This window comes from Caloenas nicobarica, chromosome 13 (assembly GCF_036013445.1).
Source record: "Caloenas nicobarica isolate bCalNic1 chromosome 13, bCalNic1.hap1, whole genome shotgun sequence".
In the NCBI taxonomy this organism is placed as follows: domain Eukaryota; kingdom Metazoa; phylum Chordata; class Aves; order Columbiformes; family Columbidae; genus Caloenas; species Caloenas nicobarica.
In genome coordinates this window covers 11,885,600-12,173,957 of record NC_088257.1, presented here as the reverse complement: position 1 = coordinate 12,173,957, position 288,358 = coordinate 11,885,600, and the positions used below count along the sequence as shown (strand labels likewise).

General features: G+C 41.0%; 8 protein-coding genes and 1 long non-coding RNA gene across 18 annotated transcripts; 4 read left to right on the top strand and 5 right to left on the bottom strand.

Annotated features, from left to right (window-relative positions):
• Window positions 1-23,802: 23,802 nt before the first annotated feature.
• On the bottom strand, window positions 23,803-27,809 carry PTTG1 (PTTG1 regulator of sister chromatid separation, securin). The gene is made up of 6 exons (XM_065644346.1): window positions 27,715-27,809; window positions 26,818-26,920; window positions 26,327-26,505; window positions 25,332-25,422; window positions 24,312-24,461; window positions 23,803-23,935 (listed from the first exon to the last, which is right to left on the bottom strand). Exons 2-6 carry the CDS (start codon window positions 26,897-26,899, stop codon window positions 23,832-23,834), a joined length of 606 nt encoding a protein of 201 aa, XP_065500418.1. The 5' UTR covers window positions 26,900-26,920; window positions 27,715-27,809; the 3' UTR covers window positions 23,803-23,831.
• A 272-nt stretch (window positions 27,810-28,081) lies between these two features.
• SLU7 (SLU7 homolog, splicing factor) lies at window positions 28,082-40,520 on the top strand. 2 transcript variants are annotated; one of them, XM_065643951.1, is made up of 16 exons: window positions 28,082-28,139; window positions 28,674-28,850; window positions 29,491-29,644; window positions 29,915-29,995; window positions 30,562-30,726; window positions 32,191-32,256; window positions 33,831-33,878; window positions 34,381-34,512; window positions 34,794-34,891; window positions 36,292-36,359; window positions 36,540-36,679; window positions 37,531-37,692; window positions 38,151-38,255; window positions 38,416-38,490; window positions 38,742-38,846; window positions 39,843-40,520. In XM_065643951.1, exons 2-16 carry the CDS (start codon window positions 28,687-28,689, stop codon window positions 40,020-40,022), a joined length of 1,743 nt encoding a protein of 580 aa, XP_065500023.1. In that variant the 5' UTR covers window positions 28,082-28,139; window positions 28,674-28,686; the 3' UTR covers window positions 40,023-40,520. The 2 variants fall into 2 exon arrangements, with proteins under 2 accessions (XP_065500023.1, XP_065500024.1); XM_065643952.1 differs by lacking the exon at window positions 33,831-33,878.
• A 7,987-nt stretch (window positions 40,521-48,507) lies between these two features.
• Window positions 48,508-56,624, top strand: C1QTNF2 (C1q and TNF related 2). 2 transcript variants are annotated; one of them, XM_065644122.1, is made up of 4 exons: window positions 48,508-48,771; window positions 53,448-53,696; window positions 54,606-55,099; window positions 55,877-56,624. In XM_065644122.1, exons 2-4 carry the CDS (start codon window positions 53,456-53,458, stop codon window positions 56,027-56,029), a joined length of 888 nt encoding a protein of 295 aa, XP_065500194.1. In that variant the 5' UTR covers window positions 48,508-48,771; window positions 53,448-53,455; the 3' UTR covers window positions 56,030-56,624. The 2 variants fall into 2 exon arrangements, with proteins under 2 accessions (XP_065500194.1, XP_065500195.1); XM_065644123.1 differs by having other exon boundaries at window positions 54,606-55,968.
• Window positions 56,625-63,937: 7,313 nt separating this feature from the next.
• CCNJL (cyclin J like) lies at window positions 63,938-87,854 on the top strand. Of its 2 annotated transcripts, none has more exons than XM_065644151.1 (6): window positions 63,938-64,168; window positions 64,302-64,407; window positions 75,218-75,428; window positions 83,358-83,657; window positions 84,457-84,616; window positions 85,585-87,854. In XM_065644151.1, exons 2-6 carry the CDS (start codon window positions 64,330-64,332, stop codon window positions 86,030-86,032), a joined length of 1,197 nt encoding a protein of 398 aa, XP_065500223.1. In that variant the 5' UTR covers window positions 63,938-64,168; window positions 64,302-64,329; the 3' UTR covers window positions 86,033-87,854. The 2 variants fall into 2 exon arrangements, with proteins under 2 accessions (XP_065500223.1, XP_065500222.1); XM_065644150.1 differs by having other exon boundaries at window positions 64,299-64,407.
• LOC135993934 (uncharacterized) lies at window positions 79,146-81,720 on the bottom strand. Its single transcript, XR_010606947.1, has 3 exons — window positions 81,624-81,720; window positions 79,962-80,018; window positions 79,146-79,219 (listed from the first exon to the last, which is right to left on the bottom strand). It is a non-coding gene; the product is annotated as an uncharacterized LOC135993934 (long non-coding RNA).
• A 3,224-nt stretch (window positions 87,855-91,078) lies between the features above and the next one.
• On the bottom strand, window positions 91,079-132,630 carry FABP6 (fatty acid binding protein 6). Of its 4 annotated transcripts, none has more exons than XM_065644328.1 (6): window positions 132,588-132,630; window positions 130,980-131,067; window positions 95,296-95,400; window positions 94,258-94,433; window positions 92,294-92,383; window positions 91,079-91,171 (listed from the first exon to the last, which is right to left on the bottom strand). In XM_065644328.1, exons 2-6 carry the CDS (start codon window positions 131,008-131,010, stop codon window positions 91,118-91,120), a joined length of 456 nt encoding a protein of 151 aa, XP_065500400.1. In that variant the 5' UTR covers window positions 131,011-131,067; window positions 132,588-132,630; the 3' UTR covers window positions 91,079-91,117. The 4 variants fall into 4 exon arrangements, with proteins under 4 accessions (XP_065500400.1, XP_065500398.1, XP_065500399.1 ...); XM_065644326.1 differs by lacking the exon at window positions 132,588-132,630 and adding an exon at window positions 131,724-131,804; XM_065644327.1 differs by lacking the exon at window positions 132,588-132,630 and adding an exon at window positions 131,229-131,348.
• Window positions 132,631-132,964: 334 nt separating this feature from the next.
• Window positions 132,965-163,924, top strand: PWWP2A (PWWP domain containing 2A). 2 transcript variants are annotated; one of them, XM_065644401.1, is made up of 3 exons: window positions 132,965-133,690; window positions 146,404-147,371; window positions 161,375-163,924. In XM_065644401.1, the coding sequence occupies exons 1-3, from the start codon at window positions 133,005-133,007 to the stop codon at window positions 161,386-161,388; spliced, it is 1,668 nt and encodes a 555-aa protein (XP_065500473.1). In that variant the 5' UTR covers window positions 132,965-133,004; the 3' UTR covers window positions 161,389-163,924. The 2 variants fall into 2 exon arrangements, with proteins under 2 accessions (XP_065500473.1, XP_065500472.1); XM_065644400.1 differs by lacking the exon at window positions 161,375-163,924 and having other exon boundaries at window positions 146,404-149,205.
• Window positions 163,925-175,764: 11,840 nt separating this feature from the next.
• Window positions 175,765-207,928, bottom strand: TTC1 (tetratricopeptide repeat domain 1). Of its 3 annotated transcripts, none has more exons than XM_065644275.1 (8): window positions 207,888-207,928; window positions 206,972-207,304; window positions 196,451-196,511; window positions 194,434-194,546; window positions 192,404-192,440; window positions 190,518-190,666; window positions 184,479-184,533; window positions 175,765-176,419 (listed from the first exon to the last, which is right to left on the bottom strand). In XM_065644275.1, exons 2-8 carry the CDS (start codon window positions 207,293-207,295, stop codon window positions 176,286-176,288), a joined length of 873 nt encoding a protein of 290 aa, XP_065500347.1. In that variant the 5' UTR covers window positions 207,296-207,304; window positions 207,888-207,928; the 3' UTR covers window positions 175,765-176,285. The 3 variants fall into 3 exon arrangements, with proteins under 3 accessions (XP_065500347.1, XP_065500349.1, XP_065500348.1); XM_065644277.1 differs by lacking the exon at window positions 207,888-207,928 and adding an exon at window positions 207,856-207,877; XM_065644276.1 differs by lacking the exon at window positions 207,888-207,928 and adding an exon at window positions 207,460-207,655.
• An 11,820-nt stretch (window positions 207,929-219,748) lies between these two features.
• ADRA1B (adrenoceptor alpha 1B) lies at window positions 219,749-238,810 on the bottom strand. The gene is made up of 2 exons (XM_065644080.1): window positions 237,446-238,810; window positions 219,749-220,722 (listed from the first exon to the last, which is right to left on the bottom strand). The coding sequence occupies exons 1-2, from the start codon at window positions 238,404-238,406 to the stop codon at window positions 220,160-220,162; spliced, it is 1,524 nt and encodes a 507-aa protein (XP_065500152.1). The 5' UTR covers window positions 238,407-238,810; the 3' UTR covers window positions 219,749-220,159.
• Between the last annotated feature and the right edge of the window lie 49,548 nt (window positions 238,811-288,358).

The following is a 288,358-nucleotide window of genomic DNA, read 5'->3' as shown; positions in this document are numbered from 1 at the left end:
ATTTTGCACTTTTCTGGAAGCTTTTGAGAATTTCAAAGAGGTAAGTTATAAATTTCCTTCCTTTTTTTTTTTTTTTTAGTACAATGACACAGACACGGAGGTAAAATCTTCCAGAGCTGCACAGCAGTCTTTGTTAACAGAATAATCCATCCAGAAACTCAAAAGAAGGAAAAGTGGCACTGGTACAGCCCTTCAGAGTTGTCAGAGTCCGAGTGGCAAAAAGGCAAACAGTATTACAGCTGCATGGTTGTGTCCTGACGCAACTTGGTCTGATGTGACAACCTCATCCCAGGGTGGCAATCTTACCCAAAGGCAGGAGCACTGGACTACAGATCAACACTGTTCAGACGCATTGAAGATCAAAGTTGACATTTGAGACAGGAAACACCTCGTCGCTTCTTACAAGCCTGAGAGAAGTCACAAGTCTCATTAAACTGCATACCCCAAACTTGGAATTTTTGAGAAAAAACAGATGGGATAAAATGCTGGATGAGGCATTCATCTGTAAATTAGATGTTATGTCTGCACAGCACCATGTATAAACAGTGCTGGTTTAGTTATAAAAAAATAATATCAGATTTATATGGACCATTTAAAACATATTTCTTTATGTTCCAGTGAGATGAGGTATCACAAAAAATCCCTTTGGGTTCGATGAAAAGAAATATTTGGTCTGTAATAAAATATTTGGAGGTCAAGAAGATTCCAGATTAAATCTTTTAGCCTTAATAACTAAATTTAAGTAAATGTACTTAACAGAATGGTTCAAAGAGAATTAATTATTTTGGTTTAGTATTGCTTTTCTGAAATTATAAATAAGTATAAATTGTTTGGAAATAAAAATGTTGAGTGAAAATTAAAAAGCATCGAGGAGTTTCTAGCTTTTGCCTGGGAAAGTAATTTGATTTAAAACTGTAAAATATTTCCAGGTTTTTTGACTAGAAAAAGCCCAACTTATCGCAACCAAAATTTTGTTCGGCCCTAGCAGAAATTCAAAGCTCTCTGTCCAGCTGAAGACAGGAGTACCAGTGATCGTGCAGCCAGCACTGCGTGGTTGGGAAAACCTGGTTCTTTGTACAACCTGTCCCGGAGCAATTACTATCTGGTTTTCTAAATCATTTAATTTAACTAGGAAGAGCTCTTAAATTTATCTCTAAAACCTTTGTCTCAAATGAACAACAAATATCTGAGAAAACTGCAATGAATGATACTTGATAACATCCAGTGCCACTTTTTCAGCTAAACTAGCGACACACGCAGCCAGCCCAGCGGAGGCTCCGGGCCCAGCGCGTTGCTTGGCAAGATTTCCAGCAGCTCTGCTGCTGCGGCATCCAACAGCCTGCCCGTGTCTTCATGGCTGTAATTGTTTTCTTAGGCTGTAGAACCAGTCAGCCAACCAACAGAAATTAAACATATGCTTCTTTAACTATTTCTCTTGCTGGGAGGGAAACCCCTAAACAAACGTTTTTGCAAAGTAACTCTCTTGTGGCGCCCACAGCCCCGTTCAGTCCCACTGATCTGTCGGCTGGCTCTGTACAACTTCTGTTACAGGAAAGAAAAATCCGATTAACAAAAGTAACTTCTTGTTAAGGTCCTCAAATAATTATGAAATAGGATACCATAGCAATCAATTTTGCTTGTCTGATTTTTCTGCCAGGTCACTGGAGTACTGCTTGCTAAGAAGATCGTTGCTGACATTTAGCAAGACATTCACCAGCAGCCCTGCCCTTCTGTGGTAATCACTCTTCCAGTCTCAGGCAGGAAAAAAAATAGAAAATCAAACAATCATCAATGAAAACATGACACGGTAAAGCAGATAAAGGGTCGGGAAGAATAAAGGACGGATGTGCCGAGTCCCTGGGACAGTCCCCTCACCTGTGTTAAGTGCTCTGTGATTCTGTAGGGTGCCCAGGAGGAGTTGGCACCACCGGGGCACCAGTGTGGTCTGCACACACAGCTGGGGACACCTCACTTGGCCACTCGTTTGCATTGCACAACCAGGCACTCTAATGGCAAGGAAAAAAAATTAAATCCCCCTCCACAAAACACAGTAAAGGGGCCAGCGGCAGCTCTGGGCCAGCTCAGGCGGTGCTGGTGGCCCCAGCACAGCAGCCCTCAGCCACACCAGAAGGGCAGTGAGCGCTGGGTGCAGGGGGTGCTCCCCAGCCCTGGGGTCACGGGAAGATAAACCCACCTCTCCCACTGCCCGGGTGAGCGCCTGCAGAGCTGCCACCTCTCAGGGAGATGAGCTTGGGGAGCAGACGTCCCCAGGACAGGGCCACAGATGGTTGTGCTTTAAGGTGGCTCTGTCACGCTCAGGAACCTGCAGCCCCACTGCCTCCCAAAGCTCTGGGATGGACCCAAAGGTCTTCCCGGGGAGGACAGCCTGGCTGAGCTCTCTACCAGTGTTTTAGTGAAATTCCTACAGGGCAGGTGTGGGCTGGTCCATCATAATTCCACAGTCATTTTCAAGGCAAGTTGGCTTTAGAAGATTTTCAACTAGGTAGGAAAAACAGTCAAACTCTCTCAATTTGCCTGCTGAGCTTAATGTTGTTGCAGTACATTAGTTCTCCCTGATCTTATAAAAAGACATGGTGCCAGTTTCAGCCACGCTCTGCTTTGACCCTTTATCAGCTTCACGTGTGACATCCTCTGTCATTTCAGTGTCACTCCTGGAGTTCCCACCTCCCTCTGAGAACTCATTTGCTCAAGGATTAAATTCATGAATTTGCAAAGGAGACAGCCCATAAAATTATATTGTTCTGCCTCTGCAAGAGCACTGAGGAGGTGAGTCTTTTCAACAGGCCATAAATCTGCTTTTTAAAAAAAATATTATTTTTTCCTATTCCAGGAAGGTCACTAAGTACCTCATAGCTTGGAGATCTTATAACACCAGAATTAACTGTTCCTACAGGACAGATACTTAATAGGCAATCATCGTATAAAGTTTTACTGCTACACCAAAAGGCAAACCTTTTTAGAGTGATTAAGTAATGTTAAGTGCCTGAAGACTGTTCTTCCATAACTTTCCTTTTGAATTAAATATGTTTTAACAGGAAAAGAACATAAAAATCCTCAAGCCATCAAGTTAATGGAATGTGTAAATTCTCTGCATTTTCCTCATCATCCCATACTTTTATTCTCTACGTTGCCATTACTACCTTTCTTTTTAATACATCAACATTCATCTGAACATACAACCAGAGTGAGATTTTAATGCTTCTTAACCAGTCAATGATCTACTGCAGCTTCACATGAAATCCAGATACTATTCAAATGAGCTCATCATGGGTGGTAATTAATTAGCACCAATGGGGAACTTGAAGTAAAATATGGCCACATTTCATTAGGAGCGTAATGTATCTTCTTCACTCTTACTTAGTTAAATACATTTTCCCCACAGCTAGTGGAAAAATACATATCTCACAGCTACACTGGCATCTGGTTAGTTGAAACGAGGGGGCAAAATGGAAGATGACCTTGAGATTAAAAAAAGAAGGAAAACAGAAAGGACCGCAGTGGCACCAGAGGCAGCCACACATGAGCTCAGCAGAAGCTCTCAGGTTGAAACCGTCGTGCTGTGCTGCAGGGAGCGCAGGGTGTCGAAGCGTGGCCGTGGGCTGTGTGCTCTGAGCACCGCACTGTGAGCGCCGCGGGGTGTCTTGTCAGCGGGCAGGTGTCGCTCAGCCCCGGTGACAGCCCTGCCAGGTGTCGCTGATCGCCAGCCCCACACCCGCCTGAACCTTCGCTGCTGGGGCACTGGGCAGCCAGAAACTTCTGCTCAGCACGATGAACCCAGGTCTCAACATTTAAAACCCAGATCACTAACCTTTAAAACCCTTACCTGACCTTTCTGGTCTTTTTCATTTTAAAAATATCCCCATTTCTTTGATCTTCCCTCTTTCCCACTTTGCTTGAACTTTCTCATGAGACAGCATCCCCTGGCCAGGCTGTCCCCCCTCTGCCTGGGGCAAGCAGCCTCCCTTGCTCTCCACAGTGCTTCAAATTTCTTCCCCGATTCACTGCTCCATAGGAGCTACATGGTGTGCTGGACATGGGCAGCCTGCCTTGTCACCACTCAGGGTTACACCACATCACATCAAAAACAGTCAAGCCCTTTCCACACTGACCAGGTCTCTTTCCATCCCTCCTACTGACAGCGGAACGGGTCTGCTCAGGAATTCTTGATCGACACGGAAGTCTTGACACCATTGCTTGGGTACAAGGCAAACACTGCCAGTATCTTAGCACACCTCAAATATCATTAATCCCTTCCAGGAAAGTGAATATGCAGGTTTACAGGCAAAGAGTGCTCACATGCAGAGGGGAAACTAATCTTTCCGGGCTCTACAAAAATCGTGTTCACCACCGAAAAATCCAAGACCAAAGTTTAAAGAAAAAGCACATCCAAGCTTTGCTCTTGAGCTAAACTCTGCCAGTACCCAACAGTTCACATCAGATGTAGATACGTTGGTGTTAAGCACACCCTGCTCCAAGGAAACATCCCGGGCTCTCATCACACCAACAAGAACATCAGCAATGTCAGACGAGGAACTGCCTGTTCCTTCTCCTGAACCCTTCAAGATGTTAAATGCATCAGGCCCATAATGACTTCAGCCTCGAAACTACACAGACACTTTCATTGTCCCCCCACCATAAATTAAAAACAACAGAAAAAAAAAAGTTTTAAAAAAATCTGGAATGGTTAATTGGTATTTGGGAAAAAAAAAAAAAATCACATCTCATGGTGAATTGGTATTAGCCCAAGCATATATTTGGGGCTTGGCAGAAGCAAGTGCATTTGTTCCCAATATGCTTTCTGAAACTCCCAGTTATTTCCTGGATGCATTTTTAATTTCAAGTGGTAGTTATATTTCTGCTGCCAATGTCTATGTCACAAATAACAAACATTCAATTTCCTCTCCTGTAGAATTATTCCGCTCTGCTTATCTGAAGGTTCAATTCTGTTGTCTCCATTTTAATCACATTTTCCAACAACACAGTACTTTGTGCAACAGACCATTTTCCTTCATGAAATATAAAAATGATTGCACATTCCATTTCATTTTTTGACCTAAAACTTACTGATGGTTTTTGTATTTTTTCACTAATTTAAAGAAAAAATACATGGCAAAATACATACCAGGCATAAATCACCAGGAAAATACATATTTACACCTAGTTGGCCATATATATATACATTGCAGCTAGCTAAAACAGTAATATGGAAAACTGCATAATGAAAATGTTATTTCATATGTTTTTAAAGTTCTGGCCACCAGCAATAATAACAAAGACTCATAATACTGAGTATTATTTTAAGTAGTCTCTATATCATATACTCACAGTAGAGTCACAATACAGTATAGTTTCAGTTATACTCTCAGTAAGCCAGAATAGGTCACAGCCCTGGGGGAAATTTCAGTAAGTCTTTTGTAGTGAAAAGAAATAAAAACATTTATGGGCTCCATAATTTTTTTACATATACATATTCTCAAATGACAGGATGAAACACAGTGTAGAAGAATGTAAACGGTCTAAAACACGTATTTTGCGTGTTGACACGACCGCAGTAACAGCTGTATTAACAATGCCCAGATGTTTTAAGAAACGAGGGACAGCTGGAAAGCCAGTTTTCAGCATGCTAATCAGGGTAGTGAGAACTGAGAAGCTACAAGCCCTTACAGCTCTGTGAAAATCCGTCTCTATCTGTTCTTTATCATTTCAGCGATAAATTTTTCCTCTGAACAAACACGAAGGTTCACAGGAGCTGGCTAACACGGAGGCAGAAGGAAAAGGCCTACCTCTTGGACCACGGAGCTGACTCCACACCCAGCAATGTCGCCTCCCTTGGTTGGGACATCTGGTCACCAAACCCGCGGCAGATGCTGGAGGTGACACCCGTGTGTCTCCAGCCTGTGAACACGCAGGCAGGGGGTGAGATGAAATGTTCAGCTGAACCAGCTCCTGGTAAATGGAAGGCAATGAGCTCAAAATGATTCATCAATCCATACATTTCAGATGTGATCTAAACAACCAAAAATATAGGAAGAGGGGAAACAAAGTAAAAAGGAAAAAGTAGATGGCCATTTCTCGCTCCCCTCCAATTTCCACATTTTTAAAAATTCAAAAGAACTGGCAATATTTCAACTGCGTAAAGTATACAGATATTTACAGTATTTGTCACTACAAAACTACTATACTATATGTTACTAACTCAAAACAGTTAGGCTCTGTACATGGAATTAAAAACAAACAGGCAAACGTTAATTAATCACCTTTTTATAACCATCCCATTATTTAAAAAAGCAATGTGATGATCATCCAGCAAAGAGATTATTCTGTAATAACTGTAATGTTAGTAACCCATTAGAAAGCAGAGGGTTTTTTTCTTCAAATAGGTTCAATATATAAATATTTGAAATATAAAGATTACTGTATTTATATTCTATATTGTAACTATACTGTATTTACTGAAAATATAGTAGTCTATGAATAGAAAACTTCCAATACATACATGGCCTGTTTCAATATTAACTCACTGAAGTGAACCAGCGTAACATCAGAATAATGAAACAGCTCAAGTGCTGTGGAAACTGGCCATAACTAATTTGTACAAAGGTACGTGACAGTTAATAGAATAGACAGAGAGAAATGAATTGTGACCCAGTTAGGGCACCCTAACCACTGCAAGCTATTTAAATGGCATTACTCAGCCTGTGGCCCACTGCCGTCAGCCACCAGAAACTGGTCCGTGAGCAGCCTCACCGAGAAGATGAGAAACTGCCCGTGCATCCCACCCGCTGGCAGTGATGCTCTAGCACCGGGGGCAGAGCTGGGCACCAGCCTCGGGATGCTGCCCGGGCTGCCTGCAGGTGCAGACGGCTCCTTCTCCTGCCCACAAAGTGGTCCAGGATTTCTGTTTCAAAGGGGTCCCTTAGGAAAGGCTGAGGAACGTGGACACAGCCTGCAGGGACCTGGTGCTCCCTTCCTCCAGGATACGCTCGCCTCCCATTCGGGATTTTAAATCTTGTTCCCCTTGAGCTCACCAGATCTCATCTTAAAGAAAATAATTTCAGGCGCTATTTAAATTCAACAGTGACATCTAGAATATTTAGTCATGTATGTTGACTAGAAGTAATAATTACAGTGAAAAGCAAAGACGTTCTTTGATGCAGGTACAGACTTTTAACATAAGATCACTAGATCTGCCAGTAGGGACTTGGATATCCAGTATCCACTAAAGGATTAAATGCAGCTTTGAATCAATTTTTTCAGACTTCTCCTTAATGAATCCCCCCAAGAAGTTCTCAGGTATTCACTGACATATTTGAAACCTTTTTCTTGCCAAAGAGCCCCTTGTCCTGCCATCACAGCAATCCTCAACCTCCCGCTGCCCCCGGGACCTGCTTATCCAACAACAAAACTGGTTTAAGCACCTGCGAAGCCCCGTCCCCACAGCAAACCGAGGTGGAGTATGGATACCTGAAAAGCTGCAGAAGAGAGAACAGCTCAAGCCTTGCTTACGACATTAGGGAATTGGTTCAAACATTGTACACAAAATCTATTTCAATGATGAAAATTGACTTTTCTCCTTTCCTTTTGAGTTACAGGAAAAGATGGATACTGTGTTTCATTTGACCAATAAAAAGACATAAAAGTATACATTTTATCATCAAAATAATTCACGTTTTCATCACCACTTCCCACAGAAAATAAAATCTCAACATTCTCCCAGATGACTGTGAAATATAGTTGGTCCCAACAATGGTCTGCACCAAAACTATGGCAATTAAGAAAATGAAAACAGTATTTTAAAATTAAAAATTAAGGTTTAATTATGAAAATATTAAAATATTACCTGATACTATTTGCTGCACACAGTTGAGCTTTGTAGATAATTTTAGCATTCAAAACTGCATTTTTCAGCAAGCAAACTATTCAGAAAAAGAAAAGAGTAACTGCCTGACTCTAATCGGGCTAATAGAGGGGTGGGAGCTGCTTTACCCTGCAGATCCTATAAATCCATCTCTGCACCTTTCCAACCCAACAGGGAATTTGTTGGAAATTCCACCATGGAAAACTGTGGCATTCCCTTCATCCCTTTTTTCCATACTATAAACTGAACTTTTGGATGCCAATAAAAGCTCAGGGCACATACAGTTAAAACAAATAAACCATCTTCAAAAAAGAAAAGGATCAATGCGAAAGAAAAGCAGGTACAGCCAGTCAAACCCCTCAGCTGCAATCAAATATTGTATTTTCAAAATCAGTGGCATTTGATGGCGAGAGAGAAAAAAAATACATACAACAATTAACTCACATCCTCCCCCTGTTTAAGTAGTTGTTATTTAAGTGGGTTAAGATACAGTTTTAAAAGAAAAAAACAATATACATAAATCATAATGCAAGGAAAATATTAATGCACATAATGCTACCACCACTCCTTGTTACTGAATTGTCATTGGATTCAGAATAAAATTCATAACACAGCTGGAAGGACAATTGCAAAAATTCCTGCCCAGTGAAGGAAAGCATTAGAAAATGTGCAGATTCCCTGACACAAGAGTATTTAAAAACCATCCTAAATTTCTTATCGTTTTAGCATAAATATAACTCAAAATGACTTAAAACATTTGATCTTGATTCTGCTGCTGTCTACAAAATGTAAATCCATCAAAGTTGACAGAATTACTTTGGTTTAAAGCTGGAGGAATTGAGGAAGAATTTGGCATTTTGATTCAATCTTTAATGCGCAAGTTACCTTTCACGTATACAAAGCGTTCTGGCTCTCAGGCAGAAGATAAGCATGTAATAAATCAGCTTACATTTTTTTCAGCTCTTACTCACAGTGGAATCCCCAAAATTCATTTTATTTTATCTTTTTCCCACTCTTCAGCTTTTTCTTTTTCATTTTCCTTCCTCCTCTTCAGTCACCACAGGTTTGCATTTCTTATTTTCTATTTTACGTCACTCCGCTTTGTTCTCTACAATGGAAAGACAGGCATAAAGAAAGGCAGACAGACAGACGGGAGAAAGATACAGCCAGTCCAAGGTAACCACCTCGGACACCCACATTCCGGAGGGTCTGTTTCTCTCTCAAAAACATTTTAACTTTATAAAGAGAAGGGAATCAAAACTCATTTGCATAGGGGTTCATTCCATCTCTTCAGCTCACATGTTTATAGCTCTGGAAAGTCCCTTTCTGATTCCCTGGCTGATAAAGAGCCAGGAAGGTAACGCTGCAGCAGGGAGAGGTGAGAACTGTTTTGCTGACCTTGCAAGCGGGGCTTAAATGAAGCGCTCCATTCACCTTGCTTGGAGGACCCAACTGGGGGATTTGGGTGCTTTTTATCCTTTAGATTTCAAGGTTCAGACCATGTATGCAGAGCTAAAGATTCAAGTCAGAGAAACCCCCACTCCTGCGCAGGAGGAAGCTCTGGTCAGGCGCTCAATACTTCAGCTTCCTGTCTGTACTCTCCGCGGTCTAATCTGGGGAAATCCTGAAAACATTATCAGATGCCTGATAAGCTCTTTAGCTTTCAAGTACATAGTGATTCAGTTTCGGTCAAAACCTCATTTGAATACAGTTTTTAAAATCTAAATAAAAAGTGAGACCCTAAAGGAGAAGAGATTAGACTTGTAGCCTAATATCACTGGCATCCAAAATAATCTGACTGATGTTTAAAACTGGTATAAACAAATCTGCTTTTCCATACCTGCAGTCAAATGCTCAGCATGTGTAATTCAAGCTTATTAAAAAGGAATGGAATTATATGTCTGGTTAATTAAATGCCTTTATTTATCCACAAACAAATAATGTAGCAGAAGCAGCAGCAGAGATTGTTTATTCCATCCCAATGCTGTTCACCGTCAACTTGAGGCAGATTGTTTCAGAGAGAGAGGGATTGCTTGAAACTCTGGTGCCCACTCATCCCACAGGCTTCTCCAGCAAAGCTGGCAAGTGTGACAATCCCCGTTTTGTTCAGTGTTTACACTTGTTTACCAGGCATTAACCAGATATTTCCAAGCCCATTTCACAGCTGTTCATTGCAGTCTCTACTCTTTTATCTCTGGATTTAGCCCTGGAAGAGTAAATCTCCACCACCACCACAGTCAGAACCCCCAATATTTTCCAATTCAGATGGGTACTGAATTGGGATTCACCCAGAGGAGATCATTCCCACGCCACTGCTCTCCATCTCAGGCCAGGGAGCTCTTCTAGGATACGTTCCAGGAGGTTCTCCTTCACCCAAAACTTCTGAAGATCTTGGAGAAATCCACTCCATCTATGATTCTAGAAGCAACTAGGAATGTTTTCCGAGGTATTGCAGATCTGCAAGCAGTCAGGGCTTCATCTACTTTCCACTCCCAGAGCATAAAACCTGTCAAATGCTTTTCATGAGAGCTCTGATGTTTTCTGCTGCACTCACCCTACGAGTTACCACAAAAACAAGCTCATGTATGGACCAGATACTTTGGAGAAGAGAAAATTTGGGAAGTTATTTATTTTTAATAGCCACCTTCCTCCGAGTCAGTACAAAGGCTCAGGTTGTCCATATTCAGGGCAAAAGTATGTAGCATCTTTCATTTCAGTCCAAGGCCTGGTTTACAGATCTCCAACTAGGCTAATACACAAGATACTTTTCACAAGAGCAGAGGTTTCAGACACGAAACCACTCATCATTTTAATACCCATGTTAAAATATGTAATTAACACTGGAAGACAGATCCATTGACATTGAGTCCAGATCCAGAAGGGAAATATCCCAAAGTCTCAAAAGCATCTGGAACTGTGCTTTTGCTTTTCGGCGGCATGAGAGACCTGGTGTGGCTGTGGGTCAAATTTGGGCACAGAGAAGCAAAAGCCCTAGTAGGACTTATAAATAAGGATGCTTAAATGAATTTACACAAGTCATTGCAGAGGAAGAGAGGAACAGACACATTTCAGGCTGGGATTCAGCTGTGTTTGCACTGCTCACTGGTACAATTTTCAAAACGCATCCTTGGTCTATCCTCAGATTTAAAAGCCTCTTTGTAAAAGACACTGAATTAAATTCATCTGTTCCCTGCTGACCAATACATTCTTGCTGGTTTAAGCAGATATTATTCAAGTTTCCTGGGTCCCAAAAGGTAGGTTTCACTATGTGTGTGTGTCACAGATGGATAACCTAAAGCAGAAGGTAGCTAAACACGACCTGGGTCCCCTGGTGAGAGGATCACATTCCTCAGTCCCTGGCACATTTTCCATGCAAAACCAAAAAAGTGACCAATAAAGCCTAAACATTTACACTGCCTTTAGAAAGGAAAGATGACAGGACAGGTTCTCCCCTTCGCTTTGTGAAACAAAAGCAAAGACTAAAGGGAAGAAAAAAAATGAAAGTTTGTACACAGTGACTGAGAAGGGAAGACACAATATACGGTGCACTGCTCTTGACAGCTGACATCAGTCAGCATGGTTATTATTATCTTAGCATCTCATCTAGAAAGTTTTGACTAACAGAATTTGTCTTTTCACAGGAAGTCTAGATCTTCCTCTAACTCAGTGTCTGGAATTTCTTGAGGCAATATTATGTTAGGTCAAACAAGATAACACTACAGCACTATCAGAAACACAATACATGGTCAGGCTGTGCTTTCTAAAGGCATTAAATCACACACAGCCCAGGTGCCAGTATCATCACCACGAGGTACTTCCAGCTTCTCCTATTTATTTATTGCTGTTCACTGTATTCTGTATAAATACAAAGGGCTGACTCCTTTCACTGGGGAGGAAGATCCTCCCAGAAGGGAGGACATCTCCCAAGCTAGTTAAAAACTTTACAGAAGTAGAAAATATGCAGGCAGAGATAAATCAAGTCCAATATATAAACTATCTTCCACAAAAATATAGCCTTTGGAAAGCACAGTAGACATATAGTCACTTCTTGCATGATTTTATAAATCTTCCATCCCTGCTTATAGTATTTCTTTGTGACAGTGAGATAATACCATGAGTTATGAATTCCAAGAGGAGCTAGAGCTTAGTCCCATTGAAAACTACAGCAAAACCCACATTACTTTTGAAGAAACTGAACTTTCTCCCTCAGTACTGTTAAAAGTAAACTTTCACGTGGTTTCCCTTGAGACATGAGTTCTGTGGGCCTTTTCCTACAATATAGAGCCCTATACAAATATAGATGTATTATCTTTTCTGCATCTGGTTGTCAGGTTTCTTTAAACTGAATTGACTTACAAATTTTATGAGCTCTCCTACTGCTTTCTTTCTCGTTACTTTAATATCCAATACAACCATCTGATTCAAAAGAGAAACCTAGGAAATACTTTATAAATCATGCATCTTTCATAGATCACTTTGCACATTTACAAAGGCTACAGTCATATCACAAGCCAGGTAGGATTTGACTAGCTAATTCTTACTTTGCACTGTGATGGGAGTATAAATCAGGACACAGCGCTCCCGCTTCTCATGCAAGCAGTGAAGAGCTACGTCAGGCATGCCTGGGCAGCAGTCGAGAGGGGATGGTAGAAACAGCCCTTGTGCACTCCTGACAAGCTGTGCAGGCTTCAGAAGGCACAGGGCTCTGCTCCTGGACAGGCCTGCAAAAGAGGGAGGAACATGCCAAAACAGGGGAGCTGCAGCTACCCTCCATGACTTGATTTTCTAAACCGGGAAGTGTTCCCAGCAGGAAATGCCTGCAGAGATTCAAACAGAGGCATTAACCTTCTCCCCAGAGTCTGTTTGTGTACATGAGTGCACATACATTCACATACTTCTTATCCTAAAGGAAGAATTTTGCTCCATAGCTGCACAGAGGGCTTGGATGTTACCAGAACAGCCTGCAACCCCTGCAGCTTTGCTCAGGGTGCCCCGTGACAGCCAGATTATCTGTCCTAGTGTCTTTAACCCTGCCAGAGTTATTCTACTCAGTTTTATCACTTACTTAATTATTTTGCTGTGACTGGCTTTTAACACCTGTGAAAGCAACACTGTGGGATCCAGCACAGCGCAGCCAGACCCCACACACACTGCAGTGCACCCACAGGTCTATCGCTGCACCTCAGCCCTGGCCTGCAGCACCTCTATGCCTGCTCCTGTTTGCAATGAGCCCTGGGCTCGCCTGCACCCTGCGATTGTGACAAACGGCTCTCACCAAGATAAATGCAGCATTTCACTGGGGAAAAAAAAAAAAAAAAAAAAAAAAACAAAAAACCTACCGCTGCCCTATCTGCCAGCTTGAGTGAAAAGAAATGATGCAAAGTAGTATCAGGCAGCACAGTACAATTTCTGTTACAAGCTTCATAGATGGCTTCACTAGATGCTCTGCAGTTAGAAGTTAAAGAAAACAGGAAGGTTTCAAATGAGTTACGAAGGCAGGAAGTGAGTCAGCCTTGAGCAGGAGGGACAGCAAACAGCAACCCCTTCCTTCCACTGCAGACACCTGGCCACGGGACACGGACCCAGGCGTCCAGAACCGGAGTGAAGGAAGCTGAGAGCAGAGAGCACCAGCAGCCCAGGAACAGGGGAAAAAGGGACATTTCTTAATTGACCACAGTCCAAATCAGGGAAGATTTTCTCCATGCAGAGGACTGTCTTCTAACCAGTTTTCCTTCCCCTTGTAGAAGCAGCCTAACCACCAAGCCACCAGCTCATCCCCTCCCTGCCCAGGCACACCAAAGCCTCCTGCGCAGTTCTGCTCAGGAAGAGCGGCTGAGAAGAGTCCTCCAGAATAACTCAGCTGGGATCGGGATTTCAAGTCCTCTCAAGAATCTTGAAATTTGAACCCTGGCTTCTCACACACTCCAACGAGTACTGTGCTATTGCAAATAGAAACATCAATACCTCCTCTTCAGTCGCCACCCTACTCTGCCCAAGTCCTACAAGAGAAGAAATTGGTCTGAAAACAGTCACAAGAGCCTCCACAGAACAAAGCGGCCAAGGAACATCTTGGCAGGGCTCAGGCACAGACAAGATGCTAGCTGCTTGCCTGTAAACAGGTGTTTATCAGAGAATTTATCTGGAGTAAATGGAAGAGCCACAAGCCATCAGCACTACTGCAGCTCAGCAGCATCATGGCAGGAGTTCTGAGGATGTACATTTTGGGGATAGGTACAAAAAAGGCCCAGGTCCTTCTGTAGGTGTACCTCCAGGCACACAAATTACTTCTAAAAATAGAACCTGACCTCTGAAGTCACACAGACAGCTTTGAAAATTATACTCTAGATATTTGACAGTATTGCCCATCACACAAAAATGCTGCATTCCCAGTTGCAGTACCAGAAAATAACACTCAGCCCTGAAGCCTGGACGGTTGCACAAACACTGAGACCCCAGGTTGGTAACCAATTCCCAACTTTCGCGGGCTCCTAAATAGGGCAAAACAGTTAAAGAATTAGCTGTTCCACAGGTAGTGCGTCAGGTTTCTAATGTTTGCCTCTGTTTCTAGCATACTGTTGTAGCCATTAGGAGGACAAATAATTTTTTTCTCTCTGTATTAATCAGAAAAATAGGATGCTAGGTCAAACTGAAAAAAAAAATCTTGAGAAGAACAGACAGAACTGGCTGAGTTCCAGCACTACAAAAGGCCATTGCCCCTCTGCTTCTTCTGAGAATAATCTTCTATAAAGCAGCAAACGACTTAAAAGTCACAGCATGGTCACACACACACCAGGTTGGGGACCCAGGACACAAGTGAAGTAGAATATGAGCTTCTCGAGGCAATTAGATTTCACTGCTAAGCATTTCCAGATCCTTCCTAGTTTCAAAAGAAATTAAAAATAAGGTGTGGAAAGATGGGCACTGAAGGACAAAACACTTCAGATGAAAGTTTACCAACACTGAAAGAAGCTGTTGAGAATTCCTTATCTGAAAAAAAAAAAAAAAAAAAAGACTGGGGCAAGTCTGGGTAGAGGGTAAAAAGCAAAATCCCGTACCTAGTTGCAACTTGCAAGTTTTGAACATCTTCCAGTGCAATAATTATTCTTAGAAAAGTGCTGTGCTGTTGGAATCAATTTCCCACAGGAATGTTTCCATTTTCATTTTGATTATTTTCTCTCATATGTGCTTTGATAGGTCAGCATGCTTGTGGAACCAGGGAATATTACATTTACAAAATGAAGTTTCATTCTAAGTTTTACAAAGTAAGATTTTGTAAGTCAGCTTCAGAATTAGAAGTCTTGCTTTCATAAGAATGGTACATTTTAACTGACAATTTAAAATACCTGAAAAGAATGTATAAACTCCTTCACAAAATCCAGGAAATGAAACATAATAGGCTCTACTCCAAGCAAAGGATCATGCAGTTAAAAATGGCTCTCAAAGGTTGTGTATTTTTTAAGAAGAAAGGTGATAGGCGAGGACTAGCAATACCTAAATGGCCTTAGGAAGAAAACTGTGGACAAGGCTTTCAAGCTGAAAAGAGGTTCAGAGCAAAGAAATCACCACTCACTGTTTGCTGCTGGATATGTTTACATGAACAGAACTTTGTATGTTTCCTGAAAATAAACAGAATCGAGAGAGAATCACAACTTATTTCTCTTGCCTGGAGCAGCAGGTACATAGAACCCCAATTTTGGGTAAAAGGATTTTTTTAAAGGAGGTTGCTACCATGCTGAATGAAATGCAAAACCCTCTGAACAAATAAATTTCAGCAGCACCTTGTATTTGATTAAGGAACAAGATCATACTTTAGCTAAACATGATGTCAGTTTATTGATTCCTGAAGCTGGAATGGTTTTGCTCACCTGGCTTACAGGAAACTGAAGCCAAACAATAACTGATTCAAGCTTGGGTTTGTTGTTTGTTTGTTTTTTCTCGTTCCAAAACTGAGTCATAGAGACTTTGCAGAACCTGCACTGGAACAACACACAAAGAAAATATTCCTGTTGGGGAAACAGTTCTGCCGAAAGCTGATATCCCCTGATGGGGACATCCCGGCGCAGAGGGCGTTTGTGCTTGCTGAGCTCTGCCACGCGCCGCAGCCCGTCCCTTTCACCATTTTATCACTGCTCCGCAGAAGTGCTTGGTGCTGCACGGAGCCAGCAGGGACCCGCTCACCACAGGGACTTCTCACACCTGCCCAAGCTGCCTCAGAAGGAAGGCCGGCCACGTTATTCACCCCACGGGCTGGAGACCCGCGTGTTGCTCTGGAGAGCAGTAAGGGCCTGCAGGGCCCCGCGGTTGGGATTTCCCTGCAACAGTCCCAGGGACACCCCTCGCTGCAGGGACAGGCACATGTTTGTTTTGTATCTCTGTGGATAGCTGGGAATTTACCAGAGAAGGAAGAACAGGATGACTTGCACCTCATGTCCCAGGAACGCTGTTTGCTCTCCCCTGCGCCCCCGCTGAGGCCCAGCTCATCTCCTGAGGCCCGTGCTCAAACTGTGCCTGGGAAAAAACACTGTGGGGAATGTGAACGTTTCCAGGGATTTTTGCTCAAACCCATTAATATCCAGTATCCCAGCCAGCTATCTGCCGAAGATTAACAGCAGCGTCTTGCACGTCCAAAGAAATTCGAGCAGCAGCAGCAAGAACAGTGACAGAGAAATATTAAAAGGCACCCTCCTTTGTTGCACAGCAATCACACTGTCACGATTCACAAGAAAATATGTTTGGTTTTTCAAGAAAGGGTCAATCTCTGCCCTCTGGGAAGACGAGGGTCTATAATTCAGGATCAAGGGCAATTCTTATTGGGATCCAGGTCACACACAGAGACTGCCATGGCCATAGAAAGAAATGGCGATGGGAAACACAGGGAAGCACTGCCAAGAGCAGGCAAAGCACATGGAGTAGAATCGGACCACAAGCCGTAAGGCAGAGACTCTGGCCCTGCCCTGTCTCAGCGCCGGCCCCTGCGCTGCAGCTGCATCCTGCAGTGGGCAACGGGGGGAAACGCACCAGGAAAGTGTCACCTCCCACCAGCAACAGCTCAGCTACGCTCAGAGCCTTTGTGCAGCAGTTGGGGTCTTGAGACGTGCCAATTTCACTGCTTTGTGAAGAAGAGGCCACGATCAGAGGCAGGATTCCCAAAGCGGTGCTAGAGCACAATCCAGGAGAATTCAAAGTCCCGCACAAGTGCAAGATACCTCACAAGTACAGACAATGCCAAGAGCAAAAGAAACACCCTGTACCCATGTTGCTGCTGGTGCAGCCACCCAGAGCCACCCGCCCCATCACCACCACAGCCCCCCAGCTTCATGTGGCACCAGGGACCCTCAGCCAGGAGCTGCGCTGAGCTGCCAGGGGCTCCTCCAGCACTCGCAGTTACAGTGGGGCAGAAAGTCTGGACCGTGCAGGCTCCACAGCAAGGGAGAAGAACCAGAGGACCATGGTGTGCAAGCTGCGAGGCTGAACAGGCCTAGAACGAGGCAAAAGGGAGCTCAGACATGTCCACATAAGCTGTAATTACCCCCTTCTGACTGCAGCCCTTTTAAAATTTCTAGCTCTTTTTACTCAGCGCTTTCTGGAAGTTTTGCTCATGGAAACTTTGTCTGAGTTAAGAAAGAGCAGAAGACACAGGATCTGGTCTCTAGAAAACACCAGAGCAGATCACACAGGATTGTTGAGCACCCATGTGAAGGTAAGGCTCAGCCAAGGCTGCAGTGCTGTAAAAGGCTGGATTTACAGCATGCACCCCAAGGGTCATTTTTAGTTATGCTGGTGATTTACCTCTGGACTGCTGTGCAGAGGAAATGAGGTCAAATTCACTTTCAGAGCTGCCCCAACTATGCTGCTTTTTTTTTCCTGCGGGACCTTTTGTCAAGTTGGAAATATACTCTTGCCACAAAGAAAGGCTGTCTGACAGTTCAGCTCCAAAAGACATTTTTATTAATGAGGCTCAGGGTTAATGGTGAAAATGAAACCAAGTGCATATACATAAAGCCAAACCACATACCTGAATGTAAAAGGTTGTTTTCCAAATGTTTAAATAGCTCAAAAAACAGCTGTTTGTCAGGGATTTTCTACAGGACTTGGCTTCCTGAGGAAAATATTCAGCCCCAAAATACCACAGTTATGAGCTGAAGCATGAGGGTCATCTAAACTGGGCACTGCTGCCAGAACATGCCTCAGTGGATGGCAAGGTGATAAAGGTTTTTCTTAGGTTAGAAATCAGTGTTTTCTGGGACATTCTGTTGGCCATTTTAAAAGCTATGAGGCTGGCTGTGCTGGTTTTGGCCAGGATAGAGTTAATTTTCTTCACAGTATTTAGTATGGGGCTGTGTTTTGGATTTGTGCTGAAAACACTGTTGATAATATAGAGATGTTCTCCTTATTGCTGAGCAGCGCTTACATAGCATCGAGGCCTTTTCAGCTTATCACATCACCCCGCTGATGTGGGGGAGCAAGCAAGCGGCTTTGTGGTGCTTGATTGCTGGCTGGAGTTAAACCACAACAGTCCTTTTTGGTGCCCAGTGTGGGGCTCAGAGGGTTTGAGATAACAGGTTTGATGGCAATGTGCTAGATCAAATTTATAGCTGTTATTGCTGTTAATCACAGGCTCATGTACATGCCTTGGGGCTTGCTTTACTGTATACTAGAGTCTAGTGCCTGTCAGTGGCTGTTTTTTGTTTTCGCTGCTTGCTGTGTTGCTTAGCATCTCACTCCGCTCTGCCTGGGAGCGTTTTATAAGAGCAATAGGCACCTGGGCTGGCAGATGGCCAGTACAGCAGCAATGTCCTGGGCAGGCCCTAACTCCCTTGATTAATAGGAAGGGGAATCACTTCTACTGAAGCCTGTAGCAACTCACTTCAACTGGCTCTGTGATACAGAAGGGCTTATGAGATGCTTTTACCCAGTGGCTACAGATTTTGAGCAGAAGTGCTCAAAGGAAGCCCAGCCTGAGCCACTGAAGACCAACATCTGAAGGCCTCCAAAGGCTCCACCTTCCATACAGCTTATGGAAATAATTCAGATAGCACACAAAAAAACCCCCGCAACACATTCTATATCTAGAGCTAGAAGTATGCCTTCAGGTCCATGAACCTCCCTCCAACTTCATTAACTGGGAGATATTCCCTCACTTGTTAGAAAACACATAACACCCACTCCAGTAAGTTGTTTGCACGCTCCTTTTTCATCCAGACATTCTTCATAATCTGACTGCAAGAAAAAAAAACACATTAGGACCATTTTATAACTTTTCCCTCTAGTTTCCTAGGTTATTCAAGCACAACAGGCTCACCATGCTTTTAGCTTCTCCCAAATTGCCATTAAAAGTAAATTTGTCATTTATGCTTTTCTTACATGCTTTGCAAAAGCTCTATGCAAAAAATACATGCTTGCACAGATCCCAAAACACCTGTTAAATATATATTGTGTACATAAACCTCATTATAGACATATTGATCTAATCAGTGCCTGTGTCTCTTGGAGCACAGCAAGTACAACTTTGGGGCTAGTTAGAGGGACATTATTGTAGAGGGACATACAGTACTTCACTAACACTAATAAAACTACAGTGAAACTAAGTTACAAGATCCATGGCTTTGCTGACCCTAGAGAGACCAGTTGCCTCCAGGCTTCGTTTCTGTTCTTTTTAAAGAACAAAAGATAAAAACACCCTTGGCTGATACGCTATTCCCTGTAGTCAACAGGGTAAGGACACACTGAATTCCTTAGCCCTGACTCTTATCCTCCATTTTACACTAACGAAGCAATGAAACCCATCACAGACACGTGCACTGTTCATGATGCACCACAGGCAAACACCATCATAGCGCACCTGTCAGGCTGCAGGAGTGAGAAGCCACAATACATGCTGTTACCATAGTGCCACCCGCTGCCAGAACATTAAATAGGATGAATTATTTGATGTGCATTGAAGTAGTTTTACTCAGCCTGCTAAGAGATTTTCATATGAATCTCCAAGTTCTCCTTACAGAAATTCAGGTAAGGATTTAAAGTGATTCTTGCAGCCAGAACGCTGACAAAGAAGATGCTTTGAGTGATAACTAAAAAGGTACCTGCTCCATGTACTTGGTTATGACCCAGATTTCCCAATCATGGTACATGGTTACACTGGCTTATTAAGGCTCATTCAAACTGAGAACAAGCCACCAGGTGAGCATTTGTTTTCACCACAAACACATCTAAAATCCCAAATATCTCAGATCTTTGCAGGAAGCATAAACTGATCAAGCAAGTAAACCAAAACATTACAGTTTTAAATAGGACTTCTGTTGTACAGGGTAGTGTTCAGACACCATTTTGAACTCAAGTTGCATCTACTCCTGATGATACTTATAAAAAGCTGTGTATGTTCTACTAACATTAAAACAGTTAAGGTAGTTGATTTTTCAGTCACCAGTAGAAGTCAGTGTTAACACCTGACTGAAATGGCATGAAACAGTGACAAATTCCCAGCCACCAGGCTCCCCACACCTCAGGAAGCCAGGGCTTTGCAGGCTGACACTGGCTGGTTTTGCAGCTCTGAGGCTAAAAAAGTTTTTCTGCTTTTGTGACTGTGATCTCCTCAAGTCACTGCAGGCAGGAATCTCAATCCAGAGATCAAGCCTCAGAGGTCTGTTCTCCTGCAAGTCACAGGAACAGGCATTTCCCTTTAGCCCCAGCCAGCTGAGCTGAAAAGTCCATGAAACAGGGAAAATAAAAGCCAGCTGAAACAAATGAATCTTTCTGATGAAGGTTTACAAAGTAAAGCTTTGTAAAAGCAAAATCTTGGGCTTGAATTAACCAGAAATCCCAATGAGCACAAAAAGCCTCAGATGAGATACACTACTATAAGAAAAATACTCCCAGTCACCTAAAATTGTGAGAATTAACATCTAACCAAAATTGCAGTTAACTTCATCTGCTATAGATACTTTTTAACTCTGGGTTTTGTCAAGGATATATCTGAAATTGGACATTAGCATTTATTTATTTTTAATCTTTTAAGCCAAAAGGATCCTGGCCAACCTTTCAAAAAGCTAATCATTCTTTAAAACACTAAATATAATTAGCTGTAGTGGTAGTATAAAGAAAACTGATTTTTGCATTGTCTCACTGAATACAGGTTTATATCCCATACACAAGATTCCTAGCAACACTCCTGTTTTGGCTCAGAGATGGGCTACGTGATAAAATGTAGCCTTCTCATCTCAACTATTTACAGATAAAAATCTCGAAAACCTTGCTTGCTTTTTACTCCAATCTAAATTTGAATGGCTTGTGCTGCTTGCCAGCAGCTACAAGATACTATTTGTAGAAAATCAGGTGAAACGAAAAAAAAAATCCTACAGAAAATATTCCTCTGCACCAAAAATACCCTTTCATAATTTTACAGAAGAAACTTGGGAGTGGGTGAAGGAAACGACAAAACCTATAGCTGTTTCTTTTTCCCTAGACTTTGAAAGGATTTAATGACTTAAGATTACACTAGTATGAATTCATTTAATGTATTCTAGCATTATTACCTTATGTTCTACACCACGGCAGCACTCATTCTCATACAGACAGACCAGCAATATTCCCATTCACACTGTGCTTTCTGCACCCCCATTCCACCGTCCCCACAAGTAACAAGTTTTTAGACTTCAAGGCCAAAGTCTATCAGTACCAAGAGCTCTATCTGAATCACTTATTTATCACCTTTACAAACATTATACAAATGCTCATCCATTTTGGTATGAAATCCTATCACTAGCAAGCAGGTTTTAAGTGTTTTGACATGTGTGCCTGCATACAAACATGTGGATATGGCACAAAAAACTTAATTGCAGAGGTTCAAATAATAGATCTAGGTGCTTGATCATAATTAATATTTTAAATGAACAAAAAAGGATTATTTTTACCAGGCTAAACTTCCTTAACACATACAAAGCACTATAGCCTCCCTCCAGACAAGCTGGCTGTTTGAACATACAAAAAGCAAAACCCACATTATGCTGATTTAGTGCCACATCCTTATGCTACCTCAGACCATTTATCTGGTGTTTTGCATACCAGTATTTATTTTTTACCTGTGTGGTTGCAGAAGTAGCCACACGATGGCACTGTAACCAGTTTCAGTGCCTTAGTTGCAGGCATTTTTCTGTAAAATTGCTCTTGGACTGTTTTCTCCCAGCTCCTTTGAACTGGTAAATGCAAAAAGTCAGAGAAGATACATTTTGTCACTGTCTTTTTAGTTACTGTGGCTCAGCTCCTGTGGCTAGTAGACTATACCCATCAAACTTCGATCTCAGCTGAGATGGACAAGTTAAAGAGTCAAAAACTATTAAAATGCAATTAAGGATCAGCCAAAACCTGAAATCTCCATACAGAACTCCCTTAATTGTATTTTTTCTGCTTAGTTTGATATTCCTCTGAATTATTTGAAGTTTCAAACCAAAGATAAAGTGGAGATAAAGCGAAGACCAGCGATTGTATAACTCATTACAATTTAGCACTTTGGCTGATGCTTTGACAAGTTTGAGGAAGAAACAGAATGAATGTCCATTTTCACTTCATCACATCTGATAATTCAGAAGCAGATTTTAGTCCTAGCAGATTGAAGGCAGAATTTGCAACAGGACAATTCCCAAAATGCCCATTTACCTCCTGATTGTAAAAAGCACTAAGGAAAATGAAACATCTTGAGGCAACATCCAAAATTAGAAACAGTGAAAATGGGTATTCTCTGCCCATTAAGGATTTCCTTCCTTATGCCAGCACAGCAGAGCAAATACATTCCCTTCAGCACCTGCAAACCAGACAACCTGTTAGAAAACACAGGGGCTGCTTTGCTGCTTATGTTTTTAGGTTTCCTAGACAGCATGAAAGGCATATGGTTACACATTCGCATCCCATTTCCACATGCAGTCCGGTTGCAGTCATGGTCCGCTTCCAAGCAGAGCTGTGGGATGCAGCACTGACCCACACCAAGTTCACCCCCACTCCTTAAGCTAGAGCATTTTCAGCTTTAATCAACTCTTAATCATTAAAACATTTGTTACCTCAGACACTAGTGTGCAAGCTAAAGAGCTGGTCTTCCCACTGCTTTGGTTATGTAGTGGCACAGTGTACTAATGGTAAATCTGGCATGGCAATTCCTCCTGTTCAGAACTCAAGAGCATCGTGGAAGGACAGAAGGGCCTTCTGCCTCAGCAGCTGACCAGAAGAGACACAGCATTGTGACTCATGTTGAGGATGAGCTAAAAGCTGAAGGCAGCTCAGGCTGCTGTAATCTGACTAGATCGGAGTCCTGCCCAGGAACTATAAAAGCAGTTTAAGTGCAGACTGACCACCTCTACAACTGACTTGTCATATGTGACGAAGAACTGGAGATGAGGACATTACAACACAAAGATTATTGAACCCATGTGCTTCTAATTTGAAGAATGAGGTTCCACCAGCCTTTCCTCACAGAGCACAGAGAGTACCCAGCACCCAGAGCCATGTGATGCAGTGATAAAAGAAACCTACAGCTGCATACAAATCCAATGTATACCATCTTGGACAACCACTCCAAAGAGCAAACAAGTTAAAGAAAGGAAAAACACCATAAGAGTACTAGCTTTAGTACTTAATTTACACTACATGTACAGACTAGTTCTACATCCTTGCATGTTTAATGGATAAAGAATAAAGTTATACAGGCAGTGTGGTCAGAAGGGCCTCTTAACCTATCATGAGCACACAGTCTAGTCAGCAGGTACTAAGTCCTGAATATGGGTCACAGTGAATTATAGTCTTGCTTAGAAGCTTATCCAGGCTCTGCTTTAATTGCTTGTCAAATAGCCCCCTTCTCAAACCACTTTTACTACCTACATCTTGGGTCTACTGAAAATAGACAAGTCCAATATTGTACAGATTAGGTTAGCCTTTATTAAAATACAGAACTACATGAAATTTGAACTCAATTAGTGCCTGTAAAGAAGGTTCCAGGGTCATAACTGGGTGGCATGTCAATAATGATCTCATCCAGGGTAGCAAGGAAGTCAGCAGTTGCTTGTAGCAGGTCTGGAAGTTAGAAATAGAGCAAATCAGTTTCTCAAGAAACCTGGAATTCATACTCTAATAAGCTAGCTCCCAGGGGATTAGCATAAGTCTCTTGAATGACTAAGAAATATTGTTTGATTGCATAAGCCAATCTCACCTAACTGATTAGTTATCAATGCACTGTGATTGCCCAGCAACATCACTTTGAGACTACTACCTGTGCTACCAATGTTGGCCAGTTAAATTCAGCTTGACTATACACCAAAAGCTGTTTGATACTAGCGCACTATTGTGATAGTTAGGACAGTGGCAGTTCACTACTGCAGCCAACCAGCTTCCCTCCCAAACCACTGATGAGCACTGCACATACTGAAACTCTCACCAAGTTTCCACTTACTAGACTCCTGTGAAAACTCTTCAGTCTTCACAGGTGAAGGAACCATGTTTACATATTTGTCATATGTCCTTTCAAATATCATGAGGGGAACACCACGCAGGTTGATATTGCTTAGTTTGTACTCTTCAGGAAGATCATAACTCTCAAAGTCTGTTTGAGAAATAAACACTAAGTTAGTAACCATGTATGGTAGCAGTAGTCTGGGAAGCTGCAAATTCTTCTAGATTAAATGAAGTGGGAGCAGGTCCAAACCAACACAATCCAGCAGTCCCTTCTTATGGGGTATTTGCAGTTACACCTTAGCTGTCCCTAAAATCCCATACGCTAACACCAAAAGACTAGTCTAGTGCTAATATAAAACAAGAGCTTTTAGTAATTTCTTTCACTACACTAAGTCAACTTCATCAAGCACAGCATATACATTTCACTAACACTGAAGTAGTCTTTGGTACAGTAGTTTTTGCACACTCCCACATGAACTGGGTGGTTTAAAGACATGCTTTGAAGGACTATGATAGCACAGCCCATTGCAGATATTCTAAGAACAGCTTTAGAAGTTTCATCTTAGCTATTTTTTAATTTTTTTATATTTTTATACATATATTTTAGCTATTTTATAGCTATTATATTCTACAGCAGCAGGAATCTCTTCAGTTACAAGTTACTATCTTGGCATGTACTCCTGAGTACCACTTAAGTATTCCTTTGAATACTGGTCTAGTAGTTGCCACTTAACAAATTAAGATGCTATAGTGTGGTTATTTGGAACTAGTTTCCTGACACCACAATAATGGACTCAAACTACTACATATCTAGAACACAGCTACTGCAGCTAGAAATATTTAAACAAGAATGAGATGGTATTTCAGAAGTAGCAAGCACCCTTCTATTTAAGAAAGGACTCTTGCAAAACACAGTGTTAGCTTGTTTGCCACAATAGCTTGGCCAGAGTCTTGCAACAACATCAACACTTATGAAAATGAACAGCCAGGCTTTCATAATTACACCAATAGTTCTTACCTTGAGGATCAAAAGGAAACATATTCTCTATTTCTGGCCACTCTTCTTCAGCCATTGCACAGCTTTCTAATCCAGCAGACTTTTCAGCAATCTTAAAAAGAGAAAGTCACATTACTCGAGCTACTGTAGTTTCCCATTGTAGAGGTTTTCCCATGCTATACAGGTCTACAGACAAGAACATTGCCATACAGTCCTCAGTTATGACTAAATTCCAATACCTTTAACACATATAAGCTGGAGACAGGCAAATGTTTCAGTTGAGTTTATGTAGTACAGTACTATATATGGTGGCAATAAGTCACTGTACAAAAACATTTAGGCTCATAATATGAAACTCCTGATACTTAACACATGAACAAGCCATTAACTCAAACTGTCTTCTCTAGAGCCACATCTTTGCCATTAGGTATCCCCTAAGTTGTTGTACTCCCTGTGCCCATGTAGGTGTACTGGCTTTGGCTAGGAGAGAGTTATTTTTCTTTTTAGTAGCTCATACGATGCTCTGTTTTAGATTCATGATGAAAACAGTGTTGATAACACCCAGCTGGTTTAGCTGTTGTAGAGCAGTGCTTACACAGCATCAAGCCCTTTTCTGCTTCTCACAATCCCACCAGTGAGTAGGCTGGGGGTGCACAAGTTGGGAGGTGGAACAGCTAGGACAGCTGACTCCAAATGACCAAACAAATATTCCACACATATAACATTCATGCTCAGCAACGAAAACTGGTGGTGAAGTTTGCCAGGGTTGCCATTGCTCATGGACCAGCAAGGCATCAGTCAGCTACTGGTGGGAAATCGGTTCTGGTTTTTGAGATTATTAAATTGTCTTAATCTCAATCCATGAGCTCTCATTTTACTCTTCTAATTCTCTCCCCATCCCACTGCAGCAGGAGCAAGCCAGCAGCTGTGTGGTGCTCAGCTGCCTGCCAGGATTAAGCCGCAACACTAGGTAAACCATGCATTTTTCCATCCCTGTGGAAGTGTGTTGTACTCACTTTGTTTGCAGTGCAAGCCTGATTTTTCTGTCTTATCTTTTCCATGTTGGTCATGACTCCTTCAGTTCCATTCACATTTCCAAGAGCCTTTCTGACAGAGTGAGATGTGGCTGGAGAAGTACCAATTGTTTTTTTAGGAAGTGGAGTGTTAACTTGTGTTCCTTCAGAAAAGACTTTTGCTGGGGAATGGAGAAAAAAAAAAAGCAAACTTTAGCACCATATCAACTCTAAAGCTTGCTTCAGTAAGTACATGGACTAGAAAACCGGTTGTCGTAAAAATCATTATTCATCATTTATAACACATGAGCATAAGCCCCATCTACAATACAAGCAGAGTTATTTTCATTTTTATAGTAATTGATAAGCTTAGCAGAATTGGTTAGATAAGTAGATATAAGAATAGAAAACTACTACTGTTCAAAATAGTGACTAACAAAACAATTTATGCACTTCACTCAGTCCACCAGTGGCTTAGGGCAGCATATACACACAAGATACTGAAGGGAGTCTTCGCTGATTCTTGGTAACACCAACTTCACCGTTTTCCTGATCAGTAAAGATAAGCGTTGCCATCTTCTGGTTGATGAGATGACTCTGGAAAGCCCATATGGGAAAAAGATGAAATCATTCCTGGCATTTCTCCCACCATAGAAAACTTCTTAAACAAACCACATTGAAGACAACATAGCTGCTATGTGTTTATCCCCAGAAGAAGGGGTTAGAAGAACAAACACATACTTCACACTATTTCATGGTAGTTTAGCCACAGACCTTTATGCTTAAAGGCATTATTAGTGCATGTGGTAGGCTCATAGCCCCAGAGGAGCTTGTAGGAGTTTGGGAAAGTAACAAGCACTAGCAACACTGCACAGAGAGCGCCAATGCCTTCAGTTTGCTTTGTCACTCCTTTGTAGTGTTTGACTGTTTCCTCAGCACATCTCCCAGCTTAGCAATCTAGTCCTTAGCCCACCCTATAGCACTTGAACAGCCAAGAGTAATGCCAGCTACTAGCAGACACATCTCTTCACCAGAGAAAGAAGCCATCTGAGGACACCCTGTACAAACAGATCACTGGTTTTTCCAGCCCCACGGGACACAAGAGGTCAGAGCACTCACTCCCTGGCACTGCTCGGAGCAGCCAGGCAGCTCCCAGCTGGGCTGACCACTGCCAGCACATAGGGACTCCTCATTCCATAAGGATCTGCAGAAAAGGCCTCTTTTAATTGGTATAGCTCGAAGTCAAAAGCTTAAATACAAGGTCAAAGCAAGACTTACAGCCACAGATCCCAACACTCCCCTTGTTTAACCCCCGTCCCGGTCACAGCTCCAGAGGGACTCGCCTGCACTCGGGGGAGACCCCGGCCTAACCCTCCCAGCCGAGGGCTCACCTCAAGGGCCACCGGCAGCTCCGAGCGCTAAGGCAGGACAGCAACACGCACAGAGCAGAGGGCTCGGTTCGGTCCGTCCCAGGTCACGCCAAGCCGCAGCACACACACCCCGCAGGAATAGCCGTGCCCCGCCGCTGGCAGCTTTTAAACCGCCTCCTCATCGCCCATTGGCTGCTTCGATCAACGCTCAGCAGCCGATTGGCTCAGCGGCGCCGCTTCCGTATCGACTCACCTGCTCCCTCCGCGGCTCCGCCCGCTTCGTTCCGGGGGCGGGGACAGGCCCGATCAGGCCCCGCCCCGCAGGCGCCGCCGCCGCGTTACTATGGTGACGGCGTGGCACCGCCCCTGGATGTGACGCGCCCGTGACGGGGCGCAGCTCGAGGCGACACCGCGGTGCATTGTGGGACGGCGGCGCGGCCTGGCAGGTAAACACGGGCGGCGGGGCCGGGAGGGATCGGCTGCGGGATCGGCTGCGGGATCGGCTGCCCGAGCAGGGGCCGGCCGCCGAGCAGCGGTTTCGGGAAGTACCCATGTCCCCGCGGGCCGGGCCCGGGCCCTGCTGGGGCGCCGCTCCCTCGCCGCCGCAGTGGCGCCTCCGGGGCGCGCGTAGGCCGCGGTGCGGCGGTGTGCGGGGCCCGGGGCAGCCCCGGCGCGTCTGCGGCCCCACAGCGCTGAGTCCGTGTCCGCCCCGCGCCGGCGGGGAAGGGCCCACGGTGCGTGTCCTGGCGCTGAGTGCGGAGCTGCTGCTGTTCGTCCCCGACATGGACCACAGTGGGTTGGGAAGAGGAACATTCATACTTTTTTCAGCACTGGTGCTTATTTTTGTGAAAAGATGTGTCAAAAATGCATAATACAGCACTATCGGTTTAAGTGAATGATATAAAACCCCACTGAAGAACCGTGCTATCAAATGGTTTTGATCTGTAAGACTTTCTCTTTTTTCTTTTTTTCTGTTACAGAGGAAGAAACAAAATGGCATCGGGGGTGGTGGTGAGCACCACTCCTTCGGGAGGGTCGAATGATGTGAACCTGGAGGAACCGAAGAAGATGACAAGGGAAGACTGGAGGAAGAAGAAGGAGTTAGAAGAACAAAGAAAACTAGGAAATGCACCTGCTGAAGTGGATGAAGAAGGAAAGTAAGTTTTATTAAAACTAGGGTTATTCTCAAGCTACCGGTTAAAAATGTCTTTTTTCCTGTTGTGATTATGAGTAATCATGAGGGAGATACATGATTTCTACATGAGTCATTGCAGAAGTAAATAGTTGAACTTTGTGAATTTGCTTTTAACACTCCAGTCATCCTCAGAAAACAGATATTTTCAAAAAAAGTAGGTTCAGTGTTTATCTACCACGATCTACTGGTGGTACTGCTAAGCCCCACCTATGCGGCTGCTTACAAGTGGTATTTTAAAAGTGACCAAAACGTAGTACTGGGGAACTTAATTGTGTAGCTTACCTGTTCACTCTCTCTTGCTTCTACAAGGCTCATTGCATCTGAGAAGATAAATGTTACTATTTTTGTGTTCAGTAACGTTGTAGAGACTATGATATTTGATTAGGAGTCGGGAGTTTAGGTGCATTACATGGCAACAAAATCTCAATGAAATCTGAGTTTATCTAGTTGAATTAGAGGTTATTTTGCAATACATTGTAACAATATTATTTTATTATCAATCCTAAAGCACTGAACTTTTAATGTGAGACTTATTTGTTAAGCCAAGTTATTGTGGGTTTTTTTTCCTGTGCCATGTATTTATTACACAACATCTTTTCCAGAGATATCAATCCTCATATTCCTCAGTACATCTCCTCCGTACCATGGTACATAGATCCTTCTAAAAGACCTACACTAAAGCATCAGAGACCTCAGCCAGAGAAGCAGAAACAGTATAGCTCCTCTGGAGACTGGTACAAACGAGGAGTTCAAGAGGTATGCAAAATGTTCGTGTCATAAAAATAAAGATTTGATTTGATTCCATGAAGAAATAATTTCTGGTTACATGTTTTTGAGGGAGACGGGAGCTGGGAATTCTTATTCAGCAGGCAAGTTGCAGTGTTTGGTAATAATCAAAACCTGTGTTCTGGGTTTGAGTACACCACGCTCACTTTAGCTGTATTGAAAAAATGAGTTAGTTATTGGGAACACGTGTATGAATCTTGCCACAAGTTTGTACAACGCTGTCTTTTTTTTGTTGTTTAGCATGCTGTAGCAACCAGGTATCGTAAAGGAGCTTGCGAGAACTGTGGTGCATTGACACACAAAAAGAAGGACTGCATGGAGGTAAACTTGATTTTTGTTGATGTTTTAATGGTTTTGAAAACAATGTGAATTCTAATCTCAGTGAAAAATAGCTATAGATAAAAAATACTCGTTTTGAAGAAACTGATTTGGAAGAGGTTTCAAGTATTGAAAGGTGGCTTGAAAATTCCAAAATAAAGTGTTAGGTTGGAAAAATTAATGGAAAAGACTGATACTTTTCAGGGGTTTTGCTTGTCAGTTGTGATAAGCACTGCAATAATAGGTGAAAATGTTTAGTTCTTGGTGTTAATTTGCTTTAACTCAAGTGCCACTGGAGCTTTCTATTTCAGGTCAACTAGAAGCCATCCCCAGAAACTGTGTTTTAGTTGCTTTCTTAACTGTGGAAAACAATTAGAAATTTATGGAGTTTGGTGTCAGTTGCACTACTTTAAAATACAGAAATGAACTAATTGCATATATTTACAATTCACGGGCTTATAATGCTGAATTTGAGTGGCTTTAGAGGAGCTCGACTGATACTGTTTTGAAAGGGATATCTGAGTAATTTAGTCTAATGGACTGATCGAACCAGTTTATTTTCCTTTCAGAGACCCAGGAAAGTTGGAGCAAAATACACAGGCATGAATATTGCACCAGATGAATATGTGCAGCCTCAGCTGATGTTCGATTATGATGGAAAGCGAGATCGTTGGAATGGTTATAACCCAGAAGAGCACATGAAGATTGTAGAGGAATATTCCAAGGTTGATTTGGTATGTAAGTGCTTTGGTTTATTGAGGAAGGCTTCAGCGTTTGGCTGGCCTGGGAGAAGGAACGTTAGACCTTGTGCTGTATTCATAATGAAAAAGCAAGATGGATTCCGTGTTTGACAGCAAACTTCAGTTAAACTGAAAACTCAGATCAGAAGTGGCAACAGAGTATGGGTGTGCACAGTAAATGAAGCATGTCTCCAGATTGCTTACTTTTTAATAGACAAGCCTTACAATTTGTTACCTAAGATGCGGTTTGAATGGCAGGCAAGAAAGGCATTTATCATCTGGCTGTATGAGAGCCTATAAATCTATATCTATTTTGTAATCTCATTCATGTTATTTTACTTATCGATCCTTTTTGTGATTATGATGGAGCAGTGGACCATCTGTACATGTCTGTGCAGATCAGCACCTTGCTGCTGCAGGTAACTTTCTATCTGTATGCACCACATCCATGTGGACACTCTTAACTTTTTAGAACAAAAAAAACCAGTTCACTAGCTTGGCTGGGTGTTGGCTACCTGTTCCAAAAGGTAGTGAGGTGCCTAGCTCACTCCCTTCAGTGACTGCTCCTCGGTATTTTCCTACAGCACACAGGAAAGCTAATGCTGAGTGTGATCTCATCAGTGTGTGTAAGTGTCTAATGGGAGTGTCTAGAGACAAAGCCAGACTAGTCTCAATAGTGTCTAGGGACAGGACAAGAAGGCAGTAGGCATAAATTGAAATACAATACATTCTCTTTAAACAATAAAAAACTCTTCCACTGTAAGGGTGGTCAAACAGCAGAACAGCTTGCCCAGGAGGGCTGGGGAGTCTGTTCCTGGAGATGATCAAAACCTGCCGAAACATGGTCGTTGGGCAACCTGTGCAGGCAAGCCTGCTTTGAGCAGGGGGATTGTTCCTGGTGGTCTCCAGAGGTACCTCCAACTTCAGCTGTTCTGTGCTTCTATGATGTCAAACATACAAAAATTCACTACATGCTGCTTTAAAATCACACTTTAGATGCAAGACTTTGGTGGTTCCTGAGTGAACCATAAATGCTCGCAGTATCAGTCATAAAGTGTCTTAAGCACTGAAGTTCTTAACTAGATTATGAGGACACAATAATAAAACATGTTCTTAAGCAGTATTGAAATAAAATAAGCTCTTTCTTAAATTAGGATGCATGTAGTAATGGCATAGCTGCATAAACTCTAGTAAACTGCCTTATTTAACAGTGTCATAAAATAGTGGAATGGTTAGTGTCTATATAGCTTCCTTTCCCTGAGGCTCAAACACCAATGTGAGTAAAGCATAGGAGTAGAGGAGATAAGTTCTAGGCTGTTGATTTTTTTAAAGGCATTCAGAGAATTAAAACCTTATATAGGAATACATTTTAAATGACAGCAGTCAGAAGAGATGCTTATGATAAGTACTTGCTATTAAAAAGAAATATTAAAACAAATGCATTTTCATGATACGCAGGCCAAACGTACACTGAAAGCCCAGAAGCTTCAGGAAGAGTTAGCATCAGGAAAGCTGGAGCAAGTGGTAAGTAAACTAAACCCTAATTTGTTTTTGTTTAGACCTAATAAAAATACAACAGGTTACTTCTGCTCCTTGATACTTTTATTCTCTATATGGCATCTGCTATTGTTTTTTATGCCCTTCGTTAATTTAAAGATTTTCCTAGCACCAGCATATTCAGTGCCACATTCAAGAATTTGAAGCATCTGCTTTCAAATGAGAGTGGCTTTGTTTTCCCTTTTAGGCAAAAAATCTGTGTGATTATTGTTTTTGCTAAAATTAATGACGTGGATTTTTCAGTCAGAAAAACTTTTTTCCATATAGTAGTTTTGTTTACATACTGAAATGCTTTTTGTATTTAAAGATTGTTACGTCTGACTAATGTCGAGGTAGTGACTACAACGTGACCGTGGATTGGTTTAGTGATGCTTAGTATAAATCGGAATAGGAGGATATTTTCTTTATCTTAGAACCAAACTTGTTTCTTCTTCACTCATTGCCATGACTGTTTACAGTGTCTCTGGTTATTTGAAGGCTGAATATATGTATTTCCCACTGGCTTATAACTCTGCAGAGGCTGCATCTTCAACTAACTTCCACAAGCTCCTCTTAGATTATAGACAATGCTTTTGATAATCTTTGATATAAAATTCTAATTTAAAAGGCATTGCTGATAATATTTTAAGTTTATAAAATGGCGAAAAAGTAGAGACTGCTACTCGTCAGAAGTAGGGTTTTTTAATCAACATGGTAAGAAAGAAAACACCGAGCAAAAGACTATACAATTGGACCTCCATTTTCCAGAGGTTGTCACCTTGCATTTTGTCACTAGATGGCAGAATGAACTTAATCTCCAACCCAGCACAAACTCCCGATTGAAAAAAATTCTTTCTCTTTTTGATGCCTCTTTTCACCACAAGGCAACATTGTTGGCTTCTATGTACTTATTCTTTAGAAAGTGGAGCTGAAAGAAGAAAAGTATATTTGAAACATAAGAACTGTGTCTGATAGAGGGGAGCAAGACTGATGCCAATTTGCATAGTCAGTGCTGGCCAGTTTGCTGGTCAGTCTTCCAGGACTTAACAGTTGTTTCCATCTGCAAGTGGTCTCAAGTTAGAGGCTCAGCAAATAAATTCTGGCTATGTTTTTGCAGGTTAAATTATGGCTTTTGATTCATGCACAGTATTCCTGTCAATGCTAACTAAATATTGCATACATATCGCAATTATTTTTTAAGCTTTCAGAGTTGAATCTGGATTATATTTGCATGGTATGAAATATTCTAGTCTAAACCATTAGTGTTCAAAGGAATAACATGCTCTAAATTACAGCAACGGTTCTAAAATTTGCCATTCTTGCAAAGTCTTGGAAATTCAGTTGGGAATACAGTGAAAAAGTCTCTAACGTGTCTGTAATAGAGACACTTATAAGCGCTTCCCTAGGACATTATATAGTCATCTTTGTGCATTTTGTGCCACAGGTAAACTGTGTTTTGCATCGTGCATCTAGCTCTGCTTTGATTGTTCTTTATCCTCCTGCTATCTTTCCTCTCTCCACTATCTCATCTTCTCTCCTGATGTGCTCTTTGTTTGCTGCAGAACTCCCCAAGACACCAGTGGGGAGAAGAGGAACCAAATTCCCAGACAGTAAGATGATTACCCACTGCGTCACACCACGGGCAGAAGAAAGGACCTTTAGTTAGTGGAACAGTGAAACGAGAGTGACATTAAGGGTTTCAGTGCTGGGTTCATGCCACTGCCTGCCTGTTCTTTTGGGCAGAGGTTGTTGGATTTCATAGAGGGGTTTTTGGTGTTAACTCCTGTGCGTTGTCAAAGCAAATAATTAGGTTTTTATATGTGGTACATTTTGCCCAAATAACTGTTTTCTTAATATAATCACAGTTATGGGGTTTTTTTAAACTGTTTCCATATGAGGAAGTGGAAATCCTTTAACAAGTATTTCTGAAAACTGTTGAATGTTAGATTAACATGTCACTAGCATGACAGTACACTTAAGCCCAAGTAAATGATACTGACTTTTAACTACAGGGATTTCAGAATTTTTAATGAAACCACTAAAATCAGATTCTTGTACTTACCTCTAGAGTGAATGTCCTCTTTTATTTAGAAGTTTTCCATCTCTTCTCAGGAAAGAGATCATAACAGTGAAGATGAAGATGAAGACAAATATGCAGACGACATTGATATGCCTGGGCAGAACTTTGACTCTAAAAGGCGTATCACAGTTCGAAATTTACGTATTCGGGAAGATATTGCAAAAGTGAGTAAAAAATTCTGTTATAGATGTTCTTATATATTCATGGCAGGTAATTTCAAAAAAATTGTACTCTGAATTATTAATGAATTTGTGTATGGGTCGTGGGGATTAGAGGTTAAGGTCTATTCTCAGGTCTGTTCCTGCTCATGTTATAACTTCCTCAAAGTTGTCCTTTTACACAGATAGAACTTTTAAAAATATCTAAGCTGGGGGATACAGTAGTAACTTCAGTTGTTTTAAAATCATGAATATTTAATATCTTGTGTGTTGTTTTCTTTCCCTAGTACTTGAGGAATCTAGATCCAAACTCTGCTTATTATGATCCCAAAACAAGAGCAATGAGGGAGAACCCATATGCCAATACAGGCAAGAATCCAGATGAGTAAGTTCAAACAGGATCATGCTTGTGTATTCAACAAAACTCTGTTAAAAATGAGATTAATAGTGTTGTATTTTGTCTTATTTGTATGTCTTTTTACTGAGTGAATCTCTAGTCAGTTATGGATAGAAGTAGTTGTAAACATGGAAAAAATAGTTTTATTTAGCAGCACTTTTTGGCTTAGTATATAAAATGGATATTTTAGTAATACTGACCCTTAATCTTCAGGCATATGTGGACCACCATGTAGTGTAATGATCTGTACAAGGATTAGAACACTCTCTGTTATCTAGAGGTGATACCTGTAAACAGTAACGATGTTTAAGTATTTCAGTAACCAAATCTTACACTTCATCCCTTTGTTGGGAGGTGTTTGGCACTGGAGACTAGTGCACAGTGTCTGTGATACCTATCTGAATGCCTGAATTGGGAGCAAAAGCTCCTCATGTATTAATGGAGTCTGTGTAGAAAAGGTCTGAAAGCTGTGGCGCTGTCTAGATAGACAACTTCATTAAAGAATGCCACAGGCTGGCTTTTGGCTGCTGGTAAGGTCGTCTCGCTTAAAACCTGAGTCAAGCACTTGAGCTGTGACCCAGCCCTGACCTGTGGACTCACAGAGCAGACAGACTGCGAGGAGAAACATTTACTCAGAATACAGTAATTGGATTAGTTCACTAGAATGGCAGTGACTAAATGCTGGCAAATAATGCTCTTTCCACCTCTCCTTGCCCCCAGCTAGAATAGTGCCCATCAATTTTTTTTTTTTTTTTTAGATGCAGATGCTTTCGCTTCTCTCTAGGGTCATCATTTGACCTTTTTTGAATCTGTGATTCTGCCACAGCATTGCAGACTGAGATTTTCAGAGTGGCTTTGGGGAGATGAAAAGAGTGGGAAATTGGATTGTTAAGATTATTTGATTTTCAGCCTGTTCCCTGTACTCATTGTGAATCTCTTCAAGGGGTGTGGAAAAGGGAACTGAGAGCAGTAAAACTGTTATCAGGCTTTAACTCACTAAAATACATTGGGCCTGGGCAGGAGAGATTCACAAATCCAGAAACTGAGAGTCACTATGCTAGAATATCACCTACCATTCATGCATATTTATTGTGCAGTTGGATCCAACCTTGACTCGTGGCACTTGGTATCCCAGACAAAGCTCCAGGTCTGTGTCTTAAGATATTTCCATATAAATGTGGGCGTCAAGTATTCCCAGTTGCAATCTAATACTTTCATGGCTCCATAGGGAGCCTTGATTTAATATATTGAGCTGAGTGCTCCTCCTTCTGTTTGTAACTCTCAGGACACAAAGCAAAATTTTTCCTTCCCTCTTGGTGTTCTATGATTGTATTTAAAAGGAAATTGCGTTACTTGAATACTAAGAATCATATTGGTTTTTTCTGCAGAGTTGGTTACGCAGGTGACAACTTTGTTCGCTACACTGGAGATACCATTTCAATGGCACAGACTCAGTGTAAGTGGGGTTTGGGGTTTTTTTTAAGAAAACGGACTTACAAGTTAACAATGCTTGCAAAAAAGAAATACATCTTTTTAGAGTAAGATTTTTTCAAATTACTACAGAATTAAATATCATAATTTGAATGCGTATGTCAGTTTTGGAATAAATATTGAGTGAAACCTCTTGTGTACACAGTGTTTGCTTGGGAGGCTTATGACAAAGGCTCTGAAGTTCATCTTCAAGCAGACCCTACAAAATTAGAGCTACTTTATAAATCCTTCAAAGTGAAAAAAGAAGATTTCAAGGCACAGCAGAAAGAAAGCATCCTAGAGAAGGTAATAGACATTTGGTTTTATTTGATAAGGATTCTATTGAGTATGGAGTCTGGATCTTGGCAAACAAATAAGATTACTAATCCTATGTGAAAATGCATCAGCTCTTCTCAGCAACTTAGATTTATAAGAATATTTTTATATCTATACACACTATCTCATCAGTTATGTTCCTTATATTATTTAATATAGGAACCTTTGAAGATCTGCTGGAATTTCTTTGGATTTTTGGGAGCTCTTCCCTTAACTGTCAGGATTTTTCCAGTGGAAAATCAGCAGTATGTAGGAGTATTGGTTTTGTTCTATTTTTTTTTTAAATAATACAAGTGGTTGAAAAAATTCTTTGACTGTTTACAAGTGGTGAATTTGTAAAATACCCAAGTAACTGTCTCCCAAAATTATTCTTAAATTTTTCTTTTAAATGTGAAAAGCAGAAGTTTGACAGGGGACAGGAAGTACTGCTCTGGTTATACCAGAGCCTTTTGCTTTGGGCTAAAAAGTTTTCCTGTTTTGAGTGAGGAATATCAGGTTGGAATCCTGCAGGCAAAAAAAAAAAAAAAGAAAAAAAAAAAAGCCAAAGCAATTAAAAAAACCCAAACAAACAAACAAAACACCAAACAAACAAAAAAAACCCAACGAAAACAAACAAAAAGAAAACACACAATGGTAATGGGATGAAATGTATTTCTCTCTTAACCTCTTAGCTGTTCACTAAAGATTAAACTGTCTCCACCCACTTCCTTGTGTCTTCTTCAGAAGGTACTGAAGGTGACATTTTTGAAATGTATAATTAACTACATAAAAGGTGGGGATTTTTTCAAAACTCTTATATGTCATTTCTATTTGCATTTTAGTATGGAGGACAAGAACATCTAGATGCTCCACCAGCTGAACTGCTGTTAGCTCAAACAGAAGATTACGTGGAGTACTCTAGGCATGGAACAGTCATCAAAGGACAAGAGAAGGCTATTGCTTGCTCTAAATATGAAGAGGATATAAAGATCAACAACCATACAGTAAGCCCTAGCTTATGTAAAAATTATTAAAAAATTAGATTCCTTCTCATTGGAAGGGAACGAGATTTGGTAGGATACAGTACAATATAATTAATACAGCAAATAGATTTCTCCCATCTCAATTGTGACACTCTCCCTTTTCTACTAAGGAGGAATTTCAAGTTGTCATGGTAGCGATGTGAATTTGAGCAGTTGCAATGTCAGCCTTACACTGAAGGGGAAGTTACTGTATTTCCCTTCAACTTTGAATATGAGTTGACCACATCCTGTTGCTTTTCTCTTCTTTGAAACTGTACTTGTAAAGCTAATGTAAAATTGCAAAGAATTTCTCGTAACTTTCCTTTCTGGATTGTTTAAATAATTCACCTGTCAGGATTTCAGCTGAGGAATAAGTTGCAGTGTGGCTCTCACAGGAGCGTCATTATGGACATTAACTGTTATGCTGTCTTCTCTTGCAGTGCATTTGGGGTTCGTACTGGAAAGAAGGCAAGTGGGGTTACAAATGCTGCCACTCGTTTGTCAAGTACTCATACTGTACAGGAGAAGCTGGGAAAGAAATTGCTGTAAGTCTTGACCTATTTAGTCACTTGGAAAGAGTTTTAAAGCGTTCATCTTCCTACCTAAGTTTGAGGCTGTTTTGCCTTTTTTTTTGGTGGTGGTTTTTCCCTTCCCCTTCCAGATGTGCTTAGTAAATGGGTGTCCTTCGTCTTGTCTGTTGTATAGAATACTGAAGCAAGCTTACTGGAAGAGCAACCCAGGGAGGAAGAGCACATGACAAAACCCAAAACACTGATGGAGGTAGGCTGTTGCCCTTTCGCAGGAAGGCAAATATTTTTCCTCAGCATTTTAAGAGATGGGAAGATGTGTATAGCTACAAAATTAAGTCATAATGAATCTGAAAATTATTAGACCTCATTATTAGGTCATTAACATCTCTATTGAAAATTAAGCTCTCAAGTAGCATTAATAAATGCTTGGGATTTAATGGCTTGAACATTACTAATGTTTGCAAATTGAATCTTAACAGTAGCTGGTTTTCCACCTTACAGATCCACCAAGAGAAACAGAAGGAGAAGAAAAAGAAGAAGCACAAGAAGAGCTCAAATTCAGATAGTGAGGGTGAAGAGAAAAAGAAGCAAGAAAAACTTAAAAAGGTGCACAATATTCTTCAATGGTTTTGTGGCAAAAAGAACTTGAAATGTATTTTACAACAATGTCAGTTTTATGAAGCCTATCATGCAGTTCTCGTGGTATTCTGTGGGATGTTCTTTGATGCTAATTTTGAGCTAAAGCAAATTTAAAATGCTCTTAGATGTTCTAAAGTACATTCCCTATTTCTCAGGCAACCATGCAATAAATATTTAGTTTTGGAAGGCTTACTTTAGAAGATTTAGAACACTTCCTTTCTAGACACCTGTTACAGCTGTAGATCTATACAAGATATTGCAGAACATAATGATTTGGGTATTGGAGACAGAGAGATCAAAGGCACTGTTAGAGCTTAACTTACCACTTTTTATCCCAGACTTGGGCCCAGTCTCACAGTTGATGCCATAAATGCATCCACCGAGCTGTCTACTGACTGCTGCTGAGCAGCCCTTCCACGAGCACAGCAGCCTGCCTCTGGGTATTCAGAGCGTGAAACTAACATTAAACTATGGTTAGTCAAAGCATTGTACAAATGCAGATTATTTTCAGTAGCAAGAAGGAACAACAGTAGTAGTTTGAGGAGTGGGATACCATGTATTTTAAAAAGCATTTGAAAAAAAAATGCACCCTGGCTGAAATTTAAAAAAAAAAAAAAAAAGAAAAGAAAAAATTAAAAAACCCCACCAAACTAAGATCACATGCTTATCTGCTTTTGTACTTGCTGGATCATGATTACATTTTAGGTAAAGCCAAAGAGTTTTTTGCTTGATTTGGGCAATTGGAAAAATATTAAAGTATCTTGTTTGCTAAATATCATTTTACCATCATTTTATGTTAAACACTAAAATTAAGTGTGCTGTAGGTGGGCCAGACATTTGAGCATTGCTTATCCCGCCATTCTGTCTGCTGCATGTTCATTATATTATAATCTAATACAAACTTTCACTGTATTCTTTGCTTGACTTTCATTGTGAGGTTTTTTTCCTTTGTTTTCATTTCAGGCACTAAATGCAGAAGAGGCTCGTCTTCTCCAGGTTAAAGAAATCATGCAGTTAGATGAGAGGAAGAGACCGTACAACAGCCAGTATGAAACCAGGGAGCCAACAGAAGAGGAAATGGAAGCCTATAGAATGAAACGTCAGAGACCTGATGATCCCATGGCCTCTTTTCTTGGACAATAGTCACAGTGAAAATCATTCCAATACACAAGACTTTTTTTCCTACTTGTTTGTGGACACTTGCTTATCTTCCACATGTCTAATTAGTGCCAGAAATAGCAGACACCTTTTTTTTGCACTAAAGAAGTTGGTGTGAAAACTTCTTTCAACAGAGATAAGCTGTAAGCAGTCCAGTTACCACAATTTTATATATGTGTGTGTGTATACATACACAGTCACAAATATATATACACACATATATACATAAAATTATATGTATATATAAAATACATGCACCTACTCTGTAAATTCTTTATTGAAAAGATCTGATACTCTCTGGAATTCTAGGTTGGTTTGGCCAATGACTACATGCATAAAGTCATGACACATTCAGTAACACTGACTACTCTAAAAAAATGGTCAGCAGGTGTCAATAGAGAACAAGATATATTGAAAAAAATGATAGATACCTAAGCCTCTTATTTGTAAAGGGAGTTTGCCTGCTTTGCTACAGCTTTAAAAGGAGAAATAGTGTATTTCTTGGTCACTTTGTAATATTTTGGAAATGTAAAAATTTTTTGCTTTGTACAGCTTAGGTTAAATTAATATAGAGGTCTTAAATGCTGTCCAGCCTTTTTTATTAAGAGGTTAGGAGAAGATGACTGTAGATCCTTTAAATTCTAATTCTGTTTCTGCAGATATGAATTTCAGTTGCAGAGATCTGAGTTCTTTGGTTTTCTGTTTGGTAACAGTGTTCATCCTACCTGCACAACTTCCAGAGTCCTGTTCCATGGTGTAATACCAAGTGTCAGGCTCTAATACCTTGCGATAATGTGAAACAGCATCTGCTTTGTGTTTGGCAATATTGGTCCTTAAACTGGGAGCTTTCCTCTTTAACTATTAAAAGTTGAAGAAAAGGGTAAAATTTGACAGCACAACTTTGGAGTTGGAAGGTTTAAGAATTATTTCTGTTATAGCTTAAACTGTCTTTTTGGATGTGGCTTTTCTAACCACATTTAATGTGGTTATATTAATAGTAGGGCAAGGAAGACTCTGTAATCCTGGCTTTTCTTCTTAAAATATTAAGAACCTGATTACAATTTCCACTTTGTAAACAATGAAGGAAGTTAAAGTTACTGGAAGAAAATGAAATGGTATGTTATGCCTGCAACATGTTGTAATTTCCACCTGTAAAGCTGGTTTCCTTTTTTTATTAGGTTTTCGCCAAGTCTGTTTCCCCTTTATTTTTGTTACAGAAGTACTCATTCTGAACGCAAACTTTATTTTATAAGACTTGTAGATCTAACCATGGACTTTCGCTTTATAAAACTTGATCTTAAAATCCTCCTAGCACTTGCAAAAAGAATGTAACCAGCTAGTGAGATCAGAGATCTGGGGGTGGAATTGTTAATATAACCAAGTACAAGGAAAAAAACTTTAAAGAATAGAAATCAGCTTTTGCAGAAATTGCTTTTACATATTCACAATGTAGATTTAGACAGTCCAAGGCAGGGAAAATATTAAGGATATAGTTTTCCTTCCACTATAGTAGTGACTCGCATTCTAGATTTCCACATCAGCTCATGTCTTGACCTTTATATGTTATGGGTAATTTCCAGGGAAAACTGCTCTTTTCCACAAGTGTTCTCATTTATCATACAAAAATGCTAATAATGGAAATTCTGCATTAGTCTCCAATGCAGTTCTATATTAAAACTATCTGTGATATTCTCAATGATTATCACAATTTTAGGTTGAGTGTTTACAGTGTTCTGTAGATCCGCTGGTGTGGCCTGAATGCAAACTGTCCTTGGATGATTTGTCTGGATTAGCTGAACTGTGACCCATTATTCTTCTCAGGGCTGTAGCACCTGCGGCCAGCACAGCTCCAGCTGCAGAGGCACCAGCCGCTGTTGTCCTAGAGCCAAGTTTAGTTGGAGCGAAGATGAGATGTCAGAAGGGTCCTTGTTACCAGTTCCTTGAGCTATTTAGATTTGATCCTTTAAAGGAGGCAATTCAGAAATAATACTGAAAAGAGCAATTTAGAATGAAGGACAAAGTAATTCACCAGCCTAGGCAGCCTGTAGAGTTCAGGTTTAAACTCTCGTTTAGTGTTTTTCTGACGTTCCAGAGAAAAATGGGGAGACTGTTAAAGGTGTGCATATTTTAGAAGCCAGTATAACATGTCCAGTGCTACAGAGAGATATGTTTATTACCAATAAGTGTACTGAATTCCACCTTCAGCATATCCCTGTGGATGGATTTTCTTTTCAATACCTGATGACATGACTGTAACTCACTTTTTGGCACACCTTGTCTGCTCTGCTAGGACAGAGCCTGTGGGGACACGGACCAGTTTCCTCCATGGTAAAGCAGAAAGGCAGCTCCAGGTCAAAAAAACCAATTACTAGTGTTTTATTCAAAATACAGTTCCTTGAGTTTGTGAATGATGCAGAGTAGATGTCGCCTGGATCAATGTGAACAGTTAAAGGACAAATAAAGCTTAAAACATGTTGTCCTATTTATATCATAAAGGTTAAATGTTAAAGAACATTGTGGATCTGATCATGAGGATTAATTTTCCTCCATCTGCTTCCCCTTGGATTTGGCATGCAATTTGACTGTGCATATCCAAAGACCACTTCCTATTGCACAAGAAGAATTTTTCCTCTCTAGAATGAGTTTAAAACAAGTTTGTAGGCTAGCTTGGACAAAATTAACACGCAAGGAAAATGTGTATACTCTGGCATAGGCAGCTGAAGGTGAGAACTCCTGTTTCTTGCATGCACAAAGATGTGAGGCAAGAGGAAATTTCTTAGCCTGGTAACATGGACCAGTCAAATTCTCAAATTATAATACAAGACAGACTGTCCCGGCACAGGCAGGGTAGCTTTCACTGAATCTCACCCTTGGAAAAGCTCAAAACTTATTTTCTTGTGTCCCTTTTCAACAATTGCTTTGATTGCCTCATGTTTTATCCTGTTGAGTACTGGTTGTCTGAGGCACACTCAATCTGCAAACTGCACCAGCCAGCTGATTTGAAAATATTTGCATTTTTAAAACATATAGAGTAAAACATTCTCCTTTTTTTTTTTTTTGTTGAAAACTTGAGCACACTGTGTTATCTTTCAAGGTGTGCCAGAAGGTAGTTCTTTTACTGTCTCCACGTTTCTTTGTAATTGGATCTTTATTGCTTTCCCGAGTGGGTTAAACAAAGAGATGCACTGTTCTACGTGAGCATGATGGTTTTAGACTGTTGAAGGATCAGAAAAAGCAGGAATGACAGCAAGTAGTTAAGGATGAAATGGAGTTCAACTTCTAGGAAAAAGAAAAAAAAACTAGAGACAGGATTTTCTATGCCCACTAGTGCCTAGTGCCACCCAGTAACTGCAGTTTTCCATACCATTTTGGGATATAACTTTAATTACTCTGTTCAGGCCAAAACACTGTGGCCTGAACTACGTGCAGGCAACTCCTCATTTTGCTGTATGCAACAAAGAAAGAGAAAAATATCATTCTAATTTTAACTAATTATTTTACATGAAAAAAATGTGTTCACATCTCTAGATGACCCAACCAGAAACCCGCTGCATTTCAGACCTCGGTAGAGCAAAGAAAAAAAATGGCTTGGTTAGGAAAACCTTGCTCAGTGGACAGATTAGCAAGACCAAGATTTCTAAGCTACACAATATTAAGAGTAAATCCAGTAATTCCAACACATTTTAGAAACAGCCTTCACTCAGCCACTCATTTGCATTGCATTTGGATCTGAGCAGAGTCCCGAGCCTGTTGCTCTGTGATCATAGAATCATAAAATAGTGTGGGTTGGATGGGACCTTCAAAGCTCCCCCAGTGCCCCCCCTGCCACGAGCAGGGACATCTGCACCAGCTCAGGTTGCTCAGAGCCCCGTCCAGCCTGGCCTGGGATGTCTCCAGGGATGGTTCATCTCCACCACCTCTCTGGCCAACCTGGGCCAGGCTCTCACCACCCTCAGCATAAAAAATTCCTTCCTCATGTCATAATCTCCCACCGCACCTCTTAAGAGGCCCTTTTTTTAGGTGCATTTACTTCCTTCACGCATTTGCACACACATTTGTTCTTGATTTTTAATACAAAGCTGAGAACTGCAAATCTGGCTCCAACACCACCTCGCAGCAGAGTTTTAACCCGTTGCTGCTCATTCCTCACCGGCTGCTACGACACGTGCTTGCAGCGCACGGCGGAACTGGACGCAACGCCCGAGGCTGCAGTTGCTCACTGCGCTGCCCCAGCAGCACGGCTGGAAGAATTTCCTCACATCGCCCCCGGTTCTGCACGGCCCGGTTGTAAGGGGTTACGCCATCAGCCCCTGGCTTGCACGAGACCCAAGCTGGAGGAGACGCACGGTGCCTTCGGCTGGCTTCTGGGTTTGCTGGGCTGTCCCTTTGCGCTTTAACAAGTCTCACGCTGGGCACGTGCAGAAGCAAAAGCGCCAGGCTGCAGGTTTTAACACCAGAAAGGCAGTATACTCTGCCGATACACTACTATTTAGGAATAGCTGAAAGACCGCTTTTCGTAAATTATCAATTTTCTGAGAAGAGAAAAGCCAGCTCTAGCTCTAACAGAATATTGTCTGCTTGGAAAGTGGCAGCAGGCGAGGGGATTTTATCTGTAGCTATTCCTATCTGCAGAGACTGTCACTGCTCGCACGCAATGGAAGCGATTTTTCCCTCATCTCCGGGGAGTGCTGCTTTGCCCTGAAGGATAAAGGCACTGTACCCGTGACACAGGTATGTGGCATTTGTCACTGGCCTTCCCGACTTGGGCAAATGCTGCCCATGTCCCCAGGTACTGGGATTGCTGCTCATGCTACAGACTTCAGAAGTGGGGCTGCAGTTTGCTGTATTTTGGGAAATACAAGGCATTTTCAGAAGAGTCTTTTCTTGTCGAACTATGTCATTAGATACCTAGGCAGGAGCCAATTGTGGCAAGTCAAAAATATTGCTGAATTTCACTTTGAATTAGAAGGTGCATGAGACAAAAACCCCAAATTTAACAGATCTTCTGCACTGTGCTGCGGTGGCTCACTGGTGCTTGGGTTCCCGCTTCCCTCTTCCTAAAATAAGCTCTATTTATTTTTATCTTAGTGGGTTAGGACTGCAGTTCCTAAGCAGAGCTAATGGTCTCAAGGGCATCCTTTAGGTTTAAACAGAGATTTGACTCATTTTTATGGGGGGCTTTTGGAGAGGGACAATCACTCTCTGAAGGCTGCTCGCAGACTTCCCAACTCCTTTTAGGCAGGGCAATAAAAATTACTCAAATCACCAGTCCACAGTAAGCCAGGAGGCCTGTTGGGTAGAAAAAAATGCTTTTTCCTCCCCATTAGTATCTCCCCCCCAAAAAAACAAGACATCTTTGAAGAGAGCTACGCTTCCATCACCATTGCCCAGTGCAATGGGAAGGCTGTATTTTACACTGCCTCCAGCCTCTGGGGGAACTGCTGCTATTTTGGCCTTTGCTGAGTCATTTTATTTGGTTACAAGGTCGTCGCTGCAAGGCTGGTGTCTGTATCAGCAAAACACACTAGTGCCCAGAAAGCAAATAAGAGAAAATCCTCGCTGGGACGCAGACCCATCCTGCCGTCCCAGGGCGGGACCCGGAGATCGCTCACCTTCAGGCACCGAGTTGGCAAAAATACAATTGCGCTTTTTGCTCCGCAGGTGCTGGATGCTGCCCCTTTCCCTTAGCACGCAGCCATGCGTTCCCCCAGCAAGCTTTGTCTGAAGGATGTAAAGCCGCAGTGCGCCGTGCGGGGGACAGGACCAGCACAGCCAGGACCAGCGCGGCCAGGACCTCCCGGGCTGGTGCGGGGTGGGCAGGGAGCCCCACAACAACTCATCATGGTGGGGACCTGCACCCCCAGTCCTACACGTGTCCCCTGGGGTTCTGCCCGGGCAGGCGTCAGCCCCAGCCAGCTCCCCACACTGCAGCAACCAGCCGCCTTCCCCGTGATCTATGGTGAAAACTGTTAATCACAGCAGGAGGCTTTTGCTAAAAAGCAGCACGAATAGGACACAATCTCTTGTAACGCTTCCCTGCAATGTCTAGCTGAAAAAAAAAGATAAAATGAACTGAGAACCAAGTCTCAGAGCTGCTCTGTTTCACTGTGAGCGGGCAGTTTGTTTATTTAACAAAGTGTGCTGCCAAACATGTTCTCCAGCAGAGCTGTCTGGGACCCGGCTGAGCTCAGCTCCACATTGCAGCACAGACATATTTTCCATCTGCCTGGCAGGAGCTTCCCAGCACCGCCTCTCCCCGCACTGCCGAACTAGGTCAGGCTCTCGGTGCCTTCGGCATGCTGCAGAGCCAAACCTCCGGGAACTGCAACTGCCCCGGTCACATCTTGAACTGCCCAGCAGGACTGCTGAATTTTCAAGCACCATTTTGTCCCTGGCCCATTCCGCATTTATCCCAAAGCCCTGGTTTCCCAGCACAGCCGCCACAGGGCAGGTTTGGGAGAAGCACAAGGACTTCTTCTTCTCAACACCATTGGCATCTGAGGAAACCACTGTGGCTTCTCAGACCAATCCAACTGGCACTCTCACAAAGCCCATGGGTAGTTTTCGTCAGGTTTCATAAGAAACCTGGGGCAGGACCCATGCACGTGCAACACTTGAGTCTTTTGGCTGATTCCAGCCCCACACATGGGTAGGAAAGGCTCTCCAAGAAAACCGGGGTCCTACAAACTTATGGAAGCAGGGAAAAAGTGGTAATTCATATTCAACTGATCACCAGAGCTGCCCCAGGGGACAGCAGCTCTCGGAGCCCGTGTCTGGGGGTGTCCCCACCGGTACTTACCCCAATGCCAGGCGGGCAGTGGGGCTGGGGGCAGCTTTTCTAAAACAACCTTTATCCCAGTGAAATTTAGGGTGATGATTGCATGGGTTTGGGGAGGAGGGTGTTCTGAGGGTTGTTCAATGGCAGGGAACATCGCTGAGCCGTCAGGGACCTGGGGGTCGGGGTGCCAGCTCCGAAGGACTGTTGGCATCACATAAAAACAGCCCTGTGCTTCCTCGGCCAAACATTCCCACTGCTCCCAGGGGCAGCTGGGCTGATTACAGCTCAAAGCAAACTGCACACATTCTTCATTTTTACATTATATCCATTCCTACCATGTTCCAACAACAAATGCAGGGGAACGCTTAAAAAAAAAAAATCCACAACAGCTCTGATAAGGATGAATTCTAGCAGAGTAAGGAATGATACTTTCAGCATACTCCCAATCAGCTGATAATCCACAGTGAGCAGAAAACATTTCCTGGCTGGAGAGCAACAGGGCAGGACCTGGAGCCCAGCCACGGAGCACACGCCTGTCCCAAGCCCTGCACAGGATCCTGGCCGGGGCGGAGCAGGAACCTCGCACCCACAACCGGGACCCACAGGCTGCAGTCCGGGGCACCGGTGACCTGCTCTACCTGGGTGAAAACGGTCCCAGGGCCACGGCTGCCATCCCGGCAGGGTGACAGGTCCCCCATCACCTCCCACACTGTGAGCCCAGGCTCTACATCTGAAGCATCAAACAGCTCCTGTTCAGACTCTTCCACCACTCCCTTAAAGAGACAAGTCTGGTCCACACCAACCCTGGCAGCATCACAGAGCATCCTGCAAAGCAGGGAGGGAGGGAGGAGGTGGGCAGGGGGTAAGCAGGGTCAGAAACTCTGCAACCCCCATTTGTCTCTGCACCTCCCTGGGGGCTGTTAGGGAAGCACTATCAGTTTTGAGAGCTGTACAGCATCTGCAGATTTGGGGTTTAATGGGCTGATATAAGCTGGGATATCAATACTGCTCTGAGCTATAACACCACGAATTGCAGAAAAACAGGAGGAACAGGGATTTACTGCAACTCAACGCTTCTATGTTGGCAGAACTCTGGCTTCAGCCGCTGCTTCTGGTGTTACTGCCCTACCTTAAGCAATTGCTAGGAGTTTTGTAATTACTTTACAAACTTAAAATTTCAAGCCTTTCCAAAGACAGAAGCATTCCTGCCATCCCCATGGCAAAGTCTCCATCTTTTGTCTCACACATCCACCTGAAGCAGTGCTGAGGTACATGCAGTTTCCTCTCAAAATTCACATTTGCAAAGCTGCTCATTCATGACGATGTCCTTTAATTCAAGCCTGGAGTGATCTGCCATTACCTGTTTGTCTAAATTTTTTTAGAAGCAAGTTTCCACCCTTAGGACAAGATTTGCTTCCCTTGTTAATTCTCCAGGATCAAGTATCAAAGTAGTTTCCTAGTTTGATCTGCACTACCCATCCCCTTACAAATTCTGCTGCATGGGCAATGGTTACAGCAGAGACAGACAGAATCAGTCAGAGATGATCCAGGCAACCCCTGAGCCTTTCATACAAGACTGCAAGGGAGAGAGAGAGAAAGGGAAAACCTCCCCGAGCATCAAGAGCTTTCCAAGCCACATGCGCATAAGAATTTCTTCCCGTGCCACGTGACAGAGGAAGAGGCGCAGATCCATTACACAATAATAAAAATATGCCTTCGGCAACGTTGAGCCAAAACCTGGAGCTGCTACAGCAAGCTAGTAATCCGCACAAAAAGAAATAAAAAGTTAATGAAAAAGAAAGACCGAAGTCAATATTGCACAGCCCTCGGACGGACACTGCTGCGGCAGGACGGGGCTTGGGCTCTGCGTGTGACAGCGATCTGCAGCAAAACATCTGCTTAAAATTGTGTAAGTTCCCAGCGCCTGTCAAGATCTCACTGAAGAGATTAGTTGTGGTGAGTAGATTAACTTTTCCTTTTTTTTTTCTCCTCCCTCCTCTTAACCTTAGTTTTGAAAACTTACCAAATAAGGTCTAGATCATCAAGCACTCAGGTTTCCAATGCCTGCACAGGGATCCATAGAGGCAACAGTCACCAGTTAAAAGAAATACTCTAGGAAGAAAACATTCCTCAGACTTTTGCTGGGAGCACCCACCTCATACAGCTGAAACTACAGCCTCCCTGTTCACTCTGGTACCCATCAGCAGCTTCTGTGATGGGGCTTTGGCTCAGGGCTGGGAAAGGTTTGCCACAGGCACCCCTGGCTGCCTAAAGCTGAGACAGACACAGGTCCAGGCACAGAAGATGCATTGCTCTACCTTATCTCCTTTGACATTGCTTTGCGCAATAGCAGGTAACAGATCAAACTCATACCTGGTATAACTACTTCCCTGGCTTATATCAGAAACCAAGTTCATCCATTTCGGCTGCTGTGACCAGCGCCACACCTTCCTTTATCTAAATCAGCCCCGAGCTCCCAAGGGCTCCTTGTGCTTCAACCCCAGGGATGCCGCAGAGCAGTCACCAGAGCTGAGAATTAGGATCATGAGGGTAATGATTATTTTGAAGACTAAGATGCCTTGAGGTATTCTGGGAAACTGTGAAGCAGGAAGATGGTTGTTGTGTTTAAGAAAGCCTTGAGTGTTGAAAGGAAATTGAGTAGAAAGTCACAGTGTTTGCTCACTGCTGCATCCCCCTCTTGGTCTATCAGAGCATCCTGCTCCCCCGTCCCTGAGAGCAGGAATTCCCCCCAGATTCTTCCCACTTCTCTCCTCCCTTGCGCTTTTCCTCCCTGTGGGCAGGCAGATGCCACCACCACATGGCACAGAGAGGCTTCCCTGGCAAAAAAAATCACTGTCTGGCCACCGCACGTGCCACCAAACCAGCCCACATCCAGCAAACCCACGGGGATTTTCCCTCTGCTGGGATTTCAGCCCAGCTGCTCTGTAAGCACCAGAAAGTACAACTGATTCTTCATGCCTGGGGCTCGCTCTTACAGGAAAAATCTTTTATTACGGAAGCATGTTTTTAATGCATATAGATCTATAGAACTGGTCTGGTTTCTTAACTGTGAAGTGTCTCAGGAAGCTCACGTGCCACAGGGCTGGGGTGAGGGCGGTCGCACAGGGGTTTGCAGGAGCCACACACAGCAGGGACGTGGCAGCCGAAGCTATAGGGGACATATGACAAGAGCTGTGTCCCCCCGGCTCCTGCCTGCGAGGCACCTCTGGCAGCAGCCAGCCCATCCCACCCCATCCCACCCGGCCAGCAGAAACGGGAGCTGCAGCTCAGGACTGGGGGCTGCCAAGAGATCTGGGGGGACACAGCTCCTGGGCATGGAGGCTCTCGGGTGACAGAAGGATGCGCTGTGGCTCTGACAACAAGGAGCGTGCACTGAAAAGCTATCAGAGCTCCTGGGTTTGCATTCCTCCTGCACAGATGCTCCACATGCTACAGAAGTTCATGGGATGCTCAGGTTGCAGCACGGAGCTGAGCTGTAGCAGGATGAGAAGGACCCACTGAAGCGAAGAGTGATGACAAAAGAACATTTAAAACAGAAAGGGGGTGTCATGTAAACGGGAACAGGGCAGAGTCAGAACATCCCATTTCAGACACATGCCTGTTTTGAGTCATTCGTTACATTTTGTTACATTATTATAGTAACGGCCCCTAAACATGTGGCTTGTTAGAAAGAGAGAAACAAGTAAACGCTCTCCATGTACCACACTTGCAAATCAGAGATGCTCTGTCTTTACTGCTTTATTTGCCCTGAGGTATTTTCTATAATGGTGTGTTCCACCAGCTCTAAGGGTCAGAGATTAATGTTTTCCCAAACTGTCCCCTTCCTGACAAGTATTCCTCAAAATTACCCGGTGGGGATCCACAGCACAGTTTTACACACTACATTGATCTCAGGGAATGCCCTGGATCCACAACAGCAATTTCCATTGATTCAGCTGAAGGACAGAGGGAATCAGTGTCAAACCCAGCTGATGGACACCTGTCACTCCACCTGTCAGCCTCATCCTTACACCTCAGAGCCCAGACATTTGCAGCACATTTTGGAGCCTCTCTCCTCTTTCTCTGGTTTGACCCAACTATGATCAGAACACAAGGTCTCAGGCAGAGCCTACCTGGCATCTGGGAGCTCAGACGGTGTCTCCTCCCGGACCCTCCACCTCAGAGCAACTCAGTGCTGCTCTTGTCCATCACAAGTTGCACCATCCCCTGAGCCCAAGAGCTTGGTCTTCTTTGACCAAGCAGCTTAGAAAGCACCATTGCTGCCAAGTATTTTCAGAAGGCATAATTTCAGAGTGACTCAATGGATGGATAGGATATTTTTAAGTATTGGGAAGAAATCCATTTCTGCATGCATAAGATCTTGCATGCATGCTGCCGCTGAGGGGTAGGCACTCCGCACATGAAGGGCCAGAGCACCTCCGGCCCAGGCTCAGCACCAACATGCTTGACAACCTCAAGCAAGTCCTGGAGCTGCCCCAGGCTCTGCTGGGGAGAAGCTGGGGCATGGCAGCCCTAAGCCTGGCCAGTCGTGCCTGTGCTGCAGACACCCAAGCTACCTTGTTTGAGTGAAGCTGGTCCGCTTCATTTTCCCATGCTGAAATCAGTGCCCAATACTGGTGTGCCCTCCCTGGGTGCTGAGGAGCTGAACTCTGCATTTCAGGGTCAGACACCAACTACAGCCATCGCCTGGTCAGACGATGCGGAATCTCCTCTCACCCCGATCAGACCTCCACCATCTCTCCTAAACCCCCGGGCACAGTGCACGCTTCTGCACAACAGGCATCAGTCACGGTCAAAAAGTCTCCAAAACCCTATTAACAAAGACAGTAATTAAAATGTCATTAGAAAAGTAGGACCTCAGCTGAAACCACGCTGCCTCCAGCACCAGGCCTGCCGCCCATACTGCAGAGAGAAAAGATGCTGATCTGTTTCCAGTTTGCTTTTTGGAGCTCATCACACGTTCTACATCGAGGAGCAATTTTCCTTTTAAGGTGGAACAGCATGAGGTTTGTTTTCTTTCAAAGAGATTTCTTTAAGAGGTTATTTATAGATCCTCTTGTGAATGCAACTGTGCTCTGCTTCCCACACGCGCTGCTGTGATGTGGGATGAAATGTTCTTGTGGAGCCGTTAATTAACGCCGACTCAGGAGCTGCACCAGAGCACGGCTCCAGGTAGACATATAGCCCCCCGCTATCCAAGCACCAGTACTACTGACCTCCCAGCTTGTTTCCAGGTTATGCTCCACAAAGACATTTTTCCTTGCCACAACTTGTTAGTGTCACCCACCATCCAGACACCTCTCGCTTCTCTTCTGCCCTATTTGAGGTGGTTACTTGGAAGCAGGGATGTGGCTTTGCTTGGGATCTGCCCATTCCACAACTATTTACACATTTTGTTTCCCTTTCTATGAACTGAGAAGCCTTTCTTTAACTGTCCACATTAATACTGGTTAGTGATTTCTGTCTCACGAAGCCATTAAACCCACACCTTTCCCCAGCAGCAAATAAACTTAGGCATAAGAAAAGCAAAAGAGAGCTGAAGAACAAAATGGCTCAGCAGCCAAATCGAGCCCAGAGATCTGTTTTGCATTTCCCACTCCTCTGTATGTTCTTAATTATACATATCACAGAACTGGGGGTGCTCCCACTCGGCATTAATACGTAGCATATTGCTCGCTGGATTTGGAGCATGTAATATGTATTTCCAACCCCTCCAGGAGCCAATACGAGGATGAGAGCAGTAAGACCAACAAGAAAGTTATACAGTAATTTAAGCATCTTATTTCCAGTGCAGGAGTTAAACATAACACTACTGGGGAGACGCTAAAGCCTCACAGTATTTGGCTTAATGCCACACAGGACCTTGCCTGACCACAAGGCCACCGAGAGATTAAAAGGTCTGGGATATCCCAGCTCATCTTCTATTGCATCTGTGTTTAACTACAAATTTGCTTCAGCACCAAACCTTGAAGAAATACGTGAGAGGCAGTTGGCTTGCTCTTCAATCTTCACTTATATTCTGTATTCAATTAGCAGGACTTTGGGATGTGGTAAGAAAGCCTGTGCGAAGGGATGATTCCTGTAAAATATTTAACCCCCCACCAGAGGCAGCTGTAATAAGGGAAGAGACTAAATTTCATAGGAGTCTTTTCTATCAAATAAGAATGTGCACCTCTTAGCCCAGGGGTAGGAGTTGTATTAGAGTGATACATGGCTAATTCATTAAAAAAGAATCCTTTGGCTTTAGCTTGATCTCTCCTAATCAAAGAGCTATGAAGCAGCTGTTTTCTGCACCTCTCTGCCATCACTACTTGTGTTTTGGGGGAAAGGAGGCCCAGGGAACAAAGCAAAATGAGGGATGGCCACAGATACAAACTTAGATAAGAGCAAGTTTGAAAAAATATTGCTCAGACCTAGAAAACTCCATAAGCCAAATCCTTGAATTCAGTTGCACCAAAACAAACAGCTTCCCGATCCTGCCAAAACAAGCTCCATTATTTCCCATTCTCACCTAAGTCTCTACAACACACGGTCCTGCTGGAGGGGACACCACTGTGCCCACATGTGCTGGTGACCACACGTAACAGCCACGTCCCGTCTCCTTTTTCCAGGCTGCACCATGATCTCCGCTGTCCTCCTCCTCTGGACCGTGCCCTGCGTGGCAAACCACATCCTGGGGGGCTCTGCCAAGAGGGTGCTGGAGGAAGGTCCCCAGCTGGCGTGCAGCCTGCCGGGACCCCCCGGGCCACCCGGCCCCCCCGGCGCGCCCGGGGTGCCGGGGATGGTCGGCAGGATGGGCTTCCCAGGCAAAGATGGCAAGGATGGCAAGGACGGGGATAAAGGCGAGCACGGCGATGAAGGTAAGAGAAAAGCGCTTCTTAACACAAGGGTAAAATGTAAAAGCAATAGCGTGACAGCCCAGTTAACAGCAATCCATCACCCTAAATCTGAGCCCCAGGACAGACAATGTCTCATAGGAAACCCTTCTAGAAATTTCCACTCTCCCCCTTCCAACATCTCACACTTGTCAGCTCCTGCCAGGGGGGTTCAGGCTCACATGATTTGCTGATAGCATCTTCATGCTGTATGCAGTTCCTATTTGCTTCTTTTTGTTATGAATTGAGATTTTCCCTGTTCTGACATCTGCTCTTGAGATGAGACAAATTGGTGGTCTCTGACTCCTCCTCTCAAGCAAAACAAAGTCAGGTGAAAAAAATGAAGCACTTGCTCCCCAGAGTGCTCTAGCTGGGTGACAGGCACTGCTCTGACCATGCTGCACATACATCAGACAACCACCCTTCTTTAGCCCTGAGGTGGGGCTCTGCTTTAGGTCCAGCCTTACAGCCAGGAAGCATCAGAACCAGCTATGGTGAAAAAACAGTGATTTCACTTTAACAAAAAACCAAAACAAAAACCTCCACAAACCTGTCCCGCTCCTGAAAAACCCAAACATTTAAAGCTTGTTCCTGGCTAGCTTTATGATTAATTACTCCTTTTTCTCAAGTGAGCCAGATAATTGGACCAGCCTTTTGGTCTTTAAAAGGCACAGACTGTCCTGCTCCCCAGTCCCATTGTTATCATGCCAACTACCCACCTGACGAGGTTAGTCAGTGCTGACAGATGTCCAGCCACAGGTGGTATTTCATCAGGATTCTCACCAGCAAGGTTTTCCTCTTAAATGAAAATATACTGCTGCAACCATACAACCCCGTTCCACTTGCCATAACATCTCTGTCACTGAAAAATTACAAGGTTTTTTTGTCTTCTAGGTCCACAGGGCAGAACAGGAAACCCTGGCAAGCCAGGACCGAAGGGGAAAGCAGGAGCTATTGGCAAGGCAGGCCCACGAGGGCCCAAGGGTTTGAAGGGCAATCCTGGAAAAAATGGAGCACCAGGAAAGAAAGGGCCCAAAGGGAGCAGGGGTGAGACCGGGATGCCAGGACCCTGCACCTGTAATGCCAACAAAGCCAAATCTGCCTTCTCTGTGGCAGTCTCAAAGAGCTACCCAAGGGAAAGGCTGCCCATCAAATTTGACAGGATCCTGATGAACGAGGGAGGACATTACAATGCTTCCAGCGGGAAATTCATATGCAGCATCCCAGGCATTTACTACTTCACTTATGATATCACTTTGGCCAACAAACATTTGGCCATTGGCTTGGTCCACAACGGGCAGTACCGGATCAAGACTTTTGACGCCAACACTGGGAACCATGATGTTGCCTCTGGATCAACCATCCTTTCTCTGAAGCAGGAGGATGAGGTATGGCTGCAGATCTTTTACTCAGAGCAAAATGGCCTCTTTTATGATCCCTACTGGACAGACAGCTTATTTACTGGCTTCCTGATATATCCTGATCAAGATTATCTCAATGAAATATAGGATGAGAAAGTAGCCCGGGGGAAAAAAAAAAATAGGAAATGCATGGGACCTCAGTCCAGCAAAGTGTAGCCTGTTCATGGACATGTGTGGGATTATCATACGATTCCACATTTTTGGCACTAACAGCCTGTATTGGCTATTTAGCTATTTACTCGACATCATCAACTAGTCCACAGGGTACCAGGGCCAGTAGGACTCACCTTTAAGCAGTCTCATGAAATTCTAAATCTTGAAGCCACCCATTATGTTTTCCATGATGATTCCAACACACCATGGATGTGTAACTCAAATACTGGTGCAGAATGCTTCGATTACTATAAAGCATGGAAACCAACAACCATTTCCTGAAAGCTGAGCTCAGAAGTGCCACTGATGCCAGAGACTGTATCACTGCACCTCCTCCCCTTACACCCTATAATAATAATAATAATAATCCTTGTTAATACCGAGTTACACTTTAACAGCTACTTAAGGGTCAGGAAATTGTCAGTATAAAAGTAAGAGTAGCGCTCAGCCTCATCAAAGCTGCACTAATAAGCAAAGGCATCTGGTCTAAATAGGAAATGACACAGAAGAGAGATCTCATTTTTATGGTTAAAGGTAAGACTCCTTGTACGAACACAACCAGTTGCACTGAGCACCACTGGTTTTTCTCAGATTTCAGCCTCGATAAACCAGCGCTGGAATCCTGCATCTGTTTCCAGACAAGTGTTGGTAAGCTGTGACCAAAGCCTAAACTGGACTGTGCAAGCCGAACACCTGCGGGCCCCCAAGCCACGGTGGAGGATTAACTTTACAGATAAGACTTAACTGCACTCCAGAAACAGATTCTTTAATAACCTCCTTCCTTCATCCCTACCAGCTTTTGCTGGAAAGAGATACTTGTGGTGCTGCCGAGATCCTCATCAAGGGCTTAACACTACAGCTAGACCCTGTCTTATTTACTGCCACTTTGCTTTTTTGATGTGGTATGTCGAATATCACAGATGCTCCAAAATCAATGCTTTGGTTCTAAACTGTAAGAAACAACACTCGGAAGAGTCAAAAGCTGAACTTTTTCTAAGCTAAGCTTAGCCATTTTTTTTCCTTGTCTTTATCAGCTGATAGAGGGACGTGCTCCACAATGGTTCGCTATTACCAGAGCGGAGTTCTCCTGCTGTAGAGCTGCTCAGCCTGGCTGCCTTGCCCCACGGTGTCCAACAGTCCTGTAACACGGGGTCTCCACCTCAGCAGTCAGATGGTTTCCACCCATATTTCTCATCTCCTTTATCACTGGGTGAAAACTCTCCTGAACTTACAGCTCCTCTAATCCTTATATTTAGGTATTGAAGAGATACCCCATAAGAACAAAGATTTTTTTTTTTTTCAGTCTTACAAGTAAAAATATTTGCATGATTTTCATGACCTACAGTAATTGTGTTATATCTTACAAAAACATTTTAAAATACATTTTATAAAAAAAAGAACAAAAGTACTGCTGGAATAGTCTTGATATTTATAAAAGTGGTTTCCCAGAAAGAATTTCAAAGCTGTGTTGCAGATTCCACAGGCACTCTTTGGTTTAGCAATGGATTTTAGAGAGGCTGCTGCAACAGGAGTATTCCCCCCCTCCCAGCCCAGCAAACTGGGAATGCACGGAGTTTTCTGCCCTCTGTGCAAGAAAACCCACAAGGTGGAGGAACAGGGTCTGTCCACTCCCCCAGAGCCGCTCCCCAGATGGCAGGTGTCCTTCCCCTGACGCTGGTTGCCCAGGTAATATATTTCTCTTTCTAAAGCCCCCTCATTCAACTTTGATTAATCCAGTAGCATTCACAGCCCACTGCTACCAAGAGAGACCTTGCTGTCCTCCTCCTTTGGTTCAGTGCACTACCCATGGCCAAAAGTGGGTATTTTGGGGGTGGGATTTTTAATTGTTTGGGGTTTGTTTGCAGTTGAGTTAGTTCCCCGCTGATTTTATGAGCTCAGCCCACTCGGCACCAGGCCGGTACCAGAGCTGGGCGGGGATGGGATAGCACCACAGGGAATAAGCTTGAGAGGAGAAGGGTGGAAGGGAAGCAGCAATGAGCAATTAGATCAGCTCTGCCGCTCAGTCTTCGCTTGTTATCTCCAGAGAAGGCCCCAGCAGGGAGCGTTCCCTCCCACTGTCAGCCCTCTCCGGGCGACACAGGCTGGTTTTCCCAGAGGAGAAGCAAGGGAAGTTATTAACTGTCTGGCAAAGCATCCTTTTTATTCTAGTGAAAAGGAAAACCCGCAAATGAGTCTTTTTAAGTCTGGAATATTAAAATGCAAATTATAAAGAGAACCACTGGGCCCCAGTGCTTGCTTTCAGCTGGGGCCCCGCGGTCCTTCCTGCAGGAGCAGCCCAGCACAGCCCCCCGCACCTGCTGCCATCAGGGGCTCTGAGCAAGGGCAAACCCAAGCTACTAAAATATAGCAGGCAAGAGGGAGAGGAACAGTTTCTCCAGATTGTTTAACCTCCCACTGGGCTGATGTCATTTAAAAATACCACGTATCTATTTCTGTGAAAGAGGCATGACAGTTTGAAGCGCTACATGTGGGTTCCTCTTGCACAGGTTCCTCTGGAAAAGATTAATTTCCTCTCATTATGCCTTAAGAGCAACTTGCATGCTGAACGAAATGTCTCCACTCAGCCCGACCCTGCCAGAGAATCATCTCAAGCAGCTGTGGGCTCCTCTCCTGCCTCAGCCAGGAGAGCAGGGAGGGAAGGGCAGCTGGCAAGGGACAAGTGTGCCTGGGCCACTACAGGGCCAATCACTGCAATATAAAAGCAGGGGAAAACTCCACACAAAACTCAAAATGACTGGCTCAGACCTCAGCAAATTTTAAGAATAACCCATTCTGGCTTGTTCTTGCATCTTCAGGCTGCATTTTGGTTTGTGCTGCCATTGTCCTCCAGCCAGCTATTCACTTCATTTTTAAACTGAGATTTACATAAAGTCTCTTTATTCCAGAAACACAAAGTTCCTGGAAAACCACCAAATAAAGAGCTCTGGTTTTTCACAGCCAAGCTGACTCAAGAGACCCGCACTCCCACGCTGGCTGCTCGCCCCAGCCCAGGCAGCTGCCTGCACCTCCAGCACAGTGGAGAGGAGCTGGGAAGGGTGGTGGCAGGGTGGGCACATGGGCAGATGCCACCACGAAGGAAGGAGGAACGTCCTGGCTGAACAGGGTGCCATCCACATCTGCCACCCTCACACAAGACCTGTTATGCCACAGCATCCTCCTTCACTGCAAGCATCAGCGCTGCCCTTTGCATCACATTTTGGCACAAGCGAGTCCCTCCAGCACACCCAGAGTGCCTGGGCAGAGAGGCGCAGAAAGGCAGGAGCACCTACGTGCTCTCTGTCCCGTGTCCATCCCAAATGCCACACAGCAGTGCACTTCCAGCCCAGACAAAGCTGTCATCTCACACGGTGTGAGCTCTCCGCACAAATACGAGCAGAGTAGGAAGCACTTGGCGCTGGATGAGCCCAAGTCCCAGGACAACTCCTTCTGCCTGGTGCAGGTTCTCAGCCCCTAACTCAGCCTCCCAAAGCTCTTTCCATCACTTCAGAGCTGGTCTATGCCAAAGGACCTTCAGGTTTATTTTTGTAATGTCTTTTTAAAACCATACATTTCAATCCTAACAATGAAAAGATAAATTAAACAAAAAAAAGAATTTTCATTCTGGAAAATTAACATTAACTGTGGACTGACTATACATTGAGCCTGTCACAGCTGGAAAGGAAGAGAGGGCACCAGAGCAAAGCGTCACCTCCCCTGTGCAGCCCTGGCCACGTGCCCAGCACAGGGTGCTGCTGAGCTCAGCACTCATCCGAGCAGATCGATGCCCTCAAGTCCTGGTGACATCTTACTTCTAGGGGACTAAGGAAGATCCAGGTGCATTTATCAGTCACCCTGGTTTGCCCTGCTTTCCGGCTGAGCCAACCCACAGTTACACCAGTTAATACTCGACAGCACCCCAATCCTAAAAAAAAAAAAATAAAAGGGAAAAAAGTCTATTTATTTCTATTCTTCCAGGTTTCATCAATGCTGCCCTGCTAAGCAGCATCATGTCCCTGAAGACCATGTTGTGGCAGACCCACAATAACACTACACAACACTGGGGGCTGCACAGCTGCTGGCAGCTCTCAGCACCATCCCCACCATCCTGCTCCCGGCCCCTTCCTGCTGCCAAGAGCCACGTCTGCACCTGGAATGAGCCAGGTCCAATGGCAGCAGGTGCCGAGTTACATCAGGACAGCACAAGCCCATAACCCACAGGTCCCCGTGTCCCACTCCAGCATGGCTGTGACCCCTATAATGGCCCTGGCATCACTCCCTGCAATTTTCAGCGACAGAGTGCAGCAGAAGCCGTGCCCTCGGGTGCTTGACAGGTAGGTCAAGAAGTGAGAGAGCTCTACAAGGAAGGGTATGTCCACAGCTTCTCATTTCCACATAAACCACTGGCTGAGAGGAAGAACATGGACATGACTGCTCAGACCAGGAAGGAGAGGATGGTGTGTTTGAAGGGGAAATCGGAGGGGGCTCACTTGTGACCCAAGGCAAGGCACAAGCAACCCAAATCAACCCACTCAGCACCAGCAGAAAGGTAGGAACTGCAACCATTTAAAAGCTTTTGAATAAAATAAGCTCTTCAAGCTACTCAGAAGTACAGCAGTATTTTCCTTAGTTCCTAGAGTACTACCTGTAATATTGTTCTTTCCTCGCACTGTCCCAGGCTTAGTTTGGCATGGATACACACCCAACAGCAGCTCACTGGGGTTAAAAAGCCCTTCATACCAGCCAGGCTTAATAATTACAGCTCCTGAGGACAGTCCAAATCAGGTCATGCTATCTAAACCCAAAAATTCATAGCTTGCTTCTACCAACAGCAGGGGAAAGCAGGTTGCAGGTCTCCAAGCCCACGAACCTCACATGGCAAGGGGCAGCCCTGCTCTCCCCCTGCCCTCACCGCTGCCCATTCTGGGTGCACAGAGCTCCTGTGCCTCTGATCAGCTTGTTAATGGCTTTGTATTAAACCTGACCCAGCTAAATCAGCCATGTAAGCACTCAGCTCCACACAGCCTCAGGATCCTGCCCTGGGTATTTTTTAGCTGGATCAAGCCCTCACTGCCTAATCCCCCAGTATTGGCTCTTGGAGGGAACAGGACAAGCCAGATTTGGGCACAGCTCCACAGATCACATCGTCCCAGTTCACCATCACTGAAGGAAGATGCCCTGCTTACCTCTTCTTGTTCAGGGCCGTGCCCCCTTGCTGCTTGCTTGATGATGGCTTCAGATCTTTCTGTGAACTAATATCACTCTCTAAAATTGCAGAAAACCAACCCAGTCAAAAAACTAGGTTCAGTAAGGTACATCAGATAACAAAAATGCACAAGGGCTGACAAAGGAACCACACAAGTAGGACATTAGAAAGTATGGCTGGACCTGGAGACCCAGAGCCACCAAACCTCACTCCTCACCAGCAGAAAACTATTACACTACATAAAAGGACTCAAATTGGCTTAAATTAGTGCTCAGGCTGTTGCTGAGCCAATCTGGTTTTGGGATCCTGGTGAAATAGGAGGCAGCTGGGTAGTAACAAGCTGGGCTGTTCACTTGGGGAAGGAGGAGCCCTGGGGGTTCTGTGTGGGTATGAGGGTGTCCCTGTTTGCGTGGTCTCCTTGCTGGGCACAGGGGAAGCTCCTCTCTAGTAGCAGATGAGGTAGAGGGGTGAACAAGTGGTTTCTCAATGTCCCACTCACCCATATGGCCTCCCTGGCAGGAACACAGGTGTGAGCAGATGTCGGTGCTGCCCATGTTATACCTGAGTCTTGGCTAAAAAGTACACTTTTTCCACCCAGGCTTAACCCAGCTCCTTGCTGAGGTGGGCACAGCCTCTCTGCACTTGGTGCTGTCTCCAGCCCAGCGTTCGTGCTGTGTTGCCTCCTCTGCTGAGCTGGGCTCTGCTGAGCTGGGCTCTGCTGAGCTCTTCCTGGCAGGTAAGAGATGGGTGGCCTCAGCCACTTCTTGGTGACTTTGGAGTTGGTGTCTTCAGCTATTTTCAGGTAACTTTGTCACCTAAAAGTGATTTTATTGTCCCAGCACTCAGAATGGTAGCACTCGTGGTAAAGATGTTAACTTAGTTGAAGTAATTTTTAAGGGGAAAACATCTCAACATTAACAATTCCATTGGCTTCCAAACTCAGCTTGTATCAGAGCGGTTTTACTGACTGCACCTGTGCTTTACCCACCCATGACCTACTAATGATGAAAGAGTAACATAAAACTTCTCAAAATTAATATAAACTCTGTGCAAACCTACTTTAGGAATTTCTGTGGGATTTTACTTTTATCTCAGCCTGTTTTTTAAAACACTTGAAAACAAATCAACACAGTTCTGTAGTTGCTAAAGCCTATATTCTAACTCAGACTTTATCCATTATATCAGAACCTGATGAGGATTTGAACGAAAAAACATATGCTGTAGCTGCAGTCGATTTTTATTATCAATGAGTTAGTGGTAATGTCTGTGTGTTGTTCATTTGACTATCAGACAGAACAGAACTGGATTCCTTGTTTTACATGCATGGCCTTGCTGGTGCTCCCTCCTTTGAAATAAAGCAATTCCAAGGTTCAAGGCTGTGTTTGAGCTCTTAGCAGGTCCAGAATTGCTGCTCTCTCTGATTTGTTACTGTGAATATTTTATTACATCAAATACACTGCTAACAGCCGTGCTACAGAAAGGAAAACCTTATTCATTATTTGTTTCCATTTGAAGATCAATGCAGATACTAAAAGAAAATTTCGATACATTATACTTAATTTATTTTCAAATTGAACAAGTGAAACACATGGAGCATATTCTGGGAAAATAAAATCTTTTGGCTGCAAAAATAAAACGTTATATGGAACAGTTTTCTATTTTACATAGCATATCAAGATTTTTTAAATAATTCAGATTTTAAAAATACAAGAGTTTTAAATCAATGGATGTTACAGACAAGAGTTTCTGAAAATCCATACCATGTTTATATTATTGAAACTTTATTTCAAATAACTGATACTCTTTCTTTCAAATAATACTTCTGGTTTGATTTACACTTTAAAAAATGAGAATTATATTCATATAATACATGTATATACAAACTGTTACAGAAAATTAGTATATTATTGTATGAACCACGAACTGACTACTTCTAAAGAAATGCTCCAGCTGTTATTCAACAAAATAGTTAAATACGTGCTCAGTTTTAAGCAGAGAAGATAATTTTTTATTTGCCTTAACTTAAGGCACCCAAGTACTTTGTCTAGAGCATACCGGGATGTACTTAAAAGAAAAGAGAAGAACATTATTTCTGATGGACACTTGGTGGCAGCTTTTATCTGTAGGCTTAATAGCCCACTTACCTTCACTGCCTCTCTTTTACAGCAGGGGACAGGCCTGCAAACAGGCTATAAACAGCTGGGCTATGTCTTCCCCAGATCATCTGGTGAACAACTTTCTTGCATCACAAAAATATTTTCCCAGGACCACTAAAATCAATGCAAATATTTATTTTGACTGAAGCAGGCAGATTTTTATTTTTCCTTTAGGAAACCAACTGAGGAACAACGGTTTTGTGAGGTTCGTTTGCAAATTTGAGTGCAGAATGATTGGCAATTTTTTTCTTTAAACCTCACCCAGTTCTGAAAATGAAATTTAGATGTTTAAATGGAAAAGCCATTGCTAGGCCTGGTAAACTTTCTTATGAAAATTCTTCATCCTTATTGAATCAACAGTGAAATTTGAGTATAAAACATGTTGTATGGCAATTGTTTGTTCGTTTGGGTTTTTTTGGAGTCCTGCAGTTGTTGGAGTGCTAAGAAAGACTTGGTGAAAGATTGCAGTTCAATTTACTGAAATATCCACTGGACTATAAACATGGCCCTCGGCGGCCTGGGAATAAAGCCATGTGGTGCCTGATGGTTTCTTGGGCTGTTTGGGTATAAACCTTGGCGAGGAGGAGGTGAGGTGGGGGTCCCTGGCCTCCCAGGGCAAGGCAGTGACTGACACCCAGTCCTGAAGCTTTAGCCGGGAATGGCAAACCACGAATCCCCGGGTTTGGGGCAGCACATCGGGTCCCGCTATCGCTGGTGTAAGCGCTGCTGTGTGACAAGGATGGGACCTGTCTCAAGACACGAGGTGTAGGTTATGGCTGGAGAACGGGGGACGTGCAGCCCCTGGTAAGTCCCAGCTCAGTGTCTGCAGAGGACAGAGTCTCTTCCTGGCACCGTGAGAGGGAAACCTTGACATGTGGCCTGAAAGGGAGCTGTGCTCCTGCTAAACCTCATGCTCAGACATTAGCAAGCACTCCTATCTACAGGTTTCTGGCAGCTTATGATAAGGCATCTTATACTGGGAATCATAAACCAAGGAAAAAGACAATCTCTTCTGTTAATACTGAGGGTGTTTATTGAGCATTCAGAGCCTTTGTTACTGGGAGAAGCTTTATATTTCATTTTCTCCAGCAATTTTGCTCGCACTGCCCTTCCCAGTCCAGCTAGGAAGACAACTCGATCCAAGCCATTCGCGTCGGGGTGTTGCTGTTTTACCCTCAGCTTCCCCCCGCCCGGGGCTCCCCCATCCCACCCCGGGGGCTGCGTGGAGTGCGGAGGGGCAGGAGCTGCCCAGCCCGGGGCAGCCGGCTCCTCATTAGCGCCAATTAACCACGGGGCCGCGCCGCCGGAGGGAGCGGCAGCAGCAGCACCATCCCCCCTTCCGCCCCCTCCTCCTCCCGCCGGGGCCCGCGGAGGTTGCGCGGTTGGGCAGCGCTTCCGCGGGCACCGAGCGGTGGCTCCTGCCGGGCCCGGCCGGGCGGCGGGCGCCCGTTTGAGGGGCCGCTCCGGGACCCCGGCCTGGGGCGGGGGCGACCCGCGGAGGGGGCGTTCTGCAGCGCCCCAAAGGTAATAAATAACCCGTACGGTCGGGGCGATGAGCGGCAATAGCGGGGCGAGGGGACCGGCGCCGCGGGGCGGGTCGGCGGAAACAGCCGCGGGGCTTCGGGCGACTTGGCCGGTTTGTTCTCCCTCCCAGCAGAGCGGCCCCGTCTCTCGCAGACCTTTGGATGGGAAGAAAAAGGATGGAGGAGCAGTGGTGGAAAGGGGAGCTGGCAGCAGACATCCATCAGACCTTGAGGACGAAGGTTGGGTCCTACTTCGTTCCTTTCTCTCCTCTTCCTCGCTCTCCTCCCCCGCAGAAATGCCCGGCACCGGCTGTGAAAGTGCCCGAGCTGAGGCTTGCTGTTGGGAAACTCGCCTTCAGCGCGTCCCAAAGGAGCAGGTTTGCAGAGGGCTCTTCCCTGTATTCTGCTTTTTGATCGAGACTTGTCCAAAACCAAATCTGTGAAAGCCGATACCTAAAAAGTATCTGCCTGCAACTTTTCAGTAGCTTTCATTTAGCCGGAGTGTTGATGATTTATTGCATTAAGTGCTAAGATGATGCGGATGTTGACCTGTAAAAAGTCAGAAATAGCGAGAAATAGCGTTGCTTTTTTTTCTACAGATAACTGCTAAAATTCGAGTAAAAAGTGAGATCCCGTTCCCTGGCAGATTGTTAAGCAGCTGAAATATATACAAACATGGCTTGCAATGGCTTTTCTGGAAGTTCATGTATCGTTTACAAGGGGATTAGAAAACCAGTAAAATGTCCTGGAATAAGCAAAATAGTCCGGTTGCTGTTTGATGAGCTGGTGTTCTTGTAGGGAGAGCAGGTAGAACTGAGGCTGTTTATTTTTTGCATTTCCTTAGGCAGGCTCCCAACTTTAAAGCAGCTCTGAGTGCAGTCAGTTGGGTAAGGTGAAGGAGCCCTCAGCAAATGTTGCCTCCCTGCACTTGACACACCTCTGAGTTACTGAAGTTGTGACCAGCAAAGTTAACGCTTTGGACATTCTGTTCCCTTTGTCTTCTTTACAGGTATTTAGCAATAAATGATGTCAGGTGAGTTAATTGTTAGCAAGGTCTCTGTGATTGTTCTCATGTCCTCCAGCCCAGGCAGGTCTTCTGGCCCTGCAGCAGGGGGAATAACAGAGAATCCCATTGAGAAGGCATTAAAAGGTGTGTGTGGGGAGGAAGCTTTGAGATTTTTTGTTTCCTGTATCCAGTACTTTTTAATCAATTATTTCACTCTTCAGCCTTTTTTCTGGATGCATCAGACTACTCCAGATTGCTAAAACATCTTTGTATATTGAAACTAACCTAGGCCAACTGAAATAACATGAATTATTTGAATTTAAAGAACCTGCAAAGAGAGAGAAGGGTCTCTGGGCTGCTCTGCTTTTTCTGCTTTGAGGAAGGTCTACAACTCTTTCTGCTTGAACATTTTTAATCCTAATTCTGCCCAACTGGTAAGGGTGACTTTTTTTTTTTTTTAAGGAAGTACTATATGAGAATCCAGAGCACAAGTATATCAAGCAAAAATAATCACAGCCCCTAAAACTTTTTTGTTCACTTTTTGTGATTTTTTTTTTCTTTTTCTCAAGTAATGCTCTGCAGAAACAACTTTTAACTGTATCACCAAGATTTGCTTCTTTGATATCTGAAGTGTCAGAACTTACGGTAGAACATTATGGAACTCCTTAAAAGGATCCTTCAGCAAAGTTTGGGAAGATAAGTAGTTTTGAGGTACTTAAGTCAGTTTTGTGGGCATAGACCGGTTTTAGGGCTGCCTGTGGCAGTGGCATAGAACAAAACAAGCTTCAGTAGTGGTATGCCCACTAGAGCATTAGTGTGTTTGTGCGTTATTAGTGTATTAGCTTGTTAGTGCTGGAAACCAGAAAATTCAGGTGATGGTACCGTCAAGCTTAAATGACCTCTCTGGTTGAAGACACTTGCTGAGGAGTCCTGGTCTGGAACAGTGTGTGTCTCTGGTCTTGAGTGAGAATAAATAGGTCTTAGTTTTAGCATGCGAGTCTGACACGAAAGTTACTTAAACTTGCTTGTCAAAGAGGTTGAAATGCTTGTTGCAGGCTATCTCTTTTTTTTAAAAAAAAAAAAAAAAAACCAACAAAATCTGGGTTTAAGGTGAGGAATAAAATGTCCCTTTTAAACAACATAACTGTTTTCCTAAAACAACTGAAAGATCATTAGAAACACTTTCCAAGAAATAATTTAGACACACAAATATAGGAGACGTATGCCTGCTATAACAACCCAGCTTTTATGTTAACAATTGCAAAAAATGTTATGCCATCCCTCCCATCCCCCCAGCTGGATTGGAGAGTTCTTCTTAATCTCATTGAAAGTCGGTGTCCTTTGTGACAGATGCTGTGTGCTGTATCTGATGGATATGTTCTGCATCACAGCAGATGCTGAATGTGTGTGGTTACCTGGCTTCTAATTCAGAGAGGCCTGAATGATGCTGTGAGGCTTTGTGACTTCCCAAAGGCTCTGGCTCAATGTAGAGGAAATTAATAGCCCCTAGTAAAATATCTGTGCAGTGATTATTGGGACGTAGTGTTCAGCTTAGCGGGACTGTATTGTGTTAGTTATTGAGTGTGCTGACCTAGTGGAGCAAAATGCTTTAATTCCAAAAGTGCTACACACATCCTTACACTTTAAATGAGAGGTTGAAGTATTCCCCTGGATTAGGCCAGAACATTAAACCTGTTGCAAGACTGAGCCAGGAAGGAAAATAAAAATTGCAGGATACTGTGTGTGTGTGTGTTTGTACTAGAAGAGTCTAACGCACACCAAGACAAGAAGGGTGCTGTGTGTATGTCCTGATATTTTTGTAGTGCTTCAACACATAGTGCTACAATAGCCCCATGCTACTGATAACGGAACGGCACTGGTTGTGCCCGGCAGCTGGCTTTCATGTCAAAAATCAGAGACATCTCTCAATGGAAGTGGAACTACTACAACATCTGCGCAAAACTTGCTCTCTCCAGTAACCCTGGAGGCTCTACAAGTGTGGAAAGCTGAGTAATAAGTTAGTGTTGGGGGGGGTTTGTTTGATTGTTTTTTAAAGCTGAGGAAACACTTTGCTTTAGAAAGCAGTCTGAGTGTCCCAGAAATGTGTTATCTGTTTGCTGTTCCTCCCCCATTTTTGTGCTTATGTTGGGCTGTTTCCTTCCAGGATATGTTCGTTTCCTGCAATTAATGAGCATTACTAGATCTGCCTGCATTTCCCTTTTCATTTATCTCTTGCATAGCTTCTCAGAGCAGGGCCAAATTTTACAGGACTTGTTTGTGAATTTAAAAGGTTAATAATTGTAACTTGATCTTTTTAAAGGCAGTCCAAACTACTGCCTGCAGTTACTTTCAGCCAGGTGAAGAGCTGATCCTCTCTGCTGAAAGTAAACAGTCCTTCACTGTTAAAGTGGTAAAAACGTCTGAGTGACTTCCTCTAGGTGAAAACTCCTCCACACCTGTCTTGTACCTCCTCCTGGTTTAAAGATCTTAATGAGGAAATGGTGTTTACCACCATGATGTGTTCCATTCTATTTTGACACGCAGCATTTCCCTTGCTTTCCTCCGTGGTGTCAGCTCGGACTGCAGTCCCTGAAGCAGGAGGGTAATCTGTACAGGGTTTGTTGTGAAGGCCCCTTTTCTCCACTGGTGTTTAAATACTGCCACCTTAAATGCATTTCTTGCAGTTTTGAACCATCCTGTTAGAAGTAGTGCATGTCCTGGTATTAATTTTGTTCAGTAAAAATGCAACCTCTTCCTCTTCTCCCTGCACCCAGCATATATCCCTTTATTTTCTGTAGTTCTGGCAAAGCACCTGGTTTACTTGACCTGCTGGTAGCATGAAGGTCTTGATGTAACAAATACTCTTTTATCTTTTAGCCTGTAAGTCCACTCTTGTCCTTGTTATTTTAAAAAGTGGCCATCCCTCTGCTTAATTAATTAAATGGTGTGTTTGATATGTTCAGATCAGCCTGGCACAGCCTGAGATTCAGACAGTTACACATGCTCTGAACAGAGGGAAGGTGTTAGGGCATTGCGTAGCTGGTGCTTCTGATTTTTGTTTTTAAAACAAAATCTGGATGAGAACTTCAGAGGTCCCAGATACCTGCAGACCTGCAAAAGGTTTTAGGCTTTTTCCTGTTTAATTTAATAGAAGGATAAGACACCAGCCTTTCATTCTGATGAACGTTTCCAATTTGAATCGGCTGTAAAAGAAAGTAGGTGTAGCAGGCATTGAGGTGTATTAATTTTTTTTTCTTATCAAGACTGGAAGCACAGCAACAAGAGCATAACCTGTTCACTTAAGAAAAACAAACAAACAACAACAACAAACCCTCTAGCTTTGGAAAATCGGCAACAATAGCGTTACTGGTTGCTAGCTGTAATTTTCTTATGTTATACATGGCAGCATGTGCCTGGAGCTGAAAGGAACAGGTGTCCTCATAAAGTACATGGTTATTCATGATCTCTCTTCTTTTCCTTAAAGTTGGAATTTCAGTTATCACACTCCTTTCTCAGATTAGCTGCTGAACTTCTGAATACTTTGAAGTGTGTAAGAAGGACTTAATGAAATGCTTGATAAAATACCACAGTGGCATGTGTGAAGTAGTGGATTTTCAAGCACAGTACTAGTTCGACTTTCCCACAAATTTAGAATGCCTGGGACTGTTGTGAGGATGCTGAAGGGTAGAGTGGATTCAAGCACAAAAAGCTTTTACATACAGTTGAAATACTGTCTTGGTCTGCCACAGGTCTTTTGTGTGACATCTCAGTAGTAAGCCTGAACCTTAATTTAAGTCTCTACACTAAGCTCAGATCTCAGAGAATGGAGCCTGCGCTTATCTGTAGGCATTTTGAAAGAGAGAGGTGAGTGGTAGGGGAAATGCATGAAGAATACAGAATGTAGTCTGAGGTGGCCTTCAGTCTCGGTAAAGGGCGGGGGGGGCGGGAAACTATTGAAGGTGCTACTGTTCTTTGAAAGAGTAAGTGAAACAACCCAGTGTAAGCCAAAGTCATTGAGCAGGTTGGAATTTGAGGTTCTGGTCCTCTGTTGGAGATGCACATGAATTTGCTGTTCCTTTTGAGTGTGCAGGAACAGTGGTTATGGGAGAAAAATCTTAATTTATGGCATTTCGTTCACGTATCAGTGGAACGTATCATAAATCAGTAAGGATGGCTGCTGGCAGTGCTGATCCAAGCAGTGTAACGAGTGTGTTTAAGCTGTTGCTTTGTCTGCCTGATTGGTCACTGTTGAATGAGAGGGGGAAAAAAAAGGATATATACCCAGGTACCCTTCCTTATTAGAAAGTGTCTGGATCTTAAATTTTCACTAGAAATAATGAGAGGAGCTGTCTGACGTCCTTTTTGAAAAAAAAAAAAGAACCAGATTGTCTAAAAGAACTGAAGGCTGCTTAAATAATGGGAAACACTGTAACTTTCAGGACTGAGAGATATGGTTACAGCAGGGCTGAAAAGAGGAGTAACAGATGAAGCAGTGAATTGTAGACTGTCCCTTATTGCCGTATCTTCTCACAGTTACAGTAATTGGTCTCTATAAGTCTGTGTGGCTTGTGCTTGCACAGGCGAAGCAAGTGTGACTGATTCAGAGATTTTTGGCATGTGTTTCTGCTCTGCAAGGACACATCCTGCTGGCCATACCCAAAGGGCACGGCCCTGTCATGTATCTTTGCTCTCCCCTTTGAGTTTGCATGGCCAACTTGAACTAAGATTAGTACAAGCGAAATGCATCAGCTGTACTCTACTGACTGTTCACAAACACACTTAACTCTTTACCATTCTGACCAATTAATTAAACTGCAGTCAGCTGTCCAAGCATAGAAACACTTACCAGCAAGCTGAGTCATTTTGTTTCTGGACTGCATAGTTCTGCGGTCTGTGCAGGGGCAAGAGGATCTCTGTGTGGGAGAGAGAACAGCGTGACATTAATAGCAGAATTAAACTGGTACCATGCTACCTAGTCTCCTACAAAGAAGTATGCAGAGTGCTCTAAACTTTCAAGATCCTATAAAAAAATAGTGTAGTCAAAATTTTTCTTTCTGTATCATCTTCTGGCCTGCCTAAATAGAAATTAGCTTTTAGTGGTTTCTCATGTATGGTGCCATATTATATCTAGGAGATGGATTTGGCACCTTTCTTCCACAGCTGGGAGACTGGTTAGAACACAAAACAGGAAGGAGTTTGTCTCTTTCACAGAACGGCTGTGAAAAGCCTGCTAGATAAGCTTTCCCTCTATTTTTCATCTACAGGCATTTCTTTTTCCTGTTCTAATGGCAACAAGTTTGCAGTATCTGTTATTCTTACAACAGGAATTCTTAAGAATCTGGTGGAGGTCACGTACATGTTGTTTTTCCGGAACATGCAACATACAGAGAGCTAAATAAAAATGATAAGAAGAAAAGGGAAAAGGCGACTAAGTGGTGTTTTTACTAATTTTCTGACTTAAATACTTAGTTGCCTTTTTCCTTTTTTTTTTTTTACTTTATTTTAAATCTGAATGCTTTATATAGACACCACTCAAGTGGTCTCTTGGCTTTATATATTTTAACACTGGATTAAGAAGAATGGAGGTTTTGTATATAACTCAAGTTTCAACCTTCACTGGGTAATTTTGTTCACCAGCTGGAAGCCTTTTTTCAGATTTTGGGTCAGGATCAGTGGTAGAGAACTGTGAGCTGTGCTAGCAGGGGTCATGTGCTGGATTCTGTTTACACATCCAGAAACAGAAGCAGATAATAAGATTAAAGAAGGATGACAATGGAAGAAGTATGAAGTTCATAGTAGTAAATGGAGCCCGTGTCTTTGTAGGCAAATATTGTAACAGCTGTTTCAGATGAACGGGCTTTACTGTTGCCGAGAAGCTCTGGTTTGGGTAATTTACCTGGCTTTCCCCGAAGGACGCAGCTCTCTGGAGATGCCTGTGTGCAGCAGCTGAGATGGATGGTGCTGAGAGAGGAAGGGCAGTAAGAAACACAGGAGCTGTTGCAGACAGTCGGGAGATGTTGCAGGTTTGACCTATGGGACAGAACAGATCCTGACTGATGTTCAAGTGTTCTGACACAGTAGAAACCCACATTCAGTTAACATCTCCCCGAATTTCAGAACCTGAGGTGTATTTGCTCCAGCATTTCATTTTCCTTGTCAAAAAGCCTGCGAGTTGTTCTAAAATACCTTGATGAATTCCACTTTTGTTCTGAGAACCAATCATTATTAGTGTGAATTTTAACCATAATGTCACATCACTTGGTAACTTTTCTACTGCTAACTTTTTTCTCCTGACTGCTTGTCAGCTCATAATTGGCTTTACATCAGTGGGAGAACAGTTTTACTGAAAAGAAATTGAATAGAAAGAATGCGTGCGTGGAATTTCTTGCTGTGTTGAACACCAAACCATCTGATGTGGTACTCTGCAGATAAATGCTGGGCAGATTGGCCTGCACCAGCTGCTGCTTCAAGGGAGCTGAAGGAAGAAGTGACCTTGTTAAGTTTTCTTCCTCTCCACTTCAATCACTGTTTGGCTGATTTAGTTCAAATGGCCAGTGAAGGCCTGACCTTCATGTGGTTGCTCAAAAGCTTTAGTTTAAGATTTGTTTGCCTAGTTATCTCCTTTAGGGCTGAATTCTGAAGTACACTTGCTCAGCCTTGTTACAAACCCATCTGAACCACAGATGAAATCTTGTTTCCTGAGCTCAGGTGCCAGCTGAAGTGCTGGGGTCACTGGTGACTTTGTGTCTCTGCAGTCAATGACAGGCTCATGTCTGGAGCCTGGCTGTCTTTCAGATGTGATTGCTGAGGAAGATTTGTCTTCTTTAACACCACTTAGAAATGTTTACACGATTCTCTCGTTTTAGAAGGTCAGGTCTTGAGGCTGGTAGGAGGTGGAGGCTTAAAAATTGTCATTGCCCTTAAGATGGACACCGAGCCTTTTGAGGTTTTGCGATTAAGTGGTGTTCCCTTCAAATGCTGTGCTCTGCCTTTCTGGAGGCTTTTTGTGGAGAGACATTGATCAATTTGTTGAGCATATCTTGTGAAGTAATTTCCAAGACACCTGTGAGTCTCTTCTGTGCTGCCGCTTTTAGCATTTCAATGTGGCAATTGCTCAATAGCCCAAAGCAAAGTTGTGGAAATAGATACAAATTAACAGGTCAAAGATAAGCAGCATATGAAAGGGCAATTCCAGCGGACAGCAGGACTCCCAGTTCCTTCTCTGTTGCTTTACTGAAGATAGAGGAAAATGTTAAGCAATGGAAATGGTTTATTTTATTACTGATCTCCAGAAGTTCATTTTTTTTTCTTACATACAGTTGTACTTGCTGATTCCGCATCTGTATTCCAAAAGCGGCAATGGCCTTTTTTTTTTTTTTTAATTCAAAGGAATAATTATTTTTTTTCTTGATGAATTTATGCTAAAGAACCCTGTGTGGGGGTTGATGGCAAGGGGTGAATGCCCACAGCTCTGAGAACTGTAAGCCTGCTATTCTGCTCTTGCATTGCTAAACTATGTACCACTCCTTTCCTTTAAAAGGAAATCCCATCACATAAGACCGATCTGTCAGTGTTCAGCATCCTACTGAGCTACTTATTAGCTGCTTCGTGCTGTGTGGAGCAGGGGAAGGCTCTTGCCCATACACAGGTAATTACCGTGGATCAGTTCGTACCTGGGAACTTGATCATGTAAGAAACCACAGCACAGGGCTTTGTTCTTCCGAACATTAATCCTGAAGCTGAACCTTGCCTGTGCCCTAAAGTCTCGTTATACAGAAGCCCACGTGAGGTTTTTTTGGTGCACAAAATGAGAATGTCTGTCACACCCTCTACTAGTAACTGATTTTCAAAAAACAATAATAAAAAAAATAATTTGAAAAGCAGATGTCTTATAGGGAGTAGCAGAATTAAATTCAGTGCTTTGATCTTTGAATTTTCTAGTGCAGTGGGCTGAGTAGGGATAGTTCTGGCCTCTGAGGCTCAGATGCAAGTCTCTGGATCTCTGCTGTCATTCTGAGCATCTAATGCTCACTCACTGAACTGTAACATTTACACGTCAGATTTTTTGACTAAATGTATAACTGCAGCTACTGTTTATTTCTTGTATTTGCTATGGTCTAAAAAGCAAATTTCTTATTCAATGTATATGCTGACCTCAGTGTATATAGAGAGTGTAACTTTGCTGGGAGACATAGCTGCTGAAACAGGTAGGACATATAAAAAAAATAAAACTTGAAGCTCCTACAAGTTACCTAGAAGAACAAAATATTTCAGAGGTAGAATTGCCACCTGATCTTATGATAGCTTGGGCTTTGTATAGACATATTAAAAAAATGCAGTTATTTTAACTGATGTAAGCACTGAGCTTGAAACCATTCCTGCCAGAACATTCAACTCCTGCTCTGAACCTGTATATGTCAGTTGTACTGATGGATTGAAATCTCTGTACATAAGGCAATAGAAAAATCAAATTTATGGGGGTTTTCTGGTTATAAAACAATGGGGGGGGAACATGTTCCATTGTCTCCCTGCTTTATAAATTGTTACTGGTGGGTGATTTCTTTATAATCTCCCAGTGAAGGCTGTCCTAGGTTTCAAAGGGCTGTTTGCCTGTCTACAGCGTGTGTCTGTTCAGCCTGGAATGTGTGGGTTTTTTACTGACTTTGTTTAAAAGGGCCTCAGAAGCAATCATCCATAACAGCGCCCGGCTTGCTGTCTTTGTAAGCTGCTTCTCCTTCTGGAGCCTCCCTGGTTTCCAGTTCTGTCTCTCCCTCTGAGCCTGATCGTGTAGCTGTTTTTTCCTGAGAAGTTGAACCTGCTTGCAGGGGCTGAAAGGAGCGTGGGCAGCTACCGCGCCAGCGGGCAAGGTGGTGCCTCGTGCTTCTGTAAACAGAGTAGCCGGTGCACGTGTAATAGTTCTTCTGAACACTTTTTGAAGTCCTGACTTATTTGGTAGAATTAATTGCTCTATGTACTGCTCTGTATTCTGATAGAAAACTTGTCTGTCTTGCAGCACTGTACTACTTCTAATTTATTTTCAAATATATGTAATAAAAATGACACATAAGCAGAATCTGAGTTACTGAGAGATACACCTTGCTGATTTTTAAAAAATATTATTATTATTATTTTTTTAAAATAATCAAATGTATTCAGCTCATTTTGATTTGAGTCTGGCCGTGGTAATTGCATTAGTATACAACTGTGTCTAAAATGATATGGTGTCAACTTTTAAGTGGCATTAGTTGGTGGGTATTCTCAAGGAACTTCACTCCTTCTCTTAACCTACTCCTTGCATAGTGACTACAGCCCTGTGTGTAAAGCCCTTGCAGGTGAAGATCTAGCATAGGTAGACCCAAATCTTATATAATTCTGCCTATAAAATAAAATTTTCTATATCACATGTGAAATACAGTCTGTCAGTTCAATAGTTAGCTTTTATAATGCTGAAATGTTACTACAGAAAGTACTGGAATTTGTGATAATTTAAAAAGTTTAATCATTCTCCAGTGTTTTTCTTGTTAATGTGTACTTTGGTTTCTTTTTAATGTTGGATAGCTGCTCTTTATTCTAAAGACCAACACATTTTTTTGGCACAGGATGTAGAAACTTGAGCAACTGGGGAAGGGGCAATATCACAGAAATGTATCTTGCCCTTCTTGCCTATGAAAATCTGTTAAAACCTTGGTTATCGGTCCAGTTTGGGTGAATGAAATTAAAAAGGAGTTCTTCAGGGACAAGTTCCATGGTCAAGAAGTTTGGTGTTCTGCAGAAAGCAACAGCAAGTTGTTCCTTGGCTAAATTGTAATTTATACTGTTTGACTGTGATTTTTTTTTTAATGCTTGTGAGGAAAGTGCAGGGATGACCAAAGTATTAAAATTTAACTGACTGTCAAAATATACAGTGATCCAGCCCTGATTTCTGTGTCAATCATAGTGCTGTGGCTGCTAAGTGTTTGCCATAGCAGGTGGTGGGTGTTGGTTTGGGATTCCAGACTCTGAAATGGTATTTGTTTCAGCACCTCTCTTTCCTCCCCTCCTTAGGAGCTGAAGTTGCCCATGTATAAGGCTCATTCACCACAGATCGGGATGCGCCGATACTTGATTGATCTCTTGACTGTTCTCAGCAACCGTTTCAACCTCTGCCCTACAGCCCGGCATCTCGCTATCTATTTATTGGACCTCTTTATGGATCGCTATGATATCACTGTCAAGCAACTGCATGTCACTTCATTTGCCTGTCTCCTTCTAGCAAGTAAGTTGGCTGCTGTCTATTAAGGCTTTTCTTTTTTCTGAGGAGATCGTTCTTTTTCCTTATATATTATGTGCTGTTTACTCTGTGCTAACAGCTTCCACCTACTTGAGGTAAGGCCCAATGGAGTCCAAGCCAAGGCATAAAGCAGTCTGTTAATAAGCTCCGCTCACCTGCATAGCTTGCACTACACATCTATATGCTGGTGTTAATGTGCGGAGGAAGTTTTGGCAGCTGAAGCTGGACCAGTGCAAGGAGACAATGGAGGTCGGACGTGATGGGGTGGGAAGAAAGTGGCAAGACTGGGAGAAGTTAGTTCCAAGGAAGAGCTGGTAGCAAGGAATGACATCTGGGAATAGCAGGGAATTACACACAGCCTCTCCTGGAGATCTGTCCTTGGGCGATCTGTGCCTCTGTTGTGATCACTGAGCATAATCAGTTCCTTGTAAATCAGAGGTTTCTTATATAGGGGCCAAAGAAAAATCTGCTTCTTGAGGCACTTAGTGGATGTGTTGATGATGCTGGAATGCATATTGCTTGTTCTAGGCTCCTATCAAATAGCTAGGCATTGCTCTGGAATACTAAAGTTTTGGTGTTGGCATGCAAGTATCAAATGACCTTGAACATTTGCCATTAGTGCTTTCTTGAAATCTTCTCTGCAGCCAGGGCTGTGCAAGTGGAAGAAAGGAAGACTGGTGCCTCAAGGAACTGCAGTCACCCCTTCCAGATTTATGAACTCTGTGTCTAGGTTACAGAGAAATTAACCTGCCAAACAGGAGCCATGCAGAGCAATGCTCTACTGTGGACAACAGAAGTTATGCAAGCGCTAGCATTAGTGGCTGAAAAGGGCAAGTAGTCATATCGGTTAAGGTAAAAAACACTATGGAGAGCCAGAAGCTCTTGACGAAAGAAGGTGATGCCATGCGTTTATCCCTCAGGACATGGGATTGCTACTGCTTTTCCTTGTTGGTTGTGTTCTGAAGAGCTTAATGTGTAGAGGTAATGATGGTAAAATAATTAAAAACACCATATACTAAGTGTATTTAAGCATTGCTGTCTACCTGATTCCAGAGAAGATGGTGAATTATGTGGAGCAGTTACTGGTTCATGTTGCAAAAAAGGCCAATATTAAAATCAGAACAAAGAAGAATATAAACAGTTGCTGTAGGTGCAGTCTTACAGCAGCCCAAGTGACTCAGACACTGCAGTTCTGCTGACCTGAACCTTTGGGGAGCTCCATCAGACCAGCTGAGGAAGTGTTTTATTTATCAGATGAGTATTTTTCTGAGGGGTCAGACAAGCTTCAGGCTAGTGCAATGGAGGGGAGAGAGGCTAGGGCCAATTTGTAAATTATGAAACCATACCCTTAATTTCAAACACATCAAACTGAATGAATACCAAGTTGAGGTAGCCTGGAGACTGATGCCTGCTCAGAGGTGCACTCCTTCAGCTTTCAGATGGTCTTTATTGCTAGTTTTTTGCATTTGTGTGGTGTTTGGTTGGTTGTTTTTAATTTTTTAAAATTATTTTTATTTTCCCAAGTGTATGGATGAATGTCATCTTCAGAAAAGACAATAAGATTTTCTTTAGATAAATCTGACACAAGTATACTTCTCTGTTTTTCCCTAGCATAAAACTGATGCTTCAACAGTTCTTCTAATAACTGTAAATTTGGGTTTACAGGAAGACTTTATAGCTATAGTTTACATTTCTAGTGCTATGCAGATCGGATTAAAACAGTACCCTTGAACTTTGAATGAATTGGCAGAGTTGGTATTGTGTAAGATCTTGCAGAGAGGTTCCCTATGTGAGAGTGGGAGAGCTGGACTGCTGACTTCTCTAGCTTCTAGGATTTAAAAAGAAGCAAAAAAGCTTTCAAGATTTTCCTTAAGTAAATGACTAAAGCAAAATGCAACTTAGGCCACCTCAATGCAACTGTGAAGCAAAAGGAAGTTCACAAACTATCCTATGGTAACACTACAAGGAAATGTTTTGCAACTGCTGCCTGTTTAAAAAAAAAAATGCTTAAAAGAGCAAGCTTAAGTCTAGTGAGCTAATGAGTATGAGCAGCTTCCTAAAGTTAAGATTAGAGCAATGCAGAGCATATACACATTCTGATCTGGAATTTTACAGGAAGGGGAAAAAGTCTATCAGCACAAAGTCAGCTTTGTAGAAACAAAGCATTGAAAGTTAAACCAAAGCAGCTTTGTGCAAAATTAATGCTTAATTAACTTGTATAGATAAGGCTTAAAATGCTAGGGCTCAGCTTGGAGACTTTGTTGTTTACTGTCTGGGCCATCTTTATGTGCAATAAGGATATTCTGTTTTGGTATGTGTAGTTCAATGTGATGCAAGTCAAGTCAGGAAAAGCCCCTTTACAGTAAGTGGGAATCCTTGTGTTTATTTTGCTACTCCCAAAATTACATGAAAAGGAGAAAACTTCTACTAGGTTTTGTTTTGTGTTGGAGTAAAACATTCTTGAGTAAGTCAGAAATATCGACCTGAAAGTCACCTTGAAAGTTCTCACTGTAGGAAAGACTAAAACTAGTCCCTTGCCTGTTATTGCAAATGCAGTAATCAGAACTTCCTGCAAAGTGTTACTGTAGGAAATTGCAGTTTTTCAGCAGAGGACTGCAGCAAAAGTGAGGAAATAGCTCTTCAGGTTATGCTGCAAGACACTTGTACTTCTACAAAATGATATACCTTTACTATAGTAAGCAAAAAAACCTTTTTTAAATAGTTGTGTTTACATCATAGCAAGATGAATGCTTAATGCAGGCTGTCTTTCAGTAATTTTTTATAAGTACATTTGGAGAAACTGGGTTTTCTTCCTGATTGCTTCCTCAGAAAACAGCAAGAGTTTAAGGGTACTGTGCAGACCACAAGATGAGGTGTAGTTAGAGTACTTATTCCCATCGGTTAGTCTGAGTGTGAGGTTTTTTGGTGAGTGGAAGAGGCACAATAGAGAAGCTCAACATTTTGCCTGAAGGGAACTGAAGAACTTCCAGTTCACCCCAGCTGGCAGCTGAGAAGGCAGCTCCTTACAGGGGAGCACTGCTGGGCAGCAGCAGGTTGTAACATTCCAGATGGCACCTTCATTGGGCAATTTATTACAGAAAATTATTGTGATATTTTAAGATGCTCTAGCCCTAAGTGCTCTGTTAGAAAAAGGCATTGTGTAAAGATACCCCTTGTGCTTTAGTGCTACTTGGCTCAAATTGCCTGCTGAAAGCTGTGCAAACCAGCTGACCCAAAGCAGATGAGATGCAGTGACACAATCCATCAGATGGTCCAGCGCAGGAGCAGGAAACTGGGGAGAGAGCAAGCCCCCGCGCAGTGCATCTGAAACCACCGCAACTGTTTCATCTGTGGGTTTTGTAATTTCAGTACACAGGGACTGTACCATTATGGTGTATCAGTCCAGTTAAAGCAGTGCAGCATTTGCTGGTTGGGTCTTAAAAGTTGCTCCTTTCTTCCCAGAAGAGCCAGACCTCTTCAGTAGCAGGTGCTTCAGTACCTGATAAAAGCAACAACTCTCTCAGCTGTTTAGTGGCATTGAACAATGCCAGCAATTCCAGTTCTTATGGCCCCTCTTCTTCGTCAAGAGGGTTCTGCTGCTATGGAGATGTGATAACAGTTTTTAAAGTTGAGTATTGTTTTAAGCAAAGCTCACTCGCTGTTCAGCACACCCAGTGCTGTATTGCTTCAGAGTATTTGAGTACTTCTTGTGGTTCTCCTGGCTTTATTTTGCCCAGCTCCTTAATCTGCCAGTGGATTCTCAGCAGCTGAGTTAACTGGGGACAAGAAAAAGAAATTAGAGCAAGAAAAGATGCCTGTGCTAGATGGGCTGAGTTTAGGGCATGGATAATCCTTTTATCACCTAATTCCCCATTGCCTCTGTGGAGCTGTTGTCGGACATCGGGCAGCTTTTCTATTGGACTGTACTCTGTGATCCCTTCTCCGTTTATTGTCCCACTTTCACGAGCAGGTAACTGTTCTGACAAAGACAGCTGAGCTACTTATTTTCAGTAAAATATAACAGCGGGTGTCAGTCCAGGATACAGATTAGTGCAAGACTTAGTCTGTAGTCTTAATTTTTTAATTTCCCTGCTGCTGTAATATGTACAGAATATTTTCTCTAGTAACTAAACTTTACTATAGTAGTAAGGCATTGAAGACGCAGGTGCCTTGAGCCAAGTGGTTTGGATGCGTACTAGGTATTGTACAGACAGATGAAAAATCCTTGACTGCTCACTGTGCAAGACACTGCAGAAAAAGGAATTAAGCAGGCTATCTCTAAAATAGCCTTTCTTTCTTGCCTTGCTTAGAGGACAGTTAGAAGCTGTGTTTATATCTGGGGAGTAGCATGGGAGAGTCTCAAGTTTGTTGTACCACCTTCTGGAAGAATGCAGGAATAAAGAAAAGTAGTCCTTCAGTTCTGCAAGCAGCCATAGGTTATTTATTGCTGGGCTGGGTGGGCTTGACTGGTTTATCCTTCTTTTGGATTTAATTGTTTATGGGACAAAAAGTACTTACACTTCAATGACTCTTTAAGTTGTCAGTCCTTTTTGTTCCTTGGTCTTCTCAAGGACCCTGAAAATGTAATAAAACAAATTGCCTGCATGTCCTGCTTTGTTTCGTTACCCATGCAACACCCCAGGAAGATCTACCCAACTGCCAGTAACCCGGCTGAGCTGCATGCTGCGTAGCGAGGTGAACTAGTGCCTCCCACAGCGGAGGAATGAGTTCTTCAGGGTACATTTGATAGCAGTGACGCTCCTCTGAGAGCTTGAGAGGCTGTTTTGATAGTGCAATAGATGTACTAATGAAATGTACTCTTTATAACTTAAGTCTGTTCCCCTTGACAACAGGACTTACTCTGGTTTTTGTTCATTAAAACGTAAGTGTGAATGTGTAACATAAAAAGCACTCTTTTTTTTTTTCTGGAGGAACATCTAATTGTAGAATTTGGAGTGATACAGAACGTGATCTAAAGTAATTTGGAAATCTTTGCGTCATTAATTACAGTAATGCTGCACACTCTAAAATGTCCCATTCTGCCCCCATCTATTTAGATTTTACAAAAGAAGTTAGTCACAAATGTAAACCTACATTGCATGTTCATCTTCTTCATCCTACTGACTTCAGGAGGCCTCCTTGTATGAAAATTTGCAGCATCCAGATACTTCTTAAATTAGACATTCCTTTAGAGGCTTATGATTCTGTTGCCTCAAAACAAAACTATTTTTGAGGGCAATAGTGACAAATAAATGGTTTTATCAGTAACCAGAGCTTGGAACACAACAGCAAACTTTTGATTTGAGGTGTCTACAGTGGCATTTCAAAAGCATGCAAATGACTCGTCCACAATTCTCATGAACTTCAAACGACGGACTCCGGGTGATAATGTAGCTGAAACAGCTTTGGTTTTTTTCCCAAATCCTGATGTCAATTAAACCAGTGCTATTTGGTCAGTACTAGACGTACAACTGCCTTGTCTGAGCCTTTAATAAACAAAACAAAAATAGGAGTAGTATATTCCATTTTCTTGAAATTAGGAAAATGGAAAAGGACACACTGCATTTTAAAAACATCTTAAAGTTGTTCTTTCCTATCTTGCCTCTGATCTCTTTGGTCTGATGGAATGAACTAACTTCTGCTGTCTTTTCCAGATTCCAATTTAAAAATAGGTGGGAAGTGCTTGATAAACTTTGAAGTAAAGTGTTTAGGTCAAGGTGGAGTTAGGAAAGAAAATCTCACTTGTATGTTGCTTTGGAAAGTGGCTTGTACTCAAATTTTACAGTTTATTTGAAGCAAGACTTCTGAGTTTATTTCTCTCCTCTCATTCTCAGCTCAGTTTTGGAGCCTTTCTTCAACTTACCCAGTTACATTTATACTTGGTGTCTCCAATCTGCTGCAGTGGCCACTGCCATCTAACATTAAAGCTAGGAACTAGTGTGTCGAAAAGCAGAAAGGGAGAAATAATAAATAACTAGTAATCTAAATAGTTAAATTTAGCTGTTGTCAGTTATTTTGAGCTTTCAAAGAAAATAATCTTGATCAAGTCAAATAGCTTTGCCCTATGTCAGTATAATATCTTCTCAACACTACTGTGCTGACAGTCTGCTCTCTTGACTATAGTCTGACTTCTTGAAATTTCCAAGCTTGAGTGGGAAGAAAGAAGGAACTAGAACTTACAGAAGCCAGAATGACAGATCTCGTCTTTAGTTTCCTGGACATGCAGTGGTTTTTCCTACTTCTGCTAGCATGCTCCTTACATTTCTGTGTCAGGCTGTGATATCACCCTGTGGGGAAAAACAAAGGATTAACTTCTCTCAAATTTCATTTTTCTTAAACAGTTCTAAAGTCAGGTGACAAAGAGATTCATGAATGTGTATACAGTCTCTTGAATTTTAAGGGCTTTTTCACCAACAGTGTGCCCACAGTCCCTTCCTGTTCTGCTTCATATGATGGCTGAATTTTGTTTTTCATCATTATTGTTATGCTCTGTTCTGGTGGGGTGGCTGCTATATTATACTTTTACTGCATTTCATATCCATGGTACCTGAACAGGCTCAAAGATGGAAAATCCATTTTTAAATGTGTTTAAAAGACACTTAAACTACTAATAGCACAGAAAATTGTCAAGTTTTTAATACACTGGAGACACTTTGGATGGAATTGCTATCCTAAATGGATAGCAAGATCTTCCTTCTAAAATAATTTTATAGTGCAATACTTGTTTTAATTACTTTTAGATTTGATGAGAATACTCTGCCATACGACATGCTAATATCTTGTCAATTGGTCTGTGTTCGTAAAGGACTATTGTAGAGGCAATGGAAGGACAACTGAATCAAGAATCAGTTGTGGCATATATGTCCTCGATAACAAAGAGCAAAAAATAACCACAAAGTACTTTTAAGTAGCTACGGGTTTGGATTTTGCAGCACGGATGTTCTTTAAGCTGCACTGGAAACTTATCACTGGTGACTGTTGCTAGCTCTTGAGCAAGGACTAGCTGGTAGATATGTCAGTTTTGGCTTGGTAAACCAACAGTGTGAATTTGAGAAGACTTAATTGCTTTCTTAAGTTTGCAGCGAAGTAACACTGTTGCTTTATTACCCACAGATATAATCCTGGGAATCACATTTGATATTGGATGCTTTTTATACAAGAAGGGTGAATAGACCAAGATCCTGCTTTTCTGTACAAAATGACAGCACTTTGTAGCTACTGGTGGAAATTAAATCATTCTAGAGACTACTGCTGTTTCAGTAGGCTGGTAAATACATTTAGAAAAAGGTGCAGCTTTGCTCAGCTATCTCGACTGAAAATGTATGCTCTCTCCTAACCCCACAGGAATTCTTTATGCTAATCACTTGGTTGCAGTGTACTTCTCCTTGCCTTTCCGTGACCTCAGCTAATGAGGCCCTCCAAGACAGGAAGGAAAAAGAGACATTCTGAAGCAGCAAGGGCAAAGGTGGTGTTGCCTGAGGGTTTTTAATGTCTTCGTGTTTGTAGCATGTGCATTTAGCTTTCATACCCAAAGGAGCTATTTTTCCTCAATATTAGATCTTCCTTTGCCGTATTTTCCCCATACTGCTTGCTTTCTTCACACTTGACTGAATGCCCTTCAGCAAACTGCTTCCAGTTGCTGTCAGAAAAACTATCTGTAATCCTAATGAGTTTACAATCTTGGTTTTGGCATCAATACTATACAAACAAGTAAGAATAAACAAAACCATTAAAAGGATATAGGGCTATGTTGACCAGGCTGTTAGCTTCATTCCTACTTGTGTCACTATACTTTCCCATCCTTCTTTAAAAAGCAGCTTTTATCATTAGACTTTCTGGTTTGGGGAGTGTTTCTCGCTGGCTCTTAGACAATCATAATGATAAACCTTATCTGAAAACCTTCTCTTCTGGCAGGTAAATTTGAAGAAAAAGAAGATAAAGTTCCAAAGTTGGAGCACTTAAATAACCTGGCGTACATGTGCAATGTGAATGTGGTATTGAACAAGAAAGATTTGCTTAGAATGGAAATGCTGCTTTTGGAAAACTTCAACTGGAACCTCTGTCTACCAACAGCAGCGCACTACATTGACTACTACCTCCATGCGTCCGTTGGCGAGAATGACCTTCACAACGGCTGGCCGATCACTTCACTGACCAAAACCAAAGCTTTTCTGGAGAAATATGCGTATTATTTCCTTGATTTCTCAGTGCAAGGTAAGAGGCTTAGCTTTATGCTAGGATGATCTTCCATTTGGCAAAAGGCAAAAACCTGAAAGAGTTAAGGGCTTTAAAACTTGTCATAATATGGATTGCACAAAATTATCTGTGCGTAATGGTTTCTCTATGCAGTTATTTCAGATGGCAAATGATACGGTGTCCTTCCCTTGTGCATAAGCTTCTCTCTTTTCAGAAATCTCTAGATGAGATTTTTTTTTTTAAGCTTAGAGCACTAATTGGAGAGGCTGTCAGAAATGGGTCTCACGTTTGATCTGCCACAGAGTATGGACTGCTGTCAGCTGTACACATGGTATTATGCAGTGCAACATATGAATCTTTTTAATTCATATTTTTTAGAAGGTCATATTCTGCAAGACATGACATAGTTAGAATCGTGGGACTTTTAGTGATTTGGTTTGCAGAATCACATCCAGTGTCTACCCACGTCAGAGGCAATGAACTGCAGCATCCTCATGAGCTGGCTTCAGCACTACTGTAAATGTGTGTTTGTCAGTACTTAACTTTGGTTCCATTAAGACCAGTCTACAAATTCCTGCATAGTCTATTTTGTGGCTTTTTCTGAAACAAAAGAAATTACTGAGTCCTTGCTAGTAGTTACAAACAGGTAGTACAGGGAAAACTTCACCCAGTTTTTGAGACTTTTTCTGGTTGTGAGTTAATACGCTGAGACGTGTGGAACAAATTTTTGTCCTGTTTTGCCATGTATAGGCATAATTGGCTCACCGCAGTGACTGGTAAAGAGTATAATTATTTGGTTTTGGTTTTTCTTTTGTAGATCACACTTTCCTCCATTTTCGCCCATCTTTGATTGCTGCAGCTTGTGTGTGCGCCTCACGTATCTGTATGCAGATTTCTCCTGCCTGGACAACACAGCTTGAATTGCTAACATGTTATTCCTGGGAACATCTTGTCCAATGCATTGAAATGATGCTCATGTAAGATCAGGAAAAAAATGTAACCTGCTTGCGCTCTTAGGAAGATGTTAATACTTTTTTTAAGCTGTTTAGCTATAATTAGGAGTACAGTATTACCTTGGTTATCTCATCTTCAGTTTGGGGAGAGGAATAAAAGGGAGAAGTCATATCACTTTACTAAATACTGTATTTTAATTATATTTGCCATGTGGAACAGTGTGCACAATTTAGCGTTCATGATGGTTTTTTGTCTGCTTGTCTATGTGATTGGATGGAAGCTTTTTTCCCCTTTGTTTTCTTGTTGTACCTGCAATATACTTGCTGCAGAGAGACACCAGTGCTTCTCTAACATCAAGAATATAGTAGGGAGACATTTCAGAATTATTCTTTGTTTTTTCTCCAGTAAAGGGCACGACTGCAATGCATCAATACTGGTCTGGTATGTGAGCACATACAGTCTAAACAGAAAATTAAAAAAGTTTAATAGAATTATTTTGGTTGGGAGTGACGGTGGACCCTGGAGGTAACTTCTGAATTCCTACTTAAAGCAGGGGCAACTGAAGTCAAATCAGACTGCTTAGGGTGTTGTCTAGTCAAGTTTTGACTATGAAAATCAAAAGTGTGAAAGTGTTTCTTCTATATCTAAAAGGAATTTTCCTTGTTTCCTTATAGCTACGCACTTTAATACTCTGCAAACACTTACAGAGACTACTTTAAAAGGTGTTTGTGTTGTGGACTTAAGGTTCCAGGATAACCAGTCCATCAGTAAAAACATACTTGTGATACAAAATGATCCATAAACCTATTGTTAGTGTGTGAAGGTTGCAGCCAGATAATTAGAAATTGATTGTGAATGCAACTAAGGATTATCATATACAGCTAGGGCCAAAAAGCTGCTGATGTAGCCTGACTAGTGAAAACTTCAGGATATATGCAAGCTCTGAGAACTTCTCTCTTTATTAATAAAACTTATGTATAATTTGTTTCAGATGTTATGAGAATGACATCAAAGAAGCCAGTAATATAAAAAAGCACATGACAATTCAACATCAAGAACAGGAAGCAGTGGAAAATCTGAGCCATCAAGCCACTACTCAAGTTCTCTTCCAGCAATCTAGTTACCAGCCTTTAGCCCAGCATCCAGCTTCGCTTTCCCAGTTCCAGTTGCCAGTGCAAGATTTGTGCTCGGTTTATCGTGACTCCTTAGAGGCCCACAGGGCCAGCAGTCTGCTCGCTGGGTGTGCTGACAGCTCGTTCCACTCCTGCGCTGCTCTTCAGGCCAGGCTTCAGCTGCCTGCCCAGCCCCTGCCCCTCCAAACGCCCATTGCTGTGCAGGTGGCCTTAGGAACAGAGCCCAGACACTGCATTTCCATGGCTTACAGCAGTAGTTACCTCAGTGACCTTCACTCATGTGCAGCTGGATGTTTTGATGGATAAATATTGACGGGAGAAAAAGGTGAAATGAACAGAAGCTGCAGAAGAGACCCTGTGTGTGGTACAAGATGTGTATCGCAATGAAAACCAGAAGGAACAGAATCCTTATGACTTGCTCATTCAGAGGACATTGATCTGGATCCACTGATCACTGGAACCTGGGTGCCTTTCTGCCAAGGGTAGCCTACCTTTGGCTTTTAATGAGAGAGAAATAGAAATTAATATACCTCCTTCAATGTCACTGCGAGAGGCATCTGCATAAAACCCTGTGGAGATCGCTTCCTTCTGGTCTTCAGTTAGTGACTCACCAGAGTTGCCTGAAAGCTTGTGTCGAAGAATTACTTCACGCTGGAGCATTGTTTGAATTTCTGGCCAAGTAGCAACATACCTACAGGATGCTGTTGGAAACCACAGACTGCTCTCCTCTCCCAATGATGTGTCACTTGAACAGTGGCAGCTTATACTACTGGAAGCTTCTAAAATATACTGAAATTGCTATCAGTTAAATGTGAACTTCGTTTATGCAGAAATCTATGTGTAGAACACTTTCCATTTTCTTTGAGCAGGAGTGATAGTTCAGGAGTAAGACTTTAGAATAAAAAGAAAAAAATAAAAACGGGCCAGAAGACTATCAAATAACTTTTTACTTGATGTTCTGTTGGAATCTAAACATGGTGCTGCTGAACAGAACATCACTCTGCCTTCAGGTATTTTAGAAATAAAACCAAAACCTTAAATCATCACTTAAATCTTTAAAATGCTGCTGCTTTTGAAACTGGAGATTGTTAGTAAAAGTGTTCATGATCTTTATCAGGGATTTAATGTTACTTGAAGAAATCCTCTTGGATAAACTCTTGAAAGCTTCACTGCCTTCAGTTATTTCATCTTTCAGGCTCCATGACTTGTGGCAGTAGTCTGGGTTCAGGACAGAGGAACTGGTGTTAATGGGGGACAAGGACAGGGAACTAGTTAACTTGCCTGGCACTGCAATCAAACTGTAATTTCACAGTAAACGCTGACTTCCGTTTTTAAATACCATCTTGGCACTCTCTTGGAAAACTTAGCTGGTAAATTGAAAATCCCATTGCTTCTTTGCAATGAGACACACTCCTACTGTCACATATCCAAAGGTTTCTTTTTCAGCTGAAACCAGGGATAATGGTTTTTATGTTAATAGAGATATTTACAAGAAATGGACTTGTGCAAATGTGAAGCTTTAGTTTTGATATATGCAACCACTGTTGTAAATGTCTTTGAAGGCAGGACTCTGTCTTTTCTCTGAAGGTTCTCAGGACAGCAATGCAAATAACGTGCAATATGCTTTTACTGACTTGGAGCAATTTTTTCAAGTCATGTGTCAGTCTTGTTTTAAATTATATTTTTAGAGATTTGTTTTTAAGGACGCTTTAGGGTGAGGGGAAAAAACCTAGCCTGTATGCTAATGTGTGTTTATGTAACTGTCTTCTGAGAATGCAATTTTTGTTATCAAGTCAATTTCTACCATTCAGCAGGCTAGAGGGATCTTCTTGTTTTATTAAAAAAATGCAAACTGTAAATGGGGAGGCATTACTCTTCAGAAGTAAGTCTAGAAGTTTAGAGAACTTAGTTAATCTGTTGGCTTTGTATTTATATTAAACTTTATTTTCAGAAGACTTCAGTGTATTTTTGTCATTTGACAGACGTAAACAACAACACATGTGGCAGTACTGTTGTGTGGTTTTGTTCTTTATCACCCTTATAATTTGTGTCACGTGTGGTGTTATACTTTGGACTGCCATTGTATTTGTGAAAATACTTGCTAAGTTCCCAATGAAAGTTTCCAATAAACAAGCACACAGCTGAAGTACCCCTTTTTTATTTTGTTGTTAGTGTGGTTTCTCCTTACCTTTTAAGAGCTAACAAAGAATATATGTGTATACCTTAAAAATACTTGATCTGAGCACTCATAATGTTTTACAGAACAGAAGAGTGGTAGGACAAATGTGACGGAAAGGCCTTGCCAAATAATAAATTGTTAAGGATTAGGCAGATCAGGAATTTGGTCACTGCACAAGAAATAAGGTCCTATTCCAATAAAGTGTTGGTGTATATAAAGAAGTACAAAGTGGAATGAGGAGATGGCTGAAGAAACAGGCAGAAAATGTGCAGAGACAAAGGTAGAGACATAAAATAAGAACAGATTGTTCAAGCTCACAGGGCCAGTGTGTCTTGAAGGTGTCATCTTACCTGAGATTGAAAGGCTGAAAAAGGAGAATGCAGTTGTTCATTCAATCTTTTTTCTGGTGGCTGTATCTTCTAAGCAGGTATTGTCTGTTGCCTTCTAGGTTATGTTTGTGCTGTTGTATCATGGGTGGAGTTGGGGCAGGTTAAGTCCAATAGCAGCCTCTGAAAGGGAAAAGATTTATGAGAATTTGAGGTGGCCTAATAGTGCTTCAATTGACAGTTATCTCCAGAATGCTTGAAATGTTGGTGGCAATTCCACACGTTTAATTTCCAGCTAAATACTTCTTCATGTGACTGTAATTGTCTTTGTGAAAATATATCTCCTCGGAAACAACAAACACAGAAGAGTTCAGCCAACCTAAAGATACTTTTTCTGAAGGCTTTTTGCTGCAATTACTTTTGGAAGGAGCTGCAGAGGTGCATGCAAAAGTGAGTTAATTTTTGAGCAAATGGATGCAAAACTTTCCGCCCTGTGCTTGTGCTGTTTGATGCTGTCAGATGCAGTGCAATCATAGATCAGAATTTTTATATGGTGATTAACTCGTACTTCCCTGGCAGCCTTTGAAGTAAGAAAGGCTGCTGCAAAAGCAAATGCAGCGAAACATGGTTAGGAATACAAAACAGGTTACTCTGTTACACGGGAGGATGTTGTAGCTGTAACCAAAGAAATGAGAAAACTGACATTAAACTACTAGTGACTACTGACAAGAGCTGCAGCAGGGGATACAGGTAGAAAACACTCTGCTAATGTTGATCAGGCATCAAAGGTTAAAATGAACTTAAAAAAAATCTTAAAGCTACAGCTTTCGGCTTTTTCAAACAGGAAAGGGAAACTACTACCATCTCCCTATTTCTGAGAAAGTCATGATGTGGTGCTTGCGAAGTTGTCAAAGGCATTGTTTGATCCTTTTGTTTTAGCAAGCTTTACACACTGTAGTCATCAATCTAAAATTGATATAATGCTCTTTGATCAGCATAATCAACTCACCAGTAAAGTGTACAGGTGTTGCTTAATAAAATTTAGCTTAGTGCTATTTTTTACTGAGAAGTCTAGATACTAGCAAATGTGGGACAAACACTGGTGGATATCTTAGTGATAATTTGGCATGAGTTTGGGTTTGTTTGTTTTTTCAAGGAGTGTCTGTTTTGCTACCTGTACTGCTGCTTCAAGACAAACCTGAAGACTGTCCTCTGGTTGAAAAGACAGCAATGCCTTTTTCTCCACATGAAAGCATCCCTTGCGTGCTTTCTAGAGAGCCTAGACAAAAATCCCACCTTTCCTTTCAAAGCATTGTTTTCCTGTATAGCAGGGAGTTACTTAATCACATGCAGAACGTGAAATGTAGTTGCTTCTAGAACTGGAATTAGTGGTGGCTGATTCTATTTTGTTTTCAAAGCAGTGAATCACCATGTTATCAGCATCATCTCCTTCTGACCATGTTCTTGTGGGTGTGAATCGTTCAGACAAAAACCCACCATCCCTTAGTTCTAGTAGGTACTTTGGGTTCCTAAAACACTTGCCCAGTGTTTACCCGTGCCCAGCCCTACAGGTCCTTCCGTGTAGCTAGTTAAGCATTGAATATGATAGGCACATTCTAAATCCAAATGTTCTAAGATGTCACATTATTATTCACACTGGAATGTACTAGCTGACTTGAACTGAAATGAGGAGTAAGCCTTCTCAGTATGACCTCATATAACCAAAGAGTTTGAATTTCAACAAAACTGTTAAGTCAGTGGATCTGTTTGTTGCAAGTACCAAAAGAACGTCTCAAGACTGAACAGGTTTCAGATTTGATGTGTTTTTTTTCTAATTAGAGTTCAGCATTATGCTTTGCCTTTGAAACAGAGTAATATATTGAGCAACACCTGGTCATAAGGCACATGCAGCCTGTTTTGGGTAAACTGATGGAGCTGGATGAAGCCTTGTTGTTGCGGCTGGAAAGCTTAGTATTATCTATTGAGGAAAAAATATAAAATGTAATTAAAAGCCTTTTTAAATTCAAGATATCTGAAATGATTCAGATTATCAATTAACATTTGTGTATACGAGACAGATGCCCTGGCTAGTTACTGAGTAGCTTGTGAGGGGATGCAGCTAGGTGGATCCAGAGGGCAAGACAGCTGGAAAAAGGAATCTGAAAAGGGAAAAGCTTTGTGGACAGAGTGTTGGCCAGAAGCGTTTTGGAACAGTGAATCCAAAACCTGTTGTATTTAATTCCTACTGTGTTCGAGAAAACAGGTTTTCACATGCATGCTACCTAAATAATTAGATTGCATTGAGAAAATAAGACACTCCAAATTTTCCTGTAGAAGTCTATCTGTAAAACCTTAAATATCTTCTAAGAATTTGGGTCAAGAGGAGATACTGATGGAAGAAGAAAATCATGACAGCAGCATGAATTAACAAGCAATAAACTGATCTTCTGTTGTTTTCAAGCTTCTAATTTTCTGCCCTCCAACCAGCAAGAGAACAAAAGATTCATCAGGTCTTGCATGTTGACGCAGGCTTTGGATAGTATTGTCCTATTCTCTGGACAGAAGCTGAATAGGGCTTCTGTTACATCGGTGGTAGGCAACATTTGAACATGGCAAGCATGTATCATATCCTGAAATACTCAGACTGGAGCAGCATCATTAAATGCTTTGTTGCATCTTCTGATTTTTGTGTTCTGGTTTTCTGAGTATTTGTCAGACCTTTAGGAATGGGGTAAGCATTAATGCTGAGGATAACGTGACTGAAAAAACAATGCTTCATGTTTGTAATGTAAAGAAAGAGAGAGCTAAAGACAATCAGCACTCTATTTTATTTATTTGTATTGCAGTTTGTTTTTCAGAGCACTGGAAGAAACCGGCCTTGCTGCCTTAAGCAATCCTTTTGCTGGTCCTTTTGTAGACTATACCAGCAGCAGTAGAAATCTGGAATAAAGAACAAACCAAAAATTTGGTTGAACAGTGAAATTGAACCTTCAGTGTCACAAATGATGAGACCTGCTGCCTGGCTCACAGAACCTGGCCTTTACCAAAGGAACATTTCCCCTGTGGTAGAAGACATATCTAGAAAATAAGCTGAATGTTCTTGTCAACTCTGAAATACACATTGCAAAACTACTCTTGCACAACAAGCACAACTTCTAAACAGGGGTTTAGGGATAACTGTAGTGTATCCTGTGTTAGACGTGGCTTCACTAACTCCAAGTTATCAGGCTTTTAGACAAGTGAGATAATTGTTCTCCAAAAGCAATAAATGATTGACACTATTACTTTCTGGAGAGTGAGTGGCCTTTCTTGATTCACAGAGTGAATAACTTCTGGTTAGTCTCTCTCTAAGATGTGCTTAGACATGTAACTGGCACAGACATAAGTCAATTCAGGAAAAAATTTGGAAATCGGAAATCATGATGTTTGACAATCCCATGTGTTTCACAAGTTTTACTGTAAGTATTGTAGTTTCAGTAATCTCACAAAGCTGTGTTGCCATTTTGTTGATAGAATCGGATACTACTTGAAATCCAGTCTCTTTTTTATTTGTTGTTGTTTTTCTTGTTTTTCCTTTGGTAAGACTAAGGAAATAGTGTTATACAGAAATTCTGTGAGGAGGTGCAGATAGTTTTCTAAGGATAAAACAAAGTTAATAACTTTATAGAAATACGTAAGTAGTAGGTGAAAAGTTTTATATATATTATTTTTATTCTTGAGGCATAGGCACAGTGAATACAGTCAAAGACAGGGCGCCTTGGGAATATTCCAGACTGAACATTCCCAGTACAGCTATAAAACTGTGTGTCTGTGCCCAAGATGCAAGATCTACATTTCTAGTTTATCAAAGATGGATTATTTGGATTAAGCCTGCACAAAACTGTAGATTACCTACAGTGAAGGGAAAAGTTATTTAATAGTTTCGCTTTGCTTTTAGATAAAGTTTTTTTTTTTCTAAGTTCAAAATTTTAAGCTTGCTGCGCTTGAGGGTTTTTTGGTTGGTTGGTTTTGGTTTTTGTTTGTTTTGTTTTTATAAACTAACCTGGATATTCGAGAACTCACCTCTACTAGCTTTCCTCCAGAAATCTCTGCAGTGTGACGATAGTTGGGAAAATCAGCTACTATTTTCCCATCTTCCATTTTAACAGTTGCCTGTAATAGAGAAAGGTTTAACGTTCTCTGGGGTTACTGGTATTTATATTATCAGATACACTGTAAATATCCATACACCTGATGCTTAACGTTTTTACTTTTAAAAAAGTAGTAGTTGTGTATTACACATGCAGCTTCATGAACAGGACTAAAATCCTTGTACCTTAGTTCTTAAATGTTCACAATTTAAATAGTAAAATATTCATTTAACAATACATGCAAGTTCCATATCTAAACAATATTCATTCATAGCTGTAAAAATTATTTGACTACAGGCTATGCTTCTCATTTGGTCCTCAATGTTTTATGTAATTCTCTTGTTTTGCCAGTGAAGCAAAAGGCACGATTGTATGAGTTAATTTTGAAGTAGCATCCTTAGATACTAATAACCTTCCTGCAAACAGAACAAATGTCACTGTGGACGTGTGGTGCGAATCTTTTACCCCAGATCCTGAGTTTCATCTCTCTACACTAGAATTCATCTCGGTCTTGTAATTATAGGTGAACACGACCGCATGCTCTGCAGTCACAACTTTATACTAAAATATGTGCCAGTTGCTGTAAGAGCTGCTTCTGTATGGAAGAAGTAGCCAGGATGCTACTGTGAAGATCAGCTGACTGCCAAAACTAGATGTGTAGTTCATTACAAACTCAGCCTTGTCTGTACAACTATTCAGTCTTGCCTATGCTTTTAGTAATAAAGACAGATGAGCCAGTCATATGCAGAGCAGAAAAAAAGTAATCTGCAAAATGAAGAGATGAGTGGACTTTTTTTTACCAGAGACAAGGAAACCATCTTAGTAGTTTATATATTGTTTAGTGACACTATACTAAAAGGTAGTGGTTTCTTTGCTGAGAGTCATTTACTCTGCCTCCATCTTTGGCCCCTTAATGGGTTTTGGATTGACGAAGTGCCCAGGGTCAAAAAGAAGATAATGGAATTTGTAATATTTCAAAATTGTTAAGTTTGCAATAAATTGACCAACTAGAATTGTGTCTTATTTTATCTGTTAGGTTTCAGAAAGATTTCTCAAAGCCAAAAGACATTTCTTTTCCCTCTCATAATCAGAAAGGTATGAGTTAAAGAAGCATTCTGGCAATCATGTAATGCTATTGCTGTTCTCAGTTTGTCACAGCTCCCTGATGCAATCGCTGGTTTTCCTGCTTCTTCAATATGTACAAGCATTTATCCAGTAACCTATTGTAGGGTTCTGGACACCTCACAAATGCAGAGTTTAGCTGTCACAAAATGTCTTATTCCTTTAAGTAGATGAGAAATGAATATGGTTAAGTAACCATTTTACAGCAGGATTTGTATCAAGGTTTTGTCCATGGCAGGAGCAGATCACTATTGTGTAATCTTCCTTCTCGCTAGACACTACTTAAGTTTCAAGTTACTCTGTAGTTCCAGCAACAAGGAGGATATAGAGATTTCTTTTTTCCCCTTCACTTTACAGATTCTTTGATTTAAGGCTCAGGCGACTTCAAAAGGTGAGTGCTGCTGCCAGGCCTGGGCAGAGCAGGGATCACAGCGCTCCCCTCAGGCCGTGCTGCTGCTGGACAATGCCACAGCTGCCAACCCGCTTCTTGGAGTTTTAATGAGCATCATGTTTGCTTGAGCTGTGACACTAGTAGACGCTCAACACCTTACCCTTGTTCTTTATTAGTACATACAATTCTGAAGCTCTAGCTCTCTTTAAAATCAGATTTAGATATTTTGCTAGGGGCATCAAGAAATGGGGGAAAATTATGTTTCTAAGCTGTGACAGATTAAAAAAAAATTTAAGGAAGATGTCCCTGAGACAGATTTGATTTTCACCCTAAATTAAAAAACAACTGAGACAGCATAGAACTTAAGAGCTAACTTAATTTACCTTGAACTTTCTAGCACCCATTGTCTCCATGTCCGCTTCCTTGCCAATTGTGAACGTATTGGTCGTGGTGCGGCCTCCTGGGAAATGCTGCGTCCAGGTGAAGTCATTTCCATTCTGCACCACCTCAGTGACTATTTTGCAATTCCTTCCCATTTCAGCCTTGTCATTGGGGAGACCTTAATCAATAGAAACATACAGTTTATCAAATCTAATATCCTACCAGCTGTATTGGAATTGAAGCATGCTAATGGTATGTTTGTTCTCAGACATGAATGTCTGAACATCTGATTTGTGGTTTTTTGTTTGTTTGCTTTTACTTTTGTTTGTTTTTTCTTTTTTCTTTTTCCAGTGGTATCAAAGCTCTGAGTTTAAATTACTATTATAAAGGAAGATATAGGCACAACAATGCATTTGCTAAAATATTAAGTTTTGGTCTTGCATTCTTTTCCCTGAGAAACAACACACAGAATAAATCTATAGATGCAACATATATAAAAATATTCTTAATCTACACTTGCAGATGTGTGGAATTTAACGTGTATGAACTTGTGCCTTTGGTATTTAGCTGCACATAGCTATTTACTACTTGCTATTGCTTTTTAAATAAATGAGCACAAGCACAGATCATAGTGTCCCTAAAAGCTTTTACAGGGTAATCTCTGAAACAGGTTTGCAGTCTTCTGAAAGCATCCACAGACACCTGTTCCTGTGTAAGATTTTGATAAGCATTTTCATATTAAATTTCTACTCGCAGTGATAAATGCTAAGGACAGAAAAAGTGATGTTCATGATCGTTGTACTGCACACATCTTGGCCCTTCCTTCTGCTGCCACTGCAAAGGAATACCGCTTCTGTAGAACAGGACCATCTCCTGCGGCTGATAGTGCTTATAAGAATGAAAACTGTCATGTCCTTGCTGAAGCACAGAGCGCTCCTACCAGCCTTGGCCCCTGTTGATCTCAGCACATTTTAGTAAAAAAACCTTAGTATTTTTAATTAATTTATAATCTTGAAGACTTACACCCCAGACATACTTACCAATTGCCTTCACGAACTCATCGTAGTTCTCGTCACCTTCGAATTCATATTTGCCTGCGAATGCCATGTTGCCCTGGTGATGTGGCTGGTAGAGCAGAACAGCAGCTGGAACGAAGAAGAACGGAGAAGTGCAGATGGCTTGAGGGCCTCGTTTTTATACACCAGCCCAAGCTGTTCAGCCCACCTACACCCACACCCACTGGAAATAATACTTTTATGATCTATGTGAGTCACTAGCACGGATGGCATTGACCTGTATGAAAATCAAGGTTACAATTCAATTATACATCCTTGACAATAACCTGGAGATCAGCAGAAATCAAGGACAAAAGCTTGGGTTTGGTGTTAGTATGTATTTAAACAAAATGATATTATTCTTACTTTGAAGATTCCACTGATTTTGCAGTCAGGATGGAATAATGACAAAATATGTTATAATGAAACACAGAAAATGGCTTCAAAGCACTGTCCTGAGATCACAGCCTTGCTCTATTTGGAAACATACCCTATATTAGCTAAAATATGAAAATAAGAAACAAACTGCATAGATTCCTGAGTAATTCTGGTAGGATAAGGGCTATTACAAGATTCTGGGTAAATTACTGCCCCTACACGTCTTACCTTATCTCCACACAGAAAAAAGAATTGTTAAATATTTTACACTACTTGGATGTAAAGTACATTAGATTAGTCCCTGGCACCACGCTCCCATACCTTATTTAATATCAAGAGACAAATAATGCTTTGTATTGCTTAGCAAATGTTTGTACAAAGTACAAAAAATATACTGATTTTGGAAAAGCAGAGCTCTGATTTATGTAAGATAACCATATGTTAAAGGTCAGGGAGGCTGCTGGGTCATTTAGAATGCAGACAGGAGATGTCCTGAGCCTAACGAACCCATTGCCACACACAGACAGCAGGGCAGGCAACTCTCAGCTGCTGTGTCTTGGCATAGCCCCACTGGCTGAGGATACAGACCAACCATTTTAAATCTGAACAAAACATCCCTAGGATTTATGTGAAATGGTGTCATAGATTGGAATTTTATTTAATTAAAGTAATACATCTGAGAAGGAACTGAAAATCTACTTTTCCCTGGTTTTATAGAAGTCCAGAAAACTATATAGCATCATTCAACAAGTTTTGCTGTATGCAAGTGGGTTCCTTTTCTTAAATGCAATTAATTTAATCCCACATGCCAATGCAAAAAACATGTCTATTTAGAGTCAAGAAACTGATCCAAAGAACAGAAAACAAAGGTCTACTAAATTTCACCACTGCTGTCCTTGTTATACTTTCAAATTGATGTATTCTATGTCTGTATTTCTAATTAATAGACTTGTCCATACCCCACCTTGCCAGAGAATGAGACAAACTTCAGTAATTGGATGAAACTTAAAATGTTAAATATCATATATCATAGTATATCGTTACTGTAAAACTATACAAATGAGAAGCATTGGTACATATAACAATTTATTACTAATAACATTGTCTTTGGGTTCACACAGTCAGTTGTGCACTCCCCCCGCCTGGGCTCAAAATCCTTCCTGTTGGGTAGTGGGGTGTAGTTTGGAGCTGTTCTCCCCAGCAGCTCCCAGTCAATCCCAGCAGCTCCCAGTCAATCCCAGCTCCTCTGGCTCCTCTCTCCTATGGTGACACTCTGGCTGTGTCTCAATGTACCCTCACGGATTTGGAACTGGATGCAGACCAGCATTAAATCCAAGAGGGGCTAGAAATAAGATGGCCTGTACCCAACTGTTTTGTCACAGCATACCAGCATGCACAAAACTCCTGGAATTAGTATCAGTCAGGGGGGATTTAAGGTTTTATTACATATATTTGCTGTATATACATATATATTTAATGGCATATTACTTGTCAGGGTGTGTTGCAACTCAATTAAAAAACCCCTCTTTAATTTGTATTAGTATTTTATTTACTAAGCTGCTTTCTTTTATGCAAAGCCTCTGCTGTCTGTAAGCTATGCAGCCTTTAAACCAATTACAGAATACACAGGGCATAAGAGGTTTGAATAGGAGAACATTTCCTGTCTCAGAAAAATTTTTGCCATTTCAAAACTTTTTCTTAAGGGGAAAAAATGAGAGGGATTTGAGAATAACACACTGACTGATGCGTGAAAAGTCTGAATCAGGTAAGAAGGGAACTTCTAATGGAAAATAATTTTCTGACCAGAGAAAGCTTCAGGAAAGTCCCAGTCAGTTTTGTGAGAGGTTATACCTGTGGACTGGAAAAGAGCTTACCTCACGTTTATGAGTTGGGAATTTATATTATTTCTGTCTTTTTTTTTTTTTTTTTTAATTAGCTACTTCCTCTCTGAAGTCTGAAAGTAACTTCAAAATCTTACATCATCTTATGAAAGGAAAAATAAAACTTTCAAATGGAGATATGGTTTTTGAAGTTGACAACAACCCTTTTAAAACTGTTCAGGTGTATGTTCCTGGCAGGAAAGCAGTTTTCTAGAACAGATGCAGAAAGTGAACAAGAGTGAAGCATAACAAAATCATGGTCAGTTTGTAAGATAAAAATGGAACAAATGTCCTAGGAATTACTGCCTTCCCACCCCTAACCCTTCACTCTCCCCATATTTACTCAGCTTTAAATTGTACCATGCTGTGCAGTGGCTGCCTATATTGTGCGGGAGTTCATGACGCCACAAAAGCCACACCATCTGCTGTCTGAATGCAGTTAAAAGGACGTCTCCGTACTGGAAGTAGGAGAGAGCCATATACCTTTCCCCTGTGAACTGTCTCTGTGTTCTGTGATTAACATTCAAAACACGAGAGTGTGGGAGAAAAGTACAAAATTGGGGGTTTCTATATCCATTACAAATACATTAGATTCAGGAAAGGAACAGAGAAACTTGTTTCACCATCAGTGTTTCCTTTGCACTTTTAATTTAAAAGTGTCTGTAAAATGATTCTGACTGTTCTGCAACTATGTTTGACACTTAGTTTTTAAATTAAAACTCCTTCAGCTTAATCCCAAGATTCCTGAACCTAATGACGAATTGTGCAGGAGCAGACGACTGAAAAGGAAACTTTATCAGCTGGACCCAGATGCTCAGGGTCTATCTCTATAAAGAAAAACAGCATAAGCATGGAAAACAATGAAGTAGTCGCACACACATAGAAGCCTCAGTTCTTACTGCTATGGTAAAGCTAAGCAGATACCAGTTAAGCTACAACTGTATAAACTCTGTGCCATTAAAAGAGGCAAAACCCCCAGTGATTTCAGTCACACACAGATTCGAAAATATCATTCACAGAAAAGTATCATCAAGCCTATTTCATACATGAGAAAGCTGAAAGAGTGAGAAAAAGTGACCTGTTGGAGCTTATGATATAGTTAATGGATGATGCAGCCAGTAAGAAATCCTAAGTCCAGGCATTAACACAGTGTCCACAGGACAGTACATTAATTTAAACATTATTATAATAAACAAGCCCTTTGAACCAAACAATAAGAGCTCTGAGCAACCATTTCCTTTCAAAAAGTCACGTGGGGAGTTCTACACTTGTTCCACTGATGGGCTGTGAGACTCTCTAAAGCCGCTGAGCAAGTCTCCAGTTCAGATTCTTGCCGTCTCCATGTGGCTCTGAGTGTGCTGAAAGACACTGAGTTTCCAGCCCCACCTGAGCTTTTGGGGAGCAGGTGGCTGGGGAGCCTGAACTCGGGTCGGCTGAGCACCAAAGGGCTCTGCTCTGCACCAGGGTCTCCATGTTCCAGAGGGACGTGCAGAACCCTGGGAAGAAGGTAAACGAACTCAAGCCATAAACTCTTGTGTTTACATAAAATTATTGGGGGACAATGCCACTGATGTAGTAATGCCACATGGACTTCGGAAGATAGATCAGACTGGATAAGAAAAATGCTACAGTTCTGTGAAACAGGAAAAAGATAATCAGATTGTATGAACAGTACCGGAGCTTTTATGTTCTCTCTCTCTCTCTAAAGATCAACTTTTATTGATAGCTTTCTTGTGATCTGATATAAAAATGCTGACATCTACACAACTCTACAATACTTTGAGCTTGCCTGCAGTGGGAATACGGTGGGCATAGAGCCAGTGTGTAGTACAGCGAATTACCAAAGGGTAACTATTAGACCGGGTGGGTCACTCTTGCCACACACTAAGTACAAGTTTATTCACCTCCAAGGAGCTGTACGCTACGCTGTGCACGAGAGTTCCAGAGCAGGTTACGAACACACATCCAAACAATAAAGGTAAAGCTACACATGCTAGTAAATGTTAATAAATGTGCTTGCTCTGCCTGGCTGCTCAGGATCAGAATCACTTTAGAACAAGTTTTGAGCAAATGTGCCATGATCTGTACCTCTCTGTGCAGAAAAGTTTTTAATGTACATTGTGAATTTGCACCCGTGTTTCTGCTGACTTATTCTGAAATAAATCCTTATCTTCATTCCTGCCTTTTTTGTTACAAAAGGTAATGAAATTCAATCATGTATTGAAGAATGAAGAACTCCACTATGTAGTCTTCCAAATAGTGAGTCCGGACAATGTTTATTCCAAGAAAAAAGGAATAGAATCCCTCTGACTTTACTGAAGTTATGGTCACTTGCATAATTGCTAAGGTTAGTCATCCAAGTCCCTATCTCTTCAGTTGCAGCTAAAACCAGTATCTGTTTAATGACCTTACAATTTGCGTTTACAATATTTATTATTTTCCTGCCTCTTCAGAGCCATGAGTATGTAATGCTGCTTTTGCATTCCGTTACAGCCGCATTTCATCCTTGGTGGGCTGGGCAGTGAACTAAATGGTACAGAGATCCCCAGAATTACCCAGTGAAAAAAAAAAAATCTATGTACACATGTATTTTAAACACATTACATGTATTTAATTCATTCCAAATACTAAAATATAGAGCCTGCACAATGATGCAAACAACCTGGGTTATGTTATACTTTTGCTTAACAGAACTCAGTTGAAATTCAACTGAATTAACAGCTATAACTGAGACCAGTGGAAAATTAAAATAAATTTCCCTGGCACACGATGAGAATCATAAGAGAGAAAGGCAAAAGAATAAAAACCTTCAGGTGTAAAAGCTGAAAACAGCTTTCAGAAAGTGATTATTACCTTCAATGTACTCAGCACTGTCCATCATTTTCAACGGAGAAAAATGCAGCTGTTCTTTATGTAGGTCAAAGAAAATATCATTATTCGAGAGGAGCCTGTTCCTGCCATCTGGTGGCCAACGGGCAGGGCCATGGGCCAGGCAGGGTGTCCCTCACCTCGCCCGTGCAAACCCCTGACTGCAGTTAGAGCACACCAGGGTTTGCCACAGCTGCATCTCCAAGATGAGGCACTGATCCCTTCATTCTCCACCGGGTGTGAAAAAAAAAAAAAAAAAAAATCCCCCCTGTGCTGGTTATAAGCAGCTCGGTAAGAGTCATGTTAAATGCATCATTTATAGTTATACAAAATTATATCATTATAAAAGCAATAATGTTCATATGTTTCATTTTGGGACAGTTCTAAATGAAGACGATTTCCTAAGCATTGGGTTATGGCATCACTGAAATATCACACTGTGTTAGCCCTTGCTTAAATACATTTGTATTGCTATCTTGGCAATCAACAACACACAGGAGTGCTTCATACAGCTATAATTAAACACTATTGATCGGAGGACAAAGGCTGGTTTCCCTGAATTCAGTGGGAACCAGCTACCATTGAACTAACACTTCAACACAATCTAATGAATCTAAATTTATGTGCAAATGCTATTTGTGGCAGGCTGGCATTTATGAAACCCACAGAGAAACACAAATAAAGGTGTGCAGGCTTAGATGGAACAGCACTGTTTGCAGACAGAAGGCAAGGAAATGGCAGAACCTTATTCTGCGTGCTCTAAGGTGCACAGGCTTTTTACACTGAATTTGTCTGAGTGGGGAAAAAAACCCAAAGCATCCCAAAAACATGTATTCACAGCTGTGCTTACCTAACTTTGAAACCTGAGTCACTGAGCTAACATCAACACATAGTAAACCTCATACTTGAATGTATGTGGTCAGGACTATGGGCAGAAATCAAACCAGTAGTTACAATGAGAACTTATGCAGAAAGGCTCAACACTGTATTTGAATTCACCAGGATGATGTGACTTGCAACTGTGCAGCTGTTGTAGACAGTCAGCATGAATAAGTTAAAGAAATAAAACTCTTGTGGAAGCTTATACGCAAAGGAAAAGTTCATCCAAAGCGAGCAGTTAATTCCCTCTGGCTCCCAAGTCAGCTACCTCTGATATGCAAAACAGCTGGGTCTTCAAATGCTAGTAGGAACAGAGGGAACTTTCAAGAACCAAATCAAAGGCCTTGGATATCTTTACTTCCAGAATTCACTTGCCACAGAGTCATAAATATAACGCTTTTGCATTCTTTTTGTCATGTCGGAGTCACGCTGCCCTTGAATGTCTCCCAGCATGCTTTAAAGTTTATTAACCTTTCAGATGTGTTGTATAAAGCCAACTGAGATACACTCAAAGAGAAAAATGGAGATAAGGGAAGTAATTCCATTAGTGAATGAACTAGGCTAAGTGACTACCTTTGAAGTGCTTTTAGAACTCAAATGCAATTGAACAAGAAGTACAGATTCAGAACAAAAGTAGGAACTCTCCAGTGAAAATAAAGTTACACTTAATGATTCTTTCAGAATGAAACTGAATCAGGAAAGCTTGTAAATTCTTAATACTCAGCTGTATCTGGCAATTATTCAGCAACCCTCCATAGTAAATGGCTAATGATTCCTTTGGTATTCAGAGTAATCATTCACAATGAATTCAGAATGAACTTATTTGGTGTTAATGTAATGTGTAATTCCATGGGAGTCCTATTACAATGTTGCCTTATTAAGTACCCACTTAGTATAGTACTAGGTGTTACTATTCTAAACTCATAAGCAGTAAAAAAATAATTACCAACAAGAATTATTGAAAAGTTAATGCTTGTACAGAGTCCAAATATTTAACAGAAATGCATCAGCCAGCTCTACAGGACTCTAACAGGTGACACAGTACAGACTCTGTCCTCGCCATGGATGTGACATTCTGACGGGCAGGATCTGCCTAACAAAAACAGGAAAGAAAGGATCCTACCAGAGACTGAGAGACAAACTTTTGAAGGGGAGGAAGGCACAGATCTTCCAGTATTTTTGGGACACCCTAAAAGAAAATTTCTTCATTTCTTGCCAAAACACTCTCTCAGGAAAACTTTTAGTCTGTTTGGATCTCCACAAAGGTAGTTTCCAGAGAGCAAGGTAACCAAGTGATTCATTCAAACTGCAGTAGCTGGCATAGGAAGAATCTGTAAGAAGCGTTTGGTTCTGTTGCCCCTAACGGTGTTCCTGATCTCTAAGTCCTACCTCAATGGGACTGCTGAGGTCTGGTTTGGGCAACTAAAAATCAAAGATACAATAAAAAGGTATTTTTCAGCTAGATCAGTGCTCTGATCCAGTTCTTCACATGACCACACCAACAGCTGTGCAGGCATAACGCAAGTATTGGCGTGGAGAAGGGAACAAACAGCTAGTGGGATATTGGCACAAGGCGGCTACGCCACTGAAAAATCCTCACTGTAATCATGGTCTGAGTTATACTTTCTGATGTGTATTCAAAGAATAAAGAAGTCTAAATTGATAATTGTAAACAAGGTTCTGGAGAGGAAAACCAGAAAAATACTCATGCTAATTGAGCTAGTTCAGGTTCACTGAACAAATTTTCTGCAAGCTGAAGGCTCTGCACAAATTCTCCCAACTCATTATTTCCTACTGTCTCTTCAGAGTCCAACACCCAAGTAGATCAAGTCAGCACTCCTGGACTCAGAGGCACCAAAACAAAAACTAGGAGGAAAAACCTCTGTTTTCATTGCAGTCTTTCCTAGAATTGACAGCACTCTATACAATTTCTTGTCTTTGTTACTCTAGCAGGCAGTTTACTCTCCCTACTACATAAAAATGCTTTAATTTCTAGTTTAAATTATTGCATGGTTAGTCTAAGCCTGTTTGCACTTGTGCCAGCATTGCCCCATCTCTGAAGTAGAACTTCTTTCTCTGAGTTTACCCCAAACTGCTTTAGAGAGCAGTTACCTCCTCTTTTTTTTGGCTAGGGTAAATAAGTTGGGCTAAGGCATGCAACACTCTCTTAGACACTTCTTAAATGTCAGACTTTTTCTTCCTCTTATCATCCAGGTATTCCTCTTCACTCACTCCAATTTCAGATAACCTTTTTGGAACAGAGGTGACTGGGACCTACAACTTTTTCCAGCTCAACAAGTTTCACTGGTGCACTCCCTACCTTTTTAACCGAGATAATTAACAGACATACTAAAGCATTTGGGTTTTACAGTAAGATTGATACCAGCAACTTCTTGTGAATCTGATTGTTCTTTTCTTTCTTTGGGATTCTTACCTTTAATAAGTTATCATATACTAACTTTTATCAAGGGCATCCAATTCAATGGTAATGGGGACTGACAGCAGAAACAGGAAGCTATCTCGATGATCAAGTTTTAGTAACGACAACAACAGAAGACGTGAAGATTTTTGTTATGCCAGTTCTGATTCATGTTAATCTGAAAACGCACAGTAAAACTAATTCTGGCTACTATCAATTTGGCTTACATGAAAGCGTTAAGATTTCTTTGAAATATCATCTTCGGATTAAGAGCCACTATAGAACATTCTGAATCTCAATGGTTTTAGTCTAATACAGACAATTTTTTTTAAGTTGCTAAGATGAAAGATATAGTTCAACCTTATCTGTAGAGTCTTCTGGTAAAAGCAAACTGAGTTAAAGATACTACCTTTATATATTTCTTTGTTCTATATATTTATAATAGAAGTCTCTAACAGAAAGTCACTATAGTTCTAAAGACAGTTCGTGACATCCCTAAAGATAGAAATCATTACAACTACTCTTTCAGACTTTTCTGAACAAAACCCAATAGCCATCTCCCCTTTATCTACACAGTTCATGTGATGTGTTGTAAAGATTTTATTACTTGATAGTATCTATATGATTGTACTTGCTGACACATCATGACAACATAGCTCCAAATGGGAGCTTATCTTCAAGGTAATCTAGTCTAATTTGGAGAGTTCTCTCACATGGCTGTGGTCCTCTAAGCAATCCTCAGTCACCATCAAAATGGGGGAAAAAAGTTATGTACCAATATAAGGTGAATGTGCACTGTACCTGCATTTAACATTAGTGGGAACTGAGAGCAGAGAGGGCAACTGAATGCAACAGGCTGTCACCACCGCACACCACCACCACCAAAATCAAATCCTTTCTTAGCCACAATGTATTTGGAAAGCATCATACTCTGGAAGCCTCCTCTCTACAGCTATAGTTACCTACAAAATTTGCATGGTAATTTATTCAAATGAGGCTTAGAAGGCAGCAGGATGAACAGGGGATGAAGCCAGGACCCAGTGTTTCAGGAACTTATCCTGTTTCTACAACACAAACTGGAGTTCTCACAGGCCTCTCGGGACAACTGGACAACTTGCTGACACCAGTCCTAGAGCTTGTCGTGTGCGCTGAACTGCTGTGCGTGTTTTACAGCGTTATCCCTGCCTCTCACAAGCCTCTTCCGCAGTGCCCTGCAACTGCACTCTAGCGACAGCAGTCACTCCACCGTAAACATCACAGAAAGCTTTGCTCCACCCAACGAACCAAGAAACAGAGGGTTTAGCGAACACCATGTTGATTTAGGCTTTCTTGGAGAAATGCTGCACAGAGCTTGCCTTTAACTAAGCTTACTGAAGTCAATAAAGAACAATACGTAACACCATGTTTTAACTTGTTCTTTCTGTAGGAATTCTGCTAAGAGCTGCTCTGTTTCCTCCCAAACAAATCATGTTACAAAACAATAAATCTGTTTTTAAGTGCGATCTGCTATACAGGAGAGGTTTTCAAAAATCTACAGAGATATAAGGAACACTGAAAATGGAAAGTTCTTTAAAAAAATGAAATTATACACAAATTATTTTCCTTTTTCAATTTTACTCACAATATTGGCTTATTAAGCATAGGCTACTGGTGTGTAGCCCACGGATAACAAGGAAGGAAATGCTGGACTTTTAACCACAAACATTATCTACTTAATAAAAGACTACTCTTTAGTCTTTCAAGACAATGTATTTTGTTATATTAATTGAGAATGTAACAGGAACTGGAGGTGTTCAGGATTTTGTAGAACTTTAACACAAGAGATTTCTCCACATTGGAAAGGAGTTGTTTAAAAAATGACCACGTTTTGAAGTACAGAGACATATGAGTTTTCCACTTGTTTCTGTTTCTGCCTTATACTGTTTAAAGAAAAACTCATTCGTTTTAAGTAGTGTTTAAAGGAAAAACAAAGACATTCAAAGCTTCTGCCTTTTCCTTGTTTTACCTTGATTTTAAGGAATCAATGTGCTGAGAGTCCGTCCGGAGAGACATGTAAGGATATTGCTCCAATACCCATGGCCAACCTCATTTTACTGAATATATTACTAAAGCTGCCTCCTTAGAAAATATTCCTAACTTGCAGTGTAGACGTTGAATTACATTATCTGTGGTAAACATGCAAGCTTATACATAGCTTATATAAAAAAAAGTTTATATTTCTTGTTGCAATAATTTTTTTTGCATCCCATGCTGCTCCTGGATTTTTTTTAAAAAATCACAGTTAATACTACAAAAAATAAATATTTTTAATTTGTTATAAAACAAACACATTTTTATAAACATCTGAAATGTTTGTTTTCAAATCCACTAATGCATTACCTACAAGTGCCTTTTGATAACTCTATCTTGAGAGCAGTCCTACTCCCTTCACCTTTCCCTCTAGTTGGGGATATTCAGAGCATTTTCTTTAACATATTGCAGAGTTTACTCCATGACATGTATGATGAAAAAATGCAGCCTAGCAATAGGTGCTGAGCAAGGTGTTAACTTTCTGCTTCAATAAGACAATTCCCCGCTTATAAATACAGATACGTGTTTTGCACATCTCAAAATAAAACTTTCTAGGTCATTCCAATAAATTGAAATGCAACTTTTGATTTTGAAACAGATTGTTTCTACCCCCCTTAGCATACTGCAATTTCACAACTTCCTTATTTTCATGCATCTTTACTCCTGTAATGTCAACATCTCTGTATCTGGATCATTAATGGTTACTGAAGGAAATACGTAAAGCTGCAGAGCTAAAGAAAGGCCAAATTCCCCACTTGGCCTGCCAGGGGAACTCTGTCTCCTGCCAGGGTTACTCAGAGTTCAGTATGCATGGAATAAACACAGCACATGTTATTATGCATCCTGCTTTCCAGACTGCTGCTCCCCAGCCCTCCATCATTAAAGCACTAGCGCTGTATCTTAAATACAGATTATGTAGTTTGCCCCAGGTCACATGAGAGGGGATTAATAGCCAGAAATCCTGCTTCACTGCTGTCTGTTAAAACAATAGACACCCTCCATCTTTTAGATATAACGGTTTCCCCAGCACATTGCCCTGTATCTCCACCGATTTTTCTGAAGCGTATTAACCTCCATCTATCGCACTTGTAAAGCCTCCTGCTTTATTTGTGCACATAAACCCCATGCACAGTTAAATTCTGCTGTTCTAAAGGATTCCTTCAGCTGCAGTTCCTGAATCTCTGTTAAGAGGAACATTAAATTTAGATACTATTTTTTTTTGAAGGCACGCCTGTTTTGCAGTTGACTTTTTCTTATATTTTAAAATCATGTTTCCTAGTTCCCTCCCATCTCCTTCACTCTCTCAAGCTTTCCTTCTACTCTCTTCTGCAGCTCACCTGAAGAGTTAGCTGGAACAGACAGCTGTCTGGGGATGGTGATAAGCTGTTTGCTACCCCAGTAAGCCAAACAAACAAGGATTTTGTCTCAAAGAATCTCAAAGGCAGACATGAGAAGCCAGTATTTAAGTGTTTTTTCTTTGCATATGAGTACCCTTTTGGGCTTCAGCTATGCTTCGATGGGTATGATGCACAGTCACATCTCACTGCATATTTTACAACAATCTGAAATTGGTTATATTTCCTTATGTACATTTAACAGGAGAAATAGAGTTTTTTAGCAGAGAAAATGCATACATCTCACCTGCCATTTCTTCACCATCTCCAAAACAAGCAGATCTTTGCATCTGCTTCTTCTACTCTTTGCTTTTATTACATCTAGTCTGTAGTATCCCTCTTCTGATGGCTTTATTTATTCTTGAGTTGGTCAGCAATGAACTTGCTGTTATTAACCAAACAACATTGATGTAAAACCGGGAAAATGAGACTATATGGTTAGCAGCTGTGATTTTATCTTTAAGAGAAATATGGCTTATTCCAGAGTTTAAGTTTCCTTCTGGAATCAGAAGGAAAATCTGGAAAACACTTCAAAACCTTAACTTCCACTTGGAATTTTCTTTACTTCATAGTACCACACAATGGCTGTTTTCCTCCTAAATAATGAGAAAGCAGTACAGAACTGAAACACTAAACAGTGACAATTGTTTATTTTTTTAAACTTAATACTTAACCTAAACTTGCATTTTTTGAATGGCTCAGTTTGGTAACATACACAGATCACTTATCATTCTCAGGACGCTTAAAAATTTGGATGTTTAGGTCAGTGACTGGATAGGGTGCTAACTTCCCAATATGCTGGTTCCTCAGACAGAAAATGCTTTGACAAAATCTTCACAAAGTCTAAAAACCAGTTGCATCCACCATTAATGAAGGATTCTAGTGCCTTGGACTGTCTTTGTGGCTCCCTCAGTGAGCATACTGAGCTGGCTCTAAAGCCAGTCTGGATTTCTGGGTGTGTTTCTCCAGAGCAGCACGGCCTGTCAGAATAGCCTCTGAAAACCCAGTGGAGACACATCTGTGTCACAAGCCACACTGCCACCTCGTGATAGAGTGTCAGTTCTGCTTCTGCGCTGAACAAACCTTCAAATACACCACAGATGGCCTTCTGTGCCAAAATCTGTGGCTTAGAGGTCTAGTTACAGCTTGTGTCCTAAAAGACAGGAGATTTAACAAAACCAAGATACTTAAGCTTTTCCTGCATGATACCGGAATTTTTGTTGTATTTACAAAATAGGCAGATTATTAAATATATTGACTGAAAATGCTACACTGCATTTGTTTGACAACAAGTCTTCCACCCACCTTCAAAGCTCTTTTTGTGCCAGAAGCACCTGATGAGATGCTGTAAACAAGCCACTGTCATCTTTGCTTGAGTCTAACACAAAGGGGCTTTCTGGCTGCAGGTTGCTAAGGACTGCCTTGCAACACACCACTGCCTTGGTTCAAGGTGGGCTGTCTTTTGTTTTCATTGTGCTTGTTTTTTTCATTTTGCTTCTTGGTAGAATGCCAAATTCTTCCTGTAGAATAAGCCATGATTATGATTCCTGCATGCAAAGACAGGATGATGGCAAGATTGGGCTTTATCATAAAAATCCCTCTCAACTTGCTAACGAGAGAAGTGTGATGCAGACACTCTGATATTGATTTGGAACTGCAAGGTCTGTCTCTGAAGACTGAAATATTAATTTCTTCAGCCCTTTGTGATTATTACTAATTCTTTACAGTTCTAGTATGCTTTTCTCCTGAAGCTGTCAATATCCTTTACAAATAATACGTTACAAAGGCCAGAGGAACTGAGCTAGTCTTTTTCTCAAGGTCAGAGAGTGATGTCTGCGGGTCCACTACTGCTTAGAACACCTTCTCTTATGATTGTTGAGTTTCTGTTGTGATCATGGGATAGTCTTCAAGGGTCTGCTGGATATAAACCACTATCCTGTTGCAGGCAGGCTGAGACAATTGTTTGAAGAGAATTATCATTTATTCTGCTCTATTCATCTCCTTTGAATGTTATGCTCATGCAAGTCTGTGATGCTTTACATACCAATATTACCTATTTACTTTCATTTTGGCAGACAGGATAGGGGAGAAACGAAAATGCTGAAAAAGAGAAAATAAGATGGGAAAGAAGGCTAACATATAGAAAAAAATAGAGCTAATGCAAAACAGGAGCAGGTCTCCCACTGAGCGACACTGTAATAGGCAATAGAACACTTCATCATTAAGTACAGCAACTCAAGCAATACTTAAAGGATTAAATCTCTGGTTTGCCTACATTTATATGCCTGGCTTTCCTCTTGCCACCTGTGGAAATGCTAATACTTAATGGTACAATGAATGAGGAGAGGCTGAAAGAACTGGGTCTCTTCTGCTTGCAGAAATGAAGTCAAAGAGGAGACCTTACTGCATCTACAACTACCTGACTGCAGGAAAGAGAAGATGGAGTCAGACACTTCCCAGAGGCATGGTGAGGAGGGAAAACAGAGACAACTGGAAATAGGAGAAATTCTATTAGCTATTATGATTACTTTTTTTTTTTTTTTTAAAACCATGAGGCAGGTGAAATATTGGAACAGGTAGCCCAGAGAGGTTGTGGAATCTCCATCCTTGGCAGTAGTCAAGACTCAAGTAGAGATGGCCCTGCCCATCTAAACTTTAAGGCATCATGCCTTTAACTAGACCTGTTTTGAGTGGAGGGTCGGAATAGATGACCTCTGGAGGCCCCTTCCAATCTAAATTATGACAATACAACCATTTCTACCTTGGCCATGGAGCCAAATGAAAAATGTCCTTTGTCCACACAGGAAACTTACAATATAGTAGGAAAATACAAGCATGAAACAGATTCTGCTTCTTTGCTCCGTCTTGGAAGTTATACTTGGCATAAACCTGGAAAATAATTTTAAAATGTTTTAAACCACCTATAAAGTTAATTCCTTTACCGAGGATTAAAAATAATGTCATTTGCCTCGATTTTTTTGTTTACTACTATGCAAATGAACTTTGACAAAGTTAGTTTACCAAAACTCTTAGCTTACTAGAAAATGTAGTAATTAAATGGCTTTATAACAGTAATTTGATAAGATGATAAAATTAACAAAATTTTTGAAAATATTGCAGGAAAAATTTAAAAATATTGGAAATCTTTAAAAAGTTTCCAAAAACCCACTCTCATTCAAAATAAAATGTTTTTCTGCAGAGGAACTTCATCCTCTGAGAGTATGTGTCTCAAAAGTCTTAATCTTTGTGAAAAGATGATTGACTATAAAAACGCATTTCCACTGCTGCACAATGCCTTGAAATTATTGCTATCTCCAGGGACTGGCACAGAAAAAAAAAATATATTGCTAATCACACATTCATGGACTATGATACAAAATCTGGGTGCCTAATATGGATTTTAAAGCCAAGAGGAATATATTGGTTTCCACTATTGATTTCAAACCATCAATCTACATTTCTATACAGCTTTTCTACAAGTGATCTGTACTCTTAGGCCCAGTTTATATCTTGGTTTTGTGGGGTTTTTTATCTGCACTGTTGCCCCACAGCATTACTATTTGTAACCGAAGTGACACTAAGAGCTTTTTGGCCAGAGGCATTTAGACCTTCTGTGCCCTAACTCTTCCCAGCTGCTCACTGCCTCCAGCTTCCTCCTGGAAGAAATGCTTATTAGATTATTGTTACATGCTGCTATTCTTTGCTTGCACAAAGGCAGACCAGAGGGCTAGACAGAAGATCTGCTTTCCCTCCCCTCTTCAGGCTCTTCAAAGCTGACGTTTGCTCAGAAAAGATGTATGGACTATGTAGGTCCCTGCATAAAGGAGTAATTATTGCAGAGAGGCACAGAATCACTAGGATGGCTGTTGGCCACTGAGTGATGTTCACAAGGCTGGAAGGAGCAGGAAAGGTTTTAGTAACTGAGGACTGAAGGAAAGCAGAAATGTAGACCAGTATAGGGAGCAGCAGCGAGAGGTATCACGTCTTCTTCATTCCTGAGGAAAGATGACCAAGCTAGAATTTATATGGGGTCACCACAGTACAAAAAAAGTCAGGAAGAGAAATGGCTTGAAGTAGCTCCCCAGCACCTCACTGCTGTGCACAGGGTAAGCTGACAAGCAGGAGTCTGGTGAGCTGAGAATACAGCCACTGCAGGTCTCCTCTGCTCGGTCGCCCGTAACCAGAATCTCAACCGAAATAGCAGCAAACAGTGAAATCCTTTCAGTACTAATTTTCAGTCTCTGTTTGAGAAAGAATCCTTCTCCTACAATAATGGTATTTTTGTGAAAGGTTTGTTTTGTCTGGCCAATCCTTCTCTTTTTAGTCATTGTGACCTACATACAGACATGATCCAAATAAAAAATTAAAGAGAAAGAGAGCTTTCTGTGACATTTCTTGGCTGAACCAGCTCTGAAGTTGCTGTGGCCTCTTATTATTTTTTTCACACAGGGTCACATATAAGTTTATATAATTTTCTTTTCTTCTTCACTATCACAATGAATGTTTAAATATTTCTCTTTAAAAAAATCTAGTTTAACCACTGAAGGTGGCATTGATAGACACACCCTTTCTACTCTTACACTGATACTTTAAAAAAAGCATCTTGAGTTATGCCTCTGTCTGAATAAAACACAGGACTGAGGCACACAATGAAGTTGCTGTGGGTTAACACATTACCACTGAGCCACAGTAACTGAGACATGGGTTCCCTCAGCTGCCTGCCAACATGCAGTACAACATGTTAGCTTAAATCATTTTCACCAAGACACTTTGATGAGGTTTGGATGGCACAAGAAATTACTCTAGGGACATGGAATCCAACCCCTGCTATAACTTATATTTAAATCAAGATTGGTAGGATCATTACTACCTGATGAGTGCTCATTAAGACTGGGTGAGATAAATTTGGTAGTCAGTTCAGCTCCCAGTGGCTGGAGACTTGCTGCAAACTGATTTCATAGCACAAAGGTCTATTCCACTTGGAATAACTCAGGCTGTGAACTGATGATCTCTGTCTGGATCACCGGTTGGAAGCAGAGTTGTACTGCTGTTCCAGAACATGCAATTCACTCCCACAGCTGGCACCATTTTGACAAACAAAAGAAAAACCAAGAACTGAGCTGCCCTGAAGGATCCTCTGCTTTGTGATTTGTCCCTGCAGGTCAGGGCTGCGTCTCCCCAGTACAGCAAGGGGCACTGTCAGGGCTCCTGATTTACCTGCACTCTGGTCACAAACAAAGCAGCGCAGATCCCACTGCGGTCAGTCTGGCACCTCTCACCAGCCCTGCATTACTCAGCAGAGAGAAACAACAGGCATTTCAGCACAGTGAAGGAGAAGCAGCTGGCTAGAGGATGGAGGAATAGAAAGCAGCAATTACATTGCTATGGCTATCAAACAAGCCCACATCACTCTTACTTGTGCTTGGGGGTGCAAGGCCAGCTCATATCCACGTTTGCTGCTGATTGTTTTTTTGACAGAAATTGCTCCCTAAACAGTCATGTTCGGCGATTATTTGTCTCCTTGCTTCTTCTGCTGATTACAGCCAGACTGGGATATCCCTGATCCGCATAGAAATTAATATTTTAAAAGTCAGCGCTGTCCTCAAAGGGGCTTGTGCACCATTAGGTCTCCAGATTTACTGCACTAGCAAAGAACAGGGTAGTAATGAGGCAGCAGCAATAGGCTACAAATGAGGAGAAAAGAGCTAAAAGGAAAGGATTTTGTCTTGGTACATAACTGACTGTAAATTAAAATTATCATTGAGGTCCTGCCTTTATATAAGGAATTTTCACCAAATTTTGTAACCACGCTCATAGACCCAACTCTGTATTATAGTAACTCTTCTTGATTCTTGACTTAGCACGTGCACTGTATTTTGCCTATGATCGTGAACAACCAGAAAGCACTACTATCGAAAAAGAAAGCATATTTAAACATGGCTTTTTATGCGTTACTCTGTTATATCACATTCTCCTGTTTTCTAGGTCTCTGCATGAGAAGTTTTCCCACAGCTAACAGCAGTTTGTGCAAAATAGTAACTGTTCCCTGTGGTATATGACAGTAGCACAGATTTTCCCAGAACTATTGAGAAAGCACAGATATTAATTGCAATATGTGCACTCAGGCTGATACAGTTGGCAACAAAAATGCTAATGAATGCAAGGAATTATGTTCTCACTGTGCAAGATGTGTCACAGCCTCATCACCTGTCTTCAGAGTTTAAAGTCCACTGTCTGTTTCCATGTTGTTAATTATCCCAGTCTCTCTGCAAAAGAATGTTCAAGTCCAAGCCACATCTCAAACCTATTCCCTTCTGAGTGTATTGCTTTACATTAATCCAAAACCAATCACACAACACAAGTACTGGTCCATTTTTCCTCCCCATTCCTCTCTCTCATACCTCTCTTTGGCCATTCATCAGCTCTGCGAACAGAAGAGCCCTGAAATCCAGTTATATTCAACCTTGACTCACTGGGTGGACCTTCTCTCCCACTGAACTGTATAAAGCTTTGTGGTTGCTTTATGCCTATAATGATGGGCTCTACATGCTTAGCTGTCGGAATTGACTCATTTTTTCCATCATTTGGGAAGGACTCAAGAACTTATTTTGGCTTGACCAGATCTGACTCACCCTGAGTGACATCAGAATCAAATTGAGATTGGTGTAGAACAAGCAAAACTATAGTCAAAGTCTCTCCACTGATGTGACAAATAATTTCTGGCCTCCAATCTGAATGCAGAAGCAGTATTTATCTGGTCCATCACCAGTCCAAGCTTTTATCAACTAGCCAATATGATTTTTTTCTGGGGCAAAAACATAACGAATATCATGGATCCCTTTCATATTAAATTTATGCCATAGAGGAAAAAGCCCTTACAATTACAAAAATCTCACTATACCACAGAGGTAAAATTTAAGAAACCCATTCATACATATATATGAACCCATGATGAAAAAACAGAAAAATAGTATCAAATTTCCTCAATTATAATGTATTAAAATAGACATCAGTTTTGAGCTAGAAAATAGTATTTTGTTTTAACAGAGTGGCTTACGTAAGCATTTAAAATGTTCATATTTCATACATGAGACAGTTGCAAAGTCTGTTCTATGCCTGCAAGTACAGGGTAGGCCAGGTTATTAAACATGCATTAAGGGACACAGCCATGTGAAAAACATCAGGCAAAATTCCAAGGGCTTCACTGAACACTTGTTTGATTCTTTGCTGGGCAAACTCCTGTTGAAATTAATGGGAGTTTTGCCTAAGCAGAGATCAAGGAACATAATGCTCAAAACCGAGCAAACAAACAAAAATACGACAAAAAAGTTGGATTATTGAAAATACAAAAAATGCTACAATATTAAAGTCTAATGTACTACCTACATGCAGTTAGTGACACATGCCATCTCTAGGCTTAGGCTGTGAAAATCAGTGGGGTTTTTTTTCTGATTCATTCCTTTCTGTTCAACATTTGATATGGTGCTGCTATTGTGTGAGAGCTATCAATGCTTCTTTACTAAAAAATCAAAACAAAATTTCTATTGAAAAACAAGTAATGGATTTGATTTAGGTTTAGAAAAATCCTAAAGGAGCAGAATTTGACCTGTCTACAATTCGATTGCAGCATCTCATCAGCTAAGGGCATCAATGCCAAATGATTGCTGTTTACTCATTTTAAGGACCTTAACTTCCTAACTTTTTGCATGAGGGCAACCCTTTGGGAAAAAAGTTGTTACTCAGAGTAACACTAAAGTTTAGGTAGGTAATTTTTCTTCTGGAGCCACCAGTAGTTTAGACATCTAATCTAAAAAAACCATATCTATCTGTCTTTTTTCAAGAGAGCCTCAGTGAAAGTAATTTGATAGCACAAGGCAACTGAATAACTATATCAATCATGTTATAACAAAAATGCATCAGATCAGAAGTTGCTCCTAAATGCATCTTCCTCAAAGGTATGGAGGGTGCTTTGTGATGATTGCTTATATTCCCATTATTGAATTTTAAACAATACTGATTTTCGTATCTTTGATTCTTCATCTCAGAGAGGATATTTGCTCCTTCCTCCTTCTGTTCCTTCCCCTGCATTGCTAAGATATTTCACTGCTTTAGCATTTATACAGAATCCTAACTGCAACTTCTCCATTATCTTTAAGAGACGGCATGATGTAATTGTGTTGATTTTTTTGGGACACAGACCCCATTGCATTGCATGATTCACTATACCTTATTTAATACAGAATGTGTCACTTGATAGGATACATCATGAAAATCAAGAACATTTTTGTCATTCAAATGGATGCCAAAGCAGAACAAATTGACCACCCCCAGACATATACTAGATTGAAGTACAAGAACTAGTGATGGAACATTCAGTAAACATAACATCTAACCGATGGAGTAATCGCAGTGGGGTGAAAGTAATACCAAGTGCCAGTGGTGTTCCGACATTCATTATCTAGACTGCAGAACACAAACACACAAAAAATGAACCTTGTATAAAATGCAGATTGCTCGGAAGCAGTGTTGCAGTTTTAAATCATGCTCAGTCTTTCCCCCATAATAAATAGAATGACACGGTACAGTTCATTTGGTTTTCCCCTCTCTTTATTCCATTAGTTAGCTTGAGTCTAAATAGAGAAATCCTATAATCTTGCAAAAAAAAGCAGTCATTAATATGTCCTTTTTCAGAATGAAGTATCTCTGTTATCTCTATTGCAGTTTAATTTCTCTATTTTTCAAGCTAGTATAAACTATGCCAGGAAAAATGCATTTTTAAATCAGTTCTCAATGTTTTTGCAGCCTATGCCTACTAGAAGCATGAAGAAAAACAACCACACTTCTAACCAACCATTACAGTGAACAGAAATAAATTTAGGCTGGCAAAGGTATCTTTTCCTAGCAGAGTATGTACTATTCAGCATGGTGGTTTTAGCTGTAGTAGGAAGGAACTCCATCTGTTAAAATAAACTGCTACACAGCTACATCAGCATATCCTTGGTACTGCAGACTTGGCCCTTATTCTGTGATAAGCTTTCACACGGGGAATTAGATTAGTACAACTATAGAGAAATGCAGCATAGTTACACCAACATCTTTCCTCACAAGGATAGCGAAATAGTTGTTGAAGGCTTGCATTTTTCTTTTTATTATTTGCTGGGGGGTGGGGAGAGTTTCAGTCAGACAACTGTAGAAATAAGAGAATTAGCGTTATAAAAGATACTAATACTGCATCGTCCTTCATACGTAATTCAAGATCTGACATTACTGCTATTACTGCGGTGAAATAACATCATGTGTTTAAACATTGTACGCTATTTTCATGCATTCTACTCTCATTTAAGAATCTGCAGTAGCTACTATTCAAGTTTCCTTCCCTAAGGCAAGCATATTACTTTACTTCAACTTATTCTCTAGTATTTAAATTAGCCAGTAACAAAAAACAAACCACAAAATGTGGTGACATTGAGCATTTGCCTAGAAAATATGTTATGTGCTTTAATTACAGTTTTGAAACTCCTGACCTACAGATACCCCAAGAACCTTTGTAGAAAATACTATACAGCCTCAGTAAATTCCACACTAAGACTTGATATTAATCAGACAGAAAAAAAGACAGGACTTTGGTACATGATAAAAATACAAGCATTCCTGATAACTTCAACAATAGCATAAAAATTGGGCTTTTGCAGCTTTAGAAGTCACTTGACCAATGGAAGAATTGCAAAAATCTGAACAAGCCCATTCCAGCTCTCTGACAGAGGCACATTAACAAAGTCCTGAATTCAGCCTTGCTGTCAGAGCCCAAGGGCTGTGTGCAGCTCCAGAGAACTGCGCGATGTGGGGAAAAACATTCGGTGAGACAACACAGCCTTCCTGCTTAGATCCTTGTAATGCCCACCCCCATAATAAAACAGTTCAAATTTCACTGAACTGCTCTGAAACCCTGTTCAATGTCCCAAAATCGCCTGTCAAAACTCTTCACGGATTCTTGCTAACAAAATAACTCTCGCCAAATATAAACGAGAATCCAGCTCTGCACATTACGCTTTGGCAGAACTTCCATTGACTTCAACTGTCAAGTAGAACACAGACAATGATCATGACAAACAACAAATGCAGGAGCTCATACATAAGATCCAATCAGTCTTGTCTTACAGAGTGCAGTTAAAAGGAATAAACAATATTTTGCAAATTTTCAAGATAAGTTCTAATTATATTAGTTTTCTGCCTTAGTGTTCTCAATAGGTAGATATGTAGAAGTCATGGCCAAACACAGGCTGAATGACACAGTGACAGAGGTGTTATATCTTGGCATTTGTAATTTCATGGACTTGTCTGTGACAGGACCAACGAAAAAGGATTTCTTAGAATTTCCACTTTGACTCCGTCACTCCAAACCTACATTCTGGAAAATTTTGGACAAGCAACATCTACCATCTTGCAAATTTTTCCACTGATCACCATGTGTCCTTTTCACTGACAGGATAATCAAGTCTCTTATTTTAGTCATCTCTGACATGGTTTTGTGGACCAGCTGCCAAGTATTTACCCTGACACAACAAACCACAGCGGTTTATTGATTACAGTATCAGAACCACGGCCTATTTACTTTGGGGATGATAGAATGTTTTTTCTACGGCTATAAGACTTGATAAAGGAAGTCTCTGAATGAGGGCAACACAATTTCCCAACCATTGACAACCAAGCCGCACCCTTGAAAGACAACAGAGCAAGCTCTTAGCTTGGAGAATTCTTTCTCTTGATGTGCAAACCAATTGCAAATGGTGTTTTCTCAGAGTTAGAAGTTATGAAATAACCTGGTAAGAGCAATTAAAAAATGACCTGACTTTATCAAAGTGAATTGCCAAGGACCATGCTGGGTATTGCTGATGAGCTCTGACAGGCTGAGGCTGAATACTCCATAAATTGATACTACCTGGAATTAGATCAGGTAATGGTAAGAAAATGTGTGTCAGATATGAATACAATAGAGGTGATACACTTTTCATTGTTTTGAAATACACTGAGCACAAAAGGTGCTACAACTTAAGGTCTACAAGAAAATGGAACATGAGGTGCTGACAAGAAAAAAGATCTGTAAGAGAACAGAATGTGATATATTGAAGAGAACAAAATGGGTTATGAGCTAGAAAGAATTAGAGTGGTTAGAATTGCAGATAATCAGGAACTTCATAATCAGGACCTAACGTTCATGTTGTCATTTCACTGTGTTAATGATTGAACTTTGCAGTCTTTTGGCCAGACTGTGCCTCTTATGCTCTTATTTCAGGGAGCACTGAAAGTCACTGCATGCCAAGCATATTTCACTGTCAATACACAGGGGAATGTTTGTGTCCTGAAAGCAGCACAACATTTTCTTCCTTGCGTACTTAATGCTCGTAAGGTTTTAGCAAAAAAAGGTCTCTACAACTCCAGGCTAACCAAGCCTGGTTAGACAGTGGCACAAATACAAAATTGCTGATGGAATTAAGGCATGTGACATCACAATGTTATAGCACAGCTATCCTTTATTAGGTGAAGGAAGGTATTTCCCACCTGGAACTCCAAGCACCACACGTTTCTTGATGCAAATGAAAAGCTGCTCAGCACATGACAAAGAAAGAAAGAGATTCTGCAAGATTGACTTCACTGTTAAAGATGAGGTGGGATGAGAGCACTCAGCTCCAGCTGCTGAATGCTGTCTGCATACCCCTAGGCTACTGACAAGACGGCAAACAAGTCCTCAGCTAGTCCTCATTTTGGGGGAAGAAAGTAAAAGGGTAAGAAGAACCTTAATTTGAATAGCTATGAATTTGTACTGTCTTCCAAAGAAAGTGAGGACATATGGACACAACTCTCCCCTTCCAACTCCCTCCCCAAAAGGATGACTGAGAGCAATCTCTGTAGCTTATTTCCCTATATTCTGTCTCAATAACTGTGATATTTAAAATTAACGATAAACTTATTTTTATTAAACACTAGGTACCATTAATTATTTTTATCAAGAACACAAAACCACACAGAATAGACAGGGACACATACAGTCTGAGGTACATTTTCAAGATGAGAAGAGCTGAAAATACTTGTCTGTGATGACAGTGTTTCTTGACTAGGTAAACTGTGCATGTCAGATGAGACCTGAGGAAGTAAGAGGGTGGATAAAAAGGAACTCTGGAAAGGCAGAAAGAAAAGAGAAACAGATAAAGAATGAATAAGAATGAATCCTCTAGCAAAATGTTAACAGAAAAAAAACTCCAGGAAAAAAGTCTGGCATTGAAAATGGCTAACTGCATTTTTATTCTAATTCTAGTGAGAGAGCATCTGATAAAGAGAAGAAATGTGCATACCGGGTACAGAGACAATAGAATACACAAATAGGCCATGGCCTCTCCAACTGTTGTGTTTTTGTGTGTGTTTGCAGACACCATGAGGGACAAATTCATCCCCAGTGTAACTGGATTTACAAGTCAGTGGAATTGTATCAGTAATGAATATTATCTTGAATATCTTTATATTGATGTGATTATATGGTATGGGAAGATTCCAGCTCAGAGTGGCTTCCCCCTCACATACACACAGGAGAACTGCAGACCTCAGCACCAGCTGGTTCTGTAGTTGTTTTGGGTTTTTTTGTTGGTTGTTTTTTGTTTCGTTGGTGGTTGTTGCTGTTCTTAACTGAGAGCTTAACTGAGTGGCGTGTGGAAGCTTTCAATACTTTTGTTTGGCCTTTTTGAGGTAGGGGAAAGGCTTGCAAAACTTGGTTACATTGTCATTTATGCCACACTGCTCCCCTTTGAATGGTTTCAAAGCTGTATCACAAGAGAGGTAGAAAGAACCAAGTTAGTGTGGAATCCACAGTCTCTCCATTCTATGACTTTCAAAACATCAGGCAGATAATAAACTCAAAGAAAGATCTGATTACAAAACGCAGAAGTTATGAATGGCATGTGGACAACAAGACAAGGATGTGAGATGAAAGTTACTCTTGTTCAGGTAAACCGTGAAGGTAAGGTGACTTCGAGAGGGACTGCCAATTATAAGCCCGCTTTTGAAATCTACCTAGAAAATCCCAATACAAATTTGTTCTATTTTGTTGACCTTACTGCGATGCTTAGCTCTGATTTGTAGCCAATTCATATATAAATGTTGCATGTAAGGCACTGTCTAGCTGGAAAACACATTTGCCTTCACCAGACATTTTACTGAAATACATCCAATTGGTCGTGTAAACCAATTAGCGAGAAAGCTAAATGTGTCAATAACTCTTAAAGACAGAAATTAATTTTTAATTTATGCAATAACTAGATGCATCTGAAAGACTAATCATCCGGTTAGTGTGTTTCTGTCAAGGATTGGTTACTGTGTTTCTGTCAAGGACAACATTTAGCAGTTACACAGCACTTTTCATCCTCAAGTTGTTTTTAAACATTTACTATAATTAAACCACATTACACTTCTGTGAATGAAAAGTTATTGTCCTTATTTCACAGCCAGGAAAGCTGAGGCTACAAATAAGTAACAAAGAGAAGGACACAGTGTCAGAGATGCGTTGGCAGCTGCTTGCCTCAGCTCGGGAAGTCCAATGGTTCCAAATGATTACTACTCAATTCTCTTTCCTCTATTGTCCCATCTTCTTAAGCTCTGTCAGCCCAAAAACCTACATGAGAACAGACTGTGTAGGATTCTCATTTCTGTAAGTATTTAAGGTCAGTATTTTACCATTCCTGTTCCTTCTATTTGACATGAAACTTATCTCCAGGGTCCACAGGTAAGAAAAAGCCACCACTTCAACAGTTGTTCTCTTGATCTTGGGGTCAACAGAGTTTGTCTACAGGTATAGAACAAGCCAGAAACACTAGTGTGTTTCCACAACCAAAGAACTAAAGAGTTGCTTTGACAAATTATTTCAGGCAAAAGAGACTTTTGTAATTTGGTCAGAAGACTTCTACGAGAAATTTTATGATAAATTAATTATCATGCTAATTCACCTACACTTGAGCTTAGGTCTCCCAATTTATCCCAGTTCCAGTGAGAATGTCACCCATGCATTACAGGCATGTCAGTGGCATATGCATTTCAACCCACAGCCTATGCCAAACCAACTATTTCTTCAACAATATAGCCATTAATTTGAGATCGGTGTTTTCGCATGGAGGCAGGCAGGGATCAGGATAGGAACAATGCTGCAGTTATAATATGGGCTGGAGAATAAAATGCAACACATTTGTATGTGATACAAATAGTCTTCCTGGTACTGCAGGAAAAGCCGCATCGTTATTTGTGTTACAGTGGGAGGTAAAGGTCACAACCAAGGTTGGGCCCAATTGTTTTGTTTACCATACAAACATATAAAGAGATCTCCATGTACCTTGCAATTGGCATTTTTGAAAGTACTTTAATTGGAAGAAACGTTTTTAAAAAATCAAACAAACCAACCCTTGGCCAATATACTGTCCAAATAAACATTTCCATTTCTGTAACCCTGTTTGGTAGCTTGTGTCAAATCAGTGAGATGCATCTGTGGAGCAGCCCTTGAGCTGAAGGGATAGTTACCATACATTACTTGGGAAGAGAGCAATGTGCTGCCTGCTCATGCACTTCCACAGAAAACAAGAGCTCATGAAGTTCCTGTCATTCATACACAAGTACACAGAAAACACTGCAGAGAAGACTGAGGCACAATTTTACACATAAAACAAAGACGTGTACATAACTTTCTTCTCATTCAAATAGTGGTGAAATTAACTGGCTAGCATATTCCTAGAAATAAGGGAACAAAGGAACAGGTCAGGAAAAAAAAAAACCAAACTGGGAAATACTCAGAAGCCCAAACAGGCTCTCTTACTTCAAATGCCAGTCCTGCCTTAAGCATTTTTTTTCTCCTTTCAACTTTTGAAACACTCTACACATATTTCTTACAAAGATGCCACAGTAACCATGAGATTTCATGACTTGAATCAATCAAGAAATAATTTCCAGAATAGGGTTTGGAAGGTCATACTGTTGGGAACAACTTTACAGTACAAAAGCTTGGATATTTATTTATACTGAACTCATTGCTGTGGTAAGTCTACTCCTAATAACAGGTATCTGATCTGAAAGAGCTCACATGCATCTATGATTTTATCTTTTGTTCATTTAACATCTGATAAAATATTCTAATTTCATGGTCCTGCAAAACAAATCATCTGCCCATCCACAAAATAAGTTTCTTTACAGCACTAGTATGTTCCATCCCTGCCAGAGGACTTACTGACCTGTGGGTCTGTCCATATGTTGAGATGGGTGCAGTTGCATGTTTGTCCTGCTTTCCTGAACTGGGCAAGGACTAGGCATAAACCAATGTCAATCCACAACCTTTTAGACACGTTAATATACAAGTGCCTTTGCAGGAAAACAGCTGTTCCCTCCTCACAAGTCCCTTAATTAACACAGCTTCATAGGCTAAGCTCAGGTGACACCATCTCCTACTGACTGGCTCTGTGTCCTGAAGAGGAGGCATCTTTTCAGATGGAGACAGTTCTCTGAAATGAAATGGATGGTGATGTTCAACTCACTCTCTGTAACCATGCAATGTTCAGGATCTTGGTATCTGATCAACAGTTGTAGGCTGAATTTGGATCCATCATGAGACGCATACTCCCATGTAAAATTTTCCTGTGCTGATGTGACTGCAGCTACCCACTGATCATTTTGCTTTCATCTTAGCTCTTAACAGAAGGCCAGCAGACAAGCTGGTGTGGCAGAATGAAGGGAGTATTAATTTAAGACAATCATCCTCCTCTTCCTTCTTTCTTTCGCTCTCTTTTAAAGAATGTGGATTATGTAAGTCAGTGTTCTGTAAAGCACTTTAAGAGCCAGCGGTTTTAACAAGCAATGTAAGTGCCAGCTCAACACAATATTTAAAGGAGGAAAGATAATTAATAATAGCACTAAAAATTAAAAATAATTGTATAAAAGGGATAGTGTGAATAAACAGCTCAAGAATTAAGAAAAATAAATATACTTGAGAGACTTGGATCAAACCATATTCATATAGAAAAAGATTATCTTGTTCAATGATTTTTCCCATAGATGGCTAAGAGAAATATTTATGCCAAAGCAAGCAAGACAGAACAAAAGCCCAGATGAAATAAGAGCTATTAATGAGGAAGAGGTATGAATGCAGAAATAAAAGGATTCCATTTAATTGTCAGAAACGAACTGGGTCTTTGATGCTCAGCAGACATGAACTGAAGCCATCGATTTGAGAGAGCTGCTCTCAGGCCCACTGAGCCGCTGCCTCTGGCGGTTACAAGGACATGGTGGTGCTCACATCACTGGCAATGATTTGCCATGTGACTAAATTTTCAAAATTACCATTACATCGAGGATTTTCACCAACTGATTTAAGGTCTGTTTTCAAAGGCCCTAAATGCCTATAAAGACATTCTAGTAAATGGGTTTAATTCTTACCCTGAAGGAAGGAGGTGTTCATTCATCACACCTTAGAACTTATCTTGTATTTGGATGTCAGTGCTTTAACAGAGAGACATCAAAATGTTTCTTATCTGCTGTGTATCCAAAGCACTAACATTTATGAAGGAGGAATCCTTCGAGAATTTATTAATTTGCTTTTTCATATCACAAAAAAACCCAACCAAACAAACAATGCTTATCTTTAAAGGAAGATGTATCCTGTTCCGCTCTGCAAAAAAGCACATTGTGTATAATTTAAAGGTAAATGTTCACATAGTTTACACTAACTCCATAATACTATACATAGCAACGCATGTGTTCAACACCAAAAATAATTTTGGGGAAAGGTTTAGTAATGACATGGAAAACCCCGAGAAATTTTTCAACAATACTTCCACTTAGTGCACTTTGGTCCCTTCTAAATAAAACCATTTAAAAACGGCCATAATCAAACAACTTCCAGCAGCTTAACACATTGCAACTAGTCAGCTGAACTGCTGCATGAGACACTGAGTCTCAGCCCTTCTCTGTCACAAAATGAATAATATTAGTTTACACAGCAGTAAAATACACCCCCTTGTGAGGATTTGTAGGACTTTCTCTTGTAGAAGAGAAACAATGCTTAAAGTAATGGTTCACTCTAGGACTGGATTCATACAGGCTGCTACAGTAACTTGGATTACACCAGCAAGGTGTTAAACCAGTGTTACTTAATTATATGCCCATATAATTTACAAGTTAGTTTACAAATCCCAGATGAATTAGGTAGCATACGGGCTTAGTAAAAGAAAGAAATAGAAATCAAGAAGGCAAGTAAAACTCTCAATCTTCTTTTCAACTTGCTTATCAAGGTGGGGTTTTTCCCATCTAGTTCAGTCTTAAGTCAAAAGAAAACTTCAATACTCAGCCTCACATCAGCTAAAAGAGAAAAACAAATTGACAGTTATGTCCTTCTGAAAACATTCTTTCCACTTCCATCTGACTCTTTCTGTCCCCTCTGTGACATGTACACAACACTAACTGACTGATTGCCTGTTTTCTCACAAAGTCAAACATAATCCAACCGTCAGAGTTCTGGCTACCCTATCCAAATAGGACACTTTTTGTGCCTATCTTTGCCTCTTTATTATTTCATTAAACACAAATTTGAACATAAATGTACTCCACTTCAGATTTCAAAAGGACAGTGAACCTCCTACATACTTCTTTACCTGCAGCAGGTAAAGATTTCTTAAATAATTCTTTTCATTGTTGTTGAACACCTAATTGACACTCTGCAAGCAACTAATATTAAATCAAAATACTCAGCAAAGAACCCTAGGCAACAGATATGATGTCAGATACTTTAAAACAAGAGTAATAAAATGATGTGCAGGATCCTTTGTTACATAACAAGATTTAGTACTTCTAATTGTAAGTCTAATGTTTCAGTGGAATACCAACTATTATCTGATTATTTCTTTTTCCAGGTATGTTGACATTCAGTACAGTTTCTTCTCCCAAAACACAGGTGACCATCAGTAAATAGTAAATACGGTTTTCAGAGGTGTTGCCCAAATACTTCCAGCTCCCATTTTCTGGTGCAAAGAAGTAGAGTTGCTGTGCTCATTCCATAAGAAAATTAAGTTGGATGTGATCTGATAGAGATAACCAAACATACAAACTGTTAAAAAACTATTGGCGAGCTAAACAGAATTTGAAATATTTGAGTTACTTGGAAATTTCCAGGAAATATTTGTATACTACATTTTCTTGTTCTTCTCTTTATATAAGACTTAAAACACTCATCTTTCATAGTTCTAACATTTTAAATTCATATTAAACATATTTCTGCCACATATTTGACTAATATTTATTGCCATCTTTATTTGCCACAAGCATTCCAAGGAGCTTTCTCACAAACAGCATTACTAAATAATTAAGGGAGACTGAACAGAAACTAATGGATCAAGATGAAGTATTCATAGACAAAATAATTGTATTTGTACATTAATTTAAAAAAAAAAAAATCAAGACAGTAGTTGCATGGGTAAGAATAGAGGAGTCAGACAGTGCCAAAAGTAAGTTCGCACACAGATCTTTTGTCCCTTATTATGTATTTGTTTAGATAGCATTTAAGTATCTGGTTGCATTTTTCAGGACCATATTTTCCGTACCTTTAGCTATACAAATTTCTCCATTTCCAAGGAGATATCCTGAAACTCACAGACCAAATATTCATAAGATATATTGCATTACTTGAAATACAACTTGTTGACATTTAATTGCATTGCAATTTTATTTTGCCAACAGGAATGATTGAGACTTAGAGCTACAGAGTGCTCTGCTTTTGATAAATTAACCCTTCTCTAATTTCCATTTATTCCCTTAATATTTTTCACACAAATCTAGAAATCTCTCCCATAGGCGTGCCAAAGTAATGAGAGAGAACTAGAGCTTAGAATGTAATTTCTTACAGAGTCTTAGCTACGAATAGGCCCTTTCATCCTAAAGAATACCTAAAAGTCCATGCATAACAGACAGAATTCATTAAATTAGACATCCTTGACTGGAACTCAGGAGCTGAGGAAGGAGGACATAGATCCTAAGAAGTTGGTCTATATTGTCCAAGATATAAAGCAACACATAATCTTGCAGAACCTGCCATTTTTACAAATTAATCTCTGGGTGATTCAGAAATATCCTAGTGATTCTAAAAAACATCATTATCGTGGCTTGATTCTGTACCTGTCGGTATATAAAAGAGGATATGATGACAGGGAATTAAAGCCAAAGAGAAGCTTCTAAATCTTCCCTTCAGACAGGAAAGTCACTAAAACCCGACCCTGTTCCAGAGCAGAACTTAACATCTTTCAACCACAACTTAAAACCTAAGGCTACTGCATTCAATTTAACTGGGGGGACCAACACTCCACACAAACCATAGCACCACAGAAAAGAAAATATCTAAGTCATCAAGACTAATGCCCTAACTCTTGGAAAAAGTACCAGGAGAGTTGCTTGGTTTACATTTCCAGTCAAAGACTACTTCAGGAACACTCCAAGAGCCACTCCCCAATCCCTATTTTGGAACAGCTTCCTTGGAGGAATTTTCTTCATTCTTGGACAATTACTTTAAAATAGACAACAGTGAGTTTATTTCTAGAACAGATCTTCAGGTTCAAAGCAGCCATTCAAAGGATGAAACCTCAAGCTAAGGCTATATAACATACCAGTATTGGCAGTGACTGGCCCTTACAACAGATCCTGGATTTGTTTCTTCTGCTATGCAAAGTAAAAGAAATAATCAGTTAGCAATTAGAACTGGCGCAACTGCAGGACTCTCTGCACTGACAGCTGCGGCACCAGTAAGCATCAAGGGCATTTCTACTGGTGCAAGGGCAGCTTGAAGACATCAGGCCACAGCAGCAAGGGTGTCTGCAAAGGACAGTCACAGTTAAAAATTGCACTATGAAAATCACAAGTTGCACGGCAAGGCCTCACTTTGGAAAGCCTTATTCAGTCAGAACAGAGTATCCATAAAGGGAATTGTTCTGTAATAGTTTCTGTGAGCAAACTCTTCTGCTACGCAAGCCATTACTCAGCACAGGATGCTGATTCAGCACTGATTCAGGGAAGGACTTACTGACTCAATTAGTAAATCACGTGAGCATTCTGTAGGGATCTCCTACTCAAATTCAGGCAAGGCCCAGGGTAGACTTCTGGGGCCTGTGTGCATGCAGTGAGATTTTACAAATCCTTTAATGATCATTCATAAATGTAACAAAATGACCTCTACATTCATATAGCTACAAAAATCAGTAACCAAACATTACAGGAATGACTGATTAGTTTCTCTTTCCATACCAATTTTCTGTAATAAATCATTAATGAAGTTTCAAAACAGCCTAAATGTAATTAACAATTGTTTTAAGAGCATTACTTTCCTAACTTGTTATAGAAGCAGTAAGTCTGCCGCTTACCATCAAGACCAAATCTTCACTTTGTTTGTTTGCTTATATTCCTCTGCATTGCTTACATACATTGGCTTTTATTGGTTACACTTTTGCTTTTTAAATAGGAAAACCTTGAAAATTTCCTAACAGTAGCAGAACGTGCCTTGCAAACACTGAATGATGTTAAAATGGGTTTATTAACACAGCATAAAACTGTGGTCCCTTAACCCTGACTTGTGGGGTCACAGGAAGCTATTGCCACTGATTCAGAGTGACGCAGGGAGAAAAGCGTGATGTTTCCTGTAGCACGCTATTTCTCAGTGTTGTTGCTGAAAAGCCAGCGAAGACTGGAGGTAGCGGATGCATATAAACCACAATGCCTTTAATGTGTGGAGTCACAAAGTCTCAGCAAGGTTGTTAGAACTTCAAATTGTAAACTTCTAATCCAAAACTCTTACAGCCCAGACTAGATATTAGGAAAAATATCCACTATGCTGCTATAACCACTCCCTACAAATCCACACTGTCATTCAGAGCTTTCATATCCCCATGCTAAGACAGATGAGCTGCAGCATGAACAGGCATAGTGAACTTATACATATCCAGCTAGCCTGGATACCAGCACCACCACAATTTCCAGCTACTGGGCAATTACCAGGGTGCAGCCCACTTTGGAGACTGCTATCACAGTTTCACTTTACTGGTAGCTAAATTGGCTTAAAGGAAGCTGAGTGTTTGTAGATATGCTGCAATCGTGCACTTAGCCTTTACTGCAACCCCGATTATACTCCATTTATGTATATTGTTCCATTACATCCTTGCATTTTAAGTTGGCTCTTCCATGGTAGTGCACTCCTACGGAACTTGATGCATAGCGGTAACATTGTTCTCTGGGCATCAACTTCAGCTATACACATCCTAACCCAATGCTCTTATTAACTGAAACACATGCTGTGACTCCTCACAGACTTCAAGATTTTCTATTCGCAGTTAGGTCAGCACAATAATACATTTTGGTCAGGGCAGGACAAATCAGTATCACTAATACTGAGCAACACCGGCCTTTAACGTCAAGTCTGCCAGACTTGATCCTTATCGTGTCCCGGCTTATACACACAGAAACATTCTTTCACCTGTGTATATCTGTGCATACAGATACAATCATATCTACTTCTTACAGACATCGTGCAACCACATCACATCCGTTCTCTCACTCAACCCAAACTTATTACAACTTCTTCAGCTACCCAGGCTGCCAACACCCTGTTAACACATCTTCACAGAGCATTTTTCCTCCCTTCAAACTCATCTTTTTATTCCCTCTAATGTTATCAGTTCCTCTCTTGAATTCATAGTTTCTTTTTTCTACTTCTGTCCTTTCTGACACTGGCTGAACACATGGAGACTTGTTTTAATCTACAGATAATGTGTTAGTACATTTTTTTTCCATTAACTTCAGTCATTTTATTTTGGCAGTTTCTAAAGGTTCCAGGACAGAAACAAGGCCCCAACTATGCCAATCACTATGCAAACCAACCACAGAAAGACAAATCGTATCCTAAAGAGATTACAGGCTAGATGTAAATTAAACAGAAATTAAATGTTGATCAAATGAATTTAGGATGGAAAAAGTTATATAGCAAGCACTTTTTGGTTAAACTTACAAGTTTCATCCTGCACCTACATGCCTGTCAGTATACTTTCATTTAAGGGTTACCTGTGGCATCATATTTCTGTTGGCCATTAGAGTGGTATATAAATGTCCTTATTTACCTCTTTTTAAAAGCACATATAGCACATTTCGACACACAAACTACAAAAGATACTGCAAAAGAGCTGTTTACATTCTATTTTAAGACGCCCTAGTAGCTTAAACTGCTTGGGTCAAGCACATAATCTCCTCTGTTGTTGCAATGAAACAATTCAGAGCGTTAACAAGCCACACACCCGGGTTTGTTTCTTATGCTCAGCATAAGAGTTGCTGTGGTCTCCAGTAGATGTAAAAGATGACAGTTAACATTTTAATGGTACCTGTCTGCCACAAGCAACACCTACTGAAAAGCAAGGTGGATTTCAGTGAGCATTTCAGTGAGCTGAAGTTTTGCAAGAGGAAATCTTCCATTTTACACCCCTCATCTACATAAGTCCAAATTTAACATAACAAAAAGCCTGCTGGGCTGAGCTATTGGATCTCAATGTCCCATCAGCTCAAGGGCTAAGTAGTCTCTCTGTATTGGTTAGTAATTTCTTGTAGGCTCAGAATTTACTGCCATCCTTCTATGCCATGGCACAGCAGCACCAGAGAAATGAACTGCGCCTGGCTGAACTGGCCAGCTAGCACAATTAAAATCACCAACCGTACAAAGTATCTACACAAGCCATGCTGTTTTATAGTAAGGACCATGACAGTTCTGGCCTCCCACCATGAAAGCTGTCTGGCAACTTTGCTTCTGCAAACTTCCAAGTAAAACTGTTTGTAAGCTTTTGAAATATAGTACTATGCCCCCCGAGTTTAAAAAAAAAAAAAAAAAAAAAAATATATATATATATATATACATATGACAATACATATACTTGTACCCTGCCAGTCCTTCTAGCTAGTGTGATGCCTTTTCCTCACAATATTAATTTTGGGATGAACAAATAGGTTACTACTACCTTAAGACAGTAATAAGGAAAACAGCATTTGAAAAGATGATCACACCTCGAACATGCAGAACAGTCCTGTGCATGCAGAGCATGGTTTGGTCTCCTGTTGAAATACAGCTGGAGCACCTCCAAGCACCACAGTGAAATTCTTTGCGTAGGAGAGCAATGTGAAAACAGTTCAGGTGTTACGTATGAGCTATCTTCACTAATATGTTTCTTCAATCTGTCCTAGGACTCATCTGAATAAGGTAAAAAGTTTCTGGGAAACAAGTCTTAATTTTCTACATGTCATATGTTGTCACAGTCACACAGAAGAAAAATAATGTGGAAAGAACAGCAGAGTCCTTCCACTCCTACAACCATTTATTTTATACTAGGCTTCTTCAAGATGAAAACTCTTTATGAAGCATTTGCAACTTCTGTGAAGTCACTATTCATTTCTCCTTGCAGAACATACAGAAAAACCTGAAATCTCGGATCTGAATTAAAACTGAAATCCTTGCACAGAGATAGCTTTGAAATTAAGGTAACTCAGTAGCAACACAAATCTTCTCATTATTCTCTAGAATTCCAGCAAACATGTTCAGCCACAGGGGCTCCTAGGCAGTTGCCATCTTTCAAAGCATTATGGCCTTAGGATAGGGAATACAGATCTTTTACAAATATGGTCTAACAAAATTGTTTTAAAATTATTTATGCAGATATATTAATGGTAGGTAGTTTGGGGAAAGCTTACCAAATCTGATTTCTTTTAAGCCACAGATCATACGCTGAATCCATCTGCTGTTTCTCTGTGATACAGGCTGCCAAAGCTACAAGCACGGCTGGAAAAAAAATAATTTGTAATTCAGCATCTACTACTCCTTCCTCCAATAAACACATTCTATTCTACCCACCCACACTAACAAACCATTTACTTAACAGACATGGTGGTAAAACATAGAAAAACCTATTAAGGAGTTTCATATTTAGCAAATTCATTTACCTATATTCCTAATGTATTTGTCTTCAGAAATGCATCTATTAGTTCTTACTGATGTTCCCGTATGTTTCTTACACGCTTTTCACCACAAATAATGCAGATACGATGTTCACCATGCAAGGTAAACCACTATCAGACACAAAAGGAAGAGCTTCTACGTCTGTTATGTAAGTCAAACCACTATGATCAGGACAGAGCAGATTAATCATGCCTTTATGACTTACTAAAAATCCTACAGCTAGCAGCTTGCAAGATCATGTTTTACTTGCACAGAGTTCTACATAGCTTTTTTGCTGTTACAGAATACTATTTCACATGCTCATTTATTATCACTAAAAATTCTTCACATTACTGTATTGCTTTACACGTAATTTTCTTTTCCTACAATGAAGAGAGAAAAGGTGAGTACCAAGCCTTAAATCTGATCAAGGATTTTTTTCTCATACCTCTTGAAAAAACTTCATTAGTTCTTCATACGTATTATTCATAAGTTTTTACCTGACAACACAGGGTGTAGCTCTGTTTCTATTGTAAGCATATGGTTGGTAGCAACTTTGAAGTTCGCCAATAAAAGTCACTAACATGAAAGAAAATGAGTATTTCATTTTTAAAGAAAAATTAATGGATTTTACTTATTACTTTTCAGAAAAATTCATTTGTTGCTGAACAATATATGTCTTATAACAGCACTTGGAAGAACAAAGCCATTCATGCTCTAAGATCACTTTTGTCTATCTCCAGTTGCTCCCGCTTTTCTTTCTTGGCCACCCCTCCTTCTAACAAACCCTCCTTTCTGCAAAGGACGTGGCTTCCCAAAATGTAAACTCATGCATATAACACACTAAAAACTTTCCTTTTATACTAGCTTTTGTTTAGGAGATACATTTCCTACCTGGGGGGAAAAAATGCCCACACGGTAAGAACAACTGATCGCACAGGGAGGAAAAGTCCCTGATTCAGAACATCTGACGGGAGAACGTTCACTCAGGTTCTCCCCATCACTTCCCCTTTATCCCATGTACCTATTTCATGCTTCTTAATCTTTTAAAGCGTGGATTTGCTTCACAAAAGACACCAGGCCCTCTACCTTCCTCCCGTTCTCCCTCTCGCCAGGGCCCTGCCCGCTCGCCACAGTTCCTCACTCCGCCCGCTCCCCAGGGAGGGCCCCGCTCGCCCCCACCGCGCGGGGCAGGTGGCGGCACCGACCGGCAGCACCCGCCGCTTACAGCCGCGAAGTGGCGCTGCACAAGGCGGGAGGCAGGGCCGGCCTCTCCCCGCAGAGGTGCCGCCCCAGGGCCAGCCAACCCCCCGAGGGCCGCCCTCCCGCCCCCGCCATCTTCCCCCGCGCCCTCTCCCGACCACCCTCAGCGCTCGTGCGGGACCCCGCGCGGCCCCTGCCTCATGCCTCCCCGACAGACGTTCGCCTCCGCCAATTACCGGCCTCCTACGGGAGCGGCTTCTCTTTCCACCAATGAGAGGGCGGAACAGCCCTAAAGGCCCAACCTCTCTAATCTGTAACGGCCTGTAAAGCACTAAGCCACACCCCTTCTTCCTCTTCCCGGCTCTTCATTGAATGAAGCCCTCGCTGGCCAACGAGAAGTTTCCGCTGGGTTTGACGGACTACTCCGCTCTCCAGTAGAATTAGAGAATTGCACCGCGTCCACCAATAGGCTGCCGGATGCGAGTTTAGGGGGCGGGCTCTCCTTCCCAGGCGGGCGGGGAAGGCCGTGGTTATCGATCCCGCTGCTGGAGGGAGGCGGCGGTGAAGCAGCAGAGAAAATGGCGGCCATGGCTGCGGAGGCGGCAGCGACTGCAGCGGTGCCGGGCGATGGGGGGGCCGGCGAAGCTGAGCCCGAGATGGAGCCTATCCCGGGCAGCGAAGCCGGCGCGGACCCTCTCCCTGCCGTCACCGAGGCGGTGGAGTCGGTGGTGCCTGATGGGGAGGAGGCCGACGGGGGGAAGGTTGCTCCCGGCGAGGCCGAGGAGCCGCCGCCTGTGCAGCTCGCCCGGAGCCCGGCTGGGACGCGGGAGCCGGAAGCCGAGAGGACGGAGAAGCTGCCGCCCTCCACCCCGGAGGTGGGCTCGCCGCAGGCCGAGCACCGGGGAGCGCTTAGCCCGGAGCCCGAGGAGCAGCCGCAGCCCTGCCCGCCGCCTGCTGGGCACCCTGAACTTCCCGAGGAGGAGCCGCAGCCCTGCCCGCCGGCTACTGGGGGCTCCGCGGAGCCGGAGCCCGGGGAGGAGCCGTCCCGGCCGGAGGAGGAGGAGCCGGATGCTGTTGATGCCGCCGCTGTCGAGCCCAAGTCCCCGGTGCCCGTGGCTCCGGCCGGAGGGGAGACAGAGGCTCCGCTGCTGCCCGGCTCCGAGGTGCGGGTCACCCTGGATCACATCATCGAGGACGCCCTGGTGGTCTCGTTCCGGCTGGGAGAGAAGCTTTTTTCTGGGGTCCTCATGGACCTCTCGAAAAGGTGAGATCTCACGGGGGAGCCCTCCCGAGCCCCCACCCAGCGACCGCGGCAGCGAGCTCGCCCGGAGCCGCCTGCCCGCGCCGCCCTGCGCCGCTCCCGCCCTCGGGGGGAGCCCCGCTCCCCGCCCAGGCGTTCGTGGGCTCGGCCCGCGGCGGGGAGCGGCCTGGGCAGGGGCCGCGGGGCGCGGCGGCAGCAGCTCCGCTTCGCTCCCTCGCCCTGCCCTTCCTGGGAGGCCGGGCCGTGCGTCTGCCTGGGGACCGGCGGCTGCTGCCCGCGCGGCCTCTCCGCGGAACGGAGGCAGCAGCTCACGGGCATCCTCCTCCTCGACCCTTCTGGAGGGACCGCGGCGGGGCGGGCAGGGCCCCTCTCCCCAGCCGGGGCCGAGCTCCGCACCCCCCGCCCGCCCCCGGCCTCACCGCCGGACCGGGGAGCGGGCCCTGCCCGGGGGTGGGCGGCAGCCGGCCCGCCCGGCTGGTGCTGGTGCCCTTAACAACAGCGGTCCCGAGGGGGAATGAGAAAACGGGGAGCTGGGAGAGTGGGCAGCACATGGGCACATCCTTTCGGCTCGGCTGGGATTCACGTCGGGCCTGTAGCATCCTTGTCTGCTGGGGAAAAAGGGACGTGAGCTACAGATGTTGGCTTTTGTTCCGCTCTTTTAACAAACGTACAGACCCAGAGGTCTGTTTTTCCTATTGGCTTGTGTCTTGCATTGCCAAGGTAACCTTGTATTTCAGTACATGCAGTCTTTCAGAATAATGGTTTTCAAGCCAGGCTATTACAGTCCAGAAGTACAGTTATTAGTACTGATTGCTCCTTGTATGCAATGAATGGGGTGAAGTTTAACGGTTCCTAAATACCCTTTTTTTTTTTTTTTTTTGAGGGGAGAAACTGTTATGTGTCACAAAATAACTTAAAGCCTCATCAGACTGAGGTTAGGGGCTTGCTTTTTTACATTGCCTCCCTGTAGCAAGACGTTCTTGGGAGGCAGAAGTCACCAGTGATACTGTATATCCTATAAACTGTCTACCATTTACAGGTGAAAATAGCTCTTCGTCTTAGCGTTCATTTTCCAAACATATAAGGACTATGCAAGTACATGAGAGAAAAGTGAAATCTGAACAGGATTATTATTTAAGATGGTTGGTATGCAAAAAATGCAGTGATTTCCCCCCCCAAATTTAAGCTGCGTGTGTAGTCATACCTCTTTTATCACTCCCTTTTACATTACTAGTACTTGTTTAATAACTTCCTGTAATATCAATATTGACAATGCTTTCTAGAAAGAAAAGTATTGGGGACCAGAACTTTTGTCCTGGGCTTAGCTTCTTGGTTGGTTTTTGAAACAGAACACCTTTCCTGAAAACCAAGTTCTGCATAATGTCATGGAAGTAAGTTTTAAATTTGTCGGTTCTTGTGGTTTGAAATGCTAAGTTATCAGTTTGTCTTCTGAAGCCAAATACTAAAATGTGATCTGCAAACTGTACTCCTAGTATGAAATATTTAATGTCTTGAAGCAGGCCAGAAGGCATTACAACTGAAGTGTAATGTTAGTTAACATTGGTTCTTTTGTAGGTCTGAAATTGTACCAGAGATTATATTGTTGCCCTGGTTAGCAAGGTGACAGAGCACGTGCTTCTGTAGTTCTAGGGGTCCATAGACGTGAATAAAAATATCAGCTTCTCCCTTACTCCTGAAAGAGATCGTATCTTACTAAACACACATTGACCACAAACATCCCCTCATTTGCCTGAGGTTTTCTTGTGCACTCAGGATCCTTCTCTCATGCAGCAGATTTCTGTAGCACTTTGCAGCAAAGATCATTTGTAGCAGGCAAACTGCTGCTTTTGCATTGAGGCTTCAGCAGAAGCTGCATCTCTGTTTCCCCTGTTTTTAAGCACAGGCCCTGGGGCAAGTCTTCAGAGTAAGAACTGTGGATGAGTGATACATGAAGGCTTTTGCTGTTACTCCCAGACTCTTATGCAGTGGAACCGCTTATTCCTTTCTCTCAGTTGATATGATCTTGGACTTCCTTCAGAGGTGCTTGCTTTGTGGGAGTCCAGGAGATGAAATTTAAATTCTAAAAGCCAAGCTCCTCAAAGTACCTGGGCAACAAAAACTGAGTTTCTGGACGTAAGTTCTATAATATTTGGCTGGTGACAAGTAGATATTTGTAGATGAATAGGAGTCTCTGTTCAAATGTCTCAGAGCAGGAAATGCAGTGGTAAGCGAACTCTAGAAATAGTCCAAGAACTTGCTACCTGTAAGAAATTAAAGCATTATCAGAAAACAAGTGTTACATGAATGCCCGATTTAAATTTTATTCTAGACTTTATGGCTTTGATGGTGACTGAACGATAGTACTGCTTAGGCATTAGCTTTTCTTTACATCTGTTTATTTTTGTCTTGTGTAGCAGCATGTGGATTTGTAGAACATTAATTTATTTCATGAACTTCCTTCTGTATCTGTGGCAGGCCTTGGAATTCTTATTAAAAGGTTTTCCACTGGATCAGAAGAAAACAGAAGGGTGAGGATTAAATCAAAACCACCTAAATGCTAGCATTCATTTACATGAAAACACTGGGATTTCTAGTATGGCAGAAAGGTGGTTACTGAAGGCTGTCTCCACTAGCTCACTCAAGTACGTGAGAATAACCTTAAACTTTCCCAGTGCCAAAGGGATCAATCTCTTTAGACTGCCAGTTCTTATTTAATAAAAATGAAATTTTGTATTAGAATTTACTTGTTCAATTGCTTCAGAAAGTGGCTGATGTGTTCGCTGCCCGTGCTAATACTGTTTTCATCATATACTCATAAGAAAATTCCTAGTCCTTTTTGGATCTTAATTTCTGCTTTCCCCTCCAGGGCAATGGAGGTGCTACATCCCTACAGTGCTAAGAAGAATAAGTTTTAATGACTGTTTTAAAAACATATCCACTGGACTCTTTAGCCTTCTCAAGTCATGTTACTTGAACTTCAAGGTGAAAGAAAAGCAAAAATGCCCCCATATTTTTCTGGTTTAAAATGGTTGTGGTTTTGTTTTTTCTCCTAATTCTATTCCCATTATTGAAATGATGCACCAACTTTGCATTTTATTCTTGTGGATTTTGATGTGAAGTCAGTAGTGTTTGTATTAAAGGTCTGATTTCCTCTCCTACCCCCTGTAAATAGGATGTCCATTTAGGAGTTTATAACACAAGAACACAAGCACCTCAGTGTTCAGTGGACTTTATTCCTACATGTGTTTGAGGTAAGGAAGTATTTTCTCTGCCTGTACTAATGGCAGTCTCGTGTGCCTGTCAGCAGCTGCACAGGAAGTTTTGAAAATCAGCAGAAAATAGGAATCCAGACCTACTGAGTCCCAAATCAATTTCTTACACAGTAAATCATCACTTAAAGAGGAATATATCCCACTTCTGTTACTCTAAAGGCTTATTGCACAAATTAAAAATGTGATCCTGCTGTTAAACTTTTATTACTGCTGTTGCCATTACCTTTTAAGTGCCTTATTGTATGCTAGGGTAAGGTTCTGGTGTGGGTTCCTCCCTGTGCACCTGATGGAGTTGTGCTGACGGGAGAGCTGGGAAATGCAGCCAGCTATCAGGCAGAAGGCAATGCTGTCTTGTTTTGCCAGAGTGAATAGTGTGAGGCTTCATGCAGGTCTGTAATTAATTTTCTGTGCCATTGTACAAATTGTCATCAAAAACTGCTCGTTAGATATTGGACTTAAAGAGGGCTTGTAAGCTTGCGTGTGTCCAGCCTTGGTCTAACTCTGTTTGCTTAGGGTATAGGAGGTGTTAATGCCACCTGCTCGCTCAGAATTAGTGTAAATCTTGCTCTGCACCTGGAGGAAGTAGACAATAAAGAAATATCTGATGAGCGTAGCATTTGTAAATCTTAAAATGTAGGATGAAAAACGCCTAGGTTTAGTTTGCTCTTCTGGAGTGAGGATAATAACTTCTGCAATTTTTTTTTTTCCCTTTCCCCTCCCAAAGATTAAGGGGAGGAGGTGGATTAAATTTATGTTCTCTTGTTTTGCTGACAGTCAGGACTTGGACTTTCTATTGCTTTATCATGTAATTAAAATTTTGCTTCTAATCCTACAGATGTGATGGACACGTCTTCCTTTTTTTTTTTTTTTCCTCAAAGCTATTTCCATTCTGACTTGTGTGTGATCATAGTAATTCTTGAGCAAAAAGTTGTTTTGTGACCTAAAGGCCTTAGATATCCAAAAGATGCCCCGTGTGTTGCTAGTAGACAGGTGTTTGAAATTATATCTTAATTGGGGCTTGGTTATGGAAGGTAAGAAACACTTCCTGCAGCAAGGTATCCGTGAACTATATGATGAAAATAAACTTTTACAGAGAGCTCGAAGTTCTTATAGCAGCAGTTTTCAGTTACAGCATTCTTTCTGAGTGGCTCTTGAATCCTATGCTGTTCCAAATTCATTGAACTTTATACAGCAAAAAAATAAGCATAAATAATGAACTGTTGCATCCATTCACTAGTTTGTGTTGTCTTAATATGCAGAATGTCTTTTAGATGTTAAAATCATTTACCTTTAGCACTTATTGAAACTACTGGTCTATGTATACTTGCATGGTTGGTATAAACTCTACAGGGTGAGTCTAGTGTTTAACCATATATGCCAAGAAAGATGTGAAGGAGAAAAAGAGGTAGTTTCAAGCTGAAGTTCAAGATCTGCTGGTGTGAGAAGGAAACAGCATAAGTCTTACTTGAAAAAATGTGGCACGCTTCATCCTGGTCTTAAGTTCTCTTTTACTAATAACTACATTTAATAAATAGGGACAACGTTTGGTCGTCCTTATCTGGGGAAAGTTTAAGTTCTAGAGAAGTATTGATGTTCTATGATATACATTCTCAACAGTAAAAAAAATGTCTGTTACTCAGGGTTGTGTATTTTTGGTTTTTTGTTTTTAAACTTACACTCAGTTTGCAAGATGTTTCTAGAATTCATCACCTGTTCTCTTTCTTTGTTTCTCAGCTGTGTAAAGGAGCTTGGTGAAATTCTAGCATTTAAGGAACAGCCATAACTCTTCTTTGATATTTGCTTTTATCCTCGGAATGCTGGAAGCATAGGTGTGATGTGTGTGTGGTTACAAGAGTAAATTACCTACACTTTGCTTGTGACTGACAGAGGTTATATTGAATGGTATAGTATCAAATTTAGCCTCACTTGGAGGACAGGGTTGGATCAGAAGACGGTGTGATATTGCTTCCAACCTACATTTTTCTATGATTTTGTAATGTGTTAGCTTCTCTGTATGAAAATGGTTTCTCTTGTGACTCTATGTACATCCAAAACTTTATTGAGTGTTATTTGTGGTCAGTTATCCAATGCTTTTTGAAGGGCTTACTCACGTCCAAGTTTCCACTTGGAAGGTGAAAATGGCTAACAAAACTGGACTAGCTTTTAGGATTTTGCTAGTATAGGTATAAAGCATGTGATAACTGCTGCTTATACTGAAAACACTTGGCAATCCGCTGCTGATTTTGAGCCAGCGCAAGGAGTGTGACTTTCCCCTTCTCAAACCAGTAATCTCTAATCTTGCTGGTAAACAAGGCATCTGTGGATCATGTCTCAAACTTTCCTAATGTAGCTGTAGTCTGCTGCTGTTCTTAAACTGTGATGCAATGGATGATGGTTAAACTGTCCTTCCTTCCTATGGTATTCTTTCCTGTATTCCAACAGCATGGGTTGCCATTGCTTTCTGAGAGTAGCTTCACTTGACTTGGCTTGAAGTGTTTAAAGACAGAGGATGGAGATGAAATTTTCAGTACACTTTAAATATTTTTTTTCTTTCCACTCTTATGAGACAGATTAACCTGTCCATCTTGGCACTGAATTGGTTTAAAGGTCATCCACTAGTAAATGGTATAATTCTCTTCTATGTCTTGGATCTGACTGGTATATAGATGAGTTTGAAGTGTATATTCAAGGTATTTTATCTTAATCATAAAGTTTTGCAATTGTGTAACACTTCTAAATTTAGATCAGCAAAGCGTCTACTTTAAAATGCAACTGACACTTGAAACTAATAATGCCAACAGACATAAAACATAATTTCAGTTTAAACAGACCTTCAGCTTTATAAGCATGCCAGTAAAATCGTGATAGTTACCAGGAATCTTAATTAAAGCATTCTGTCTTAAAGTTTACTTTTTATGTCCTTGTTAGAACTACAAGTTACAGAAAACAGAAGGAAATTGTGTGAATTCACTTTTAAATCCTTTCCAATGAAAAGGGGAGAGGTTCCTTCCCATTTCTGTGTGGGAAAAGCAGTGATTGGGGGACCACCTGCATACTCTTCAGGCTTCTCAACTTAGAGATTCTTCTGTCTCTACAGTGGATAGTTCTTCAAAATCTGCATCAGCATCCTGACTCTGTGGACTTGTGTGATCCAGTTTTGTGGAAGATAAAGCCTTTCAAAGGACTTCTGACTTCATGGGGAGGTGTACTGTAAGCTGATACAGCCTTTGGTATATCTGCGTATTGTCTGGTCTCATTAGTTGATTTCCACTTGGGTAGTGATTGCAGTAGGAGCCTCAGTGACAGTGGTTGGGAATGACCGAAATCAGCTGCTGCCTTGGACATTTCTACCCAGCTTTCTTGAGATACTCTTTCAAACTCGGTTCTTCACATACTCTGCTCTTGTCTTTCCTCTGCCTTGAAAGTGTGCTGGAAAGGAGAGCCTGGGTTTCAGGCAGGTGTACCTGCTTGAAAAACACTAAACTCAACATAGATTAGAAAAGTCTTTGAGTATGTAATGATACTAAATGATAGATTCTGTGTGATTCTGTGATGTAAGCTTCCTCCTAGTTTGCTTAGATGTGGGTTGTCACACGTTCCTTAATTTGAACTGTCGTATCTTTAACCAAATTCTTCCTGGTACTGAGAGTGTTTGATGGTGGGGCAGCATCTACTCTTGATGATATGTTAATTCCAAAGGGTCACTTACGCTGCAGTCCTCTGCCATGTTTTAGAGCTGTAAGTGAAATATAAATTTTCTAGTCTGTTTAGCCTAGTCTTACATTGCTCAGGTGAGTAAACCCTTGAGTCGATAGTTTGGCTTCTGTGTATGCTTTCTTCAGTAAGGTGCCTGCTGCTTAAAGCAGTGTGCTTCAAATTGTGCTTTATCACACCAAGTAAATGGTATATTAAAAATAGGTTATTGCATAGTTTGTGTTTTGAATACAGGTTATTTTGAGGACTTCTGAAATACTTTGTGTTCAAACAGCTATGATCTAATTGTATATTACATTGAAGATAATAATTTACACCCTAAGTTGAGATGCACGCATGAAATATATATACTTAGCTCTACATTATATTAACATATTATTATACTCCTAGCATTCAGTCTTTGAACTTTTATCCATGCAATAAAAATTGCTTCAGTTGTTGCTTGTCTTGGCTTTTGCAAAATGCTAAGGATGATATTAAGTACAAGAGCAACACATAAAAAGGTAATTGGAGATTACTGTAGGCTAACTTAGTGGTGAAGATGAGTTCTGATATAACGGACTTGATTTAACACTTATCACAACACTGGAAGTTACTGTGCTTTGTTGATTCACTATATTTGCAGACAAATGCGAAATACTTCTGAACCGGTTCAGTGGGTTCTTTCCTTTGGCTGTTCTAGGCAGAACAAGGTGCTTTTTCATTTTTTTAATAGAGAAGTAAACATTAGACATGGGAGGCTAAAGATGAGAGCTTAAGACTTCACATAGTGATGTAAAACCAATTTGCCTCAGGATATGTTGTTTATATGTTTATGTACATACAGTTATGAATTTAAATGGGATTTGTTCCTTATCTTGTTTTCATTTAAAAACTCCCTATTTAACTATGCTGTGTTTTGCATACAAATTGAATAGTAATAAATAGTCATTGTATAGAATTTAGATTTGAAAAAAGTGTTTTACTTTGCTTGAAGTACTTAAGTTTACATATCTGTAATACAAATATATATGGCTTTAAGTGACAGGCTTCTAGGTTTGATACCCAAACTAGCTTTTATGTAATTACACAAGATGCCTTGGCTGCCTATTCATTAACTTGCAGCTGACAAACTGTGGAAATAAAACCTGCATGTTTTTATCATATTTCTGTCTCCGCATGCCCTGGTCAGTTGAAAGCGCCTCTCAGTGTAAAGATCCCTGGGCTGCCAGAATTGATCTCATCTACCCCATTGGTGTCTTAAATATAGTTCCTAATATTCTTGTTGCTACTTCTGTCTATAACGCATATGTATATTGAAGTGATATGTATAGCAGAAATACGATTAGATCCTACTGATTACTCTGGTTACTTGTAAAACTTCTTGGAGATGTGTTTCTTACAATGAATCTCAACCGTCTTCTATTTTAGAGATGCCTTTTCAAAGCAAAAATGAGCCAGGACACCTTTACGGGAGAGGAAGCTGGCAACGTGGAAAACTGGTTCTAATTTTGAATAGGTATGAAGCAGCAGTGCACTGCTTTCCGGAACTGCATTGAATTAGTTTGAAATACCTATTTCTTAATTTGGTTTTCCTGGCACTTTGATTTTTAGATTCCCCCGTCAATGAATCCTTTTATTTCTTCAAGTGATAGTCTGAGGTAGAACTGTGTAGGTTATGCATGAGTGGGCTGAACAATGAACAGCTGTAAAGTAATATTGTAGTAGGGACAGGTGATACTCAGGATCAATATATTAAAAAAATGTAGTTTGTTCCTAAAATAAAGACAAGGCAATTCCTTATAGTACTTAAATGTTAAACTGGTGTAGCATAGATGTAGAGAGAATCTTCTCCTGCCCAGTCATTGATGCGTGAATTAGTAAATGTCATGATACAACAGAATGATGTTGCTAGGATTTTTTAATTTTTTTTTTTTTTTAACATGGTGGCCTTTTGGTCTATCTTCATCTCTGTAGCAGATGACCCAAATGCTTGCTTTGACAACTTTTATGGCCAACCTACATATATGTGGCATTTCTAGCTATTTCAAACATGCACTTGGTGTAACAAAAATTATTATTGTGGTTGTATGAGAAGCACTTGTCTTCAAGGTCCACTAATTAGATGTATGTAAATAGGGCTTGAAGTTCTAGTATCTGCAATAAATACTTGTGTTCGCTGTTGAACTAATTAGGTGTTGTGTCATGCCTTGTCTTGAATAGGTTTGTTGAGATCACGTCTTCATTCTGCTTCTCTTTAGAAAAACAGGCCATTCGTTGTTTTGCCTTCACTCTCTTCTTACCTTGTTCTTTGTCTTCATTCTCTCCCGTATCATTTACTGTTTCATCTTAGTTTTCCTGCTATCGTTCTCTTGTCTTTAATTTTAGTATCATCCTTCCAAATTGCATAGCTGGAAAACTTCATTCACTGAGAAGGAAACAAAGGTTATCTAAAAACTGAGTGTTGATGGATGCAACCTGCTATTGAATGAGTCCAAAGAGAAGACACCATACACTCAGCTGTTGGAAGTAATATTCAGTCTCTGGGCTTCCCAAATTTATCTTGTACTTCAGGTGGACTGTGTCTTGACTACCCATGTCTTTATGTATTGACACATCATTTACAATAACAGTGTCTTCATTTGCTCTCACGTAACTGGCACTAGACAATATCCGTGAGTGTTCTTGAATTCTGCGATTCATTAATCTTTAGGTAGACAGGGCAGGAGATTCTACTTCTTTTATTAGAACTCTGGCTTCAGAGATTCAACATGGATTGTTTTTGTGTCTTACTAAAGCAGGCTTGCATGTTAGATAGGAATTCCACTTTGGCTGCCCTGTTCTTCAGGTGTTTGGCCTGTGTATTATGCAGATTCTTGAAGAAAAGGATAGTCTAAGGTGGAATATTAATCTTCCATGACTTCCTTGTATCAGTCATATGCTGAGCTTTCCATTAGGCTTTTTTATGCATTTGGAGTGCTAAGCGTCCCAATTTTGCTTGTGAGGCAGTAGCATGAAAATCTGGGGAAAAAGAAATGAAGTACTTAAATGGGATCATTCTGGAGAATCTCCTTGCAGTCCTCTTGATCTACTTCTTCCCTGGTCACTGCTAATAATGCTTGATTTCCTAACACAGAATCGACAAAAATGTCTTCTAGAAAAGGCCTGTGCGCCGGACCATGGAAATGTCTTGTGAGGGGCTGGGAAATGCAGTTCCTGAGACGATGTAAAGAGTTGCAAGTTCTGCAGCGTGGGCTTTGCCCATTTGCTATCACACTCCTGTTGAGTTCTGCTTTTGTGATTTTTTTTTTTTTAAATCTGGGATCAAAATTTGCCCAGCAGAGATCTTCCTCTGTCTTGTTTTCAACTCTTATGATAAATTAACTTTTTCCCAAATCCTGTAATCTTTATTAGGTAGTGAAAGATGAGGTATCGATCTTATTGCTCTTAAAGCAGCTGAAGTTCTTGGTGCAAGTAACACCAAAAATATTGCTAATTTTAGTTTTATCAGCTGATAAATTCTTTTAAAGCCCTACTTCAATTGAATAACTTACTCATAATCCTCAGTGGAAGGAAAAGTGTTTGTGAAAAAGCAATTTTTTTTACAATTGGTGGACTTCTGGGACCTTATGAACTTAAGACTTGGTTATGAGTGAGTCTTTTGTGGTTTAATGCCAGACTGTAGGCTGTAGAAAATGCCTATATCAGCTACTACGTGTTTGTAATTCACTGTAGCCTTCACTAGTGCAATAGACTGTTCTGGAGGGACATGTGGAATTCAACTGGAGTTGGTCCAAACCTCAGAAACAAACTATTGTGAAGGTGGTTGGATATTTTGTGGTAAAGATCACTCATTAGCCCATGGGTAAGGCCAGAACTGCTTTAGCTGCCACCTGGGCTCCTGCCCCATCTCCAGTAGTCAAAGGTATGAAGGTTACAGTACCGAGGGGTAGGGTAACAACACTGCCCATGCTGATAGTAAACTGTAAATAATCATGTGTTCAACTTGCCTCCTTTTTGATGATCACAAAATTATTTGGTTGTCCCTTGCTTAGGTTGTCTGCTGTTTCTTGTTCTCTTTTTGTAATGAAGTGCAAACTGGATGGATAATTTAATCTTGGGCTGGTTGTTTCCTTCAGTTGCAACTTTTAAGAGTAAAAAGAGGCTTTGCAGATAAAGCAAAAAGGCAAACGAGTGACAGCTTTTGTTGGTGACAGTGTAAAGAATTTTCTAATGCATGACGACATCTTTTCAAAACCAGTTTTGAAGAAATAAAGCCGGCATGTAGGCACTTGTATAAACGGCGTGTTTCTTGCAGGAGTGTGAGTGGAATATAGACTAATATTCAGTATGTATCTTTAGTTGAGAGGCAACCATAGATTGTAAATAAACTTCAGTTCAATCAGTTAAGAGGATGTTGCAGTTGAGCAGATGCGGTGTAACGTGAACTAGCATTAACCTGAGGACAAATCGGGGGTAATTATTCATTCTCCTGTCAGGTGAGGTATGGGGTGGGATAAACATAATGGGGTTTGTTTAGCGATTTGGAATGGACGATTTGGCATTTGAATTGCAACCTTGCCTATCATGTTGTTGCATTAAGGCCAAACTATTACAGTTCCACTTGATGTAGCCAAGTACTGGTGTGTGTGGGAGCTGGTCAGGCAGAGCTCGGGTCCCAGCGGCAGCCCAGGTGAGGCTGGTACCTGCGCTGGTCCTGCCCTGGAACAGGGGGAAGGGTGACCCAGCTGTTCTAATCCCTTTGACCTGCTCTGGGGATTGAGAGATACATTGTTGTAAAGTGAATGTGGTTTCCATTTTATTTCCTCTGGGAGAAGGCAAGCATAATGCCTTGCAAACTGATAAAATGTTTCCCGTAATGTAACCCTTTTCAGGAAGTCTTGGTTACCTGTTAGGCAACGTGCTACTACCGTGGAAAAGTTGAGCTAATGCCCAGGTCATACTGGGATTTTTTCATTTCTTCTCTTTGAGCTGCTCAGGGTGGTGAGAAGTCCTGTGTGCATCCAGTGGGCCAGCAGGGATCTAGAGCTGTCTGGAGGAAAAAAAAAAAGGGTTCAAATAATGTTTGCTTGTTAAACAGGGGAGAATGGTTTGTACTGTGTTGAAATAAGGGTAGTTTTCCTGGAAGAAATTCAAACTAATAGGCTAGCAAGTTTTAGGCTGTAATGCGTCAGATGATCAAGTGCTAATCCTTTGTAGATGAAGAAGAATGTCACTCTGTTCCATGCAAGTATTGATGCAGTCTGTATTTGTCTCGAGTAAATCTGAAACTGTTCAGTCTTTTGCCCTATGCTAAAAGGGGTAGAATTTGTAAAAGTTACTGAAGGTGCCTTCTTCACATAATTTGACTTAGTATGGAAGTTAATCTTGGGCAGATTTGGAGTTCATGGGATGAGTGTGTGTAGTTTGTATGTTTATAAGCATTTTCTAAAAGTACAAAGTTAATTCTTTTACTGCTCTCTCTAGGTGATATTTTTTTGTTACATTTTCAGGGCATCTTGTTGATGCAACAGAAACTGATAATAAGCAAAGCTGTCTATTTTACGTCCTCTACTGACTTTTTTATAGCTTACTATAAGGCTAGATACGAAGTTTTAATTTTCCCAGGATGCACATCTTTCAAACGATGGCTGTACAACGTGGATAAGTTTTCAAATGCTTTTTATGAGATGCAGCAAAAGATCCCTCAAAACCTTTAATTTTATTGTTTGTTTGTTTTTCCTCTTTAAGGTTTGGACCCCATGGAATCCCTGTGACCATATTTCCTAAAAGGGAATACAAGGATAAACCTGAAGCCATGCAGCTCCAAAGTAAACCATTCCAAGATGAGGCACAGGTGAAGTGTGAATCTAATGCTGCAGTCCCTGATGACTCTTCTCTTGCGCAGCCATCAGAACCCAGCATAGCTAAAAGCCTATGGACTTCTAAACCACCTCCTCTCTTTCACGAGGGAGCGCCATATCCTCCTCCTTTGTTTATCAGGGACACGTATAACCAGTCAATACCTCAGCCTCCGCCCCGGAAAATTAAGCGGCCCAAGCGTAAAATGTACAGGGAGGAACCCACTTCTATCATGAATGCTATCAAACTACGACCCCGACAGGTCTTATGTGACAAGTGCAAAAACAGTGTTGTTGCAGAAAAAAAGGAAATTAAAAAAGGTGGCAATGCAAGTGACTCTTCAAAATATGAGGATAATAAAAAACGAAGAAATGAGAGTGTGACTACTGTGAATAAAAAACTTAAGACTGACCACAAAGTGGATGGAAAAAGCCAAAATGAAAGCCAGAAAAGGAATGCTGTGGTCAAGGTTTCAAATATTGCCCACGGCAGAAGCAGAGTAGTTAAAGTTTCTGCACAAGCAAATACTTCAAAAGCGCAGTTAAATACAAAAAAAGTTCTCCAGAGCAAAAACATGGATCATGCAAAAGCTCGGGAAGTCTTGAAAATGGCCAAAGAAAAGGCACAAAAGAAGCAGAGTGCAACCTCCTCTTCCAAAAATGCACATTCAAAGGTCCACTTCACACGGCGTCTTCAGAACACCAGCTCAGGTTCCCTCCCACCCCGATTGCGTTTAAAGCCACAAAGGTATCGCAATGAAGAAAATGACTCTTCTCTCAAGACAGGACTTGAGAAAATACGGAGTGGCAAGATGGCAACTAAGCCCCAGTCTCGCTGCTCCTCCACCCGCTCAGCAGGTGAGGCCCCTTCAGAAAATCAGAGCCCCTCAAAAGGCCCTGAAGAGGCCAGCAGTGAGGTTCAGGACACAAGTGAAGTGCATGTAACTGTTGATCAGGATGAACACCAGACATTGGGCAAGAGAGGCAGCAAAAGCAATATAACGGTTTACATGACCCTTAATCAAAAGAAATCTGACTCTTCCAGTGCATCAGTTTGTAGTAGCGATAGCACAGATGATTTGAAATCCACCAACTCTGAGTGTAGCTCTACTGAAAGCTTTGATTTTCCTCCAGGCAGCATGCATGCACCTTCCTCCTCCTCCTCCTCTTCAAAGGAAGAGAAAAAGCTCAGTAATTCCTTGAAAATGGAAGTATTTTCCAAAAACGTCTCTAAGTGTGTCACACCAGATGGCAGGACCGTATGTGTAGGGGACATTGTTTGGGCCAAAATTTATGGCTTCCCTTGGTGGCCAGCCCGTGTTCTTACCATAACCGTGAGCCGGAAAGATAACGGCCTTTTAGTTCGGCAGGAGGCTCGTATCTCGTGGTTTGGCTCCACAACAACATCTTTTCTTGCTCTTGCACAGCTATCCCCCTTTTTAGAAAGCTTCCAGTTGCGCTTTAATAAGAAGAGAAAGGGTCTTTACCGCAAGGCCGTCACAGAGGCAGCTAAGGCTGCTAAGCAGCTGACTCCCGAAGTTCGGGCCCTGCTGACGCAGTTTGAAACGTGAACATGGAAAGTAAGGTAGGCAAGAAATCTGGAGGCTCCACAGAATTCGTAGCCTAGTTAGGGAACTACCGTGAAAGACTTGGCCAAGTCAGAAGTTGCACTCGGTTGACTGCTCTTTTTATACTAAAGTTGTTCCATTTGTAGCGGTTTCTTGACAGTTAAACAAATTGAACACGCAATCAAAATTAGCCTAAAGTGAGAACTTCAGTATTTTTAAGTGAGAATTTTTTTAAAAGAAAAAAAACTCCTCAAACACCCAATGCATAGGAGCCATAGCCTCAGCTGAAAGGCAGCTTATTTGCAGGGAATTTTTTAGTAGTTTCTACCCTCTATATAAGTAGTTGCTGTGTGGCGAAGGGTTAACACAAGGGATGAAAGTAGTAGCTGTGAGTTTGGTTTTTCTGTTGGTTTTGTTTTGTTTTTTTTTTTTTAGGTGGCCCATCAGGGAAGTGTAGAAATGTAAGCCTTGTCTAAATGGTCTTTAAAGATTATTTTAAATAGTCTCTAATGTATTTAGGCTGGCCAGTGCAAATTGGTTCAAAGCATGCTTTGGCATCTCGAGGCATGCCCCAATCCACACCAGCCAGTTTAAATGGCATTAGAAGACTTGCTGAAATTTTTAGGGAAGAATTCATGTAACTTGAAGACCAGATTAAATAGGGTTTTATGATAAGTGACCACTTAAACACTCAGCCTTTCTATGCACATGGGGGCACAAATAGAACATGTCAGGGTCTGAGAAGCTGAGAGGGATGCCTGTAGCTCTAGGACAAAGCTGAGAAGTTGCTCAGTATTTGGGATCAAGGGCTGTTAATGCTGCATAGGTGTGAACCATAACTTCTGGTCTTTCTTCCTGAAGAAATCTTTCAGGCCATTTGCCTGGAGGTTTAGATTAAGAGAGGCTTTGTTTTGAATGTGTAAATAATTGATTGCTGAAATTGGTCAGATTTTCTCCTGACTGGTTGTTCCTAAATTCTTAGGATACGTCCTAGTAAATTACACTTTGTGAATTGTCAGATGTGTAATTGTTGCATTTTGGATGTATCTAACTTCATTTTTTTTAATATTTCCGTTTAAGGTATCTGTTTGCAGGTCAGAAATTGAGAATATGTAATTGTGTAATGCTCTGAAATGTAAAAAAAACAAACTGTAAATAAAATTGACTAAATCTGAATTATTTGTGTGTGTTTCTCAAAAAGCTTTGAAAAAAATCCAGGATGTTAGAGTACTTTATATGTATGCCTTATCTAGAGGACACCCTTTTAAAAAGTAAATTGTCCTTTTTCACACATTCTTAAAGACAACTGCTTGATGTAAAGTATTATTGGTATACTTCAGTCTTAATTTTGAGATTAAGCAATTATCTGTCCCTTTTGTTTCAAAACAAGCTCTGTAGAGGGCTTTCTGTAAAGTTTATCAAATTTCTTCCTTAATTAGATTTTGTTCCATATATTTGAATAAAGACTCTGGATAACATCACTTTTACAGTGGGGAAATGTTTTCAGTTTTCTCCATCTATCAAAACCTAATCAGACCCACTCTCCATTGCCACTTCAACTTTTCTTGCATGTCTTTTGCTCAATATTGGGGCATTTTCATGCAACTGACTTTGTTTTTGTCTTCTAGTTTTGGTCCTTATCTGACCATGTGAATTACTGACTCCTCTCCAGCCCACTGGTGTTTCAGCCTTGCAATGCCTTATGAAGAATCTCTGTGTTCATCCCAAAGCAGTTTTCGTCTTGGTTTTTTTCCATAATTGCCCATGTAGGAAATTGCAACAGATGTAAAAATTTAAGCTGACTGAAATGAGACTTTAGACAGACATGAAAATGGGGGTGAGGATTTAATCATCAAACCCTTAAAATCTTTTTGACTTAAGATTATATTTCATGTGTTCATATACTGTCTGATCTTTCCAAAGCATTCAGTTTCTTTTTACCTTTCTAAATTATTCTGTCGTGCCCAGAGAACTATTGGAAGTCTAAAGTGTCAAGTACATGACCATTCAAATTTTCCTCAAGTTTACAATGATCTCTGTTAAAAGCTAATTAAGCTTCCAAATATACCAGCTTTACCTTGGCATTCTAATAGTTTCCAAAAAACCCCACTGGTCAATGCTTTTTGAATGTGATAAACACACAATAAATTTTATAATGTTAAAAAAGAAAAAAGAAAAAAATCCTGTTTCACTTCTGTGTATTCTTTCCTGCAAACAGAAACAGTTACTCTATTTAAGTAAATGAGGGATACTTTGTTATTAAAGCAGCCTGCTTTTTGAAGTCAAGAACCCGTACAATGTGGTTTAGATGTCTACACTGGTTCCTTGAGGTTTAGAAGCTCAAGGGAACTGCTTATAAGTTACAGTTGTTCTGAGCCACGTAGTGGTGAAATCAATATTTACATTGTTAATTTTTCTTTAAAAGACCTGGAAGCTTTTTACTCTTATCTCTTACTTTATATAAAGTTAGAATAGTGCTAGTGCATACATAGTCACAATTTACTCAGGTGTTTGCTGGTAAGATGGGAGAGCAACAAGTATGTGAGGGGTTTCTTTAGACTGTTTTATGTTCAGAAGAACTGTTTACGAAAGGCATTTAAAGAGTTGTAGTTTTGATTTGTAGTTAATTATTATTTTACAAAGTCTTTCCTAAGTTTTATAGTGAACGTTCAGTATCGGTTCAGACTTCACAAGTCTCAAAAAAAATTGACTACTTTTTTTTTTTTTTTTATACCACCAGGTTACATTAGATTGAAAATATCTTATTCATACTTGTCTATGATTTTCCTTTCACTCTAGATATAACAGAGTTTACAGTGAAGAAAATGTTAGGCTTCATGTAAGGTCTAGTTTCAGTAAGTGACCCTGGTTATGGCAGTATGGATGCTGCATGTAGATCGGCTTTGGAGACAGACAAAGATTAGAGCTGTTTTAGCTTTAAACTGCAAAACCCCCCACACTTTTATGTACCAGTCTGCTCCCAGCAATGCCCACACTTGGAGTGTCCAGCAGTTTGGGCACATCTGCCACCTCTGGATTAGCTTGGCTGTTGAAATGCCATGTCACAGAACTGCTGTAGAGCCAGGCTGGTGCATCTCTGTAATTCAGCTGAGCAGCTGCTGCGAGCAACCTGGGTCTTGAGAAGAAAAACATCAGCAGAATGAGTGACTGTTAAGTGCTCTGTCAGTATAAAAATTGCAAATTATGTCATTTTGAATTAATGAAATTCCTTGATGTAGTCATTGAATACGTATGGTCTTTCAGTTTAGGGAGGAAGATGTGACAGGTGGTAATGAGTTTCTCGTACAGGCCTACTTGTCCTTTGAAGATCTTCAGTTTCAGTTAAGTTTCGGGAGAGAGCAGTTTCTCCAAAACTTACAGAGATTTCCTTTAACAGGAGTTTTGAAGGTGCGGTTGCTTCACGAGCATGAAGCTAAAAGCAAATGTGAAAGGCTTGAATGTCTCTGAAGTGGAATTCTACAGGAAATTGAACAAATATTTGTTATTTTTCTAATCAGAGTTGTAGTGTTATGTCAACACTTAAATGAGATAATCATCTCTGATTATATGGTATTTTCTTTAGTTTGAAAGAAGCATAACTAAACAGCTACCTCACCAGGAGGGGTGTGTTTGGTGGGGGAAAGTTGGGTCAACTGTGCAAGGCTGAGAAGACTTTTTTTTCAGCATGTTGTAAAATACTTTTTTTAAAGTCATTTCTAAATGTGATTAGGTTTAAGAAATAGCACATCAATGGGAGTGAGGAAGTTGTATGGGTTGTTTTTTGCATTGCTTAGGTTAGTTTTGTTTCTAGTTAACTCTTTTAAGTCCTGAAACTGATTTCCATTCATGTGTTCTATAAGCTCCTCCTGAAATTGTCAGAATAGAATAGGAACATGAATTTTAGAAAATCAGTCTCAGTAGCTAGTCCTCAGTGGCATTATCATCTGTCCTCATGCGTGCTCTGCGAAGTACAGTGAAAAAATAGAGCTGCCTTAGCTGAAGAATTCTGGAAAGAAGGAGGCTGGCAATTAGTGAAAGGCTGTTTCAGTTCATTGCTTTATTATTGTATTCTAATAAGTGCCTACAAGAAAAAACAAATTCAGTCAGTGCAGTGGGATCACTACACTAACTTGTAGTTCAGGACTGTGAACTGAAAGTAGAGTGAGCTTATGTTTAAAAGGGCAGTAAGTTTTTGTGTCAGAAGCCATTAACTACAAGTGTATGTATACTGTTAAAAACAAACTTGAAAGTCATCTTACAGTACCGGGTTTATAGTGGTTAAAGGCTGAGGTGCTTTATCTTTCTGTTCTTATTTTCAATTTACTTTTTAAGAGTATAAATAGAAAGGTCATAGGGAACCTGAAGGAAAAGAGAGGAACTTGGTATATTGAGCTAGATGTGATACTGGAAGGAGAACTATGAGTTGGTTGTTTGAGAAGAAGATGTTACTCTGCAAGTTCAGTAGAAGGGAGTAGTGCTCTCCTGTTTTAGAGAACTCATAGAAGGATTTTTGTGAAATGTATGTCATTGTCCCACAGTCAACTGTTTGAACTTAACTTCATCTAGAATCTACTTCATGCTTTTGGAAACGGCGTGACTTGCTACAGGATTTTGTCAGTTTAAGCTGTGCTTACATTAAGTGTGTGTCTTTTTTTTTTTTTTCAGGGTAGAACGTAGTATCATACCTTTGGGGGATATAGACAGGCTACACTTGCAATAATATAGTAAAATTATCCTTATAAATAAAATAAGGTATCAATAACAACAGAGGTTTTGTATAACTCGCTTCCTTAAAGCTGCATCTGACATGGCTGTAGTGATCAGAGATCATCCACATTTAACATCAGGACAGACAGGGGCCTGGAGCATTGACAGCTTGGAGTACCTGTCGAGCTCTTGAAAGATCCTTTGGATCCGAGCTTGTGAGATGTGGATGTGAGTGTTCAGCTTCAAATTATTCTTAAACTGTAATGGGAAGAACCTCCATTTTGATACATGTCCTTAACAATCATGGTGGCAAGTTCCTATTCAACATTTAAAATACCTCAACTACTGTTCTTTGTCACAACTTCATGTTTTAGTTTAAATAGTTCCCTCCTCTGGTGTCACCCTGTTAGTGTATTTATAGAATGTGGCTGTTTAACTAGGCTTTTCTCTTCCCTGTTCATCTTACTGGCATTTCTTTGCACCTGTTCCAGTTTGAACTCATCTTTCTTTGACATCGGTGGTAACAACTGTTTATGGTGACTTACATGGGTTTTTCAAAACTGTTATTGAATGGCAGTGATTCTCCCCCCAGTCAGAAATACCTGGGTTTTGGTTTTTAATTGTTAGGTCATAATGGCAGCTCATAGTTTCCTAATATTTACCTGTACATTTCAGTCTTCTGTAATACCTGGGATGTACATGCCAATCCAGACTGTAACTTAGATTAATTTATGGACTGTGACACAGCTGCCCTTCTGTGAACACAAGGCAAACCAGCAGTTCCCAGGCATGGCTGCGGAGACAGTGGGGAGGTGACTGGCTTGTTCTGGGGCTTGTTCCCTGCAGGGTTTTGTTGTTGCCAGACTGGGCAGCTGGGGTGACTCTCCCCAGGCAGCACTGCAGCGCCAGGCACCCACTGGGGAAGGGAACTCACATCCATGGCTCCTTTTTTTCCCCCCAAGAAAAGGCCATCAGCCCTCCTGGAGTGAAGTAAGATAAGCAGCAGCGTGGAAAATGAATGTCATTGGTAAGACCAGGGCTTTTATACCTTAGAAAACCTGAGCCACCTTGCACATGCCATAAGGAGACAAATGGCAGTAAGAGAAGGTCTGTGTGCCTGCGTGACCTTCCCAGCTCGTTTCTGTACGCACAGGGCTGGAAACTCTGCTGTGCTGTGCTTGTGCCCATGAAGGTGTTACAGTCTTTGTTCTTCTCTACCCACCTGCCCGTGGTCTGAGGGGATAATGTTAACACAGGCTGCAGGTGTCACTTGGTGCAGGGAACATTAGGATCCCCTGTTGCTAGTTTAAATTTGAGCTTTGCTCGTTCAGTGCTTGAAGGCAAATGGATCTGTGGGAGTTATTTGCACTACACGTTTGAGAAGTTATTTTCAAAGTCAGGACCATACAAATTTTCAATAACTATAATGCAGTTTCTATGCTAGTTATTTTCTTCCTCAGAGAAGGAAGAAAGGACTGTTGGAATGGAGAATATTCAAGGTCTGCAAATACCTGCAAAGTAGGTGCAGAGGCAAAGGGGAAATACTATTTAGTTGTGACTGGGACAAGAAATAGTTATAAAACAGGGAGTTAAGATTAGACATTAGAATATTTTTTCCAGTTGTAGCAAAACCCTGGGTGTTGTTTGGAGAGTTGCACAATTTCCCTGATTACAAGCTTTTAAAAACGACAGATTGGGCTAACCTCTGTCAGGAGTGGGTTAAATTAATCCTGTGTTTGAGTATGGAATAGAATAGACGATCTATGCTGACCCTGTCATGGCTCTGCTTTCTGTAATTTTGTTATTAACAATTCTGATTCTGCCCCATATGTCGTGTTCTGAGCCGCGCAGGAATCGGTTGGTGTATGGGCAGCCTGGCCCCCCGACACAGGCTGAGCTTCCACGGGCAGGAAAACCGCTCTGCATCTCCTGCCAGGGGCCTGTCCTGTGCAAAATCTTGTTTGGATGCCATAATTTATATAACATGTCAACATTAGGGTTTGTTTGTTTTTAAATCTAGGACAATTTTCATGTTTCCTTACTAGTGGTCTTGATGTCAAATATGCAGTACGAATAAGAAATATTCTCATACGTGCCAGCCATGTGCTATGAATCTGTGATTTGGAAGGCAACTGTGTTCTCACTAGCTTGGTGCCATCACTAAAACATTCTGTAAGAGAAACGCAGCAGAATTCTGGTCACAGATTTGTCCTTGCCTATTTTTAATAGGTGTGTAAAGGGGAAGAGGGTACTTGCTTTGTTGGTAAAGCAAGCAGATAGAATTCCAAGTAAATATTTACTTAAAGGCTAATTTTGCTCTTAAGGTTGCTCTTATGGTTTCATGATACTCATTTAATTTGGATGTCATGAAAGACACTGGGCATGTGTTTGTGAAAGCTCCCAAATCTCTCCCAGTTCCCAACAAGTCCTTCAAGAAAAAGAAGAGAGAGAAGGCTTAGTACTAAAAATAGCTCCACCTCTGCCTCCCCCCCAAAATGAACCTGTTTTCCTGTTTCTGCTAGGGAAAACAAACAAACAAATGAAGTTGTTTATTTTTTTCTCTCCATAAGTTGCCATTAAATATCATAGCTGAAAGGTTTTGAGCAGTGAATATTTTTTGGTTGGAATATCACATAACCAATACTTGATTTTTTTAGGAAAAAACCCCTTTTCTTTAGATTTTTCACGTGTTGAGGGATTTGGGGACCTAGTGTCTTCTGATATGTTTTTATAAAAAAAGCTGGGTTTGGCTGGGTTTTTGGAATTCTGGATACTGTGTTATATATTTCAGAGAATTAGGCATGTAAACTGAAGAATGTGTGTTACTGCTCTTGGTTTTCCTTGTAGCTGAGGCCCTGTCTTGGGCTGTGAAGGAATGCAACAGATCTGCTTTCTTTTTAGTAATTCATTACCTGGAAGAGAAACCTATTTTAACTCTTCCTATCTAGTTAAAATTAGAATCAGTATCAGTAAAATAATGTGTGTTGTGTCTTCTGTTAGAGTTTTGTATATAGACAAAGACGAAGCCTTAGTCCCCTAAAGAAGTTGCATATATGTCACTGTAACTATTTTTAAATTTGAGCACTCTAAGAGTTACATATCTTCTTCTTCACAGTATGTGATAGGAGACTATTGCTATTTTTACTTGTCCTGCTGGGCTCATTTTCTTCCTCTTGATGGCTGCCTGTTGTCTTTCTGCTTTTCCCTTGAAGAGAAAAACAAATACTTGCAAAGGCAGTGCTTCTCTTTGGACATCAGTGAACACACAGGATCGTGAAAATTTTCACACTGAAACAATCAGAATCCACAGTACATGCTTCCCTGGAAAACAACTGTATAAAGTGCAGTTGAGTGGGGGAGACGTTCACGACATCAGTGGTGAGAGCCCGTGAGCCGCATCAGTGCTTGTCCGAACACACGTGCTGACATTTGTTACCAGTGGTAATTTTTGTGGTGACTCCGTAGTCTCCAGCAGCTGAATGAAACTGCTTCAAAGCAGAGGCCAGCCTGCTGTGAGCATGCTGCACATCCCTGGAGATGTACCCTCAGCGCTGGGCTTTGCTATCGCTCACCTACAAATCGAGCATTACGCGATGAAGTGACCCAACTCCCTGACTGACAGAGCAGGCAGCTTGCTGTTCACGAGGGCCGGGGAGGTTAATAACAGGGAGATCCAGCCGACGCGGGCAGCTTGCGAGTGCCAAAGTGCTGGCTGCGGGGACCCGGGGACGCTTCAGCCCTTGTGGCAGCTCCACTCTTTGTTGCTTTTGCTCTCTGGGCTGCCCGTCCCTGCTCTGCATGGCTCACACCAGGGAGGTCCGCAGGGTAAGGGACGTTCTTCCGCAACGCAAGGAGAATACGGCACATGACTGCACGTGTGGCTTTATTTTTCAGCCACTATATCTGAGGAGCCTAATCTTGTATACTTCTGCCTTAAACCTTTTTATACAAAACACTGCTATTGATCCAATAAAACAAAGCAAAACCAGTTTACATTTTAGCTGGGCAGATCAGACATCCCCTAATCAGTTTTCGTACCTTCTGGCAATCGAGCCCAAGGTTATTCCTCGCCAGTCTGGGCTAAATCCACAGGCAGCACTCTCAGGTTGGCTTCACTGTGACAATACAAAGGTTTCCACATAAAATATTTCATATTCGTTAATTTTGCCAAACACGCAGGTAACAAGTCTATGGTTAGTATGTATTGGAACAGTGAGATTCTGCAATAGTCAGAAACACTCTTGAAATTAATAAACCTATCTTATTTAATCTACTTTTTACCCTGGATTTTTGCCTCCAAATCATGAGAGCAACTACTCCACTTGCTCTTTTACCTTCTGTTGTCTCAGTTTTCTTCCATCCTATAATCACTTCAACAAACTTTATGATACCACTGGCAATGCTTTGAATTTCAGTTTAACGACTCTGTGAGTGACCAAATGGGAATAGTTTTTATAATACTTGTAATAAAGAATGAGAAGCAAAACACAAACTCCAACATACTCTGCAACTGTGAGTCATCTGCTTCACTTTTAAGCAAATTTAATTACTATAATAAAGAAATTCTTTGCAGTTTGACCATAATGAATGTAGTGTACACACACAGTTTTGTGTGGAGGTACAAAGCCAAAAAGGCACAATCTCATCTTTGTGGTTTTTACCTAGAGGGGAAGACTGGTGTCTCATCTGAGTCATGTCCTAAAAAGGGAGGAAAGGCTGTTGGTTTTCACATTTTAGAAAGCAAGACAAAGCTAAGATGTGGAAGAAAGTAAGGATTAACTGGATTTGGCTGCCACTTGTATTGCTGCAATGTCAAGTCATCTGCCTTGCTGTCACACTTCTTTGTATTTTTCAGTACATGAAAAAATCTGGTCTATCACAGGCTGCATTGCACGATGGATGTAAAATCCTATCGATGTTGAATAGAGGGTGCCCAAAGTTTGCTTTTTGAAACTCTAAAATGCAGAAAAGTCGTGGTCACCGTGAACTATAATCCATTGCTTTAGTTTCCACTTATTCTAGGTAGTTACTTCATCGAGCAAAATTTCATAGTATCACTCTGGCCTTGAGCTCCAAGTTCTTCAGGGGGCAGTACAGTGTTTGTATAGGTAGATACTTTGTTTTGTGGTCTGCTAGTTTGTTTGCTAAATTATGTGTAATTTCCCTTTAACTCTGCTGGTAAAGTCCAGTTGAAGCTCAAAGAAGTTGGTATCTGATTTTGTTTTCTTCTTAGCATCTTTTCATGGTACACTGTTTTCTGGAAAGCAGAAGCAGTACAGCCAGGAAGAATCCAGGTGAGCGAGGAGGTTGTTTTCTTGTTTAAAGCATCATCAATTCTTTACTCCCGTTAACTGGATTTTTTCTACCATAGGCCTCAACAATTGGCAGCATTTTGCATCAGACCGGTGAGTCCTGCTGCTCCCTCGCAGGGTCTGACAGCCCACGTGGGTTCAGGCCGGGCGCGCTGAGGTTGTCGGTGACTTCGGCAGGTCTGTCTGGTTTAAGTCCTGCCTTCAGTCAGGGGTGCGCTGTGCTATCAGCTAATCATATGCAAAGCAGGTTAGGGCAGATGTAATGAGGTACCTGTTAGTTTATTTCCCTCTTCTGTTTGAACAATTCAGACACAGCTGTTCTCCCTGACCTAGCCTGATGTCAGGGTTGCTATATATTTTGCTGAAAAGATCCACATTAAGTTTCTCTTTAGGCTTACTCCTTGAAGTTTGCAATACATGATCAGATTAAATAATTTTTAAAGATTTTTTTTTTTCCCAAACCAGAAATCCTCAATCATATTTGCGATGTGTATCACATCCGAGGATCTACCTTGTGGGCAGTTCATCTACTGCCCATGATTGTAGCCATGGTTCCTGCCTTTGCTGATGTGTAAAAGTAAATTCAGGAAAGAACTGAGTAACATTTTAGTCTTTTTAAAGAAGTTTAGTACCTGAAACAACAAAAAGAATTGAAAACTTGAGCAGGAAGATCTTGGTGAGAAACTCACAGATGACATAGGGACCCCAGTCAGGGAGCTGCTCTTCTAGGAAAATGAAGTTTGTTTTCGTTATTCTTTTTTTCATTTTCCCCTTTCTAAAGCCCTGAGGGAGTAACACTTAAGAAGCACGCTTTACTTTCAGTGTGTGCCTGAGTCCGTAGGGAAACTTAAAGCACATGATCAAAGCCAAGATATTGAACATTACTGGGAATTCAAGCCCAAATATATATTTACTACTGAGATCTGTCATGGATGTATGCGTGTCTCTTGGATCTTTTTTTGACATGAAGAGGAAATAGGGCAGTGAGGAGAACATACAGTTGCTTTAAAGGGAGCTTGATTTATGTGAGGAAGTAATGATTTTTACTTTATTAACATTAAAAATGTTTGATCCACTACTATATTATTGCATTCGGTCTGGGATTAGGTATTCAATATGCATTGGTTTCAGTTTCTATAAACAGATTTGCTGCTGGTAAAACCGAAGACTGGGCTGTCACAGAGGATAAGCCTCATAATGTTTCCAGAGTCAGTAACGGTGTGTAAATGTCAGTGGGAGAAGCAAAGCCCCTGGGACTTGCTCAGGGCGTTCTGGAATCTCTCAACGGTAGGAACTGAAGACTAAAAGAGAGCTGTAGGGTCTGACTTGGGCAGGAACATGAGTGCCAGGTTTGTAACGAACAGACTTTGCCAAGTATTGATTCTGAAAATCACTGCAGCTGCATCGATTGCTGCGTTGGTAGATGGGGTGTGAGAAGTAAAACGTCCTGCCAGCAGAATGAGGGAAGAGCCAGTGAAAGGGAACCGGCCGCTCCCTCGCACCCGCTCGTGGCTGCGTGGGCACTCGGGTGGCTGAGCCAAATTCCTGTCTCGTTTATTCCTTTGTACATCACAGAAGTTTGCTGGCAAGTAATAGTATCACCGAGGCTTGAATTTGAAAGTGCGGGTGTTTGGACCTACTGGCTGAACTGTCATTCAACTTTTTATGGGATTTTTGATATTTCTGAGTAGAGTTTGGTTCTCTGACATACTAGAAAAGCTCCTCTGTGCAAGACTTCATGGATACATGATGCTCATTTAATATTAATCTTATTTTGGAGAATTTCTTATTGGCCATGTGCTTTAATACCCAATATTGGTTGTTTTGCAGCCTGGAATACTGTGGTGTTTAGTTACCTGCACCAGCAGTAAGTACTATTGAATACAGTGGAACTTTTCCAGCATCCTTGTCTTTATAGGGGCTCTGCAGGTTTATCTTACATATCTTGGAGTGGACCATAGCTAAAATAGGTTTAATTATATATTAATTCTGAGTATTATACCCAAACGAGGGCCTGCTGAGTATTGGAATGGATGCCTGCTAGTCTGCTGTCAGCATAGAGCAGCTCGGTGCATCCCTGCCTGGATCTGTTAGATTTCATAATTAGCCCTCATTGCTTCTGTTTCAACTTACCTGAAATTCCATTCCTATTTTAATTTTACTGCATTATATAGGCTATAAAATGAGTTATGTTTTTGTGGCTTATGTTGTCCTTTTGTGGCACAGCGAGCAACCGAGCAATGGAGAAACTCCATAATTATCCCCTTGTTGTCCCTGCCTGCTCTTGTGGTAGGACCGTTTCTGTGAACTCCTCTCTCCTACTTCTCATTTTTTTAATATTTCTTTTTGATATTATTCAAAAGAGTTGTCTGTTTAGAAAGAGCTTTAGGATCTGTTTGAAAATAACTTTAGGATTTTCCTGTCCATGCTATGAATCTCTTTTTAAAAATTCGGTTGTGTTATTCACAGCGCTGTTGTCCATACTGGAAAATGTATGTGTACCTCTCGAATAATCCTGGCAGTCAACAGAACGGTAAAAGGGATCAACACAACCGGCCTGGTCCTGTTGGAACCTGTTTTGTTCTCCTGTGTGTCTTTTGAGCAAAGAGGTTGGAGCAACTGATCTCCAGAGATCTTCTCCAGCTCAGGTTATTCCACAACCATGTTTTCTCGGCGCTGCGCGGGAGGCAGGTCAGCGCAGACCGGGCTGATTCTGCACCCCCTCTCTGGTTACTGGCGGCTGCTGGCCCCAGGCAGTAGTTATTGGACTGCTTCCATCTGCTTTATCATCACTTTATTCCAGTTCTGTGGAGCAAATGGGAAAACATAAGCAATAATGGAAAAAAACCACGATTAGCAGCTTTATACTTCAGTGCTCCTGTGCACACTCAGGTCTTGCATTTGGAATGGCATTCCAGTGTCAGATTTAGCTTTGTATTGTGAACGGCACATCATTGTATAGGCTTTGTATATTAATCTCTCTCCTTTGTTAGCTATCTTTAAACATCTTTGAAATTTTCTCTGGGTGCTGAAGCGGGCTGAGGTATAACGTAGATTGGTACGGCAGCTTCTCTTAAGGCTCCAGTCAACTGAGGAGTTTGTTCACTTGTGTATGTCTTGTGGTGATGTAAAGATTTTTCTTTTTGTGTTCTGCACACAGTTCACAAAGCAGGCGAACTGGTGACTTTACTGGCCACCTCGGAGTTTGCTTGCCTACTTTTGCCGTCTATACTGGAAGAAATTTAACCATTTTCCCTTTCTCTCCCCTTTTCAGCTCAGAGACACTAGTCAACTGCTGTTTTTATGGAACCTCACTACACTGCCACGAAGAGCACCAGCTCATCAGGACTGAAAGAAATCTGAGACTGACCTGTCCTATTTTTCCTCCAAAATCTTCACCAAGTAGTAAATGTTTTTTGAAGGGGAAAGGGAGTAAATATGTTAAAGCTCCCCCTTGCACCCTGTTAGGACACCTGTACCTAATGTACATTTTTCTTTAAAATTTAAAAAGATGTTAGGAAATATTTTATAAAACTTTTTTGCAATAAATGACGCATGAAATTATTAAAGACTATATGACACTTACATGCAAGGAACCACTTGAATTATTGGTATGAAGAATCACTGCAAATAACTGGGTTTTTTGTAATGTGACAGTCATGTTTGTATGTTTTGATAGGTGCCAGTGATGGAGCCAATTGCCTGGGAAGTTGACTGTAACTTTTGAACTTTTATTTTAATTTCTTAACTTTAGCATTGCAATTTTCCATTCTATGAGGCTTAGTTAGTATTTAGTGCAGGTGTTAGCAGAGCTGTGATCTGTGATCAAAAGCATGTCCAAAACCCAACTGTATTGTAAAATATGAACAGTCCTGCTATATGAGACCAATATTTCCCGTAGGGATGATACAAAGGACAGTGACCACAAACTCCGTGTATCTCTGTATTATGGGAAAGCTCCTTCTGTGTGAATATGGTTGCATTTTATTTATGCTGTTGTAACACTTTGGGAATTGAGAATTGCGGAATAGCGTTAAGAAGGGCTACAACACAGAGAGCAGCATTTTGCTTATAATACTCTAACGAGATGGGAATCATGAATGGAGAGTGATTAAATGGAATGGCATTTCTATTTCAAATCATGGGTTAATTTTTCCTTTTGACATAGGTATTTTTCAGATAGGTAACTAGTAGAGCAAAGGTTTTATTAGTGTTTCTGATGGTTGTTGATCTGAGTTGCGTTGACTTCTTTGAATAGCTGTAAATCAAAAAAAGAAACCCCGTGGGTTTTATCCATTTTATTCCCCTCCCCGAAGGTGTTTGGTAAGACTTGTTTCAGTGGAGCTTGTGAATGCTGGACAGGCTGCTGAAATATCGAGTTATTAGATATTAATTTATTTGTCACTGGTTAGTTGACATTATGTGCACACTTCCTCAGCAGTATAATTTCTTACAAAGTTCTTAGCAGATGATTTATTATATAATCGGGGAAAATAAATATTTGTTTCGAAGAAATGAAAATGTGCACATAATCTACTAAAAGTCAGTTTTTTATTTCTATAGAAGTGAAAAAGACTTGTAGTAAACTCTTTTCCTCCTTATTAATATCCTGTTTCGATTGGAGAAAAAAGAGTGTCTTTGTCTAGATCATTAAAACCAGAGATACCTTTCTGAGAGGCATCTACCAGCAGAAAGGCAGTTTCACAGCCTTTGTGTATGGAGCCTGAATTAATCACGTAGAATTTGAAGTCAGGACAGCTCTATCAATTGTTTTGATATTGGCAACAGGTTTATACTTATTAAACAACCAGAGAGGGGGAAGTGAGAGGCTGGGACAGGCACCCAGACCCAGGAAAGGCAGATCAGCGACACACATACTCATGCTTTGTGTTGGTTCAGTTTCTACTTTTCAGAGGTAAATTCTTCATTGATAAAGATGGAAGTATTTTTTTTTTAATTTGACATTAATTTTTCTTCTACAGTGCTTTTTCTTTTTAGCAGTTGAAGAGGATCAGCAGTCTGGTCCTCTTCATGGCTTGAGATTTGACAACTTAGAAAAATTAAGATGTCTGATTTGAGGAAAGGGGAAGCGATTTGCTTTCGTGTATGCGCCAGCCTTTCACCTCTGGAGACCAAACCCCGGTTGTATTGACAATGAATGAGGGTCTTGGCCTAATAAATTACATTTTTATACACACACACACACAAAAACCAAACCCAAACAAAAAAGAAGCCACCAAACAACATGGCACAAACCAGTTTCTGCTCAGGAAAAAGGCCCAGGACTGTACTAGCAGGGTTATTGCACATTGGATTGAAAACTGATTGATGTTGTAAGTAGAAGCCAGTAGTGCCTGCCCGTGGGACACCCGACCGAACCAGTGCTCTGATTTCCTCACCTCCCTGAGCACTTGTGCACAGCAGCTGAAATATAAAAAATACACTTAAGAGAGATACAGGTCTCTGCCTTGGAGAATATGGGTATATAAGCAAATAGCATAAAAATAGACAAGGTAGCTAACTGTATTTGCGTTTGTTTTCACAGAAAGTATTGCAGCCATTTTGTTTGAAACCACGTTTTCATTTCGAAATGAAATTGTCAGGGATATTCTAATGATAGAGAATTACAGTAATGTATTGCTTTTCAATTTTTTTGCTTTAGTTGCTTAATATTTAAGCTTTGCTCCGTGCTACCTTCTTGTCTGTATATTGAATGGTCACTATGCCTCTTTCATTTTGTAGACTTGAATGAGGGAAATATGATTCACCCTTTAAGGTTTGCTGAGAAGTAAATGATAAAGAATGTCGTGTAACATTTATTCAAATAAAGCCTTGATTTTTTTCAGTGCTCTTTTAAAGGGAAATAATGCTGAATAATGTTTTGATGTCTTAACTTTCTTGTTTTATTAGTCCTTGGCCCGAAAGATTTATGTTAACTTTTTTTTTTTCTGAATTAAACAAAGATGGAAGTCTATAACCCGGACAAGTCTCTATCCAGCCTTGCCTTTCACTACAGCGGCTAGAAGTTACCAGGTTGTGCTCAACCGACCTGGTGCTTCCCATGAGCAACAGGAACAAAACTTTCTTTTTCTTGTGTAATTAGCAAGAAAAGATTACGTGTACCTTGTAGAGACAGCTACCAAGAAGCCCTGCTGGCTCCGTCCAGGGCTGCAACGGATGCCCCAAGTCCCGGCTGCAGGAGGAAGGTGGGTGTCGCAGGCAGGGGGTTTGATGAGCTGCCTGCTCATCTCCTCTTTGGCCGATTTTTACTTGCAGTACCAACGGTCCCAGACCATTTGTCCGTTCAGGTAAGTGTCATTGGGTGTTTCTCCATTTAGGGAAGAAATGCCTTGCACCGAGTCACCTTCTTTTGCCGTGGTGCCCTGAAGGAGCGGGGAGAGTTGTGCTCCTGTACCAGAGCTCTCCATCGCCAGCACTGCTGTCAAAGGAGGCCACATCGGCAAATATTTCTTCAAATGGCAGAATCTATAGAGTTGCACTATGCCGTTAAATAGAAGGTTGTATTTATAGATTTTTTTTTTCCCCACTTGCATTTTTGTTACTGTAAAGAAGTGATATTCTGGTTTTATTTGAGCTCCTAGGTTAAGCAAAAAATAAGCCGCTCAGGTGAACATGACTTCTATGAAGTTCTTTTTTCAAGGGAGCATTAATTTTCTATGGTGCGCGGTATGCCAGGAACTAGTGGGTGACACAGGAGTACTAACCCTTCTGTAAGTACGGTGTTTCGCTGCAGTGACCTGTTGTGGATAGGCAGAAGTATTTCCCTAAATTTGAACTGACCTCTGGAGTGATCATGCAGATGTACACTGTCGGTAGGGAATGTTGTCTTGGCAATGGGCATCTATGATGCTTTTTAAACCAGTTGGTGCCTCCGGTAACTGTAAGCGAACGTCCACATCTGTCCGTTGCTTGGGGCAGAGCTCCAGCGTATGTGTTTTTCTTTTCCTTTACGGGGTGGTTTCTTATTCTATCCGGATTGCAGGAGCTCCCATCCTTTTTCTCTCATTATTCATTCATCCTTGCAGTGGTTCCTCTTGAATTGGTTATCCTCATTAGGCTGTGGTGGAGAGGGGAAATCCTGCTGAAATGTAATTGCTCACTAATGGCTTTTCCTTTGTGACATTGTGCCGGTCGCCTCTCGCGGTGGGAGTCTGCTGGATTTGCTGCGTGACTGTGAAGCCCAGAAGAGAGGTTAGCCAGATTGCAGACTTCTGCAATTACTCCATCGATTAATCTTCACTCCAGTAGTTCGGTGACGAAAGTATGAAAGTAACCCAACCTTCAGCGGAGAAGCCAGTCCTGCACAATGCCGCTCAGTACGAGTGTTCGCTGCTGCCCCGAAGCATCGAAAGGGGGACACTTAATGAGGGCAAAAGTGCAGGGAGCAGCTGCTCGATGCAGCTCCTGGCGCAGGGGGGTTTGTGAGAGCTTGCCAACTAAAATGTGAGCGATTGGTACAGAGAAATAAGATTAACTTTAGGGTGAGACTAATGGGCAGGTTTCTTAAGGAAATCAGGTAGATCAGTAACAGAGAGATGATGTAGTAAATTCAGACACTGTCACACACTCATTATTTTTAAGCTTTACGTGGCGAGGAGCACAGTGGGAGGGTGGGAGCAGGCACCTGCCTGAAGCCTCATCGCCGACTGAGGAAATCATGCAAGGGCCCCCCTCCCGTCACCTTTGTGCTCCCCGACGGACCGTGGCCGAGGTGGCCGAGAGCGCGAGGGGCTGCTGAGATTTGCACAGTGAGGTGCTTGCCACGCTGCTGCACTTTCTGGGAAGCTGGGAACCGGGCTGCAACGATTCTCTGATGCATGAGGTCTGGTTGTGCCTTGCGAGGAGCATCTGTAGTGCAGCACAGCACCCGTTTTGAAAAGCAGCTCACCCCTCTGCTCAATCAAAGGTAAAGCAATGCTCAGACTGCCAAATGCTAACGAGACTGGCAGCAGCATCAGCGGACTCCCAGCAACTGCTGGGGCAGAAACAAGCCCCTGTGCGTCTGGCCTTGCTATCGACTGCTGCTCACTGTTGGCATTGTTTCATCTCTTGCTCACCTGTCCTTGCTCAAGTCTTCGTAGGTGGATTTGTCGTTCTCCTTCTTCGTGCAGGGAGGGCGAGTGGAGTCAGGGCTTTCTGAAGGCAGCGCCTGGCGAGCTTCAGCCTGTGCTGGGTGGCAGTAGGAAAAGGATTTTGTTTGCTGACAGCTGGTTCTTATTTGTATCCTGTAACCTGTTTGTGGTTCTGCTCCTGCTTTTCCCTGGAGTGTTTCTGTGGTCTTTGTTTTTACTCCCTTGCTGGGTTTGGAGCACAAGCCGTGTGTGCTCTGTGCTGGGCAGACTGGACACCCCATGGATGTTTTTGGGCTGTTCTGAATTTGGGGTAAATATTCAAAGCAATAGTTCTAATTTTGAAATCCAGATTTGCAGCTAAGAGCTGTGCATTTTAAGAGCTTAGCGACTGGAATTTCCAAATGCAGTTGTCTTGGTCATTAAATATTAAACCGAGGCTGTGCCTGCTGGAGGGCTCATTCAGACATTGGAGCACTCTGAGCCATCAGAGGAATGGGCTGGGGGCTGCAGAGCGTAAAAGGATGAATACTGGCCTGTGCTACATAGAAGATCGCAGAAATACTAATACTGCACAGATAGGTATGGATAATGCTCTTGTGATTCACTCAATTTGCTCTGTTTGCCTTTACAAAGACAACATTGCAAATGAGCGGTGAGACCAGAGGCTGGGGTAGCCGTATGTTTTGCACTTTTTCATTAATACTGCAAAATTGTATCAGAAGCCATTGGTTGCATCTTGGCTTAGTAAACTTGCTGCTGGCTGCGAGTACCACAGCTTCAGCTGTGCTTGAGCTTGGAGCAGGGACATGCGAGTACACGGGGGCACAGAGAGAGCTGTCGCTCCAACGGCAGGTCAGGGGCTGTAGCCGTAGGCAGTAAATCCGTCAGCTTCCAGCCTCCTTCCTTCCCAAAGTTTCCAAATACTGCAACTCCTCCTTCCTCAGGCAGAAAAGTGCCCCACGATGGAGCTCCACAGCCAAACAAGCTAATGGAAATGTGTCCGTCTTCACCGTGATGAAGAGAGATGCACTTGTCAGAAGCTGTGCTCAGATGCAATTATGCAAGCAGAGCCCGCAGCCCCGCTGCCTCCCCAGGGGCCTGTGTTATCACTTGGCACTCACCAGCAGCGCTCCAGGAATACATTGAGGAAGTTATTCCAGCAGCCAGGCACAAAGCTACCAGCTGGAATAGGTAATACCACATCCTGCATCTTCCTGACGTCCCATTCACCGAAGTGTTCGTCTGCAGGGAGCTGCTGCTCAGCATCCCCTCCCGCACCGCCGTGCTCGCGGCTGCATTTCGTTTCCCAGAGTTAGAAACGGAACAGAAATAACAATGTGTGTTTTCCCCAGATGAACAGGCACGGCTAACGCCTCAGCGCTTGAAGTCTCGTTTACTGTGGCTGGTGGAGGGTCACGTTCTTGGTCAGCAGCTGCGGGGGACCCACAGTCACACACCCAGAGCCCAGAGCCTGCCCGGTCTGCGGGGACGTGCTGCGGGCAGTACTGGGAGCCAGGGCCAGAGTATCAGTGTCAGCCGGGCTGAGAAAGGGCTAGGAAAGGCAAACCTACACCCGCTGCGTCTGCTCAGGGAAGGCTTTGGAAACGGTCTTCTTGAGAACCAGTGGATGAGAAATGGGCAGGTACGAGGGCTCCGGGCTGGAGTCGTAGCTGCAGATGGTGAGTTTTCCAGCTGAACACACAGAATCGGAAAAATGTGGTTTATTTTAGTTTTCAGTTGTTTTAGGATCTTTAACCTCTAAAGGACTTTGCATTGTCTGGGTAGGTTGTAATGACTCTGGCTTAATGCCATAGCAGCCAAGAGCCTGACAATTTACTGTGCCTCGGCAGACAAATGGACTGACCAGAGCCTCTGCTGATAAAAGACACTCCCCAGCAATTACCTCCTTTCGAGCAGGAGGCTGCGCAGGTTTAAAAAAAAAAAATTAAGCTGCTGAACAAGAAAATGCTGGGATTCTTCCAAACAGGGAAAGCTTGTGAATGAGCAACGTATTAGTGCTGCACGTTAAATGTGCCCCTACGCATCTTTACCTACTGTTAAAAAGAGGTGGCCCTTCGATATAATTGGTTCTTGGCTGCAACAACCGGCAAGAGATCTTGGCTGTTGCAATAATCCCTTGGGAATAACACAGCTAATTAAAGCCTAGGAACTGGTGACCAGCGGCTTCTCCTTTCTCTCGGGCTATGTCTGTGCTAATCAGAGGTAGGCAGATCTCAAGGAAGTTTTGTGCTGAAACGTGCTCATCAGGGAATGAAGGGTTTGCCTTCAAAGCTTGGTGCTTTATCAAATTCTAAATATCCCAACGTGATGAGCTGAGAGGAATTTCAGATCCCTGCTTAATGGCTGGCTGGGAGGGGGTCGGCAGTGCACGGCGTGTCAGTCCCACAGCCTCTGAACTCCAGAGCGTTGCCTCGCGCTGCCTCGCTTAGGGCTGGCGTTTTGGGAGACGGATCTTACGATGTGAACTGAAAACTTCTTTTATTTTTTCTTTTAAGAAATGCTAAATCCCCCAAATCTTTGGTGAAGTTTAGGGAACTACAGGTATTGAGCTCTTCTGAAGCCCAAGCATTGGGACTCTCACAGTCAGAATCCAAAATTAGCTGGAAAATCTGCTTTTGCCCAAGAAACCTTTCCCAGAATCACGCACTGCCAGGGGTTTGGCAAAGCCCATGCGTGTCAGGGCACCCATGGGCTGATGCCCCTCGAGGGGGCCTGCAAGCAAACTCATCTTGTGGACCTGGTTTTATTATTTTCCTTAGGGGAAACTGATGGACTTTTCTGTTTACTCCTGATTTACAATGGGTTGCGCTGTCCTGTGTTTGACATCACTCGCCTCAGCACTGGGCACCCCAGTAACCCCAGTTGAGGGTGAGCAGCGGTGCTGGGCAGGGTGCGGTGCTGGGCAGGGGGCAGCGGTGCTGGGCAGGGTGCGGGGCAGGGGGCAGCAATGCTGGGCAGGGGGCAGCGGTGGGCAGGGGGCAGCGGTGCTGGGCAGGGGGCAGCGGTGGGCAGGGGGCAGTGGTGCTGGGCAGGGGGCAGCGGTGCTGGGCAGGGGGCGGTGCTGGGCAGGGGGCAGTGCTGGGCAGGGTGCGGTGCTGGGCAGGGGGCAGCGGTGCTGGGCAGGGTGCGGTGCTGGGCAGGGTGCGGTGCTGGGCAGGGGGCAGCGGTGCTGGGCAGGGGGCGGTGCTGGGCAGGGGGCAGTGCTGGGCAGGGTGCGGTGCTGGGCAGGGGGCAGCGGTGCTGGGCAGGGTGCGGTGCTGGGCAGGGTGCGGTGCTGGGCAGGGGGCAGCGGTGCTGGGCAGGGGGCAGCGGTGGGCAGGGGGCAGCGGTGCTGGGCAGGGTGCGGTGCTGGGCAGGGGGCAGCGGTGCTGGGCAGGGGGCAGCGGTGCTGGGCAAGGGGCAGTGGTGGGCAGGGTGCGGTGCTGGGCAGGGGGCAGTGCTGGGCAGGGGGCAGTGCTGGGCAGGGTGCGGTGCTGGGCAGGGGGCAGCGGTGCTGGGCAGGGTGCGGTGCTGGGCAGGGTGCGGTGCTGGGCAGGGGGCAGCGGTGCTGGGCAGGGGGCAGCGGTGGGCAGGGGGCAGCGGTGCTGGGCAGGGTGCGGTGCTGGGCAGGGGGCAGCGGTGCTGGGCAGGGGGCAGCGGTGCTGGGCAAGGGGCAGTGGTGGGCAGGGTGCGGTGCTGGGCAGGGTGCGGTGCTGGGCAGGGGGCAGCGGTGCTGGGCAGGGGGCAGAGGTGCTGGGCAGGGGGCAGTGGTGGGCAGGGTGCGGTGCTGGGCAGGGGGCAGCGGTGCTGGGCAGGGGGCAGAGGTGCTGGGCAGGGGGCAGTGGTGGGCAGGGTGCGGTGCTGGGCAGGGGGCAGCGGTGCTGGGCAGGGGGCAGCGGTGCTGGGCAGGGGGCAGCGGTGGGCAGGGGGCAGCGGTGCTGGGCAGGGGGCAGCCGCGCTGCCTGCCGGCCCTCACCGAGTGCAGCGGCCATGGGCTGAGCGTCATGAGACGGCAAAGGGACCGCGTGTTGTGATGGAGCCGGGTCAGTGTGCTGGTCCCAGCGGAGACCTGGGAGAAGGGGGAGGAGAAGCAGGTGAGCTGGGCCCTGCTGCCCAGGCCGCCGGGCGGTGGCAGAGGGCGTGGGGCTGGCACGGCCCTTGGGGGTGGCAGCCGCAGCTGGGAGCCCGCCCGGGGCTGGGGTTAATGCTGAGGGCTGAGGGAATTAAGAGCACGTGGAGGTGGGCAGCACCACAGCTGTGCCACACACAGCGGGGAAAGGGAGAGATCCAGCACGTCTCCTTGTTGAGGCGCCAGGAGGCGAGAGCAGGCAGGACGGAGCGGGGTGGTGGCAGAAAGAGGGGACAGGGCCCCGCCTGCTGCCAGGGGCAGGAAGAGCCAAAAGCAAAAGGGCTTCCACTGCTCGGCAGTGAGAACAGCCCTGGTTGTAACCCAGGGTACGTGGCAAGGTGTGAGTGTCCGGGGGAGAGACCTTTTCAGGACATCCCAGCTCCCGCTGCAGCAAACTGACACATCAAATGAAAACAAGCGGGATTTTAACAAGGTTTGTGGAGCCCCCCTCCACAGCTGGGCAGGTAGCTGAGCAGACAAGACAAGGCTTGCTCTGGGGATAAGCGAGTGTTTACTTTCTCAAGAACCCATATACCCAAGAACCTCAGAGCTTCGCGAAATGTCAGTTTTTGGAAGCCCTGCGAGTCAGCCACCCCGAGCGTGGTGCTGCAGGGCTGGGTGGGTTACAGAGACCCAGCAAGGGTCTGCTGCCAGGATAACCACAGGAGAACGGATGGAACTACTGAGCATGGGACGCTGCACGGACTCCGTAAGATTATATATGAAACCTCAGCAATTCTTCTGATCCCTTGAATAAATGAAGACAGACTTCACTGCAGAGCTTGGGTTTGTGGCACAGAGAGCTGCATTGTGGGGAAGGTCACCTGGGCCCGGGGCAGCCCGCCTGCTGGATTGGCGGTGATCTCGGTTTTGTGCTGACCCAAAGACCCACGCTGTGAACCTGCTCTGTGCCCAGGGCTGTCTCGGGAGGTGGAGCCGGCTTGTGGCAGCAGAGAAGTGGAGGATGATGACGGCACCTTTGGGCATCCCGCCCCATCACACAGGAAGAGGAAGAGGTAACAAGAGCGGTATAATCTGAAGTTTACTGTTGTAAATAACCTGTACTGAATTATCAGAGAGTGCGGAGAGGTTTCTGGTTCCTCATTCTTACTTCTAATATTCCTGTACAATAAGAACATTTGCATAGTCTCACAATTGAGAAAAAATAATGATATAAGCTTTATTATAGAATATGGTAATGTAGTGGAATTATCTAAATGGCTGGACTGGCAATTACTAGGTATTAGCCATTCAGGAAGGGTAAGTAGAGGAAGAAGCAGCAGCAGTTTTAAATACTGTAGAATAAACTGGCTACTGAGCATGTGTCAATGAGTGTGATGATAAAGCTCAGGAAACAGAACCCACCAGAAAACAGATGGGCTACTTTCCAGGTGATATGAAAGCAACAACTGAAAAATGAAAACAATGCATATGGGAAGACAAAATAGGCAGTTGCTATGAACTTGATGTAAGAGAATACAATCTTGATAAGGAAAGCTTAAAAAAGGCATGACTAACAAAGATAAGGATGATAGAAGAGAAGTTTTAATCTATTAGGAACAAATGCAGTGCTCAAAATGCATGGTGGCCTATTGCCGATGATAAAAGTACTGGTGTTGGATATTTCTTAATTTAAAGGAGGTGGGATGATGTACTTGCCATTCCGTTAGCACCCAGGCAGAACAGTAACAGGACGGAAATAAGCCCAGATATTTAACTTAAAACGGCCAACTGGCTCAACCAGCTTGTCTTTAATGTGTGCTGGGTACAGAGACAGGCCAGTGGGGCAACAGAGGGCAAAGATGACAACCCAGGTAAATATAGGCTGGTTAATCTGACATTGGGGATAGGAATCTGAAAACAGGATCAGAAATCCATTAATAAAGAATTAATGGCAAACATGCAATTAAAATCCATCAAAAATAGACCTTGTCATTCAATCAGGCTTAGTAAGTCTAATTATAAAGATGCATCACCTGGCACGGCACTTTACAGTATACGCAATATTTGCAGATAACTATCTACAATATAAAACAAACGATGCACAGGTGGAGCAAGATGGTCTCCCTGCCAGATCTCAAACAATTTGCCACTGTCCTTCAAACAGGGATGTTTCCTGTGAGACGCTGCTTCAATCCCCTACTCTTTGACACTTTCGTCAGTGATTGAGAAGCACGTCTAAAGTCACTCCTGAAAGCGCTGGTAAGCAACAGTGTGCTGGGAGAACACACAGGGTGACATCCACTGCTCGGTGAGCCAGGCCGGCCAAACAGTGTCTTAATTTAGCATTTAGCTGCATTAACACAAGGAAGAAAACGTCCACAGCTGCAGGAAAGGGGAGTCTGTGTCTCAGCTATCCCAGAGAAGGCTGAAGGGAGGTCTAAAACTTGGCACATCCATTGCCAAAAGGGTTAAAACAGTCTGAAGGTAGAAGCAAGGAAGGAGTAAGAATGTGATGCCTTCTGCATAGAGCAGAAAGGGGGACAAATCTCAGTGTTGGTTCTGATGTCAAAAAAAGGAAGGTCTGAGACACAAACATTATGGAAATCCTGGAGAAGAGCAACAGGCCCCTTCCTTACTATGCAAACATGTTCAGGGAGAAAAGGCCAAGTACTAAAAGGTTTTTTATTTTGCAGGCAGAGTAAGAGGGAACAAAGGCTGGGAGCTGAGGACAGACAAAGAGGAAAAAAGGCACATGCTTGTTACAATAAGGGTAACTGTTGGAACAAACGAACAAGGAACTCGTTGGTTTAAGATCACTTATATTAAAAAGATTATGTTTCATAAAACATTTTTTCCTAATAGAGGTTGTAAGCCAAACACATGTGACTCACAACACGCTGGCACTGCGGTGGAATTGCGGCCAATTACAGCAGGAGGATGTACCAATTACCTTTCTGGTGGCAGCTGTGATGACAAGTTTAGACATTAAAAAAAATCCCTTAAAAATAAAATGCAAAATAAATGCAATTGTTCAGGATCTGGACAATGCAAAAGGACTTCCTTCAGGCAATTAATTGGAACTTTACCTAGAGGAGAACTTGCTGAAATGGCAGATAACACATTTCAGAGGTTCCTGGTTTGCTGGGGAGTGGCACTTTGAGCAGGTATGACCTAGAGATTTGGTTCCTCAGCACTGGTGTGCCCGATTTCCAGGGACACTCACCCGCCTCTTTCACACAATGCAATTAAATTACAAACACAGCGTGGAAAGCAAATCAGCTGCACTCCTTCCACTTCATTTGTTCTTTCCTTCATTTTAAAACTACAGGTACACAGCAGGCATCCAGCAGGGAAGTTGCGCACTTATTTGATGTTATGTTTGCACAGCAGGCAGGCATTTCAAAAGTTTTGTTATGCTTTTACTTTCCAGAATAAATTAACCAGTCTCCATCCGAGAAGGCATATTTGCAGCCCTCCAGCCCTTTAAAGATGTGAAGCAGGAACAGAATGGAAGAAAGAAAATTTGTCACTCATTTGTAAGAGAAGTAGCAGGTTGCTAAAAGCTACTGCTTGTAAGTTTGCACAACAGCCACACACTGGTAAGTAACAGATATACACAGACCATGTGTGTAAAGATAGCAATTAATTGGTCATATCAAAGATATACAGAAAATTTAAAGTACCCATAGTAGCTCCAAAGTGGTTCAATTTCTGTATGTGTGTGTGTATCTATGTTGCAGCTGAGTGAGACCCAAGGCACAGACCTCATCTGCTTCACATCCAGTGGTGCAGGACTAGTGCTGATGTTGGTAAGCGAGACAAAAGCCTTGACAATCTCCTTTCTCCGGCCCTCGGCCCCTGTGGAAGGTCCCTCCTGTACCTCCAGAGCCCATGGCCAGCTGGGCTCCAGGTGCAGACAGGCCGTGCTGCTGCCAGCCCTCGCCCCATGTTCCAGCACAGGAGCTGGTGACAGCACGAGCTGGTGGCTCCAGGGCAGCACAGCTCGGGCACACCTGAGCCGTGGCTTGGACGCACCTGAGCTGCTTGGGCACACCTGAGCTGCTCGGGCACAAACCCAGCTCTGAGCTTCAGGGCCATGTTTGCTCCATAGCGTTCCAGGTTTCAGGAAAGATGATTATCACTTATACTAGTCCCAACACTGCCCAACCCAAGAAGCCCTCCCTGTAGCTGCAGAGCTCGGTTCAGAGAGCAGAGGGGTTTTACAGGTACTGAGCCCATCGGAGCTGCGGGGCTCTGGGCTGTGAGCAGCTCTCTCCCAGCAGCTCCCTCTGCCCTGGCTGAGCTCAGCCTGAGGCTCCCAGGCTCTGCCTGGCAAACCCCGCTCCAGCCGCTGGAGCAACAAGGGCTGCTCCAAGGAGGAAAAATAAATCAATAAATCAATAAATCTTTCCTTAAAACCTCCTACCCACACACCAACCCATTTGCCCAAACCTCATTAGTAAAGGAAATTCAGCCTTGCACATTAGAAACTTTACTCAAGTAAGCACAGGATAGTTACAGTTTCAGCACATGGAAATCCTAGAGGCTGTTGGCTGTTACTTAAGTGACATTTTAATTACGCAGATGTTACAGGCTGCACGGGCCTTGCTCTGAATTAGGGCGTCTCTGTTCTTTTGACAATGACATTTTAATTCACACACTGCAGACTTGAGATAATTTACAAACAGGTAACCACAAAGTCAAAACTAAAAATGCAGCAGGACAGAGTTAAATAACAATGAAAAGCCCCTCAACGGCTGCAGAGGGAAAAATGAAAATAAAGCACCAAGAATGCCTTAGCATGAGAGACCATTCCTTTGAGACATATTAGTGTAAAGACCGGAGCTCTGTAATTTCAGTCCTTAAGTACACACAGAGAGACTTCCTGAAACAAATTGAAAATGACAAGCAATAGCCAACAGAGAGCCACCAATAATTATTTCATTAGATCTTGTATTGAAATCTGCATGGAGACAACTGAAAAATCCGCCTCCAACATAAACATTTCAGCATTGATATAAAACCCAGTAAGTAGTAATTACAAAAGACACCCCTTCTCCCAAGTCTGAATGAACTACTTCAACAGCACCTATATATATGTATATACACATAGATACTTCAAGGTCTTCCAGGTCTGGTATACTATGAAGATCTTTTGCAATCAACTTTAATATCACTTATTTGTTTACCATTATGGATATGAATTAATCTGGGAAAAGCAAACGTCACTAATTTTATGGTACCATTACAAAGGATGTGTATATATAGGCACAAAATTTCCGTGTTGCCTTCAGAAATATGAATACAAAGTAAACAAATTGTGGTGTAAGGGTGGCCTGAGGTTAATTTACTGATATTGCTATAAGCAAGACCAAAAAAAATCAAACGCTTCAAATGAATGTCTTGCAAGTATGTTATTTGTGAGTGGCTACAAGGACTTCTAACACCATCCCCACCATGGGAAGGACTCAAATAAGGCAAGAACTTCACAAACCAAACCAACAGAAATACCAGGCCTTTATTACAAAGAAAAATGATTCCACAGAAGAGACTGGCTTGCTTCCATGCCTGCTGTCAGTCGTACCCACCTGCCGAGTGGGGAGAAGTGCCTCTGCTGGATTCATTCATTGCACAAGACACTATCAGGCGTTTTTTCTTGGCTACAGGTGTGTGAGCATTTTCGTTCAACCTAATTGCTTGCTAGAAATTTTGCTGCCAGCACTAAATGGGCCAAAATAATGAAGTGACTGTTGGACAAGCCAAACACCGCAAGGGAAGAAAAAACATTAATTAAAAAAAAAAAAAAAAAAATCACACACTGGACACAGTTATCACTAAGAGAAGTTGAATGACTTGGTTTACATCCACATTGTAAATAATTTCACAAGCAGGGAAATGAATATGCTCGAGTCTTATCTTCACTTGAGGAGCGTGAAGAACATTTGCTGAATTCTTTTACTGGTACGTGCAAGCACACAGTCACAAAGCCTGAAAGCCAGCAGAACGAGATTAAATTTATGTTATCTATTATTGTTTGGATTTTGAACAAAATTGATGGAGTATGAACCAGTCGATGAATCCTGTTTTATCTGGAAATTTTCAGTCGACAGGCCAAAGGGACGGAGAACCAAATTCCCAAGATCCTTCAGTTTGCCTGCAGTGAAAAGGAGCGATAACACATTAAGTATTAAGCAGATGGAAAACTCCCACTGACAGTCCAGCTCTACTAATTGACCTACGAACTTAAGGTAAATGCTGTTTGTTGACTATTAACGTGAATTTAAAAACTCCCAATGGAGATGTAGTTACCGTCAGCCTTGGGCCTGCAAACAGATGAGCGAGTGGCTGCAGACCCTCCTGGCTCGGTGGTGCCAGCTCTCCAGAGCACCGAATTTCCTCAGTTCCAGGCTCTTGAGGCACGAGAGTTTAACACCACAAGGCCCTGGTCTCCCATATACTTACACTTGGATATAACTCTGATAGCTGCCAACATTAAATTTTCTAACGCAAGGTTCTCAGTTCCGGTCATTTTCGGTGCAGCTACAGTTCTATGAACAACCAAGTATTTATAACTGCCCAGTTTCCTGGACTACTGAATGAAACAATGAAAGCCAAAGCTGAAACTGGTCACTGTAATAATTAAAAATCCCTTTCTGAAGGTGTATAGTGATATAAAGAAAAATAAAACAAATTCATCCTTGCAACTGTATTTGCACACTAAGCAGCCATTTTGCCTCCAAAAAACCTCATCATGATGTCATGTGATGTGGCATCATTAACACACTTTCAAAACTACAGTTCTCCAGAACTAATTTACCACTGCTAAGAGCTCTAAGCAGCTGTTATTTAACAAGCAAATATAAATAGGGTGTGACAGTTAATAAAATGTAAAGGTTATCAATATATCATATCAATTTCAAAATCTATTCATATGTATCATACGTGCTTTCTGACTAGAAAATGAATATTGCTACCACCCACAAAAAGGAGAGACAACAAAAAGACATCCTTTTAAAAAAAGTCCTATCTATAGAAGAGATGATAGCAAAGATAAAATGCATAACATTAAACAGGAAGCAGAGGTAACAATTTGCACGTTGGCTAAACACAAAGTAAGTGAGCCCCTGGCATGACATGCCAAAGGATGGAGACGATCAGTTTTCCAAGAAAAACACTTTCCTCCTGGCTTCAATGCAGAACTGTAATTTCCCAGAGAACAAACAGGAGAAGTTTGGACAAGTTGAAGCCTACTCTAGGTTTGCATCCACATGCTGCACATCACCTTTCAAAAAGCCTTCTATGTTTACTAGATCTTCAAGGGAATGGATTTTGTTTTGCTGGGAGTTTTGTGTGTGCACATGGTGGGGAAAAAGTGACAACAACAATAGCTGCCAGACAGAAAATCCAGTTAAGCAAGTGTAGCGGTCACAATCACATAACTAAAATGTGCAAAGGCCACATCTATTGCTACTGCCATGTGCGTGCTTTCCACAAGCCATCTTAGGTCAAGAGAAACATCTGTTGTCCTCATCATCTTTGCCTTTATTTCTAAACTAATGTTAGAAACTGAGTGCAAAGTCATATGCACACTTAAAATTTAGTGTCTTTGCTTTTCCTAAGTTCTTTCGTTTGAAAACCCCATTTCTGCCCAGCAGCGCAATCATTGCTACGGCTATTAAGTCAGTCTCCTCACTACGACGCACCAGCCGCAATTTAGTTCAGGCTTTGCTGCTGCCGCACTGAAGCAGCAACTTCACAGCAGTGCCAAAGTACAGAAACGTAAGGAGCAAAGCCGCACGTTAGTTCTTTACAGAGAGACGAGCAGTATTTATGTTGCACAGATGGAGTACAAACATCAAGAGGTTTGCTTTGTGTGACACTGCAGGCCTGTGATGTGCTCAAAACAGAAATTGTAGCCAAGCCAGAACTTGGCCCATGGAAGTGTGTCCCTCCTCTCTTACATTCTGGCAACAGTTCAAGTCAGGTTGGACACCATCACCATAAACCAAAATATGCTATTTTTTCAATCACATTTCCAAAATTTAACTGGGGGCAGAGGAGCTTTTTTGAACACATTCACAAAACAAACAAACAAACAACAAAAAAACCCCACTCCCCCCCAAAACAAAAAACCCCAAACAAACAAAACCCACAAAAACCCAAACAAACTAAAACCAACTAACCAACAACAACAAAAACCACACACACACAAAAAAACCCCAAACCCAAAAAACCAGAAACAAAAAAAAAAACCCACAACAAACCAAACAAACAATAGTTGGGGAAAAATGTAAACAATTTATCCTAAGGAACAACTCATCCCTGCATAAAGAAACTATGAGCATTACTACAGTACTTCTAAGTACACCAAAGTAATTAAGGTCTTGCATCAAAGTGCTGGCTCACGACTGGGTATCTTTCAGAGATTTGTGTAATTATTTTAAAGCAAGACTGGTCTTTGAGAGTCAACATGGAAATCCTGTGACCTTACAAAGGAAGACAGCCTTACACTTCAAAAGCAGCTAGTTGGTGAGACAGAACTTCTCTTCAATTTGATTTTTTTGCTGTGTGGATTAACAGATGAGGTGGTTGAGTGATCTGCCCAAAGTCATTCCAGTGAAGGGCTCAGCTGGGATTAGCTTCTTTGTACTGGTGGTGGGTTATTTGTAAGATACACCCTGTCTAAACTAAGTTAACCATTAAGTTCGTAACATTATACTGTGTCCTAAAAGTGTTTTGGTTCTCAAACTATAAATTTGTTCACAGCATCTCTACGACTGGGGTGAATATTTGCTCTTGTACTTCTAGACAAACATTTGGCCTTTGCTCAGCTCCAGGTTTGGGGTGAGAAGTGTCTTTGTGTCCCAGCGGCAGAATCCGCAGGGTCTGGCGTGGTGCAGTGGGCTGCTGGCAGCTCGCACGTTCCATGGCACTGGAGCTGGCTGGGGCAGGCAGAAGAGCTGGCCCTGGTCAGGAGACTGAGAAAAGTCTTTTCTCCCTGGAGTTGGTACGATGGCTCTTTTCCACTCACGCTAGAGCCGATAAACACACAACAACTGCCTTGGTATTCTCGGCTGCAGCGAGGCCAGCTCTCTGGGGGAAGCTAAAGACTATATTTAATACTTTATTCTTCACCTCGCTGTGAATGAATAATTAAAACAATACAGTCATAGGTCACCTTCCTGCTCTATCACTTAAATCCACATACAGCAACGCCTTTTGGTGCAGCCACATTTAATAAATGGCTAATGAAGCAGAAGAAAGCTTTGCCTTTTCCGGGAACCCCAGCCCAAAGCACTGCTCCTGCTGCCTCAGAGCACATAAACCCACCATTGTAGGAAAGCACTGTTTCCTCCTCCTCCACTCCCCTTTCATCCCTAAACTAAGATCTGTAGTTAAGTCCAATCTCCCCGCCCCCAGAGAAGAGCGGTCCCAAGGCAGAGCCCGGGCTGGAGGGAGGGAAGGAGCGTGGAGCGGTGGCTCAGCTGCAGAGCTCTCAGCGAACACTCGGCCCCCAGCACCGTCACGTTCTCCTCTCTGGGACCGTATTTTCATAGATCTTGTTCTTTATATCTTAGATGCCCCACGTCTAGTTTTCACCTGGAACTCCAGCAGGTTAAATTTCCTCAGCAAAGCAATATTCAGAGGTTAAGGGGAAAACTAACTGGTAAAAATCAATTTAGGGCTCAGAAGTCTGTGATTCATTATTCACCTAAACTTGCAACGGAACATCTCCTTGCAAAAGGCAGATGCACAAAAAGATCTCTCACGATTTACATTAAGATGTAACAGCCAAAATGAATTGCTATTCAGTGTCTGGCAGTAATTCTAGTATGGTTGCTAGTGTTCAACTGGTGCTTGGATGTTGAAAAGCCATATATTGTTTGTGTTAAGAACTTTTTTTGGATAAAAGACAAATTTCCTGATGAAGTCTCATTTTTGTATAGCTTTCTGTATTACCAACAACATTTCTTAAGCAATTAGAAGAGCGAAGGCAAATCCTTTTCCCTTCCCTAAATGGTATGCGAGGACTGAACTGAAAGTAACTGTACATTAGCTCTAATTAGAACCACTTAAAGTGACCTCCCTGTGTACAGTATTGGGATTTAGCAGCTTAATTGCAAATACAACATGCCTTTCAGTATTAAAAAACAAAACAAAAAACCCAAACCAAACAAAGCCAACAAACAAACAAAAAACGAAACCAACAGCAACAACAAAAACCAACCAAACAAAAACAACCTCCCCCCAACCCCTAATTCTTTAGGCACTAAGCCTAATAAATGTATTTACTGATCTCATGTAGCTGGAAAAATCTCTTATTGGCAGAAAGGCTCCGATACACCTTCCCATAACCACATTGATAATCAAGTACATTTCATTATTTTCTGCAATGCACTCATTTATAACTTAAGCTGAAAGTCCTAATAATTTGTAATTAGATTTATGAACTCCATGTTACTATGACAGGTTACACAGATGGCATATGTTCCACCCCATTTTTTTTAATATCAAATATACTTGGCTCCCCTACAGAAAAATGTACGGTTCTCACAGCCCCCAAAGCTGCTAAACCTTTCTAAAACTATTCCAAACTTCCCCCCTGCTCTCACACTCCCTCCCCAAAGGAGCTGGTCCCAGTTATCACAGGAATTGCAGTTTCTCTAAACCAGACTAGCTTGTTGCACAATCGGTGGAAATCTTTGGCTTTTACGTCAGAAGAGAAATACAAAAGAACACAGAAATGGTCAGTACATGTTGGCCTCTGTGCTGTAAGTTAAGCTTTCCTTAATGTGAAACTCAGAGGTTAGTTCATACTGGGCAAACTTCAGTGGCAAGCGGCAGCACTAACCTGCAAAGCTGAATAGAAAATATGAAAGTAATTTAAATACAAATGTCAGCTTTGGGAAAGTTAGATCCTTGCAGAACACAAAGCAGAAATGAACTTTGGCAACAAAACATGCTTTTTTTTCTAGTGATATCAGCTTCATCAATCGCATGCACTACCACTTGCACAGAAGAATTCATAGTTAGGTAGTCTGGAAGAAAAATCCAGCCAAGAATGTGTACTCCGACTTATTTACACACAATCGCTTAAGAAGTGGTTTCAGCTTCTGACAAACTATGTGGTAATGAGCTGCAGTGCTGGAAAACAGGAAACACACTTGGGGAAGGAGGACGATGCACTCCATTTACTTCACTTTGTTCATACACAGCTCCAGTTTTCATGACCATGTTAGTTGGCTATACCAGGACTTAGTTTTAGTTGAAAGAATAAAAGCCTGGAAAAACTACGTTACTGGATGATTCATTGACTAAAATAAGAATTAAATTCAATATCCAAACTTCACAAGAGCCAAAGCATTAAATGTGACAGTCTTTCTAAAGATTTTGTTAGATATTAATTTCAGTTCAGTGTTAGTGCTCCTGGACCAGGCCTAGCCTGGAACTATTAGGATGCATCTGACTTGCTCTCCTGGAACCAAAAAATCTGGGCTACACCTGAGGAGACTCCCCTGTGAAACAGGGAAGGAATGAATCCTCGCACTCCTGACACTGTTTAACCAGAAGTCAGATAACCTCCTAACAGATTACCACAAGCAATTGTCTATTCTGACACAGCAGTCAGTTGGTAAATAGCATTAACAAAGTTATTGAAAAAGGAAAGTTGAAACAGCTTAAAAGAAATACATTGTGCAACAAAATCAAAAGAAATCTCTTCACCACCACACTATATAAAGTTTGTCTTCTTTCACTAAGAATAAAATACCACCTGCCCAATTGACACCATATAATTGTAATGATACACGTGACAATTTATATGAAAGCTGTCACACACAAAGGTTGTGGATGAACATAAGGTTAAACACTTTACTGCTCCGCTCTTAGTCTGTTTTTTCTGGCTGTTTACACCAGCAAACATCAGTGTATCTCCTTGCATGTATGTAACATCATTGAGAAGGGATTCCTTCATGAGAATCCCAATATAAAGAGCCTCAGCTGGTTCCCTAGAAGACCAGTTCAGTTCTGAAATCCTAACTGCCACTGGATTAACTCTCAACAACCTCTCTGGGCAGCCTGTTCCAGGGCTCTGGCACCTCAAAGTAAAGTTCCTCCTCACATTCAAATGGAACTTTCTGTGCTTCAGTCTGTGCCCGTTGCCCTTCATCCTGTCGTTGGGCACCACTAAAGAGAGTCTGGTCCATCTTCTTGACACCTACCCTTGAGATATTTATGAACACTGATAAGATCCCCTCTCAGCTTCTCCAGGCTGAACAGACCCAGCTCTCTCAGTCTTTCCTTGTAAGAAAGATGCTCCAGACCCCTCATCATCTTTGTAGCTCTCCACTGGGCTCTCTCCAGTAATTCTTTGTCCTTCTTGAACTGGGAAGCCCAGAACTGGACACGAAACTCGAGATGTGGCCACACCAGGGCAGAGTAGAGGGGCAGCACAACCTCCCTTGACCTGCTGGTCACACTCTTACTAATGTACCCCAGGTACCACTGGCCTTCTTGGCCACATGGGCAAACTGCTGGACTCGTTGTCCACCAGGACTCCCAGGTCCTTCTCCACAGAGCTGCTTTCCAGCAGGTCAACCCCCAAGCTGTACCAGTGGGGGCCGTTATTCCTCCCCAGGTGCAGGACCCTACACTTGCCTTTGTTGAACTTCATTAGGTTTGTCTCTGCCCAACTCTCTATGTAGCCTGTCCAGGTCTTGCTGGATGGCAGCACAGCCTTCTGGTGTATCAGCCACTCCTCCCAGTTTTGTATCATCAGCAAACTTGATGATGTAAAGCTCTAGAAAGCCTCACTGCAACTTTACTATGTCAAACTGGTACAAAGCAAGAGCAAATCACACTCCCTGCACAGCAAGAAAAAAAAATATTAAAGAATATCAGCTCCAGCATAAGCCTGTGAAACAGTCTCTTCTTCCCAAAAGTTTTAAGAATTACTGTTACAGTATGCAAGATAGACTGAGCTTTTTTAACCTGATTCTCAGCATCCCAAGCCCTCAAAGCCTACTCACCCACTACTTGTCACATCTAGGATGAGTAAACAGGTAACTACTGAAACTATATCTGAAACAGGTTAGCTACAGTTAGTTTCTCTTTATCTTATACTGTCATTTGTCTTTGCTCTTTTGTGTAATTTTTCTGAACAGTACAAATGAAAAGATTATATAAAAACACAAGCTCACTTAAAAAAGTACCAGAATGTCAGACCGGCTATGAAGTGTCTGAACACAGAAGAATTAACAAACCTTGTTACGTAGCAGGCAGTAGACAACGGTGACAGCGGTCTTTTTTTCGGGTGGGAGGTTCCCCCCAAAACTCTTGGTTTAACTGTAACACTTTGAGAGGTGCAAGGAAGTGCTTTATACTTAATATTACATATGAAAACCAATCTTGCTTGGGCAATCTTATTTAAGTAGTTATCCTTTTGAAATACATCAATCCAGTTAAGATACTATCCAAGCAATACCATACAACACAATGTTGGGGGCACATACATTCAAATGAGTTATATTAGTTTAATTATCTTTTCCACAAAGAAGAAGAGTCAATAGTACCCTTTGGTATAGAATGGTAAAAAGTCAAGAGTCGATGAGCTACGCAGTTAGGAAATCTAATTCCACCCCTAGCAAGCCAGATGCCTGTTTGCAACACTAGGTAGGTCTAATTTGGCCTCCGCACAAACAGAACTGAAATACTGTACAAATCACTGTAAACATGAAGACTTGGAGGTCTATAGGTTGGAAGTGCTACAATAAGAACCGAATTTATTTCTTCAGACACAAGACCAAACATGCTCAGTTATTACAGCTGGTTGACTTATTTTATGTAAAGGTTTAGCGAAAACCCTGTTTTATGCCTTTCATGGGAATGTTTCCTTTGAAGGGTTACTTTCAGGGCAGAGCAGTTGGTCTGCTTCAAACCATTTTCCTCTGCATCAATATAAATTGTTTTAGAAGGTTTTGAGTATTTATTTATTTGAATTTAACCAATAGCCTTTTTTTGTGGGGGAGAATTATTTAGCTAGAACTTACTGTAGGTGAAACCAAGCAATAGAGAACTTCAAAAAATTAGGAGTTTAGTTCAACACAGAATTAGTATTTCCTTGAAGAAATTACATTACATTTTCTGCAAGAGATTTTACTCATGCATTTTATTTTTCTAGTAGACTACAAAAGTTATATGTACACACCACTTACCTAACATTTCTTTCTTTAATTTTTCATTCCGCTCTTCAATTTGTCTAGGCAGTCGCTGTGGAAAGAGAGAAAAACTGGAATCAGACCCATGCTTTCAATAATACTATAGGCTAAGCTTATGGAATTTTCGGACACATATCCAGGATACGCTGTTTACGGTTTAAAAGGAATCCTTATGTCAAACCACACTTTCATCTTATTTTGGAAGCCTGTAATTCATCCTATGACATCAGTTCACATAAACAGTAAGTCGTAACTTGTAAGTGCAGGTTTCATCCAGGCATACATTTTAACTGCTGAAAAACACACCCGATCTGATCGCTTGGAATTTTAACTGAAAGGCTTATGGAATTTAAGAGACTTACAATTAAAGTCTATTTTAGCCCTATTTCCACTGCTGTGTGCATTAAATTCTGTAAGAGAGGCCAGAAGAACTAAGCAAGCACAGCATTTGACTTCTGAACATAAACACGGGTGTAATGAGGAAAACATCCATAAAGTCAGTTCTCAGCAGCATCGCACCTGAGGGAAATTCGCACTGAGAAAACACGAAGATCTTCTAAATACTAGTATTTTATCAGAAGATCACTGAATTAACTGTCTATGAACTTCAGGACATAGTTTAATGAGCAGCATCTTATTACGCAATAAATGCACAGTTGTAAGGACAGGGCATTCCAAACGGGGCCCTGGATTTGGGAGTTCAAGGGAGGAAACTCCAACAGTTCATCCTGGGCAAGGTACTGCTCCAAGTAACAGCTCATGAACGTGCTTCTTCCCACCTCAGAACTGGCACCAGTGTTAAAATCTGTTGCACCGTCAAAAAGCTACCACGTTTCTAGAGAGCATTCCGTAACTGCATGGTCTGTGCATTCCTAATGATCTGAGATCCCCATTTCTGCCTAGAACGGCCGTGACTTATCTTCCGTCCTTACACAGTACTAATGTTTTGCTATATGGTTGTAATGACAATTTTTAATTATAACTTTATGTTCACTACAACTAAATTTACCATTGTATCATTTAAATTTTGCATTTTCTATGCATCAGTTAAATAGAATATTAAAACAAAATACATTATGAATGACAGTTACTTTTAATACATCTTTTTCATATGTTTCAGAAGTACTATTTTAAGCTTTTAAACTATGCTTATTACAGTGTAATTCTGGCAGTTCAGCATGCAATTATATGCATAACTATGCTGTCTCGTGGGGGTCATAGCAAGTAAGACAGACGTACTGTAGTGGTGCTATCAGTAAATTAATTGCAGTTGCAGACTATGGTAACAGGTGTGGAATTCACTCCTCATACACTTCCCTTGTGATAATTGGCTTCTCAACATAGTTAAAGAATTCATTTCCTAATCTTGTTCCTTCCTGTCATTTACAGCTCCAGTCATCACGGATAGGTTTGTCATCCTGATATCATTGCTGCACTGAAATAAGATGTTCACCTCAAGAAAAAGCCCATCGACGAGGTTGCCTGGCTATTCCTCTGCTCTTCAAAGCAGGATACACTGGTGAACACAGGAAAATACAGCTCATTTTCTACAGTGACACCCCAGAAAAAAACCAGAAAATGGAGAACTGAGGAATACAATGTAGACACACATGGATGGCTAAGCTCAAAACCAGCCCAGGCCCAGCATCACCACCAGTGAGCCAGACCTAATGAGCCCAGTCAGACCCCATCTGACTCCTGCTGACCCAGAGGGGCTTATTAAACTGGGTGTAGATCTGGATCTAAGCTGCCTGCATGAAAACATGTGCGGATATCCCCAGGCTCCGAGTTCAGTTTGCATTGCGGCTGCGAGATTTGGTGAATCTTGGATGAGCTTGGCGTATACGGAGCGTCTTTCTCACATTTGGACATCAGGCTTCAGCAGGAAACGAAGACACAAATCCTTGATCTGAAATACATACTCCATGTTTTGTCCGTCTGAATACTACTGTTCCAAACACTCAGCATTTCTCACTCCAGAAATGTATTTGCAAAGTTAGTTATCTATAGAAAGGTGTCCGTAAGGCCAGCTATTTGTCTGGTGTCTATGATACTCATCTCAAAGTACAGCTTCTTTTGGTAAATAAGTTTATCTGGCTTGCCAATCCCTCAAAAACTGTGCTGAAGCTAAAATTCACACAACACTGTTACACACCTGCTAAAAACAAAACCTAAAGATTGATACTACATAATTGAACACTTTCTGGGTAAGCATCAATAGGATTATTTGACCACAAAACATTATAATTTCAATCTGTTTAAACTGCCATTGAAGATGTCAAAAGTAACTAAAGTGTGTGACACTAGGATTTACATCAAAACACTAGCACTCTACCCCTGAAATAGAAACAGTACTGAAATTTCAGAGCAGCTACCAAATCAGGAATCAAAGCAAAGTACTACTGTGTATTTAATATTTTTAAACTGTCACTTAACAAGATTGTGACATTCTCCCTAAAGCAGTATGTGAAATATTTTCTGTGCACGGGAAGGAGAAAGATTAAGAGTGAATGAAGCAAATTTGCAGATTCTCTTGATGCATCATTTTCATTACCAGTGAGGAGGAAAAAATGCTGTGGTATTTCTGCAAAGTGCAATGCACTTTACCTTACAAAAAAGCAAAGCTTCTTAGTCTCCCACATATAACATATGTTAACCATGTATACGGAGTCAACATTATAGCTGGAATTGTTTCTTTATTATGAAATGTAGAGATCTATTGTGAATATTTTTAAAAGGGTAAAACTAGATGTCAGTTATTTCCTTCACAATTTTTCAAGAGAGGAGTTTTAAGCTTCAGTCTCAAAATATTGCTTCTACCCTGAAACTTGACAAAGAACAGGACCGACTCAGGGCAGAATGTCCTAAATACCAGTGCAGTGTAAATTGAGGGCATTTTGTACAAAGTGTTCTGCACCACATGTGAGTTTAAAGCCTCTGCCTAGTAAATGAGGTCAAGGAGCAGAAGGTATATGAAACAGTCAACCTCTGTACTTCCCAGCTATGAAAATTAAGAATAAATTACTGATCATTCTAAAACATTCCTGAAAGATGGCCAGGAAAAAAGCAGCACTCTTCATGATTCTCTTCTAGCCCAAATCTCCACCAGTTACCAAGCAAAGGCTCTTTAGTGGGATTATAAGAGACATACTCACTGAAAGAAAACCGTGGTTTTGCAAGAGGTATAAAGGACATTATCCATATTTTCACAAGGTTCCAATCAGCTAAAACATATGTATTTTAAACACTCTACATTTTGTACCAACTACTGACAGTGTTCCCAAGGCTTAATCTGTGGAGTCCTGACTGGTGGTTTATGACAATGTCTGATCTTCACAGTTGTTCTTTGTATGATGAACTGCTAAAATGCACTCCTTACACACCATTGTACCAAGTAACTGGCTAGATTACACTAGGCCTCACTCTGGCACTCATCTAGTGCCAAAAGACTACAAGCTCCAGAAACAAAAACCCATCGTTTCCTTTAAAACTGTCAGCAGACTCCTTGGCTGAATTCCTGGATCAAATAATCCAGCCTCAGCGAGCAGGCTAGAAACAAGGCCAACACAAATACTCCTCTAGACTGTGATGGACCCATCGTATTCACTACCCATGCAGTAATGATGTTTGACAAGCTTGTCATTTATTAAGCCATTGCCAAGAGGGAGGTGAAGAAGTGCTCTCCTGCTTTCAGCCAGATGCAGGCACAAGCATCAAGGGGTTGTCTCACAGTAAACTGACCTTTGTCAGTGGGTGCTGCCCAAAGGTTCAGCCCCAATTCCTGCACTGCCTCGACCACGTCTCATTTCCTTCTCATTGGCATTTGCAGCAGGACTTGTCTGACTGCAAAAAGCCACAGCAACACGAAAGTATATGATACGGGGCTTTTTGATCGCTGGCTTTTTTTTGCTTGCTCGTTGGTGGTTTTCCCTTTAGAGTCCCATACAGAACCAGCCACCGCCGAGGTTGGACACGAGCCGGGACCTGCGCTCACACAACAGGACAGCTCTGTGAGCAGCAGATCAGTTCAGCTATTTTGTGAAACCACACCCTTACCACTCACAGGAGTTACACAGTTACGCAGAATATTTTTCTGCCATCAGTGCAACTGATCCAGTCCCAAAGGAAGTAATTTCAGGCAAGGCTTCTTGTCTAATATGCTATAAAAGCAGTTTCTAATTTGTCACAATACCAGAGTACGGAGAAAGGGGGGGGGGGCGGAAAATAAAAACCTCACTACTAATGATTTATTTTCCTTAATGGAGAGTTAAAACAATTAAACCTAAGCCTTTCAAAAATATTTCTGCATCAACATATTCTAAGTGGTTTTAGAAATAATTTTGCAGGTGAAGTAAACGATTTTTTTTTCTTTATGGGGCAGAATATCTTGCAGGTTCACTGATGTGAAGCCGAACTAAAATAATGACATTCTCTGAAAATTTAACCAGATACAAATAAAGTCAGGTATTAGCATATGGATTCGGGTGCTCAACTAAGAATTACATTTTTAAATTGCATCAATTTACCTTAAAATGGAAGTAAAGAATAGCTCAGCTGTTGTTTTCCCTGCAGAAGATCATCAGCTCTTTCCAGGAGCTCTGGTGCTTGCAAAATTCACCTACCACAACCTGAAGCTCCCACTTTGATAAAAAGTGACCACCTCTGTACTTTTTATAGTGGCTCCCTTTCATTAGTACATGTTCCTTCAAAACCACAGGCTGTCTGGCCACATCTCTACCACATTTGTCCTTTCAAAACAGCCTTCAAAACCTCTTTTCAAAAATAAGAAGAGTAAGCAGCCTGTAAGAAGAGCTTTCTGCACAAAACAGATTTCCCTTCTTGCCACTCTTGTGAAAAGACCCTCTGAACTTGTCAAATCCACAGCTATTTTCCACACTGACCGTTACCATACTAAATATCACTAGAAAAATCACTTCCTGCTGGTATTTTACACAAAGAGTTACTTAAAACCTCAAATCAGCAGGCTGTGGCAGTGACTTTAAATCCCCACTGAGGAGGGATTATTTACCTGTTGGACTGGGGTTCCACAAGTGCTGGGGTTTTTACCTTTTTTCATCCAAGCTGACACGTCCTAAAGGCCAAGGAAACTTGCAAGAAATGTTTTATCCTGAAGTACTTGTAATTTGATTAAAAGTGGACATTGGAATACAGTACTAAGCTGGAGAATTTTTTTAAAAGGAAGAAAGTAACAGAACCAGGAGGTGCCTTTTTCTTCACATGAAAGGCGAAGTGTTTGAAGATTAATAGCAGACTTCAGTCACTATTAGTAAAATATTCAAAGTGGCCAATATACACACAAGACATAGCAAAGAATATGAACAGAAAACGGCTAAGTCAAGAAACAAAAATATCAATATTTTAAAGTAGCTGCAAACATAGACACAAGACTGATGGAATCCTCTCTCTTTGCCATTCTCAAAGTTATACAATCAAGTCATCAAAAAAAGTAATTATTTTATAATTATGCCATAAAGGCATTCGACTGCAAATTCACCCATCAGAAATATAATTCTACTGAAAGAAAAACAGACTCCCACTAATTAAGCAGCTAGCAAGAACTGTATTACAGGGTGCTTGTGTTCTGATCTCCACGCAGCAGATCCTTAGTGAAACGATGGCTGCTAAAGTGCAGCAGTGGTTCAGACCACCTTTTCTAGCACATGCATAAAAACAATTGACAGCTTCAGTCAGAAAACTAGAATGAAGTGTGTGTGTGTGTACTGTTCAACAGCTATATGTGTAATTATGTGCTTACAGCTCAGAACACACATTTACTTTCACTCATTTTACAAAAGTAAAAAGAGGGATATGCTTTATTGTCATGGAAGCTGTGGCAGTTGATGTAATATTCCTGATGTCAAACCACATGAGAAAAGCACTACACTTTCAGACTTGAAAAAAAGTTATCACCACTGCAGCGTGTGAAGCTGCTTGCATAAACAGCACTGAATATTTAGAATACGAAAGAAGAGACCTTGGTTTAAAGTTATGCCAAAGTATACTAAAAAGGCTTACCATGCAAGCTTCTCTGGCTTGATGAACTGATGGGTCTTTTTCTAGGACTGCCTTATAATCTTCCAGAGCTTCATCTAGTTTTTCTGTTTTTTCATATAGTTCTGCTCTCCTCAGCAAAGCTCTAATATAGTTAGGGTCTAATTCCACTGCTAGAAACCAAAAACAAAGCACAGTATTTTACTTGAAACATTTCTACACTCCTCAAATTAATTCTTAAGCGTGTATTAAATTCTCAATAGTTACCTTTATAATGTAGCTTTGAAACAAGCACAGTCACAGTTTAAAAGCTAAGTCACAATTCAGAAAGGCACACATCTGCCTGTGAAAGTCTAATGCAAATGATCCTATTTCATTTAATATCTACAATCTATTGCAGACAGAAGAGATTTCTAATGCAGAAACATTTAATATTTGTAATACTATATATGCAGAGATTCTAAGTGATGGTTCAGAAATTTTAAGGACCTGTAAGATATTTTTCAGCTTCTGTATATTTAATAAGTATATATTATTTGATTACAGCTAAAGTTAAGTATACCTAAAGATACATATAGCAGAGAAAATAAGCATCTCCCTATTTATCTCAGTTCAAGTTGTGACAAACTCCAGGAGAACTACTGGTGTTCTGACTTGACTCTAATATCAAACACTCAAAATTGGGTTGGGAATCCACAAATGGTAATAGTAGCTCTACAAGCTACTGACTGAATTTAAGCTTATCCTCTCTTTATTTCCTTGGCAGCCATGACTGTGTTTATGGATGCAGTTAAGACTGATTGCTAAACTTAACATTAACCTGCAAATAGTAATTTCTCAATAATTTCTTCATCCATTTTTCATCACAGAAAGAGGGAGTATGAAAGACTGCCCATTTTATATTTACTAACCCATTCAAATGGTTCTTGGGACAATTAAATCTAGGATTATCTAGCTAAATATTCTATCTTTTTCTTCTAGAAGGACAAAGACAATGCTACAGTCAGCAAGTTGCAGGTTAGTGTGAATTGCTCTGCTGTGCTCCAAGTGTTGCATTGCAGTTTGTAAGCCAAGTCCCCGGGGAGTGTCAAGCGATGGCAGCTTCACCTCTCACTGCTGCAAAGCACAGATTCCCCTTCAGCCACTACAAAATTAGGAGAATTGTCTTCCAAAATGCACCACCACCAAAACAAGGCAAACCTCCAATGTGACAGAGTCCAGCTAGAATTTGTTACCTTCAAGAATACTTTTAGCATGTACAAACTCCTATTTACTGTACAAGCAGTACTGGCACGCAGCCACTGGATTAGTTTTCTGATTGGTAATTTGGATTTTTTTCCCCAGCTGTCATGTGGAGTTTAACAAATATTCGAGCATGTGTGAGTGGGTGGAAGCAATAAGGCAATGCACAGCTGAAACGATTTCACCGGAACTTACAGAGAGAAAACTACGCAGTACAAGAACGGGAGAGCATAAGCCCTTGTGACAAAGCAAAAGCCTTGCATAAAAGGGACTTGATAACTCTTTTAGTTCTATAAGGCCTCACAGTTCTTTGGAATCTGACATTAAACCAAGATTTGGGGGGCAAAGGCAGGTGGAAGTGGGTTTAAAATAGTAGGTGTAAGGAAACAACTTCCATAATAAAAATACTTTTGTATTAAAAAGAAGTACAAATGACTGCTTATTGGCACAAGAGAATAGGAAGTACATTATTACAGACAGGAAAAGTTTGACATTTTATAAAATAAATAACATAAATAATTCTAGATTCAGGTGTCTTCCACCACAGTTTTCTATAAGTTCTTTAAAGACCCTTATGCCCAAAATTACTGCTCTGCAGTAAGGCACTAAGTGGCGTGATTTATGTACGAAAGATCTGGCACAAGAACAGCACACAAAAAAAGTCATACCTTTGCTGCAGTCATTTAGGGCAGCTTCCGTCTTGTCCTAGAACACAAAATAGTTTTGTTACATTTAAGTCATATTTCTCGGGAAACAGATTATTTGCAATTGCAAGCAAAAAGGTTTGTCTGGTGTTCCAAGGAGCTGGGATGTTCATGTAATCAAGGCTTTTCATACCACTGCTTCTGATGTAAAGCTCTTTACCAGCGATTAGCTGCCAGTGTTCAAACCGCCCGGCTGCCCCACTAATCGCTCTGCGCTCAGCAGCCACTGTCAAACAGCTGAGTCACATCTGCAGGCCCTGGCTTAACTGAGCTACCGCTTTTCTACCCTTGTCAATTAATTAAGGGTTGGAATAGATGGTTCCCAGGACTCCCAGATAAATTCTTGTCTGTACAAGCTAAGACATTTGTAAAGCAGACACTTTACTGCCTTTAGCACTAATACAGCTTTCTCCACAAGGGCCAATGCATGAGACTTCCAGAAGTGGGAGGGACAAGATCTGAGTGCACCCGGACTACCAGTTAGGAGATGAAAAGTCAAGCAATCTGCTCATAATGAAACAAGAAAAAAAAAAAGCAGAAGAGCTGAGACACAGATCCTCTTTTCATCCAAAATAAAAGGGCTTAATTTTTTTTTTTGTTAAATCAGGCTGTGCCATGCTTCTGTTGTTGATCTAAGTAGTGGTGATCTTTCTACACCCAAGCACCCAGTTTCTCCTCCATTAAACAGAAGCTGTCTCACAGAAGAATGCCTCACAAGCTTTTATTGCAGTGCAAAGCAAATGGGTGCAGCAGGTATGGAAGAATAAACTGAATGGGGAAGCTATTAATAACATGTATCTATTTTCAGAGTAATGTATTGGTCTGTCAGGTTCCACCAATCTATACTGCTGAGATACACTAGCTCTGCACAGTTCGTTTAGCATCTCGGGCTCCTTTGGGGACTATTGGATTAGTTTCCCAGGGATATGAATAGTTAACATCTGGATTGTGAGGAGGTTTTTCAGTTTACAGCTTTTATATTTGAAAGGTTCTAGCTTCTGTTATTACAGATTTTATTGTCTGCTCAAAGAATTCAGTATCTCAACGGCAAGGTAGATAATTCTTACTGAACAAGAATACTCTATGCTCAGTAAGAATTTATTTATTTATGCCTAAGTATGGCTGTGAGGTGCATTTCTAAACAGAGCTGCATCTGTCTCAACAGTGGAGGAAAAGTGCAAGTAAGTTCCCTTTGCAGGATGGTAAACTGAGGATAGGGGTTACTGTGCTATTTTTCTATAACAACTTAATCTTAAAAACAAAGGCAAAAATAAGGAGTAATTTCTCTTGAATTCTTAGTATCTTCTCTTTCTAAAGAAGTGAAGTTTCTGTTCAGACAGATTGTGTTCTATGCCTTCCATGCTACCGAACTGCATTGGTGATTCTGGTAACAGCTGGGGACCTGTCCCTGGTCAAGGAATACAAAACAAATGAAGAAAGCTGCAGCCATTCTCTCCAGACTGTGCCCTGCTATATAGGTCTGTCCTACTACAGAGCAACTGTGAAAGAAGCAGACTAACTGAATTAATAAAGCCATAGCTAGGAAGTCCTGCTTATGCTTCAAAGCATTTGAGCCAATTAGATGAATTATGTGACAGTCCAGGCTTTTAGAAAAAACACTCACTAGCTACCGTTGTGAACAGTCTAATGCATGGTCTGCATGCCCTAAACATGCTTAAAGAGATCTGTTCCATGTGAACTTTGAATTTCACTAGAGAGAATGAAAAAAAAAAAAAATCAGTGTTTTAAACATAATGCAGCAGAGCAATTTTGAACAGCTGTTCCAATTTCAACTGACAGGTTTGTGTTCATGCTCAGCAAAACCAAGCATACCAGCCTTTCCACAGGGAGCATGCTCCCTCATGCTCTGAGCAAGCAGCAAAACCTGCAAACAGCTTTATTTCTTTGCTCTCCTTTATGCACCCCTAATGATTTCATTATTGCATTTGTCATATAATCAATACATGGTTTCATAAAATAAAAAGAATATTCACCTGTTTCAGTTTTGCGGCAGCTCTGTTTGAAAACAAAACAGCTCTGTCTTTTTGGAAGCAGGCTGGACATATCCGCAGGGCCTTCGTGTAAGAGTCTTCTGCCTCTCCATAGTCTGCAGATGCAACAGGAAAAAAACAAAACAGACCATTTACTTCAAATGCCAGTACAGTCAGTGAACCACATGTCTAAGATTTCTTTGGAAACATTTCTCAATATGTGATGCAGTATTAAACCAGAATCAGTAGCTGCACTCAGAAAAGTGCATTACTAACTAGTACATAGATCAATGACAGTTAGTTATTTCAAAATCAACACCCTTGTAAAAGCAGAGATATAGTCCTGAGCTTAATGTAAAAAGTGCAGCATGATGTGCATATAATTCTCATCTCTGAAATGGTTTCATTCTATTTGAGCACCAGCCTTAGAGGTTGAATCTCTTCAGATTAAGTGTATCTTTGAACTGATAGGAAGCATGTGCTGAAACATGTCACTGCAACGATACCTGTTCAAAGCAGCTAGACAGATATTTTATTTGCCACATCATCTCTAATGACTGACTTAAAGGTCAGTCACCACAAACCTGTTATCACCTGAAGGTCATCCGGCATCAGATCTGGTCTAAAGCAAGGACCAGTGGTAAACCCCATGGGATTATCAAGTTACTCATTTTCTAACAAAGATAGAGTCAAGAGTGAAAAGGCCCTATACTGACTATGAACAATGCTCTGCCAGCTGACAAGTGCATTGTCCTCAAAATAGAGCAATTCTTTCTGTGCACATTGGCTGGTGACCATACAGGTGCTAAAAGGATGTGTATTTCTGATTAGCAAGCACTTTGACAGCCATAGGTATACTGAAAAGCTCTGCCAACGAATTTGTCAAGAAGATGCTATGGATGAGACCTCACAAGATGATTCAGCCACCATTACAGGCTTGCTGCTGCTTTCACGGTCCGAGCAGTTCCCTCTGCCTGCTCTGCTGCTCGCCTGAATTGGTCCGTCATTCCCCAGGAATGTCTCTGAGCACACAGTAGCAGATCCCCAACAGGAAGGCCCCTGGCTGGCTATCAGGGGGCACTGCTGGGAAGGGGAGGTTACTTGTCTGCGTCCCTGCTGACTGAGGAAAGCATGAATCAGCATTTCCTCCTTTCTTTGTGAATCCTCTAGCCACCAGAACATTAAATGAAAGGCAGGTATCAAAATCACTTCCCCCTTTATGTTTTTTAATTAAAAGCATTGGTACAGATATTTATCACTGAGCTCAACCCCATTGGTATGTATTAACCATGTTTGGAATATGTCCAGTTCTGGCATAAGATAGAAATTTACATACCTCTAATTTTTTTTAAAAATATATATATTTGTGTGTACATGTACATCTCTACACATACACACGTGTGTAAATCTCTCTATATACATGTATGTATAGAGATGTATATATGTGTATAAATGTACATATAAGTATATATAGAGGTCTGTATATACTAATATATAGAATATATTAGCATATATATTACATAATACTACTATATATACTATATAATATATATACTATATAATATTTATGCATAAATAAAATGTACAACAGATAGAATCAGTGGACAAAACCACAGAAATGTACAAAGGTACGAGAGAGCTACTGAGTCACCGAGTCCTGCATCAATTCTAAGCAAATGCATTAGCAAAACTCAGAGCCTACTGGAAGCCTTTTCTGATTAGTTAAAGAAAGCCCGGCACTTGGAAGGCAGTCAATTCTGTATCATGTTCTTGGATTTAAACACTTCACTTTCATGAGAATCCTACTTTAGTAATCCAAGTCTTTATGATTTAAACTCTTAAGGAGATTTTCTATCTCCTTCTGTTCTCTAGAGCTGGATGAAAAATGATATAGATGATCAATTTCAACAATGATAGGTGTGAGATCTTCCTACGGGTTTTCTGCAACATCACCATGATGGCTAAGTATTAATTTAAGATTCTTTAATAGCCATATGGTGTTAAGAGATTATCAACCCACCTCCTTTCTTGAACTGCTCATTTCCTTTCTCCTTCAGCGTTGTGCTCTCCTTTCTTCTTTTCTACAAAAGAAAAGACAATGTCTCAAAGTATTTAATTGAAATGAACAAGTAGGTCACCCACAGTTCCAAATAAAGTATGAATGGAAATCAGAATAAAACAGAACCTGCATCTTTTTAGCTAGTACCACGATTGCTTGCTTGTAGTCATTGTGACATGATATACTTCATATATCCATGAAATAATGGAGTATACCAACAAGGCAGTTAAAAAGCTCCAGTTCATGGACAACAGTACGCAGAAAGAGCATTCATAGTGAATTACATGGTTTAAACTAATACATTAGCTTTTCAGCTGGCTGTTTGCTTCTCCTTTCCAACTCAATTTAATTCAATCAGTGCAGGTCAACTATGTGGAATATATTTTAGACATAAAGTAACAAAAGTTTTGCTTGAAATAATTCCACCTCAGAAATTTATAGTTGCTTTCAGATACGTACAAAGCATGTTGAGCCGACTGCATTAGAAACACGTCTGTGGATAATACTGCTCTGAAAGATTTCTTATGTGGAGTGACTAAACCATCAGACCCAGAGACAGAAAGATTGTTCTGTTACACAGTGAAAATTGCACATGCTCAGCAGAGTTGTGTTTTCAACCATGAATATCTTAACAGTACTCTTAGCACAAGCGAAGTTGACATGAATGCTCTTAGCCTCTGACACAGAAAACACAGGATGTCATCCAGCCATCTCTTCAACCTATTTACCATGGAAGTGTTTCACACGCAGACCTACCTCACGCAAGTAACACCAAAGCAGTATAAGACAGTAACATCAAAAAGCAATGCTCAGATTCACAAACCATTTCTATGGTATAAAAATGATCATTTGACCACTGATTTTGCCCCAACACGCATACACAAAGGACTTAAATCAAGTTGTCTATAAATTACAGATCACTGAGCAATTAAAAAGCCAACACTGGGAAAAGGAGCAGTTTCCTTTCCTGCAGATTGTGTAAATCAAGGATTAATGCAATTATCAATATCGCACAGAACATCTCCTTGGAAACAGCTAAATATAGTACTCTTTGTGGAGCACTGCACCATCTCACAGCTATGCCAAGTAGCTGACAAACAATACAAAATCAGAGGTTCTCTCCTCCTGCTTTTATTGGTTTTGGAAAGTAATTCACCCAACCACTGTCACCATCTTAGTAATAACAGATGACCAACTCTGAAAACTAGGCTCAGGGGAATGGCATTCAGTTGTGACACACAAAATTGCACAGTAAAATATCATCTGACCCTGTTGATAATGCCTAGATCACTAATTTTTTTTTTCCTATCGCCTACTAAATATGTTTACTAATATGGATCGCTCCTCACATTAAAAAAACCCAAAACAACCAAAACATAGGTCAGACAAAACATGCACCACTATTTAGAAATGGGCTTTCTTCCACAAGTCCTTCCACAGTGTCACTGGCACCAATGTGCACAAGCCAGCTGGTGCTTTCTAAATATGAGCATACAAACAAATTTGAGCACTTAAGGCATAAACTGCATTAAAAGCACAAAATCTTTGTATGTATGCAGGATTCTGCTCTTCAGCACAAGGAGTGCATAATTGCATTTGAAAGCTGTACTGAAACTTTCGCAGTGCCAGACAGAACAGCTCCAGCAAGGTCAGTGCCGCACGCACAGCTGGCCATCCGCAGAAAGGAATTTTTAATACATGCATTCGGGATGTTAAGTGAAAGCAAAACAGAAGTAATTTTCATACCGGTGAACAAAGCAGCCAGATTTCAGCAGATAAAAGGTTTGGAGATGATGATCCTACTGCAAAACATGGAGGACCTACACAGACAACCCTCATTCAAGATAAGAAATGCTCGAAACACCAGCCCTACTGACTCCATTTCTCATGCCCTATTTACAACTGGCCTTTAAGTGCCATTAACTGATTCACTGTTGCATAAGGTAGAGTTACAACTCTACAATAATGAAATAGATTTTTTCGTATAAAATAGAACTACAGCATGGTCGCCTGATGCAGAAACCCTAAAATCAAGGAATACTGGATGAAAAACTTTACCTGTATTATCATTATTTCACTTTTATTAAAATTATTTAAAAATATTACGTTTACTCCAGTTAAGCATGAAACACTAATATAAAAAGTGGTCTGTAGCGAGGCTTCAGGAGAATAAGCTTTACATTAAAACAAACAAACAAACAAACAAGAGTAAAAGGAAGAAAAAAAATTTCTCAGTTGTGGGATTCCGTCTCAGTTAACCAAGAGGATTGTGACCTGGAGTCTCAACAGCAGAGAAGAAAGACCAAGGTGGCTGTATGGCCATGGTCGCTGGGGAAACACGGGCAGATGAATGTTCCAATCAACTGAAGAGTTAAGGACTGTCACACTCAGAAGCTGGTGATTCCAATAACCGTCCTCCGAACTCCTGTGCCTTGCTGTGTCCTCTTGTCTGTGAATCAAACTGCACTGACTTGAAGGACAGACGACTGTTAGTCACATAACTGTTACAGACACACAAATGTCAGTGACAGTCTTGCGGTCACTTCTGACCATTAGACCAGAAAAGTCGTTGTCTAAGCATGTCTCAGAAGCCAGCAGCATTGTTAAGAACACCCTAAATGGTTTCACGGCTTTCTCAGCTCCCTGGAAAGCAGCAATGCAGTGCTGGTTCAAGACCAGTATTTCTGTTATAGCTTGAACAACATTTTGAAGATATCCCTGTATTACAGGCTTCAGGCTGTCCCTTAAGTTCCAAACTGTACAAGTTTTCACAGTATTTTTCAAAAAGGTGAAGTCAAAAGGATTCCTCATGCATCATTCTGGATTTGCAATTGAAGTATTACCCATAAGCGATACAGAGTAGCAAACTATCCCTGAAAGCAAATTCCTCTGGCTCTTCCACAAAACCTAAACGCATATGTATTAGCACATCACATCCTAAACACACTGCCCTCTAAAGCACACTATGTATTTATTAAATAAATACATCATTTATTCCCCTATACATACATTTCTTTAACAGAAAATCCTAGCACAAAAGCAGTTGAAAGTCAACTATTTTGGATGAATTTACATTTAACCTGAAAGGACTGCTCCAGTGTATGCTGTTAGAATCTGTCTTGTGTTCAAATTGAGGGTAGAAACAAAACAAAAAAAATGAAACTAAAGTGCTGTTAGAAGACATAACCTCTTCCTTCAGTATGCTGCATTTCCAGCTTCGATGGACAATTACAAATTGACTGGTCATCAGTTTACTGTGATCATATCAGCCCAGAGTGAAAAAATTGCAAGTGACTTGTCCTTGGGACAAATTTTGCACAATGTCATTTCAGTGTCCCCACCCACTCATTTTTCAGCAAAAGATGTAAGTAGCTGCAGGGCAGGCTGCCCTTTCCTCAGCGGGGAAGTAGGTCAGACTGAACTCCTGGAATGCTCTGCCTAAGGAAAGATCTTGATCCACTATCTTCCCTGAGGCTGCCCATATACAACATTGGGGTCAGGCACGACTCCTCCAACTTACACTCCATTATGACTTTCTGCTATTCAAAGTCAGCAAAATGTCAAGGTTTGGTTTTTCACAAATTTTATTAACACAAAGTTGACAAATTCCAAGTGACAGGCATTAGTTTTTAATGTACAAAGTAAGAAAATTATTTTTTAAAGTCCAGACAAAATAACTACATTTAACTAGTAATATAATTCTTAAAGGATCTGATTAGAAATGTTTACAGATTTGGATACTGAATTACAGTCAACCATATTCTGAAGAAATTAGGATCTTAACATAAACCTGCCTGGCAAGCAAGAGATGCTGAAGATTAAGGCCTGATCTGAAGTAACAAGAAAAGACGGCTTGGCGTTCTGACAATAAAGTACAACAATTCAAAAGAAAGGCCATCAAATACAGTCCCTGGACCTCAGCTACTCTGTTCAGAAAAACTCAGGGCTAAAATAAAAGCATTAAAGCATTATTCTACTATTAGAGAAGAAAGCAATCTACACATTTTCACTGTTTTGGAAGTAACCAATATAACAAAAGTGCCAGCAGGGAATTCTTTAAATACAGCTGGTGAGTGCCAAAGGACAAACACCCTCAGCTTGTGACGCTTCCAACCATGCTTCCCCGGACTGTTCTATGCATTTTATTTGATCAATTGATGTAACTTTGCTAGGAAACTGTTCTTGGCTCCACTTTTGTCAAGAGCAGCAAACGCACACTGCCTCTTCTCTGTCAGGCTATTTATACAGTGTGACAATGCACATCTGCATCTCATATACCCTTTTGTAAAGGTCATAAAGTAACAGTCCATTTAAAATTACTGGGGTTCAAAGGGTGCACAGAAACATGGAATTTCAACAGATAAGGAATATATTTTTCAGCTTCAAATACCAATTATATTTCTAAGTCATTCATTAGTAGTCATCTGCTTCCCCCTGCAGTTTTGTGAAGCTATTGCTGTATCATGCATTCAAGGACTTGAATTTCAATTTAAGGTTGTAGTCACTCAAAAAATCCCTTTTCGAACCTTGCTAGAGTCATCACTTGAAAACTGTGCCGAAGCTGCCCTCTCCACTCAAGAGTCATGAGCATTGCTAGATTCTGGCCATTCTCCGCTCATTGTAACCCGCTAGTAGAGACACATTAGTCTTTCTACTGACAAATCACTACCTTTTCCTGAAACTGTAAGCAGCACTTCCAGAGACAATAGGTCACATCCATCCCTGGCAGTCAGTTTAAGTTAACATGCCAGACTAACTGTGCCTACTCCTGAGTGACAATAGTTGCCATCCCGTCCTTCCTGTTCCAGAGGCAACAGCCCCAGGCAGAGAACTGGAGCTGAGCACTTAATCCATCACCACCACAAGTCCAAAAGGTCACAATTTGACAGTATCAGTATCTTTCAGAGAAATGCAAAGAAGAATATTAGACTAAAATCAGATAGCAGCGCTGGAAGATGAAGGTATACTTTTTCACTCGTTCTACTAAATTGCCATCCAGCAAAAGACATTTTTTAGTTTAAAAATGTATCTTCTCATTGGCACTTGGAATTAATTACTCTAGCAGATATAGATACACTTCTCAAATATTCTTCTCTGAGCTTTGATTGCCTCGGAAAATATAATGGGATGTTTTATTCTATTTTGAAAGCTATTAGACCAGGCAGTTTTACTCTAGCAATCTATCTTTTCCTCCAATTTGACCAAAACAATACCATATTTAGTATTGGTGCTGTATACAGGATTCAGGTTATTAAAGTAGGTCATTTGAATAAGGGGATCACTGTTTATCATATTTCATAAGATTGCATTGTGATGCCTTCAAAATCCATTGTTTTGCAAGTTTTATTGCTATACAAAATAATTTTGAATGCTGATGAGAATTGTTAACAAAAGAGATATTCCTTATTGGTATTTGCCAGTAATTTATGTAATAACTTTTACTGCTGTACAGTCAGTTGGATTGTCTCATGTATTAATAATAACTTTTTGATCCAACCACATAATTCTTCCTAAAAAGAGTTGTGACACCATTTCCAATTGATCAACACCTGAGGACTGCTCCAAAAGATGACTCGCTTTGTCATATCCTATCTTCCATTTTGTAACTTAGCTTTTATTTTGTAAATACCATAGAAAAAACACCAACTTTGACAGAGTCAAGGTTACTATACTATATGGACGGACTGCTAGGAACACACCAAATGCTGAAATGAATGACTACACCTGAGAAGCCATCTCAGAAGAAATCCCAGGTCAGTCCTTCACTCCCTGGAAAATCAAATTCTATACAGAAGCTACAATTTATGGAAGAACAATGAGATCAACCTGAAGCATGGGGAAGAAAGGGTTAGGAGGGGAGCAGTTTAAAGGAAATTTCTTGATTAAACCAATGTTCTCTAATACATCCTAGAACTTCTGGAGAAAATAGGAAAAAAAAAATCACAGTATAACTCAAAATACTATTTCTCAAAGACCAGTTTCACTTAATTTTTACAGAGTTGCTAACAAGATACTAATTAAGAATCTCCTCTACTAGAGCTGTGTTCCTTGTCTTCCTGACATATTTCGTACTGCTAAAATAGAAGTTGAGTGTGACTATAGCCAGTTGTAGCTCTAACACATATGCAACAGCCCAAAGAATGGAACTGCTTTTGAGGAATATTAGATATTTATACCAGGGTCTTACAGCACCTAGAAAGGAGTGTTCCATATCCAAAATAAGAGCTTACTAGGCCAGGTCTTTGATCCTTTGGTCCAAGGCCCAAAGAACAAGACAACATCTGTCATGATGGAAGAGCACGAAGGATTCAGAATCTTGCTGCTGGATAAACTCATAATTAATGGGTGTCCCTCCAGAAGAGGACCAGGTCAGACTGAAACAATTACCATGTAACAGCTGCTGGGTGTCTTCTGATTAATTCTGCAGACTAGACCAATGTCAAAGCCATCACTGTCAATGACAACTAACCAGAAAAATCTGTTTGTAACGCATCAAAAGCAATTTACTGCTCAGTGCCTCTGCTGAGGCAGCAATCAGCATGCTTTTGAAACAGTAATGACAACAAAATCTTATAAAAGTGAATTTTGTTTCAGGCAGCTTAATTCTTAAAAAGCTCAAGAGTTTTAAGTCCAGGCAAGTAACCAGACTCTATGCTACATCGGCTTTTAAAAGAATAGTTCTTGCAGGTCTGTATCTTAATATCCCTTCAAGTTCTTATTTGGCTTCATTGTGCAGAGAAAACTCCTCACAGTGTTGGTACTGTTTCCTTGCAAGTAGTTCCTGTTGCTTAAAATTAGAAATCTCACTGTATGGGACTCTCAAAATATAATTGAGAGAAACTATACAACCACTTGCTCCTTCATTTCGATCTCTGCAGCAGCTTCTGCATGGGTGAGAATTTCTACTCAGAGCTGCTACCATGAAAGCTTGCTCATCCGATACACATAAATACACAGAGCAAGGACTAGAATCTGTTTTTGCATCTCCAGAATAAATTAGAGACTTTCTTTTCTACAGCCTAGTTATTGGAGAACATTGCTCAAAAGAACTGATTTATTAAAGCTGCTAAAACATAAAAATGGGCTCAGTTAAAACGAAGCAAAACCAAACTATTAAGGTGTGGCTCCATGAATTTAGTCTGAGCAGGGCTAACATCCAGCCCTCCTTACAACTTGAGTACATAGTTTATGGTTGGTGCTGCAATCACAGTCCATAGGAAGTTTTTCTTATTTAGGCAAGTAGTCAAATTGAAGAAAATCCATCTAACCTGTGTGTCATCAAAAGGCTGCCATTTGATGTCTACTTTTACCAGCACTGCCCTTGATCTAAAAATACAGCACGATTTTTCATCTGAATCATTCCCCATAACTGGTTCACTGCACATTCACACAGAGAGGTGTGCGAGCACAATGAAGGAGGCAGCAGGGGGCTGAGAATAACTGATCAAGGGCTGCCTAAGCAGCAAATGCTGCTGCTTAGTGTCTGGTCACAACCTAAACAGACAAACAAACAAGTTCTGAATATTTCTGCCTCATTTTCTCCACCTGCAAAAAAATCACATTGTCCTTCTTCTCAAAAACGACCTTTTGAGTAACTGGAAGGAGGTTTAAAATGTTTGAAAAACTCTGAAAAAATGAATGTACAGCAGCTGTTTTCAGAACGTAACTGCAGGTTTTTTTCCTCAAAAGCTGCATCATTTAACAGACTCTTTTCATAATCAAAAAATACATATAGAATGTTTCACTTTTAAAAATAAAATAAAAATAAAATTTGTAGCCATCAATTCAAAGTACTACTAGGAAAGCCGGTGTGGCAATTCAGGAATGACCCATTCCCATGATTTTATTACACAGTGAATGTAAGGTGATGCAGGGTAAGATCATGCAAATAGGCTACAACAGTAGTTAAAAGAACTGCTGTAAGTGTCTAATTAATCTCTAGTTCCTGGATTTCTCAAGCTCTTCTTATAAAAGATACCAATAATATTTTGTTAGATTAAAAATATCAGATATATTTTAAAGACTGCATATATAATCCACTCATAAAGCTCTCCATGGAACATAAAGTTCACAATATAAATATTGCCAATCTAATTGTTATGGTGATACTAAGAGATGGAATCCTTCAATTTCATTAGGTGTAATCATAAACCAAGCTGAAAGGCACAATTGCTCAATACCACTGGAAATAAACCTACAGAAAACGAGAACCACAGTTGTCTTAATACCTTCTCCAAGGAAATCTTTCCAGCTTTAAACAGTTATTATTTTGTACTCCCATAGCACTTTTCAGCAGATTTCCACAAAGCTGAATGCAAGCACTCAACATTCACAATTCTTTTGCTCATTTTACAGAAGGCAAAAATTCATGTGTAAAATTAAATTATTACCTAACAATACAACAGAAACAAGAGGAACATGAAAACTAAGACACTCAATTTCCAGCCCTGCTGCGCTTTCTGGAGTTCCATTCTAAAACATAATCCACCCCCAGTTTTAAGCATTTTGCCTGTGAAACTCTCAAGCTGCCTCCAAGTTACAGGGCGCTTCAGAAGCCTCATCATGACTCACGATGATAATGCTCTTTGTTGTATAAGCGATAAATGCAAGTTGAAAAAGGACAGTTCAGTCTAAACTGGAAAAGATGCAAGGGAAATGGAATAATGGTTTTTTTGTGTAGCAATTAGGTCAAGGAAAGTGATCACTGCCCTCTGTGCAGCACCTGAGAGAACGCATTCGGAGAGTGCCCAGTTTTGGTGTTCTGTCCCTTCCCTACAGAAAAATAAAACAAGACATCGACTTCCCAGTGGGACTCCAGTGGAGGGCCCCCAAGATGGTCAGGACACTGGAGACCCTGACCTCAGCAGACAGCCCAGGAGAACTGGGTCGGTTCAGCCTTAGGAAAAGGCGGCTCAGGGGAGACTTCATTGCTAGAGAAAATGAATCCGGACTCTTCCTGGAGGAATGAAAAAAAGAAGGGCCAGCAGTCACAAGCTGCAACAAAGGAAAGTCTTAACTAAAAATCAGGAAAAAAGTTTGCACCATGAGGGTAGTTAAACACTAGAAGATAGGCCCAGAGAGGCTGCGCAGTCTTCAGGCTCTGAGATGTTTGTGTGGCTCTGGGCAGGCTCATCTATTTTATCTAACTTTGAGCAGGGGGTTGGACTAGATGACCTCTCCAGAGGCCCTTTTGGGGCAAAGGATGCACCAGACAACCTCTTGAGATGCCTCCCCTCTGCTCCCATTATTTCTTATTAGAGCTCAAAGTATTACAACTGGCAAGCATCATTGTGCCCATTTTACAGATATCAGAACTGAGAGAAGCAGCAGACAAGTGTTACATTTAGTCTCATTCTTAGTTTAGGGAGATTATATTCCATGTTCCCCACTAGTCCCATATTGCTTTTCCAATTAACATTAACACAACAATCTGTACTACAGATGAAAAATGACCTTTTTGTCTTCACTAATGTATTTTGATCAGAAACCCCACCCTACCAGCAAGAGAATTATTTGAGCCACAAATTGATTACATTTCTCTATACTGGTTTGTAACAATTTAAATGTCTGGTTGCCTCTGGCATCTTAGCTCTGCATATTTCTGCCCTTCATTCTCTATTTACAGTAGCTGACCATAAGAGCACGGTATAGCCAAGTTACTGCCAAGGCCCTCCCTCTTTCCAACTTTTTGGATAAGGTATAGCCAGCATTTATTATACAACACAGTTACGAAAGCACAGTCCAGCTTTACCAACTCAGTTGAATTAGAAAAGATCTGCCTGCCTTTACAAAAGAGTAATAAGCCCGTATAAATGGACTGAAACGTTCATAATTTTTAAGCACCTCAGAAAAAATTAATTTGATGCAATGCTTCATTTCCTCTTTTCATCAAATACCTCATTTGAGTAGTACTTGTCCATTACAGTAGTAACTTCTGCTGCTGCTCCTGGTGATTTGGGAGTTTCCAGAATAAAACTATACAGCTATACAATACACTATCTTCCCCTGTGAATTAATGCTTGCCTAAGATGCTGCCTGCGTTCTCTTGTCAGCTGCCATTCCTTACTCCTCTCTCTCCTTGCCTCATCATAATAATAATTCAATGATACCTATGATCTAAAATCTGCAGCTGGCCTTCCAGTAAGGACTCTGTTTCCTTTATTAAAATAAGATCTAATTCATGCCTACCGGACTATAAAATAAAGTTTGCTGAAGTCTTCCCTTCATGTAAGTTACAATATGTCAGAATTCCACCTTTTCCCCAAGCGCAAAGAATATGGTAGTATTTTTTGCCACTATTTCAATTTTTAGTACAAGTAACTGCTCCTTTGGATAATTCAGATTTTAAAAGGCTGGATCAGCTCTTTGAAACATGACCTGTTCAAGAGGCCAAGCTGTACAAGTTATCAAAAGGACAGTGCTTAAGAAAAAAGGAAAAAAATGACAAGAGTTGTATGTTGGGACATACATAATTCGGGTTACCTGTTTTTCTTCCTCTGGCATATCTTTTTCTAGTTCTAGTAAGTATTCTTCATCTAGTTCTGTCTGCTTCCTTGAGCTATTCTCATCATTCTGTACATTCCCTTCATCATCCAGCAGAGGTTCTTTTGTCTCAAAGGAGTCATGACAGTCATGGAAACGCTCATCTGCTGTTGTGGGATCTTTGGCTGAAGATGGTGTATATCCACTTTCAATGTTTTGGGGATTCTGTGCATCTTTGGGGCCAGTCTCTGAAGACTTCTGATCAGAAAGCTTTAAGTGATCAAGTAATGCTTCAGGTGGGCTTGCATCTTTAAACTCTTCCATGTTGGACTCCTTGGAGGGGTTAGGTTTTTAGAAACGAGAAAGAAATAACCCAGAATAAGCACAATATAAATCCCTTGTCAGCAAACGAATCTCTAAAGTACCTAAAAGTACTCTTGACATTACCGGAGGGAAACTATTATCCCTCAGGGGAAGGAGCAACTTACACATGCTTCTTCTATGCACTATACAGCGCCAGGGGGCTGGTACCCTGTTCCCATAAATGAGTTAATTCACAAGCTCGGGTTCCCAGGGCCGGCACCGCACTGTGGCGGGGCTTTTCCTTTGCAGTGGGACTGAAGTCACACATACTTGCCTACCCACAGGCCTCAGCAGCCCCCCGCCCAGCCCGGCCCCCTGCGCACTGTGTGCAGCGACCGCCCCGCCGCCCCAGGCCCCGCCTGCGCCGCGCTCCCCTGCAGACCCATCGCGACCCCTCAGAGCCAGGCCCCAGGCAGCTGTTCCCGGCTCTGATATCTCAGCCCTACACCGCCCCCTGAGCTATGGGGCCGGGCTGCGGCCCACGCCCCCCATGACACCGCCTCCCCCCGGGCCGGGCCCACCGCAGGCCGCGCTCCCGGCCCCGGCCACACACCTGCGCCTGCCGCCCCTTCCGGCCGCCGCTCGCCGCTCCGCCCCCGTCACCCCGCGGGTCGCTTCCGGCTGGCGCCAGCCAATAAGAGGCGGCCGCGCGCAGGCTGCTGGGATGTGTAGTCTTGCGAGGGCGCGTGGCGTCTCGCGGACTCTCCTCAGGCAGCGGCGGGAGCGGAGCCTCTGTCGCCTGTGCGGTTTTGTTTTGTTTTTGAGCAGGCCACTTGTCACAGTCCCTGTCAGCTGCTCGGGCTCACCGCAAGGTTAGAAGTTCTACCCTGGCGCCGTCCTTGCGGTAACGGCCTTGTCGGGCTGGGCGCAGGGCAGCGCTGAGGCGGCAGGGGGGCTCGGGGCTGCTTCCCCGGGCGCTGCTCAGGAGATCAGGCGCAGCTGGAGCGATGGGCAGGGGCTGGGGTGGCAGGGGCTCGCTCTCCCCTGCCCCGGCTGTCCCTGCCCGCGGTCAGGGCACGGCTCGGGCTCACCGGGAGGCAGCTGAGGGATGGGGATGGGGGGTGTGTGTAAATAAAGGAACACGGGGAGCAGCTGGGGCTGATGAGGGTGTTCAGAGTGTCTCGGGCAAGTATCATCTGCCTCAAAAAGATAAATCGGGGTGAAAGCATGATCAGGTCGAGTAAGGTTCTCCTCCCCCTCTACTCTGCGCTGGTGAGACCGCATCTGGAATATTGTGTCCAGTTCTGAGCCCCTCAGGCCCACAAGGACAGGGAACTGCATGAGAGAGCCCAGCGCAGGGCAACAAAGATGCTGAAGGGAGTGGAGCATCTCCTGTGTGAGGAAAGGCTGAGAGAGCTGGGGCTCTTTAGCTTGGAGGAGACTGAGGGGTGACCTCATTAATGTTTATAAATATATAAAGGGTGAGTGTCACAAGGATGGAGCCAGGCTCTTCTCGGTGACAACCGATGATAGGACAAGGGGTAATGGGTTCAAACTGGAGCACAGGAGGTTCCACTTAAATTTGAGAAGAAACTTCTTCTCAGTGAGGGTGACGGAACACTGGAACAGGCTGCCCAGGGAGGTTGTGGAGTCTCCTTCTCTGGAGACATTCAAACCCGCCTGGACACATTCCCGTGTAGCCTCATCTGGGTGTTCCTGCTGCGGCAGGGGGATTGGACTAGATGATCTTTTGAGGTCCCTTCTAATCCCTAACATTCCGTGATTCTGTGATCAGCTTTTAAAAAAAAAAAAAAAAAAAAAAGCCTTGGTAGGCAGACAAAAAGAGGGATCATATCTACAGCAGTGGATTGGTGGTGTTGGTACAGGTTCTGTTGCCTTTACTGCTTTAACCTAGTGATTCCTTTATCTAGTGAGTGACTATTTAGCATATGCGTGGTAGCCGCATCACTTCTAAGGCACCATGAATTGGTTATTCCCAGTACGGACTTTAGTGCTGGTGTTTCTGTGCCAGTGACGTGTGGAAACTGAGTTATATGTAATTAAGCACCAGAATAAAACTCCCTTTCATCTGGCTTTGCATACATTCCTTGTGTGCCCCACAAATGTTAATCCCCAAATTTTGAAACAAACCTGAATTTCCGCAAGTGATGAAGTCAAAGGCATGTGAAGCAGTGGCTTTTTATTGTAAATCACTATGCCAAGCCATGAGGCAGTTAAGGCATATTCTTATGAGGTTTTTCCTTGCTCTAAACAACTCAGTTATCAAGTTCTGATGAAAGATAAAATTTAAAATGTTTTTCTAAGTAAGTTCTTAAATGCTCTGATTTAAGAAAAAGACACCAATATAAAAACCCAACAACAGCCAAAAGCCCCTGCACTGTTCCAGGTTCAAATAAGGCAGAATCTGTTCTGATCAGTAGGCATGGTCAAGGATTATCCTCGGAGAATATGGGTTCTTAGAAACAGAAAGTAATCAGTCTTTTATTGAGAGGGTGATTCCTTTTCTTCTTTCTCCTTATACTGTGGGGAAATACGCTGACTGTTAAAGCCGTATCAGCTCTTTTGGAGTTATCAGTCACCATTGTTAGAATACGAAGAAATTATTAAATCTGGCAGAACTCTGTTAGTGGACTGAAGTGTATCTGTCCCATATGAAGGTGCTGAGGAGGAGGTACGTCTTTAGAAATATTTTGAGATGTGTCCTGACTTCTGAACTTCTAATTGACATCGCCAGGCTTTGATTCAAGCCTCAGGGGCTGGTGGGATGTTTGGCACTTCAAAGTTGGCATTAGAAATTGAAGCTTTGGATGCCAGATTCATTTTTGGTCTTAATTTGTTTGATTGCTGCTTCTAAATGAAAAGTTTTAATTACTAAGTCTGTTGGTGCCAGTGATGGATGTGGATATTAAGAAGAAATTGGAACACTTTGGAGTAAGTTGGCAAGAGCATGGCTAGTTACAATGAAAACAAACAGGACCTCTGTGGCTGATTTTTTACCTCTCTATGGATGAAAAAGTGGATTCAGCATTCTGCAACATCCCAGCTGCAATGTTTTAGCCCACAAAAATGTGTGTTTCTGCTGCTCTGCTAGGACTGTGTATTTTCTGACTTACAGAAAGTATTTCTGGATCTTCACACTGTCCTGTTAAATATCATGTCATTTGAAAAGGGAGAAGGACATTACAGCTGTGGCACAAAATCCATCCACGTGGTTCTGAATTTGCTGAAATGCTATTTAAATCTCCTCTGGCTGTGCAAAGAGCACAGGAGTTTGAATAAGTGATGATGTTTCATCCCCAGAAGTGATAGAGGGAACTAATGAACTAACACTTTAAGGGTTAACCACATGATGAGTGCCTAGTTTAGAGCTTTATGTAACCAATTATGTTAAGAAAAACAGAGCCTCATTGAACGCAAAGATGAGAAGTTTTACAGCACCCAGCTTGAGGAGACAACGAAGATTTTCAGCAAAAGGGGGGCACCTATCTGGTTTCAACCGACAGCAGTTTGGGTTCCAGCTGATTCAGCATACTAAGCCAAAGGTAAAAAGTTCACAGTAACGAAGCCTTCATCCAAAGACCCCTTCTCAAGACCACCAGGTGGCACTGCGCAGGCCAACAGGGAGGGGTCAAGGAGGAGACTATGGAAATTATTTCCTGGGACTCATTTTAGTAAGAACCACCTTCTCGGGGCAAGCTTATGAATATGTATAGGCGTTCCTGGGGTTACTATGAATATGTAACACCTTGCTGTATTTGAACACACCTTCTATTGTTAGAAAGTGCGCGTAAGATTAAAGGACCGATCCTTCACGTGCCTGACGTCGAATAAACATACCTGCTTTATAACCTTGCGAGTTGTAAAGTTTCATGACTTTATAGGTTGTAAAGTTGTTTCTGCGTGTCAGAAGGAACTGACCTGGTAAGGATAATACCGGACAGTAGGAGTCAGTAATCCACCCAGGGCAGTGCTAGCCTTTATTTTAACTTTTCCAAAAGGGAGTTTATTTGCCAGCAAAAGCTCTACAGGAATTGGACCTTCTTGGAAGTTTTGAGCTGCTGCAGATCAGTGGCAAGGTACCTTGCCTCCATGTGAGACAGGAGTTTCTGACTTCCACACAGCTCCAAACTTAGTGGGAGCCAGGACTAGGAGGAAAAGGGGACTAGGGGAAAAAATGCAACTCTCTAGAACACCAGTTCCCTGCTCGCATTTAGGAGTGATTATTCCTTCATGAATATTTACCTAGATCTAACAAGAAGGACAGGCCTTCTGTGGCCCTGCTTTATTAAAGACTGCAACCCTTGATATCAATACAGTCTGGGGTATGAAGGGATTCAGAGCAGCCCTGCAGAGAAGGACTTGGGGCTGTTGGTTGATGAGAAGCTCAACATGACACAGCAATGCTCGTTTGCAGCCCAGAAAGCCAACTGTATCCTGACCGCATCAAAAGGAGCATGGCCAACAGGCCAAGGGAGGTGATTCTCTTCCTCTACTCCAACCTTGTGAGACCCCACCCTGCAGTATTGTGTCCAGCTCTGGGGCCCCTGACATATGAGGGACGTGGACCTGTTGGAGTGAGTCCAGAGAAGGGCCATGAAGAAGATCAGAGAGATGGGACATCTCTCCTATGAAGACAGGCTGAGAGAGTTGGGGTTGTTCAGCCCAGAGAAAGCTCTGAGATCTTATTGTGGCCTTTCAGTACTTAAACGGGCCTGATAAGATGGGGACAGACATTTTAGCAGGACCTGTAGTGATAGGACAAGGGGTAATGACTTTAAACTAAAAGAGAGGAGATTTAGGCTAGATAAAAGGAAGAAATTTTTTACAATGAGGGTGGTAGAAGTTGCTCAGAGAGGTGGTAGATGTCCCATCCCTGGAAGCATTCAAGACCACGCTGGACGGGGCTCTGAGCAACCTGGTCTAGTTGAAGATGTCCCTGCTCATGGCAGGAAGATTGGACTAGATGAGCTTTGAAGACCTCTTCCAACCCAAACTATTTTATGTCCCCAGGAGTCTTTTCTAGCAGAGTGGCCTTTGAACATCATGGCTGCTGTTTAAGAGTATTGGGTCCCTCTGAGCTCAGCCCTGAGCAAGCTGCAGCTCAGTGAAAGTCTCTGAATCTCTTTCCTGTGGAACTGCTCCTTGGTGCCACTATGAAGTAAAATCCCTAAGGCTTCGCTGGTACTCAGGGAGCAGATGCCCACCAGGAGAACTGGAAGCTCTTTGCTCACCATCAGGGAGCTGGCAAATGAAGAGGCAGAGACTTTCTAACCCCTCATTAGATATCAACGTAGTCACGTGTATGACTTCTGTCTTTAAGGTTTCCAAGTGCTGATTTACTGTTCGTACATCTCACTTTCTCTTCTTTACACTTTAACTTTCCTTACAGGAGTGTTATGTTCATGGATTACTTTGTATTTGGAAAATAAAAGACCAAGTTGTCTTACAGTATTTTCAAACCTTCTTTATTAAGAAACACCCTTGAGGTAATAGGGCAGTTGCCAGTTTTTACCACTAAATCTTACTTGTTCAAACCCAGAACATGTTACTGTTTTAATCAGTCTTTTAGATCCTCTAATTCATTGCTGTAAGTGCAAGTGTGTGAATAGCTGAAGATTATGTATATATAAAAAATGAAAACTCAGTATCATTTGTTTGATCTTCTTGGTGCTATGGGATTTTTCAGAGCATTGATGTTTGTTTAAGGGAACACCTGTTGAAAGAAATCAAGAACATATAGTCCTGAATAAGTAGATCTGTTTGGATAAGAGTTCAGTGATGGAAACATTAGCTCATGGTGTTGAGATTTACTGCTCCCTATTTTGAACAGACAGAATCCAGGGACACTGAGTACCTCAAGTGGAACACTTTAATACGATAACACTTTATTAAGCCAGGCTTAAGTCGAAGAGGTAAAATCAGAGAAAGAGTCTATATCTCAATACTTCCCTCCAGCAAGAACTTATTTACCCTTCTAAATGTTTTCTTGTTTCTTCTCAAACCTACAGCGTGATGATGGTGATATTATCTGACATGACCAACAGAGTAAAGTGTAGTGTGCCCCCAAAAAAGCTGCAAGAAGTGGAGAATGTTGTGTTGACTCTACCTTTCTCAGTAGTGCTGAAAGAAATATGGAGAGGACCACTGTGAGAGGTATATATTCTTTTGTTTCTGACATGAAAGTTTTCTACTAGATTGTGTACAAATACATTTTTCTTATTGCTCTCAAGATAAACTTAGATTTGGCCTACTTTTTGTAGCTATTAATAATCTTCTTATAGAAGACAAGAGGGCAACTGGGAGGAGTAGAGCATTTTATTCAGATTGTTAAAAACATATATTTTCAAAATTCATAATAGTTACTCCCTATTTTGCAGCAATGCCTAGTTGGCAGTTGGTGAAATGACTCTGCTCTTTTAATAAAGTTATGGAAACTCATAGCCTAATATCCTTGAATTCACTAAAACATCTTCTTACAAGACCGAAGACAGTAAGAATTTCTAATATTTCCAAGTGTGAAATGTTCATAAAATGTAACAGTAGACAAACAATAGTTTAAATATTGCAGGCCAGCTGATTTTATGCCAAACAAACTCCTGAGAACAATACCTGGCAACTAAATCTCACACTGGGAGTTTGTAGCTCCAGTATTTATGGCCACATTTTCAAGACAGCTCTGCACACAATGAGACATCTAATCTGTGTGCGTAATTACAGTGATTTCAGGGACACATTGGGTGACACTTTGCTGCTGCTGTTTACTCAGCATTCTGGAAAACAGCTTATCTTTATTATTATAGTAAACTCGTGTTTTGCACGAGAGTTGAATTATTTTATAACCGAAGACTGAATGAGTTTCTACTAAATTTAGTTATTTGACTTCTGTAAGCTTGCCAAGTAGCTTTATTTCATGGATTTTACTGTAAGAAAGAAATGTTTCAACAAAAGAAACTGAGCTTTGGCAACTCATCACTTCTGGAAAAGACTTCATTGAAATTGAAGATACGATGTCTAAGTTCTCCTGCTGCCTTAAGAAAAAGTCTTCCTGATTTGCTGTTAAAGAGGCTGAATTTGTAGTGTGTAAAATCTAGAGAACTTTATCTAGGTGAGTATTTGTGAATCTCACCCGGAATAGAAATCCAGTAGATGGCGATGTTGGATTTTCTAAACCAAGTCACCTTTCCTTTCCTTGTAAAACTGATTCAGTTCTCATTGAAATCGGGACTGAAGATCCCCTGTCTTACAATAGTGCAGGACTGGACTCTAAGCTAACTAGAAGAGGGATGAATTGTTCCATAATTACCTCAGGCACTAGAACATATGCTAATTTTACTTTTTGGGACAGCTTTTTGGATCTTCACAATGAAGAAACGAAAGCTCAACAAATCAAGCAAAGAAACAATAATTGCCATTTTCCAGAGGTCATATAAAGTTCAGGTTCTTTGCTAGAATTAAATATTTGCACGAAAGTCTCTGTGGAATCAAATTATTGTGCTTCCTAAAGAACATATTGAAGGAAATAGTGAAATAGGCAATTAAAGGCTTTTTAATCACAGCTACAAATTCAAATTCTACTACATCTGCTTTTTAGGTTGACTTATTAAAGAAACTGTGAAGGATTCTTATTAATTTTGAACATCCATTCTCTTTTTCTCCATGTCTTGGCTGGAGTCCTATAAAGATTATGAGAATTACTAGATAGGGAGCATGTTCTTCATTGGTCAAGCTAATATATTTTGACATAAGAATTTCCAGTAACAACAACACATTTCCTAGGTTAGTGCCCCCACCATTATGTTACTGCTTCAGGTGTTTTAACTGATCCTGGGAGTCATGACTTACCTTTTCCACAAATAACATGCTTCATGAGGAAGGTAACTAGTACCCTTTCTAATCCCCAAAAAATTGTTGTGGAGGGAAGGATTTTTTGGTTCTGTTAAAGTGACTTTAGCTAGCATGATGTGTCTTCATAATCTGAAGTATTTCGTTTTGACCACTTCAGGATGGAAGGGGCGTTTCTTTTTCTGATGCATCGCCTGCATGATACCATGTTCTGCCCTGCAAAGTGTGTGAGCCGTAGCATTGCCAGTGTGGTGTCAAAAAAAAGGTAAGCATATCTGTTGTTGAGTGTATCAAAACAGAATCAAGCTTATTCTTGTGGGAATGAGCTGATTAGTTTGTGGCCACTGACAGGAATAAGCAGGTGTAATACTTTCATACCATAGCTGCTACAGATTATCATCTCCTGTGTTGTGCAGGTTTATGTTCATTTGTATCAGGTAAAAGTCAAGCACAGAAACTGAGAGCAGAGAGAACATCCATTGAATAGAAAGTTGCTATTTTTACATTTTCCAGACTAGAACTGCACTTTATAATATTAATGTCCTCTCTTCTCTACCTGTCACATTTGGAAAGATAATAGAAAACTGCATTTCCAAAGAGTAAAGAATGTAGAATGCTCTAGAGTTTCAGTCTCATTCAGCTGGATTGATTTTTACCATAACTCTCTTCAAAAATAAGAAGCACTTTTGTGATAGCTGAGTACATTGAAGCCTAATGGGTTTAATTTATGTGCAGCTGGGCTGTAACAATACTCTGTGAGCCATTACAGCTGTGCCTCTCAACTGAATGGCTTTGTACAAGCCCCTAGTTAGTGATTAAGCTCCACATGGTGGCTTAACCTGGAAAAATTCACAGTGTTTTATGAACACCTTCTGTGCTAAATGGCAGCAACTCCTCTTTGGAGGCAAATCTATTTGCCCACAAAATGGGTTCATTGAAAGGTCTGTTAATATGCATAAAAATATGCATGATGGAGTATAGTTGCATCTGATAGACCACCATTGTGTGCCAATTGCCTTTTCGTTAGATTGTGGATGTTCTGCTTGTCAAATTAATTTTGACTGTACTAAAAAATGGGCTAATATGGGCTTGTTCCACAAGGTTTGATTATGATGCCCTGACCCAAATAGTTTTTCCTTTAAAGGAAAACATTGCAACAAATGAAGGACTAACAAAGGGAAGAGGATGACTTGTATGTCCTCATTTGGGCTGGCTTTGCCTGATCGAGGTCATAGAAGATTCCACTGGTAAAAATAAAGACATTTAGAGTAGATTAGTTCTAGAAAAGTCAGGTGGCCTTGCAAGGGTTCCATATTTTACCAGACATTCTCCTCTGTAATCTTTGTGGTCCCTCCTTCAGATCCATGTATTTTTTTTTTCCATTTTTACAGTCAATTTTATTGCCTGTAACTTCATTGAAGTTGTGGCTGGAGATGAAGTAGGTGTTGCTGACAGATTACGAGCAGATGTGATATGACTCTTTTGAAGTCTTATATAGTTTAGCATATTTGCATGGACAGGTCTCCAGTGGTACAGTGTTGCTTAGTATGAGAACAGGCTGTACGGGACTCTACAAAAATGGGAATTAATGAGGCAAAAAGCAAAAAGCTTAGAGGAGAAACCATCTATTCAGTTTTGGGAAGGCATGTAATATCATGCATGGCTATGGAGAGCCTGGCATGGCAAGATATGTACGTAACCTGGAAAAAAGCTTGGAGAAGAGAAATGTATTTTGGAGAAATATTAGTAATCCTTCCATCTTATGTTTGTTACAGTTACAAGTTATAGGCTTTCTAGTCTTAAAATTTAATTGGGTAGTGATTAAGAATGAGATACAGTTTGTTAAAGTGATATCTGAAGTATATATTAATATCAGGTATTACTAGAACTTGTTCTCACTTCTTTCTGTTATCCCTGGTTGTTATGCTGGAGCCTACGGTTTGTCATTCCTTCATCTGTCTGATTCTAGTGATTGTATGAGGTAATCCCTTAGGATGTGGCCTAAAGAATATGCTAAGAAAAATAGACCTGATGTAAATGTCTGTCTTAGAAATGGCAGAGTATATGTTTTGATTGCCTGTTATTATTTCCAGCTTCAACATGGTGAATAAACATTTTCCCCCTTCTTCTTTTCTCTAGTAGCAGAAATCCTGAAGCAGAGCTGCTCTTGGTTTCCTGTTTTCTTGGCAAGGCAGCATAACCTAGTCATGTCCCCAGGGAGGTTGCCCTTAACGTACTTGCAGGACTTGGGCTTGAGGAAGGGAAGCACTACAGGGTAGAGATCCTGCGGCTCTTGAGCCATGTGTGTTCTGCCTGTAGTTCAAATGTACCTCCCATGGGAGGTAACACGCGGGAAGAGCAGCAGTGCTGTGGGTGTCTGTGAGGGACAGCAAGCTAGCAGGGGTGGATGAGTCGGTGTTGCTGTCCCTGTAGAGTCCAGCAGCCTTCACAGCTCAAACTTATAGAAGAGAAATGTAGCTCTTGGGGAAAAATATTACTGTCTGCCTGTGGAATGCCTTCCCTCCTTCACTCTTTAAGGCTTATATGTCTTGGGGTCTTTGGCTCTCTGAGGATTTTGGTATATGATTCATAACATTAGAGGCACTGGATATTCTAAATGGCATGGACTAGCATGACATTAATTGCATATCTTCTCCTCCTGGTCAATTAGAGTGTTTCGAGAAAGCTGTTTTTTCAGTACTAAAACGGCTGAAATTCTCTTTTTATAGATTTAAAAAAAGCAGTAAGAGAAATCTCCTTGCAGTTTTTGTAACATTACATGATGGTAAGTGCTCAGAGGTCACTTCAGTATGGGATAAAAGCTTATCTGATTTCATTGGTAATTAGAGAATTATGTTGTTGTGTAAGGAGCTTAAATTATAATCAAGAGATGACACAGCCTTTGTTAGGACTAGAAATTAATTAAAAGAACGGTCAGTCTCTGAGAGCTACGTAGTTAAAAGCTTTAGAATAATGGAATGATATTTATTCTGAAACCTTGCAGAATCATTTAGAAATTCTCAAATATGAATAACATTACTTGGATTTACACTATACAAGTTGTGTGACTCAATATTTAGCTGATGTGTGCTGTGAGGTGGTTAGATTAAACAAATTCATTTTCCATTAGCAGTAATTTTGAAGAAGCTTTACAAAACCCAAAAGTATTTGACAGGCTACTATAGGTTCCTTCCAAAAATTATAGCAATAGGTTAGAAATATAGTTATCTGCCATTTAGAAGCCCAAAGAGGATAGTTTCATACTGTTATATCACAGCTAGGTAGAATATTCTTTATGGCAACTTCAATATATGAGCAACAAGAGTTTGTTTATCTGGTTTATAATACGTTTAAACTTTATAAGCATTGTCCTTTTAAGAGGAAATTACAGCCCTCCCCACAATCAGAATGGAATTATTAAAATAGGAGATTGACCATAACTTCAGTTAGGATAAGACTTAAAATATACTTATGTGGTTCTTACTATAACATATGACCATGAGAAGACCTTGGAACATGACTTTCCTATCATTGCTCACTGAGCTGAGGGATATTTCATCTAACCACAAGCCACATCCATCCCTGTCAACTTAACAGGAGAATATACATTTAAGGGAACAAAAGGAAATGGCTCTCCTTTGGGACCTAGCATTGTTAAATTGTCCCAAAGTGGTTTTAGTACATCTGTTTATGGTTCATTCTCAGTTTCAAGCTTTAAAAAAATGTCACTAAAGTTCCTTATAAGGAAAGGCTTGGTTGGAGGAAGCAGTAAATACTAATTTTCACGGTTTGTACCACTTCATGTAAAAAATCAGTCATTAGTTTCATGATTTATGCTTAATTGCAAGAGTTGAAACAAACTTCCAAACATGACTTAAAATATCCTAGAATTTATTATCAGGAATTCTGTACTGTATTATTGAACTGAAAAATATTAATGACAGTGAAACTTACATGACTCCATTGTTCTGACTCGTCTTATCTGAGTGGCAAAGTAGAAGCCTCTAAATGTGCAGTATTATTTTCAAAGTCTGCTGAAAGAACCAGGGGCTCAGCTTATTTGTCCTAAGGCTGGGGTTTGGACCTCCAGCGGTCAGTGCTCTTTTGTGCTGTGTCCATGACACTGTTTATGAGGTATTTGGAGTGATTCATGAGTGTTGCTTTTAGAAATCAGATCCTCTGGTAGCCTGTATGTTTACAGGACACTTACTAATGTGCTGAAATGTAGATTGTGAGCTCTCATCATTGCTGGTATTCACACTTTCAAAAAAGAACATGGTGAAGAATAGAGGAGTTACATATATTGGTGATAAGCGAATCATGGAAGGCAAGAAACTGCAGAGAGTTTCAAGAGCATCCTAGGAGTTACAATGGTAAAATTAACCGTTATGAGTGTTTTATTTTGAAGCAAATATTGTGATGAGGGAACTTGGCTGAATTCCAGTCCTACGGTAATAGGTGCAAGAGTTTAACTTGTTGCGAAATTACTTTAATCTTTGACTTTTTTTTCCATTTTTAAAGTGCTAATGTACAGTGAAGTACAACAACAATAGGAATTTACAGGCAAAATCAGCGGCAACTGGTACCCTGGAGAGGTACAAACAACACTGCATTGCTCACTTCCACTCTCAGCCATCCATACATGAGGCTAGCACACATGTACACACGCACATTCATACACGTTTCCCTTGCCCACCCCTATATTTATACATTCTTTCTATATACATATGTGTTTGGCTGTTCCACAGCACTTCCATGACAGCTAAATAATTGAATGTGCACTTCCCTGGGTTCATGCAGCACTTTCCCTGCATTCCATTCTTGCTTCAGTAGCCTCTCTGGCAACTGACTGGGGCTATGGTGAGCCCCTACCCTGTGCCGCTCTTGTCACATAAATCTACCTGTTCATTGCTGGCTTCCTTCTAGAGCTATACTGAGAAACTGTGCAAAGGTCTGTTTCTTCACCTGGGCTAAACATCAAACAAGTTAGCGTACAAAGAGAACAGACTGTTCAGAATCTGTTCATTCCAGCATCATGTTTGCTCTATGGTCGGTTTTGCCGTTCAGTGTGTCACAGATGGCGTCATGGTCCTCATTGCTGGAAGCCTGGCTGCCAGCAGGAACGTGCCCATTGCGCTCTGTTAAGAGATTGAAGGTAAAGAACTGGCATGGGTCCTTTTGTCTGCTGCCTTCCTGTAAGGGGCTCAGGAAAGAGCTGGAGTTTTTCCATTCCTGGAATGTGCACATCTCCATATGTGGGTGAGTGATTTTGCTCAGATAGCCGGGGCTGGGAGATGCAGAAGATAATGTCCTCTGGCTGCCACTTAGGAAACTCCCGCTGTCTTCCAGAGAGTCCTTTCTAGGGTGTTCAAAGGAGCACCGATTCCAGTTTCTGTAGCTGTAGGCCCACCACCCCAATTGCTTTCGACGGTGGCACTGGCATTTCAGGATCTGTATAAAAGCCCTCTTGAACTCTTTGCTTGAGCAAGGGTAGATGATTGGATTCAAGCAGCTGTTAAAGTAGCCAAGCCAAAAAATCACCTTGAAGATCGTTTCAGGGGGCTTCAGAGCCGAAAACAGAGATCCTGTCCAGAATAAACAAGCAGAGACAATATCTGAGATAACTGGTTTGCCTGCCTTTAGGAAGGGTAAATGTCCCATCAGATCACTGTTAGAATCTGTTTATTAAAAATCTTTAATGCACATTACTTTCATTTTTAGTCTTTTGGTAATAAAATGTTATTTTTAAAGCTAATATGAAAATGCTTTCCACCATCTGAAAGCTGACAGATCACATAATCAATGTAGAATTAAAAAATAAAAAGAGGTCCTTGTATTTATATATACACACCTGTTGCACTAACATTTATTGATCCCAATGAAAGATCAAACCTCCATTGTCCAAGCCGCTGCACAATGCACACATGGAATAAGGTTGTACCTTTTTCAAAGAGCTTTCAAATGTCATTTTTGAAGAAAAAGATCTAACTGTTCCCAGGCTTCTCGGGAGTGTGTTCAGATGTACCTTGTACATTCTAATACATTCTCAAAGCTCCTAAACGTCACCTGATTTATGTAGATTATTGTGACAGTACAAAGCTCTTGAAACCTGAAGTTAGTTGTGGTACTTCCCATATCCCAGGCATTCACAAAAATGGTGTAACCCAAACAAAGAGATTATTTTATGAATACTTCCTCTTCCATTCAGAACCGAATAATTTCCCTGAAGAGGCTGCCCAAATGAAAAACTCATACTAGGAAATAAATTTCATGTACTTTTAGTAATAAAAACATGCAATTGATCAGCTAAATTTAGCAAATGGGGCTTTATAAGAGAATGTATGGCATTTTTAAAGCAAAACAGACAATCAGCAGTTATCCAGCTGGGAAAACACCTTTGGGTCTGGCTGAAGTAATCACAGAGTGGGGATTCAGGAGACAATTCTTATGTCAAGAACTGAAGTTAGATTTGAAGACTTTTTCAAATGGAAGGTGACACTCAAGCCTGAACGTCACATCTCTGAGAAGAGTGACCTTTTACACTGGAGTGGTTTCAGAATTCCCTGGGCTGTGAAAGCAGCTGAGTCAGTTGTGATAGTCGAGATGCCTTCGTGGGGAGGGATATGATTCTAGGCATATTTCCCATCTCAAAGCAATGTCAAGGCCATGGCTCAGGCCTCAAAACTATGCAAAAGCACTTCCTGGTTTCTTGGGTAAACAGCTCTTACATGCCATGGCAGATACCGCTGTTTATCTCAAAGACAGTGCTGCCTGGTGCTGACTACAGGGGTCTGAGTCTCCTTAGCTCACAAGAAAGCCAAAAGGAGGTATTGTGTCATTCCTCACACATGCACTGCCCACCTCAATGTGTCAACTAGGCCCTGAGCTGGCTCCGAAGAGAAAATAAGATGCTGAGATGGCATCAGCTGTCTGAAGAGACCCTTCCTCCCCCTCACTTGGCAATAGGAGTCAGGAAAAATCCTGTGAATCTGGAAGAATAGATTTTTTTCCCTGGCAGTGTTTTGGGATGGTGCCAGCTAGTGCCTCAAAGCTAAGTGACATGCTAACCATTAAAGTTAAAATGGAGGTGTTAAGTTGCAAGCTTCGTAGTGTTTCTTTCCTGACTCCTGTACTTTACTGACTTACATTCCATGTGCAAGACTCTTGTAAGTTGAACCCATGTCCCTTATTGCTTTGTTGCTGCTGCTGATTTGCAGGGTTTGACTGATGCCTCTTCTGTCCATCTGTTGGAGGTCCTACATCTGTCCTGACTGATACTGCAGAAAGTACGAAGTACATGTCTAACATCAGAGAAACTATGAATTGTATTTGACAAATTTCCAACCGATAAATCAATGCAAGCACTTAAAACTCTGTCATGTGAGTGTTACATACTCTTCGATGAAAGATTCAGCAACAATTAATGTGATTTTTATGGAATAAGCTGGTAAATAGGTGTCAAATTCTTATAAAGCTTTAGGAAAAGTTGATCTAAGTTTATAAGTGCAGCCAAGATGAGGAAGATGCTCCAAAACCTCCCACATGCACAGTAGCAAACCTTTTCATGATTCATTCTGTAAATAATAATTGCTAATATTTCCTGTTCAGTTTAAGGAAAAGAGAAGCTTTGTGACTTTGCAGAACAAGTATAAAGCATTATTATGTACGATAAGGGACTTTTTGGAGCTCATACTGATAAATTTCTTAAATTGTTTTCTGGAACTCCTTTAAAATATAAACGAGTTTTAGTTCTTAAAGCCTAGTAAGGCTTGTGAAGTGGCTAAAGAGCTCCCATTTTTTCTTACATGTGGATGCTGAACAAGGAGCGTTAAATTCTTCCAGGTCGTTTGGTTTGCCTTTCTTTCATACTGTAATAACTGAAAATCTACAGGACATTCTTCTACCACATTTAAATATTTTTAGGCAGGTTAAATATGGACAGAGTAAATGCTATGGTATAGTTTTCAATAAAATAAAATAAAAATATTAAGGGAGTTAAGGAAATATTTTGTGAAATTCCCTAAGGACAAATAAAATGAACTAAGCAATACAAAACTGGGAACCAGTGCAGATAAATGACTTGTGCTTGTATAATCTGTATCACATGAACCAAATGTAACTACATACAGTAAAGACTAAGAAACCAAGTAGGGAAAAAGGTAAAAAGCTGAGTGCTGAAAAATGCCTAATCTTCGTAAACTTCTTCATGTAATATGTGTTCCTTAAGAAAAAAGGTAAGGAGCTTATGCCTATCTTTCATGATAAACTATTTTTCAAATGCCATTTGAAAAAAATGACAGCAGACCATTTTTGGCAGCTGCAGCAAGCATTTTCAGAGCCCTTTAATATAAAAGGGCAGTAACACAAAAGAGCAACCCTGACTGACAGAAGCACCTTGTGTTCAGGCCTGATTCTAGAAAAATCACTGAGCCCAAATCAATAATTTAAAAACTGTCATGACCCTAGCCGAGTCATTAACAGAAAATCTGGAGACAGAACAGTTTGGAAAGCTATGTGGTAGTTTGATTTAAAAATAAAGATCAGTATTTAGTTAACAATAGTAGAAAAGTTTTGAAACTAAGAAATTCAGGCATAAGGGGTTGATGAAAACACTGATCATTAAACATTATTTCATTCTCCACTTTTTCATGTTCTGTACACAGCACAATGCAAGTGTTGCTTAGCTCTTAAACTATACACAAACTAGTAGATTAAGTTTTCACAAGAAGGCAAAGAAGTACGCTTTTCTGAACAAGGTATATTAATTTGATAAATAAGACATTATTTACAGACTGGTGTGTTAATTGCTTTTATTTCAGACTGATGTATTAAAACTGGATAAAATTCTTCTTAACTCCTACCCTTCCTTTTATGTATACATATATATATATATATGCAACTGCTCTGATGGGAGATGGATTTCATCTATGAATTTTGTCTATGGTATAATGTGCTATTGCTTCCTAGTTTTTTTTCAAAAATCAGGTGGTAGACAATTATTCCAAGATGACCCCAGCAATAAGAGAGGTTACTGCAGTCCCAGTGAGAGTAAGTTCATATATGAGAGCAAGACTCATTTGCTCTCAGATAGCACTTTTCGTCTGTCAGTCATCCTGATTTTGTGCCATCCTCCTGTTTTTGCCAGTGGGCTCTGGAGCTGGGGGAAGGTAAAAGCAATCAGTGGAAGGTAATGTGCTAAATCATTTTTACCAGTAAGGAAGTTTTTACCAGGAATAGAGCCGTGAGACCTGGCACAACTCAACCACTAGAACTCAGCGTGGGTAGTACAGCACATTCAAGTAGTGTGTTTCATGGATCCTGCTGCCTTTGCCATCACCCAAGAAAAAGCAGAATTCAAGAATATTTCCTGAGATTAACAGAAACTGGTTGACACACATGATCAGGTACATTGCTGGCCCTGCAGAGGCTAAATGCAATGACTACATGATCATATCACAACTCCAGCAGTGAAGGGATCCCTGGCTAATGAAAGGATCTTCCACCACCAAAAGCTACAGATGCTCTGAAATGTAGTAGCTTTGTAGTACAACTTTCTTCATGGTGACTGAGGAGAGACGTGACAATTTGTCTTTAAAAACATAAAAGTAACATGCAAAGAAGCAGGAAACTAAATTGTTTTCCATGTCCACTGTGGCAAATACATGAAGCAGAGTGATTTGAATTACAGATTGTGGATTGGGAAACATGATCTGTCTTCCAAGACAGGAAAATTCTGGAACATGCTGCCTAAGAAGGGTGTAAAAATCCAACCCCAGAGGCTCTTAGAAACAGAGTAGATGCACATCTACTGATTTATGTATAGCTGATCCAGCCTTTGGGTTGAAGCATGCCCTGAATGACCTCTTCAGATCTCTTCTAGTCCTACTTTCTTAGGTTAACTCTGCAGAATATAACTGTGTTGATTAGGAAAACCTTATGGCTTAAGTTTTGGCAGCCCAAAGAGTGTTACATTTGCAGTATTGGAATCCCACTGACACTGTAGTCTTAGATCCCTTTGGTAAATATATCCATAATTTAGGTTGAGGATTAACTGTTAGAATAATGGAGTGTCCGAGGCATATACTTAGTTGGGCACTTAGTCTCTTCAGGGTTTTGGAAAGTTTCTGAGTTTTTATATACAGTTCCTCCTCACTCTCTACAGAGAGAGAAGAAAAGCTTGTTCTTATCCAGGAGGTGGTTGAGATGGCTGTCGCTATACATGCCATATACTTCTCAATATAGTTTAATTTGGTGGCTATTATGCAAAGCTCCACTGCCTTTCACCGTATAAAGACACAAAAATATTTTTATTAGCTTGTATATCTTTAATATTACCTTTTCTCCTACTTTGTTCTTGGAATTAACAATACCTTTTGTTTAGCTGCACACATGCTTTACCTCATAATTAACCTGTCAGGAGCAAACAACTGTAGGCTGTTTTGGTACCTTGATAAATTGATAAAGCTAAGCCTACTAGATCCACTCTCTAAACATCAGACTAATATTTCCTCCCCTAATCTCCAACTACTTTCCCATCACAGTCTGATAAACATATTAAATATTTCCCTGTACTGATTTAGATTACTTTTCAAAATGACTGGAAAATTTTGCATACGATTATCTTCTCGGTGATTTATTTGTGATGGGGGTAGCCAGAGTGACTTCTGTACTCAAACTGATCACTTTCCTGATGCTTCATGTTTAACAGCCTCACTCTAAGGGAATGCATATTTTCTCTTTTACTGTTCTGCACTAAACCCTGTGATTTATTAGACATAGCACCACAACCTTACCTATGATGTATCTTTGACACCAATGAAGTTTTTGCAAAGCCTGTGTCCACCACAAATGGAGAACAGGAAATTTTTCAGAAACTCAATCAGCTTTATCAGTTTTGATGGTTTTTGACTGTGTTCACAGACTTGTTGGAGCGATTCAGTTTGGAAATACACTGAACAACAGCAAATACCATAAAAATGAATTAAGAAGTATTTTATTTAGTAAAAACTAATTTCATTTATGGTCTGACTGTTTGTTTATAATGAATGCTTTATTACACATAAACTAAGTAGAGCACCCTCAATGAAATTAGGGAACATTGTGGGAAATGATTTGCCATATTAATTGTCTTCACATATTCTGCAGAATATCTGGACAGCACATCACATCACTGAGACATTAAAATTCAGAGTCGACTGGAGTCAGTGGGAGTCTTTGAAAGCCTTTGTACAGGCTCATAAGGACTTCAGGGGACTTTGGAAGAGTCCTTAAAATAGCAGGGTGAGCAGCAGGAAAATCTGGACTGGTTTAATCCCAATACTATTAATTAAGGAAAACTCTTCACCAAAGGAGTTTTTGATGTAGCCCTCTGCAGAGGAGAAACGCATGCACGCACACACACGCATACACACACACACTCACTACTGTATTCTTTCCTGCTCTCTTCTTTTTCTTCCATCTAAAAATCTGCTCCTTTGCTACCTCTCACCACTGACTGCTATATTCATACAGAAAAGAGGATGGGAAAGTTAAGACCTTCTATTTAAGGATCCTTAATGTAATAGTTGGCAGGCTTCTTGACAATAGTGTAACACTCAGGGCATGTTTGAGTTTCCACTTCCACTTTGTGGAAGAAAGAACTTGGCGTCAAAATTAGACCTGCCAATGCAACCAACCAACCAGACAAAACCCCCCAATCTGCTTCCAGAAGGGAGAAAACTTGCTACTCTAGTTGTATGCATATACAGGTGATCAAATACCATAGTGATTAGCTGGAGCTTACATCTGAAAAATAACATGTAAGATAATGTTTATGAGCTGAAACTGTTGAAATTGCCTTTGATATCTCTGTGCCATTCTGCTCTATGTGCTACTTCCAGCCACACAGAGTAAAACAAACGTGTATAAGTGACCAACAGTTGTTTGTGATGACAGCCGTTTATAACATATCACTGGGTTCCACTGTGTAGTTATATTTCCTCCCTTCATCCTTCATGCAAGGTACATATATATATATTTATACATGATGGGACTGAAAGCCAAGAACTTAACAGAATTACAGAATTATTGCAGTGGGAAGGGATGTTATAGGGTCTCTTGTCCATCCTCCTCCTCAAAGCAGGGTCAGCACTGCATCAGGTCCCCTGGAGCCTTCCCTTCTCCGGGCCAAAGAAGCCCCATTCCTTCACATTCTCCTCTCACAATGTGCTGCAGCCTTGTGATCATTTTGGTTGCCTCCAATGGACTCACTCCAGTTTATTGTTGCCTTCCTCTGCCAGGATGCAGTACCCAGACATGGTCTAATTAGTGTTAAGTAAAAGGGCTTATTTGCTTCTTTCAATCTACTGGCTCCATTCCCATTACAGAGCCCAATATGCTGCAGCTTGCATCTGATAGGGGCATTTAAATAATTTTACACCCTATGTTCATGTTTGTATGAGTCATCTTCATCAGAGAGGGTATTCTCTGTGTGTGTATTTTCAAGGATGCTGTATATTTATTGTTTGTACCCAGTGGGAGGAAAATTTTACACTATTAATGATTTTTTAATCTAAAATTAACCACATTCTCCTTTACTGTCTGCCTTCTCTTTAATAGCTTTTTCTGTACAGGCGTGTTCACTTTCCAGTTGCTTATTTGCTTTCTTCCTCTTAATTTTTAAATATTTATTTCTACTCTCCTTATGTCTTATGTACTTTTTAACTCCAACTGCTAATCTTTTCTAATCACCTTATGTTGTGGCAATTGACTTTCTATTAATTAAACATTCATTTTAATAAGTTGTGTATTTGATATCAACTAAGTATCAACTTATAGAATCATCGGTTCTGTTCAGAATCAAGTGTGTGATACTTAGGTTAGATAATAGTTGGGCAAGAGTACCGTGAATTTCCTGGGTTTAAGGAAAAAAAGTCTGTATGGATGCATTTGGAGTTGTCAGGTGCTATGTGTTCTGCCTGTTAAAAAAAGTCACATTTTAGAATCTTCTAAATCCAGCTTTGCTTAGATGCGAGCCAGCATGGTGTGAGTGTATGTTCCTCTTTACTGGAACAAATGCATCATTTGTTTTTGTTGAAACAAAATGGTTTGCAGTTGTTTAACTACTTTGCTGAGTGTCACTTGATATACCAGTAATAACAAACTAGCTACAATAAATATGTCGTGAAACAATAATGGGATAGAAAGAGAGCTTCACTGCACAGGTTTCTGTCAGTGTCTTAAGGTTAAAGAGAAGCCATAAAATTTGAAAGTAATTGTCTTTATTCATAACAAGTAGAAAATGAGGTGTTTCAAAATTTGAAACTCTGAGTGGATCTATTCTGGAGAGAAAATCACCTTCTTGTTTGAATACCATAAAGTAGAAATAGTTAGAGATTTGGTAATAAGTATTTGGAAGTTTTGTTACAGGGTCTGGTCAAATTTAAATAGTTAAGGTAACCATGGAAGGCAAACATATCTTCCTTCATTCGGAGGAATTATTCCATTTTGGTGCAGATAGAAGTCATTCTGACCGGAGTTAAAACTGAGCTTTTCAACATTACACAAGAGAAAATTCCAATGTTTTAAAAATCACTTTAGTGATGAAAAGCTTTGCAAAACACAAAATGATAACAAATGAGTTCTGAAACATGAAAAACAGGAAGCTTCAACAGTATCAAACCCTGTCTCTCAATCTGTTCTCAAGAAGACAGCTTTTGCAAAAATGGGTATTGTTTTGCAAGAAATTTGTTTTCTGATGGAACTCAGCCTTCCTGTGAAGAGTGACTTGATCAAATTTGTACTGTGATGAGCGAGAGCCCATCCCAGTGCTGGGCAGCAGGCGGCTGCGCTGGCCGGGCCGGGAACCTCCGCTTCCCCCTGCGGCTCACGCTCCAGTTCCTGCTGCAGCCGTGACTGCTGGCAGCTGCTGATGGCTGAGTTACAGCCACCTTGTAATGAACAGGGAACATTCAAATGCTACATGTGCATAGCTAGTAAAATTCTCCCTGTAAAAGTAATAAGCTGCCTGTGACCACAGTCGTTATGAGTATGAATGTAGAGAAGCTGGAAAGGACGTGTTTGTCTTTTATTTAAGCTTTCTGCAGTCCCTTTTACCACATGCTTGGCCAAGTCAGCATGCCAAGGTTTTAAAGCTAATTGGATTTGTAAAGCTCCTGATTTCTTTCCTTCCAGCATTCAGTGTTTGTTTACATTCCCCTGGACTTATTTAATACAGGAAAAAAACCCACAGTTTACAAACAGTAAAGGATGAAATAGAGAGTATGGTTATAAAATTAAGAGCTGATGAAGCTGGGAGGGACTGCAGGCCTTCTGGAGAAGAGCATTAGGATAACTGTGAAAAAAGATCTTGAGAAATAGGAAGAGCATCCAAAATCAAGAGTATAAAATTCAATAAAGAGAACGAAAGGAAAGATGGTTAAGTTATAACTACTACAACCAAGTAAGGATGGCTAGCATTTGATTATGTCTTTTGAGCATGTTGGTGACTCTGTGGGATACCTTGGGGTGCGTATCCCAGTGGTGCCCAGGCTGATGACACCCTGGGAATCCCAGTAACTGCGCAGTAACCAACATGGTGCAGAGCAGCACTCCCCTGTTTGTGGGTAATGTGTGTGTTGGGGGAGAGCACTTTGCTGTTGAGGAAGGAGAAATATCAAATACGGAATAACTGACCAGATGATGATATTGCAGAAGATAATGTGCGAGAAACAGAAATACAAATATGATGCTGTTGCAAGTACAGCTGTTCTCATTCTTCATTATATGAATAGGTACGTTACGTATATGTCCAAGGTTCTAGGCTAGCTATTAAGGAAAGTGTCCTGATTGTGAGGAATCTATGTGCTAGAACTGACTACCTATAGCAGTTGCAGGGTACTCTTTGCTGGAGACTTCTGGCCGTACAGTGAGCAAATGCTTGTGAGGGGTGGTGAAGGTCTCATTCAACCAGTCCTCAGCCCTCAAGTCTTTCATTTCTCTGTTTTCCGGTTGAGTGAAGGAAGTCAGAGAAATCTCCCCTAGCTGTCCTGAGAGGGTAAAAGTGGTTTATACTCATTTCTCCATCTCATTCAAACACAGAAATAAATGTCTGCAAACTAATATATTAGTGATACTAAATAAACTCAGTAACTCCTACCAATCTAAGGCCTGATCCTGTTTCAACAAATTCTTAAACAGGCAAATGAAAGTAGCAGACATATACAAATTCCAGAATCTGACCATAGAGAGTGCTTCCCTCTATGGATATGTTTATGAGTAAGAGCAAAGCCTTAGGAAAATGTTTTCCTTGCTGTCTTGTGGGCTGAGAAAGGCTATTGTTTTTATTTTCTTATCCTAATTTAAATCCACAATTTCTTATAATCCACACTATCTATCTCTGATAAAGGGTGCCTCATATTTCACATGAACAGATCACTTCTATGAGACCTTCTTGAACTTCATTCACAATAGCTCAAATTTGAGAGCCTTTTAAAGGCTCTAGAAAGAAAGACTTAACTAGAATGGTCAAAATAAAACCAGGACTTTACCTCCCTTGAAGCTTTGCTATTGGAAGTTGTAGTACAGATGGAGATCAGATCCTTTTTCTAAAACCCAGAGTTGCTACACCTTCTTATGCAACTGCAAAACAGAGTAGCTGTATTTGCATTTTTAAAGGAACAGTGACTGTATTTAACCACGGAACTACTAACTTTGGCAGTCCTGGCATGGTAAAATTGTCTCTGATAGGCAGAAGTTAAGAGATAATCTGTCATTTCCAGATAATTGCTGTCGTCTGCAGTCCATGACTGTGCTTCCTACAGCATCGTACATTATCTGGTGTTGATGCTTAAAGCATTGAGACTTGAAAATTATTTTTAAAATCTTCTATTACAACAGACCATTTGCAAGTTGGTATTTAGAAGAGCAATAGAAAAAAACAATTAGGAGTTTATTTGCCCAGGCCAGGAAGAAAAAAAAATAAAGAAAAAAAAAAAAGGAAAAACTTGGAAAGCTGTAGTTCAAAAAGGAACAAAAACAACAACAAAAAGCAACAGGATTAAGGTTTTTCATGCCTTGTCCATAATTGTCGTATTAGCAAAAATTCCGAGTACATCTTGAATAACAAAATATGGAGATACAAGATATGGAAAATAAATGAGATACAGAAAAATTCCACCAAGCACATCTTGTCACAAACTCTACATATCCTTGTATATATACTAGTCTACCACCTCTCAGTCCAGAAAAGCTATGATGAGTTACACCATGGAGAGAATTCACATTTAAATTGTGTTACCCTCATATAAATATGGGGAAATCAAGATCAATTTTAGTAAGAATCTTGCTTGGTACTCTAAAACTGACAGTAGACAGGGACAGAAACATGATATTATTGTTATTATTTTGTCCAAAAGAGTTACAGACTGTTGCAGCTTGCTAACTAGAAAGAATATGGGCCAAGCTTATGCTTGTTTTGCAAAGGATTAGCTGATTAAGGGAGTCTAGAAAAGTTAATCTAAGTCTGCTGACATTTCATTTATTTTACTTAAATATCTTCAATTACTGGGCATGCTTTGGTGTGTTTTTCTCCCTGTCTCACTTCTGACTTATAACTGAGGCAATCTGTCTTGGACATCATCAGGAAATAACAGGACTCTAGTATGGAATTGAATAACACAAAGATCTTGTATGAACTTCCATTATATTTTTTCTCTTTTATTACTTAGAAACTGATAGTAATTGCTTTTCTGTTTCTAGTTATCACTTTAAAGCACATCAAGATAGCTCAAAATCTTGCAATCAGGAGGACTTGAGTGAAGATACTAAAAAACTCACCACTTTTTGTTCACGTCTGTATTTCACAGATAGCTACACTAAAGAACATGCGACTGAGATCTTGGGGTATGGCCTCGATGTTTTAGGACCGTATGCACACGTGTAACTTTACTCAGTGCTTTCATCGTGACTACCAACCTGAGCAATAGCACATGTGCTTGCAAATGCCTTGGGCAGAAGGACCTTGTGCCCACTGCCTTGCTGGATGCAGAAAGCAGTGTTTCCTGTGAAATTATCACTTCTCTCCTGTATTTGATTTCAATAGTTTTAAGATTTCCTATTGCTGCCCAGTGGCTCAGCCCTGATTTTTTTCTTTCCTTGGAGCTTTCTGATCACCTGATTTGCTGCAATCCCTGATGTTGAATAGTCACCATGAGTTGATTTCTTTGTATTTTTTTTCTGTATTACTTTGTGTATTTGCTTTTGTGTGACCGTACACTTTAAGATTTCCCTTTGTTCCTCTGACCTGCAAATCAAAAGCCTACATAGGAAGTACCCCAGAATTTGTGCAGTTTCATCTGCTTTGATAACAAATAACTTTGTTCTAAAAAATATAAGTCTGTAAGTAACGGATAATTGGCATCCTTTGCAAACTGAAAGGCTTAAACCAGGGCCTAAGGGAGGCTATTTTAGTAGTAAAATTGATCATATTGAAATAATCTAGTCCTCCACTTGTGACAAAACATGCTGTACTGGTCAAGAAATGCCCTTATGATGTTTAGTTTTACAGGAATTGGCTAGAAAATAGGAGGAGCAGGTTCCTGCTCACCTGTGCAATTAAATATTGTACCAGAAATTGATCTGCCAGTGGGCAGAGGGTCAGATTGCCACATATATCATTAATTTGTCCAAATTCGGTATAACTATTAACTTGAGGGCATCAAATCTAGAGAGCTAGGCTAGTTAGAGAGGGGAAGAGGAGGCAAGACTAAAATGGGATTGAAGACAAACCAGGCCTAAAACCTTGCAGAAAGCAAAACCCAGTAGCATTGACAGCACTGGATGTAATGCCTTGAAGCGTTTCCCATGGGAAACTAAGTGGCCTAATTTGGTATTATTGGTGCAAAGATGCAGAGGTTGGCCTGATGTAACATAAATCTACATACTGTACTTGAATAACATTTTATTTTAGGAATAATTTTGTATTGGCTGACTTGTAGCATGCAGAATATTTTTATGTTCTTTTTTATTATTTCATAGAAAGGTTTCACAAGGTTAATAGGTAAGGATAGTCAAAACAGTTGTATCTTCATTATGAGGCTCTGGAGACCTTATCCCACTGCCATCTGAGTTACAAGAATTTTGTTTCTGACTTCAGTGGACAAGATCACAGGTTTTGTGGGAGCAGGGGGAGTTCAGGTCTGAACTGGGAGGTCAATAATGCTCTGCTGGTCTCCTCTGCAGTTAAGCAGGAGGTTGGGGAAGTTACTGTGCTTTGGGTAAAGTACTGGAGGTGACAAGTTTTCCCTTTGCTGGGGATTGTGTGTGTGTGTGTCTGGGAGAAGACTGGCAAGCCCACTCTGATATCTCAGTTAACAGGAATGAGATTAAACTTTTACGTAGTAGCCAGGGGGAAACATATGATCCTTCATTTTGGATTTTTTTTTTAATAAAGGTATAGGCATAAAATTGGATATTCCTTTGTTTAAAGAGCGAGTTTTAATGAGTGTTACTTTATTCCTGCAGGGCTCTAGTCTTTAGATTAAAATAATCTATTTTAATCAGCATTTTTCAACAATTTATATTTGATACAGTCCTGATGCCTAAGGAGAGATTTGTATGGGGAGAAGAAAAGAAACATTTGTTTTAAAGAACCAAGATATTTACTCTTCAAAGCTGAGTCACTGAATTTATGGCACAAGAAGTTGTCTTAAAGACACATATGTCATCATTTTATTTTTTATGCTGCACCACAAATAATTTTGAGTGTCAAGACAACTGTTTACAAAGCCACACAGCATTTAGGAATGTGCGCAACGAGGATATTCTATAGCTCTTGCTATCTGGAAAGAATATCTGGTAGCTACTGGAACAAAAACAAATTTCTCACATGATTCTTTTTGATACCAGTTTTGCTGCATCATCAGGTACTTAACACTAAGTGCAGCACAGTTCAGTCCTACAAAGAGAGATTGTGGGTCATTCTTTGTGCTGATCGTTTCCTGATGCTCAGTACATCATAATGTCAGTGCTGTGATTCCTCTCTACAGCTGTATACAGAGCTCTGTCAGAGAGATTTCCATGCAAATCCAGTGAAAAACAGTCTGTAAATGTTGATAATATTTATTTTCCTTTGTTGTGGAATATTTATTCAAGCAATATCCCTGCTTTCAGCACCACATCAATTCCCAGTATATGCCTGCCACCTGATGCAATAATCCTTTGTCTGGGATATCAAAACAGGTGACTGCAGAATATATTGAAATGTCAGAGTGGGAGAATTATAATTTCATCTCTGAATCTAGTAGAGGAGCTGAGAACACCCTTAACATGAAGGAAACTCCTCTACATAAGCAGATTTGTTAAGACATGGTTTTAGGGAGTTGCAGAAATAACATTTTCTGACTTGTCAAATGTTTTGTGCTTGGATCCTCAGAAATCCAGAGCTGCTCTGCTAACGCCATTCTGCAAAGTCACAGCATTACTGAGTGAAAAAGGGAGCAAAAAAAATTAGTAAAGATGCAGATGTGAGGGTATGGTTTGAGTTAATGGTGCAAATATAAGGCATGAAAAATACATTCCAAGGAAGAAGCCTGTCCTTCCAGTATAGTGAAGGTTAGTTTCTATTCTGGACTCAGTAGCAGACAAGGTATTGTAGTTTGCAGTCCTGCACTGATGAGCGGGTGAGTTGTGATTAAAGCAGCCCAGAGCACCTACGGAGGGTTTTGTAAATCATCAGTACCTTTTGGATTCTTTGGTTTGCCGATCACTGAAATTGATTTAATACCATTGTGTGCTTTTTGTAAGGGTTCTTAACAGCGTTTAATTTAATTTTGTGACTTCAAGACACAAAGGAAAAGATTTCTGGTATGAAGAATGCAGCACACAGCAAGCTCCTTAAGATGTCTTTCTCCACTGCTCTACCCTCTCCTCCAGTTAGGAATGGCTGCATAATGCATGTCAGGAAAAGGTCTTTTCCCAGCCTGTTTTACTGAGCAATGCTTTAGTCATGCCTAGCATCATTAATTAACTTTGCACTACTACACAGAGATGAAAAGCACAAGGTTCTTGAGTGTACTGAATAAATTAAAAAAAGAGATCAGGGATGAGGAACAAACCCAGCCCTATTTCTAGTCAACAAAGCAAAGAGAAAGCACCTACTATTTAAATGCATTTGGATACTGCATTGGATACTATGTACCTTTTTCCACCCCTTTCTTAGACTAAAGGTTGTCAGTTGAGTTGATCCCGTGAAAGGATTTCTAGACAGAGGACAGGAGGGCCAGCAGTCTATATTGCAACGCCAAGATGCTGATTTTTTCACTCTTCTAGTTGCCACAGTGGCAACTCTTTCTGAACCTCAGCCCTGTGGGTCACCAAGTGCTCACAGCACTGCGGTGAGCGTGCTGGGGCTTACAGGCACTTGGTCTGTGTTGAGCCACAGTCCACAGCCGTGGGTTTAGCCCTTCAGCCCCCCCCAGCACCTCTGCCAGCACACAGCGTGCTGTGGTGGAGGCTCTCAGCCTGTCACCCCACTGATGCCTTGGACACAATTAATATGAGAGATAAAATCATATTGTGACAAGCAATAAATTCTCTACTCATGTGTCTTAAACAATGACTCATTAAACCTGACAGGAAAGACCAGGCATTTTGAAATAACTTCTCAAAGGGAAAACTGTCACTCTTTCAAGAAACTTAATTGTTTCTCACATCGCTTCTGCCCTGTGACCATAATGTTTTTAATGGGCTGGTCTGCGTCTGTGTTCACTGAACAGCATCAGTAGCTATACTGGCTTCTGCTAGCTAGGGATATGCTCTACTGCATTCCCATTCATCTTTTTTTCTCCAAAGTTCCTTCAATAATTCAAAATCAAGGAGGAAATTAGAGGATCATGACCTACTGGCTACATATCTAGTACTAATACTTGTACCATGTGGTGAAAATTATTTCTATCCACAGGTATGTATTTTTGCAATAGTTGGAAACTTGCTCTGTTATAAACTTTCTTTAAGAGCCAGCACAAGGGCTTAAACTCCTGTAGCCAAAGGGAACTCACAATTTTCCTTCTGTTTAGAATTTTTCGCATCATTAACATTAGTTTTATGCAGATTGTGAAACATAAATATTTTTAAGTTTATGATACAATAAACTAGAGATTATAACGTTGGCCTGCAATATCTTAAGTACTCGTCTTGCAGTAAAGACTCCAGTCCAAATTATATTACACATTCACTGAAATTATAATTTTATAAGACTTCACCAGGATCAGGTTGCTCAATTCAGTTAAGTTTTCTACAACAGTCTCTAAAAATATTCGCTTACCACTCAATTAGAAATGTTTTGATAGGGTAACTAAGTAAACACTAATACAGAACATTAATAAAGGCTTTTTCTCCCTTTTCTTTTTTTCACCTCTTCCCATATTTAGGCTGCTAGATTGTCTGTGTCTCAGAGAAATTAATTTTGGAGAGATATTTTTGAGACCTTTGTAATCCAGTGTCTTGAGATATTCCACTTCAGAAGTAGTGCTAGTATTAAAGACAGTACAAGCAAATTTCACAAGGACTTGGGAACACAGGGCAATGTGTTAAGGCTACATCAAATGCTTTAATAATATTTATAGTTGAAAGTGAACAAAGTGGCTGCCAAAAGCTCACATGGCAATCTTCCGAAATGCCTGAACTAAGACCTAGTGAAACCAATGAGAACTTTTCTGTGAATATCAGTGGGATTTGTGTGTTTGCTTTTTGTATTTGATCAGTGATATATGAACTGAGAACTAGAACTTTTTCAGCTTCCCAAAGCTCAGGGGAGTTTTGCACCTCATCATTAGATCAGATTCATTTCCATTTAAGACACCTAATAATGCCAGGAGACCTACTGGATTATAGTTTGGACATCTAACAGTAAATTAAAACAAGAACATTTCAGTGCTGAAACTCTTTTTGAGTTCTTAGCTAGGATTTTTGCTAAAGCATCCTATAAAAATGTTTCTGAAACCTAATTCAATTCAAACAAAGAACATAAAGGGGGATTTAATATATAAACTTTGAAGATATTGTTCCCTGATTTGACATGTGCCCCATCACTGAGAAGGACTACCAGATGAGCAGACTTTCTGCAGGCTGCACACTTTACAAAGTTTCAGCATAACTCTGAAAAAGCCAGCATCGGGAGTACATTACTTTCACTTCCTTTCATCTGTTCACTGCAGTTCTCTAAATCATATCTACTTACCATTCATCTGATTTTTCTCTATGATAGCTTTGTAGTAAACAACTAACCCTCTTCCTCCCCCTCCCCTCGCAATCCCTTGATTACCAACTTACCTAGTGGCAGAACAATGAAGAAAGGTAGCCAGCACAAGATGAACATGCCAACCACAATTCCCAGTGTCTTGGCTGCCTTCTTTTCTCTAGAGAATTTAAAAAGTTTGAAAGCTAAGGAGTTCCTGGGATTGTGACCCTTGGATTTGGTGCTATTTAATGTGTCCTCATGAATGTTCTTGTAATGAATCCGTAAAGTCAGCTCCTTGGAGTTAGACATTCCTTTCATAACCCCAGCTTCCAGGTTTTTCGTAGTCCTTTTTGCCACTATGTAGACCCGACAGTACATCACAAGGATGACGATTAAAGGAATGTAAAATGACCCCAAGGAAGAAAACAAAGCGTAGAATGGTTCTTCAGTGATACGGCACTCTTTATCATCCTTGGGTGCTGGTTCTTTCCAGCCCAAAAGAGGCCCAATAGAAATAACCATGGAAAGGACCCATACACCTAGGAGAGCTAAAATTGCCCTTCTTCTTGTTACCAAAGTTGGATACTGGAGAGAATAACGTACCCCTATATATCTATCTATAGAAATTGCACATAGACTTAAAATAGAAGCTGTACAGCATAGCACATCAACTGCTGCCCAGATATCGCAAAATATCCTCCCCAAAACCCAGTAGCCAAGGACTTCCAGTGTAGCAGAGAATGGAAGGACAGTAAAACTCAGCAACAAATCTGCTATTGCGAGGTTAATGATGAAATAGTTTGTAGGGATTCTTAAATGTCTATTGCAAGCAACAGAGAGAATTACCAGGATATTACCTATAATAGCAAAGAGTATAAAGGCACCTAGGATAAGCCCCACAATTATCGCCCTACTGATATCCAAGGCAGGTGAATCCAGATTGCTTGCTGTCTCATTGGAGCTGTTTGCAGAAAGATTGCCATTATTTAGTGCAGACAGTTTCAAATATCCAGGTGTTGATGAATTGGATTTATCGCCAAAGTAGGTATTCATCTTAAAAATCAGCCTCCATAGCAAGTTATGGTTGGATCCCTTGCACAGAACGCAGGTGGTTTGAGTTCAGCTGGAAGTTATCTCTCTACCCAAGAAGTTGCTGCAAAGCCCCAGATGGTTATAGATTGAGAACTCATCTCCCCAGCAACCTGTCAGCTACGAGCGTGTAAAACTTGCACAGCATGAAGTCCTCTGAAGGCTGTCAGAAATCACAGGCTGTTCGAACTTGCTTAATTTCTCATACAAACTCGTTTAAACAGAAATTAGCAGGCAGAAGTCTTGGCTGGAGCTTGAAAGTAGCTGTTTTGATCATGACGTTCCTGAAAGAAAAGAGAGGTTTACTGGTTTCCCTTGTGCACTGGTGGTTCTGTTGGAAGGATGCCCCTGTCTAGCTGCGGTGACATGCGTCCCCAAGCAGGGTTTGTCAGTGTCGAGGCAGCTCTGCCCGAGCTGCTGCCTGCGCTCGCTGCCTGTGCTGGTGACATCACGGCGGCCGGCCCGTCGCAGCGCTAGAGGGCAATGCAGTTCAAGTTATTAAGAAAACTCGCATATCAAAGTCTGAAAGCTAAACAAATGGAATATATCAATCTTAATTAAAGCATTTGCCACATAAATCTGGATTGAAAACCTTTAAAAAAACCAGTTTTATTATCTGAGAAAAACGCACTCGGTGGAATGTGGTGTAAAAAGCAATTTCAGTACAAAATGATCTAGCGCCCTTTGCCTTTATTTTGTTATCAAAGCGAATCACATGCCAGTTTAGAGAACTAATCATCTCCCACCTTCTAAGGATAAGTAGGTAGGTTCCAAAAATCCCTAGTTTGTTCATGGATTCAGCATTTAGTGAAGGCATAAAAACATACAAGGAGCAATCTGTTTCTAATTGTAAACTTGCTGTTAATAATGAAAAGTAACAGGTTATCCAAATAAAACTCTCTATTGAGATCTTTATGTTTTTTCTATGCTTCTGTGTACCAGGCACATCTGTGGCTTCATCTCCTCTTTTCTACCTAGATAACTTTTCCAAGCATATGTGCATTGTGAATCCAGCCCTGACAGAGCTGAGCACCCCTACAGCTGAAGCGAAGGCAATGAAAAGTATTTAGTAGTCTTTTCAAGGTACTCTTTATGCTTAAGTATGTTCCTATATCTTTGCTAAAGGCTGTGAGATCGAGAATGTTGTTAACTTATTGTAGCTCTGGGAAAACCTGCAGTATTCTATAAAGGGAAAAAAAAAAGAAAAAAAGTAACGATTTATTTTTTAGATAATAGCTTTTAATGATGAAAACAGTGGTTTCTTCATCTCGTGTAGCTTTGTGTCATCAGGTGGAGATAAATCTCAGAGCTTTATAGCTCAATGCCATTAAAAACAAAAGGTGAAAGATTAACTGAACATATAACTTCCAAAATACTGTTCTCAACTTTCTGTCATCAGGTTATGTCCTACAGCTGTTGTCTGCAGTACTCTAGGTTACTGTATATTGATTTTCCTGTTACAAAATGTACTGTGTTTAAAATAAAAGGTTCATTTTTAATAAGGCAGCTATGTCTGAAAGTTGCAGCTGAGTGCTGCTTTTAAGATCAAACCATGTAAACAAAACCTCTGGTTGAATTTTATTTGAGGACTATATGGCAGATGTTTGTATAGCCTTTCCCAACAGCAAGGACTATAGCAAAGCACTATCGTTCAAAAACTTTTCCTTGAAACATTTACGAGGATTACATGATAACATGTCATGGAGTCACTGAAGGGAAGAGGAACAAACACTCAATTTATGAGTTTAGCCTCAGCTATTCTGTCTGTTCTCTCTAAGGCAGAGCTTTCATTGCTAATAAAAGCAGTTAGCAGCCTTTGATTTTGGACATATATCTTTCACACTTGCCGTTCTTGCTGGATTCCACATAACCACTCAGTTTTGTTTGTGTTTTCTGATTTTGTTTCTCTGCCTTGTCTGTTTAAACCATGAATTCGTGAGGCTGGGGGCTCTCTCCTGGGAAGGTCGGGAGGTGGGGTTCCAGCCTTGTGCAGCCAGGGCAGCGCGCTCGGTGCCGCTCTCAGCGCGGTTGTGGTAGCAGCTGCTTGTGTGGGTGTCCTGGTGGGGTTGCGTAGCCTGCAGTGAAGCCTGCATCTTCCCACTCTTGGTGCTTGAGCTATGTTGATTAAAGCGTGATTGGATCATTAGGTCCACACAGAATGATGTTTCAGCCTTTGACGTGTAAGAAAATATGATCACTGCAAAGTGTGGAGAGTTTGGATAAGAGAAGATCAGTGAGGGAGTAAACTGGTCTACTTCAGTTTTTAGCTGGCAAAACGTGGGATATGCTCAGCCTGCAAAGAGTAACAGAGTGGCCTGTAACTCCTCCCTGGCTTTGGCCACAGCACATTAGGATTTTGTAGCCCCAAGGAACCAGATCTTTCAACTTCCAGGAGTCAGCTGGTTCCAGCTTGCTGGCAAGGTCCAGGACACTGTGCCAACAGCAGTGGCAGAAGGGAATTGAATAGGGATTCTAACTGATAGTGGCTGGACTAAAACGCGTTTCTTTGCTCAGTGTCTTTTGCTGGCAGGAGTACTGGGACCGGTCTGCTTCCCTTACTAGTGCTGCTTTCTGTGCCCCTCTAGATGAATGAACATACAGAAAATTCCTATTCTAGAGGACAAAGAGGAACACAAAGCTACTGCTCATCTCTTACAACCCTGTTGAGAAGTCTGATGTGTTTTCAAATCTCTGTTTACCAGTCTGTGTGATAACACACTGGCTGAATAGTCATTAGGCTCAGCTGATTAATGTTCACAAATTGCTTTGAGATCTTCAGTGGCAGGTGCTATAATAAAGCAGAGTGTATTGAAACCCAGACATGAACATTAACTATTTACCTACTTTCGGATGAATGATAGAATAGGCACCGTGAAAAAACAGGCTACTTTTCTGCCAAGTTCAAGCTAGCACTTCAAGCTAGTGCAATCGAAAACATCTGATCAGAGAAATGCAGATCATAGTCATTGCAGAGTTACTTTCATTCAGATGAATCATAGTTTTCAATGAAAAGGTAAATTTAATAGCGTGGAGATTCTACTCAATATTATTTCAATAATGATGTACAACAAGACAGGATGTCCTTTAGCTGTTCAGTGTACTTCTGCTGAGAGCTTGCTGAAGGAGCAAAGACTGGATACAGAACCTGCTTTTGAGGAAACATGGAGAACATGTTAATGCGTTCTTAGACTAGTTCAAACTATGAAATATGCTGAACTTTTAGAATTAATTTTATCGTGTTAGATAAATGATGCAAAAGGAGTCCTATTGACACGGCTCTGTTTTGCAAAGACCTGTGTTCCTTTTATTCTTCTTTTTCAAAGTGATGTTTAAAATATGTATATGCATCTTGATCTGGTTTCAGAAACACAGCAGAAGCACTTCTGAGCACTTTTGCGACACTGATGAATAACAGTATAGCCTGCTCCTAACTGGGCATGGGAGTATGAGCTGACATAGAATTTAAATTAGTATATCTACATATAGTTTTATATAATTCCTTTTAAGTCTTTGATTTAATTAGAAAACCTGATAAATCAAAGAAAAAATGAACAGATATGACTGAAGAAGAACAAGGTTATAGTGTCAGAAATAGTTTAGCTTATTCACTCTGACTTGAACAGTGCAGTGAACATGCTATCACATTTGGTTCTTATCATACCAGCACAAACCAGAAAGCCTTCCTCCCATGAAAGAAGTATGAAAATCAAAAGCAACAAGAACGGCATTGAATACAGCTGTAGAAATTTCTCACTTCTCTGCCACTGTGTCTGATACTAAAACATTCCCAAGAAGAGGAGTGAGGAGGGGGACTTGGGGAAGGTTTTTTGCTTGTTTTATTAATTACAGATGGTGCAAAATGTCACTAGAGATTCAGTACATGTGTTCTTTCTGAAGTCTTCTTTCTCTCTCTAGGGACCACTGGACACCACTTAAAATCCATAGACAATATGTTCCACAAAATTTCTTTATTTCATTTCCATTACTGCTGATTAGCAGATCTTTGTCCTTCACAGAAAACCTCTTTGGCTTAGCCAGAATTGTGAAAAATTTCCATGGACACTGGAAGTACACAGAATTATAGTTTCCTTATATTTCATGGTTGAGCAGAAGCTAGTTTCATTTGAATGTGTGCACATATCCCCTGAGCCTAAGGAAACGGTCAATTTCCATTATAAGAAAAGAAAAAAAGCTTTTCAAATGCTAATTTTCAGTTGACCCAGTAATGATAGTTAGAAACTTGTGGTTTTATTTTCAGAGTAAGAAAAACATATCATAGGATTAAGAGCTAAGGTTATTAGCTTGAACTTGCCAAAAGAAGATTGAAAATGTTTGCAATTTTGAATAATGTTTTTTGTTTCGTTTTTGGTTGTTGGTTTTTTTTTTTGCTGTGGTTCAGTGCTTGTCATTTTTATGTAAACAGAATTTAAAGAACATTTTCTAAGTAAAACGTAGTCAACTAAAATACTATGCTTTTTATGTTGTCACTGGCTCTTAAATCCTCTCCCAGATTTAGGTTTTGCGGGCTTATTTCCCACACTAAACCATGTTTCTTCTCACACTCCTTTAGCTGCGCATTTCTGCTAGAGCTGTGCTAAACACCCCCACAATTACCAATTACTGATATAGGGCCTATATCAGACACAGACTTCATGAGGATGATGTCAGCTGAACTTTTTTGGGCAGAGGGAAAGGGGCTATGCATTTAGGTATAGTAAAAAATGAATATTTGGAAGTCTGGGAGAAGTATGTCCCTGCCTTAGAGAGAAAATAACACAGCCTCTCTCTCACCAGCAGCAGGAGGAATGAGCGCATGTCTGTATGTGTAGTTTTCAGCTTAAAAATGCTTGGGAAGGTGATGGACCCACTTAATGCTGTCAGTCTTTAGAAAAATGTCACTGAGCAGTTGAATTAAAAAAAAAACCAAACCAAACCAAACCAAAAAAAGACACACCATTGTGGAATTCACGGTATTGCAAATTACATCCTCTCTAAAGACAAACCTCGGTGTTACAGGTCCCTGAGACGGTTTTGGGGGATGCTGCTCTTATAATGCCGACTGCACTTCCTCAGAAACCGTGGGGCCAGTTCAGCGCACAGGTTCCCCTCAGGCTGCCAACTGTCCCGTGGCTCACATAACCATCCTTCCGCAAGTGCACTGACAGGAGGAGCTTTAGACAGACAGGCACTGGCTTGTGTCTTCTGCTCTGAAAGTCTTACCTGATTTTCATGAAGTACACGGTTTGCAACCAGGCAGTGCACTGAACAGACCCAGAAAGAGCAAAGACGGGGCGAGGACCTGCTAATCTCAGCCGGCTCCAGTCTTTCTCTGGGTATCACAACACAGTATCACCATAGCAACCTAGAAGCACAGATGACTTCAAGCTGTTTGGTCCTCCCCAAAACAAGAGAAAACCAGAGTAACGAGGTGCTGCCTCTGAGTCTCTCCATACCTTTTCTCTATGCTTTATCTAAACTATGCATTTTTTCCATTTATCTACCTCCATGTTTTGATCATGTGGTCCATGACCATTTGCTCTCTTTTGCCACCTGCCTTCTGCTCCCTGGAGTTGGGGAGAAAGGAGAGGGCAGAGCACAGCTACTCAGAAGACGATCTCTTACCATCTTCCTCAAGCTCCAGTAGCATCTCTAGCCTGCACACCCTCTTGCTACAAAAACAAAGCATCACTTAGCCAATAGCACCGATAAACAGCTGTAAACAGGCTCCTTCAGGCTGCTTGAACTAGGTCAGTGGGTTGCTGATATTAAAAAATACCAAAACTCAACACTTCTGCCTGCTCCAAGGTAATATACTTGGCATCTTCCCAGGAGAGGACTAAAACTGCTGGAGAAGTAACTATCACAGAGTTAGATAAATATAGATAAGTATCACTAGAGGATGAGAAAAAAAGTGAGAACTTTTGAAGTCCTGACTTTTCTTCTTGGTCTGCTAGCAGACTGGCTTACAGGGTATAATTTTCTTATTATTTATGACCCTCTTATCAATTCATGCAGAGAACTTATTTTCTGCTTGCGGTTTCACTGGAATTACCAGTGAAATAAAACACATGGTTCTATCCTGTAACATCCCCTATTGCAAAAAAAAAAAAAAGTTTCTGCAGGAACAATCACTCATGTTGTTCTTTTATAAATTGCAGGTCTCTTCAGTGTTTCCACCTACTGGCATTGAACAATAGCACATTTCTGGGAGCATAAAAAGTAGTTCTTGTGCTGGAAAAAAATTTCATTTTATTGAGCCTCCTTTGACTTTTTCCAGGAAGTCACACTGGCTTGGAGCTGATTGCAAACTATGGGAAGATCACAGAGCTATTGGAAGATAATATTAGCTGACAAGATGTTCTGACAAACCATAATGCAGCAAAAAATATTCTAAGTTACTCATATAAAGCGTGGGATATCTTTACTAAAAATAAGAAAAAAACGTGAAGCTGTGTTTGATACATGTGCAGGATTATAGCGTTGTACTGATTTTTTGTGTGAATGCGAAATAGTGAAAATTGGTCATAGAATATCAGTGTAAGAAAAGTGCTTGCAAAAAAGCCCCGTGCTTGGTGATCTGGTGTGGCAGAACTGCCCCTGCTCTGGATGTGCCGCTGCTCTGGTTGTACAATGCACAGTCTTGACTGGTTTCCTCTTTTCTTCTCTGTCTAGAGTTTTGGTCACTTAGTTGCTATTATACCACAGGGTGGCTAACCAGAACAACGTGGATCAAAGCTGTCAATGCAGGAGAAGAAGGGGAAACTTTTCAATAGGTTTTCTTGCACCATCTCAATTGTTGCTTGAAATATGTATGCCTTGTAGAAAAAACAGCCTCCACCCCAAAATAGAGACCATAGTCCTTATGAATTATGCCTTGAAATTAAAAGGGATGAAAGGAAAATGTGTGTTAGATTCAGGAATCTCTCTCTAATTCTACAAGACTGCATTAGTTAGTTAGGAGCTTATTCGCCTTCTCAAACCACTGATATAGTCTAAGAATTCTCAGCTGGGCAGTGGGAGGTGAACATCAGTTAGCTCAGTCTTCAGGAGCCATTTTCACAGGGATCTGACTTTGGGTACATAAACTACACAGCTTGGACACATGGACTTGCCATGGTCAATACTGGCTAACTGGCAGTGCAGGGTACACAGTGCTCCCTGTAATGGATTTCTAATAATGGTTGGTACTTTGGCTGATCAGAAGTCCTATTTTATTTCCTTCTCATCTTTCATCCTTTCTTAATAGTCAGGTTTTCCCGCAGTCCTAGCTGTGACTTTTAAAAATATGTTTGGATTCTTTCATAAACCTATTGATTTGTAAGCTAAGAATGAATCCCAGTTCCATCAGCCTAAACATTCCATACTACAAAGTTTGGCATGGCTCAGGTGCCTAAAAGAAACCCTGGCTAAGTCAGTTGCCAGCTCATGACAGACATCACTTGGCATTCAAGTGACTGAAAAGCTTGGACCACTCAAGGACTCACACTTTAAATAAAACACAGCAGAACACAGACTAGGTATTTTATGAGAAGGTTATTACAAAAAGAGTGATTTTGTCTTTGGTGAGTGTAATAAAATAAACCTGTAGCAGAAGTGTGCTGGTTAGTCATGGCTGCCTGTACCACATCTGCAATGATAACCTAGACAGAAGCTGTCCAAAACAAAGCATAAATCCCTTACAATGCTGTGCTAGACTGCACTGAGGAAAGAGTATTTCCTCCTGATCCCAGCTGGAGATGAGTCCTGAACCTTTGTGAAATCTTTGACACGTGCAATCTTTCAGAAATTTAATCCAATTAGGGGACATTTATGGGAACCAGATGATTTTCAGTGCTTATGTTTTGCATGGGCTGACTGTTAGCCTTCTCAGCCCAGCAGGGGAACAGCCGTGATAGCTGAAGATGATGGGAGATAGCTATGTGGCTTCTTGGCCAGAGGTGGAGTGTGTGAGGAGAAGTATGAGTGGAGTGAGACAGGTCTGTCCATGCCTGCCCAGAAGCCACCATGTTAAATGCCATCATAATGCATTCAGGAAGTTGCTACACTTTATTTGAACTGTTCTGCAAGGCTCTCAGCACCTTCACCTCTCATTAGATCTTACTGGTGAACACAAGGTCTTGTTGGATGCTCACCTGGGCTTCCACGGTAAAGCAGTTGAATTGTGGTGGTGAGGAGGGAGGGGGATACCAGGCTCTCCTGAAATAATCCTTTCTTTTCCTATACATTTAAGCTATCTCATAACTTGGATCTTTTAGAATAGAATTACAATGAAATGAACTTGAGATTTTAATCTCCGTGTTATAGTCTGTTCTAGATCATAAAAATTAAAATTAATACAGGTTGCACAGTTTTCTTTAAAGAAGGTATTCAGATTAAATAAATTAGTCTTCATTTCAAATATTTAATGTGTCATTCAAAGGACAGTAATTAAATGTTTAAAAAAGAAAAACATTTAAAACACATAACTCATGTTCCTCACTGTCATAAAACAACATTGTGCCAAGAGCTGTGCAAGATAAGAAGTAGATTAGACATTTATGTGGCTAACAAAACAATCACTGATAAACTAGCTAAGCTGACCGCAGTGTTATAAATACCCATGCCTTGAGAAATAAACTTCAAGGTAAACTCAGGCTGGATAGAAGCTTCTCATACTAGGAGATTATAAGTAATTAGCCTCATTTTTGTGCCTTCTTCTGAGCCATTTCTTCTTTCTAATAATTGGGTGCTGACTCTAGAGTAATATTTTTCACAGAACAGAAATGTGGCTGGGTAAGAGATTTTTTAAAGATTTCTGTAGTTGCACCAAGTGGGAATTGTGCTGTCTCGATATGTTTGACCTTTGTCCTTAAGCACCAGAATGTGTTATTGGCCCTTAGAAACTTCTGAAAACTTCCCTCTAGTCTGTGTGTGAGAGCCAGGACTATTTCTGAGCCTGATGATCGCCCTCCCTTTGTTTTTAAATATCCGGATGGTTTATTCTGCCTCTAGCAGGTCATAGCAATTTGGGTCCCAAAGTGCTGGCGCATATGAAATCTAAACTTGAATTTTACGGGTTGGTACATTTTTGCAAAAGACCAATATTTCATTAAAAAAAAAAAAAACAACTCCTTTTTCATCTGTTTCCATTTCACTAAGTTCTGATCATGGTGTGCACAGTACTTCCTTACATCTTTATGACATTCAGAATTTGCAATTGCAGCATAAATATCTCATTGCCAATAAGTGGATGGGGACTTACTGCTGATAAATGCTGAAATTCATCTTGCTGTGGTGATATACCAACCCATTCTGATGTTTTGCCTTGATGAAAATGCCTGGGAGAGTCACTGACTGAGTTTTATTTCTGCAATAATACAGGCCTTAAAATATAGACCCTAGATCTTCATTCAAAGAAATCAATGTCAATTTATAATCTAGTTTGATCTGTTCCTTTTCATAAATTGGTATTTAGATGTATTCCAGGATATATTTATTGGAATTAAGCCATTTTTAAAAATTCTTGAAGTATTTTTGACTTCTGGTTTTGTTAAAATATGGATATATCTGAGATAAAAAAGCGAGTCTAGTCTTCCTTTCTTATTGGTTCCTGGTTCCAGCAAAAATCCTGGAGAAGCTGGAAACTCGTATTTCTCCTCCTTATCTCAGTAATTGTCCCGTCTTTCCTTTGCTGAACTCATAGTAAAAATTACAATGTTAAATGGCAGAATTGCTTGGAGAAGGATTGCAAACAGATAGAAAGCTTCTTTGGTTCAGTGTTGAAACATTAAGATAATAAAGAAGTAAAGGACAAAGAGGACCTCTATACTATACAATGAGGGAATGAAAGAAAGAGAACTTTTTAGCAAACATAGGAAAAAGAACTGGAACAGTGATTTCTTTTGTACATTCAAATGTGCCACTCCAAATAGTCTGTTAATCTAACCAGGAGCAAGAAAATTTTGCACCATTCTGTAGTCTGGAACTTGCTGAGAGAATCTGTCTCTTTTGTGTCTTTTCTTGCAAGGACAACCAGAGACTCCTGTTTAAGTGGTGAATCAAGATATTCCCTCTTCCATAGTACCTTATTAAGACTCAGCTTGAGAGCCAGGTATTTAAGTGCTACAGATTCTTCTCCTTTACAATAGTATTTTGAATGCATATATACATGTCATAATACTTTAAAATACACACTAGTGGTTTCACACCATTCAAAGTAAATAAAAGAAGTACATGCGACTACATCTTTCAGAGATGAGTGTAAGAGAAGAAATAAATGAATTTTTCAGTATTAGCCAGTGCATCAGTGACAGTTCAGTGCTCAGTAGATAGAACATGTACTTACAGGTGGAACTGCGAGAAATTCAAAGACAAGAATTAGAGTTGGGCTTGTATTTTCTGTTAAAATTAACACTGAACTCTTCTTTGAATTAATGTTAAATATTCATGAATCTGATATTTTTTCCATATTTTGTTCTTGTGAGAAGCCATAAAAATTTATAACCACTCCTTATTTCTCCAGAGAAAAATTAGGTGAAAGGAAACATCTGTTTCTTGTCTTATTCCTGTCAAGATTTGGAATAATGATATCTACTATTAAAGCATCCGGGAAAGACCTAATTCTATTTAATACTAATTTAGTGTACATTAGATATAAAAGTGAACTGCATTGTGTATTGTCTAATAGTTTGTGGTAGTGTAAGAGAACAATGAGAATGGCTTTATTTTGTAGAGCTAAAATAATCTCTTCTACTTTCATATTCCTGTGGTTTAACAGAGGGACATGTGAGATCTGGCTGCTGCTTATCCACACACGTCCCACACCAGTGCAAATCAGGAGAGTGCAGATGGGTTTAGAACCATTGCATAATGGGTTCAAGCCAGGGAAACCACCTGATCCCTCCATATTGCAAAGGAGAGAATGAAGAAAACCTACAAACCATCTTGGCAGGTCTCACTTTGGTTATTTCACTACTTCTACAGGTGCCCAAGCGGTCTAGATGTTTAATATGGATTGCACAGGTACATTGTACCTACTAGTGCAGCGCCAAGATTTGCTACACATAATTTGGAGTCAGAAAAATTTATCGTTATGTGGAGTTTATGCTTTATAATCCTTTTTAGCATCAGCAACTAAAACCAGACAGCAACAAGAAATACTCTCCAACAGGAGAAAAATGATTTGATCATTGTCAAGAAGTGTGAACAACGGTCCAGTTGCCAATCCTGGCTAAAGCCACCAGGCAGGTGGGCTGGTGACTCCTGTGAGCAGCCTGACCCTGTGTCCCAGACCCTCTGGAGTCTCATCACTGGAACTGTTGCCTCGTAGTGCTAAATGCAGTGCTAAATGCAGTCTGTACAGCAGGACAGAGAAGGAGAGCTGATGGAATTCAAGCTATTAAGAAATTTATAGTCTGTAACCAGGACCTTGACTATAACATGAGGGTTTACTGGCAGCGTTGTAGAGCTTAGTGTAGAGCAGAGATTGCGTAGTTCAGTAGCACTCTACTTTAGATACCTCACAGAGCTATCAATAATTTATTAAAGGTAAACACAGTTATCGATTTGTCATTTTCTTACAGAAACAATACAGCTGTAACACTAGGCATGCAAGATAAGGGCCTTTCCCTTAAAAGGCCTATAAATGCACAAATGTCGACTCTTGGATTCATTTACCAAAAGCAAAGCAGTGTGGTGCTGCAGAATGCAGCTGCTTGAAGCTATTGCTTAACCGAGTTACTAAGTTGAATTTTTATGGAATTCACATTTTTTACATGCTCATTGCAAGAGATACTCTTGAAAGTCTCAGAAGTCACTGAATCAGAAATAAAAGTGAGCTAAAGGTAGCAGTTTTGATCCATCAGGAATAGTTTCAGAGAGTTTTGCAAGCTCATTCTATAAGCTGTCCCTCACCAGCATCAGGCAATGCATGATCATGCAGTCATAACCACCTGTCCTGGAAAACATCTCATTAACTTGCTAGTGTTTGGTGTAAAGAACCAAACGACGAAGGAGGACTACGAGTAACTGTGTCCAGAGGAAGATCAGAGAAATACCTGAGAGCTCTGTGAGTGAAACTGTCTGCACAAATCTTTCAGAAGTGTGTGGAGGAACATACAACAGGAGTCTTGTGGAAATGCTGAAGGCACCAATGGATACAGTACATTGCAGTATGTGAAAAAGGACCAGGCACTTGATAGCATCCTCACAAATTATTTTTTTGAGATCTTGCCAGTGATTTCTTGTCCCTGAGTTTTTTAATTATACAAAATACATGTTTCAAACAAATAAGAAGTTATCCTTTAGAAATAATCTGTTGATGAGCTGATATATGGGACATTGTTTGGATAATTTATGTCCCCAGCAGGCAGAGCTTCTGCAAACTTTGTCCATTCCAAGTCTATTACTCAGGTTAATATTTGTTGTAATTAAGAATGACATCCTTGACTCCGGCACCATACATATCCACTAGAAAAAAACAATTCAATAAGGCGTCGACTAGCTTACAAGTTAGCGATGCCAAATGAAGTCATTAGACTTGTCAGTCAGTCTGGCACCACTCTTCTGATTAGCAACTTTCCTTTTTTGGGTAAGAATTACCCAGCATCTTGGTGGCTTAAGGAGATTTAGTCGTTACCAGGAACTACTCCAACAGTTTCTGGTTAAAAAATAACTCACCTTTGTATAAGGACATCTAAGGAAAGAGCATTCTGACCTACTTCTGAGAGGAAACTAGTCACGACTTCTTTCCTTCTGACCTTTTGGAATGAGCATGAACATTTGCCTGTGATGAAGATATGGAAGAAAATATGTATGAGAATGAGTCACTGAAATTTTTGTTCAGAAGGCAAGATCCAGGATCCCAAGAGATCTTTATTTATAGCGTAAGGAAACTCAATTGAGAGTTTCAGGAGGACAAATGAAATTGTAGAAGAAGCTGAAGTAATGAATAATGTTAATTCAAACATGCTATTTCCATCACAAATTAAATGAACAAATCATGGTAGTAAAACTACAAAAGAGCTAAGACAACTTTAGTTCTGTGCAGCCCTGCAAGACGTTTTGGCATATACATTGGAGAAAAGGTTGCATTTCACTTGTTGCTTTTATCTCCATCTAGTGCAGGAGATGTCTAGAATAGAAACAGCTACAAATCTGGAGAATACTCAGAATAATACTATGGTCTGCATCTCATCTTTGTGTCTGTCTGTCTTCAGTCCTATCACCTCAGTGTGATATTACCATAAATATATTGAAATGTATTCAGGGACAAAAAGTATTTGCAGTGGCAAGGATAAAATTGGAATGCCTCACTGTCACATATCTGTCACTCTCATCTTGACTGTGATCATAAAGTAACTGCAGCCAGAAAATAGGTACTGGACTTCTCCAGAGCTGATGGAGGAGACAAAAGTTCCTGCCATGCATGTTATTTAGCGAAAATAAAGACTTGGATGATTTTACATTAATGATTTGCCTGTGTATATATGTAACAGAAAGGCACTATCAAGTTAACCTCAGTACAATGTACATTAAGAATATCACAAATCTCACAACACTGTTCCTCAGCCTGTGGGCTGCAATCTCTTCTGATCAGACTAATTCTCTGCTACAGCCCACATGTGGGGTCTGGTGTGCAGGAGCAGTGTTGCTACTGTGTGGGACACTGGCCTGAGCATGAGGACATGGCAATTGTAGTCTGAGCTCTTCTAATGGGTTGCTGCGTGAATTTAGACAAGTCATGCTCTTTCCCAGTACCTCAGTTTCTCTATCTTTCACAAGGAAATGATGACAATGATGCCTGCCTTTTAAGTAAAATACCTTCAGACATTTAGCTGGAAAGTGATATATCAGAAATATATTATTCCTAGCTGCAAGGAAAATATAATTCTGTGAACACCCAAGCTTTCCCCCTTCCCACATGCATATATATATATTTATATATATTCAGACACACTTTAGCACAAGTGTGGTTTTCTTCTGTTTCTACTTACAATCATGATTCCTGTGTCTCTGCTTCTGCTACAGTGAATTTTTCACAGAGCCTCTGTAGCCTTTTACGCATACTAACAGGGTGAGTGCCTGCTCGTCTGTTGTGTTACTCTGAGGCTATTACAGAGAAAAATAACATCAATGTTTAAAAACAAATGAGCAACTGAGAACTTTAGTGATGTACCTGTCTCTGTGGTGTCCTTCAGTCTTGGGAAAATGGAGCAGTTGGAAATACAACTTGGGTCTTTTTGGTGGTGGATGGATCGGCTGCAGCGTGTGCTCCTGCTGGCTGTAACAGGAGTATTTTTGGAATGGATGAAGGGGTGATTCTCTTGCCTTGCCTTGCACGTCACTGTGATCTCAGTGCTGCCGAATATATGATGCGTCTCAAACTGCAAGGCTCACTTGCAGCAGCTGCATGATGAATGTAAACTGCTACTCGTAGAAATGAAGGTAACTCCCAAGAAGAGGATAATAGCTGGTTTTTTCCACTGTTTATTGCTGGATTGTACTATAAGAGGTTCCCATCTGTCTGAAACTGAAACTGAACATTTTAGAGATACTGATCAGAATATTCCAGTGAAACAGATTTTCATCACAAATTGCTTGAAATCTTTACAAATGCTTTTAAATTCTTTGTAGTCAAAACTTTCCATAGGAACAGGGAGATTTTGCTAAACTTTCATTTACTGTTATGTGACAGGGTGGAAGTTCTGATCAGTATCAGAGAGATAAAGGCCCATCATGAGACAGCTCCATGACAGTTATTCATCTGGCTTATGGGTAAGCCAGCATTCAAATTCTTCTTCTCCCTGCCTTGAAGTGGGACATCCAACTGCTCACCCATATGGCTCTCATATTTCACTTCTTTCCCATGGTTGTCAAGAGATTTTCCTTCCATCAGTTTTCTCCTTTTTGCCTGCCTGTTCCTGGCTGTCTCTGTTCTTTGAATGCTCTCAACTGGGTACCTGGCCAGTAGATGCACTCTCCAGCAGCTTGCAGAAGGGTTGGGTAAATGTTGGAGTGGCAAGTAGATAAGGGCTAGCTCAGCATTTAGCTGTATCTGGAGCAGGATGAAAACTGGGGTGCTTTTTTTTTTTTCTTTTAGACTGAAGAAATTGTAAAGCTTGGTTAACAGCTACATGTCCCCGGGAAGGTGTGCACTGGGAAGGAGCTGTTGGGGGCTTCCAGAGAAGGTGGAAGCTGCTGATCTGTGATTGTGGCAAGGGTTGGAGTGGAAGGTCGTTGCTGGCACACCGTTGGGTTTGCCATAAGATTGCCAGGATTGTCCTGATGTGTTTGAGAAGGAGCTGCTTCCTACAAGTGAGGAAAAGCCATGGACTGTGGAGGACACTGAGAGAAAGCAACAGGGTGGAGGGGACTGCGGTGTGTGAAGGCCACTGCAGGGTGGTGTTTGACAGCAATCCTTACTCCTCAGGTGCAAAAATTCACGGGGACAGTTAATGTGTTTTGCTGTTGCTAAAAGTCTAACAACTATGCTGCCAGTATGTCCACTGTGATCTTCCATCACCCATTAAATGGTGGCCCAGACACTATTTCATCAGTAGCAAGGGAAGCCCCAGAGGAAGCAACTATGATAATGTGTTCAGCAAATTAAGAGCAACGGGTTGTCTAAAAAGTTCCTTATTACAAATGGAGAGGTATAAAGCAGAAACCCTGTGTAATTTGCAGATCCATGTCTGAACTTACATTAAAAAACAGTTGCATGAAAGATCATTAGATATTATACAATGAATCTGATTGATTTTGAGATTTTTGGTAAGTGGTAATAAGGAACCTTATTAAATTTTCATGACTTAAGGCATATTCCACTTTTCTGAAGCTTTCCATCTGCCATGTTCTTATTTGCCATTATTAGTCAAGAGTCTGAAAGAATTTTACAAACATTAATGTCTTCAGAAAACGTACATTTTTAATAAATATCTTTGAGAGTGTTGTTTGTTTGGTTTTTTTTCAGGCAAGAGAAAAAGGCAAGATTAAACATATTCTGAATACATAGGACTGCATTAGCCTGCGCGTACTACAGGTTTAGAAAAGAATGCAGGGACACCGATAGGAACAGAGGCTCATAGAGAGTATTATGGACTTATTTTGATTGGCTTGTTATTTATCCTATTCAGGTGAAATTAAAAGTAACAATGCTTTGGTAAAATTCTCCTTGTTGGCATTTATCCGGAACTGGACTAATTAAACTGCTATGGTGAGTGCTGGAGTTCTCAGTCCGGTTACAATTTACTGCTGTTCCCTGTTTGGTGAGTGAAGGTTTAGCAGAAAGGCTGCAGCTGATTGCTCAGCTGCTGTCCAAGTTGAGATCAGAGCTGTGACACTGATGAGTTGAAGAAGTCTGACCCAAAATGATCTTCCAAAAATGACAAGATGTGGCTTCAGTTCCTGGCACTCTCACAAATAGCAGTACGATTCCATAGTGTTAATTTTGCTCTGAGAGGCAGAGTTGTATCTAGAGAATTTGTGCCAAAGCCTGTGTATTCCTTAATCTTGGGGCTATGGACACACATCATAAAATATATTCTATGTCTTTCTTAGGACTTTTGTAACTGCATCATCTAACTCCAGTTTTCCAGGTAAAATGTTAGCCCTGTGAGTAAATTGAAATTTAATGGAATTACTGTTTTAATTTATTGAGCAAAAAGAACTAAAGGGGTCAGAAATAAAGTGTTTGATTCACTGCAGAACTTTTTTTATCAGCTATTTCATTTTTTTTGCTGTGATGCTGTCATTACACTCATTTCAGTGGTTTTTTCCATTTATATATAGCCACACTTTCCATAAATCAGCGTCAGCCTTCATTTCAGAAGACACAAAGCTCTCTTATGCATCTTTGATCTTTTGTATGTTAGCTGAAAACACTTTCACAGGAAAAATGGATCTTATTAGTGTACTTGCATGTCTTAGAAAGAAAATAGTTTTCTATAGTAAATGGATTGAAAATAATGGTTTTAGTCCTGTATATAAGAAATGAGTTAATTGAATACACTATCTTCAATGAGATAATTGGCTTGCATTTTTTACTGTTTTACTTATAAATGTTATCTCTCCATATCTAGAAATACTTTAATCTAACTGTTACAAGTAAATTGCATTTTAAGGAGAAAGGTGTGTTTGTTACTTGTTAGCTGCTTTTCTTGTTGCCTTATCCAGAAAAAAACAAGTTAGTTAGTAGAATCAGGGTAAGCTCCACAAAATTAATAATCATAAATGACAGAGTCTTTTAACACCTAGTAGTAAATAATAAAGCTATTTTCTTATGACTGTCATTCATGTCATACCAGAGTCTGCTTTATTCCTTTATTCTTTATTGCCACCTATGTGAGTGAAATTGGCTGGCTGGAATAGTGTTTATTAAATATAGCAGGTACAGGTCCTTCCAACAAAATATTAACAAAAAGCTGTATGAGAAAAATTAAAGAACATAATGGTATAATTTTTGTTATATGCAGACCTCATATTTTGACTATAGTTACTTTCTCTACAGCTTCTAAAATAGGAAGGATTCTTAACCAGAGAATGGTTGTGGAACTTGGATTGTTTATCTCTCTGCCCATCAATAAGCAGATGCAGTGTATTATTTGTATATGATGATTTCAATATTGCTTCTAAATACCACTTAGGTTATAAGCAAAAAAGAATCTGTGTATAAAACACCAGTGCTCCTTGGTGCTCCTTTTCTTACAGATGTATAGAATGCATGTAAATATATAGATGCAAGTATATATGATAAGTGTAAGGAATTACAAGCAACATTCAGATGTATCATTATACTACACCATATACATGGTGGCTTCTTTGCTCTATCTCAAAATGCTTTCAGGTTAATTTTGCAGTGCAGCATTTAATGAACATTGAACATCTATTCCCTACCCTGTCACTCTGTTCTATCAGCCCTGCTAATGTTTTGTTTACTCAGTTTATCCTTTCATCCTCTCACAAATATACATACATATTTCCTGCCTTGTAGACTTGGATGAATATATGCAAAGCATTATTAATGTTCTTAGATAAGGAGCAACATTAGCATTTCATGTCATAATATTTATTTTTGTTAAGCATTATGCCAGCTGTCCCATGTTTTATGAAGGTTTAAGCAATGATAACATGCTGTGTCATCTGTAGACATGCCGTTGACCTACTTGGTTTGACAGAAACAGAAATTATACTAGATTGGATATCTCCAAAATGGACTGCTTCAGTTGTGTTCCTCCAAATGATATGATGCAGACTGCTTTTTGTTTGTTTTGTTTATGAGCCGTCCCACATTTCAGATGGTTTCGCTAAGCATGCTGCTTGAATCTAGCTGGGGATTTCAGCTGATTGACCCATAGAGTTGCTGAGAAAGGCCAGCCAAAAATGAGAAGTATTTTCAAGAGCTTTGCCAGCGCTTTTGGGAGAGGTGCCCTGCAAAGGCATTTGAATTTCTGATTCACAGGCTTGTAAGATATAAATGTAACACTTCTGATATAGAACATCTGGATGGAGAAGAGCTAGTCATCTGCATAGGTCAGAGCCCTGACGGACATGATCCTCTGAAAATGTCACCTATGTCTCATACTGAGTAGTACCCATTCCTATGAACTGCCTGGATATGTCCAGACCAGATCAGGGTGTGCCAAACTTTGCAGCTACTGAGGAAAAAATACAAGTCCTGAGTCTCTCAGTCTGAGTCTGTGAGCACACTGATGTGGCACTCAACAAAATCAGATGTACTTTGAATGAAGTCATCAAAGAGACCCAACATATTCTACAACTAGGGGAGCCAGAAGTGTTGGTATTAGAGTATGGAGTCATGAGGCCACGACAGCCTTCTGAGCTCATGGGGAAAGACTGGCAGAAACTGAGGTTATTTAAGAACTGGTGCCAGAAAAAAACCCGACAGTGTCATTTCAACCCTCTGTTCTTTTCTTGTAACTTATAAACTGTCTCTTGTTTCCTTTCCTAAACCTTCAAGCTCTTTTTAATGAAATTAGTTCAAGTTTATTACCCCCCTGAGGTTGAACTGCTCCAGACATTGTTTCATTTGTGTGTTTTACCTGTTCTGTGCTGTAATGACTACTGTTTTCTTTGCTATTACTTCAGTCAAGTCATGGCTACAGCAAGCTGGTTTAACAGCAGTGATTTACGTCTGATGAGGAGGCTGCTGGTGCAACTCACAGCTTGAGCACTGCTGTTTCTACAGACTTCCGTTTCTGATTCATCCTTCTCCTCCACTCTTTATTCAGACATTTATGGATTGAATAATAAGTATGATGGGTTTTTACTGAGATGAGTTTTCAGCAGACTTAATGGCAGAAATTTTGACAGCAGCATGGATGTTGTGGATTATATCTAATAGCGTTTTAATGAACATTTTATTAAAATAAACTTAGTTAATGCGTTGTGGTTGCATGGAGCAGTATTGGTCTACAAATTTGCGGTCAGGATAGCTTCAAGTTCATTGCAAATTTCTTCTTCCTAGAACAGGATCTTCTTTCTCAACACCATGACATAAGGCCAGAAGGATACAAACACAGTTAAATGCTTGTTTTACAAGTGAGAACATGGTGCAGAATTTTAGCCAATTGTGAGGAATAACATTTGTTATCTATTGTTGATCAGTTAAGAATGATAAATGAAATTTCAGCGCACTGAAATCTTGTGCCGGTGCCAAGACAGTATCTGGGGAAATTGAAAAAGATCCCAAGGCTTTGGGACTTCTAGAAAATGGCACAAGTAAGAGTCAGTGTTACAGGCAGACAGTACAGTACAGTTTGGGGAAGAGGGTAAATTCTTCTCTCTTAAAACAGAGGTGCCCAGGTTATACTCAGACTCTGCCCAGTATCTGAGCTGGAGTGGGTCTCCCATAGAAACTGAGCCAAGTGACAGCGATGCTTCTGGCTGCCCTTCATCTTGAGCACTCTCCAGAGCAGGCTTGCAAGGAAGGCACGCAGAAGCGTAACTCATGGAAACTCCTCTGGTGTCCCACAAGTTTTTTGGTGTTGGCTTTCTTTGCTGAGGTCCCAAGGTGCTGATTCTAGCACATAACTAGGTCTGTGTCTGTCAGCGGAGTGGTTTCCTCTGTTCCATGTGTGCATGTGCATCTCCAGGTACCTTCAGGGCGGGCTGGGTGGCCAGTCCTTGCTGTACACTGATTCACCAGTGCTCTCCAGATGTCTTCCTGGGGCAGTGCTGCAGCATGCTCTCAGCATCCAAGTGTCTGACAGTCTTGAATATAGAACTATTATTGCAAAGTGATTTATTTTTAAAATGTTTTCTAACATGTCCATTGGTTGTAGATGAGGGTTGACATTCTTCAGGGTGAAAAGCCCTTGCATCTTTCCACCTTCTAGGTAGTGCTGGTTTGGCTGCGTTACTAACAGTAAAAAAACCCCACAAATTTTCTCATGATTTCCAGGACAATATTGACTGCAGCTGGGCACAGGCCTGGGTCAGTAGCAGTACGAATTGCAGTGAGGGGTACAAGGACAGAGAAAGCCCAGCCCTGACGCAGACATCTTACAGGAGCATACACCCACTATGTTCCCAGCCTCCCACTTTGGCACTTCGGCACAACACCTGAAGTAGGGCTCCTAGGAGGAACAAATTAAAGAGGGTGAGGTGGGATGATTTTTCCTTTGAATATGTCTGTATCACACATGCAGTTCTAGGAGTCATAGTAGAAGTTATCAGTTTATCATAATTGTGTGGCAGCAATTAAATTTAATTTTAGTGTATACCCTTATCTCCTTCAATTTTCAAAATGAATGAACAAAGAAAGAAAAAGATAGCTCCAGCTTCAGTATATGTGGCATTTTTAACCTTTAGAAGTTTGAGTTTCAATTGAAATTAATTTAATTTAAATTTTATTTTCAGTGTACATGTGATAAGCTGAGGAAAAGTAGACTACTAATTATCATTGAGGACTTGGAATCAGACCCAGGATCAAACCTGTAGCCTAAACGATGAAGCTGTTTCCAGGTGTGAGAGAAGTCACCACACTTCTCTGTACTTCAATTTAGCAGATGTTAAGCTTTTCGTAGTGGTATAATAGCATCCGTGTCAAAGGATGTGAAATGAAGCCCCCAGAGTGTGAGAACATCCTCGTGTTTTGTGCTGATGCTACTGGCAACCAAAATAAGGAGCTGAGAGTGACAGCAAGAAATGGGATTCTTTTCTACATGCAACAAGACATTGAGGCTGAGAGCGAGCACTTCACTGTTGTTCCCACATGCAGTTTTCATATCTTTAAAATACATAAAAGCAGCATGGATGAGACTCTAGCCAATGTTTGTAAATGGAGTATAATGAAAAGGGGAAATGAGAAAGTGATAGTAAACACCAAAAGGAAAAAGCAGAGATTTGGAAGGCTTCAAACCCTCCTGGCTCACACTGCAGCCCAGCAATCAGGAATTAGGAAAGATTTTCCTCAAATTCACTCCACCTGGGGAGTTAATTAGCAGTCTGGCACCTGAGGTGGTGTTGGCTGTTGTCAGGCTGAATTTGGGGTTGGGTGGATGTGCTGTCTCATGAGGTATGTCTTGTCTCCTTTTGATATTCTGATTTAAGAGCACTGTCTGTTTTCAAAGTATTTTACATGTTACAGATGCAGGTCTTACAAAGTTCATCTCACTTGGTCTAGATGCTGGGTTCAGAAAGACTCTTCCCTGGGATAATGGATGCTGGAGATGGTGATGCCCTCTGTAACATTTACTGTGGGCAGCAGAGAGGCTCGCTGGCTTTGGTGGGCCTGAGCTAGTGTGGACAGGACAAGTTTGCTGCAGAAAGCTTGCTAGTTTTCAAAGCTATCAGGGAATATGTTTTCAAAGTTATCAAGGAATGCAGCCAGGTTTTTTGTTTGTTTGTTTTGACTATTGTGTTGCTGCTCTGCTAGAACCTTTCATGTAGTTTTTGTCTTCCCTCTGTGTTTGCTATGAGTCTCAAAAACTATGCCTAAATCTCAAAATTGTACCAAAATCTCAGGGACCAGCAGTGCCCAGGTTTTTAAAAGAAATCTAAATGAACCAAAGTAAAACTCCCAACTGTTCCTGCTTGTGGCTAAGAGTTACTGGATGTTTCTTTCTTATGCAGCTGAGCTGTTTCCCCTCAGACTGACTTTATTTGAATGAATTAAATCCTTAGAGATTAAAATACTATAAAAATCTGTATAAAATTTGGAGGTTATGTGGGAGAAAGGATACAACTAGAGGTGGATTAATAGTACAAGTAAATAGCTCCAGGCAACATGTCAGTCATTTCCTTTGGGATCTGCTTGACCCTTGTTGAATAGGAAGAGAAGCTGACTTTGGCCTGTAAACCCACAGATATCTCATGACCTTTGTGGAAGTTCATTGACTAAATATTATTTCTTGGACCCAGTGGCATCAAGGGACCTACGGAAGCTTTACTGCTGATGTGTGTCTAGGAACTGCTGCTTCCAAACCTTCACCTCTTGGCAGAGAGAGTGCTCACTGCTTGTGATAGGGAGCATAATTTCATTTTATTTTTCACATAATTGTGCTTTTGACAGAGCTGAACAATAAAATAATCTGTTACCTTGGTAAAACACTCAGCTTCAATGCAAATGTCAGTAAGAGAGAAACTTTGCGGTTTTACCATATGCAAGGTATGGTATCTAACAAATAAGCCAAAGAGTAAAATACCTGCTTTTAAGGCTCAGCTGTATTTGAAACACTCCTGGTTATTGTAAGGAAATAGAGAATAATCTTAGCCATTTCTTTACCCAAACTTGAATAAGTTATCAGAGGGTTAGCTGCCAAAAATAATTCTGGGAATGTAAGGAAGTCACCTGAAGAGTCAAGAGCCTTTTTTAAACCATCGTTTCACTAGGCTTTTCTTATTGCAATATGTGCTGCTACAGATAACCTGAGGTATGAGTTTGTTCTTCCAGCCGTCGAAAATAGCTAGATTGTCTTTGCTTTGTTTTAGTGATCTGTGCAAACTCCTGTTGGAGCACGTCTCTGAAGTGAGCTATAGTCATTTAAATGGTTTCAACTTGCATCTGTGGAAATGTATTTATTTTTGTATCCCCTGACCTGTGGGAAAATATTATTTTGAATATTAGGATGAGGTCATGGGACTGGATGGGGGAAACCATCACAGAAAGAACTAGTTTGGTTTTTAAACTAATCAAGATACATTTTTCGATATTCTGCGTCAGATGTATTATGACTATGCTAGATTTTCTAAACAAGCTACTTACAGAAATACAAAATCTAGTATAAAAGATTTATTGGCAAATTACCTCATGAACATTTATTTGCTTTTGTCTTCATAGGCACTAATTTATCTTCTCCAAAGAATGAAACAGTTTAAGCCACTAGGAACAACATAATAGGCTCAAAACATGAGAGTTTATTATGACATATTACTAAGACTCCTTGTTTTTTTTTTTTTTAAATGCCATTGTTACATGAGCTTTAGGGCCCTTAGTCTTTGGTAAGAGTATATTATCACTCAGACATATCGTGTTTCAAGGAATGATGCTTCTACAGCTATAGGAGTCACTGAGTTTCCCTGAAGATCTTTTCCATAAACTGAGTTACACATAATTTTTTGAAAGAGAAGAATATAAGGTACTCAGCCACATAGCTAATAAAATCGCTGTTCTCCCAGGAGAGAAAGGATCCTACTGAAGTGTTTGTAATAGCACTAGAAATCATTTGATTCCTGTAGCTAAGCTGTTTTTTATATCATACTATAGGAAATCCATCTTTAACAACGATGAAACAGTTTTCCATAATACTTCAGAACTAAGGATGGAACTGTCATCTGCTACTGAAACAGTTAAACGTGTTTTACTGACTTTAAAGCAAAAACACTGGAGTTGCAACATATGCCAGTCACAGTAAAAGCTTTTCTGAAGTCTGCTGGGTGCATGTAGCTGTCAAAAAAGTCAGCTGTTCTCCACAGCCTAACGTTTAGCAGAGAGTACACTGCAAAGTGCTCAGAATGCAGTTTCAGTAAGAGAGTATGAGAGCAATCTTTCTGTCTTCCAAAACAGTAAGATGACAGCTGAGCTTCCAAAGGACTTGGATGAGCTTCCAGAAGCCAAGAAAACTTCTCACCATGTTTTGTTCTTTGAGCTGATATTCTAGGCAAAGGTAACCAGCAACAGCCTATAGTGTTTGAATGCCTTTTCTTTGGCTGCAAGGTAGGAGTGGCTACTGTGAAGAAGGGACCTGTTTTCAGACATGTAATTTCAGGCTTATGTCAGGCTGATTTGCTGGTGAAGAGCTGTAAACACGGTCATGTAAGCTCAATAAATACAGCGGTCTTGCCTGGAAAAGTGGTAGTGATTTCTAGCTTCAAAAAGGAGCAATTTCTGCTTCCTTCCATGTAAAATGTCATGTATAATCTATCCAACACAAGAGCTGCTTTTCTTTCCTGATATTTTTTTCTCAAATTATAGCGTTGCTAAGAAGAGAGAGTCGGTCTTGGGAATATATTCAAATCTAGCTGAAGTAAGAAACTTTAAAAGACAGCTGGGCCTATTGAAGAAATCCCAACAAAACAAGCACAGTTTGGTCAGCACTGGGTCTCTTTTAGAGGCCTTTGTGAACGTAAACCCTACTGAGATGAATTCGTTCTCAACAGGGTTAGCCTTGGCATTTTTTTCCAGGCTTTCAGGAGCTGTTGGTCAGCTGGTGTGACAACAGGAATAACGGTTGTGTGTGTTACAAAATCATTCCTGGGTCAGCTATATAATGTTATATTTGACTTGGGCTTCTCCCTGGAAGCACTCTGTGCACAGGTTTGTTGAGCAGGATTCCTCCAAGGCAGCAGAGCTTTGCTTTGCTTCCACTTTGCTGCAAGGGAGGGGATGCTGGTCAGAGGGGCAGCATTGCTTTTTGGGGGAGCAAGGAATGAGGAAGGAGAAAGCCCTGGGAAACAAGGAGTGGTGGTAAGATCCGAGTGCAAAATCTAAAGCTCGAGTGAGGGGACAAGTTGGAGATAAGGAACAGAAAAGGATGTGAGCACAGAATAGATAAAGCTGTTTTGCAAACTTGTCCATAGCTGTCCAAACCTACTGGTTGGTCCTCATCAGGCAGGCCTCCATTTTACTGCTTTTGCCCGTGCATTTACCAGATCGAGAAACAAAACCCAAGATACTACATTCTTGCTTAATGAAGAAGGGCAGCCGCTCTTGGAGGGCTCCCATGAACATCTTTGGCTCTTTGAGTTAGGTTCTGCCTTAGCTCTGTGCACTTCTGGGTAAGTAAACCAGCGGCACACATAGTGCCAAAGTGGGGCAATACATTCCACTCACTCCCAGTGGCTTTTGGACCATGTAGCACTCTTCATGTTCTCAGTGGTGAAGAAGTTAAAGGTGCTGATGTGCATTATTGCCCTTAAAACATTTCTTGATTCAATGAGGACTTCAGACAAGTTTGCACCAATTCATTCCAAAAGATGTGTCACTCAAAAGAGTCTTATTCCTCTAGAAAATGCAACAAAAATCTTTAAAACTGACCTGTGCTAATTTCTGTATCAATGCCTATTTGTTTCTTGTCTCTTTGGTGAGTTTGCTGGCTTCTGAATTCTCCATAGCACAGACTAGATCTTCTAGTGTATTGATGCAGGAGATAAACACAAATCCTAAGCTTTGTTGTGCAGTGTGGTTATTTGGGGGTTGTATTATTTATTATAACTTTCTTTTATTCATGAATGAGAAGATTGGGAAGTAAGTTTTTTTTTCTCCCCTGAACATTTTTCCAATATTATTTTAACAATGGACAGTGACTCAATATTTCCATCCGTAGTCACAAGAACAACATTAAAGTAATTTTGTTACTCATAAAGATGCACTTTAGTCTCTCGTGGCCCTACAGCATGAGCTTCACATTTTTGTGTTTGTATTTCAGGTAGTTATTATAACATCAATGTGGAAAGTCTTAGAAGACAGTTAATTCCTGTTTTCATACAAAATTTACCATTTTTAGTCTATGCAACTATGGCATGACTTTTATTGAAAAATGACAGACATTGATATAACCAGGCAAATAAAATGTTTTACTTCTATATATACACCTCTTTCTTCTCAGAGGTTTGAATTAGAGTGCTGAATTTTCTGACAGCTAGGATTAACTTGTCAGTTGGAAGAATAAACAAGGATGCACTTGCGTTTTATGAAAGTAATGAACTAAAATTCCTTTTCATATATATGAGACTTAATCTTCCATGGAACAGATTCAGTCTGAAAATGCACGTTTCCTGGAAGAACATTCAGGAGAACAAATGGTGCCTGACATGGAGAAGAAAGTGAGAGATCTACCTCAGTGACCTGAGGTTATTCATTAAAAGCCAGCAAATTTTAGGTTACTTTCTCAGCAAAGTAGAGAATTCTAGCTTGAGCTGCCCTTGGATTTCCTCCCATCACAATTGCCTGCCCGTCCTTCCCTTTACCCTGCAAAGGCGCTCGGGCCACCACTGCAGCTGGAGCTTTTGTGTGCTACAAGAAAACACCCTCAGACACATGGTATGAACTGTGAGGTTGTCATATGCAGGGACAGGAGCTGGACTTGATGGGTCCCTTCCAGCTCAGGACATTCTATGAAAATTTATTTACTGAACCAGAGGGAGACTGGCAAACAGAGCCTGTTACCGTGAGCGCTTACTGGAGGAATGAAAACAGGTCTTTGCTACAGTAAATCTGATGAGATGAAGCTATTGAAGAATATTAGTCATTACCACTTACATTTGAAAAAAGGAGTAGCCCACTGAGAAGCTGCTTTGCTTTCGGCATTAACTCTACCACTGTGTTGTTATTCTTGCAGCCAGTGGTAAGACCGTGTAGTTTTACCAGGGCTCTTAATGCAGTGGTCTCTCTTGTAAAGGAAAGACTTGAACAATCTGCATTTCAGAGAAAAAATAGGAGGATAATCATCTTCGAAAAATTTCATTGGGTAAATAATTTTATTCAAGTATTTTTAGTAAAGAAAAAATATCTCACTGTAAAAGCTTAAATTTTGAATAACTATAAGGAAAGAAATGTCATCAACATTCCTCCTTCTGGAGGAGGCATCTGTATTATTTAATTTTAGAGCAGTTTTACATTCCAGCAACTGGGATTTAATTACTAACTCCTTTTCTAATTCATTTTAATAACTTTAATTATAATTTCCTTCAATGGTCAATGCTTTGGACACTTCATATAATTATAAGGAATTGCTATGCAATTCTGCATTAATGAATATTCACTGATTATAGGAATCTCAATATCTTGTATTATTAAAATGTTCTAACCAGAATAACATTCAACGATAACTTAAAGACAGAGTGCAGGGCCATCATTTTGGGGGTGTTTGAATAAAGAAGAATATCATCTTGTTTTTCAGTTCCCTATCTGTATCAGGAAGAAGATGGACAGATCAGGAGTCTGTTTTTCTCAGTGAAATGGAAAACATGAAAACAGTAAAACAGATATTCATTAGGAATGGGCTGAGACACAAGAATGAGACTTGAATTTTAAACATATTAAATTTTAGGGAAATGAATAGCTTTTATTAATCTCCTAGATTCAGATAACAAGGAGGAGGAAAAACGAGAGTGAGGAAATCGAGTCTGAGTATGGATCGACGGTACTTGGCAATGAGAGCTTGGCTCAGACCCCCGTGTTTATTTCTGAATAGAAACAATAATTGATGTTTTTCCAGTTGCACAACTGTTCTGTATCACTATGCTGTGCGAATCTGGGTAGCATAACACAGCTATATGTACTTAAGTATTCTTAAGATAATTCTTGATACACTTAAGATAACTCTTCATTACTGCTTTTCCTTTTGGTACTATGAAGTGACCTAAAGCTATCTTTAGAAAGAACTGTGAAATGGCAAAGTAAGCCTCTATTAAAGTCTCTGGAAGCTGCTGGGGTTAGTTTTGGTTTGTGTTTGTTTCTTTTTATTATTATTATTATTTTTAATGTATGAGAGGTCAGGAATGATGTATTTGCTTATCTTAATCACAAGCCTCAATTGGGCTCATGGGTATTGCATATGGCATGGGGGATGTTTTGTTTGTTTAAAATCCATAAATAAGTAAAAAGAGTCTAAGTTCATAAAACTGGAAAGAGAAGAACCAACAACACTGGGAAGGGTAGTGAAAACTGAGGTTCTCAGAGATTCCTCCTTAGTGTTTGGCCTTGGGAGTGTTGAAAATGGTGCTCTTCATACTAACTTAAGAGCTCAGGGTTTGCGAAGCAGAGCTGAGGTTTCCTTTATGGAAAAGCACATCTTCTTTTTAGTGGTGGTTCCGGGAAAGAATAACTGTTCTGGTTGGTATAAATTGTGAATGCAAATGTTTCTGTTCTAAGTTACAAACATGAGTTTACCTGGTTATTGCATTTTGTAAATATGGAAGGTCTGCACTGTTGTTTTCCTATCCAAATATTGAAGTTTTTCTGATAACAGTTAATGTATGCCGTGTGTGTGTGTGTTAGAGTTTCGTCAGTGGTTGTTTTTCAAATGGTCAGAAGCTCAGCTAACTTTGTAACAGATCCTACAGATAACTTGTTGGCATTGTGATCATCTTGTGCTAAAGTTCATGTCTACCTCATGTCATTCAGTAACTACTTTTTCCAAGTTGTAGTGGAATACCAACAGAATGAAATATGTCAGAAACAGTTTGGCATCAACTGTGAACGAGTGTGAGAACAGAATTATGTTTCATGAGAACAAGTGTTCTGTTATGAAATGAAGATAAATAATGAGAATAAACATTGCATTAAAAAATTAATGAGAATTTAATGAGCTGGAATTGTGGTCAGTCCCAGGGAAAGCTTCCCTGCCCCTCCCTCCCCTCCCCCTGTTTTCTTATATTCTGGTCATTCCTAGTAAATGACTACTGGAAAGCGCTACCCAAATTTATATCTGGCTTCTTGCAAGCACGTACCAGATTGACATTTCTTAGATCACATTCTGTACTCTGCTTAAAATAGATTTCAGGTTTGTGTGGAAATTTACAGCTAATTTCCAGCCAGAATGGTTGTTCTTTTTTATAAAGCATTATGATTATAATTACAGACATGTATTTATAAAGTCATGATCCACATTCTTTCTGATGAGCAAGGAGGTTAACATTCCATTAATGGAAACTCAATTATATCTTTTCCCATTCCATTCTCAAGCGTAATCTAGTTTGCTCACCAGAGTTTTGAGGGAGGAGACCACCATTCCTGGTGGGACCCCACTTTCTGGGAGAGGGAGTATTAGATGTTCTTGAGGAAGGCTCATTTTGTAATGCTTCTGGGTCCCCGCTAACCTGGGAGCATCCACCATTCAGGATGAATTACTGCAGTGAACTGCTGAGCCTTGTTGCAATTTGAGGGGTTTTTTTTAGCAGCAAATGCTATTTTTATGCTATAGTTTAAAACAAAACTAGAGAAAATTAAAGTCCAGTTCTGGTATCTCTGAAATGCAGAGGAGTCAGCTCTAGACTCTTCTTCACCTAGGGAGATGTTTGGGATGCAGGATATAAGGTGGTCTCTTGTCCCTTATGTTTGTTTGATCTCTTCAGAGGAGGGCCGTTTACAGCCGTTCTCAAACAGCAGCTGTTTAGCTCTGTTTCTTTGAAAAAACATATTGTGTTTCATAGAATCATAGTTTTAATGGGCAGATGGACAATTAGATCATTGAGTCCAATCTCCAGCCTAACACTGGCCATAGAAACTCATTCAGTTTCAGATCATCAGTCCTCTAAACAATAAAATGCTCGTTTTACAACTTGGAGAAGGAAACAAAACATACTTTGCTTTAGTGCAAGCATCTATGTGACTGGTTCATTTGTGAGACTGGTTTAGGAGCCTGTTCACACTTGCCATCGTCCCCCAGACACCAGCCTCCTCCTAGCTCACGATACTGTGGAGAGACATAAATTCGGCATCAATCACCTCGATCCACTGAAAAACCACCACTTTGGGCAGGAAGCTTTCTTTCATCTCAGCTGGTGAGACCATGCTTGGCTGTTAGATGAAAACCTGTCAGGAGGAAGTTTCAGCCCCAAGAGCCTCAGCTGGGACTGCGGGGAGTGAGCGGGGAGCCCAGCCCTGCGAGCGGGGAGCTCCGCTGGCCCCCGAGCTGCAGGGCAGGCTGGCAACCGCCCCACTGGCAGCACCCAGCTCTCCCTGCAGGGCCATAGGAACAGTTGTTCACAAGCTGAAGCAACAGAAAGCCTGGAAATTTAACGCCAGAAGAAAAATTCGAAGCTGTTAAGAAAGAAAATCTGCTTCAGCCAAACTGAAATCCTTTATTGTACTAACACTGTCTGCTACAGATTGGAGCCCTAGCACAGGGAGAGAGTGTGGCGTGATTGCATACTGCTAGTCACTGAAAGACTATCTCAGCATTGAAGCAAGCTGATAATTTTCTTTTTCAGATAAATATAAATATTTCTGCCAAAGTAAGACTTTTACTCATCATTCATGAATTTACAGTATCTTCGCAAAAGGACGGAATGTACTGCAGTCACTGACAAGCAAATAGTTTCATAAATAACCCTCTTGAAATGTGTAAGATGTTAACATTTTTTTGAGGTTTAGGCAGGATTTGGGGCAGCAGAGAATTTATTTTCTTGTTTCAGCTTTAAGGCAACAGAGTCCTTTACGTCTACCAATGGGTAGTATATTTCTCTTGGCTTCTCTGATCTTTCCCTCTTCCAAGCAAGCATTCCACAATGACTGACATTTGGCTACAGGTGAGAGTTTCCAAAAACGTGTATTAATTAATTTCAGTAAGACGGATATTATTTGATTGGTAATGTGATGTCATTATGAAACAGGGAATATACCATGAGTTGTAATTAATATTTACAGTTGTTCAGTATCTTTATGCCATAAATCTATATATACAATATGCACAAAGAAATCTACAATGGATGAAGTAGAGTAAGAATGTTCTTCAACAAATAAAATGAGTCAGTCCCTGTGCTAAAAAGCTTACTGTCTAAGAGGCATGGAGACAAAACAAATATTTGTAATAGGAGACCTGGAGTGAACTGTCAAGAAAATGCCTGTAGCAAAAGATTAATAAAACAAGGTATATGGGAATGAAGCAGCATCCTCAGTGAGATAAGAAGCTGAAGGTTATTCCAAGGGCTCTAGCTAAAAAAAAAAAGGCAGAAGTGTGATACACATTCTCTTGGATGCAGTCAAGTATCTCCCCATGCTGCCCTGGCTGGGTCCCTGGGGCAGCCTGCAGTACGACCTACAGCTCCCAGGGCACCCTGGATGAAAGCCTGGGTCTGCGGGACAGAGGGCTGCACGCTGGCGATGGACCTGAATGAAAATTACTGGTTTGTTTTACAAACTAATCTTTCAGGAGAAAATTATTTGCTTTTCAGGCAGTTTTTCAATGGCGATAAAAGCCAAATTTTTCATATAGAGTAGATGCTTTTGGAGAAGAATTCTTTGGTCTGTGAATATCCAAGAATATAATTTCCCTTGAGAACCAATTTTTAAATTGTCTCTGTTACAGCTTCAACAGACTTTCAAAGGTTTACCTTCCTCCTTTTTTCTTTAACAGTCAGATGAGACTTTGAGCTCCTTCTAATCATTATTTCTTACACAGAAATGCCTATTAACGATCTCTTTCTTTAGGCCAGTGACTATTTCTTTCATTGAATTGTATTTGTTATACATTTCTTCCATGAAGCAGCAGTGATACGTTCAGCAATGCCAGGGAAAATCACACCTATCTGATAGTTTTAAAAGAAATATTTGAACATCTGTTGCACATTTGGTGCCCACAAGGTACAGAAATTACAGGGAGGGAGTTGCTTTAAGTGGAGCCTCTGTACCCACAATGGACACGCATATGAATATGGTCTCCCCAGCCAGATTTCCCCACCAGCTACTCTGAAGGCAGCTGAAGATGTTATTCTGCCTGTGTTGTTGTGCGTTTCTGACTTCACCATCCCTTGCGACTCTCTCCAGTGACACTTTACAACTCATTTTTTTCCAGTCTTTGCTAGGTTTTTTTGATTGTTTGGGAGTTGGTGGGGTTTTTTTGGCATGTGTTGCTTTTGCTTCTGGACTAGGTTTATCTGTTGTTTACTTTTTGGGCTTTTAATAAGCTGTTGTTTTCTCCTCAGCTATTTTTAGAATGTCTGTTGTAGTCTGACTCAAAAGAAATAATCTGTGTCTTTCTATTAGGAGTTTTCTCATCTCATTTTAATGACAGAATAGTGCATATCAACAATTTTTGAATGACCATGTGATCATCCCAGGAGAACTGGAATAGAACAACATGTCTTAGTGAAATGAATTCTTTGGTATTTAATCGCCAGCTGCATACTGTAGATCAGTGAGGGTGCATGTTCTTTTAAGCTACAAAAGTTAATTACACTAGTAAGAGTGGCTTTGCTCCCAACTTCAGGAATCAATTCAGCTGATGGTGGCTGTTTGGCCAGTTGTACTGCTGTTTGTACCAGAGGGAATGTTCATCGAAAGTCACAGCATAGTTCAGGGACCGTGTACTAAACAACATAAATAAGAAACAGGAAATGAAATTACAAGTTCAAAAACATAAGGCCACAATTCAGGAACCAAAGAGACAAAGCAATTAAAAAAAAAAAAAGAAGGAAAAAAAATTTAAAAGTGTGTGCATTGTCTATAAGTAGCCAATTTTTTTAAGGGAGCATGTTACACTTACTAAACAACTGCACCCTTGCAGAGTGAAAAGAGAGAGAATAGTCCAGTTAGGAAAAACAAAAAGCTATTAACTTTTTAAAGCTAAAACCAGACAGTGGTTATTAGAAGGAGCAGGAAAACCTTTGTTCTGATGTGTGATGTGTATGGTATGGTACGTGTGGGCACAGTGACAAGAGGTATTTATTCCATCTAGTGTTGATGAGACAAAAAAGCCTCCCCCAGCTCAATTCTAACAAAGGGTAAAGTGAAATCTATTCTTCTTCCTATCCACGTGTGCCAATGCAAGTAGTAACAGTTCCTTGGGGCTGCGCTCAGGCAGGAGACACAGTCAAACTGGGAGCAGATGGAGGTTTTACACTGAACTCTGCCGTTCTCTCTGCATGCAGTGCTGCCCACGCGCTGGTCTATAATGAAGGTGATTTTGCCAGTTGCTTGCCCAGTCCGCAGGCTGCTGGAGGAGTCTCTGCAAGGGAAAGCCTTGTTCAGCTGCTGCTCTTGTGCTGCTTTTCTTCAGTGAGTGTGTGCACAGAGTTCTTCTGCCATGCAGGTCCCCACGGGGACAGGAAGAGCAACTCCTCTGCCAAAGGCCTGAGCAGAAGAGGGGTGACAGACTTGTCCTGTCTCTTATTCTCCCAAAACACACATAAGGGTCATTGGACCTGTCTCTTGTTTGTCTCTGTAAACATCCTGAGATTTGATCTGTGCAATTTATAAGTAAATAAGTCTTTGAGAATGGTAGCTCTATTTATGAAGCAACTTTTACTAGAACACAATGTTCATGACGTAATAAAAAGCCACCTTGTCACAATTTGTTTCTGATCCAAATTGTACTAAGAATATATGAAAATAAGGACATATGTACCTGCACTTGAGCTAAAGATGTGCTGATAGTGCTACTGGGACTGGGAGGAGTCTTCCTCTGACCATCCTGGTACTAATATTCCTTTCCTAAGCGTTTACTATGGGCTGTGGTTGGGAGATGCTGAATGTGCTGGACCTTTGTTGTCACTCACTATGGCAGTCCTTCTGCAGAACTCACCTGTGTCCCTGTTACAAACCTATTTTGTGGTCCTGGACAAGCGTCCCAATAGCAGGGTGAATGACGAGGCCTACAAAGGACAGAAGAGAGGGATGGAGTTAGGAGCTGTGGGTGAAGATCAAAGCAAATTGATAGACCTGCTCTGAGGTAGAGCTGGACAGCACAGGGGTTGGGAACTCAGTAAGAAACCATGTGGGCACTTGCCCACCGCCTTCAACACTAACCGGTCTGTCAACTGATGAGAAGCAAATTCTAAGAAAAAAAGGAGCAAAACAAGAAATCTCCTTAAGTCACTTTAAATGAGCATGATTAATAAAATGTGCATGATATCTTACTGTTTCTTCAGATAAGTTCTTAGGTTTCAGAGTTTATATTTAAAGTCATGAGGTCACCAATTATATGCAGTTCCAAGAACACATAACATATTTTCCAAACCAAATACCTTTTTTGGTATTGCCCTTCTAAAACCTTGACAACTAGAATAACAACAATGTCATTTGAATTGAGTGACAGCTGGACATAGGGAAGAAGGGAGGGTGCATTAGAATGGAGGACTCTTAGAAATTAATGGAATATTTTGCTGTCATTGGCATACAGCAGGGAGATGATGTACTCCTGCAAATGAAAAAACTTTAGAGAAACTGTCTTGAGTCTGTCTGCTTGTATACACCACCTCATGTAATGCAGGAAAAAGCTCCGTTCACAACAACCTAAATTGGCTTCTTTAAGTGATGCAAATTGCTTTGAAACTGCTGAGTGCTGTTATGCCACACTGTGCGAAAGACCTTCACCAACACTTCCTGACAGCTTATCATTTTGCATTTCAGCAAACACATCTTGTCTTGGAATTACCTAGTGCTTTGTAAATACTGTTAATATGCAGAGGGTCACTTTTTGGTTTTGGATGACTGTCAGCATCACAATTTCATCAAGAAGCAGAGGACAGCAAGTAGTATGCTTTTGTATGCTTGGATGGGTGCACATTTTCCTTTCTATAAATTCTAGGGAGCCAGGCAAGAAATAGTCAGCAATAAAGGTAAAGAACTGAAGCCCCACTGTTCATATATACATACCATAAATAATAATAACTTTCTTCTATAAGTTCCTATATTTATAGATTCTGTAAAGTGCCTTGTAATGATGGAATAAAAAATATTCGTCTTGGCACATTGACTGCCCACGTCTGAGTTCAGTGTGCATGGGTGAACTTACATCTCTGTGCATTCCTGCATTCTGCAATGAACACGACTCCGAACTCTAGTGCTGTGGCTGCATCAGTACTAGCACATTGAAATGTCCAGAAGAGATACCTGTGCCCTCATCTGAGACAATTTGTCCTGCCTTTTTGTCATCCTGCCCAGGCCTCCATCTGGACGGTGCCAGCTGGCATGTCTTGGTGAAAGGTTCCTGAAGGGGGGATTAGCTGGTGAACATGTAATAGCATGTAAGTGTATTAAATGTAATCAATCCTGTGAAAGCAAAGGAATCTTTTTATCAAATTTTAGTTGCAGCTTGTAATTCAACTTGGTATCTTTGGAAGCACAGTGATTTCAATTTCAGTATGAAGTGCTATACTGAACCCAAATTACTGTCTCAGTTGAAATGCATGATATTTGTTATTCTCACTTAAAATGCCTTTTTTGTTTTTTAAGTGCAAGAAATTGTCATTATCACAAAATTAATATTTCTGGTTTTATCTTTTTTTTTAAGTGAGGAGGATTAAACTAAGTCAGAGTGACTTCTCAGTGTGGCTGAAGTCAGGCACATGCAATCCATAGCATTTGTCTTGGGAGCAGTCCCAGCAAAGAGCCACACTTGGAGACCAGGCACTGGGGTGAGAGTCACCCCATCCTGACCTGCTGGAGTAGACGTGTCCTTTACAGTGTATCTCCTCATTGCTCATAGTCAGTGCCCAGAAAATGAACATATTGCATAACTCAAGACAGCCAACATTAAATGGATAAACCTGACTTCCAAAGTATAAAGCTGTAGGCTCATCTTTAACCATGCCTGTTTTCTGCGGTTGGTCAGTCATGTTGCAGGAGTCACCCTTAAATTTGAACATAATGATAAATTTTATCAGAAGGCCTGTATCACAGCCATAATCAGCTGTATCTTAGGGGAGAAATGGTAAACAAATCAATAATTAATTAAGGCAGTAGTTGCTAAAATCCGTTATTGTTAAATGCAACTTGATGAACACCTCCTGGACATCACCATGATGCGCCGTACGTAGAAAGGTGACACACTTCTTGGGTGCTGTGTGGCAATTCCTAGGGACAAATGAATTTAGTCAGTGTCTTCAACCTGCTCCAATGTGTCACATCACGCTGTTTTGATGTGGTAACTTGCAAGCCGTGTTTAACCTCCTTGGTGTTCTGTGATTTAAGAAACATGTAATTAAAATTTGAGCAGGCCAGAGCATTAATTTTTCATGTCATTCAAATGCATGTTTGTGGGATCTCACTTGCCATTGTGGTTTATGGTTCAGAGTCACTGGCTAGAAAGGATCTGTGTACTGACAGTGCTCAGTGTGCTTCCATCTCCCGCTATGCTGAAGCACAACGTTCAGTGGTACAGGAATAGTGGCTGGGTACACGGGAACTGATACAATTAAAAGCGACAAAGCAGATTCAGTTCTGGAAACTACGTTCCCAGTCAGTGCAGTGTTCACCAACTGGAGGGAAACTTCTAGACACAAATATGCAGATAGGGTTGACTTTTTGCTCATATATATATATATATATACACATATATATATAAAATTATGTACCCAGCACCAAAAGCCAGTCTCAAAATTTTTATGTGAATTATTATGCATTTTTCAGCATAATTGCAGAAAGGGTAATGTTGGTAGATGTGAGATAAAGTGGAGTATAAATTGAGAGGAGAAATTTCTCTCTAAGGTTTTACTTGTATGATATCGGCTAGTAGGCAGAAGAGGAGAGAATGATTAAAAAGCTGTGCGTTGCTAGATAACTGCAGATGTGTTTATCCTACCATGCAGAGCAGATAAGGTAGTAAACCACCTTTTTCAGCTTGAAAAAGACCAGCCTAAGTGAAATCAGTTGAATTATTTCAGCTCAGTCTACAATAAAAAGCAGTTCATATCTTAGAATTACAATTACATGGTAATGTGAATTGCAATTTCTCTCCCTATTAATGCAATATAACAAACAAAATATGAAAAATGACAGTGCATCAGTGTTTGATGCTAGTTTCTAGGAATTTGAAAAAAAACACTTAGCCACAATGGATCTTTAAGCACTATCTGGCTTGACTTCATTTTTATATATAGTGACTTGAATTGAAAATTTATAAGATTGATCTTGTTATTTGAGAGACTGCAATACTGCATCTAGTGCTATAATACATGAAGACTCACATTGGGAAATACTTCTCATAACTGACTTACTGCATTCCAAAATAAAGGGAGACTTTGTGCTAATTACTGAGTATTTACATTAGCAATGCCAAACCCATGTGCTGAAAAGTCAGTCAAGAGCCCAGAAAATTCACGAAATGAACTTCTAAGCCATGAAGAAAAAAGAAAACAACGGAAGATCATTTTACTTTGCCTTTTTTGGAGCCCTAGGGAATGAGGCTCCTTTTGTTTTCAAACCTGTCGCCACAAACATGCCGCCTAGAAACTTTCTTTTCAACTGCTGCTGGCCTTCTCGCATGATTACACAACTGGGGCCTTAAGGACATACTATGCAACTTGCAAGAAAATAACCGCATTTGGCACCCTAGTCGAGGCAGACACGTACATCGTTAAGCCAAGGACGCTGAGGACCAATTGTATCAATAACATCCACAGTCCAACTGTATTATTTTTAGTTGCCTTTTAAACATCATGGGGCCAGAGCAGAAAGGAGGTGGGATAAAGAGACAAGACAGCTGCAAAATCAGCTCTCTGAGTGACAGAAACTGGGAGGCAGCCCAGTCCCCAGCACTCGCTCACTGGGAGTATGCAGGGTCCCAGCACAGGCTGCTGGGTGCCAGGACCAGGCGGCGGGGGACGCTGGAGAGGGCGCAAACATGAATGTGAGGATGATGAAAAATAACCCATCAAGTACTCGAACAGGTGAATGTCAGTTTGGCCCAGAGATACTGTGAAGAATAGCTGTATGTGCCACCAGTCACCACACCCTTTTGATAAAATGGCGATGCATTCCCATCCAGTCTTGCTGGACAACCACCCCAGAATTTCATTTTCATTCCTTGAACTTATGGCAAGGTTTGGAAGATAAGTGATAATATAGATAAAATAATCATTGATAAGTAAGTGGATTTTTGAAAATGTGGCTTAATTTCTTCCCTTCCTTTACTGTGTTTTCCTGTTTGTGCTTCTAAGGTACTGGCTTTTTTTCTGGACATAAAATAAATTATAGGGGGAAAAAAATCATGTATTACTGTAACCCTGCCCAGAAGCGGGGACGGAAACCTACCAAAACATTACAACTGAAGATTCGAGGGCCGAGAGAGCAAAGAGCCACCTGAACTGCAAGGCACTTGAGAGAGACCTGGCAAAAATCAAGTCTAATAATATATGAATTTGAAGCTGAACACAGATACAAAAGTGGTAGAAGATTTTCTGTCTTTGTTATTCTTTCAGGAGAAAGCAAATACTCCCAAAACCTAACAGAAAACACATATTTTATAGCAGATTATAGTGTGTAAACAGGCATGTCATTAAAATTTAATATTGAGGAAGTGTTAGATGTGAGTTGAATAAAGTAATCAAAGATAGCAGAAGTTTATCAGAAAATGTAACTATTAAAATTTCTGTAGTTGTATAATTATCCAGTTATCTTTGCTAGTATTGGGTCGTGGATAAACAATCTATTTTTTTTTTTGTATTATACTATGTACACGTGCACAAATTTTTAGCATAACTAAAAGAAAGCACTTTTAAGCATAGATTATGTCAGTAAAATGTAGCTAGTAACCACTTCTCAACCAGCAGCACATTTTATCAAAAACCAGCATGCTTTTGTTAAAATATTTTATGAAAAAATCACATTGCCTTAGGGGTAAAACTAAAAAAAATTCCAAATGAAACAATTGGATTCTGTTCAAAGTTGCTTTTTTTGATGACCATAACTGCCTTATATTATCTCAATTAGATTGGTGTTAGGATTTCTTTTTTTTTCTTTCCTATCTTTAATTCATTTTGAGACATGTGCTGGTAGTTTGTTGCTGATTTGCTTGTCCTCAGGCCTGATCTGCATTGCTCAGGAGCGGGAGTTCATCCCCTTGTGAGGCTGGTAGGGCTTTTGCAATCTGTCAATACACAGAACTGCATATTCAAAATGAGCTTTCAGAAGCACTTCTGCAGTTTTTTGAACATGGTTTCGAAAATGTTCCTTTCACTAAGTAAGTTCATCTCAGCTGTGACAGACAGAAGATGCATTTGAAAGGATAAATCAGATATATGCAATCTATTAATACTTAATTTAAAAATTAAGGTTACATAAAGAGTCTTATGTTCCTCCACAGCAGGATGTACAGTATGGGAACACTGATCAAATTAACTCATTCCAGAAAATGAAATCTCACAAACTGGAATTTTGAAAACCTGCAAACATAAGGGTAGGGAAATATAATAACTAAATCATATGTAATAATGAAAATAATTTGTTGGCCTAATTAGAGTAGAAATTCCTACTTTAATTGCATGCTATTGCATCCTCGGGTTCCACTCAGCTTGCATACCACACAGGACTCTGCGAGGAAGTTGGACAGTATGTATTTTTGGCATGTGGTTGGTAGAGGTGTACATGAGCACCAGGCATTTTGCAAGAGCAGAATTTTAAGTACATTGGCCTTTTCCAGAGAGTAATTACTGACTTCTGGTTATTACAACTTTGCAGCTTATTTCAAGCAAATTTATTATCAAACATTTGCAAGGAATCTAGAAAATGCAGTTTTATCATCAGTATTAAATATATGTATTTGTATGTCAAGGTACAATGTTTTTAGGTCAGATATGTAAGATGCTAATAACAGCAAAATTAGTCTATGTTTAAAACAAAATTGTAGTGTTCCTTTTACAACTGCAAATATTGGCATGTCCACTGACCCTTCAGTCTGGACCTGATGGTGCTATGGAAGCTACAGACTCAGGCATGAAAAAGAATTTTCCTGCCTCAGAAAAGCATCAGTTAAGTTATTGAGATCAGCAGCTATTAGAAAGAAATGAAATCAAGGACAGAAAGAAATGAAATCGAGGTTCATCTTCTAAACATGTTTGATAATGAATCACTTTTCCTTAGGTTTACAAAGGTTGTCAAGTAAATCCATAGCTATTATTCCCTACATGTGTCTCCTATGATGCAAGTGAAATACAATTTTCTGATGATATATGACTCTGCTTTCCTGATTTTTGACTGGTTTAAACACGTCTTCTCTGCCTGCCAAACCTGCCTGTGCCTCTTTCTCCTGGGGAGCAATCCAGCATTTCGAAGCCTTTTATGTGTATCCAACATTTCTTCTCGTGGGTTCTTGTGGCCATCCTTTCTGCTCTGGCTGTTTGAGCAAACAAGGAGTAGGATCTTGTCCAGTGGAGGGTTAGTCTGGATTCTTGGAAGAAACTTGATTTCCTTAATCCTAAATTTTCTAAAGAGAATGGGTGGATCCAATTCCCTGCACAGTTCTGCAGCTGTCTTGGCCCTTGCACTGGGTGTAGATTCAGGCCCTTTCATTTCAAAGGCATGTAAAGTGATCTGCTGTGAAGTGATGTCAAAGCTGCATGTGCACAACCAAGGTAAAGGAGAGAAAGAGTGAAATTTATATCTAGTTTTGCTTAGGGATCATTCATGGGAAAAAGAAATGAGAAAAGTAAGAGACATTGCATTCACAGCCAATATGAGTCTTTAATGGATTTTCTCCCAGGAGAATCTCATTTCAACCTATGCAAACTTCTGGCATCTGCAAAATCCCATGGCAAGGAGTTCAAGCTCATGCTATGAAGAAGTATAGTTATTTTGAATCTGCTCTCTGCTAGTTTCGCTAGATGCTCCCTCATTCCTGTTTCGGAAGATCCACCATGTAATCATTCCTGCTTTGCTCTCTCCATGCCACTCGTGGTGACCAGCTCTTTGTAGCACCTTCCTTGAGCTTTTCCAGGCTGAGGGGTCCTAGTCTGTGTAAATGTTCCTTCTACAGAAGATCCATAACATCCAGCAGCAGCTGTCTTGCTGAAGAGGCAAGAGGGTGACTGCTCAAGAAGATTTAGCCCATAACAAAATCCTAGCCAAGGGGTGGGTTTTGAGTTTCTGTGCACAAATCTTTACACTTGACTCTTCAATCCAGACACTCACCAAAACTTCAGTTTAAAGCTGACCCAGTTCAGGGCAATTGTTCTTATTTTCTTGGTTGAGAAATAACTGGCAAAAGTGACATAGTCTATCAGAAAATGCAAGTCTGTTAAAATGCATGGTCCTCAAAATGTTTAAAAAAATCAACTTTGGTGGAAAATTTGCAGGAAAATAAAATCAATCCAGATGTAATGACTTCATAAAGTTAAACCCCCTGAGGATTTCATATGCTAGAGCCAATTGAGCCTTAGCTACAGCTATGCACTGACACTGTTAGCAAAAATTATTGAGGATAAAAATATTGCTGCAACTTATTAATATTTCCATAAATCTACAGCTTAATCTAACAGTTTATCCAGATTCACAATGTAATTTTGCGAAGTAAAGCTGTACTTTGTAATGCTAGAAGTGTGAGGGGTTGGTTTGTTTGTTTGTTGTTTTTTTTCCATTAAAATTAGTGTCAGTAGGCATCTTGGCTATTAAAGTGGCTTTGGAAGTTGTAGACGTCTTTTTCTAATAACAAATTATTAATCAGGTTTAGCTGAAAAATGTTTCAGTCTCAAAGTGTCTACACTAATGCAAATAAACTATATTTAAAAAGACGCAAAACATGAACTATAAAAATGAAATAACACCACTGCTAAATATTACATTTCTTGATTTCATGGCAAATTAACAGCTCTTTTAATTAACAAATTTTTATGTTAATGAGTGCTTTTTCATCTCTGATTCAAGTGTACTGGGTATTTAAATTTATAGTGTAATAATTTATTTTTAAATAGTTATCCCTTTGCTTTATTTTCATCCTTCCATAACCCAGTCCCAGCACATTGTCTAGTGCTGAAATACTGATGAATGAGTTCTTTGCTTTTAAAACAAGGTCATTCACAATTAAATGCCAAGGCAGAAAAGGGTTAAATATTTCGGTAAAACTTTTTTTTTTTTTTTTCCCCACTGATGTTTTCAGACAAATCTGTGCTGGAGCAGTAAGAGCAGGAACTTGAGTGACCATGTACGGCAGAACAGCAGGGTCCATCTGCTGCCCTCCGCCTCGGGTGAGCCCTTCGTGTGCTGATGCAGGAGCTCCCTGGCAGCCTGTGAACACGCAGTACCAAACTCTACTTTTTGCTTCATAATTGATTGCTTTCAACACCTCTTCAGTCAGATTTATATCTCTAGAGAACATAGACTGCCTGGCATATCATGTCATTCCATGCTTTACCAACGTGCTTCAAGCATAATTTGATGATTTATGAAACAATCCTCTATTTAAACTTGAGTGAATGACCCAAATATAAACCAGAAAGCATCTCAGTGATGCAAGCAGTTGATATGGAAACTTGCTCAGGCCAACAACTGTTATTTTCCACCAAATCTTTCAAAAATCATAAATATTTAGTGTCATGAACAGCAAATACTTAAGTGCTGTGCTTGAGAAAGCATCTGGCATTTTTATTTGCCATGAAGAGGTTTTTGAGTATTTGGAGTTCAGTCCTCTGCTGGTGACAGGGAAGGGTTTTTCTGCCATTAAAATCAATTTGGTCTTTAGGAAGCCCTAACACTGCTTTGTTGAGTACATCTGCTAGTGTCACAGAACTACATAAAACTTGCAAATTGCAGCCTACAGTATGGGTTTTTTATGGCAAACTAAACACTGTATACATATACTTGAAATTAAAAAACAAGAGAAGGCAAGTTTTATGAAGGTTCTGACTGTATTCATGCATCAATTTTTACTGTAAAGGTAAATGTTACAGAGAGAGAGACATATGGTCCATAATCTGATAGTTCAGAATGCCTTGTGTTAAACATGCCTCTGTGTGCAGGTAAGGGCCCTGTTATTTACTGGCTATTTACAAGGGTGCTGGTAAACACAGTTTTCCCAATTCTGTGCTCAAAACGCCCCAGTGACCTTTCCCACATAATGAAAGCGGTGACCTCCAGCACCTATTTTAGCACATTTCTAAGCCATTTCAGACTGCAATTTGCTAATGTGAGCTGTAGCACAGAAGATCCCATGACTGGGGGATTCTGTTCACTGGCAGCGTGGAGGGGCAGTCAGATTCCTGCACCCCTGTGTTTGAAGCTGCTTCCCTCCATCCTGCCTGAACACACAAACCTGTTTCTGTCCGGTCCCACGTGGACATGTCTTGTGAAATACCGGCCTCACCTGAGCTCGGGTGTTTCGTCTAATAGAAATATTCTGTATTTAAATATTTGATACTGGCACTAATTATATCCTAGTCTAATTCTTCCTGTTTTCACTTCTTTTATTTCCCAAGCACCCGTATAAGACAATACTGACCAAAACATTCTTTGAATATGCTGCTTTACTCAGCTTGATTGCCAGTGTGCAGGCTCTGCACTGGCCTAGCTTCATTGTTCCATTGCGCACTGGATACAAGCAAGTAATTTTCTGATCAGAAGCACAGAACAAACACAGAAAAATGATCTACAGAAGTAGATCAAAGGTGGAAGAATAAACCAACTTTTAGTAAACACTGCTTCCTGGCAAAGAAAGACTCTCAGAATATTCCAGATTGCTGCCCTAAAACAATCGATGAGAGAGAAAGAACAGATATATTTCAAGGCAAAAAAAGTTGCTGTGTAAGCACAAACTGAATTATACACATCCTATCAAGTTAATCTGATTGTACCTTGAACTGTTTGCAAGGGAAGATACTCAAATATAACCACTTTCCATGAAAATGCCTTTGTAAATTAAGCATGATGAAATATTTATTGTGGTTCTTATCAATTTTTAAAGATACTAAGTGGTAACAGCAGGTGTTATGGAAACCTCTGTCACATCATCAAATAAAAAATATTTTGAAGAGCAGTTCCACCTCTTCTAACTCCTGCACTTCCTCAGGACTGAGGAGCTCATTTTGGGTCACTATGCTGAATTATTTTTCTTGCATGTCACACAGAAAACCTGCCAGGTTAAGAGAAATGGGTGTATCTCATGGCTGAAGGGTACAGTTCCCAGACATATTTCTGATAGATCTTACATACATAGCTGCATTGGTAGCTCATTCAAAAGTTTTCAGGATAAATCTAAAAACCAGGGAATGCTAGCTCTTCTTAATTTAAACTGAAACTCCATGAATCTTTATTAGGAGAGCCTGTTGGGAGGTACTGCTATTTTTTACTAGCTAGTAAAACCAAAATAAGCTACTCTTCAGTAAACACCTGTGTTCTGGGAATTTCAGGATGTCTGATGATGTTTGTATCTTCATTACCCCTGGGATGGCATCACTCAATTAGATACAAAGCTGAGCTCATAAAAGGGAACATAAAGAGTTTTCCATATCGTCCTTTATTTTGTGGTCACATCTGGGTCAGCGCAGAATTCAAAACAAGATTATCGTGCCGTCATTTTTGACAAAGGAAGCATATTGTGCACATATTATTCTGGTTATCTAATGGAAAAGGTCTGGAGTTGATGAGTTGTTTTATTCCCCACAGCCCATACAGCTGTCTCAGAATTTTAGCACTATCAGATACAACATCCAAGGCTTTGACTTATTAATATGTTTGATATGAATAATGATATCATCATACTAAAACAAATTAATATGAGTTTGAAGAAGCAGTTCACTCTCATGCTTTATAGTATAAATTATGTCTTGGGAAGAAGATAATTGTCTGTGTTAAGATTTCTTGCACTTTTCTCTATAGTAGCGTGAGAGTTTTATAAGCTTACATATTATAAAAAAATACTTTTAGAACTAAGCATTCTTCCTCACCACTTCTTGGATTGCTCCATCAGATAGTGAGTATTATCTTGAAAGTAAAAGCTGACTGAAGGCTTACCAGCCATGATTCACTCTCTGCAAGTGTGGCAGAGTTGAGATCTTTCTTCGCCAGTGATTTCAGAACAACTTGTGTAACCTTTGGCTCAAATAAAATGTTGTTTTTCCTCTCTCAATTGTGTAATAAATAAATGGTCAAGAAATGAAGAAATGCAAATAATGTTATCAATAAAAGTAATGAGACCCTGAAACAACTTCTGAGAGATCTGGTAGTTTCTTCATCTTAAAGGCCTATTAATTACTAATTGATGTCTGTTTATAGTCTTAAATTCAGCTTCAATCTGTTGAGCTCTATTCAGGAATTACTGGATAAAATACACTGAACTTGACTGGGCTGGAGTATGACTATATGATCTGAATAGTATTTCCTATTTTCTAAAATTTCTGAGGCAACGTACTCAAATGAGGTTTATATATTAACAAAATTACCAATGGAGATGTTTCACAACCAGTGAGAGGTAACCCTCAAAGGGCAGAATAAAAGGTAGTTGGCTTCAGAAGAAGGAGTCACCATAAATTGTGTTTCACTCTAAAGCAGAAAAAATCCCACCCTCCTTCATCCTCCTACCATCTGTCTCAAGGTTAACTATTTTCTGTTAACCTCTAAAGTAAAGCACAAAAATAAATGTTGCAGCTTTATCATTTTTATCAGTTGCACATGAGCTTATTCTTTCTTTTATAGTAAATGTTAGGGCATAGGGTGACCAGAAAACTTGACTTTGAATTAGTTCAGTTATCAGAAAAGATACACAAATATTGCCTTAGAGGAAAGCCCCCAAGAAAATAACTGGGACAGAAGCCAAACTCTCTACATTCTTCCTGGCATATTTGTTCACAATCTTAATTAAATCTAATGGGATTCATGAATGAACCCAGTGCTTTTGTCTCTGCTATCTCAATCAGATAAACCTCCATATACCTATAGCCTCATTTGAGAGTGATTCTTTTAATTAATTTTCTAAAATAAGTGTACTTAATTAACATACCATTTACTCTGCTTCCCTATTGTCTAATGAAGTAAAAAAAATAACTTGAGTTAAAATTATCTTGCCAGTCATTGTAACTGTTTTTTCACCTGTTCTCCTGATAAAAGTGTTTTTATTTGACTTGTCTTCATAAATCTCCCCACTTGCTCTTTGGTTTAACCTCGCTGGTTTTCAGCACAGGGGGAGCATAAAGTAACAACCAGTCTGTTACACCTGACAGTATAGAGGTACTGCAGAGAGCTTTGTTTAACATGAGCTTTCAAGGACTGAGCAGACTATGTAATATGAAATGATTTATACACACAAGCCAGTTAAGTTCATTTGGATTTTCTTCCATTAAACATTTTGCTCATTTGCATATTAATATTACATTAATTAAAAGAAGGTTGCTGCCCACCAAAACCCTCATTAAATGCTAAGTTTGCTCAACTAATAGATGTCTATTTTTTCCAGGTCTCCTAACACAGATATATCTGGAACATGCAGCATTCTTGGGAAAGGCAAAAGACTGAATAAAACTAGAGACTTCCATTGCCAAGGTAAGCCACAGCTGGGAATCCAGCTTCCTATAGATGCCTGCCAAGGCATCCCAGCACCTGAGCTTCTCCCTCTTTATAGTTAGAACTGTGGTACTGCTCCACTCCTCCAGAAGCATTGTATTTTCTCATTTACTGAGACGTGCACACATGTGCAACTCCACATAATCCGTTTGCCCAGAGAGGAAGGAGAATCTCCATCCTTGGTGACGTTCATGCCTGAAACAGGCATGGCCCTGAGAAATGTGTTCTGACCTTAAGCCAGATCTAACATTAAGGCTGGTCCTGCTTTGATTGGGGGCTTGGACCAGAGACATCCAGAGCTTCTTTCCAACCAAAATTATGCTGTGATTCTCTAAGAGTGTCATTTTTGTATTTGTTCTGGGCAGAGGGACTTTGCTTCTATGATAGGAACCACTGTTGCTTTACACAAAATGTTTTCCTCTGATTAGTCTCATTTCTCCTATATGTATTCTGGAAGAATGGCCTTTTACATGTTTTGAGGAGCATGGATGCACTGCACGCCGTGTCATGTGCTACATTTTAGAAAATCTATCACTGGCACAAAATTCAGTTGATTGTGTTTGCCAAACGTCGATGAACTCTGTATCTGAATACTGAAGAGTTTTTTCCATTCTCTCCAACTTTGCGATGTCTGTGATTTTAGTTATTAGTAAACATAGCTTGTTTATAGATGTTGTTTTCTAGGAAATGTACAACAAACAGCCCCTTGCTCTCCCCTGGCCTCAGATGCCTTAGTTCGTATTAGAACTATTTCCTTTTCCCTGAAGCACACGCGTTTTTCATCTACCATTACAGCCACTGGAAGAATCCTCCTCTCCCACTCTCAGAGTGATTTTGAGTATTTGCAAATGACAGTTCTAAAATGTTTTGGATAAAAGCAAAGTATGTCCTGCTATTCTTTAGAAGCTTCAAATGTTTCTGCAGAAATTATGTATTAATCTGCATATAGACAAAGGCTGAAAATATTTTTAAGTTGGAATTAGTTGTGTGTGTGTCTGTGTGTGCATTTAGCATAAAATAATCTATTATGACAGAAGCACCCTACTTTAAATTTGATGAAAGCAATCTATGATAATTAAGAAAGCATTTTTTTAATCGCCAAAATTATTTTCAGAACTTCTTCTTAGAGATATTGCATTTTTCTTAATTCATATTGTTAAAATGAAGTACTCTACAATAATTTAGTTTCTTCATTTAACATAATACTTAATCAGAAGCATTATTAATGATGACTTTTAAATATAAAAAGTTACATTGTCAAAATATGCAAACGTATATTTTCTAGCTATTTTCAGAGACATTTACTAGTTAAGTAGTTAGAGATTGTTTTAAGGGACTAAGAAATAAAATAATTCCATGAATATTATAGGGATCTAACTCCACTTTACTAGTGCTACTGTCTCTGAGGCAACAGGAGTTGCTATGAAAAATGCTTTGGCCACAGTCCCATCACATTGGGATGAATGTTATAAATATATACGATGTTTTCAGAAAGTATTACTTTTTTTTTTCCATTTTATTTTTGCTGCTGAAATCTGATTAATATTCTGCATCGAATTTTACATCTTAAGTTTTCCTGTTCTTTAATTTCATGGCGGGCAGTGCTACTCCAGACTTTGTTAGGTAAAAAATGTCACCACTCAAAGATTTGCTATCAGAAAACTTACTTTCCTCTTCCAAGCAGTGAGATGGGATGAAATGTACAGAGAGCATGTCCTTTATACCACAGTGTGGAATATCCTGCCTTCCCTGTTGTGGTGTTCAGCTCCACATTTGCACAGTCCTTTGGAGCACAACTTGTGCAGCCTCTGGAGGGAAAATCGACTGCTGTGCGCTTGCAGAGGAAAGTTCACGAACGTGTTCCCTCTGCTTGGTGGAGATCATGGTCAGCATCGGGAACTGGAGTCACGGCTTTTGGCTTTTCTTCTGTCATCTGTCACGAGTTCCTGGGTGGTCCAGCTCAGTGAGTGCATCCATCTGTAACATAAGCATTCTGGTAGAAACAAACCGCAACACATGAGAAAAGTGTCCTTTTCCATACAGATTGTTTCAAAATCAACAGCTTTAGTATTTTCCACTGCCTTCCTATGTTACTTTTTTTCTGCTGGATGAGTGTGTTGCAAAGACAAAGAGTATAAGAGGGCTTGTACCATGCTCAACCCTTGTAGTTTAGGGGAGGTTTATGAAGATCCCAGGTCTTCAGCTGTGTTCACAAAGCAGGGCTTTACTGAGCAGAAACTAAGGGACCATCCATTGTTTTATTTGCACTTTCTAGAGCAGTATGAATTCTCTACTCACAGCACAAGACACTGGCCACATGACTGCATGGATACTTTATATTTCGTTTAGTGCTGCCTATATCCCATATTCACAAACAAGCAAAGCACTGGCTGATGCCTGCTTGCTGAAAGTATGTGAGGCAAAGTTGAAGCTGAGATGTGGGACATCCCTTTTCTCCAGCCTGATTTATCTGTCACCCTTATTCTGAATTTAAAATACGGGTTTACAGAATGCAAAAGGAAGAATCACAAATGCTGGCAGTTAAATTAAGCAGTGGAACGTCTTGTGTTTATTTTTAGTTTGAAAAAGTGGATTTTCTTTTCTGTATGCTGAATTTCTGCTGTCAGAGCCCGGCTGGTAATGTGCATGTTTTCAAAAATTTTGTGAACAAGTAAATGTTAGCCATGCTTAGATGGACCTTTGGCTTAGCTTCTGACCCTTTCGTGGTTATTTCTGGCAAGAAAGTTCCGTAGAATAATAAGCAGTGGGACTGAGACGTAGAGAAGAGCTGTTCTGTGTGTTGATGAAAGCTCTCTCTGAAGGCTGCTCCCAAAGGAGGCCTTTCTCTTCTTAAGCTGTGCTTCACTGTCTGTCACCTCCTATAAGCTGAACTCAAGCGGCAACTCCACCGCACCTGTGAACCTCTGCCTGTGAAAGCCAGCAAGGTCTCAGCATTGCTTTATCTTCCTTCACGAGTGACACCTGCCAGGTTCAGAAGGCAATGACATGCTGCTTTCCAGCATCCCAGAATGCTGGTGCCTCCGAGCCAAAGCATATATTTGCTCAGAATCACAGATGCCTCCTCTCTTTATTGAGCAGCCATTTCAGCCCCAAATGAAGACTGAAGTCCCAGAAGACCTTGAAAGAAGTTGTGTGAAATGTTAGATAGGAATAGCACAGCACAACGAAATGTGTAATGCACATAGCTGGTCTTGGCCTGCTCGCTTTTCTCTCTCTGGGAGAATAATACCTGTACATAAACACTGTGTGTTGGACTCCTTGCCAGCTGCAAATGTTCCCCTTAAGAACATGAGCCTCCTGTACTAGGGAGATGTTGGACATAGAGGCTTGTGGTAGAATTCATCTCCTCTGACTTGAGATATCTGTCATGTCTACATGAGCTCTGAGCTCTTTGTCCAGGTTATCCTCACTGCCAAAGCAGCACCTTTATGGGATGATTCCTCTCCTCTTAAAATAGAAGTCGAAAATATTGAATGAATTGCCCTTTAGGAATGCTATTTTCTCCCTTCCGATAATGAAAGGAGTCTAG

Coding starts and splice junctions, on each gene's coding strand:
- PTTG1 (XM_065644346.1), bottom strand. CDS start 26,899: ATGGCAACGCTTATCTTTACTGATCAGGAAAACGGTGAAGTTGGTGTT. Junction 25,423..26,326: donor AGGCTTGCACTGCAAACAAA/GTGAGTACAACA, acceptor TCTCTTTTTAAG/ATTGCTGAAAAGTCTGCTGG. Junction 23,936..24,311: donor AGAGTTTTCACAGGAGTCTA/GTAAGTGGAAAC, acceptor TCTAACTTCCAG/ACCTGCTACAAGCAACTGCT.
- SLU7 (XM_065643951.1), top strand. CDS start 28,687: ATGGCATCGGGGGTGGTGGTGAGCACCACTCCTTCGGGAGGGTCGAAT. Junction 29,996..30,561: donor AAAAGAAGGACTGCATGGAG/GTAAACTTGATT, acceptor TTTTCCTTTCAG/AGACCCAGGAAAGTTGGAGC. Junction 34,513..34,793: donor TTCGGGAAGATATTGCAAAA/GTGAGTAAAAAA, acceptor TTCTTTCCCTAG/TACTTGAGGAATCTAGATCC.
- C1QTNF2 (XM_065644122.1), top strand. CDS start 53,456: ATGATCTCCGCTGTCCTCCTCCTCTGGACCGTGCCCTGCGTGGCAAAC. Junction 53,697..54,605: donor AGGCGAGCACGGCGATGAAG/GTAAGAGAAAAG, acceptor TTTGTCTTCTAG/GTCCACAGGGCAGAACAGGA. Junction 55,100..55,876: donor CTCTGAAGCAGGAGGATGAG/GTATGGCTGCAG, acceptor GGTTTTTCTCAG/ATTTCAGCCTCGATAAACCA.
- CCNJL (XM_065644151.1), top strand. CDS start 64,330: ATGGGAAGAAAAAGGATGGAGGAGCAGTGGTGGAAAGGGGAGCTGGCA. Junction 75,429..83,357: donor TGCCTGTCTCCTTCTAGCAA/GTAAGTTGGCTG, acceptor CTCTTCTGGCAG/GTAAATTTGAAGAAAAAGAA. Junction 84,617..85,584: donor TGCATTGAAATGATGCTCAT/GTAAGATCAGGA, acceptor AATTTGTTTCAG/ATGTTATGAGAATGACATCA.
- FABP6 (XM_065644328.1), bottom strand. CDS start 131,010: ATGATCTGTGGCTTAAAAGAAATCAGATTTG. Junction 92,384..94,257: donor TGGGTGCTAGAAAGTTCAAG/GTAAATTAAGTT, acceptor TCTCTATTACAG/GCAACTGTTAAAATGGAAGA. Junction 91,172..92,293: donor CTGGAGGAAAGCTAGTAGAG/GTGAGTTCTCGA, acceptor TCTTTATTCCAG/ATTTCTACTGCTGCTGGTAT.
- PWWP2A (XM_065644400.1), top strand. CDS start 133,005: ATGGCGGCCATGGCTGCGGAGGCGGCAGCGACTGCAGCGGTGCCGGGC. Junction 133,691..146,403: donor CTCATGGACCTCTCGAAAAG/GTGAGATCTCAC, acceptor TTCCTCTTTAAG/GTTTGGACCCCATGGAATCC.
- TTC1 (XM_065644275.1), bottom strand. CDS start 207,295: ATGGAAGAGTTTAAAGATGCAAGCCCACCTGAAGCATTACTTGATCAC. Junction 196,512..206,971: donor TGCCAGAGGAAGAAAAACAG/GTAACCCGAATT, acceptor TTTCTTTTGTAG/AAAAGAAGAAAGGAGAGCAC. Junction 184,534..190,517: donor AAGCCAGAGAAGCTTGCATG/GTAAGCCTTTTT, acceptor CTCTTTCCACAG/CGACTGCCTAGACAAATTGA.
- ADRA1B (XM_065644080.1), bottom strand. CDS start 238,406: ATGAATACCTACTTTGGCGATAAATCCAATTCATCAACACCTGGATAT. Junction 220,723..237,445: donor CTTCATTGTTCTGCCACTAG/GTAAGTTGGTAA, acceptor TATTCTGGACAG/GATCTCTGTTTTCGGCTCTG.